Genomic DNA, 266,450 nt, shown 5'->3' on the forward strand with positions numbered 1-266,450 from the left:
AAATCACGCATATAGCCATGCATATAGAGGACATCAGCGATGTCGCCATATGTCAGCCAGGTGCCTGGTGGCTAGCTTACCTCCAGGTACCTGCAGAGGAGCGTGATGAGGAGTAACACACGCCGTTCCATCCCTTTCCTCTACACCAGATAACTACTCGGGATCTGCTGGTGAGGAACAGCAGCCAAAGGTCCCATCCCAAGTGAAAGTGGTTGGGGGTGAGCCGTCCTGCCTCTCGGCCAGAGGAGCTAAGGTGACCCGTGGCAGAGGGGGAGGACTTCAGCAGGTGTCTTCCCTTTCTGCAGCAAGAAGGAGGGAGGGAGCTTAGTCTCGGGGTCCTGGTTAGATAACTGAAGAACCACGTTTCAGCTCTGCAGTGAAACACTGGCAAAGTGAAAGGCCTGGGAAAGAGACAAGGAGTGAGATGCCTCTCCTCCACAACAAAAACTGGAGCAGTCCTAAGCTTTCCACACTGTGAAGTGACTCTGTGAGTCACTCAGTGCTCCCTTTCGGGGACTCTCACCTATTTATGCAATGAAAATCAAACTGAAGTTCTCCTTATTTGTTTAATGATGTCATTGCGCAGCTAATTTGTTTGCTGCAAATCCTTGCAGGCTTTAAATTTTCAGTCTAGAGTTCATACAAGGGTTGCAATTTATACTGTTGAAAGGCAGCACCAACTCACACTGGTCAGCTGAGTGTTTCCCAAATGGAGGACTCCAGACATTTAACAAAGGAAAAAATGTCATTAAAACAGGAAACCGATTGCTATGGGATTTCTTGACTTTGGCCTAAAAAGCTTCTGCATTGGAAGGGTAGTGCAGCACTGGAGCAAGGACTTAGAGACACTGAGGCATCTCCAGCCTTGAAGGTTTTCAAGACTGTGCTGTACAAAGCCATGGGTGATGTGACCCAGCATTGATGATATCCCTGCTTCAAGTCAGAGGTCAGACTAGAGCCCTTTGCAACCAACATTCCTATGATCCCGTGAGCTCTTCTTCAACCCAGTATATTTCTGATGCAAAGAATTTTCCACATCCAAAAAAAAAAAAAAAAGAGAGAGAGGGTAAGCAGATTTGCATGGGCTGAAAGTATACTTGGTCTTTAAATGGTCTTTAAATGAAAACGATGGACATTCAAGAGGCACACGTTAATGGACTCGTGCAGCTGTGCACAATACTGAGGGCTGTTTAGGAGAAGACCCTGAGCAGACCCTGACTGTTCCCACATGCAGTGATGCCAGCTCTCCTACTAAAGAAGGGAATGTCAGAGAGGGACAGTTGACCTTTAAGACGCCAGCACAGTTGTGTTAAATTTCCCTTCACAGTGAGGAGCCAGTCAAATGTCACCATTCATTGCAGAACTGGTCAAAGCACAGGGCAAAGCTGCTGCATTTTTCTCACTACAGTTTTGAAACAAGACATTTTTATTTGTCATCTCTCATTCAGGGTAGCAGCTTTAGCATTAAGTCTTCCTCTGCAAAGCAAATTGATCTGTAGAGTCTTTTATTCATCTTTCCAAACTTCTTATGCTTTCAGATTTCTGTAAAGCAGAAAATGTCTGTATGAAGACTCTGTCCATGACCGAGGTGACTGCCAACACTGAGTCACAAGTTATTTCACATGATGATGGGCACTGTCATCTCAATTCATTTCCATGTACTGCAAAAGGATTTCTTTGCAGGAGAGGAACAACTGTTAAGTGTTGTGGACTCTTTCATGTTAGAGCTGCCCCTTTTACTTTCCCATTGAAAAGTATCTTCTGTTCATCCAGGTTATGAATCAAGTCTCATATTCATCTCATTGCACTGCTCTGCACCAATGTGACTAATGCTTGCCCTTTAAATATCCTGTGACACTTTTAACAAACTTGTCTAGTGCTGGATCAAATTTAGTTCAGGAAAGGCAAGCCTCATTCACCCTCACAACATAAAACACTTGAATATTTGCTTGTTTCCCTTCTCGTTCAATTCCAGGGGTATTTAGATCTGGCAGCTCCCCAGAAAACTGATGGAGAGGGGCTCTGTGTGGTGCCACTCAGAAGCCAAGGCAGCTGCCCCAGGGCCCTGCAAGGCACAGGGAGCTCTCCCCAGGTTGCACAGAGGCAGCTCCTGCTCAGCTCAAATGTTATTTTTGCTCAGCGTTGTGCATGCCTCTAGGGAAGCACAACAGGACATCTAGAGAAACAGAAAAGGACCTGGTTGCTGATAAATCCTATAGCCGTTCTCCAGCCCCTAAGGTTTTACTTTGGAAAGACTTTAAAGTATGAAATGTGGGTGCCTAATGCAAACTGTTGGGATTTGCAAAGCACCTGAAACTACAGTTCGGTGGGTTTCAAGTCAGACTTCTGTGATAATAATTTGATTGTTGGCTTTTTTCAATTGTCAACAATTTCACAGCTCAGAGAAGGGATAAGAATTATAACATTGAGTATGTGTGTGTGTTGCATGTGTGAAGGGATAGAAGCAGAGAGGAAAAGGAAATAAAACTTACAGGCCACTGCCATGCTCATGGTAAGTTCAAAGGGTGATTGGTTTACTTTTCTACAAGGAATGTTGTACAAAGAAAAGGCTCAGCATTTAAGAACCTGACTTTTAGTAAGCTTTGCCATTCACAAAATCTGGCTTGAAGGGAAGAGTCTCAGCAGACGTTCTGAGCCAACAGCTTCAGAGTGGGTGGTAAAATTAGACAAAATCAATCTTTCCATCCCTCAGAGCAGACACAGCAGCAGGTGTAGGTGGGGAGTGAAGGTGTACCACAAGGGAACACAAACAGCCTTAAAAAATACCTTCCGAGGAATAATGATATGATCTCTTGCTGCCAACACTGACATAATGCTCATGCTGTCTGCAAAATCATTATATTCCAAGAAACCCATCCTGAAGCATAGAAAAAAATAGGCATTGAGAAAATAATAGACAAACTTTTATCTGAAATTTCCTTCAGTGTGGAATCGACTTGGTTATGAATTAAACACTATGGAATAGCACAGCCTCACTGAAAATTTCTGAAAAGGAAAAAAGTCACCTCCAATTACTTTGCCATTTACTGAAAATATCTTGATCTTAAAATATTTTGAGAAAGACCCTGAGACTAAAAAAGTAATACCTTTGCTATCTCCTTATGTTAGTGGTGCTTCTTGACCCTCACTTCTTGAGCTCCAAATTCAAAGAATTATAGAATGGTTTGGGTTGGAAAGGATCTTAAAGACTATCTAACTCCTCCCCCTTGCCATGGGCATGGACACCTATTGTTCTATGGCTCTGTGATTCCATATAATACCCTCCTAAAGCTTAATTACTTTTTCCTTGGCCAGATAGAGCCCTTGCTCCTATTTTAAGAATAGTGAACTGAAGTACAGAGAAACTACAGCAAAAAGTCATGGGGGAAGTCAGAGGGAAGGGGAACTGATCACGACTAAATGAGCCCAGCATCTGTATCATGAGGCACAGCCCTAATGAGCCTGCAAAGCTCATAGCAAAACAAGCAAGGATGACAAATATTTATGTAATGGGTATTTGGAATGCAAATGGTATGCATTTGGTAATGCGGTGCAAAAGTTCCCTGTGATAATAGCAGGGATAACATGGCTGGTTTCCTTAAGGGTACACAGATACGACTTCTATAATGCAACATGTACCACAATTTTATCTGATGTGCATTCCTCCCTCCCTGAGGTCCCCCTCACCAGTAAATCTGGCTGTCACTGTATAGCTAGTAGGCAAAATAAAAGCTCAGCCTCTCAATGCAGCTTCAAGGAAATTGTTTGGATTTGGTCGTTGAGTTTGCTTGTTTTTCAAAATGATGATGTGAATGTTATCGGAAAGATGAGTCAGGGAAATGAGTTCTGTAGTTCTGGAAGCGAGGGTTATTGGCTGTTTTCTAAAAAAATGTAACCCCAAGGGGCCTCAGGGCAGCCTCTGAACTAAGTTTTGGCTCCACACTCTAACATTATCCTAGAAGAAGACAAATATCCTGAGCCATCTGGTGTCTGTGTCTGTGTTTAATAGACCTTTCTTTTGCCTCAAGTAAGAGGGCTTCGTTTGATCGAAGGCGGATGAACCATAAATATCTGACACTAAGCTGTATTATTTCATAGTAAAAGAGTAAATAAGTGGCAGCATATCTGAATGCAAAGCTGTGCTAATTTTGGCTGGTGTACTTTGCTATTTCAATCTCCACAGTATCACCCATGTGATATAGCAAAACTTCCTTTTCTTCAGAACAGCCCTCTGGATTTCAGAAATAAAGGAAGCAGTTTAATATCAAATGAGAGAAATTACCTCGTATATGGGCATCAGTTTTAAACTGCATGCTTTCAGAGTATAAGAAAAGTGTTTTTCTTGGATATGAGCTACCACACTCAATGCAATTATGCTAAAATGGAAATGCCAAATCTTGAAAGCTTAATAACTGTGTAGCTACCGAGTTTTTTGAATATTTGCGCTGTGTAACCTTCAGATTTGTGTTGTTCTTACACATGTAAGTCCCAAATCCTGTGCCTTTGCTGCAAAACCACATGTGGAATACTGTGTGTGATTGCAGGGTCCCCAGCACAAGAAAGACTCGTATACTGGAGTGAGGCCTGTGGAGCATCACCAAGGTGCCTGGGGCTAGAGAAACGCTTGTACTTTGGAGGTGTGCAGATGCCTCTTTCAATGTAAGTTAATCTATTATTGTACCCTTTCTCCCTTCTTTTTCCCTCTCCGTGGCCCATGCAATACCATCATGGTAAGCCTATACACTTCATCCCTCTTTCATGAACGAGGACATATACCCATGAAATACCAGGCAGAGTGACTTGACTTCACTGGGTTTCTAGAAATGCTTTGACACTGTTTTTGCACCTGAAAACCAAAACCTGGGCCCTGTATTGCTAGACAGGGCTTGTAAAAGGCCCTGCAAAAACTTGCCAAGGTCACAGATACTCACTGGCTAGGACTGCCCATCCATAGCCAACATCTTCCTTTCCCATCGTGGAGCTTCATCCAGCACCACTGTCTTCCACTGTCTTCCACCACTGCAGATGGGTTTCCTCAGTCCTCCCTGAGTTCCCCTGATACTGTCTGTCCAATACATAGTAAGGATACTTTATACCAAAATAGGTCAGAATGAAGCTTTCTAAAACATAAAAAATCATCTTCCTTGACTTTGTTCTGCTTTTCTCTTTTACCTTCCTTTGCTTATTAATTTTTCTTTCTGTATCTTCCTATTTTCCTCTCCCATTTTTCTGTTTAAAACTTCACTAAATTTACTGACTCTTTGACCTCCAAGAACATTCTCCTTTAACCCTACTTTTCTGATAAAATCCTTTTTCTTCTGCTAGCTCTGTTTCTGAATTTAGCCTCCTTCTTCACCGCTACCAATTCTGCTCTTATTCTTTCTACTCTTGTCCCTTTTTGAAAATAAATAACTGTCTCTTAAGTCCCTTTTTGTTCTCTCATATATTCACCCCTCCTCTTATATTCTCTCACCCGTGTCTTCGTACCCCTTCTGTGCTCTAACCCTTTTTTCTTTCACGTGGCTTCCCCATCGCTCCATGCTCCAGGCTGTTTCTCCACAATCATTTCCCAGTTGACTTTCCCCTTTAGCTCACTATCCCTGGCATTCACCGTATCACTGAATAACTGGCCAAGGGTTTGAAGCTTTTTCCTCTTTCCTCCTTTATGGAAAAGTGCACAGGGCAAAACCTGTCCCTTGTCCGATCTCTTGGTGCTGGCTGCATGACATTATTCTTTTGTTCACCAAATACTTCCAAATTGTGAGTGAAGTTGCTAAGACATCCCAGAGGTCCCTCCCCTTCAGGGAACTCTGCTGTGTCTCCACTCCAACTTTATTCCTCTCTCTTTCTACCTACGCTGGTCTTGCCAGATGACCTAATAAATTCATATCTCTGTCTCCTCCTTTCAGAAGCTGCTGCTCACCGTGTTCCCAGTGGCTACCCTGCCTCTAATTTTGAGCAGTATATTCTGATGACCCTTCCAAAAACTCCTGAGCAAACCACACGGTCCCCACACCCTAGAATACATTAACAGCATCTTGAGGTAGGTTCTCCTCAGCCAGAAAATGAAAATATTTTCTTCTTTTCCCTTCAGGACAAGCCAAACATGACAAACTTCTGTGTGCTGTGCTCCGAGGGAGCGGCCCAAACTGTCCTCTTTGAAAAAATCACATCTCAAATGTTTGTTTTTTTTTGTAGCCAGTCACTTAACTATATTTCCAGAAAAGTGCCTCAGAAGATGAAAGAAAAGACACCAGGAAACTGTAGTACCTTTAAGAGCGGTGCTTTGTTTCCTGTCCAAGGTTAATTTCTGGATTCTCTGAAACTACAGATGAATGACAAGAAATACAGAATATTGAGAGAGTGTAATAATCTTGTGTAAACCTCTCACACCCACACACTCTCCCTTTTCTGGGCTTGGCTGAGTCATACAAGTCACCTTCAGGGAAAAAGGACTTTAAAAAAGAACCCCTCGGCAGCCAGCCTCCTGGGGACAGAGGGAAGGTGCTGCTTTGATCTCGCCTCGCTAGCACGACCAAAACAGCCCTGACAGGTACAGATGTCGAGTGAGGGAAAGAAAGCCTCACTCAGTAGCTGATCCCTCTAACTCGGATATATTTGCTTTAACACAGCAGGCAGGGCTTCGGTGGCTTCAGTAGGATTAAAGGGTGACTCAAGTGTAAAGGTTCAGGGGAGTGTGGAGACCATCTGCTGTGTACCTTTTTGTGCCAGCTGTCTTATTCTTTCTTTACTCTTTTTGGCAAGATCTGCAAGCAAGTTCCCATATGATAAATGCAAATACATGTTACTGAATAACTGTTAAAGATTGTTTTCATCGAGAAGGAACAAGGCATCACTTTGATCATGATGCACCACTTCCTTTTAGCTCCTACCCAACAGTTTTACATTAAAATCCCAGGGATAATAATTCTAGACAATGTGGGTATGAACACAGAAGATTCTGGCACTGGGATTACCAAACCAACCCTGAAAATACCAGATCCGGGCCCAGAAACAGGGTAGCTGCACCAGCAATGTAGCTTCCAAAAATAAGGGCAAGATACCTTAGAGGTAAAACCACACAGCTGCGGGTGCTCTGCTGCTGGGACTCAAGTTTGTGTCTCCTCATGTCATTATACTGGTCCATACACACGTATCCAGCAAGGCAGGCCTAAGGCAGCGATTTTGAACATTATGCACAGCCCAAACATGCCCTCAGGTCTACCCAAACCACTTGGCAAGCTCTCTTCCTCTGAGTTGAAAATTCTGGTAAATCCAGAATGTGTGTGCCCTCTGGTCTTCAGGAAAATATCAGGACATGTCCAGGTAACAGCTAGCAGTAATCAATTACACAAACCAGCATTTAATTACATTGTGAGAGATTCAGGGGAAACTACCGTCAAGAATAGTATATTTACTGAAGTCTCTTCAAAGTCTGTTTTCTCTAGCAACCATAATGAACTTTGCTGGGTAGAAAAGACAGACTTTCTTTCTCTTTTGCAGGAGAACACAGCTTTCAATTAAGAGAGTATCACTGTCATACAGATTTTGACATGAAAAAGACAAATTGCTTTCCATGTTCATTTCTTAGTAACATCTTCCATCCACGTCTGTGTTTCCCTGCAATAATGGAGATAATTGAATTCCTTCTGTGTGAGCCGGGTAAACTGAAACCGTGGATCTGAGCATGTTTTCTCTGTGTGGTCTGAAGTGCTGGCTGAGAGCACCCTGTCAGGAAGGATGGGGTGGGATGGGGTGGGGTGGGGTGGGGTGGGGTGGGGTGGGATGGGATGGGGTGGGATGGGATGGGATGGGATGGGATGGGATGGGATGGGATGGGATGGGATGGGATGGGATGGGATGGGATGGGATGGGATGGGATGGGATGGGATGGGTGGGTGTCTTGCACTTTGCCCACTGGGCTGAAAAACCAATTCCAGTGAATTCAGTATCCAGTAATTTGGTGGCATCGAGATGTCAGCGCTGATTTCCCACTTTAAGCTTGACGATTCCTTATCAACACTACTGTCAGTAGTTACTGGCCAGCACGTCTCACAGGCAAATTCACAAGAAAATGTCCATTATTGTGTCAACATTCCTGTCTTACCAATTTCCAGTATCTGACTTAGGTGGCTAAATTAGACAACCAGCCTTCTAGGCTCCCTCAGCAGTCAGTGAAAAGGCGAAAATCATTCATGAGGACAATTCAGAGTAAGAAACTAGTACTGGGGCCTGTTCGCCTCCATTAATTGTACACGAAGCCTAAGCTGTTGTCCACATGTCCACACTGCACAGGATCACAAAATGACTGAGGCTGTCAGGGAGCTCTGGAGGCCACCGTCCCCAAGCCCCGCTCCAGCAGGGCCCCCCAGCGCAGGGTGCCCAGGACCCCGTCCAGGCGCCTTGTGCCGCTCTCCCAGGAGGAGACCCCACAGCCTCTCTGGGCAGCCTGGGCCAGCGCTCAGCCGCCCGCCCAGCACACAAGTGCTGCCTGGTGCTCAGAGGGAGCCTCCTGCCTGCCCCTCGGTGCCCACTGCCCCTGGCCTGGCGCTGGGCACCCCTGAAAAGAGCCTGGCTGCGGCCTCTTTGCCCCCTGCCTGCGGGGATTCACAGCCCTGGGTGAGATCCCCCTGAGCCTCCTCTTCTCCAGGCTGAGCAGTCCCAGCTCTCCCGGCCTCTGCTCACAGGAGAGGTGCTCCAGGCCCTTCCTCACCTGAGTGGCTCTTTGCAGGGCTCTCTCCAGCATGTCCATGTCTCTCTTGTACTGGGGGCCCAGAATTGGACCCAGCACTCCAAGTGTGGCCTCACTGGTGCTGAGCAGAGTGAAAGGATCACCTCTCTTGACCTGCTGGTGATGCTTTCCCTAATGCAGCCCAGGATACCATCAGCCTTATTTGCAGCAAGGGCACGTTGCCGTCTCATGTTCAGCTTGGTGTCCACCAGTGTCCATTTGGGTTCTGTAACTCTATCCTCTCTGCTTTCAATTTCTTACCTGAAAGTCTCTGCAACTGGAATACAAACTGACTGCTCTAAACTACCGGGGATGAAAATAATTTTAAAGAGTTGAGGCTATTTTATAGCTAAAGCCAAAACTGCTGTCAATATTGATGCTTCTGTTCACTTCTTGAGCAGCTCTCCTGCAGACTAGCAAAGCACAAGGTCGGAAAAATCTCCAAACCTTTCTCTCTGCAGTAAGACAGGAGAATCACCAGGGAGTCTTGACCACGCTCTGTGCAATCCACGTGGTGCAGCTGAGCTTAGCTTGCACTCCTGCATTGCTCATAACTTGCCTTTATCTCCCGTTTATACTCAAACCAGACTGCTTTAATTAAATTTTAGATAGAACAAGGAAAAGACAAATTAGAAAAATCGGAGTTTATAGTAAAACATATGAATTAGCTAGTGGACAATAATATTTAATTAACCAGTTGCTAAATCTTAGGAATACCATCTTGCCTGTTAATTACTATGCTTCAGCCAAATAGTTCTGTCAAGTGTATTTATCACTAAGAGAACTTGGACTGTAAAATCAATATGTGGGGAGACTATGAGTGGAAGCAGTCCTTCAGAAAGTGTAGAAGGGGCATTGAATCTTGATTTTTGTTTTCTGCTGGGATAAATTTTCCTCTATAAGAGCTGTGAAAGAAAAAGAAAAATATCACTGTCCTATTTTAGAAATTCATGGGAACCAAAACTACTATTTTACCTATGATTGTTTCTGTCAGCAAAAAATTGCTGGGAGGACTGTATAACTATATTCACACTAGAGCAACTGGAGACTAGCTATTTCATCTGTAAAAGAGAAAATAGTTCTCTGTTTAGGATATAGTTTTCTGTGGAGGTTACATACTATTTTCCAGATGCTCTCTTTAAAAGACAAACGGAGAAAACAGTAATGATTTACATATAAAGTAAGATGAATAAAGTATGGTGGATTTAATTCAGGCTGGGAGTATACCAGAGATTAAAAGCAAATAAGAAAAAAAAAAAAAAGAACACTAATGGTTTTACAAAACACAAGTAATAGAAATCAAAGCAACACAGTTAAAGTTAAAACGAGGACATGCATTTAAAATATTCTCTGCTGGCCTCCCAGCAAACATGATGAAGGAAACAAAATTTCAGTTGCAACTTAATTTGCCACAACCAACCATGTCAATACATCACTGACCACAAGAGAAGAGAACATTTTCCTTTCAATTACGTGGTCATCTCAAATGACTTTGGTCTTCATTAAATCTCTAGGAGAAGATACACTTGACAAGTTTGCATTAAATAGCACTCTACAAATCAGTATTATTATTTATCATTACTCCATTACTTCTTATTCTTCATATACTTCTGCTGCTTACACTTTTATAAGATTGACTAAATCCAGGGTAAGAGTTTCTACAAATGCAAATTTCTGAAGACCAAGAGATCATGAAATAGTACTAACATAAAAAAGTACTGGCAGGTGGGCCAGAAACCACTGTACTTCCATCCAGTGTAATGCATGCAAACGTTTGCAAATAGTCTAAGTACAAGGCCGTCTCTACGTTTGAGTATACCACTGGTGCAAAGCTTGTGGTGAAAGAGGAAACCATGAAACCAGTCAATGCAGCCCTGTAACAGTTCCTTGCAAGGTGAACATCTTTTCCTGGGTAGGACATTTGGATATTGCACTCTGGTCACTTCTGGGTACCATACCATAGTCTCAGAGCTGTGGGTAGGCACTGCAGCTCTGAGAAGTTTTGAGCTATGCCAAGAACCAGACAGAGACTAATGTCAGGACGAGGGAATGAAAGGAATTCCCTTTTGGAGGACTCTCGACTTTCCATTTGCAGTCAGAATGCAACCCATCAGCCTCTTCTAGACTTTTATCTTCCAGGCAGATGAAATGTGCCCAGGAAGTGCCCATTCCTCTCCACTGACTACAGAAGAAACCTAGAGTAGCTGGCTGGTAGATGGAACGTAGCGTTGCTAAAGGGAGACCTATCAAAATGTCCACAAAGACATGACCTTCACAGGCTTGCAGCCATTCCTGTTCATTATTCAAAGGAACTACCCACTGTCTGCCAGGCTGAGGAGCTACTTTAGTGTTTATTGTTTTGTTGTGTCTTTTTTTTTTAGGTGGAGAATCTACAAGAAACAGAACTTTTTCAGGAACAAGTGGGAGGATAAGTATATGTTTAAAATAGTAACAAATGAGGAAATGAGTCTCATATGTCATGCTAACTGTGAACTCACTCATTCAAGAATTCTAAAAAAAAAAGTCACTTCTCTTCCTAACAATGAAAATAGTCTCAAAAGCACTTTGAAATACCAAATCCAGGTATAACAAAGACAAAGAAGCATGGAGTTAGCTCACATACTCAAGTTAAATTGATCAGAACTTACTTAACCCTATTGCACTACAGGAAGTAATTAATCTAGAAACTTCAAAAACAAACATAGAGTATCATTTCTATTAGTTTTATGTATCTTTTCACAGAATTCTAACAGAAGATAAAATAAGTAATGGCTTTTATATTTTTGAAGACCAAACAAAGTACAAAAATAAAACCACTAGCAAAGTGTAGAGACATAGAAATGCTGTGAGCAGCTGCATTACATCATCTCAGAATATTGTCTGAGGGTGACAGGCTGGAGCCATAAATAATATGTTTCAAAACCTTCTGTGGCAAATGACTTCAAGAAGTTGGCTGCCAAGTGAAGACAATATTACAGCTGAAAGACAATATAGCGGAGATGGAAATTATCACTATATAAACAGATATTAAGCTGAAAGCCAGATTAAATCATTTCTTCTCTGAAATTTTTTTTTCCTTATAGCAAGGAACACCTAATATATGAAAACAAAAATCTTTTGGTCTCCTATGATATTCAGAAGTGTTTATATGCTCTGAAGAAGAGACAGAAGAGCACCAGATGCAGGCAGGCTTTGTGGTCCCTGTGTGAAAGCCTTCACAGGGTCCAGTTATGTATCTGTTGCCATTTCAACTTTAATTCATCTGACTGCCGACCATCTGACTGCTCTTCTACAAATCAGATACTTGGTCCAAGTCCCCTGTCAGTGAGAAAAGTCAGTGAGAAAACAGGTTTTTCTTAGGTGTATCTCATCTTGATGCAACTGCATTCACGTAGCAAATGCTGGGATAAAAGCAGGCAGCACCCCATAACAAATATCATGTTAGCATGTGGGCAAGAGACCCAAAAAATGTTTAATTACGTCTATGCTCTTCTCAGAAATTACAGATGTAATTTCATGTACGCCTAAGTATGTATCATTGAGGTAGAGGCTGGACAGTCCTGCTCCAGGGGTCTGAAGATTAGCGGCATCTCTACTAATAAATTGCTGCTGGAGCAGTGCACACATCTACTGGGAAATGAAGATTGTCTTATGGCTAATGAGCTGGTTCAGCACTTTTTGGAAAAATGGTACTCTGTATTGAAGTGACACTGCTTGGAAATGAGAGGGAACCCAATGCTTACAAACCGGGTAAGAAGCTTTTTCTTTTGAGCATAAAACAAGGCATCTTATTCAGCAATCAGAGTAACAGGAGTAAACAGATAGGACCCAAGGAAAAAGCGTGAAGATGTGTCAGGAAAGGTTCAGACTGGATATGAGGAAAAGGTTCTGCACCCAGAGGGTGGTCGGGCACTGGGACAGGCTTCCCATGGCAGTGGTCATGGCACTGAGCCTGTTGGAGTTCAAGAAGTGTTTGGACAATGCTCTCAGACACATGGTCTGATTTTTGAGTGGTCCTTTGTGGGGCCAGGAGCTGGACTAGAAGATCCTTGTGGGTCCCTTCCAATGCAGAACATTCTACGGTTCTATGATTCTATGGCTCTATGAACACAAATACATATGTGCATATATGTATTTGCATATATACATATGCAAATCATGATATAGCCAGACACCTCAAGGAAACAGTCAACCAGATAGCAACAAGGAGATGAGATAAATTTAAGAATTTAAATCAATGGCATTACCAGGAAAATCTAGCTCAAGTATTTCATAAAAGACCCATAGACAATGGGGTGGTGCCATCCAACAGGGCTTTGCTGCGTCGGTGCCAGAAGAAGGGTCATACGCTGTGGGAAGTCTGAGCAGGGCAATGCTGTTAAGGTCTCATGCCTCGGCACTGGAGACTAGGAGGTCTGTGCAATGTCTTTTGCAACCACTATAAGGCCTCTTGGCACAATCGTGCAAATAAGAACCAGATCCTTTGATTTCAAAATTGGTATTTTTCAAACATAACAAAGACCCTCTGTGGGAATGACTAAGTTCACGGTAGCTGTGCTGTGGTAGGCACAAGCTATTTTGAGTTATTGACTGCATAAAACCATAGGAATATATCTATATTTTTTAATAGATGCTACTCTCCAAGTAGCATAATGGTTCAGGAGAGTTCATTTTAAAGTTGCACATGAAAAATAAATTCTCTCTAAGAGTGAGATTTAACTATGGAGAGTACTGAGAGAGAGAGTGAAAAATAAGTAAGACTCCTGTGGTTTAACTGTGGGACTATAGCTACAACCCTGTAATTAATCTACCTAATAAACTAAAAGATAACATCCCATATACTTTTACCAGCCAGAGAAACAGTTTTACTGGTGTACAAAAGCGTTTTTCTGCCCCACAGACCTCAGCTTTCATGATTCAAGCTTTGTGGTGCAGCCCAAAATACGTGTGTTAACATAGTGATGGCAGCTACAGGTAGTCTGGTGCAGAGGATCAAGGAGAAGAGGAGGCTTTCCTCTCTGAACAGGAATCTTCCAAGTATTTCAGTACACAAAACATAGCTTTCATATTTCTTCATCCTTTTAAGCAGATCTGAAATTAGTATCTGTGAAAGACTGATCACACTTAATATTTTACTGCTTAAAAAAATGGCTGAAGCAACTTTGAGTTTATCAAGGTGATGTTGAGTAAAACGACAGCAGACTTTCTCATATTTTGGAGAATTAATTGCATTTTTCGGCTTTCTGCACTGGCTGTTTGATGCTCTCTGCTAATGGCTTATCAGGGTGTGTTCACTTGCTGCTGTTCCTTCTGTCAGCGTCACATCCACTGTCCATCTTCCCAAGCCAGAGTGGACAGGAAGGTGAGTCAGGGAGCATCATTAACTAGCAGCTTGCTCACTCACGATAAGCACCACGGCAAAAACACAGGAGCGTTTTATAGCCCTGAAATGTACAGGGATTCTGATAATAAATTAGGGACTGTTGTTTCAATTTGGCTTTTGTTACCCATGGTAAGCAGAATTTTGCTTACAGTATTTCAGGGAAAAGAAAACCATTTCCTCCAAACACAAAATTCAAATTAAACAAGATAGTAGCTAGATCAGCAGGGAAATGATTTCCTCCTACTTCTGATGTTCCTTCATGAGAAAAAATGAAAAAAAAAATAGGGCAGCACAGTCTGACACATATGAAAATGGGTGTCAAATTCAGAATAGAGTAGACCAGCAGTTACCAAACAGTGGTTCATCTAGTCTGACACTGCTGCTGATAGTACTTGGATTGAGATCTAAAGCTAAAAATCCTGTAATGGACAATCCTTAATAGCATACCTCCAGGGGAAGTGTCTTCCTGACCCGAAATAGGAAGTGGCTGACTTTCATCCTGGAACATGAAGTTTTATAACCTCTTGCATGTTATTGTCTGTTTGTGGTAGCTGCAGATTTATTATTTTTTTAATTATTTGACTTCTCCTAAACCTTTTGCCTGAATAATGAGTTCTGAAAGTCTGTGTGCTTTTTGGAAAGAAACATCTCATCAGTTTTAAGTGTACTGCCATATTAACCTCTCCAGGAACTCCCTTGAGCTCATGGCTTTGGAGAATCTAAGGAAAATTTTGCTTATACCTACTGTATCATCCCTTGTGTGTTTCTTCACATCATCTAGTAACCTGGCCTTTTGTCTCTGCCTCATATAGAATACTTTTGTTGCTTCCTCTAAACATTTTTCCGCTGTATTCTTATGTCAGACAGGATCAGGGTTCAATGCAGTGACTCTATCTATATCACTTTCCAACAAGGTTTTCTAAAATGCTTCTGGACACAGTCGTCCCATCAACTAACATAAGATTCTTTGGCAGACTGTCTGTAGGCAACAAAAATATGCCTGGGAAAGTGAAAAAGGTGCTTGTCAGACTATATTGTGGGTACTCAGTTTAACAGCCCACAAGTCTAGTCTTGCAGGTATTTGGGGACTACCCCTGTGGTATGTGTAAATCTATCCCAAGAGAGGCACTGATTGATTCTGCAACCACATAGTATCACAATATCGTCCACGTTAGCCTTTGGCATTCCAGGTGTAGCCCCACATCTTTTTGACATGCACCATGCATTAAAAGCCCCTGCAGCTTGAAATGTCAAAACACCTGATACTGGAATGAAGGTAAATTCCTCAGCTATTGCACCTTAAAATTCTCTAACAGGAATATGATTTTTTTTTCATCCACCTAAAGAAAACATCTTTAGTGAAGCTAGCACCTCTGAACACAAGACCTAACATCCCAAGCAAGCTATGATTTGTAGGAGGTTGTGAGGCTAGACGAGTCTGATTACTTCTCATAAAAATCCTTGAAGGAATAGGATGTCATCACCAAAAATATAAACATGCACTAAACAATTAGAACAGAACTTCAGATAGGCAAAATAATCTCATCCTGTGTGCTGAGACAGATCTGTCTAGACTGCTTTCCTTATCTTGCAGCCAAACTGTTCTCCCTGTAGTAGTCAGTTATACCTTTCAGTTTGCTTTCTTTCCAGACACACAAAAATATCCCGGGAGGAGCTCTGGAAAAGCACATGTTCTGTTGGGCAAAAGCTATTGGAACTTTGTCACCAGATAAAGACCATTTCTTTCGAGCACCTTGGGTCTGAGTGATTAATGAACATGCTGTTGTGCCAGCAGCAAAAAGAAATCAAAAAAAAATAATCTTAAGTTGAAGAGTGAATCAACTAAAAGTCCCAAAGGAGCTGAATCCCTACAGATACACAGAAGGCATCAAGAAGAGATTTATATATCACATACTTCTGTATCTTCAGTCAGCAAGTGCCAGCTGAAAGATGGTAAAAGACCTTTATCTCTGACTCTAGCCTACTTGGGTAGACTCAGTCTCTACCCATTTTCATTTAATGTCAGAAAGAAGAAAAAACATAGAACAGGAAAAAAAAACCAACAAACAAACAAAAAAAAACATGAGGAGAGCTGCACTGCATTGAAAGTAAAATAAAGGAATGGCATCTAAACCAAAGGTACAACAAGGATACAAAAAGGGAAAATTCAGTGATAGATCTGAGACTGAAGAGCCAATTCTGCAATATCTTGGAGGAAAAGAGGAACAAGACTCAGCCATGTCTTTGATGACAGGCCACACTGTGACTAGAATCTGGAATAGAAAAAAAAAGTGTATTTAATGCCATGTACCAGAAAACCCCAAATTAACATTTCACCAGACAGATAAAATTCTGCAAATACACGCAAGTATTGTTTGCACAATCCAGGGTGAGACAGTGGCGGATCTTCTCACCGTGACACTGAGCTGAGGACAGTGCGTCACGCTGACTATGTTGATTCTGTCCCCAGACCCTTCTCAACTGCCAGGGCCTTTGGAGTGGTGCTCATCTACCCTGGAACAGACAAGTGATTCCTACCAGACCAAACACCATGCAGAAGAAATATTATTCTCTCTTTTCATGCGGTCAGCAATGTTTCAAGCTGTGTAATCTTCCCTTCCAAGGGGAGGTCCTTCCAAAAAAAGAAAAAAAAAAAGACAAAACGCAAGACTAATCGTTTGGAAGGTCGGTGTACGAGAAATGTTCTTGAGTTATGATCTCTGAACGTACTCTTTGCTTGGATTCAAAGAGCTCAAGCTGAAAAATATCAAATAGAAGTTCAGACTACTTATTTTTGTTTCTTTTCTTTCTTATTGTTATTACCTTATAGGGAACATTTGTCAGTTGTATATTTGCTTGTAAGAATATGTAAACTTTTACAGTCAACATTCTTCCGGGCTGAAAAGAGGTATCTGCAGTAGTATTCCGAATCAGCCACACACAAGGTTTAACTACCGTCTCTGCTTGAAGTGCCTGGAAAGATCACAGGTTACTTTGGAGAAAATTAAAGCAGAATTAAACAGTTTACAGTGTTAAAACAGAATCAGCCAGAACCACAGAAATGCTTCAAGGAGAACAAAAGGATTTGACTTCATTGAGCAATTTTTCTTGCCAAGAATCTAAGACCTTAACAGGTACTTACGTCTTCTACTCATGTCTCACATATACTAATGTTCATCACCAACTATATCAACACACAGAACCGTACGAAACCCTGTCTGGGGCCTTTGATTTCAAGTGGGTAGTTTTTCCTTAGAGACTAACACAAAGTAATTTAATTTATTGCATATTCTTTGTTAAAAACATTGTGCACAGAGAAAATATTAAAGCAGACAGATGAAAGCAGGCATAGTGGGGCAGACCAAAGCCCAGCATCCTGTCTCCAGCACTGGCCAGAAGCAATGCAATGGGCAACTGCACAGTGAGACTTCTCCCCAATATTTTCCCAGCCCCTAGCAATTTGTGGCTCTGAGACTCCCTCAGCCAGAGGTGGTGTCTTTGTTTTTAATAGTCCTTCATGGCGTAGGCTATTCCTCATCTTCATCCTGCTATGTTCCAAACTTTTCTGCAACAAATGCAGTTGCATAAACCAAGCGGCCAGCTAAGTGTTTTAGCTTGCTCAAGAGCTGTGTGTGCGTTAGCCAGTACCATTCCTACCAGAGGAGCAGAGACCACGCAAAAGCAGAACATGTATTCTCCGGGGGCTGAAGCAAACTCACTTACAACACAGACGATTAAGACGGAGGAAACTACAATTCCAACAACAATAAGGCCAGCTTCTACTGCTCGTAGCGCTGAGCTGCCTTTGCTATTTCCTGCCACAGGAACCAATTGCCAGTTGCTTGACACTGTTAACATTTCTGAGACACCTCATCAGCCATGGCTTGAGCTTTTTCCTGCACATAACTTCAGAAAACAAGACTGTTCTTTGTGCTCATCCTGGTCTGAAGATTTTCAATGGCTCCATTATTCTGAAGCTGGTGAAGTACACTCGATTTCCACCATTGCAGAGTTTGGAGGTGCAAACAGTGTTTGTCTAAACACACGGATGATGCTTTCACACCATCTGGATACTTCATTTGGAAGAAAAAGACCTGAAAAAAATACGAGAGGAACCAGCTTTCTCCTAGCCACCATGAAGCAGTTAAATTCTTCCAGAAAACCACAGAGAATGTTGGCGACATGCTAAATATTCAGCCTTCTCGGAAAAAAAAAAAAAGAAAGAAAAAAAAGAAAAGAAAAAAAAAAAAAGAAAACAGGAAAATCTGAATGAAGAGACTAATTAGTATTCCACGAGCACACTGAACTCAGGCTGTTATCTTGCCAGACAAGGACTTGCACTGCGAGGCCTTTTTACTGAACAAGTTTGAAATACACCCTTATGTGAAAAGGTTGATGAAAACTTTCTTCAACTTCTTTGTCTGCAAGCACAACATGGGCCTGGTATTTCAAAAGGCTGGAAAAAAAGAGTCACAGCAAAAACTCCAAAGCCAGCATTTCAGAATGAGATAATGGAAATCTTGTGTGTCTCAAAACTCCTCGAGTTAGAGGCAGAGCTGCTTAAATCAGAAAGGTAACCTCCTTGCTACTGGACTAGATCAAAAAGTCCTAAATACGGTCCACCCATCCTAAATGCTGCCAGGTATAGCTGTTTCACCGAAAGAAAAGCAATCTTCCTGACAGTCCATGCTTGGCTCTCAGTGGTCCATCTGGTCAGGTGAAAACTACAGTTTATCCTGAGAGCAAATCTACTAGAAAAAATTAAACTCAGGCATGAAATTCCTGAATATTCAAGAAGGAAAAAGCTCCTATATAAATAAAGACTAGTAACCTAGGCACTACAAATTTAGCACACGAATTGTGTAAGTCTTTCTGCTTTCATCCAGTTGATTTTTTGATGCTTAACTTTTAATCATGATCTGAAAAGGAAGGCCAGAAAATAAGTTCAAATCCACTCCAAGCAGAGTGGAAGCACAAATTCAAAGTATGCTTCTGGTGAACATTTTCATTACAACCAGGACTGCCTGATTATTCAGCTTTATCTATCGCAAACCATCTGTTAGATTACTAAGAGATCACTAAAGGCAGTTCAGAAATATCTCAGTGCACAAAGCCAAAACAAACATCAGCGGTTTTTGAAAGTGATGAAGCCAATAAATAGCACTTTGTTGGTGCCTACAACCACTGCTTTAAGTATAGTTTCAAGGATTTCTGTAATATGAAATGAAAGCTTCAATTCACGATGGGAAAATCACAGTTCAACTCGTGGCCCATCTCAATATGTTTATGCAGAAACAACTAATGACTTACAAGAATCAACTTCAAGAATCCCAAGGTGAGTATCTCTGGAGTATTTCACCATTTGTATGCAGGGTTTTTGTCTAGAGTTTAAAAAGTAATATTATAACTAGTAGTTCTGTGCCGTATATATTCCTATATTTTAATAAAGTGAGGTAAATGAACTCGAGGTCTAAACCATGTTGTTCCTCTTCCTGTGCTTGTAATCCCTGACTTCATTTTGCTTTTCCAGTTGGCAAATACACCCAATGAAATGCCACGCAATTAAACCACTCTGTCAGCTGGGCTCCAGCTAATGTTTTTGAAGTCTCAATCTTGGCACAAATTTTGAAAATTTTTTGAATAATTAATTCTTTCTCATGGAGTTTGGTTTGTTTTTGCACCTGAACATCTTAAGGAAGCAATCTGCCATGCTTGTTCTTGTTGAACAACACACTATTTTGTAAGTAATCCTGTTAAAATCAGTGGCTCCTCTTCCAGAAAAGGAGATGAATCAGTAATGGGGAAATGGCATATTCCACCCACCCTCTGAATTAAACAAACTGCAGTTTCCTCAAAATTCTTGATACTGTGTTAGAGCTACTTCTGTAATACCAAAATTGAATGGTTGAATTTTCTTGTCTATGACTGGATTAGCATTTTTATCCATCTAATCCTCCCATTCATTTTGGTACCATAATTCTAACATTTCAGCTGGTTTAATCCTGTCAGAGAATGATTGTTTTAATCATCTTTGTCATGAAAAGCAGGTAAAGAAGCCAAAGATGTGTGGATTTGTGTCTTTTTCCTATTTTGATAAAAGTCAGAAAAACAGTTACAGACATGATAAACATTTTATCATATGCCATTGCTCAATGTGTTTTCATTCTACTAGTTTGCCAAATTATGTAAAAACCCAGCTGATCATATCAATTAAATCTCAGGCTCCTTTTTTTTTTTTTCTTTCCCCACAAACATGTATTTTATGAATCATGCCTAGCATTAAACATCAATATTTTATTTCCATACATCATTGCAACGTTAAAGAGGGATTTTTACAGTTCAACTCCTTTCAGACAAATCAGAGACCAACAAATAATTCATACTGATCGGCAGCCTCTTTGGAAGAGACCTGGTCAAATAGGATGACTATTATGCAGCTCAGGTGAAGATACAGGATACCCGAAAAGACACAAAGTGGTAATTCAATGTTGTAATAATTACATTTCCTGCTTTTTTTTTTTTTAAACCAACACATCAAAATTAAACTTCATTCTCCTCATACAGCTGCTCAGAACTTACAGTTCATTTATTTTGGTGGAGCTACATTCATGTATTAGTTACCCATGTTTGAAAATAAACACTGACTGTACTTCTTTATTAGTTCTGCATTACATACATGCTACTTGTCTGGTAGAAGACAGCAGAGCTACTGACCTCATGCTTTTCACAGTCTGTAATCCAAACTGCCATCTTCGTGGTCCATGAGACAGTGGTAAATGTTCTCAGTACAGTTTTCAACTGAAGTTTGGATGGTAAACCTGTTGATCTCCATTTTTCAACTACCACCTTCGCAGGCTGGAGGATCTCCATTTGGCAACAGCAGAGCTGCCATGACCAAAGCCGGTCCCAGTTCTTGTTCCTGGCGTAGGTACTGCAGGTCACCTGAGGTGTAAAGACAGGTCTCCCACTAGGGACTGGGGTGCTGTGTTGAGGAGACATGGTAACCTCTCCATCCTCAGCCACATTATTTTAACTTCAGAATTTGAGGTGTTTCCCATTCCCTGCAATAATGGAGGGAATTGGAAAACTGGTTCAAGTGACTTAGATTTTAAAATTAGCATGAGTTGCCCAATCCTGATTGCAAACAATGAATTGTTACTTATTTTTCTGAGTTAACACAGCTATGAAAATGTGAAATGATTACACCAATTCTTCAGAATTCCCTAAAGATAGTACTGTTGTTTGACTGAAGAAATGACAGCCACAGAAGGGGGTCATTACTATAAAAACAAGAATATATCTTAAGGGATTACATTGCAAAATGTTTCTCTGATGGATTTGCCTTCTCCCCTCTCCTCTTCTGGGTTTTAATATCAATTTCAGAAATGTTCATCATTACCACTTGGATGTCTATCTGGTACTATACTATAAAGAAACTAGGGCTCCGTGGCTTCTTCTGGGAAGTTCTGCATTGGATGAAAGCAAGGGAGTTTGGTCAATCATCTGGAAGTAGTTGAGATCTGTATATGCAATTTAGACTAGTAAATAATTCCAATCTAATTTAGTTTTGATTTAGAAAAATCCATTTATTCACATAAGTCCATAAAAAGAGATAAGGAGGTCCCTATATTAGTTCCCCCATTCCTTCCGCCTACTTTTAATATTATTTGGAATGATTTTCAGGTGACTTTAATTGTTCTTCCAGCAGAAAATGGAATTTTATATACAGGTATTTAAATATCCATGACCTAAAAAGGAAGGAAGCAGACTGTGTTATGCAATGCAAACTTACACACCATCTGGACCAGTGTCTGGATAGAGAGAAGAGCCCAAAACACTCTCAGCTTTTCCCTTTCCCTGCTGTAAATTCCCTTTCCTCCATACACCCGAAAAATTGCACAGATTACTTAATTTCACCTGCAAGGGAGGTGAGGCAGCAGCATCCCAGGGAAGCCAGGGGAAGAAGTGAGGGATGCTTTGTCCCAGGGTGCTCAGGCAGTGGTGCATGTGCAGTTGGTGATGCATTGCCCCCATTCAAAACCGTGTGGCACGAAGCCAGGACCTGTGGCTGCGTTGGGCAATGCTCAGGACCACGATGCTGCTGTTCCTGGCTCCCCCACCACTGATGAGCAATGCCAGACGATCGGTGCCTGCCTACGAGTGGTCCACCGAAACCGCTGGCTAATTCGGGAAACCTGCGTTGAAACCAGGGTAAGATCGGAAACGGAGTGATCTCCCAGCAGCTACAATTGGCAAAGATCTCCAGTTCTGTGCAGCTGGACAACGCTACCCGCAAACGCTGTGCAGTGGCATTTGTTCAGCCCTGACTCATAGACAGACGAATGCCACCGGATGAATCACCAGCAGCGCTTTCTGCAGCACCTAACGAGGTAGCTCATCCAAACGCTGATCAGGCCCGAGTCTCTCTAGTTTCGGAGATTCGACGAGGCACAGCCTCGGCTGCTGTTTCTCCGGTGAAATTATGGGTTTTGGAAGAGGGGCCTGCAGCGAGCAACCAGGATTTTGCTCACAGCAGCAAACTTCAGTTGGCGCACCCTTGGGCTATCTTCTGTGTGCTGTTAAGCTATAAAAGCCATTAAGCTATAAAATTTCAGCACTGATGAAATGCAAGAGAAATAACAACTTAATAACTTAATAACAGAGAACTTTAAGGCAAATTAACAAAACCACTTTATAAAGCATCTCATTCTGTTCAGTCCACTGCTGCAGAAGGTCATTAAGCCCAACACTGTAGGAAAATCATTTCGATCCATAACGGTTGAAAGGACAAACATTAAGCGAAAGATAATCACGAATTAGCATTCAGGACATTGGCTGAGCATTGCAGGTGTTGAGGGAAGGTGGGTCCTCCCTACAAAGTGAGTGGAAAAAATGTGTTTTTTCCTGGCAGAGGGGATGGTGGATATGGGGTGTATTTGGGCAGAGATACCTGTCCTTTCCTCCCCCCCCCCAAGAAGGAAAGGCTGACACTGAACCTGAATAACTAGTGACAGGACTACAGGGAATGGCCTCAAGTTGCACCAGGGGAGGTTCAGGTTGGAAATGAGGAGACATTTCTTCTCAGAAAGAGCAGTCAGGCACTGGGACGGGTTGCCCAGGGAGGTGGTGGAGTCACCGTCCCTGGGGGTGTTCACGGAAAGGTTGGACGTGGTGCTTGGGGATGTGGTTTAGCGGGTGACAGTGGTGGTAGGGGGATGGTTGGACCAGATGATCTTGAAGGGCTTTCCCAACCTTAACGGCTGTGTGAATGCGGGCCCAGCTCAGGGCTGACCCCAGACCCCACCCCCGCCCCACACCTCCACCCTCAGGCCCCGCCCCTACAACGGCCCCGCCCCTCCCCGTCCCCACCCTAGCGGCCCCACCGCCCCCCGCGCAGGCGCAATGCGCGCCGGAGCCAAGTGCCCCCTCGCGGCCCCTCCCCGCCCTCCACCAAGATGGCGGCCGCGCTCCGCCGGGCGAGGCGGCGGCGAGCGCTGAGCCCGCGGGGCGGCGGCGGCGGCGGCGGCACCACCCCCGGCGGCGGCACCGGCGGCGGCGGCGGGAGGCGCTGACAGGTGCGGGGACGGCGGGCAAGGGCGGCTGCGGGCGAGCCGCAGGTACCCCGGAGTGGGCGGGCGAAGGGGTGGGGGAAGCCAACCGGCTGAGCGGCGCCGCCCCTGCCCGAGCTGCGCCATCGGGAGCTGCCCTCCGCCGCCGGCGGACAGCGAGCCGTTAGCCGGGGCAGCCGGCGGGGCCATGGCGGTGAGTGGCTGCGCCCCTCGGGGGCGAAACTTTCCGCCTGCCTTCTTCCCCCTCCCCTTCCCCCGGGGGGGACCGGGGGCAGGCGGGGAGGGAGGCGGCGGCGGCTCCTGGGAGCGCCGTGCTGGGGGTGCCGGGCGTGCCTTTTTCTGCCCCCGAAATGTGCGCGTTGCCCTCCCCGGGACGGCTCCCTGCACCCCCCCCCCGCCCCCGGCTCCCTCCCCGAGGTTGGTGCGAAGCCCCGCGGAAACTTTGCGTCGCTTCCCGGCAGCTGGGGAGCGAAAGCAAAATCGAAACTTTGCGGCGGGCTCGGGCTGCGCGGAGCCGAGGGGAGAAACGGGGAAAAACAGTGGGGGGGGTGGGGGAGCCGGTCCTGCTGCGGGGCGCATCCTGTGGGGAGCCTTAGGAAACTGCGTAACTTTGTCAAATTATTTTTATTAGGCGATTTGTTAGCTGCCTGGAACAGCAGGTGTTAGTCCCGAGCATCTCACGTCACCAAGTAATTCCTGCAAAACCACCTTTCCTTTCACAATTTAACTCTATTTAGTTGAATACGTAGCTGGCCCTACGTTTCATAAATTGTCACGAAGGCTCGTGAATTTCTTGCCGTGGAGCGTTTGGTAGCTTTGGTCTCAGCAGCACCGGAACCTGCAGCTTCTAAGCTTTCAGCTGGAAAGAAGCTGTTTTGTTGTTATGGCAATGGGCAACTTTGGCTTAGTGCAGCCCGGGTGTACAGAAGTGTGTCTGTAGCCGTGATGTGAATCTGCATGCATGGGTGCGTTTATATTCCGTGTCGTGAAGTAGCGTGAATCACAGCCACTCAGCAGTCCTCAAAATTCACAAACTGTAATCAACGAAATTTGTTTTTCCGCGTTTCTTTTTAAGGAAATAGACTTAAACGATTGTGAAGTTCGACCACGTGACGAATGGAGAAGTAGTGAGCTTTCAGGTGGGGAGAAGGCTGGGCACGCTGGAGCTAGCTGAGTATGTATGGTGCTCAAGGTTGCAAATTGGAGAGGGTTCTTAATAGCTGGCGTTCCTACTGAGTGTTGGGGGAGTGGGAACGGTGCAAATCGAGTTTGGAAAGAATCGGTTACGTGAGGACCATCAGGTGCCGATTTTGGCTGATGAAGCCTCAGTTGAGAGAGACAGTTCTGTCCTCAGAAAGGCCAGCACTCAGCAGTGGGTTGCTCAGGTCACTTGGTCAGGATGAGAGCGTTCTGCTTCGAGCAGGCTCCTGGACTGACTACTCTAGGTGGTAATATTAACCAGAATCGGCTGAGTGCCTCAGGTTTTTCAAAGCGGGTGAAGACCTGAGGCTTTTTTGCTGTATGACAAACTCTAGGTGTAAGAGTTGCTTGAGGCTCAGATCATTACGTACAACGCTGAAGTTACCAGATTTTAGTCTTAGTGGCGTTTCTACCATTTTCAGACTTGGAATTTCCACTACTTTGTGGACTTAACTCAAAGGCTTTTTATTTTTATAGGTAATAATGTAATGGAGCTGCAGAAACTTGAGTTATGATTCAGACTAATAACTCATTTGCTTTGGGCTGTGAGTTCTGTGGATCTTGATGCTTTTGTTTGTTATTCTTTGCCTTGTGGCCATTTAATTTAGCTTGAATTTGGACCTACATCAGCTAACTCAGTGTTATGATGATGATTGTTCTGGCTCAGGATACCTAATGGAGATCCTTCCTAATTGTTATTGCAACTTTAACTACTTCACCGAACGTGCTGCTTCAGTGTTCTGTCTTAGCACTTATTGGGAAGTAAAACCCTTCAGGCCTGACTTCAGGAGAGGTACAATTTTTCAGCTCGGTCGATACTTTTTCCTAAATGGTTATACCATCTAAATGCTCTTAGGCAGCTAGCTCATTTAACTTGCTGGCAGGTCAGTTCTGAAATAGTGCGTGCTATTGTAGATCTGTTGGTCTTGAGAAGTATTGAGTGCTTGGAGGTATGAGGTGCTGGTGTTGTGCTTGTCTATTGATACCTCTGTCAAAGTGGTGAATCCTATAATCTAACCCCATTCCCCAACCCCACTGTGGGTGGGTGCAACTGGCAATACAGCCTGCTCATTCCTCAGCAGACGGGTACTGGAGAGGACAGTTTTTGTGATGCTGCAGGCCTGCTTCCTAGGCAGCGTTGTCTGCAGCCAGTGATGTTTGGTGGTGGTGCCTTGCGGAACCCGAGGAATTCTCATCTTCCCTCCAGCATCTCTGTACCTTTTTATTGACCTCCAGCCTCTAATTGTTATGAGATTTCTAGTTCAATCTCTGCTAAAATGTCTACAGGTAAAGTGTCATGTTTCATTGGTGTATTTCCGTGATCTAAAATACAAATCGGATTTTCTCAGTTATATCTGTCAATAACACCTCTATATTTTATCATCCATTTCTTTAAGACTATTGACTTGGGGAAATTCCCAGGCAATTTGTAGCAAGATTCAACTCGTGCAGTTTGTGGTGCAGGAGCTGAATTGAGCCTTTGCTTTTCCTATAAGACCATATCTAGTAAAAATAGATTTGACTCAGACTGTCAACTCCTTAGCTTAGCTAAAAGATAGTGCTTGTATCTCAGGGAAGTGATAATAGTTTGGAATGCGTACACTGCTGCTTTTTCTGTACAGTAAACACAAACAATGTTTGTTTTGCTTGTGGGGCCAATGTTTCCTGAGCTGCAGAGATGAGCATTTTTGCTTGTGTTTTGCCATTATACAGTAAACTTTGGGCTTCCTTAATGCCCGTGTTCACTGGATGTCAGTACAGAAACACTATTAACATTTTCCTTGTCTATCTGTAAAGTTTCCTGGTTTTGTTTATGTTCGGTAGTATTTTGGATTGTCATCCTGGGGGGCTGTATTTTGTAGGGCTGACAGGGTAGAAGGATGCTTAGAAAGTGCCTGTAACACCTAATAGCGCCACATGTTTCTGGCAGGTTGTCATCTTTAATTGTTCCAGTCAATCTACATTTAGTTTCAGGTTGGACAAATATTTTTGAAGTCTGACCCACGCCCCCAAGATCTGGTCCTGTTCCAGCTGTGCTTCCTTCGTGTACTCCTGAGCCTGTAACCAGTGAAAAGCTGAAGACTTTTTTGATAAGCTGTCATAGATGGCTTTAACAAAATGTAAATGGAAGTAGAATTTGCTATGACATTTTGTCAATAATGAAATATTATTTGTAGCTAGTGTTTTCATGCTGGATGACTGTGTAAAGGATTGTGTTATTACTTTTCACGGATATATTGGTATAGAATGTTTTTCTGTTTACTGTTACAGAACTTCAGGGATGGAATATCCATGTGCTTTCCAAACCCTCTACTAAAATTTTAATGGCACATTCCTTGGCAGTGTCTTCACAGTGCCTCTCAAATGGAGTCAGAATGGACATACTTCACCCTTTTTATGTTTGTGGTCCCCAAGAAACTTTTGTCTTTATGGGGTGCCTGGGCCCTATAATTGTACTGTTCCACAGTCAGAACATCACCAAAGTTAACATTGGTACTCTGTCTTTCAGTTTGGTATCTTCTGTGCCAAGCACAGTCCCAGGAGGAGCTGGGGCAGTAGTTAAACAGGAGTGCAGGATATGTTAATATTTTTACCCTGCCCCAGCTCAGCTTTGCTTCCAGAACTGCTCTGAAGCATTTAGGACAAAATTAAAGAGTTGCAAACCATCGTTTATAGGTAATGGAAAAATATTCAACTTGATTACTTAATTACTTTGGGCATAAAGAACTGTCAAAACATCTTCAAGTTTTCAATCCCAGTTTAACCAGTAAACATCATTCTTACAGGCCTTTAGGAAGAGAGAAGACAGGCACTTTCTAAGATGTGATAAATCTCTTCTGCTTTCCAGAAACACTAAAACAAGTCCTTCTACTTCCTGGCAGCATATGGGCTTCTATAATATAGTGTCAAAAAAAAACCCAACTGTTTCACAGCTGTGAAAAATCACAAAACTGAGCTGATACACTCCATGATTGCAAATAACTACGTATCGAAGTCTGGGAAAGGCTGTCTGCGGGGCAAGTGACAAGGTCCAGAAGGATTTATGCTGTGAATAGTAACTTGATTCAGTAACTGGGGGAAAAGGAGTACGTGGCACAAGAATGCTAACTTTACCTTCTGCATGATAGTTCTTTTTGAATGCGCTTTGATTTTTATCCATTGGTTGCACTTAGAACTGTGAAGCTCAATTCTTAATGCTGTTTGATCCTGAATAACTCCAGAGGAAAATGAACTTCACAGATCCAGAACTTCTATTACATCTACTGTAAAGTAAAACAAACAAATTTATCATTTACGTATGTAAATACTTCTGTGTAAATGCTGTCGAGTTTTCCCAAAGTGCAAATCCAGTGTCTGTGGTAATTAAAGCCCAAGCTGTACTTAGTATAAGATCCTACAAGCATGGGCTACTGCCAAGCTCCTATTTTCCTCTAGTTGATGTAGTATACTCAGTACTGTATCTTACTCCACTGATTACAAAATAAATCCCTCTTCTCCAGCTTGCAGGCTGTAATGTTTTGTTGTTCAGCGTTTGTTGTTCTTTTAACTGGAGAAACTGCATCCTCTAGGTGATCTGACAGAAGGAAACTGAGACATAAGCCACAAAAACATCAGGAGATGAGCTTTGTTTTGGGGCAGGCAGGCACCTTGTAGATGGTGGCAGTGAATCAAGTTGTAATGCATGTGCAAAAAGTTTGCCTGTAGCTGAAAACTAATCTGTAAGCAAAAACTGAATGTCTGTACCAGCATAAGGCAACCCAAAGCAAAACCAGGTGACTTGCAATGTCTTGGCAATGAGAGAGGGCTGGGGTGATAACAATTCACGAATATTTTAGTATGTCTATCCGTAGACTGTTTGGGGACTTCCTGCACTAGCAGTAAATATAAGCTACAAGAGTTACCCAATCCTGTAGAATCTATTAAAAAGTAAACAGAGAAGACCATGCTTTCAGAGCACTCTCTCTCCACCCGCTTAGTCTAGTGTGAAGACATGGAAACAAAGTCCTGAGAAATGAGGACTGAAAGAAGCTGCAGAAGTGGGTAGTGACAGCTGACAGTGTTTAGTCCTAGATGCGGCCGGAATAATGTCTAGTTTTGTGGGTTTATTTTTGTTAATGGATTGTCAGCCATTCAGTGTTGCAACTCCGCGTGTACAGTAGGAAGCCGAGGACAGTTTTGTCCTCTGACTGGTTGGGCAATCAAACTGGTTGGTCCCATGGGGTTTTGGGGGGCTAAACTTTCCTCGGAGGGTGAGGTGGAGCTTGGGAGCAGGGAGTGCTGGCATCATCTGAGAAACAAGCACCAGTACATGCTCCTGTTTTGATGGTCTTCCCCTTCTGTAGTTGTGGAGACTCCTCCATTGGAGAACTTTTCGTGAATTGCATGTTTAATTGTCAAGAGTCACATTCAGCTGGAGCACCCTGCTTCAGTTTTGTGGCATCCAAGTAGCTGTCTCAGCACTGTTGTGGCTGAGTTTAATACTGGGGAGGTGAAGCACCTGCCGGGATGGCTGCCCGTGGACTTTCTCATATCATAGTCAGTAGCTTCACAAGTGCTACACATTGATGCTGCAAGAAGCACTTCCTCTCTGCCCGCTTATTCCTGTGCTTGGCAGTCATTTGCATGTATGTGTAGTGAAATGGATCAGGCAACTGGTCTACCTTAGAATGGAGCAACTTTTTGAAGAGTAACAAACTGGAGGATAGCTTTAATTCGCTGTACTCTTGGCCAGTTGCTTGTAGTGGTGCAAGTGGGAGTTGCTAGTGTTATTGAGCAGAACTGACTTAGAGCAGTTTGTCCTCATAAAAGAACATCTTTCAGATGTGCTTGTCAAGGCTCAACACCTTTTTTTGGTGTATTCTTACTCTTGAGAAGTAGTTTCCACATGCCTGTCTTGGCTTGTCATGCTCTGTGTTATTATCCTGTTCCTTACGGAAGCAGAGACCTGCAGGTTTTCCAAAAAAAATCAGTGCATGGTTATTTTAAATTATTAGAGTTGTGGCCTCTGATCCTATGTCATCTTGTGTTTGGATAGCATAGTTTTCATTTTTTCAGAACAAGCAGGAAAAAGCTGTTTCGTAAGAGTTCTTTAAAAACTGCTGCTTGTTGTTCTTGAATTGTGCCCTCGTTGTAGCTCCGAGACTGGCAGCTGTCTCTGCAATAAATTTGTCTCGCTGACCAGTCACCTCACCTTAATAAAAGGAAATGCATGATTTTGGTTTGCCTTAAAAGAACTATATGAAAACTTACTTAAAAACTTGGCCTTGCTGCTCATGGCTACCAGAAAAAGGGAGTCGATAACAAATGAGGAAGTAGGTTGGTTCTTGGCATCGAACGCGCTTGTTTTCTTAAAAAATAAGCATGTACTTAACCATTACTTTTGCCTTCATTTCTGTTTAACTGGGAAAGGCCAAGATGTTTTTGAACCCGTCTGATCTTCAGAAAATAAACCGAAGGAAATCCAGTCCTGGCAGAATCTTAGGAGAACCTAATTTAGCTGGTTTAGAAGTAAAACTAAGAGAGTTCAAAGAAGTTTTTGAGAAGAGTAGTGTAAAAGTAATAAAACAGCCACGTAGTTTAGACCAGTGTACCATAAATAAAGTTGAACTGCATTCAATTTCTTTGAACTGTGTAGTATATTTTCTGCACAACTTACAGTCTCGTTTCTTTTTGAGAATCCTTCCCAAGAATATCTGAAAGGCAGCTGATCCTGCAAGACAGAGGAGGCCATGCTCCAGCTCACAAGCGAGGTGCAACAGGGAATCTGGTAAAGACTAGGGACAAGTCGGCCCTCTGGTGCTGGCAATTCACTCGTTGATTTAAAATGCGTGCTGTCAAATTAGCTCTGAGTATAGGGAACAGCTTAATTCCCTGTTTTGTGATACAGCTGTAGTTATCACTTCCCAGAAGTTACACAACCAGTTTCAGTTTTTTTCTTTCAAGAAAGGAGGGACAAATTGTTGGAAAGTACTGAATTCTCCTTCTGCAGTAACTTCATGTCATATGTAGTTCATCCAGATATAGGCTGTGGATGGTTTAATAAGAATCTAATAATTGTAACATTTAAACCCAGAATGTGGTGCTTTTGGGTAGTCTTCACTGCATTGCTCTTGATAAACACGCTCAAGCATTTCATAATCTAAGTGCCAGACTAGGTGAGAAGTGGTAAGTGTCCACGAACATCTTGTCCCTTTCCAGGTGACTGATTTATCAGTGTCTAGTTCTTCTCTATGTAGTCCTCACCTTCAAAAGTTTAGTTTTCTACATTAGCTGCTAATAAGAGCTGAGCCTGTTTGGCTCAGGTTCAAAAACCGCTAGCTCACAAATAGAAATGCATTAAACTTGAACAGCTGGAGTGTTTCCAAGTATCTACCGTGCGTTCTCATATAGGTTATAGAACACATGACATGAATGCATGAACTGCACCTGAAGCTGCTCCTAAATCATTGCAGTTCACAACCTGGAGCATGAAGGTAACCTGAAGTAGGTGTTGATTTATTATAATATATTTAACTCCTGCAGCGCTAAGGTTTATACCTGTTCTGCGTGGCTTTGTCATTCGTGCTTTGATGAGAACAGGCAGTAACTGTTGGGAGGGAGTTGGAGCCAGTGGCTGTTTTGGCTATTCAAGTAAAACTGGCATTTGCTCACAAATCAGTATTTTCACCGTAATTGTATTGTGTTCATTGTACAACTTTGTGTTTGCCTTCCAGCAACAACAGTATGAACAGAGATGTGTATTTGATTTCTGGCATTTCTTTGGGAATTGCCTTTAGTGAATATGTGGCGCCACTTGTGAGCTATGGGTGGAGTATTCCCATAGATTCTTTTTTTTTCCTTTGGGGTATTCCATTGCTTATTAAAACCCTTCGCAATGTATTTTCATTTTCAACTGTTCTGATTTGCAGTTTCCAGTGATTGTCAGTTTGACGTTGTTGATTCACTTTACAAAACTACACTTTTTATAATTGTTATGTATCTGCCTGTTTGCAGCTGTAGTATTTTAAACACCAAGACTGAAGGGAATAGCCGTTCAGTTTCACATCACTTAAAAGGAGGTAGACATGTTTCACAAAATGTTTTTCTTCTGACAATTTCACTATAATTTGACCAAAAAAACCCCACAACTCTCTCTGTTCTGTTACAAAATGTTTTATCAATTTTTCCAGAAATTGCTTTTCTAGAACAGGAAAAAATGAAAAGCGAAGTACATATTTTTAAATAAATTGAGTATTAATTAAATTATCAATTCAAAACTGGGAAGAAAAAAGTATATCCTGGTTTACCACAATTGCCATGTCTGGAGACATGTGACTAGAAAATATTGCAAATCTACCGGGCAGAAGAAATTAAAACAATTCTGCTAGCTTCTGTTTCTTAAAAACAAACTATTCAGTTTGTTTCATAACTTTAATAGCTCAGGTGCAACTTTATGGATCATTGGGTAATTTTATTCTAATATGTTTCTATACCAGCAACATCCCCGTATCTGAGCTTTATCCAGCAGTGCATTAAGTGGCATGACTAACATCTGTCACATACGCTTTGTTCTTTCCTCTTCACCCCAGGGATGTATTGGTGTACTTTGTTTTCAGAATTTCCCCCATTTTAGCATGTTTGTACATCTTAGGCTCTTGTATTTGTTAACCCTATCTGATGACTTCTGAAATGGTTTGCTGATTGGGAAGATAGCAATTCTTACAAGTTTCAAACTGGCAGGCAGGTGATATCTTTTAAGGACTGTAGGAAATGATAAAGAATGAACATATCTCCCAGTAGGCATTAAAGAATGGATATGGTGAGTACTTCCAAATGCATAAAGCACTGGAAGAGTTTAAATAGTAGCTTGCATCTTCTTTAAAAGAACAGTCACTCGGATGTGAGGCTCTAAACTAAATAACAGCGCTTTATTACTTCAGCTCTTTTCCAGGATATTTATTTTTAAAGTGCCCTGCTGTCTTCATGTTGGAGAAGGCAAGATCGCCACGTTTCTTTCACTGGGGCTGGGGGAAGTTTTTATGGCCTTTATGGTTCTGGAAGTTCAGTCCTTGGTCTCTGACAAAGCCTAGCAAGCGTTGTCTCCTGTGCAGAGCAGATTTTCCTCCTTACTGGAAGTTCTTCGTGCCTGTGGCTCCTGGGGGAGCGTAGCTGCAGAAGAACCCAGGTGAGGAAGGAATGCACACCTGCTCTGCCGAAGCCCACTGGGAAAACACACCTCGTGGCAACCTCGAATTGGCAGCTGTAACGTGAAACAGGCTGAAGCACGTATGAAACTGCTCCGACAACAAAGTCTTGGAATGGCCCTGGTTTTGTCACTTCTTATTTAAAATCAGCATGTGATTTGGAAACGTTTAGTGTTGATTTCATCGAGCCTGTTCCTTCTGCTGCACCTTTCTGTGTTAGGCACTTCAGTCTTCTCCCTGCTCACCTTCTGTCCTCATGCCCTGTAGGATCATGGCCCTTGTGTGCAGTCCTCTGCAATAATAACTGTATCTGTTGGTCAATAGATTTGACAGAATTAGGATGTCAAAGAGCATAAAGTTGCTGTGATTGTTGTGGCAGCAAGCAGGTAGGTAGAGAAGAACAACTCTGTAATCACAAAAGAGGAAAATTGCAGCAACGCAAATTTCCCCATCAGTAGGCACCAGAGAAACCACTTGGGGGTGGCTCTTTGGTTCTGATCTATCGAAAACCATGTAACTTCAGCATTGCATGCCATACTTTGATTGACTTATACTTTGGTGTTTATAGAAAAATAGGACTCTAGAAAGGGCCTTTGGAGACTGTGTACTTCAGCTTCTCATCAGGACCTTGTGTGGTCAGGTTTTGACTTGCTACAGCAATGGTCTCTAAGCTTCTTGACTGCACCCCTGTCAAGATTTTTTTGAACATGCACCCTGAATGGGTGTTCTAGTTATTCATAAATTATATACGTGTACTGCTGTACTAATATGTACATTATAAAAACAATTAGAATGAGATAAAGATGAAAAAACACTATTTAAATATCTTTTTATTAATGGTACAAAAACTACTTTCTTGTGCACCCCCTGGGATGTGTACACCCTATTTCATCTGCAAGATGAATATTATATAGATCTATGTGTAGATTATAGATATATACAGATAGATTATATACAGACAGATATAGATTATAGATATATACAGATTATATAGATCTGCAAGATTAATATTTTGCTCCATCTCAGGACAACCTGTGCCAGCACTACACAGGTCTCCCTCTGACTGTGCCTTTTACCTTACGGCCAGATACAATTTCCAGTGCTGCAGTTCTCCATCACTTCTTTGACTTCTGTCATGCACCCCCAGGAAGAGCTTGATTTGGGCTTTGAGTAACCACCCTTCAGGTAGTGGAATCCAGCAGGTAGTTGACCCCTTGTCTTCTCTAGTTCTTGTCACTTCTCCTGGTCTGTCATGTGCTTTTTCTACCGAGGAGGTAATTGGGAAAAGCACAGCTGGACATGGTATTCCAAATGCCACCTTGTAAGTGCTGAGTGGTTGGGAACCATCACCTACCTCGCTCAGCCCACCAGCAGTGCTTCTGCTATTGCAGCCCGGCGTGCCGTGAGGATGCGTGCTGCTGACTCATGTTCTTTTACCTTGGTGATCCAGCTGATTGAATGCTGATGTGCTTTCAGAGGCTGTTGTTAAGATCAGCCGCTAGACTCTTGGAGATGGAAATGCTGATCTTTTTCAAGAGCAGAGGAAACGCGCTGCCTGGTGATTTCAACCTTGCAATATTCCTTAACCATTAATGAATGAGTGAGTAATAAGCAGAGTTGTGTTCATCTTCAGAACATAAAAGTAATGCCACAGAAACATTAATGGACCAAATCTGAAGGTATCTAAGGACTGAGTTAAATTGTGATTACAGTTCAGGAAGGCATACTTTGCCTACTGAACTACTGAGTGGAACTTAAGTCTTTGAGCCTTAATGTTATTTTGGCTTGTTAGTGCAATCGGTTCCATAATGGTTCCTCAGGTATCACCCCAGAGCCTCTAAACAAGTCATATACAGTAAGTATAGATGCCTTCCATTGTTTCAGCTCTGGTAACCTTCAGAAAAATCTCCTTCACAGTCTTCAAATTTGTAAGACAGGGAAAATGCTAATAGTTCAATTTGGGGTAGCAGGGAACAGTTTGCTGTTGAAGTCTTGTACAAAGCATTAACCTACCCAGCTTGGTTGAAAACTCAGACCTTGCATCTTCCTTGAATCCTAGAACAGCCTCAGCACGGATTTTGCAAGAACAGTGTCAGCTGAATTAGCAATCCTGTGTTACACTTTGAATGTGTACTACTAATTCAGTATATTCAGTACCAAGACAAAAAAGGAGATAGCTATTCATGCAGCAGTTGTTGCTGTGCATGAGTCAGTATAGATTTCTAAATAGCTGTGCCTTTAATGCACTGCTGACAGAAAATTGCCTCAGCTTTTTCTATGCGTAGCATCGGTATTACCTACCTGTTCATCTAAGGTGTCACCTTCCTGGTCTGGTCTCTTTTTAATATGCCCTCAAGAATGGTGCAGTTAGTTGGCCTTAAGTCCTTGGTGCAGTTAGTTGGCCTTAAGTCCTTGGTGCAGTTAGTTGGCCTTAAGTCCTTAGACTTATCTCACTTCATTATTTTACCCCTTCCCTACTATTCGTTAGTGGTGCAGGAAACCTTGACTAGACCAGTGAACTGTTTGTAGTGGCTCTGCAGACTGTCGGATGCAGCCTTCCCTTGTTGTCTGAATGCAGGCTGCTTTGCTTGTGTCTTCTTCGAGACCTCATTGCTAAATGAGGTTAACCTGTTGATATAACTCATGTTAATAGCCTTTTGGGGAGCTTTTGTTTTTCTAGCTGCTTACTTTTAATTATCCTGTCCTTCTTAGAATCGACCCTTCACAGGATTGAGTTATTTTTTTTAGAAAGAATAGCTTTACCTTTATGTATTAAAACCTTTTGTTGTGTCTAGCTTTTTCATGTATTCATGCCATTTTAGTGTAGTAAAATGACTTAGTCTCTTATCACTGTTACGGTTTGTTATTTCCAGACTTCCTTCTGACTCTTTCCTAAGAGCTGACTTAAAGACACATTCTACAATGACAAGCCAAGAACGAATACCTTCCCTTCCTATCTGAAACTCACCCGCTCTGTAATTCTGCATTTACCAATAATATTCGAGGGCTGTCATTCCAGTTTTAATCCATGTACTGATTTTGTTCAAGAAAAATGCATAAATGCCAGAAAAGGTCTGATTGTTATAGCAGTGCTCTTATCAGTCCCTTTGTCAGCCACACTTCACCAGAAGATTCTCATCAAGTTAATTGGATAAGATTTATTTCATCAATCATACTTATCTTTTAATTCTTTACAAATAACATCCAGTCTTGACTGTGAACTTGTTTGGTCTTGGATCACTGTTGGCTAACCTGAGTATATTGTCCCATTTGCCCTCTTACAGTAGAGTATTTAATGGAAGGCTTCTGGTTTTCTTCCAGACCTCTGAGACTTTCCCAAGACTAGAGTTATCTGGAAGCCTGTTTCAAAGATCTAGTTAGATATCTCTCTTCTTCCAGAAGTCGTGAATGCCATCTAGCTGGTTCTGCTGATTTAAAAGCTCTGATTTGATACCTTTACATCAAATGTGATATAATTGCTTTTGGATCTGAGATATGCTTGTTGAGCATTTCTGCTTATTTTGACGCTAACCTGTTGCTTCTTTTATGACATCTCCTTCCTCTGCTACACAATACTTCTTTTTCAAATTTCTGTCTGTTCTTATTTGTCCTCATAGCAAAAGAAAAAAACACCTGCAAGTGGTGGGCACACCACACCTAACTGACTGACAAGGTTATGCACACTGACTCGTACAGATTGCTGCCTCTTGACCACTGGTGGGGAGAAGGTTTTTAATGGTACGTGTAGCATGGGCCCACACTGGTGTTGGGTTTGTCTGTAGTCTTCAAGGCTAGTTCAGAGGCGTTGCAGAGAAAACTAACATTGTATTGTCAGGAAAGCATTGATTTACTTCTCTTTCTAGATGGATTACACAGCCTGACAGGTAGTACTTTTATTATTGTTGTAGAGGGTGTCAGGAATAACACTACCTGGTACCTCCTGTCAGGGCTTATCAATGAGCAGCAGTGCTTCATCTCCAGAATAAATCAAACGCTTGGATCCAGACATGGAACTTACCCATGTCCCAGGTAAAGCACTGAAGTCTGCGCTACCATCCTGAGCGCTCCGTGCCTGTAGGAACTTGTTTTATATGAATCAAATTGTTGAGCACCCGTGAGGACATCAATCAATGAATCTGAGACCAAATATTATTATATGTCCAGAAGTGGTCATTAGCTGTCATATCTGAGTTGATCTCGGTTAATTCTCATTGATGTCCAATTTGATAGATATGTTTTGATTTTTGCTCAATAAATGGTGCTAGCACCGAGTGTATAATAAGTTATGAAATCAGTCAAAAAATCATTGTGCATGTGATGAAGGAGGTCAGTGCTCTCTTATTTAAGAGGCATTTGCAAGGTAGTTTGGGAAAATGAACTTTATTCTATTTAGACCTGGGGAAATTCAAGCTTGGATAAGTCTAGAAGCATGTTCTCTTAGTTTGGAGTACTTTAATTACTTTTGTCTGTGACACTATGGATAGGTATTTCCATGTATTTTGCACTCCTGTAAGATTAAGAGATGGCACAAGAGCAAGCCTGTTTATAGCTATAATCATGGGAGAAGGGATGCCTTGATTCTAATCCTGCTTCTAGGCTGTCTGTTCACTTTACATTAAATGGTCATTGGATAATATCCTGGGAAGCGTACCGTCGAACTTGCCAGCTTGAAAGATGATCCAAATAACTTTCATCAGCCTTCTGCCACCTGCAGAAGTGACGGGGACTGACTGTAGCCTGGAGGATTTTTTGATGAGTGGCAAAGCCTTTAAAGTAAGGTAGGAATATAAAACTGTCCTCATTGCTTGGGAGACTAATTAGTCTTGCTAAGCAGCTATAAATGACTTGATATAAATGGTGACGAATTCTTAAGTAATCACAGTTTCAAAGTCTTTTAACCTATAGTTTTTTTTCTAACTTTAATCTTTGCAGAGTATATCAGGAAAGTAAATAAAATATAAAAAAAAAATCAGAATGCTTTTTTTTCCCAGGTTCACAACTTTATAGTAGGACAACCTTCAGCATGGGAACAGCTTAATGGCACTGTGTGCACATAGCTGTATGACAAGTTTATAGTGCTTTGTTAATGCATTTTCCAGAAAACGCAAACTCTGATTTGCATCAGTATTCTTGTACTGACAGCACAGTATCACAGATTTCAGCCCATGGCAAGTGTATAACATCATCTGCCTGAGAGGAGCAAACATGTAAAAGCAGTAAAAAGGCTGGGGTAGAGACAGTTTTAGAGACGCCTTCTGTGTAGTAAGCTGTAAGAGCAGCTCTTCAATCAAATAACATCTCTAGAACTTGGTGCTGAAGTCATTATGCTGGTATTATCCCTTGAATTTTATTGGGTATCTCTTCATTTAAAGTAAGTTACATACTGTAAATAGCAAGCATCTGTGTTTATGAACAGATGGTATATTTGTGTTGGAAATTTAGAAGTGTTCGTGGAGAGTTTCATTAGGCAGATAATCTCAAGGCAGAACTTTGAAAGCCAGCGACATAACTGACTGTTTAACTTTAAAATTGTACCTACCTATTTTCACCAGAGAACTGTAGATACTTGCTAAGGGATGCAGTTCTACTCTAGAAATAGTATAAGCTTTTTCTCAGCTTAATCATTATGTATATGTTTGATGTTAAACACTTTTTTCGGATGCAAAATGTAACTAACATGGGAATTCTGAATGTATCATTCACCTCTAGTGAAGTCTTTCCATCTGTCTTTGTTTTGTTGAGAAATTTTGGTTTCTTAATTCTTGTTGATCTAATTCTTTTTTTTTTTTTTTCTTTCAATAGCTAGCTCTACAGCATCCGGTTGGGGCAGAGTTAAGACCAGTACACTAAATCAGTGTAATCTGATTTAGTTTTTTGAAAGTTTTTTTAACTTTAAAATGAAGTAGAATTTCAGAAGCAGTTTATTAGATTTTTCACACAGGAAGTATGTATGATTAAGTTGTAACTTTTAGCTTTTCTGGTCTTAATTCTTCATACCACACCAATACATAATATACTATGGCTGGTTAATGTCACGGATACTAACAGAAAGCAAAATTCAGCTGGGTGTTTCTCTGTTACTTGACACTCATCAGAGTTGAAGTGGTCACTGCTTTCATTGACCTCTTGTTTGTGTTTGTTTTTTCTTGCAACTTTTAGCTACTGGTAAAGCTGTTAAAGGGTTGCCCACTGTTTATCAAAACAACATTGCTTTAATTCCAGGGTTAATTTATTTTTTTTAAGTACAGATAGTAAGATTGTGCAGAAACTTTTTAATTCATTTTTCTCACTTGGACATATCAGTTGTCCCTAAAAGAAGTGTCTTGTTTGATGTAATTCTAGAAAAAGTAGGTTGGTGATTTAAAAAATAGTAGCGCTGCTGTCCCTGTTCTTAGATCTGTTTATACCACTTTCACATAAACAAGAACACTATATATTGAAGTTCTAAGGCAACTGCTTTGTTTTCATATCTTTCCAACAAGCATTTTGTAACCAGTGACGGTCAAACTTCGACAAAAATCTTCCTTTATAATCAAAGTTTAAAAAAAAAGTTTCTTGATTCAAAAGGCTTTGATGGCTCTTCTAAGGTCTAGCCACTAGAGGGGGTCTAAACCTACCCTCTGTAAGCACAGTTTATCACAGTTCATGAAACATCTTCCAATTTGCATAATTGCTGGAATATTGTGGCAACGTACTTTTTAAAGGTGTGTGTAACTTTAATTTAAAAAAAAAAAGGACTATTTTTGAAGGGTAACAATTCAGAAATACGTATATAGTATAACCATTTGAATAACTTTTTCTTTGCAGGTGATCTTGTGAATTTGTGAACCATCAATGATGGCAGAACACCCACCATTACTGGATACCACTTCGATTATAAGTAGTGAAATCCCTCTTCTAACTTCCCCTATTGTTAGCGGTGATGGAGCACAACAGGTAAGAAAACTTCAGTATCTTTTTTTCCTTCTTCCAATGGTGTCATTGACATATTGACACTGTAAAAGATAGCCTCCTATTTTTGTGCAACTCTGGTCATACATGTATTTTAGAGGTTGAGGTGAAGATAGAGCTTGTGCAGAGAAGAGATTTGTTAGGAGCATGAAGCAGAAAACCTGTCTTCTGAAAGAACATTTTCATAGAAAGATGGGACTAGACAGCTGCCAAGCAGTCCAGCAATGCCTGAGTCTTAATTTAGAAGCTATATATTTACATTGCCACGTGACCTTGTTGAGCTTAATAAGCCTCCCCTTATGATAGAGCTTATTAGCTCAGACACATATGCTAACAACTTTGGCCTCTAGACTGACTTTCTTCCTTACAACTGAGTATTTTGAATGCTGGGACTTGCTTTTGTTTGTTAGTGTCTGCCTGGACACTTCTTATATTTTGATAGGCAGAAACGGTCAAGCTGATGGCTAAGAAAAAAAATTACAAATGTGGTTTTGGAAGACTTGAGAAGTGTCAGCTCCAGAGGGAGATAAAATTAAAAAAGTGTTAGCAAAAACATATATCTTCTATATCTTTAACTTGAGAATATTTTAGGCCCAAGAGAAGCATGATTCTGGAACAGCTTCCAGGGGGAGAAAAGGGATAAAACAAACAAACAAAACCTAAGTGTCTTGGAGTATCTGAACAGATTGAGATCACTGCCTGTTATAGCAGGAGACTGCATTTGATGATACAGGAAAGGCTCTTAGTCTGCTGTTCCTGTGTTTGATCTTTATGCAGAAGAAGAAATTATGAGGGGAATTGTTTTGTAGGGTAAAAATACAGAAGACATCTAAAATGAGACTGGAGCAGGGATTGCAGCAGTTCCCAGAATTGTTTTTGGGCCGTGGTAAGATCTTTACATTGTAGAAGCTTATTTACAGAGAAAGCTGGTAAGTCCCATTTAATAAAGGCACAGACAGAAAACTCCAGAACGAAGGGAAGAGACAATACTCAGTCTTGCTTTCTCTCCCAATTCCGCTTTCAGATACTGAATTTTAGAAGTAGTAATCTGTAGCATGTAAGGAAAGAACTGTTACTGTTTTCTTGCATGATCTGCCTTGAAAAGTTCAATTTTAAAGCCTTGCAAACAAGAGAATAAAGCATGCCTACATAAAGTTAAGCACTCCACCACCATTTCTTTTCTTTACCCATATGTAAATAGTCTTTATACTACTATTCAAAACTTCTCATAGATGTATAGCAGATTACTTGAGGCTGGAAGCAAACTCTGGAGCTCATGTAGTCAAACTTCCCCTTACCCAAAGCAGGGTCGACTAGAACAGGTCATGCAGGACCATGCCCAGTTGGGTTTTACACATCCATGAGCGTAAGGGACTCCACAGCCTTTCTGGCAGTTAGTGAGGGCGGTTGAATACTGGGGAACAGTGGCATAATTTCTTACATTTCAGTGGAAGTTCTTATTTTGGTTTGTGCTCACTCTTTTGTCCTTTCACTGGGCACTGTTGAGAAGACTGTTTTGTTTATTCCCACCTTTCAGGTATTCATACACGTCATAGAATGGCTCGGGATGGAAGGAACCTTAAAGATCATCTAATTCCAACCCCCCTGCCATAGACAGGGATGCCACCCACTAGATCAGGTTGGCCAAAGGCCACATCCAGCATGGCCTTGAGCACTTCCAGGGATGGGGCTTCCACAACTTGGCAACCTGTTCCAGTGCTTCACTACCCTTACAGTGAAGAATTTCCTCCTAATGTCTAGTCTAAATCTGTCCTCTTTTGGTTTAAGAGGATAGATTTAGAAGTTAGATTTCACTGTTGAGAAGACTTTTGTTTATTACCCCTCTCAGGTATTCATACATACTAATAACAAGATCCTCCCTTGAGCCTCCTCTTCTCCAGGCTGAACAATCCTAGCGCTCTCAGCCTCTTCTCACATGTCAAATGCTCCAGTCCTTTCATCATCTAGCCCTTTGCTGGACTCTCCAATACCTCCATGTCTCTCTCGTACTGGGGAGCCACGGACTGGGCCTAGTACCACGTCTGACTGGGGAAGGATCACCTTCCTTGACCTGTTGGCAGTGTTCTACCTTATGCAGCACAGGAAGCTGTTGGCATCGTTTGCCATGAGGGTGCATTGCTGGTTCACATTCAACCTGTCCATTGGGAACCTCAGGTCTTTTTCTGTAAAGCTACTTTCCAGTCAGTAAGCTGATGGTGTGTACTGTTGCATGGGATTGTCATTCTCCAGGGGCAGGACTTTGCATTTCCCACAGTTGAACTTCAGGATGCCTGCTGGTCCATTTCTTCTGCTTGTCAAGGTCTCTCTGGATGTCAGTGCAGCCATCTGGTGCATCAACCATTCCTCCTGACTTTGTACTATTTGCAAACTTGCTGATGGTGTACTCTGTCCCATCATCCAGGTCTTCATTGAAGATAGTAAGCAGTATCTGCCTCGGTACCAGCTGCTGAGGTAGACAACTAACGAAAGGCCCGCTGCTGGACTTTGCACTGCTCCTCTACAACCCTTTGAGGCTGGCAGTGCAGCCAGTTCTCAGTCCACCTCACTGCCTGTTTAATCTGTAATTCATCAGCTTTCGTATGAGGATGTTCTATGAGACAGTGTCAAAAACCATGCTGAAGTCATGATAAACAGTATCTACTGCTCTCCCTTCATCCACAAGGCTAGTAATTTCATTGTAGAAGACTATACAGAATTATCAGGCTTGACTTCTCCTTTGTGAGTCGATGCTGGCTACCCCCAATCACCTTTTTTTAATCCATGATGTGTTTAGAAATGGCTTCTAGGAAGACTTGCTCCCTCATCTTTCCAGGGATTAAAGTGATGTTGACCAGCCCTTGTAGCTCCCTGGATCCTGCTCCTTGCTCCCCCCTTTTTTTTTTTTTGAAGATTGCAGTGACATTTGTTTCTTCCAGTCCTTGGGAACCTCCCCTAATCACCATGACCTTTCAAAGATAATAGTGGCTGAGGTGCTTGTTCTGCCTTCTCCAAAAATAACGCTAGGAAGCTGTGCTGTCAGACTTCCTCTGTAATGGGGTAGAATTTCGAGTCATATGTGCCTAAATGTTCTTTTGGGGATAGTTTTTCATTAAAATGCTGCTGCTTTTTCTCCTACTAAGCAAGATTAAAACTGGAAAACAAGCAAAGAATTTTTTCGAAGAATGAAGTTGTGGGGGTTTCTGTTAATCTTAAAGGAAAAACGTACATGCTGTAGGTGGGTTTTGTTTTTAAAAAAGTTGTTCATTAAGAATACTGTCTAAAGTGGAACTGATAGTGCTAGTGTTTTGGGTTTCCTTGTTTTTTAAAAGGTTTTCAGAAAGTATCGGGCAGACTTTCTATGATCAATAGTCATTTTTGTCTTTTCATAACCAACAGTTATACCACAGTGTTGCCTTCTGTCTTTGTTCCACAATGACTAGTGAAAGTTATGACTCGTTTTCTGTCCTTCCTTTGCATCTGATACATGACTCATGAAGAATTTGCAGATGCACTTATTCAGTGGCAGGAAACTTTACTGGAAACCCTTTTTACATCTGGTGATGTAAAAGTCATCACTAAGTAGAAAATGGTTTCTGTATCTAAAGCACAGGCAATCCAGAATTAAAGGTACTGCTTCCTCTGTCAAGGTTGACCAGTTAAGACTTACTTCAGAGGAATGGCAGCCAGACCACTATGTAATTACAAGCATCTTATAATACATGCATAACAATGTTATGATACTCTAGTGAAAGCAGTATGTATTCAAGTACAAAACACTGTAACTCTGAGTTTTGAAAAATATTTCAACCTGGATACTAGTTTGGTTTTTTTGTTGTTTTTACAACTCTGAGGTTACAAGAAGTGTGAAGGCTGTAGTCTTCACAATGGAGTTGCTCATCTTTTTGAAACTGTCTCTTACTTCCTTAGCTATAATACAGATATTCTATAGGTGTTACTTGCTTAAACTACAAAAGCTGCATCTATCTCCAGTTCCTTTTGTAACAACATTATCATGTTGGATTGCGTAACCTACAACATGATCTACACTGCTGGTGGAACTTAAATGAGCCCCCACAATTAAAATTCAGAGCTGTACTTTGTGTATATAAATGTTTTTGTTTTCGTGGGTTGGACTAATTTTTCTAATTAGTAGCAGTCATTCCTGGCTGAAAAAGTAATGAAAGCCTACTAGAAAAATACTAATTTTAATATTTTTGTTTATATGTTGGTATTTCCTATGTTAAATGTTGGCTGTATCTTAAAACTTGTAACTTCTTGTTCAGCTGTGAAAAGGTGAACCCCCACTGTCTTTGCATCATATGTAAAGTTAAATCTTACAGTAGTTAATTATGCAGTATATGCAACTTAAAACACAGTAGAATTGTAGAATCTTGAGGTTGGAAAAGACCTTCAAGATCACCAAGTCCAACCATCAACCTGACCTACTGAGTGCCGTCATGAAACCATGTCCCTTAGTACCACGTCCACACATCTGAACAGCTCCAGGGATGGAGACTCTAATGCTTCCCTGGGCAGCCCTTTCCAAAGCTTGACCAGCCCTTCCATGAAGAAATTCTTCTTAACATCCAATCTAGACTTCCCCTTGCACACATTGAGGCTGATTCCTCCCATTTGTCACCTAAGAAAGGAGACCAACAACCTTCTTTCAAGTAGTTGGTAGGGAGCAATGGGTTCTCCCCTCAGCCTCCTCTTCTCCAGATTAAATAACCACACTTCCCTCAGCCACTTCTTGTAACTCTTGTTTTCTAGTCCCTTCACCGGCTCTGAACGCATTCCAGCAACACAATATTGTTCTTGTGAGGGACCCAAAACTGAACAGAGTACTCAGTGCGCTGTCCCACCAGCGCTCCGTACAAGGGGACAGTCACTTCCCTCATCCTGCAGGCCACACTACTGATGCAGGCCAAGGTGCCATTGGCCCTCTTGGCCACCTGAGCACACTGCTGGCTCATCTTCAGCCAGCTGTCAACCAACACCCCGAGGTCCTTTTCTGGCGGGCAGCTTTCCAGCCACCCTTCCCCAAGCCTGTACCACCATGTGGGGTTGTTATGACCCGAGTGCAGGACCCGGCACTGAATGGGGTTGAATGTCATGCGACTGGATGCAGTAGTAACTATAACCGAGTTACCAAAAAGACACAGGCTGCTAGGTACTTTTCTAGAACAGTTCATATCTTCAAGATCTATTTCAAATACTTAAGTTTAAACTGCTAGCAGAACTTTGAAATAGCAGTACAAATATTTGAACACGTTAAGATGAAAGGTCATATGCTTCAAATAGTAGAAAGTGTTTGATCAGGTTGAAGCTGTAACTTTCCACCACATTTTAAAACAAAACAATTCACAAAGTTGGAGTAGCGTGCACGTACTGGCAGAAAACGTGGGGAGTTTAATTTGGATATTGCAGCTTCTGTGTTGACATTTGCATGCTATTCTGTGCTGCTGTGGGAGACCGCCTCTTTTTGTGTCCCACAGAAACTGCTATTAGTTTCATAGGACAAAACTGGGGAAAAGGAAGAGCGGAGACTGAGCCCATTAGCTCCTTCCTCTCTATTACACATTGATTTTTGCCCGTTCTCACCACTGTGTTTAACATGTAATGCACTCCTTAAATCTTGGTGCTCACCACTGTGTTTAACATGTAATGCACTCCTTAAACCTTGGTGATGAGTAAGGATGGGGAAGACCCATAAGGAGTTGAGAAAATCCAAGTGACACTGAGAAAGCACGGTGTGAGGAGAGAAGTGCTTAGGGATTTTTCATGTAAGGGTAACTACTGCAGTGAGGTTTACTGCGTATTGAGGTTGGACAGGAAAGATGCAGACAGTCCTGGTTCACTGGGGGAGGTAGATTAATTACAGAGGAGAACAGGGAGAAAAGAGTTCAAACTTTCTTTAACAGATGTTGTTTTCTTAATATTAGATTGAAGTTAAATTGTTCTGGAAAGTTTCTACTGCACCCAGTGCACTTCCAAGGCAAAGCAGTAAATTGCTGACACAAGTTTGCAGCAACCCTGGAGTTCTGGGCCTTCTTTGCATCTTCCCACTAAAACTAATAGTTGCAGTGAGACATCCCTGTATAAATTTGATGTCCTTTATTACCAAAACCACAGATAGTTAACAGGTAATGGGCTACGCAGGGTGCTGTTCCCTTTTCTTTGGGGAATGGGACACGAAGTGCCTCACCTTCAGTCGGCTTTATTTCTCAGCAAGACATAGTCATAAAGTAGTACTTCCAGCCTGTGAAGCTGGTCACTTACCTTCCAAACTTTATTCAGGTGTTTAGATGCTTAGTGGGATTTCTAAAAATCCCGCTGTGTTTATGTGTGATATATATGGTGTGTGTGTATATACACAGCATGCGAGTTTAAGTGCAAATTCTTTGAACTGAAATAGGTATTTAGCATTAAATCTACAAGTTACTTCTGAAATGATTTTCTTCAAACGTTAAGACTTTTGATCTTGAAGTTACATTAACCTTTTAATGCAGTCTTCAGCAGAGTAATAGACAGCTATAAAAACAAGTAATTCTAAGAATCCTCTTTTTTTGGCCTTTTAATTACTTGTTTGCATATGTGGAGTTACAGAAGAAATGTAACGAAGATCTGAACTAGGTTACTAAATGCTTTTCTTCAGTTTTAGGTCTGATGCTTCTGTTTCTGAAAAGCATATGGTACATTATCAAGTTCCAGCTTGCTTTGTTTTTGCCTTGCTGCTGAAAATCAAGCCTAGAACTGCATATGTTTCATGATCTTTTTCCTCTATAAGAAAAAATCTGTGTTAAAAGTTGTTTAACAACATACAATGTTATAAGTGTTTTCACAGCTTTCCATATTGTTCTGTTTTCCTTTCCTTTATCTTTGTTTTGATTTCACAGAGAACATGCGTGGCTGCTTCTGTCTTTTTTTTTTTTTTTACATCCCCTTTGTCTCCATTGAATTGGCAGATAAGTCTAACTTAGAGGGGGTTCATTAAAGCTTGTTTTAGTTGACAATTATTCTTCCATCCTTCAGTGACTTCATAGCATTGAAATGTAACAGAATTATGTTCACTGAAATCATTGGAACTCTTCTGCATATAATGCTGCAGCTCCAGCATATGGAAGCTGATTATCAGGCTTCATTTTTTTTCCAGTGTTGATTAGTACTTTTGTGTAGCAGTCATCACTGGAAAATACATAATCAAACTTGTATGGGACATTCCATATACAAAAAAGTATTTTCCATAGAAGTTGTTGCTGGTTATGATTTAAAAAAAAAAAAAAAAAGGCCGTGAGGATGTAAGTTTTGATGCCACAAGGTTACTATATCCTTGCTGTGTCTGAGTTGCTCGTATTCTTTTGGTCAGGAAGAGAGAAGTTTTGTCTCAGTTAAGCATAGACTTCTTGTTGTCTTTGAGAACAGATTTTTCTCTTGTGTATTTAAGCTGCATCTTTGATTGCAAATGCACTAAAATTTTGCTTTACATTTCCAAGAAGAGGCTGTCATTCTCAGGAGCAAGTGAGAGGATTCAAAACTCTTTTGGGTTTAGTTATGTATGAATACTGTGCTGCTCTTGGGTAGCAAGCAAAAAGTAGCATTTGATTTACTATACAATTTAAATTTGCTTCCAAATATATTTATTTTAGTATTTACTGAAAAAAAGAGAGTAGGAACAGGAGTGAAGGCTATGTAGTCCAAGTCTTCCTACTTGTGTTCAGCATGAAAATTCATGGAATGAAATAACCTCATAAAACTTCTTTGAATAGTCCTCTTACTCTCTAAATGTCTGATTTAATTTGCATGCTGTGAATCCTGAATCAGTTTTGGTCTCTGATATGGTTACATTCCTCCCAAGGTACTTGGGGCAGGGGTTCCCCCTGTGGAATGAATCTCTTCTAGAAGCTGACATTTGGGAGATTTGGATGACATGGGAAAATCAGACTCAAAGGCAGCATTAGTCATTCTTTCTTGCTAATACAGCCAACAGGGAGTAGTAAGCATGTCTGGAAGATGATATCTTCCTTATTTTAGGAAGGTGACTAAAGATCTGTGTGCTTCTTTTAATGAGATGAGAAGGTGCAAGTTGCCTGGAGCTGCAAGCATTGAGGTAGGCCAGTTCCTCTCTGAGGTCTGTTGCAAGTGGACCCAGTTCCTGAGTCTGTGCTCTTCTATCAGTAAGACTTGTATTCCTCTCCTGGACTCGGGCATGTTGATGGCTCCTCTTTGTGCCATGGGACACTTGGCGTCAGGTAAACTGGAGTCAAACCAGCATCCTACAAAGTTGCCCTTACTGCTTACATCGGGTTCTTCAGGCTCCCTCTCAGAAGATGGATATTGTAATCTCTTCGTAAATTGTAGAAAAAAATGCAACTGCTTTGCAAAGTTATTTTTAACTGCAGAAATTCAACTCTTAAAGTATGTGAGAATTAGACTCTTTGCAAACAAGTCATCTGAAGTACATCCCTTGCTAGCTAAAACCTGTTTTTCCTGGTGATTAAGACATTTCTCAATTTTTAACTGGGCAAAGTCCATCTAACCTTCTGCATATTCCAGAATTATACATTTTATAGAGCAGACAGAATTACATTCTTCAGGAAGAAGTGGAAGGAAGTAGATTGGGGTTTATGCGCCATAATAAAAATGGCCTTTGGCTCTAATTTCTCTTCCTTTCTGTTTGAAAGTAGAGGAGAAAAGACATAGGAAAGATCTACGGGCTGTAGTGATTCCTCCCACTGACCCCTTGGTCCAGGACTGACCAAGCCTTCCCAACCTGAGAATTAAAGGCCAGAGCCTTCAATTTCTTTTCTAACTCTGGTTGGTGTTGTCACACAGTGTTTTGATACACAGATCTGCACAAAACTGTATGTATGGGGAGCACTTTTGGGAGAGGGAAATAAAAAAAAAAAATACTTCAGAAGCTAGACAGTGAAACTCATACTATACTTTTTTTTTGAGGAAATCCTATTTTGAATAACTTTAGAGTATAGTTCTTCTTTTGGCACTTCATATTGTGGTCTGGATTTAACATTTCTACCTTAAATAGCAGTCTTTAATCCTGTGGGCTTTCACCTTATTCCTGTACCACCAAATAGGAATCTGAGCTGTCATCAGTAACATTGGGAAATACAGAATTCTCTTCTAGTCCATGTACTTCATTAACCAATGACTTACATAATTTTCAGATTTTGTAAACTCCTTAGAAAACGAATGTCCATACTCTGTTTCATCTTATTTATTTTTTTCCTTTAATTTTACAATTGCATTGCAAGAGAGGAATTGTTTTTTAAAGGATATTTATACTTTAATTCAAATTCTTAGTTGTTGTTCAGTTGAGTTCTGTAACCTAAAATGTCTTTGTCGAGATATGGAGAAAAGGAGAAGGTCATATCTTCTCTCCCATCATTTAATATTGATTGAAATAACTCTGATATAAATTACAGAATATAGAATTCACAGCCAGAATCAGCACAGCTGCTGCGTACTTGGTGAGCATCTCCACCAGTAACCCAATGGTGATGTAACTTCTTGGTGGCAAGGGGGAGAAGTAGAGTATGTTTCCCATCTGTGCTTCAGAAGCCTGAAGGAGGTCAGGATATGTGCTGAAAAGGCTCTGCCTCAGCCTACGTAGGGAGAATCAGTCGTAGCTTTATGACCTTTCTGAAATAATGTGTTCAGCTGTTAGGCCAAAGGTTGATTATGACTGCTTTATAATCTTGTATATTGTTTCTCATAAATGCCAAACCGGTTGCACATGTCTTCAGACATGTCAGCAATATCTGGACAAAGAAATTCTTTTGGGTGAAGAATGCCATTGACTTGCATCATCACTTGAATAGTTTTGAACTGTTTACCTCCATTTCTTAATCTCTGCTAGCTTTTATAATGTTTGTAGGGTTTTTTTTATTGATTGTTAGGTATTGTATGGAGGCAAAATACTAGCAACTCTATAATGATGGTACAATAGTTGAGCTTGTTTCAAATGTGTGCTAACCAGCAAATTAAGATCTTCCCACCATTAAGATCAACACAACAGATTCAGAGAGACTGGGGGTTTAAAAAAAAAGTAGGCTTTTGCCCAATGGAACACCGAATAACATGTATTTGGCGGAGTACTTTACATGGCAACTGCTGGTACAGCTTGCAGTCAAAGTACAGGAATTATAACACAAGACTTTTTTGATTTTTCTAAGCATTTAAACATCTATACATCTGTAGCTTCTTGAGCAACAGGAAGATGGTTGGTTTTTTTGTCACTTTCACTTAAGACAAGAATCTCTGTTAAATTAGTTTTCCAAAATTAAATTGGCAGTCTTCTACCTTTTTAATCCATCTGGGTACAACTTCAGTGGAAGTTTGTTCCCTGATTCTGCTTCAGATTGTTGCAAATAAAGCAGATTTATGGAAAGTGCCTATTGAGGAGACTGTCTATCCCCAGTATATTAAGTATTAGCTGGAAGCTTAGCCCTTACCACTTCGTATAATGTGAGCTCTGTCCCTCATCCAGTTTTGCTTAGCATTGTGAAGCTCTAGTCCAGCGGACTTCAACAAACCGTGGTGAAATAAAAATAATCTGCTTCAAGTCTTCTAGTTTTTATTTACAGAATTTGATGTTTCTAACCGCTGGCCAGGACCAGATGCCTCAGAAATTTCCAGAGTTCAGAGACTGCCCCTAACACAGTTTCTTTCTAATTCCCTGTAAACAAGGATTAGCTTAAAACTTTGAAACACAAAATGTGTGTCGGTTTCATTATCCACATCCTTTGAAACACTTCTGTTACCCTTACATTTTTATTTTTCGTGATTTAAAGATATTACAGTTGGATTATTTTAACTAGCAAATCTTCTGTGCGCTATCCACTAACCACAGCCTGTTTCTATGCTAATGAAACAGATTGGGTTTGCTGTAAACGAGACAAATAAAACTTTGCTTAGCCAAGCTTTGAGAATCATGGAATGCAGAAGAGAAGAGACAAAACAGAGACAAAGTAGATAAAAAAATGTAAATATTTTTCCGCAATAAAGCAAGAGACAAAGGCACTTGTAGAACATACACTGACACTGTTATACATAGACACTAACAAGTCTTGGACGTGTTTGTCGGTGACATAAGATGCAGATTTCAACGTTTATCTTTTTACTGGTTCTTCTCAGAAGACTTTCTATTTTTACAGAACAAGGCTTCAGCTCTCCAAACCATCTTTTTTTTTTTTTATCCTGTGATCAGTTTTCAGCTCATCTTTCACATGAAGAAGGCTCTGCTCTTTGTGTGGAAGAGGTGACGGGGGATGTATGAGTTCTACAGATTTCCTCCATAGTCCCCCAAATCAAGATTTGTTAATAATCTTTACTTTTCTGTTTTTTTCATTAGGAAGTGTTAATCTCCATATGTAGAGCAGCTAGATTCCTCTAGGTTATCAGTCAGTCTTAGCAGATGCTAGGGTAGAGAACTGTTCAGTTGTGTGAAATCCATAAATTGAAATTTGCTCAAATAACCTTGGTGGACAACAGTAAGGTTTTAGAACTTTATTATTAAGGGCATTGAATAATGTCACGTGGGTAATGAAAAATGTCTGTAGGACATTTGTGAATAAGGATGAGAAGCCTGTTTTCTTCTATCATTCATAGTAAAAGCAGACGAGGACTTAAGGCAAAATTCTAGTGTTACTTTTCCTTATAGATACCACAGAAATGTTGTGTCTTTAGCCATGAGTTGACATGATATAGCACAGAACTCAAAGTTTTCGGAACTCTTTATTAGTTATTAGCCAGCATAAACGGGAAAGGAGAAAGTCTAAAAAAAAGATGGAGCTAGAGAAATTTATGAAAGATGACTTTAAGACAGGATTAGATATTCCTGACAAGCATGAAATTCTTGGAATTGTTTTGAATTGCCAAAGGCTTAAGACACTGTTTTAATCCAGCTTTTTATCAGGTGTTGGTGTTTTTTCTTAATTTATATTCTTATGCTGTCTGTAATACCTATTAAATAGCTCTTTTGCATTTTTCCATTTAATCAGTTTTCTAAACGTTAGTCGGTTTCATCCTGGAAAAGAGTCGTCCTTAGCCTCATTAGCATCGTTATAGGGACAGCATATTTTGAACATAATCAATGGAAAAGTGACTTGTGCTACGTTTGTAACTGAGATCACCTTGGCTGGACCACAGATGTGATTCCATCTGTCAATTCCTGTGCTGCTAATGAATAACAACCCTGAAGTATTGCAGTGTTCTTTGATCAGTAACTTTTAGGGACATGAAGACATGGCATAGATGAAGCCACAAATCACAAGAAGTCAACATTAGAACTGTTGTAGAGTTACCCTGACCTTATGTCCAGTTTTCCCTTTTCTTTGGACCATGCTCTAAGGAACCAAAGCAGACGTAATTTTCCTTGTAACAAAATTTTCCTTGTACTTAGAATGAAAACAGCCCCTTTTAAAACAAAAAATAAATATTTTCAGTAATGAAATGATGTTGGATATGAAATTTCTCTTGAGCCTGGAAAACTTCTACTTGTTAAAGAATTTTTTGCTGATGAAACATTGGGAATGTGACTTGAACTTGGACTATTGGAAAGTTACGTCTTTGTTTTAACTGGGCTGTAGGCTTGAGCCCCTTTATATAACGTTTGGACATTACTGTCCAAATATTTTTTTAATTTTCTACACCTCAGGCAACATCCAGTTGGTAATCTAACATTCTCACATTCCAGGTACCAGGCTGTTGCGATGCACTTTCATCTTTCATGTCTGCTTACGGACTAGGACGTTTGTATAAGGTTATGCTTGAAGTTTTATCTAGTATTTGAAGTAATTTCTCAAATTACAGGGAGGGAGGGTTGAGCATTTTCCCCTACCTAGCCGTCTTTCTACAGGTGAGAGCATGCCAGTGGACCCCTGCTATGGTTGGGATTACAGACAGCAGATGCTAAATCGTCAGAAATTAATATTGGATGTTTTCAGTTCAGTTCCGCTCTTTAGTGGAGACTAATAGAGGGGAAAACATCTTTGTCAGCACCTGCAACATCTTAAATATTAATACCTAACAAAAGGTATTTCTGGTGACAGTATTACTCCAGGCAGATGTGTGTAAATAGGAAATTTTAAAGCAAAATTGGGAAACCTGTTTTTTTCTTTCCACGCCTCCTAATGTAGCAAATAAATGCACAGCATGGAGTAACAGAGTGTTACAGAACAAGCACAATAAAATCCGGTTGATTACTTCTTTGCTGTATTTTTCACTCTCTTCTAAATTGTTCCTTACCCCCCTCCTTTCAGGCTTCTTCGCTCACGAGCTGCATCACGTATCCAAGTATAAAGTCAGAAGCGGGTTCGTTCCTAGCTGGTGTACCCTAGCTGGGAATCGGGAGGCTAACCCAAAAACGCGCTTCTAAGAGGGAATGTATTTGGGAGCTTTGTTCTCTTAAGCCCGAGCCTTCTGTTGACTGACGTGAGATGATCCAGAAGCAGATGCTGCAGCAGCTATTTGTTGATTTAGTTGCTATAGTGACATGATACATTCGTGTACAGCAGGAAGCTCACTGTACGTTGGCTAATTTGATAGGAAGGAAGGCTTGAGGTAGGTATCGCTGACTATACCGTTAATTGATCCTACCTTTCGCATCCTGCCTCCGCATGCTCCGTGGATGCTAGAGAGCAAGGTAAAGGGAGATCCTCGGTGGCGGTCAGGGTAAGGTGCCCTGCTAAGGGGGGGCAGCGCCCAGCACATCACCGAAGATCGCCTCCGCGTGTAGTGAATGGACCGGGCTGGAGCATCCGGAGTGGTGACTTGAATCTTCCTTCGTCCTTTGTCACTGGGGTAGCACCAGTTGAATGAGAGAAATAAAAGGATGCGAGCAACAGTAAGTCCAAGTGCTAAGGCTTTTGAAACGGGATGCTGGATTGAAGCGTGGCGCTAATTAACGTCTTGATTGGAGCAGTTAGTGGAGAAAATTGTGATTGTGCGCTAATGACAGAGCATAAATGTGGCTCTGCCTGGAAGTTGGGGATTGTGTTTTATTTTCCTTTTCCAGAAATACACCCTTTTATAATCTTGTTGCAGGCAGGCTGTTAAAGGTACAGCATACATCTTACAAAAGGCGAGACTGTACCACCCTTTAAACAGTCTTAGTTGGGGATTAAAAAAAAAAAAATTGAAGTCAGAATTAGCTACAGTTTTTTCCTAAATTTGCAAAATGTTCAGAAATGAATAAACCTTTGTCCTTGTGGCTGAAAATACTGCTCATCAGTACTGCTGAGCTAATTTCAGTTGCAGTATTTTTTTAGACAAACCACTGCTGTCATTTTTAACATTGCTGTATTCTACTACTGTTTAAAGATACAATTTTAGTATTGTTTATGATTTTTGCTGACAAACATTTGCTACTGACTCAGCACCTATAACCATAATAATGCTAAATACAGATGTTTTCAGATTAAAAAGAAACCAAGCCAAAAAATCATGCCTGAGGCTCTTGCAGCTTTCCTGATAAACCCCCTTCAGAAAAGAACATTATTTCTGCTCATATAGAAGTGGATCGTGATTGTTTTTAGGTTACGTTTTCAGAGGTCCAGTGAAATGTTTTGAGACGCTTTACCTTCTTGGTTTCCAGGATGTTTTTTTGTTTGTTGTGGGGGGACATCCAAAAAGATGCAAACAAACCTCAAAAACAGAGAGAAAACCAGAACTCTGCTTTTCAGTAGTACTACTTTGCTCCAATTTGTAACCCTTCTTGTTGTACAGGAGCACTCTCACTACATATTTCATTGAAATATGCCTTAACCACAGCTGTAATCTGGCATACTCTTGTCTCTTCATATTATACGTGATTTTAGGTTTTCAGATTTTAGATTTTTATGGATGAAATTAATGTATTATATCCTAGCTTTTTTCTTGCTTTCTCCTTGCATTTGTAACTTCCCCATATTTTTCATTATTTTAGTTTGTGTGCCAGAATACGAATTGGTTTTGCTGCTGAAGGATTGCATTTTTGGTTGGTATATTTAGCTGTAGATCTATTAGCATTTTTCTTAAATATATTCAGAGGCTTTTAACTTGGTTGGAAAACTTGTCCCAGATCTCTCTCATTCTGTAAAAATATGTAAATTCACGAAGCGCAACTAACTCCTTTTGGACAAAGATACCAGGGAACTCATTCAGTTCCCTTCCCCTTTAGTGGGAGGTGTGAGTGGCTGGGGAAAGGGAAGGACTCCAAATATTTCTTTACACTGATAGTCAGCCTGATTCCTTTGGTTTTCTTGTCTTTGTGGCAGTGGTAGCCTGCAGAGAGAAAAGAGCTCTGGTTCTCACTTGTGCTTATCCCACAACTTCACATGACACAAAGTATTTAGTGTATATTTAGTGTATATTATGTTGGTTTCTTTAGCCTCGGTCAGTATTAAAAAACTTAGCAAACTTAACATTTTTCTTTTCCCTTTCAAAAGACTGATAGTCCTTGATACTGAAGGATGCATTTGAGAACAAATGTATCTTTGAGAGATGTAAAGAGCTTGACATCTATAGATTTTTCTTTAATGCAAATATGAAAGTACTTGTCTTGTATCCCAGTAACTCTAAAATGATAGTTTTGATCTTCCAGGTAAGACTTTGCTGGTTAGAAATAAACCAGCAGGTATTCAGAAAAGTAAATATATATTTTTTTAATGGTGTTGTATATTCAGTAGCTAATAACTTTTCATACAGACAGCGAAGCTTGTAAGCATAAAAGCACTTATTTGTGCAACATAATTTAATACAACAAATTTGAAATGTGGCTGTGAGTATTGAACTTGTAACCAAAATTTGACTGTCTCTATCGAATCTCTTAATGTTTGTGTGGGCTCGTAAGAGTTACGACTATTTCAGTCCTGTCCTTTTATAAATACATTCATTTAAACTGTGGCCTTATAATTTATAATAGAGAGAATTGTCCTCAAGCAGTAAGGTAAACTAGATGCTTTTTCATAAATCTTTTTCAAATCTGATCTGCAAGCATTTCCACAAATTAGGTAGGTCTTTGTATCTTTATGCAGCAGGGTTGAGGAGAAGGCTAGCAACTGTCTTGATTTTGGATTTTCTTTTCTTTTGTACCTGTGTGAAAGACTATCAGTATACTTCTAGACACAGACAGTGTTTTTTAACTTCCACCTAAGTTTAGACTTCTAGAATCTAAACAGTAAATTAAAAATATTACCTCTGGATATATGATATATTAGCAATAATGTTTTGTACATGTAGTTGTTTCAAATAAATTCTATCTCCTTCCACAAATCAACTGCATGCCTGTATTTGGCAGAAGCAGCAGAATATTTGTGAGGCACTGTTTTGCCTGTGACTGTTGATTTCCTTTGAGCAATATACTTCTGGCTGGCTGTATCATGCACATGTGTGTATGTTTGCGGAGGGAGCCTTGCCTTTTTAGACAGAGTTCTATAGAGAGCTGCCTTTGAATGTCTATGATGGTGAGCAAAAGAAGAAAAATGTGTAAAACTTGCTATTAGACATTTTTTACTAAGTAGTTTTATTAGGTAAGTTTTTAGCTAATAAACCAATTTACCATTGACTTATTTCACGTTTTACCTACTGGAATGTGTGACTGACTTCTTTTTTTCCTCCATAGGGACAGAAACAATTTGGAGTTTTAATTGTGTTTGTAGTTTCTGCTATGGAAAGATGTTGCCTTAAAACAGTGGAGTAACACACCTATGAATTAAGTCTAAACTTTTTTGTCTTCCTGCTCTGCACGTCTTTCACGTCGCGCAGGGTCTTCACCAAGGTTTAATCCTAGTTTGCTACTGATGCTTCACAATGACTTCTATAGGATTTATTTCAGTCTTGCTTGCTAACCCTGTGGTGGAAGACAGGCATGTCCTCTCTTCAGTGACCAGCCACTAACTGGGCCTATGGTTCGTCACTTTTTCTTTGTGGCTGAGAACATGGGGAAAACTTTTCCCTACATGCTGTGATGTAAATACACATTTGTGATGCCACGAGTCTTGTGCTACCTTTCCTTCCTGTCAGCTTGGTGAATTTATCTGGAAATTTGGCAAACTGCTAACACAGCACTGCTTCAGGTAGCAGGATGGAAGGAAAAGTAGAGAGGCTTGAAGAAGTGTGCATCTTACTGATGGAAGGAAGGGTCATTTTAAATTGCTGTTTCAGTGGAATTAATGGGCTTTTGGGCCATATTTAATTAGTCTGCAAACCAGCATATTCCAAAAGGGTTAGCTAGCTCTGTATTGTAAATTCCCTTCTGCCCCCCACTCTGCTCCAATAAAGAAATAACGTTAACCTGCATATTCGTCTGCCATGAGCAAACCATTAGGTTTTTAAGAAAGTATTTAGTATCCATAAAGACAAAGGCTAGTAAGGTAGGAATTGGTTACATTTAGTATGATTACCATTCTGCCTTTAAAAGCCATTGCTGTGATCATATTGGCGGTGAGAATACCTCCAAGAAGCTTATTTTGTCTTCTTCAGCCTCCACGTTGTGCTGACAAAAGTTACTTCTAGATCTTTCTGGAGGTGAGCATTAATGTTTGGCCTTAAATTGGAGCAGCTCTGAGCCCAGGTAGCTGCAGCTCTGCCTGCACAAGTCTCCCACCCATCTTTTGTTGTTTGTATCCTTAGTCTTATTTTTTTCTGACTTCAGCCACTTTTATCAAAAGTATTTCTTCGGTGTTAAAAATAAGCTAAAGACTTGAAAAAGCGTTTAACTGCCTTTCTAGTGCAGTCTGCAGAAGCATCCGAAGTTTCTCCTGCCGATAGTTAAAAGCTAACTGAATAAAAACTAGGGAACATTGAGCATGCTGCTCTTTGAGCATTCGTACTGCCTTTGATTCTTTAGATACAAGATCTGAATGCTTTTTCATCCCGTCTCACACTGGTGTAGTAAAGCTAAATCATATATGAGATCTTCAGATGAAATTATTGTTAAATTATTGGTACATCTGTTGATAGTATGTCAAACTCAATGTTGCATGTCTCTGTAGGGCTCAATCATACTAGTTTTGCTACAATAAAATTATATTTTAATTTGGGTTTCTTTGGGGAGATAAAAATTGTAAAAAATTATATAGAATTATTGTATTATAAGAGTGGATTTGTCAAATAAGACAGCTCAAATTGATTTAGATGAGGAATAGATTTATCAAAGCTGATAAAGAGGATGTCCCTTAACTAGTCCTTCAAATGAGCAAGCATTGTAATGCTTCTCCAGGCTCCTGTCAGGCAGTGTTTATGTATTAGTAATTCAAGTGTGCTCAGGAATGTTCCCAGAAACTGAGGCTAAGAGTCATGGAACGAGTCTGTTCCAGTAAACTATTTTTTTTCCTCCAGAAGGAGTATCTGTCTGCAAACTGCCTGTTGAAAGTGGTCCCTGGAACAGTTTGCAGCATCATCTGGGAGAGTGCTTGCTGGCATCAACCCAAATGGTGATCAAGACTTACTACAGCGTAGTTCATCTTTGCAGGTGACTTTTCCAGCACCTGGGAATGTTCCTGAGCACTGCTCTCTTTGCTAGTACAGATGTGGTTTTTAGGTACCATGGATGTGGTCAAGAGGACGAAGCAGCTGTCTTAGAGATTACAAATACTGGGATCCCTCAGTTTACAGAGACTGGGGATAAAAGAAGGGGAAATTGCTAAATCTCAAAATAATGAAGGAGGTAGGTGGAATGAACTGTTGTTCAGCAAGTCCCATAGTACAGGAACTAGAGACACTTAACTAGTTGAAGACTGGTTTAAAATGGTTAAAAGGTGAATTTCAGGAATTCACTGCTGTTGGAGGTTATGGAGGCAGACGGTGTAAGCAGACTCCAAGAGTTTAGGCAAACTCATGGACAGTGAGTAAGATGGACTGCAGAAACTGCCCAGGCTCCTTTGCCCTTCCTAAATAGCGTCTATAATTGATATATTAGAGATAAAGTGCTAGAATGGACTGCTGACCTGGGCCAGCGACCCAGACCATGAGGACATTTCTTATGCTCTTATTTGGCTTGAGCAGCTGCCTGAGCTTAAGCAGTGATTTCAGGAAAACCATATTGAGCTCTCTAATATGTGGCACAATTGAGTTCTGTTGGGAAGCTGGTCTATGCCAGTCCAGGCTATGTATCTTGAACTGACAGTGAATGGATGGGCAGTGAAGTGAATGCTTTAAACTCCAGGAAAAAAAAAAAAAGTCAAATATTCCATGCTAAAAGAGGGGTTTTAATAGATACTATTTCTTTTTGCAATACCTTTCTGTGTTTTCAGGATGGATTTTGCTTTTAATATCACATTAAGAAACCTCTGTAATCCATACCAATTTAATTAAACCATTAAAAAGCTTAGTATGTTGTTCATTTGATTTGAGTTTATCTTCTAAAATGTCCTTTGTAGAAGAAATTAAGTACCATTGAAAAGTATGAAATTTCACTGCTTAAACTCTGTGATAGACTTTGGCCACTGATGCTACAGATATTTCAAGCTTTAGCCATGTGAGCTGGCCATTTTGTTTTATGTATGCAGTAACGGTTTTGAGGATAAATGTGTAGCTCCACTTGTGTATTTTCAACTTGTATGCTAATCTTCCCAGAAAAGGTATTCTGTACTGTTGGTTTTTTTTATCAGGAACTGTACTGAGGTCATGTGGGTCATTATAAATAGCTGCTTAATGGAAATAATTTAGAGTCCTAGTGAAAATGACACAAAATTAGTTGACCTAATACTCCATTTCTTAGTAGTAATACCTTAACATATTCTCGAGTCAAAAATATGTTGTCAAAGTTGTGTTAGCTTTGAGAAATTACATTTCTAAATTTCATTATTTTTTATAGTTGGTGGTGCTTTAAATGTGTTTGTAGGATCGTAGAGCTTGTATCAAGGACTCAGTGTCTTACGCTCCCATTATTCTTTTAAGCTTGTGAAGTCCTTAATTAGTGTTTTGTTGATTTAGTAAGAGAAATGGCATTTGAAGACTGTAGAACGTGCCTCCCACTGAGACTGGCACATGACAAGTTTTTTCAGATTATTGTAGTTACTTGAGAAGAGAAGGCAGCAGAAATGTGGATAGAATAATGCAGATTGGCTTTTGGATAGCGGGGTTTTAGATTTTGATAGAAAGTTTAGCCTTTCAAATAGCAGAGTTTTGAAGTAAAGCAACAGGATTTGTCACAAAAAGAATGAGGCACAAGAAAAGAGACTCAACCATTAAAGTTTTCCAAAGCATTTCATTAAGTCCCAGCCAACAACAATCTTGCAGAAGGAGGAGATTGAGATCGAGAACGTTCACTGTGAAAGATGAGAGCCTCAATTTTCTTAACACCACTGGGTTGATGAGGTAGCACATTGGGCAAGAAGATGTGCAAGCCTCTGCAAAGTCTTCGAGAATGAGGTGGAAGACCTATAAATAGTAGCAACCTGTAAGTTTTATTTGCTTACCATGATGCTGTGAAAGACCCATGTTACCTTTTCCATTAGAGAGATTTTCTTGCATCTCTGATTATGTGCAGCAGACTTTTATAACGTAAGAGTGAATCCCTAGGAGTGATTGTCTCTCTTTGGTAGTATCTCTTCTGACCAGAAGCGTACCAGTCTCTCTGTAAATAGGAGTATCTTTAATTTTTCTTCATACAAGTTGTATCTACTCAGGAGGTGAGAGAGTGTCAAAAATATCCTTCTTAAAGCAGTGATGACCCCCGGGTTTCAGCAGCAATGAGGCGGAGAAGTAGGACTGGTCACATTGACACGCTTCACTCCAGAACAAAGGCTTTTGAAACCAGTGGTTTTTGAAACTTCTGAAATTGCTACAGCCCTGATTCAGACTCTTTTGGCATGCTTAGCAACAAAATACAGCCTATATTGGAACAGTTGTAAAATATAAATGGGAATGTACAACATAAAAGCAAGGCTGAAAGTGGGAGCCAGTCAAATGAGTACAAGCAGACTAATAGTCCACTGGAAAAAAAAAAAAATCTCTATTTCCTCTTCCTGAGACCTGAGCATCTAATTAATGTGCATCAGGTCAGCCACACTCACCACCCTCTTGGTTGGGATTCAGATGCCCTCAGAGACATGGAAAACCCACAGACAACACGAGTGTGAAAGCAGTGCTGGTCTTCGTCAGTAGACCCATTGCAACATGGCACAGCCAGTGCTGACCAGTGCTCCCTCTCCCTGCGTTACGCCATGGCTGGAGTGTTGAGCCTTTATCTTCTGAGGTGCTGTGAAGCCAACAACAAAGGTTTTCACACAGGAGAAAACGCTCCAAAAGAATATCGAGAGGCATGTGGCCTACTTGCTGCAGTTGGGGCAGGTGTCTGGAAGAGGAGGAATAGCAGGTTCCCAAAGCAACATCATTACCTAGGCCACCAACCTCAGGAGCCAGGCATCGGCACTGAAGAAATGGGAACAATGGAGTAATTTTAGTCATCCCCTCTTCCATCTTACTTCAAAGTAATCAAGGGAATAAATAATTCCAGCTGTTACCCTAAAACTTGAGACCTTTACAACTTTTCCTGCTTCTCGTAGTTCATACTGTGAACACCAAGCACACTGAGGTGACACTTGTAGATTGCCACGTCACTTGCCAGCTGCAGCCAGGATGGCTCCTTCCAGAAGTCAGGGCATACTAAATCAGCCAAAACACTTATGCAAATCTGGCTACTTTCCTGTACATGTGGATGGACAGGCATTCTTATATGCCCCTGCAAAGCTTTAAGTACTTCCAGGCTAAATTTCAAGCTAAAACTTTCAATTGTAGCAAAGAGGGGAAAGTAAGTCAATGAGATATGTGTCTTCAAAAAGTTATGTCTGTTTGGGAGGTCTGAAAAAGAAATTAGAACTCATCACTCACATTTCCCTCCATCCTGGTCTGAAGGTGGTATCCACTTGCTAAAATACTAACTACAAACCCTTTCAATAAACTCTGTAATAGAATATTTTTGGAAGAGATACAAGCTTCATTTGAAGCTCACTTCTAAAATCTTGTTTCTAAGTTTAGGGTAAGTTAAATGCTAACTCTTACTGAGTTTTATATTCTGACACAGTTTGGATAATCAGGAAAATTTCTCAACATGATAAAATATAAATAGTGATACAGTTCATTGTTGTTTTCCTCAAAGAGCTGAAAGCTTCTGAAAAGAGATCTTACTCTAGTAACATGAAACAATTCAAGGTAGTATTTCTGAAGTGCATGACCAAAACTGAGCTAAACTGGTATTGAACCCCATAGACCCAAGTTTGAAAATGTAAACATCCATCAAATCTCATGAAATTTGCAGCTATGTTTGAGTAAAACTTGTCATCTTTCAATGAATTTGTAAATTTGTTTTAACAGGAGGAGGAATTCATATGATTCCTGCCTTTTCCTCACTATTTTGGGCACAAAAAAAGGGAGCCTGAATGTGTAAAGGCAGAGCAAAAGGCAAAATTAAACAAAAGAGGAAGATTCAGTATTTCTAAAATGAGTAGCAATGAAGTTTCCTGTTTTCTTTGTAAAGAAGCAGCAACAAGCCCAATTATACTTTAGCAGACTAACAGAGTAAATTTTTTTTGGCCAAAATCTTGAATAGCTGTATAGAGAGAGATCTACCTCTGATTCACATCAGGAGGGAGACACCTACTGTATTTAGGCACATGCAAGTGAGACTGAAGATGTGCCCAGAAAGGAAATCATAAAATGCACCTGCTCTTCTTTATTTTCTTTTGTTTATAATTTTAGCTGGGTTCTTCATAGTTACAAACTTTTTATCTCAGAAAGGTAGGTTTCTAAGGAGAATGCAGAAGTCTAAAATGGTAATGGGCTTCTGCTTTGGTTTTTGTCAACTTTTTGCGGTTTTTCAGCTGAATGTGCTTTTCTATCAATTCTGCTTTGCTTGGTCTAAAAACAAAACAACAACAAAACTACAAGAAAAAACACCGAACACAAAAAGGCAACTAGGATAAACAGCTTTCTGCAGATTAAACTATACGTACCGTTTCATGCTGTGCATCTGGTGCACTTTCTTATTACTTCTAATAATGTTTTATAATTAGTGAATGTGCAAACATGCTTGGATCATAAAAAGAAGGAAATTGCACAGTATTTCCCTCGTGTTGAAAACTTTGCCAAGCAGTTATGTTTAACATACAAACACTGAGTTCTAGGCTTCCTCTGAAACTTTATGTAATGGTTTGATTTATGTTGAAGTTAATGTGGTTTGTTGGAATAATTTAAGCTGTAGAAATAGTATTTTAATTATACTAAGCAGTCCAGGAAATAAAATATGTACAGGTACTGTTTTACCCATTTTTATTCTCTCCTAGGTTCTTTGGAGAAGTATGTTTAAAAATATCTGTACTTGTACTTTTCTGTGGGGATGAAGGCAGCAAACAATGTGAAATGGAAAATGTATTTAACAACCAGAAAAAAAAAAGTGTTTTTCCCATTAAAACTTTTTTTTTGCACATACCAGATTTCTGTAACGTATTCCTGTGTAATGGTTGTGAACACTCTTTTATTTTTAAGGTTATTCTTGTGCAAGTTAATCCAGGGGAAGCATTTACAATAAGAAGAGAAGATGGACAGTTTCAGTGCATTACAGGTAAAATGGATAATTTTTTTTTAATATTTCCTGATTCTGCATCAGGATAAATAAAAGGTAATTTCTGGTGTTGAAGGTAAAAGACTGAGAGAAAATAATTTTAAATACAAAAGCTGTTTAAAGACCTAAAAGATTATGTGCCTAGGCATCATTGGATTTACATTTCGGTACCATAAGGAACGTACTTTTTTTCTGTATTAGTTAAAATTAAATTCCCTTGTTGGGGTGGGCAGAGAGGGCAGGAACACGACATTTAATCTGCAGACCAAACAGGCAAGTACTATTGTAGCAACCTTTGACTAAGCTTATTTATTTCATAGACCTCAAATCAAAAGTTACAGTTGTTAATTTGGTTTCAGTTTGTATTTTCAATTGTTGCTATCATATGGACATTGTTTTGCCCAGCAGTAACTGTCTGTTATCCCACTGCTAGTTTTCTAGGACACCTAGGGATCTCTAGGGATATCACTTCGTGTCCTTCCTGAGTTCTAGCAAGATCCAGCTGCAAAATACAAACACTTCATCTAAGCATAGTGTCCCCATACGCAATGGTCAGTTTGGATGCTGTTTTCTGTTCTGAATGAAAATAGCTACAAGTCGAGCCCATCTGCAGCTGCAAGAAAAGAGGACTCAGATATTGCTCTTGTTTAGAATACCATTTTACTGTGTTATAAAAGAGTATCCACAGATTCAGATAGTGGATTGTTGTTTTTTTGTTTTTTCTTTTTGCTTGTTATCTGCTGGGCCAATGAATCCTACCTTTTTTTTCCTGAACGTTGGCTCACCTCCAGCAGATACTGTCCTGGGAAGTTGAAGTTCCAGCTCCTTTTCCCCATCTTTTCAGTCTGAGACAAAAGGTCTATTTCCAGTGTCATAGGCACGTCCTTGGGCTACAAGTGAACTGATTAAAAGGAGGCCTTGAACTGTAATTAGGTTTACATTGACAATTCTTAAAGTTTATATGTTCATTAGTGCCATTTTTCTGAACTCTGTGCCAGTTGCACATTCTTGTTGCTTCATTTCAGCCACAAGTCAGTCAGTATTGCAGCTCACAGTTCTATACTTCGTTATTTGAAATGTATCTGTAATAGTTGCTTTGCAATATCTATGAGGAACATAGTAATTTTGTCCTGCAATTTAAGGTGTTTTTTTCTAAAAAAAAAAAAAAAAAAAAAGATAAAAATTGTATTTAACTTCTATTGCACACAATATTGAGGAGTGGCATACCTTGCATTTTTGTGCGTTTAATTTTGATTTATCAGATGGGCTTAGTGAGGAGAAAAATTGATTTGACGTTTTTCCTTGCATGGTAATTTCGAAAGTAGAAAGTGTGTGTGATGAACTGCAAAAAAACTGCTATCATATCTTTGCAAATAGAGTTATAACCTTTCATGATACTGCTTTTATCTTTGCCTGGTCCCTCTTGCTTTCTAAATAGGCAGCTTGCTATTGTGATTTTATTCAACTGTTGATTTATTTGCGCTTTAAATATGAGAGTGAGTATGTGTTAGACAACTCTTCCTGGTACTCATTAAGAGTAAACTCGGATATGGTTTTTACAACTTTACTGGAAAGTCCTGCAACTTTTGCAAACCACTTGTTATATGGGCATTCTCCTTGTCCTTCTCCATTCCGGTACATGAAAACATGCCTTATAGTTGGTAATAAAACAGAGATCATAACTTAGAGGCTTTTTGTGTTTGTACGTTCCCTAATCTTAGAACAGCATCAGTTAGACATGTTCACATGAATATAGCTTTTCTGGTCTGTTCTTGCCACTCTGAGATGTCCCTGTGTTATGAGGGCTATGTCAATAGATCTTTCTTACATTTATAACGTGTTGGGTCTCCAGCTTAAAGAAGAAACTCCTTTAGAAAGTGATGCTGTACTTTTTCATGGTATGTATTGCACTAACGAGGAATGCCTACTTTCCCAACAGCTTCTGTGCACAGATTTCTATAAAGTGAATGATTTCATGTAGTGCACACTGTAGAGAGTAATTTGGTATTGATGGTCCTTCTTGCTCTGACACAACTTCTCAAACATAGTTTGCCCTTGACTTTGCAGAAAAAAAAATGGATTCCCAGTCTGCAAAATGGGTTACAGCTACAAGAGACTATTGTGCTGACTCTAAAGCAGGAAACCTCACATCAGTTCCCTGTTCTTATTTTCTTCGCTGTATGCACTAAATTATTAGGTCAAATCAAAGTTAAAGTTGCAGAAATACATAATGAGTACAATTTGGGGAAGCATTATAAACATGCAGAAATGCTTATTTAAGAAAAAGGCATGGAGAAACTGAGTGGAAAAGCTATTAGTAGCAAGTTGATTTAGTCATCAGAATGTGAAATAATACTGTTTTCCAGTTTGTTTCCCTGTCAGGCTTTGCCCATCTTTATTCTCTTGTCTGACTGTATTGACTTCAGTCTCAACAAGCAGCACGTTTTCTGCTCTCTGTGATGTACTATGTAAAAGGACATTGGAATACATACATTAAAAATGTGTATCTGCATATTACTCTGCAAAGACAGCACACTGCTCACGGAAATACTGTGATTATGTATAACAAGTACATTGCATATTGATGTAATTAATGTTGTTGTCTTGTATCACGCTCAGAATCCACCTGAAGAAAAGCATTATTAGTACAAGCATAAGGCTTTTTCCATGAAATGCACTTAATATTTTGTTAGAAGTATTCCCTTATCCCCTTCAAAGTGATACTTGTAAAGCTACATGAATAATTTCCAACACTTCTTTATTTGTGGTAGAATGGTAAGTGACCACCAAACAAATCTCTCTTAGTTTCTGATGTTTGCTTTCTAGAATGAACTGGTTTGGGAGCTTCATTTACTTAGTATTTTGTAGGATGTTCAATATCCTACAGATAGCAAGGACTTCAGATTAATGTTGAACATCAACTTTTGTGTTTTTAAGGAATGGAAAATTTTCAAGTACTACTTTTCAAAGTCTGTATTCTAAACTATATTTAGCAAAGTGTTGCCATACAAATATGTGGTTAGGTTCTCTGTAGAGTAAAATCTTAATGAAAGTACCTAAGGAAAGGAAGAAAAAATGTGAGATTACAAAGGATACTAAGACTTTGGCATGTTATGCATTGAGCAAAAATTGAAATGGTAACAGTTTCAGGTTCTGTGAAGGCAATTTGCATCATCATATGCTTAAACTGAGATTATGTAAGTATAGTACAAAAACAAAAGAAAGGAGGTTGAGAGGTTTTGAGCTGCTTGTGGATGGATCCTCAGCAGAAATACAGATCCACAGATGCAGTAATGTGGGTGACTTGGTAAGTCATGGTTCCTTCAGTGATTCTAGATCTCTGTCCCTTGTGCTTTATTGCTGGTCATTTCATGTTGAGATTGCAGTATCTGCTGAAGCCAGTGTGGATTCTTTATAAATCTAACCATTTTATATACTACTTGCACCATATCTCTGTCTGTTGGAAAAATTGAGGTGCTCCATCCATCAGTCTTTGTGCTGTTCTTGTCATAGTTCTTTTATTTCTAAAGAGTACTAGCCTTACTTTGGATGCTCTGTACATAGGGTAAAAGTACTCAGCCTGAAAACAGCAAGAGTCATTGTCTTTCCAGGAGAAAGGAGAGGTGTGAATAAGTGTGAATAAAGTGAGTATTTTAGAGCTGTCCTTGAATCAATGAAGTAATGAAAAGTACCAATTAATAGAGGAGCACACCATGCTTTTTCTGAAAGCTAAGCTTCTGAAGAAAATAGTACATTTATACTCAGGTCTCTGTACTGACTTGCTGGCTGTTTGCAGGTATAACTCACATAGGTGATCTATAAAGCCTTGAATGTTTTGGAACTGTAGGTGAGAAGTGGCATCTTAGCTTGTGCCTCTTCCATGGCAGTTAAGATGGGATGAAAAGGACATTTTATTTCCTAGTTTAAAATCTGTAGGTTTGACAAAAGAGCAGTGGTTGCTGAGGGACCTTTCCTCCTTGGTTAATCTCTTTCCTTTACTTTGACAGAGTTTTGATGACTGTGTATTTTTTCTTGATGTACTGTATGCATATTTTTATAAAATAACAATCAATCTTATTTTGTATTTCTGTAGTTGACAGCTTAGGTCTTAGTTGCTTTTCCGTTGTGTGTATTTTGACTTAATTACAACTTTAAATGAGCATTTCTCTGTACCAAGGGCCAACTTTTGATTTTATAAAATGTTGTTTGACTGCCTAGTGGTTTGTCTGATAGCAATGACTTCTGCCCACTCTTTTAACACAACTTCAATTTAAACCATTTGTCAGGCTTGCTTTCTAAAGACAGTGTGATTTTCTTGCTAGACAGACAGGAAGGTATCTGCCTGTGTATCCATATGTTAGACCAAAGTGCTTATTTTCAGAAGAGCTCTTTTAGATCTGTGAAACTGTTCACACATACTGGAAATATTCAGACTTCTGTGGAAACTTTCCTTAAGCAAAATTTTGTCTTCTGTTAAAGTGAAATAATCAGCTACATTGCAGTGATTCAGAAAGCCAGGTTTGAAGTAAATGAATGGGCTGTCTTTGTAGAAGTGAATTACTGCAGATCATTCATTCATGAATTCTTCCTATTGCAGAACAAGTGAATGAAGATGACTCATCTTGAGCACATTTTATAACAGTCCCAAGTTGCAGCTAGGGGCTATTAAATGTTACTTGACATAATGAGAGACCATGTTATATATGTCTCTGCAAAGGAAAATTGGCATTTTCATAATAAAATAAGAAAATGTATGTAAATTAGTGTGAGTCATAAATACTTCATGTTTTGAAATGAAGTATCAGTTTTAAGGTTGGTCTCTGGGATAGAAGTTAAGCAATCTTAACATCTTTTTTTTTTCCCCTTTAAAGAATAAAATGCTTGTTAAAAGTGTTTAGAACTAAGTCAAGAGGGAAAGAGGAAAATCATATCAATTCTAAGATTACAGTAGTGAAGCACAAACTATTTCATTCTAAAATTTATTTTCAGCTTTGGAAGAGCATACCTGCCCATTATCCAGAATGCTACATGAATAAAGTTGTTACCTGCTGCCAGGTCTCATATGTGGTTTTGGTTGTTTTCAGATAGCATTAAAGCAACCAAGGTGAACATTTTAAAATAAATGCAACTCCTGCCTAAGTACATTTGAACAATGACAACAAAAAAATAGACTTTTTTTTGTTCTAAGTAACACCTGGTGCTTAGCTGTTGAGTTTTATGTAATTTATTATTTGAGGTAGTTAAACACCGATGTTGATCTGGTCATAAATTCTGTACAAGTTGTCACAAATCCCTCAGAAGGGACTTTCCTAGTTGCTAGTGGTGCTAGTGGTCATTGGAAGTTGCTGCTTTCACGAGAAGACCAGAGCTTATTACCAAACCCTAAACCCACTGTGTGGGTCGGAGGAAGTACGTGCTGTCATTCTCTGGTGATCTGAGAATGCACGAGGTTACCTGGCACTGCAGTAGTGCCAGGTAACCCCATGTTGTCTTTAAGGGTGATATCACCTCTAGATATATTGTATCTTGTTTGTTAAATTGCTCAATGTCAGCTTTAGCAGTGGACGAAGTTGAGGAATGAGACAATATTTATTTAAATCCATAGATCGTAGAATCATAGAATATCCCGAGTTGGAAGGGACCCATAAGGATCATCAAGTCCAACTCCTGGCACCGCACAGGTCTGCCCAAAAGTTTAGACCATGTAACTATCCAATCGCTTCTTAAATTCAGACAGGCTTGGTGCAGTGACTACTTCACTGGGGAGCCTGTTCCAGAGTGCGACCACCCTCTCGGTGAAGAACCTCTTCCTGATGTCCAGCCTAAACTTCCCCTGCCTCAGCTTAACACTGTTTCCACGGGTCCTATCACTGGTGATAATGGAGAATAGGTCCCCTTCTTCTCCACTCCCCCTCGCAAGGAAGTTGTAGACTGTGATGAGGTCCCCCCTCAGCCTCCTTTTCTTCAGGCTGAACAGGGCAAGTGACCTCAGCCACTCCTCATATGTCTTCCCCTCTAGGCCCTTCACCATCTTCGTCACCCTCCCCTGCACACTCTCCAACAGTTTAATGTCCTTTTTGTACTGCGGTGCCCAGAACTGCACACAGTACTCGAGGTGAGGCCGCACCAGCGCAGAGTAGAGCGGGACAATCACCTCCCTTGACCTACTAGCGATGCCGTGCTTGATGCACCCCAGGACACGGTTGGCCCTCCTGGCCGCCAGGGCACACTGCTGGCTCATATTCAACTTGCTGTCAACCACAACCCCCAGATCCCTCTCTGCGGGGCTGCTCCCCAGCGTCTCGTCACCCAGTCTGTACGTATAGCCAGGGTTGCCCCGTCCCAGGTGCAGGACCCGGCACTTACTTTTGTTAAACTTCATGTGGTTGGTGATCGCCCAGCTCTCCAATCTGTCCAGATCTCTCTGCAAGGCCTTTCCACCCTCATCTGAGTCCACAACTCCTCCAAGTTTAGTGTCGTCGGCAAATTTGCTCAAAACACCTTCTAGTCCTACATCCAAATCGTTTATAAAAACATTGAAGAGGACTGGCCCTAAAATGGAGCCTTGAGGGACCCCACTAGTGACTATCCGCCAGCCAGATGTGGCCCCATTTACCACAACCCTTTGAGCCCTGCCTGTCAGCCAATTGCTCGCCCATCGTATGATGTTTTTGTTTAGCTGTATGCTGGACATTTTGTCCAATAGGATCCTATGGGAAACCGTGTCAAAAGCTTTGCTGAAGTCCAAAAAGATCACATCAGCTGGTTTCCCTTGATCAACTAGATGGGTGATCTTACCATAAAAAGAAATCAAATTTGTTAGTCAGGACCTACCCCTCATGAACCCATGTTGGCTGGGACCAATGACTGCATTGTCCCCCAGGTGCACTTCAGTAACTTCAAGGATCATCCTGTCCATAATTTTACCAGGCACTGACATGAGACTGACAGGCCTGTAATTGCTAGGGTCTTCTTTCTTACCCTTCTTGAAAATTGGCACAACATTTGCCAGCTTCCAGGCCAATGGGACCTCTCCAGATTCCCAAGATTGTTGAAAAATAATTGAGAGAGGTCCTGCGATGACATCAGCCAGCTCTTTAAGCACCCTGGGATGAATCCCATCCGGACCTATGGACTTGTATGGATCCAGGTGGAGCAGCAAATCCCGCACACATGCAGGGTTGGTTGGGAGTTTGTCATTCCCACCATCTTGGTCCTCCAGCTCAGGGCACCCTGGGTCCCGAAGGCCATCATCAGCGTTGAAGACAGAGGCGAAGAAGGCGTTAAACGTCTCTGCTTTGCCTATGTCATTGTCTGTGAGGAGACCTTCCCCATCAAGTAGCGGACCTATGTTTTCTTTGGTTCTCCTTTTTCTGTTCACATATCTAAAAAAAACCTTTTTTATTGTCTCCCACAGACATGGCCAGCTTCAACTCTAGTTGGGCTTTGGCCACACGAATTTTCTCCCTACAAACACAAACAGCATCCCTGTATTCCTCCCTCGTCACCTGACCCTCCTTCCAGCAGCTGTACACTTTCTTTTTTTGCCTAAGCTCCAGTAGAAGATCCCTGGTCAGCCAGGCCGGCCTTCTGCCCCGCTTGCCTGACTTCCAATATTTTGGAATCGCCTGATCTTGTGCTTTTAGGAGGCCGTGCTTAAAGATTGACCAGCACTGATGGATGCCAGTGCCTTCAAAAGCATTTTCCCAGGGGACCTTGCTGACTAGTTCCCTGAGCAGCCTGAAGTCTGCTTTCCCCATATCCAGGGCTGAAGTTTTGGTGACAGTTTTCCTTCTGTCACCATAAATTCTAAACTCAACCACTTCGTGGTCACTATGACTGAGACGGCCGCCAATTGCCACATCTCCCACAAGACCCATTCTGTTCTCCAGCAACAGGTCAAGGAGGGCACCTTTCCTAGTTGGCTCTCTTAGCACCTGCACCAAGAAGTTATCATCTAGGTGCTTTATGAATCTCCTGGACTTGCTCATGTCAGCCGTGTGGTGATCCCAGTTGACGTCTGGCAAGTTGAAATCCCCTATAAGGACAAGGGGAGTTGATCTCGAGACGTCTCGTAGTTCTGCAAAGAATAATTCATCGGTGTTGTCATCCTGGCCAGGTGGTCTGTAATAGACTCCCACAACGACATCCCCTTTATTTGTTCATCCCTTAATCCTTACCCAGGGGCTCTCAACTTTGCCATCACCAACTTGAAGTTCCACACAGTCCAGCCCATGCTTCACATACATCGCGTAGATTCACATATGCTTCACATACATTCACATAGATCTGTATTAATGGAGCAAATTAGCAAAAAATATTAAGAATTCTCTTCTTGAGCATCTCTAGTGTTTTAGATAACTTGCGAGCCTGGGTGAACCCATACAAGTTAACCCATATGAGTGTTTTTTGGTTTTTAGTGCTCAGTGTTTCTGCTCCCATTAAGAATGGTTACTGGAGCCACCCAAGGAATCTGATACCTCCTTTCTGTAGCCCAAGAGGGAAGTAATTTTTCACCAGTTTCCATTTACCTAGTCCTCCTTTCTTGGTACTGGGATATTATGTGATGACACAGGTAACTATATTTGCTGTGCTTTTCCTCTTCAAAGATGTTTTACTGCTTTTCTACATTGTAGCCTTCTGAAGGCTACAGATGTAAGGTTGTATACATCAATTCATTTCAACAAAACAAAAACCCCTAAATGATAAATCATCTCAAGTTGATTTCTATCCATTGCTTCCATGTGAGTGCTGTGTAGAAGACTAAACGTAATACGCAAGGCTGAAACTGGATATGGATACTTAGATCACATGCTCTTGTATATGTTAATTTCTGTCGCAGATATATAGAGGGCTTTATAAAAGCACTGAAAAAAGCTAAAACAAGTCGACTGAAAGTATGAGGTCACAGCAAGCTGCAATGACTTAAAGCCATCTAACTCTTGGCTGAGGACTTTCAAAGCTGAGTCTAGGAGTTGCTTAAATTGAAAACATCTTTGGAAATGGCCTTAAATATGAAGCCGTTTCTAAAATTTATATAGGTAATTGCATTTTCAGGTGCCTACAGTCAAACTAAAAATAACATTGGTGCCAGTCAGTCATGCACAAGTATGACTGCAGAGGAGACTTGATGCTCTTCTGTGTTAAAAGAAGATGCTAAGAAAAGAAAATGACCATGAAACATGGATATAGTTCCTTGACTTGGACACAATATGACATAATAATTGTAAGTAGGGAACTGGCTTTTCTATAACTTAGAGTGATAATCAGAGTGCATGAATGCCCTTGCAAATTTTGAGGAACAGATGCACTCTTCTGCCTTGTACAGGTAGATTAGCATGGAGGTTGGATGGAGATATGGGAAATCCCCTTCTGATAAAGTAAAGAAATGAAGATTAATTCAAGTCCTTGCTCTAGCATATGTCAAATGCTCAGGTACTGGCTTTGGCATGTAGGAGAAATCTGCTTCTTAGTTTGAATATCATTGGCAGGGAAAATTTGCCCTGAAACCGTGCTGTTGTAGCTTTTCTCTTACTAGTACTATGATGAATTAAAACTAGCTTAGGTGTCTACTTGATTCCATAGTCCTCTTTAGCAATAGGGCAAAATGGAGAGGGGACCATCTCTCAAAATTCAGTTTAACACAACAAAACTGGCAAAGAAGCGTAAAACAAGGTCAGAATAAGCCATAGCAATTCAGAAGTCTGTTATTTCGATCAGCTCTAAGAGCGGCCCCAAGAACTAACCTCGAAACAGTGCACGTTCCCCCTTCTCTGGGAACTGCCTGACCTTCCCCTTCACTAAGGCTGATAAGCGAGCGGGACTTGGTGGCCCCAGTCTCCCCCAGCTCTTAAAGAGGCAGTCGGGGACCCTCCAAGAAGCTGTTGCTGGAAAAGCTCGCTTGACCGTGCTGCGAAAAGCTAGAGCAGCTAGCATTACTGTTGTGCCCGTTTCATTAGGTTTATAAATACGAGATTTCTAAAGTGTGCCATTCCCTGAATAAACTAAACTTGGCAAAAGTTTGATCAAAAGCAAATCAGACTTGTTTTTGTCACCATCTGCAGTAGGAAATGAAAAACCAGGTTAAAATGGGAAAACATTAATTCGGATGTTTAATCATGTTTGTTGCAAAGTGTTTTAGGGAAAACTTAATTTTTCTATCATTGATTTCCATTTGAAATGTTGTTCAAATATATCTAATATCTTTGTAGGGATAAAACAAGTTTATAATGCCTTCTAATGCTTTGTTTTTTCAATGGTTTGTTACTTTCTCATTCTTCTGTTAGGCATTATTCTATATCGTCTTTCACACATTTTGAAATGTGAATGAGTTTGTGATTTACTATATTCATCATAAAGTGTTCAGTCTGTTTGTCCTTTTCATGTTCCATTTTCCTATATATTCCGATCTGTTAAACTTTCCTTGTATCTTCTCCAATTTCCTCCGTTATCCCTCCTTTCAATAAACTAGACCCAGCCTGACTATAGGAAGGTTCTGGAGACATTTGTTGGAAATATCAGTGCTTCAGCTGCTTTCTTAAGACATCTAATTTTAGGTGTCTAAATGTGTTTCTATATGTGGCCTTGGATCTAAGCTCCCATTATAAGTAGTGAAGGTTTAGTCACTAGCTACAGTGCAGTCAGTGCTTTTCAGCTGACATCAGTTTGAACTGAATAGCTCTCCAGGCTCCGCTGTCTGCACTAAGTAGATCTCCACTTGCTATAATAGGAGTGTAAGGTCCTAACTTGCGTGCAGACACACGGTCCAGATACTTAAATGACATGTCTCCATTCTGGAGCTAAAGCCTGACTGTTAGAAACTGAAAAAAGACAGGCTACTTCCTGAAAGCATCTCATTTGAGTGCATTGTTTCAAAGTTGTACCCACAATGAATGTCTTTGCCCTGAACTTTTTGCCTTTAAGCTGTTCGAGCTCATCCATTTCCATGAGCATCTAACATCTCACATCTTAAATGGAGGTACATCTTGGGATGGAGTTGAGGCCTTTGGTTGCAACTGGAGAATGCACCTGAAAGTCGGTTCCCATGACTGCAGTCAGCAATGTGTTGCCCACAAGCTTGTAAATCATTAACTCATGCTTCTGAGATTTAGCTGCTAGTGTGGGCAGTCTGAGTCTGGAACCACTTGGATGAGTCCTGTGCAAAGGATGTTAAGCTTGATGGGTCTGTGTCTGAGAAGATTAAGTCCCCTGGCACTGTAATCAGGTCATCAGATTTCTTCTCTGACTGTTTACTGATGGGAAAGAAGTAGCCTTGTACTTCTTGCTTCATGAAACAAAAGGAGGGGTAAATTGATACAGGATCTCTTGTTAGTTTCTAACATAAGAAGAAAGTTGATTAGCTGTTTGAACTAAATCAGGGATACAGGCAAAGAATTTTGAAAAAAAAACCAACACAGCATTTTACTTATTAGGATCTTAATTGACAATGCTATTTAGAGTAACTTATGCTCATAACATTGAATCTTAATTGGATGAAATCTGGTTGAATAAAATCATAAAATTTCATGAAAATAGCTAATTTTTTTGCTTTATCACAGCATGTCAGAATAGTTGTGGCTGGAGAGGGACTTCTGTAAGTCACCTGCCCCAAGTCCTGCTCCAGCAGTGCCCCCCAGCACAGGGTGCCCAGGACCCCGTCCAGGCGCCTTGTGCCGCTCTCCCAGGAGGAGACCCCACAGCCTCTCTGGGCAGCCTGGGCCAGTGCTCAGCCGCCCGCCCAGCACACAAGTGCTGCCTGGTGCTCAGAGGGAGCCTCCTGCCTGCCCCTTGGTGCCCACTGCCCCTGGCCTGGCGCTGGGCACCCCTGAAAAGAGCCTGGCTGCGGCCTCTTTGCCCCCTGCCTGCGGGGATTCACAGCCCTGGGTGAGATCCCCCTGAGCCTCCTCTTCTCCAGGCTGAGCAGTCCCAGCTCTCCCGGCCTCTGCTCGCAGGAGAGGTGCTCCAGGCCCTTCCTCACCTGAGTGGCTCTTTGCAGGGCTCTCTCCAACATGTCCATGTCTCTCTTGTACTGGGGGCCCAGAGTGGACCCAGCACTCCAGGTGTGGCCTCACTGGTGCTGAGCAGAGTGGAAGGATCACCTCTCGATCTGCTGGTGATGCTTTGCCTAATGTAACCCAGAATACCATCAGCCTCCTTGGCAGCAAGGACTCGTTGCTGGCTCACGCCGACCTTGGTGTCCACCAGGACCCCCAGGTCCCTTGCTCCAGAGCTGCTTCCCAGCTGGGTGCCCCCAGCCTGTCCTGGTGCCTGGGGTCGCTCCTCCCCAGGTGCAGGGCTCTGCACTTCCCTGTGTTGGCCTTCAGGAGGTTCCTGTCAGCCCATTCCTCCAGCCTGTTGATGTCCCTCGCAATGGCAGCGCAGCCTTCTGGTGAATCAGCCACTGCCCCCATATAGAAAAACGTTACTCCATTTCCTTATCTGATTAATTCTTTAAAAACAATTTGTGCTTTATAGAAACTAAGAAGCAGTGTATTTAAACTGTCTTTTTCTGGGTTCCGTAAAAATGAAAAGGCTACAACTTTGTGCCTAAGCACTGCGTTTGTTAGATCTTCTTTAACCATATGTACAGTAGGAATACAGCCTGGTGTCTCATCTGTTTGAAACGCTACAAATTGTTAGATGAGACCCCAGGGTGTTTCTTTATAGTTCCACCCTTTGAGATCCAAGCTGTTTTGCTACATCCTTGAAGTACAGCTGCAGCTGTGAAAGCGTTCAGGCTTCTATCAAAGGCCTCAAGTTAACTAAGAAATAACTTCCAATTGAGTTTGATTTACTGTTGTTCTATTTGTACTCCAAAGAGTAGTCTCGGTCGCCTTATCTCCTGGTCAGGCACACGGTAGCTGTGAAGGGTGGCAGGACACGAAGGAAAGCAGCATCTCCAGGCCTGGGGAGCTGCTCTCCCAGCTGGTATTTTTCCAGACCTCCTCAAGGCCGAGCAGGCTTCTGCTGATGCCTTTCTCTTTCTCCTCTGATGCTAAAAGTTGTTCTGTAGAGAGAGTACCTGCAGAAGGAGACCTGGAGGTTGGTTTCCATTTACTTCCCTTTATTTTCACCTGTGCAACTGCTTTATCTGCTTGGGTCCACATACTGTTTTGTTGCCAGAATGTAATACCCATCTGAATGTTGCAACTTCGAATCCAGGGATTTTTTTAATTATTATTCTGTTCATAGTTTTGCTTTTTTTTCCCTAATGGATGAATCAGCAGCACATGGCCCGAAAGATGCGGCTGTGCATGCGTTATTAATAGTTAGATGATGATAGTTGCGGTCTTTTTTGACTGTTGAGACGACTGAGGTTTTGTCAGCTTGCGTGGCTTACATGATCATGACACGTTTGAACTTCATTGAAATCCTGGTGATACAACTTCCCTTTGCTTTCTTCCTTTTGTAGACATTCGTGCAGCAATCTGTTTTACATCTGAAGTAGTTTATTATCCAAATGAGGGGAAGGAAGATAGGGAGGAAGGTAACAAGGCCATCACAAGCACATAGGCTAGCTGTGCACAAATATAAATAGCTACTGTGTAACGTGAATTAAAGACCAATTACAAGTGTGTCTATTCAGCCACTTAAAGCCATTAAGAAACAGTGTAATTACGTGGGTCTTCAAATAAAGTTTGAAAGACCAGATTCACTGCTAGTAAATACAGCTATTCAAAGTGCTGTTGTTCTTTTTTTTTTTTTTTTCCCCCCAAAGAAAAGGCTTTTGTCACGCTGCAACTTGAAAAAATGCAGTTTTCTGGAGCAGGTGCTCTAGGACATCATCTAAACAGCCTCAGATTTTTTTCAAGTGACTGTGCAGCACCCAGTAACTTACAGAAGTTTCTCAAGTTAATGGTGCTCAAGGTACTGGAGCGACCGATTACACCCTCTTTTCTTTTTGATGAATCAACTATTCTGTGAGTGTATGGTTTACTTTCTGTGCCTGTTCTCAATTTGTTTTTTCCAGTAGCTTTTCTCCGTCCGTTTCACTCTTGCTTTCCCTTTGGTGCTGGACATATGGCCCATCTTCATACTGTGTATATTATATTTCCCTTGGATAATCTTGACTGTTTTATTCATAGGTGGGATGGATGTACCTTCTGAAGCAGCTGAGGAAAGAACTTTCTTACAGCCCAATATTTTGTTGAGAAAAGATGGCTTATTACATATATTACACTCTTCAGTGATACAAAACCCCATTTTCAAATTTCCTATGGGCTTTGTAAAACTGTTAGTTATTACATTGTTATATCTCAGTTGCAATGACTTATGAAAGTTGTATTTTGTCTGTTCCCCACCCTCTTTAAAAAAGAAAAAAAGTAGGTCCTACCTAAGCAGAACAGCCTGTGCTTCTTAACAAGGATTTTATTACTATGTTTCCTCCAGATCTTTCAGGTCAAGGAAGTACTGCTAGATGTAAATATTTCAGAAGTACCTAAATGGAGAGTATTCAGGTATAGCAGCTTTTCTGCCTTCAGGAGGATTCTGTCTGCTTGTGCCTCCAAAATAGGGAAATAGAGGCTGGGGGAAGAGAGCTGGAATAAGATCTATGAATGCCAAACCTATAGGGTGTATTATTACTTCATAGATGATTCATAGGAGGATTTAATATGTAGTTGTAGTTTCAATAAAATACAAGTAAGTTACTGGGAATAAGATAGCGAAGGTTGTCATCATGACCATTTCATAACAATGCATCGCAACAATTGTAGAAAAATCGTATGAAATACAGGCAGGTCACTTGAAGTAGAAGGACTGTGCTTAATAAAAACCACAACAGGACCGTGGGCTGAGAGAAAGTCCCAAACTAGGGAAAGAACTGTTAGGTCAAGGAGCTGTACCTTATTGATACTGCGTTCCTTTCTTCTTGGAATCAGAATTAAAGTTGGAGACAACAACAGAGGGAAGGAGAAAGAGATGGGTCTACAGAGAATCGTCAGCCTTTTGCTTTTTCTCTGTTTTCTCAGAAGTGCTAAATGCTGTCTTTCAAGGGACTGTCTTAAAGTGAAGTGCTCTGCTGTGTTACATCCTCAGCCATTTTGACAGAGCTGGGCTTTTTGGTTTTTGCAGTGAAGAGACGTCTCAGTAAAACTCCTAAGTAACAGGTGGATTTAGAAAATAACAAACATACTTCAGTTGGCATTTATTCTCACTTTTTCTTAAACTTTCCATTTATTGTTTCCTGTTTGGTGATCAAGCACAGAACTGTTTTGTTGGATAAAAGAAGTTTAATCTTATCGATCACTTAAGCTCAGTTAAAACTGAAAAGTCATCTAACTCATCAGCTGTTAACAAACGCTGAACAAAGATGCAGAAGACTGCCTAGTGTGAGCTTAACTTCCACTCCCATATTTGTACTGCAAATAGATACAGATACAACAGTACTTGCAAGCACTGAGGTTTTGAGATTGATTGATGGTTTGATTGTTTTTTACTATGGACTGCTAGCCCATGTGCGTTAGAACAGTGCCTTTCTACACAAGCTGTAAATCTGACATTATATATATGTAGCCTTTTCAATAGCATGTTTGTTAAAGGTGTGTTTTTATGTTTGCTGCACCTTTCCAATTCTTAATAAAAATATTGCATAAAAAAGGAAGAAAAAGTACCTTGGAAATACCCCATCTTTTCTCTTAGTTATAGCTATATACACTCCTAAGTGTTCTTGTGTTCCTTTCAAGCAGAATATATGACACATACTAGACCAGGAATCCTACTCATATACCCACACAGCTTTATCTGTAGGTTTTTTCCCCAGTTCATCTTCTAACATTGAAAATACCTTCCAGAGCACCGATTTGGCCATAATAGCTTTCCAAGTGTGCATTAAGTTCATAAAGTTTCAATGTGCTATCATTGTTTTTCAGTTACTGAGCCTCAACCTCTTATCTGAAAAGCAGGTCTGTTATTTATTTCTTATGGGAAAGAATCTAGTCTCATCTTGGTGACAGCATAAATGGAAGGGTGTTGGGTTCTGGGTTTTCTCAGAAGCATATAAATGCAGGTTTCTGGATCTTCTTGTTGTATGGTGGTGTTGTGCTGCTGTGTGTGGACAAGTAGTAGATTGGCAGGTAAACAATTCTGTGCAGCTTCACAGAACTAGATGAAGGTCTGAAGTGCCTGGGAAGATGCCACGTGGAAAAAGAGGCTGAATGCCAGGTAAGGCTGTATCTATGTAGGACGTGGCTTTTGGAGATGTGGAGGCCAATAGAAAGCAAATAAAAGGACCAGAAAACACAGATGTGAAGAATGACAGTCTTGAGATCAGATACCTGTGTGTTTTGTTGGATAAAACCCGTAGAGCAAAATTCAAAGCATAATACAGAATGGTTTTGACCTGTAGCTCTACAGAGCTTCAGCAGATTCAATATAACCTTAGTCATATAGTCTTTTGGTTTTTTTGTTTGTTTGTTTGTTTTAAGGTTCTTAATTGTGGAGGAAATAGGAAAGGATCAAATGCTGAAGCGTGATGCACAGCTAGCCTGTAATATAAATCTATCCCTTCTTAACCACTCAGTAACTAAGGCACTCAGGTATCTTTCAGCTATCAAGATAATTCCATAAATACTTGGCATTTCAGCTAAGCTGATGAACCAGGGAACTGCAGTGGCCTAGGGAATCTGTATTCCAGAAGTGGTAAAAGATCAAGAATGTGCATCAACTGTTTAAAGGAGTGTTGTTTGAATGGTACCCCTGAACTGGATGAAATGCAGTTATATACAGTGTAAGGTCTTGCATAAGATTAATAAATTATGAACGGGAATCTCATCATTTGCAATTTTATAAGGAGGAGGAGGAAGCAGGCAAGCTATTTGGTTCACAAGATAAGTATTATCTCCAGTGTAATGTATCTGTAAAGGTTACTGTGATCATAAAATGCATCAGAGCAGACATTGCTAGTACAGCTTGGGATGTTTAGTTGGATTTTACAGGATTCTGCTGAGACCTTAACTGTATTTTGATCATTCATGTTTACAAAAGATGAAATGAAACTGATTCCAGCTGTTAAAGAAAAGAGAGATTAAGACATTCATAAGAATGAGGAGTCTGTTTTGTGGAAGGATGCTGGGAGAGCTTGGCTTGTTGGGCTAAAAATGAGTTTTGTTAGGAATAGATAGGTAAACACAAGGGGTTTTAAAAAAATAAAATTAATGCTAGAGCTTATTGAGAGCCAAGTGGATGTCAAATGGCTATGAATACATTTTATCTAATTACAAGAAACCTCCTGGCTACATAGGAGAGTCGTGCTCTAGAATAGTAGCCCAGTGGGAGACATATGGGTGAAAGAACTGGCTTTTTATAAGATTGGTCTTGATGCTTTTATGTACAATCCATCTGTGATGGATCCTGATGCATGATAATAGGGAAGAGGAATGAAGCTGCAATTGCAGGTGAATGGACTTGATTCATGAAGTCTTTTTCAGTCCTTTAGCCCTGATGGTCCAGCAACAGAAAAAGTAGATCTACACCCAGACGGTAGGGAAGCAATAAAAAGGTTTTGGCACAAAGGACACACTTACTTTCCAGCTATTAAGCAATTTTCTTGTCTCCTCTCCTTAGAAGAGGGATATATTGATCCATACATAACGTTTGGTCAGGAGCTCCACTGTACGAGTGTGTCCTTTTTCCCTTTCATCTGGCTTGGAATGACAATTTTTGATGCGTCTGAGCCAACTTAGTTGCTTCATCCCTTACCTCTTGTTTGGCACAGGTAAGTAGATTCCTTACATAGTTCCTTCTGGCTCTGAGTTCAGTTTGTCTGCCAAAGCGGTAGGTATTTTACTTTCTAAAAAGTATTTGGTTACAGAGCAAATTGAGTTTGAGGAGAACACTGCAACAGCATAAGCTTATCTTTGTCTGGTCCCTGCTTACTGCTTTAGCAGATGTTTTCTTTCTGATAATACATATTTATTAACCTTGATGAAAGCTTTCTATCAACAACAACCTTTGTCATGGACACTTTTAATGTTTGTGCTTACATGCTTTCCCTGTCTGGTAACTTGTTTGAGATATGGAGAAAATAATTCCTTGTTGAAGGGATCTGTGGAGAGTTCATTGTGCAGAATGAAGGGGCCTTTGTCACATAAGACATTAAAAAAATTGCAGATTTCAAATGCTAAAACAAGTTTAAAAGATAAAAATGACTTCATTAGTTAGGCTGTGATGATTTTTATTAACTAAGCCAGACCCTATAAACACTTTATTGTCACTATCAACAGTAAAATGTAAGATTTGCAGTGGCAACTATTTGAGGTATGTTGTGATCTGTATGAAATGATAGAAACATTTCACTACAGAACAGGCCACAGGTGTTGGTAGTAAGCGTAGTGCCATTCTATGTTGCCAAGTCTAACTTGAGAACACTAGTGTTTTTTGTTTGGTTGGTTGGTTTTGTTTGTTTTTGTTTTGTTTTGTTTTTTTAATATATACCCTAAATTGGAGTTATTTAATTTGGGACCAAATTTCTGCAAAGCCTTATGAACATGGAAATTCTTGCCTGTTGACCTTAAGTCATTAGCAAAATCAGAAGTCTTAATCTCAATGTTTAATTACTTACTATGCCAGCTGCTATGTTATAAAGAATTTTCAAGATCTGTAGTTTTTGAGTCATTTATTTCCACTCTTTTCAGAGCATCCCCCGTTGTATCTGCATTCATAGGCTTCTCTTTTTATTGTTGTAGAAATGGACAAAAGGATGCGTGCGTAGTGGACTGTCATCATAAGGGGGTATGTTCAGGGTGTTTGGGTTCTTTATTAGTATAAACTTTACAAGTTTCTCACTTCAGAAGTCCCAGTGCAGCACAGGTCACCCACTGAATCACAGGCTAAGCCTAGCAAGCGCATAGAGTCCGTTGCTTCTGTTTTGACCACGGAATTCCCTATGACCTTGTAATTGTACAAAACATGAGGCTGCAGGGGGACAGGCAGAAACCAGATATCAAAGACCTACTGGAGCAGAGACAATATACAGACAGTATGTGAAGGCTGCCTCTCTCCAAAAGGCAAGATAGGTTATTTGTTTACTCAAGCTGTATCTCAAAGTATCCGCTGTATTTTGGTTTATCCTAAAATGCAAACAGTAGCAGCATGAAATTGGTTAAAGCACCCACCCAGAATAGAGATCTGATGTTTTTAGCCCTACAGAGTTCAGCAGAACCTGAACCTGTAGCTCCCAATTCCAGCAGAGTCCCCTGGCCATTAGGCTATGGGTTGTCCTGAGTTTAGGCTTCTCTCTGTGTCTTCTTTTGGAAATGGGCATCTTCACCCCCGCCCACCCTCCCCAAAAAACCGTTCTAGAGGGAAACTACTTAGGAAGGCAGTGTGCCTTTCTAGATTGATGTAATGGGGATTCCATAGGGATTCCTGTACGTTTGGGTGAAGTTCTGGGTTCTTGTTCCCCTTTCAAAGGCTGGCTTTGTATTTTCCGTCTAGCAACTTGATCAGAGGAGTTCACTGTGTCCGTAGCATGGACAGGAGCTTAGTGTGCTGCACTTTGGTTTCCTGGTGGCCCACCTTCAGCAGAGGTGACAGTGTTTGCGAGGCAGGTTATTCCGTGGTCTGGTGTCCTTGGCACTCTCCCAGACTGGAACAAGCTGGGGGTTAGCACACAGCACAGAAATTAGCTCACCGACTAACTGAGCAGGAAGACCTTTTTTTTTTTCTGACAGTAGGAATCTCCTCTCAGAAAACTCGATAGACTCTGCTGAACCGAGTATCTGCTCGGGGACGCACGGTCTACGCTTGATGATTTGTCGTTTGCTATGAGGTGGCTCCCTGATAAATGTGCAAAAGCACAGAGTTGTCCTCCAAGGCAGCCAGTGAATCACCCCTCTGAAGCCAAATGTTTGCTGTAAACGTTGCAAAGTGTAAGGTGTGTAACATCAGATGTTTTCAGCTCGGTCTTATGTCTCATTTTTGTCATATGCCATTATTGTGCAATTTGTCTGCTTGAGGCTTGTTCCCTACAGTTTGTACCATGACAGAAGGACTTTGCATTACCAAATGTCTCCTTTCAAATTGTCAGCTTCGGGGAGTGTTTTCTTCCCTCATGGTTTGAAACAGAACTATGCAATAAAATGTTATTTCAGAATTTATTTCGGAGTTCAGAAGCCTGCATCTGAACGTTTTCTTCTGGAACTGGATTATTGGTAGAGTCTTTATGTTGGTGGAGTCAAGTAAACATCTCTGATTTAGGCATAAAAATAATTTTATGTGGTGAGTGTGAACAGAAAGGAAGTCTTTGTAGGACTGAACTCTGTTGACATTATTTTTTTTGCATTGTTTTACAGAAGACCTTTTCATCTGACCACAGCAGCAAGATTAGCTAATGCAAGATTTACATTCAAGAGCAAAATTTCAGTGGGACAGAGCTGTTGTGTCGTTTCATTTTGGTTTTCAGATCAGTATAGTTACCATTAATTTCTTGCCTTTGCTTATAACATGATTTAGGCCTGTTTTGCCCCAGATAGCCTGACCCCAGAACTGTAGCTGTGAAGCTAATGTCATTCTACATTTCCCTAGTTTTCCCTCTTTCTGCTAAATCATGCAGAATAATGGATTACTGGATTCTCTCTTCTTTACCACAATGGGAAGCTGAGATATCTCATGTCCTGCTAACTTAGTTTTAGTCTGTTTCAGTTAGGAATGAACACTCCCAGATGGGCCCCTTTACAGATAGGTGTGTGTGGTATTTATTTTTGATACTAGAAGAATTTCAGATGTTAGAATTGTGTTATCGTCACAGTTTTTGTTCTGCTGGTGTTTGTTTTAAATAGAACACCTGAATATGCACTGTGTTCGTCTAGTAATTTCCTCGAAGCCTAAACAATTCAGAGGTTTTCAAATGAAAGTGCACGTTGTTAGTAGATTCCCGAGACTCCAAAAGTATGTCTTTAGAGTTGTCTGTCTTGGATAGAAATCAAAGTTTGAGCTGGGCACTGAATATTCTTTTGGCAACCTTTTCTGGTGTTGATTTCTTGCTTAAGTTTCTGTCAGTGTGTGTATTCTAATAATCACGGGTTGCACAAACAGAATTTGATTATATCCACAGATTCTTCTGTGTATTTTCATCCAAAGTTTTGAAATACTCTACTCTAGGATTTGGTAAAATTGGTTCAGCATTTGTACGTATGCTGTTGGTTTTCTTAGGCACTATCTATATGCAGATATGTGTTTGTAACTATATATACATACACATGATATGCACTCATATGTACACACATAACTTGGAGGTGGGAATATTAAGAACTTCATAAGAAGAAGAAGGGGCTTCTCTGAGTGCCCATTCTGAAACAGCAGAATATGCCAGATAATTTTGCCCTCTAGTTTGAAATCAGTGTAGCCAGGTAAGTATGTACAGAAAAAATAACCCATTAGTGTAATAACTTGAATATAATGGTGCCAAAAAGGCCTTTACAAGTAATTATACTACATAATTTAATTTTTGGCACAACCAGCCTGAGAGGAAAAGAAGTTGAAGTTAATGCCTGTGCCTTCCACAATCTCTCTTCTGCGAACCAAAGTGCTCTTTTCTAGAAGCTGCTGTCTGCAAGCCAGCAACTGCTAGCTGTCGAGACTCACTTGTGCTGTTCACCTCTTAGCTACAACCAGTTTTCAATAGTGGCACTTAACTTATTTTATCATTTTTTTTTACTTACTGGTCTGCAGTGCAAACAGCTTAAAAATGATTAAAAATGCACAAATTCTAGTGGTAACAACTGTTAGATGATTAAATTGTAGTTTATCCTGAATCATGTGAATCAAATGGAAAATGACTAAGCATTATGTACAGATATTAAATATTAGTCTGAAGAAGTTGCAGATCAATATTGCTCAGCATAAATGCTAGGAAATTACTCTCTTTGAGAAAAAGCTGAGCAAATACGCTGTGCAGTTAGTGCAAATTATTCTTACTGCTAAGAATAAAAACATTTTCATCAAAGCTTCTTTGTGTTAAGGATGGTATATCGCATTTGACTCCCTTTGAAATGCAATGACTTATGGTTCACCTGATATTTAAATTGGAAGACTACAAGGGAGAGAGAACATATTTTTTGACATAACTCTTCCACAGTTAAGTAATTGCCCTTAGTCTAAACCTAAAACAGCAAAGCAAGCTGAACAATTTAATAATCTAGGCTGCACAGTAAAAATCTGTATTGTGTTTCCACATTAGCATCTTTGATTCATTGTTACTTATTTCTTAAACAGAAGTAGGATGGAGTTGATTGCTGTGCTCCTCAACAGCTTCACAAAGAATGTATAAAAACTTTCTATTATTGGAGTATCTAGAAAGACTAAAATCATCCTTCTGCAAGCTCCCACGTGTAAGTTCTTGATGAGAAGTTTGCACCATTCAAAGGCATGAGTTTGCAATCTTTTTTTTTAATCACGAAATTGCACAGTGGTCGTTGTTTAGGTACAGCTGGAATGAAGGTACGTTTAATATTTGAACACAGAAACCATTGTTACCTTTGTCCTTTGAATATATGTGAGGCCATTATAAAAGAAAACTGATAGCTGTATTAATGATGAAGTGCTATGGGAATCTGTCATCTCCGCACGTTTGCCTGTGAGAAGGGATTTTGTGTCCTTTTTTTCTGAATACATATGTATGGTTTCATGGGAAAGATCAGGATCTCATTAGGATGGAATCTGTAGAAACACTGTAGTTAGGCTTTATGGCTTTCAGCTCTTATCCATTATTCCAAAGTCTGCGTGAATGAAACTGATGTTTTTTCCCCTGCTTTTGAACAAAATTACATGAACATTTTACCTTGTTTTTCCATGCGTTTTCCAGCGTACTGATAAGATTTTAGTAGCCAATTAATATATTTAAATCGCTGTCCCTGCTTTGTCAGCGGCTGTTCCCCAGCCTTGATGACAAAAGTAGACAGATGGATGGGGGAAGGGACTGTTTTGTCAGGATGAATTTAGAGCATAAGGAATATGTTAAATTGACAGCACTGAAAACTCAAGTCTTCTGACTGCCCCTGTCCTTGCGGTGCTCCCAGTTCCTTCTTGCGCCTCTTGCCCAGCTCAGGCCTAGCAGTAAGCTCTGTGTTTGCTTTTCTCTTTTGTTATTCCTTGCTTTGATTGCACTGCACCTACTAAAAGCCAAGCACCTGGTTCCTTGTGACACTTTTTAGTGCCCGTTAACCTGAAGTACCAATCTGGAACTATTTTCCCGGCAGAGCTCACAAGGCAAATGGAGACCACTCGTTTGTTGTTGATACCATGGTTTTCGTGTAATTAACTGTAGCTGCTGGGAGCCCAAAATAAAACTTTGAAGTCTTGGCCATTATGTAAGAGCAAGAGTGGTGCAACTATTTGTGGCATCTGGGACTATTGATTTACCGCAGCGTGTCAGCGCTGGCCGGGCGCGCTGCTACGTCAGCCGCGCGCTGTATTGTTTCAGCTGCTCTGGCCTTTGTATTTGATCCTGTCAGCGCTTGCGTCAGTGATGCATATCATCGCCTGCGTGATGTCAAAGTGTGGGTGTTCGGTTATAGAGACATAGTTAACCTAATGTGCCGCAGTAAATCCTGAATGCTATTTCCTCCTGGGGATAGCAGTGATTCATCGCCGCTCGCATTAGGCTCATGCTAAGTATAGCAGCCTTCGGGAGCTGCAGTATCCGCACAGATCAGTATCAAAGCACTAATCGGTATCAGAAAGCTGCGGCTTTCTGAGGAAAAAGTATTTGTTTGCGGCCCGCTCCCTTTGCGCGCCCCCCTTCCCCAGGTGGCAGTTCAGCGACAGGTAAATCCTACGGAAGGATTTGGCCCGAGTAGTGACCCCTTTCCGCTTAATTGCGCTCGTTAAGGTAAAAGGGGAAGGCCGAACGGCTGCTAAAACTCTGAAGTAAAACCGTGAGGGGAAAAAGCGGCCGGCGCTTCCCTCAGCGGCGGCAGGCCGCGGCGCACCTGAGCCGAGCCGAGCCGAGCCGTGCCGAGCCGCCCCGCCCGCCGCCGCCGCCCCGCCCGCCCGCCCGCCGCGGCGCGCCGGGGAGCAGCCGCCAGCCCGGCCCGGCTCGGCTCGGCTCGGCTCGGTCCGAAATGAGCGGTAAGGGGTGACACGAGGGGGCGGGCGGCGCGGGGACGTGCTGAGCTCCCCTCAGGGCGGCCGAGGGGCTCCCGGCGGCGGCGGCCATTCCGAGCGCCGGGCCGGGCCGGGCCGTGCCCCGGAAGGGCACCGGCGGCTGCGGCCCTGCAAATGTCGCCGGTCCCCGCGGGCAGGGCGCTCCGGGGGCCCTCAGCGATGGAGCCGGTCCCTCCGGCCCGCTTCCATCAGTGGCTTCACACAGCCCGGGGCAGGGGGAGCCCTCCGCTATTTCCCTCTCCTTTCCACCCCTACCCGAGGGTTTGTGGCGTCTTTGTGAGGGATCTTGGTTTTTATTGTGTTTAAAAAAAAAAAAATAACACAAAACGCTCGTTTAAAGATCCGTATTTACAGCTTTTACCTTTCGTAGCAGTGAGGTAGCAAATTTCAGGCAGGTGAAGTGGAAGTACGCCGAAACATCTTGGGTTACGTTGGGTTAAATAAAGCTTTGTGGTATTTGATAAGTCATTTCTCAGGAATAAAGCCTAAAACAGCTGTGTGGTGCGTTGTTGTTGTTTTTCTTTTCCTCCCACTATCATTATTTTTCATTTCTATGTCAAGAGAATTTGTTTACCTGAAGTATGTTAGAAGATTTGAGACCTCCTCTTAAAAGCATCAACGTTTCCAGCATAGTGGCTTGGAGGAAGAAAATTCCCTTTACATGCAGTAGAGAAAAGGAGATATTTGTCTAGCAGGACTTCCAGAGGCTGTTCTCCACTGGTGCTTTTTAACCAGCCACCTCTCATGGTAAAACACTGGCCTTGTCTTGCTTCGGTCCAATCAATCGCTAAGAGCTTGAGAATCCTTTAAAGCCAAGATCTTCACATTTTTTGTTTTCATATGGAGGAGGGGGAAAAATGTATTTCTGCCCATATATAGTGTTAATACTTTATCTTTAAATGCATGGTACTTTCCTTCATAGTTTTGCAGCTGGTAATGTGCTTTCTGTCAAGAAACCAATAACTTTGCTGCGAAGACCCTGTATCCATTAAAATTTTTCATAAAGTTTGTCAACTTTTGTTCCTGTGCTTTCTGTTCTCCTAAATATTCCTGTTCAGTCTAACCTCATTCTGCAGTCACTTGCAAATCTTATCAGAAATATATCAGAAGAATCTTGAATGTTAAAAATACTTCCATTTTTTCTGGAACCATAAAACGCTAAAGATAGGATGCAAGTTTTCAAACTGCTAACTTGACTCCATTCAAAGTTGATATGTTCATTTATGTTCATATATTGCCTTCATGTGACTGCTAGATTATGAATCTATACTGAGAATGGCTTTGTGGATCAACCTCTGTACTGGACTGGAGATAGCTGCTTTTTCATTAGTTAAGACAGAAAGTTAAAGCACTCAGTGAGTGCTCTTTGGAAAGAAGTATAGTTCACTTACCTGGACCTTATTTTTTGTTTTAAACATCCAAAGAATGTTGTCTAAATTTAACAGTCTAAAACAGCACCAACAAAAAAGCACGGAAATACCCACCAGCTCACAAAGAAACAGGCTATTCATGTCAGAGTTCGTTCATCCTCCCAGCATGATGAGTTTGCTATGGAAGTTGAAGTAATTGTGGGCTTGATTCTCAATTTACCTGAAACTTATGTAGTTGAAAATGGTGAGTTTAATGAAAGCTTTGGTTTCTTGTATTCATTATGAAAGCCACAAGTACGCTATACAAGAAAAAAGATACAAGCTGTGTAAAATCCATCTTATTTAAGAATTAATTTAAACCATTATTTGGTTGAAGGACAACTTGTAATAAATATGCTTCCGTTGCTGTTGACCTTTTGGAATTTATTTTAAGATAATACTCTAAAGCACTTCTTAGCTTGTTTGACCACTTTTCATTTGACTGTCCTTTTTCAGAACCTCGTACTCAGGGGAAACTTTAACTGAAACATTTTTGAGTTCCACCTGAGCAAAAACCTGAAGAAGGTTCACTTCTCAACTTAAAGCTTACTGTAGACCTCTTATTTGCTTTTTACGTGGTTCAGTTAATCTTTCAATTAAGACCGCATTCTTGAAAATTCTTCTTTCTCGCCACTGTTGCGGATTAACATTTCATCAAGAACCAGGCTGTGATTCTTTTTAGGTAATACAATTCAAAACTTTTTTATCCTATTGTGAAGGAGTCCCTATAGCACGTGGAGTCAAGTTTGATTACATGCCTCATTTTTTATAGAATGCTTTTTGTTCCTTTTTCCCACTCTCGGCATTTGGGAATAGTTACCTTTATTTTGCTGTCAAGTTCACACTTATCAGAATGAGATGTGCTAGTACGATAAAACGCACCTTGCATTTGCTTTGTACTTTTCATTTGCAGACCTTAACACGGTGTATCAAACATTAAAGTGGAACTATGAACACCCTTTCAGAAGAAGTATTGTTGAAACTTCACTAAGAGTTGGGTTGATGCTTTTGGTAGCGTCTAAACTGAGTTGGAAATTTAGAGAATGAAGCCTAGGGTGTTTGTATCCAATCTCATCATCATGCCACAAAACCTAGTTAAATTACATCCTGTTTCATTATCTCATTAACAATTAAACTCTAGGAATTGTTCCTGTTTTGGATAAATGTGGGGATGTAAGGACATCTGTATGCAGTCCCTCTTGTAGCCTATGCAAATGCCCTGGCTCCGATAGAGACCAGTATCAAATCCAAAAGGAGAGAGCATAAGGACTGGTCAAACGCACAGAAATAACTTTCCTCTTTTGAGCCTCCTGAACCAAAAGTATTTTTTTTAATTATTTTTTTACAGCTCTTAGTGAATTACTTATTTCAATTTGTTGAATAGCTTCGGAACATAACCTTTCATTTCTGCAATGTTCTTAAAGCAGTGAGTTACAAAACTTAGCTGTGCATTTCCTGAGAAATTCCTTTTTCCACTTTAAACCTTTTATTCATTGATTTAATTTAGTACCTCTGGTTCTTGTACATGAGAAAGTGTAAATGATCCATCTTCCTATTTTTAGGCAGTTTGTGGTTTTTATAGGTCTCTTACTATTTCTCTCCTGCTTGCTCTTTTACCTTTCCTCCATCTTCAGGTGAAAGAATCCTGGTCTCTTGATGGCCTCTTCTTTAGTTCTGTTGTGGTTTTTTTTGTTTGTTTGTTTTTGTTTTTGTTTTTTTTTAAGGATGGAGACAGGCACTGCACCTAGTGCTCAGGATACTGAGGTCCAGGATAAATTTAGACCCTGGGGTAACGTGTTCTGCTTGTACTCAGTTCTGTGAGTGATGATTTTGTGTTCTCTTTCCTTCTGCGAATCCCACCGAACAGCTCAGTCGGTTTTTCCTTAGAAATACATGTAATAACTCCATAATCTGTTTACAGCTAATTTGTGGCTTAACGCTGTAAATAAATAGTTCTGTTGGTTTTGTCCAGGTGCGTTACTTTGCACATAGCAGTACAATTTCTTCTTCATTTTTATCATCTAGTCATTGAGTGCTCTGAGATCCTTTGCAGCTCTCTGAGTGCATACCAAGAATTTGTCACCTCGGCATTCATTTCCTTTTCCAGGAATGTTAATACATTGAACAGATTTATTTTTGCATGCCTGTGGTACTCTTTGGTCACTCTAGCCACTTTGAAAGCTGATCATTTATTTTTCATCTTTGTTTCCTGTCCTTGGTCCGGTTAGTTGTTAGTCATGAGAAGCCCTCTTCCCTTTTAAACCAAAGGCAACATTACTTCTTAAAGGGTCTTTGAGAAAGATCGTCAAAAGTTTTTTGAAAACCCAAGCATGTAACAGTGTCCCTGTGCTCTTTGAAGGTACCAGATTTTCCAGGCAGTGCTTTATCTACAAATGCCACCTTAACACATCCTCACTGCATCATATATATCTAAGTGACTGTGAATTCTGTTCTTTCTGGTTTGCTTGGTACAAGGATCATCGTGGTATCATAACTTCTTACCATTTGTAGGAGTAGACTCACTGGCTTGTAAAACACTGGCTTTCTTTCCCCTGAGATTTTAAGTTGGTGCCCTGTTTGCCACCTCCCATTCCTGTGGTACGGAGACCATTTTAGGTGTTGAGCCCATGGTAACAGAGCAGCAATTTAGTAAATAATTTTATTTGCAACTCTTAACTGCATATTGTCTGGTTTTAGCATTTTGTTTCCGATTTTTTGTTTGCTTGTTCGTTTGTTTCTGTAGTAAAGTCTATTCTATTGCCTCTTCATTTTGGGACACTTCTTTTGACTTTTCACGTGCAAAGAAGTTTTGCCAAAAGTTCTTCCATGAGCTGACAGAGAAGGGAGAAATAGCTACTGGAGAATTACTTTTTACTTTGTTTCTGTTTTTCTTAAATGTCTCATGTTTCGAAGAGTGCCCTTTGCTATAATTTTATCCGTACAGTTCATTGCCTTTGTTTATCCATGTTATCTTGTATATTTTTCACAGAGACTTTGCAGTTCAGTATGTTCTTTGAACTTTCAGTACCGCACCATTTAATAATTTGAGGCTACTTTTTTTAACCCATTTAGGTCCTGCTCAGGTTCCAATGATGTCCCCAAATGGTTCAGTGCCTACTATTTATGTGCCTCCTGGATATGCCCCACAGGTACGTCCCTTTGATTCTTACTTCATTTGTGTGCATGCAGATTATGGAAGTAGAACCGAAATAGCTAATTCAGTAAGTGAATCTGTCAAACCGGAGTCACTGTGATCAAACAGGTAAATAATGGGACGTGCCCAATAACATCTCTGTGATGGGAGCCAGGATGTGTGCCCATTTAGTTATATATTAACTACTTGCATGACAATAACAGGTACACTTCCTTATTTAGTTCAGGATCCTAATGTACTAGATGCCCTCTGAACATAAAAAAGCTCATGACCCAGATAGTTCATTGTGCTGAATTCTTGGTTAGCAGGTATTTTCTCTTGGCATCAATGTAATTTTATGTACATACATAGCTCGTGTCTAGGAAGTTCCCTGCAGATAAGGAATAAAACAGATCAGTTAGAAAAAGCGTAGCAAACAACATGAAAAAACATCAGCTGTCCGCTGGGGATAAGTTACCATACAACACACGTTTCCATGCCTTATCTTGAAGTAGGGCTGTGCTTTTGTTGCTGCTAAGGGATTCCTAATTTAGATGCCTGAAAATTAAATGTGAGCCAGATAACCTGGACATCCTTTAAAGTACATTAAAAGGACAATTCCTCTCACCTGTATTTGTTATTATGCTGAGATATAGGGCCTTCTAGATGACGTCTGTTTCTCTTCCCCAACTACAGAATGAGCACGGGGGTTAGTAGCTCAGACCTGGAAACTAGAGCAGACGAATGCCACTGTCCATAACGTAAATCTTTATCATGATATTCTGTTGTTGAGACCAGTCTACATCTGATTCACTGTGTACATTGGAAGAGAATACAACACAGAATGCAACCAAAAAATCCTCAGTGTCCAGGAGATGTAGCACAAATGATCTGAACTGCACGAAATATTGCCCTCTAGTAGCAGAAAAGGCTGTTAGGGCAGGCAGGCTGATCCATGGCGTCTCCGTGGTTTTACCTTTGATCTGTTGAAAGTTGGCTCATGTATCTCTCATAGCTGAGTTCTGAAACAGGCAGAAGAGAAATAAATTAAAAATCGTGAGAGTCCGTTTATCTTTAAATCATAGTAAAATGGCTTGATTCCTGTTAGAATTCATTTTTAAAGACCTGAAAGAATTTTTGAATTGGAGTGTGAAATTTTACTATGTTTCCTGAGTACTTCATTTCAGCAGATGAAGCACTTAGCATTCAGCAAGTCGTGTGACCTGTGACAATCTGAATCATTTTTATGAAATTACTTTATCCTCCCTTTGAGGACTGCCTGCAGCAGGCAGGCTGAAGGACCGAGTTTTGCTGGGGCAGGCTTGTTAGCCTTTCACTGGAGCTTGTTAGTCCAGGCAAGTGTTGTGCTGGCACAGCTCTCTGACTTTTGAACCGAAGGTGCCTCACCTCTCTCCAGCTGAGAGTGCAGGTGGAGTGAGCTCATGTCTGCTGTTTTCATCCGAGTAGGAATGTCATAGTCCAGGAAAACCTGTAGTTTATAAGGCTTCTGAAGTATTTACTGCTGACAAAACATACCAGCTGTTGTGGTTTGTGTTGGAAGTTCCTGTTACAAGCTAGAGGATTTGATAGCGGTCTTGCAAACAGGAAAAAAATGCCAATGTTGCTAAGAGTTACCCTGGATTTACTGCAGTCCCACCAATGTAACTTCCATGATTTCTTCAGGCTTAGCATATCTTTAAGTCAGTAACTCAGATACATTTTGAGAGAAATTGGAAGGCAGTTAAAAGCCTAAAGCCATCAGTCTGGAAGAACAGCCTCAGCATCCTCATTCTGTCTGTCCATTTTCATTTAGTTCTGTTATACCTCTGCTTGCTTCAACTTCTGCTTGGCATTGACACAGCATACTGTCCTCTGTTGGACATCGGGGATAGCTACAGAATAAAGCACATACATTCTTCTTATATCACATACATAAAAAGCAATTCTTAAGTTGATTTACTTCTCCCTTCCTTTTCTTTTGGAACTGTAATTCTAGAACTGTGAAAGCAAGCACAGGCATCTTCATTCATCCTCTCCAAGCTGACTGTATTCAGTGCCTGTAGTGAATTTTCCAGTGATGTTCGGTTGATTCACACAACCAGAGAGGCCTATGCCAGAACTGTGTGTTTTGCTAGTACAATTAACATAATAGCTTGTCTTTGTTTTGTTTTTGTTTTTGTTTTAACTTAGGGTGACATACTTGACACGATGCACATAGTGCTTTTTTGTAGCCCCCCTGCTATGAGCATACAGTTGAGCTGTGTTTGATTTAGAGGCACAGTCACAGACTTAGCTTAAGGTCCCTGCTGCTTGAATTGGGTATCTATTTCTGAGTTACTTTATTTATAATTTATTTGTTTTCTTGGGTTTGCTGATAACCTAAGTAGCCTGTTTTTGAGGAAGTTGCTTCCTATATAAACTATCTGCAAATAAATTTGTAATAAATTGCCATTTCCTTGTGTAAACAAAAGGGATTTCGGTGGTGAAAACTACATTTGGAGAATTTCCTTGAACAGCAGAAGTTCTCCTTGACTTTACTGCTGTTAATATATATATCGCACCTTTAGGTACCAGCTATAGCTGCACAGATATGGAACTTTGCAAAATTTCTCTTCCCCAGTAAGAGACAATTTCTGTATACTGAAAATAGTGAAACTTTTTTTTAAAGTCACATGGTAGGTTTGTGTGTATATATATAATTTTTTTTGAAGTTGTGTTCACTTAAGTAATTTACATTGATTTCTAGCTTGCTGTTTACGTAAGTAAGGTGGGATCAGCTCCATTTTGTACATACTTTTGTCTTCTGAATGTTATTGCTTATCTGTAAAGATCTTTGTTCTACATTACACCAGAAGCATATAACTGTGCCTACATAGTTTTCTTTTTTACTACAGTAGGGAAGTTTTGAAACTATTTCCTAGACCATCCTCACTTACCCTGCATTGGTTCAGCTAGCAGGATGATTTCGGGACTAAACTAGAAATTCCATTCCAGATGCACACCAACCGCAACAGTAACGTGGTAAAACCACTGTTTGATCCTTCAGGCAGCTTTCTGTCACAGACACGGTGGAAGTGTTCGCACCAGGACGTGGGACTCAATCTAGCCAAGCATTACACCGTTAAGCTCTAACAGTGCAGGTCAGAGCAGCTTGGCACCAAGCGCTTTGATCTCCGGATCTGATCCTGTTGCCCCAGATGACTCACTGGTTTACATGTGCATGTTCCACCTGATTCCAAATACCAGTGAAAACTTAAGTCACAGAGTTGCCTTGTTCCCTGTTTTTGAATATTGTCCCGATATTCCGGATTCCTTTCTTGCTCTCCTCCTTTTCTGGATAAACATGCAGAAACTTGCATTACAGCCCTCGTTGTGGCATTGTTTGGGGGCATTTTATTAGGAAGTGGAGAACGATGTATTCACTGGCATCCCAGGTGCTATGGTTATTAATCCTACAGTAAATCTGACTCAAATCATGCCAAGATCACCTCTAGGTGCACAGCAAAGCTCTTTGCATGCCTCAGTCTGGCAAAGGCTGTCACAAAGGCTCTTGTTTTCTCAGTAGTATGTGGCTTCTTTCAGGCTGCAAGATATTGTAACAGAGGAAAAAAACAAACAAAAAAAGTTATTTTAAAGTATGCTGAGTTGTAAAGGAGTATTGAGCAGGCTGATTGCCATCCTGGTAGTTGTTTTGCTTCAGTAGCTTGATGCAGACAATGGCTGCTGGTGCTGACAGGTGCCTCCTGGGTTATCATTGGAGGACTGACTTGGGGATGTTGGAAGGACCAGGCACTGTTATGCCTTTTTTCTCTCTGTTTATGTGGTGTGAGGTCCACCTGCCCATCAAATCACTTCCAGGGAGCCATCTAGTTGTTACACTGCAGAAGAAATCTGAGGAGCAGTATAGCATGCGAGTGGTATGAATGAGGCTGGAAACAGAGCCCTGGTGAGAAGCTTAGGTTAATGGCATAAATATATCTAGTTGTTTATAAGATGTTGCACTCACATTTTGCAACAGTATTTTTCCTCATTACATTGAGAAGTTAAGCACTTTATTGCAATTGATACACTTAACAGGAAGGTAGATTGCCCTTATATTGTCCTTTTTTTTTCTTACCCTTTTGTGTTTTCCTTTTTCTCAAACTTAAGGGTTTTGCCATTGCTGGTTTTGTTTAAGTATACACAGAAGCATACCTTTCAGACTGTCGCTCCCAACATATTTGTTCTCTTGCTCATTACTAAGCCTTTCTTTTTTGGTGCGTGGTCTCTCACTACACAGGTTATTGAGGATAACGGTGTTCGAAGGGTTGTGGTGGTTCCCCAGGCTCCAGAATTTCATCCTGGCGGTCACGCAGTGATACACAGGCCACCTCATCCCCCACTGCCTGGCTTCCTTCCTCTTCCAGCCATGATACCCCCTCCACCACGTCATATGTACTCACCAGTGACCGGGGCCGGTGACATAGCGACGCAGTACATTCCACAGTATCACACCTCGCAAATGTATGGTGATCTGGGTAAGTAGTTCAGTAAGTATTGCAAGTTCCATCAAAGGAATGCTGTACTGGTTTCCAGAATCTGTGATGCTGATGTGCTTGCTGAATCACGCACAACTATGGTTTGAATGGGAGCTGTACAAAAATATTTTGAGGATGCCAGTCTTTTTGCTGAAGCTTAGTATTTCAGAAGTTATTTTCATTAATTGAACTTGTGTTTTTGGTTATCCATTAAATACGCAGATTATTTTTTATGTGTATCAGTTATGCATTTGCCCGCAAAAGCAGTGCAGAAAGTGTTTGTGGTGATTTAACCGATGGTTTTCACTCTCATTCAGTGTTTTAATCCATACTTGAGTACTGTTCTGAGATACCATCTGCAAGTATCCTGTTTGAAGCCTGAAACAGGAGTTTTCAATATTGCACATGAAAAAAAGTATGCTATTTTCATAAAACTGCAAGTTCAGGCTAATGTCCATACTGAATTCATAGAATCATAAATTCCAACAGGTGCTACCCGCTTAAACTTAATACTGTAGTTGAAGCTGTCTTTGGAAGAACTATTGCTATCTGCCTTTAATACTGTTTAGTGACATAGTGTATGCATGTACTAACAGGGGTGGGGTTATTAGATAAATATTTACTTTTCTGTTAGACCTGCTTTTCTTTACATAAACTTCTGCTTTAAAGCAGGTGCTGACCTTGAAAGACTTTTAGAGAACAACACCAGGTTGCAGTTCTCACAGAAAGAAGGTAGAAGCTGTGGAAAGGGAAACTAGAGCACTGTCATGTCACTGTAGATGGGTAGATACTCTGTGTTCTGTGACACTACTAAAATCTTCTAAACATGTCCTCCATGTAGTCACTGCACTTAAATAGTCATGATGTACAAAGTGGTCAGATAAAAAATATACCAGTGTCTTATGCTTCTTGCTGGAATTGTTAGTATTTCTGTATTAAGTTAAACCTTGTTTCTTACTTGCATTGCTTTGATAACAGTATGTTTTTTTTTTTCCCTGTTGATTTCTGCAGAAACACCATTAAAGTAATAGAAATCTAGTTGTGTTCCAAAATTTAAAACTTCCATATTTTTTGCATTCAGCATCAGAGCAGGTCTCCTCCCATGTAATGAAGTAGTGTGCTGACTTTGTTCTGCACCTTACAGCTTAAGGAAGAATATAGAAACCCTTTAAGAATAATTCTGTAAGCAGAAAAAGGATGTGGGAAGGAGAGATTACACTTTCTCCTCTAACAGGTTGTTAATGTCCAGTTACTGTATATAAGTTCACTTTCTGGATGGTTCAGTTTTATAATAGGAATATAGATGTAATTTTGCACAGAAGCACACACTTAACTCACATGGCATTTTTAAATAGATTTTTAATTACATTCTGTCCTTCACAATTTGTTTATTTTTCTTTTTTTTTTTTTTTTAACTTTCATTTAGATACTCTGCCTGCTCATGGAAGAGCCAACTTTAGAGATGAAAGGTCTAGTAAAACATATGAAAGGTTACAAAAAAAATTAAAAGATCGACATGGAACTCAGAAGGATAAATTAAACAGTCCTCCATCATCTCCTCAGAAATGTCCTTCTCCTACAAGTGAACCTAATGGACTTTCAAAAGGACAGGACACAGCTGGCATAAGCACAGGTTCTACCAAAAGCAAGTCTGTGTGTAAAGGAAAAAGTAATTCTCAGACAGACACAGAAGTAGAAGGTAAGTGTTAACAAAAATTGTGTCTGTGTGTATATATATGTATAATTTACGTGTGTATGTGTGTGTGTATATATATATAAAAAATATGCAAGTCCAGTGTCTGGCTGAGCACAACATTTGTACGTAGAGCACCATCCTTTGGCAGTCTTGAAGTTGGGTGATAGACATGGAATGGAGGTAAGGCAACCAGCCTGCGCCTCGTGTTGGAACAATGGCTCTAAGAGAACAAAACTATGAAAACCCCATGAGAGCTTAGCAGCAAGGGATACCTTTATAATACAACCTGAATTCAGCAGTTGGTAACATTTATTGAACTGTTGCTCCAAATTTGGATGTATGCGTTTCACTAGTTCCACTCTGACATCTGTCTTGCCTTCAGTTTACTTTCAGACAGCTGGTATTTATCTATAAGCAGGCTTCACCGAGACACAGGTGACAAAATGTGCTGTTTACATACATTATAAAAATTATGTTAACAGTTCTTTATAAGTATTTATACAAAAAATTGAGAAGTCCATTTTTTCTTTTTTTTTTGGTTTTTGAAAGCTTTTTGGAAAAGGATGTACTGTGACTTAGACTTGTGCTAACAAGCAGAATTTAGAAATGCATTTTAGTTAGTTTTAATGGCATGAACAATCTTAGAAATATAAAATTGTAAATAGATTTTACCTCAGAAATCTTTTGTTGTTGTTGCTGTTTTATTTTGTTTTTAATTTTTTTTTAGGGTTTGTTTCATAGAATCGTAGAACATCCCGAGTTGGAAGGGACCCACATTTCCATCTTTTACATTTTATTTTAAGGAAAGTTTTTAAGTGAATTAAAAATGCCCGTCTGCACCTACAAAACTGAGTAGCCTGTGCACTTAATACTACTGAGATGATCAAATTCTTTTATTGTGCGAAAGAAACCACATAAAAACATTTTCTGTAAAATTCCTCTATAAAATTTGGGTGTACCTCCATCTGAAGCAGAGCACATGAAATCCTTTCCCTGAGATAAAACTGAAGGTTAAGCTAAGGTTTGCCACCCTGTAACGGATGGAGGCCACCAGTGCCACCGGTAGTCCTCCAGCTGATGTGCAGTAAGGTATTTTAAACTACTGTAACTTGGCTGTGACTCCATCCAAGAGAAATCTATAGGGAATATCTCAGGCAAGAGGTTAACTTCTCCAGAGCAGTAGTTTGTTTAAAATCACACATTAATAAAAGATAACCACGCTTTTTGTATTCTGTTAATCACAGAAAAGATTTACAACTAGTTTAAAATGAACAACAACTTTGGGAGCTTTTTTGGTTTTAAGTTGTCCTAGCTGAATACAAGCTGGCACAGTGTTGTGTTTTATACATACTGTGATCTATATGCAATTGTTGAATTTGAAGAGCTATTTCAATGTAAAGTCACTGAACAATGATTCATGGGCACTTTGTTTGCTTTGATTTTGTTTTTTAAGAAAAGGATGAAGAAACAAAAGCACTTGAAGCACTTCTTTCTAATATAGCCAAGCCAGTGGTAAGTAATTGCAGCTTTCCATAAAATCAGTGTATCTGTTGCTATTTTATACATTTATACCTCCTTTTCTCTAAGTTCAATTCTTCAATTTTCAGCAGTAATGAAAATTCACTTAACTTCCATTCACTGAAATGCAAATGACCGAAGTCATTTTTAATATATTAACATTTACAAAGCTAAAATTGTCTTAATACTTACTATGCAGAATTCTTTTCATTGCATTCATTCCTCAGGCATTTATATTCATAGATCAGATCTGCCATGAGCCTTGTCTTCTCTAGGCTAAACAGTCCCAGCTCTTGCAGCCAGGCTCTTTTCAGTGGTGCCCAGTGACAGAATAAAAGGCAATGGTCACAAACTGAGACACAGAAGGCTCCCTGTGAACGTCAGCAAGCACTTAGAATCAAAGAATCATTTATGTTGGAAAAGACTTCTAAGATCATCAGTTCCAACCCTTAACCTAGCACTGCCAAATCTACCACTAAACCACTTCTTTACTGAGACTGATAAAGCACTGGCCCAGGCTGCCCAGAGAGGCTGTGGGGTCACCTCCTGGAAGATCTTCACAAGCTGCCTGGATGGGGTCCTGGGCACCCTGCGCTGGGGGTCCCTGCTGGAGCAGGAGGGTCGGACCAGGTCGCCTCCAGAGGTCCCTTCCCACCTCTGCCATTCTGTGATTCTGTGGTGCTGAGCAGGCAGACCTAAATGCTTGGGATCTTGCTGTGTCCAAACATCAGAACGTGGTAACGTATCTTCAGTGCCCCTGTCATAGAGGTGGAAATTGTCTGAATCGAATCACATAAGAAAGGGTTGAGAGAAATGAAATGAAGAAATAGGAGTAAGCTGATCCTAGCTGCTGCTGGGGTGCAGATAGTAGCTGTGACAGTCAACTTCAGTAGCTCTGAACAGGATGTTCTTGGAGACCAGAGTTGGTGGAGTGGTCATAAAAAGAATTTTAGGTGAAGAAAGTGGGACTGGAAAGAAAGCTTATGAAGATTAAGGTGTGGTGGAGAAAAGAAGAGAAGAGCAGAGACAGCTCCTGGCAAGGAGCACAGGTCCAAAGGACAATCAAGACTGAGGGATCCTGAAATAGATGAGGAGTCCGAGATGGGAAAGTGAGACCAGGAGCAAATAGAACAGTGCGTGTGATCTACTGGGAGAACAAGTGTCTTTCCTGTTTGTTATTTTTGCTCTTAGTAAGACTGAGAGTGGTGGGAATAACGGGCAGTAGTAGCAAGAGGCTGAAACTGCCTGAAAAAGATGATTTGTGAGATAAGGGCACCGGAACTTCAATGGGAACTAAAGGGAAGACATCTGGTATGGAGTAAATGAGTACAGACTGGAACGAAGAACCAACGGTTAGGGCCAAACTTCAAGAAGCGGGAGAAAAAAGGGTCAGAAAGGATTATAGCTGTGAGAAGTGAACCGAAGTCTGTGTCTGATACCATCAAGTCTTATCCAGGAGCTTGGGTGTAATCCAGCTTTCCTAAATCTCATCATCCTTTTGACAGCAAGTACTCGTGAGACCTGCCAGCAGAGGTTTTGTTTTGCAGCCTGTTATTTCACTGCCCAGCTGTGCATTTCATCTCCACGCGTGGTACTAAACACCTATCGCTATCGCAGTGTTAGATCAAGCAGTAGAGACCTGTGCAAGGTTCCAGGGTTGCTGTTGGACATGGCACTGTAGGAAGATAGGCATCAAAGTAGCATTAGAAGAATTATATTCCATTTTCAAAGTGAAGCAGTGAAGATTTAGTACTAATGCTGGCCCATTGTGTGCAAGATTATAATTGCCTTTTTTTTCTATCTTTTTTTTTAAACACGGTGACATGGTGTTTTTTCTGTACGGTCCTTGCCGTTCCCTGTACGAAGTAATCTGCTTTGTGAGTGGCTCAGGGCTGTATAGCTGAAGGGACTGGTGCCTTAGACCCCCTTTAACTCCAGGTCGTGGAAGTCTATCCTATCAAAGGAGCACGTGCTAATCTCGCCGCATGTTGCATCAGAATGGGCACAGGAGCAGATTTTGCTGCAGGGTTAACTGACTGCAGGACTGTACTGTCACTGGGACGTGCTAACCAGTGCCATTCTCAGTGGCCCTCGAATCTTGAGTGCCAGCTGTGACTTTCTTAACTTCAGCAGAATGTGGATCACACTTTCTATCCTGACTAGAAGTGAGGGGACCAGTTTTCTTGGAGATGTATGCACAGTCCTCTGCCCCTGCTCAGGGCATCCAAGTCTGGGTTGTCATCAGTGACTGCATTGCCACGGGGAGTGACAACTGAGCATCCTAGGTGGTTAGAGTGAGACTGTGAGAAGTGTAATCAACAGATGGTGACTTTTACTGTGTTGTAGAGGACATACAAAAAAGCCATAGCTCCAGTACATACCTGTCCTGTTCCCTTTGCTTTCTTCTACTTGCAGCGTTCAGCCAATCCATGGCTTACTGACAAGCATGTTTCACCATTTCCCCTCCCCACCATGACCTTTCTTGAATTTCGCTGCATGTAGCTGTGTGCCTGCAAGCGCTGTCTTTGCAGACCTCAGAAAACATCAGAGGCCTAAGCAGTAGTAGTTTGCTACGGAGCAAACAGCACGCAAGGCAAAAAGCCAGACTTCCAGCACTTGGAGAGGCTTACAGGGACCGTCAGGGCTGCGGGTGGATGGAAGAGTAGCTGATGTTGCAGCTTTGGGGAGTGGGATCTGATGAGAGGAAGGGAGACCGGATTGCCTACTGAGGCTTTGCATGATCAGAAGCAAGTCTCCCACCGTTTCTCCAAGGAAATATTATTCCTCACCCTCCTACAACTGAACCAGGAGATTATTTTTTAACACCACCTTTTTGTAGGTCTCATCAGAAATATTTCTACAGGTTTTTGGTTAATACTTTGCTTGAAGCACTGTATTTGGGGATTCAGCCATGACTCTCTCGATGGATCGTCAGCTCCTGTTTCCTGGTTGAACTTCAGTGCTGGCACAGGGCGTACTGGCTGTGCTGGTGGTCAAGGTGATCGTGCAGTTGCTGTTCAGCTCACTTTATCCTCCTTCAGGAAACCCAGAGTGTCATTGAAGGCTGTGACCTCTCCTGGGCTGTCCCATGTCTTGGTGCATGGGCCCAAGGCATGCACATCTAAACTCAGCGTTCTGTGTGGTGTGCTCTCATTCCCACATCTCTTTCAGTCTGGTGCTGTACAGGGCACGTCAGCTTTGCTGCCTCCAGACTCCTATTAGGTATTTTATTTTTATCAGCGTATCTTCGTTTTCTTTCATCTCTCTTTCTGGGTTCCCAGTCCTTTTGTACGTGGCAGCGGCACTTAGGAAGGAACTGAACTTTCTCTGCCCATGTGTAAATTGGAGTGGTTCTCAGGTGGCACTGTGTCGAGTCCTCAGCATTCGAGCACTCTGCTGCACCAGCCATCGCATCTGTTAACCAAACAGCAAAGGAGGCAGAAGAGAAGACAAGGGGACCTGAAAAGGCAAAAAGCAAAGTGAAGAATGGAGTTGAAGGCTGGGTATTTAATGACAAGAAGGGATAGGGACTCAGAGTTCTCGGAGTTTGAGGACTGGTTGTATGGCATTGTAAAGCCCTTGGGAGTACATCGTGTTTTGTAGCTCATGCATGTTGTGTATGCTTCAGGGCTTTTAGAACATGATGCAGCTTACTCACCAGTTAAGTACCTTATGTCACCGAATGCAATCCAGCTTGCACATATTAAAACTGCTCCTTTTTTTTTTTTGACCCAAATGGCACGTGGTTAATAAGGAGATTATTTTTGTAAGGTGCACTGCTAGTGGAGACATGCCACCTCTTAATTTCCTCAGCGCCTAGGGCCCGAGTCAAGTGGTATAATCTGCTTTGAAGAAGCGCAGTGCTCAGAGCTGCAGCCACAATCAATTGCAGCTGCAGAATAAGTATACGAAGTAATAAGTAATGCCAAGTTTTCTGAAAAAGTCACTCCTCGGTGTCTCGGATCGGTCACCTAAGAACAGAGGATTCTTTTGATCTTAATCTTTGTTCTTCAAAAATAATTTTTTCCTCCTCATATCACAGTGATATTTGAAAATGTGCTAGTGTTTTGCACTTGAGAACTGATGGGAATTTCTGAAACTTGAGTGATTGCTTTCCTCAGTAAAGCTCTGGCTACTGTTCAGAAAGTCAAGTATTGAGATATTACTGATCATCAAGGATAAACAACAATACAGAATGATTACTTGTTCAGTAAAGTAATTAGTAATGACTGTCATGCATACATAACTTGAAGGTAGAGTAATTGTATATGTTGATGTAATCTAAGACTACCATAGTGGATATACACAACAGGGAATTCTTTTTCATAGGAAATCTTCATTTTAGCCATTACTAATCTTTTGATACTTTGCTTTTGTCCCTTATAATATTCTTGACTAAAGTATATATGACATAATCTGGACCTACTCTTGTCTTTAAAAATCATTCTGCTGGCTACAAGTTGAACCCGAAAAGCAGTATCTAATGTTTTGTAAATGAGTTGTAAAGGACTTAAGTTAGATTCAGTTGTATGTGCTTGCAACAGTGATTTATTTTTTTTAGCAACTGAATGGTTGAAAATACTCATACACTTATATGAGTTGGCTGAAAAGCTCCAGAACATAAGAAATATTTAGCATCAAAAATTGTATGGTCCAGAAGAAAAAAACTCATTGTTGCTGAGTCCTAACTCTTACTGCTTCTCTTTTTGTCTGATCAGTGACCCCTCACACACAAGCTATATTTCAGGGGACCTTACACTCCACCACCCTGATTCTTTGGGGTTGCAGGAAAGAAAATAGCAGCTTCAGTGGGATTCAGGTGTTGGATAGGGTTGGAAATTACTTCCAGTATTTGTCCCTGGCAAAGTGTTGCTCGTCGTGTTTCATTTCTCTGCCTTTGAGCATGTTCTCTCAGGTGCTCCGGTACGTGCCTCTTACACTTGTTCCATGAGAAGTTCACTCCCCAGTACTCCCCAATGCTTATTAGTTTAGGCTTGGCTTCTTGCCACTGCTTGGTTTGACACAAGCGTGTATCACTGAAGGGGAACCACTGATTTAACGTGACCACCTGGTTTGTTGTAGGCCATTTGGTTTCACTGGGCACCATCTGCCGGACCCAGAGCTTTTGCTGCAGGATGTTAGTTTTCTAGTCCACCTACAGCGTTCCGTAGAGTGGATACGGATTTCTGCTGCATTGCAAATACAGGGCAGAAATAACTGCTAAACGCTTCTTGCTTTCCTGCATTATGCTTTATAGTTTGAACTTCTACATCCAGAAGTAGTAGAGCAGTGCCTGACTTGGAGTTTTCCTCATACTTTTTTTAATATCTTTTGTCTTTAATCCTGTTAGCTCTTTTTTTGTGTCATTTAGAATTTTTTTATAGCTTTTTTTTATTACATTGCACCTTTCCATGCACCTTTAGAATGTCCTTAATTCCCAGCTTCTTCAAATACTTTTCACTTTGCATTTCTGCATGTTGAATTACATTATCTGTTGCTTTTTAAGCTTTGACAAATTGGCCACAGCAAAGCTTCAGATCTTCGTAATATTGTTTAGTCACATACTCTGTTTACACAGAGTAAAACAACCAGAACAACCTACATAGTCACTGATTTTTAGCTGGGTACGTAACACAGTAACTCTAACACAATGAAACAATATTAACAGTTGTCATCTATTATATCAGAAATCTTATGGAAGTTCTTGCTTACATGAGGTCACCAGCAAACATTGTCCTGGGGGAATAACTAAAGATAATTCTTCTTCCAGCCAGAGACTTAAAGAACATTTCATCCTGTTCTCTGTTGACTTTTGTTGCTATATAACAGATTTCCACTCTGCTCTCATTTTACTATTCAAAGTTCTGTCAGTTGTCTGTTACTCTGCAGTGTTGTCTTTGATGTCCCACCCTTCCTGTTCTCTCTGTAGTGAACAGCTGAAACCTCTAATGTTTTAATGTTCCAATAAGATGTAACGCCAGCTCTCATTTATACCAACCGTTTTGACTTGTCCTCTGTAAAAGAAGACAGATACACTGAGGTGTTTGAAGAGAAATGTAATATGAAGTGTGTAGGACAGTTTGGCACTAGTAAAGCATCAGATGAAGTGTTACGTACTGTTCTGGGCAAAGCACTGAAGATAAGGGAGCAGGAGGAGGTAATCAAGGAGGAGAGTGAAAATGATCAGAGATTTAGGCAAGTGAGGGGAGACACAAATGATAAGTCTTCAAATACATAAGAAACAATTGCTGAAAAGGGGAGATCTCATGTTCAAATCCACGGTGGCTAGGGCAAGTAGGCTTAACTGGTAAAATGAAAGATAATGCCTGGACATTAGGAAAAAAATTGTTACCAATAAGCCATTTCCTCTGCTTCATTCTTGAAGTTGACCCAGTCAGGTTAAGAACACCAGTTGTGAAAATAGCATTTTGATTCTCATGCTCTAGTAATAGATTTCCAAAAGCAATTATTCAAAAAAATATTTTTTTTAGTCTATATATGACAGTGATACTGTGAAACTGGTCATTTCATATAGTGTGTTGTCAATTCTTTTGAAATGATTGGAAATATTATGTAGGCACAACATACAAACCACAACAGTAGATGTGCAATATTAATAAACACCCACAAATTTCTAAGCATCATCCTTCAGTAAAAAATCCTAAGAAATTGTAATCTCATGCACATACCCATGCAGTCACCTATAGAATTAAGAGCATTCCCCAGCACCTTGCAGCATGTGTTCTTCCAGGAGTACGGGGTGACCCTAATTGCATGTCTGTGTAACTGTGGTGTTCCCTACGACCTGTGTATTCCTTTCTATCACACCAGCTGTTCTGATGCAGGCCTTTCTGCAAAGGGTGGGCTGTGCAGGCATTGCCACAGGAATTCTTTGGGAAGTTGAAATACATACATGCATTTAGTGAGCCTGCCTTCTGTGTGAGCACCCAAACTCAGTGCACATTATGAGATACATTCTAGTATTCCCTTTACTAAAAGAGTACAAGATTATCCCTATTCATATCATGATCAATAAATATTTGCTGGGGTAGTTGACCAAAGAAATTCTAATCTAATGAGAAAGTTGTTGAGAGTTTACCTGTTACAGTAACGCCCATCATTTTGGAGAAATTCTTGAGCTTTTATATATGTCATATGAAAACTGTGTCAGCATGAAGGTATTAAAATCACAGTGCTGGTCATGTCAAAATATTTAAGCAACAGCAACAAAAAGACAGCAAAAATAACACCTGGAATCTTATCATTAAGTGAAATAACTGATTTCACAATATATACATGCCATCATCTCATGTTTCATAGATTATAAAATCATTTAGGTTGGAAAAGACCCATTAGATCATCAAGTCCGACCACCACCTAGCAATACCAAGTCCACCACTAAACCATGTTCCTCAGCACCTCTCTTAAATACCTGCAGGGATGGTGACTGCCACTTCTCTAGGCAGCCTGTTCCAGTGCCTAACCTTTCTAGCCCACTAGGTGGCATTCGTTGCTTAGAAGTTTCTTTGCAGTCAGCCCTGTGCCCTAGGATAGCAGCTGTCTTATGATGTTCATTTCCAGCTTGATTTCATCTGTGAAAACTAATGAGTAGATCATATATAAGTATAAATACTCTGAGCTGTTAATGGTGTGTGATTTTCTTCTCTTTTATTTGGCCCTATGTGGCAAAGCAGTGTTTATATTTGCATTTAAATGGGCACAAGTCTCAAAAGTTACATTTCTACAGGTATCAGACATTCAGGCAAGAACAGCACTGCTTATGTGGTCACCTCCATCCAGCGATGTCGGAGAAGACACTGACAAGAATAACATACCAGAGGTTTATACTTACGAAGTGATGATTTCAAATACTGGAAAAGATGGAAAATACAAAACTGTATATATGTAGGTGTTCATTTTCTTTTATTTATTCAGTGCTGCATTTAGTTGTGTGGCTAAAAATCTCATAAAAATCTGCCCAGTGTTTGGAGATTGAAATAATTAGCAATTTTGTGCAACTTCTCTTTCTGAAACAGGTTACTTTTTCAGTAGAAATGGTTCCGTTTTATTACTGAGGTCTATACCAACAGTTAGAATATGTTTAGATGTTTGTGGAAGTATGCTTTAATACCACTTAGCTGTACTTCAGCCAGCTGCACTAGAAATTATGGGTTCTCACGAAGTAAGATGTGTACAAGTAGCAACAAATACAAATTGCGCATGTATTTATTTACTTCAGCACATGCTGCTCCTCCCAGTAAGGGTATTCTTCCCTTCTCTGGAAATGCTCTTGGCAAGAGGCAGTGGTAGAATATGAAACAGATTTCCACAGAACACAACTTGAGCAGCATCAAAACAAGCTAAACTTTCAAACTGTTTAATTCCTAACACAATGGTTTTAACCATTTTTTTTTTGCAACTTTAGCAGTATTTTACATTTAACAGTAAAATTTACCATTAAAATTACAGAGCTCTCTAAATATAAATCTTCTAGTGTTTAGCTAGCATTTGTTAGTCTCCTTCCATGGATTTCTTGGAAATCACTTGGAGCAGTTCATGAATCACAAGTTGGATATCCCTGTCCTAGAGCTAGAGGAAAAGAGCTTTTCTAACATAAGCTGATTCACTAACACCAGAGTAATAGGTGTCACTTAGGTGTCTTTTCTGCTTACTAGGCTAAAAGTTTGAGGAAAAGAACTTTTCTAACATAAGCTGGTTCACTAAAAGCAGAGTAATAGGTGTCACTTAGGTGCTTTTTCTGCTTACTAGGCTCTAAAAAGTAGGTATATGCAGTCGTTTATGGTTTTAGATAATCATTTTTATAAGGCTGAAGACTTATAAACATTCATGCTTCTACAGGATCCAGTAATTCAGTACTTTTTTTTTTGAAATAATGTACATGCATACACATGCATGTTCTCCAATATGTGCAGCTGATGTTACTGAGTAAAGAAGATAATTTTTCTTCAAAAACAAAAGAGGCGAAACAACAGAAACCAAATGAGGGAAGCCCATAAAATTCAAAGATAAAAGCATCTGCATTTTAGCATACTTAGCAACAGAAGCAAACTATTAACAGATGTTTCTTACAAGGAGTGTTAGGTGGAGAGGTTAAATGTGTGCCTTTTTATAAAGTATGTGATTCTGAAACAATCTCTTTAACAAAATCATCTCTCTTTCCAGTGGAGAAGAAAACAAAGTTACTGTAAATGATCTCAGGCCAGCAACTGACTACCATGCAAAGTGAGTATCTTCCTTTTCTGTTCACTAAATTCACTGGGAGTGTTTTCGAAGTTTCATTCTGTCTATATATTTGATTGCAGAATTCTTCAGAAACTGTCTTTACCCCTTGAAATCCTCCTTTAAGTCACAATGATAGCTGAAATATTGCCATTCTCAAGTCAATGTTGTTGGCTTATTTGACCACACAATCCATTTTGAAAAACATAAGAGATTGTTGCTGCCTCACCCAACTTCTGTGGTCTTTGCTTGTTTACTTGGTCTTTACTTTACATGCCAACACAGTGACCATTTTCTTTTCTTTGAGCCAGGCACAGATGATGCTTCCTTTATGCCATTTTCTCACAAATAGAAGAAGGAGGTACCTTGCACAAGAACTTTCTACTGGCCACTTCACACTGCTTTCACTTTGCTCCAGCAGACCAGTGAATCTGACCCCCCTATACATTGTTAAATATGTCCCAAGCTCAGTTTAATTCCACTGTTCAAGCTTGAAGACTCTTGAAAGAGTTGAATTGACTTGAAACTCTTTCATATGCAAGTGTTTCCCTGTGATTTTGTTCTTATTTTAAGTAGTGTTTATGAACTTTATCCAATGATGTTTTAAGTTGAAAATGTGTGGAGCATAGAGGTCAGAGCCTAGGTCTTTTTGCCATGTATAAGTTGTTTTCTACCAGGCTATGTTCAGATTCTTTTTTACTTATTTCTGGTCTTTTTAGAGGAAGCATGTGAGTAGATGACTTAGCCATATAAGCTCTTCCTGAGCTAGGAATTAAACAGAATTCTGCCAGTCTAACTATTGCCCAAAATGAAGACAAGAAAGGCTAAATTCCGAAGATAAAACTGACAAATTATGTATTTGCAACTATATGCAAGGACAAACAACTGTATGCAGCACTAGTCACTGTTCAAATGTTTTGCTATCCCTGTTCATGGAATCTACAATGCCAGTTTTCCTATGACTGTTCATGCAACCAGTATATAAGGCCTTCTGCAACCAGTGATCAGAGAAAAGGGTGTTCTGTGGATTGTTTTTTTCTCTCTTTCAAAGGAACAGATAAATCAGAAGAAACTAAGTAAGAAGAAAGTAATATATGGGTTCACTCAAGAGGGAGACATGGCTACACAGCTGGGAGGAGGGAGGAGGGCAGAGGAGGCCAGAAAATAATCTTTTATTTTGTTTTGGAGAAAAGCTATGAGAAAAGCAAACCATTTCTCTTTGAGACAGAAGAAACAATTCATTCTTCTGAAGTACACGGAGAGCTAGTGCACAGCCTTTCTAAAAGGTGAACAGGGTGAACAGACTCAGCAAGCTGTTGAAGGATTGCAAAAGATTCTCAGAAAATACATTAACAGCTTCATTGTGCATTTCTCAAGAAAGCACTTGCAGAAGAATTATTTGTATTATCAACTTACACATCTACAACAAATAATGAGCCTGCAAGATGTTATCATTATTTCCCAACCAAAGCACAGCAAAGAATGGACGTATTTCAAATGTAATTGTGAGAATAAAGCTGACTGATGGTAATGATGTACATCCAAAGTAAAGGACTCTACTTTTGCATTGCTTCCGTTGACCAAGAAGCTTTCACCAGCTATGTATTTGTAACAGTAATATATTAATAAAGAGATAGCAAGGCAGTAACTTAATTCTGAATACTCAGTTTTCTTTGGAAATTGTATATATAGATTTTGAATCAAAATGTTACTGACTGTTTTCCGTTCTAGAGTCCAAGTGGAATGCAATTGTGTAAGGGGGAGTCCTTCAGAAGCAGAGAGTTTTACCACAATGAGTTGTGAGCCTGATACTCCAAATCTGCCCAGGATAACTAATCGGACCAAAAATTCTCTTACTCTGCAGTGGAAGGTAAGAATTACTTTAAAATCTTTAAAGCTCTTTAGCAGTTTCAGATTTGTGAATAAATGCCAGTTCATTGAAACAGAAGTTTTGTCAAACAGTAGTTTCAACCACACTTCCGTGACTGAAGTATGTATATTGGATTAAATGTGGACTTCAGCAAAGAGAAAAAGATTCCCAGAAAAGCCAGGAGCCTTTGTAAATAAAGTTAATGAACTTGAACAGAGACACTGGTTTGAGTTCTGGTCCCCTCCTGTACTGTAGAACCAATTTCTTTCTCTCTTATTGAACATAGGCTTATTTGTGCAAAGCAAATTAAGTGGTCTGGAAAGACTGAGATTTGAACAGACCTGCAATCTAACTGCTTAGAAAAATTCTGTAGTATTTTACATTGCTGCCAGAATGCTTTCTCAAGGTCTAAATGAAAAAAAAATAAAATAGAAGCATTCACTAGATAGAAACAGAAATAGCACTGTCTTGGCAAGTGAAACAGTCATATAAGGGCAGCATCATTTGCCATCCACTGGTCTTGTCATGATTTGATCCATGCACGCATCTTTCCTTGAGCGATCTTGTGTCTAGTTAGAGCTCTAATTTCCCTTTTTCTTGTTTCAGGCATCATGCGATAATGGTTCTAAAATCCACAGTTACCTTTTAGAATGGGATGAAGTAAGCAAGTTATTCTATTCTATTTTTCATTTTGTGGTTTTCAAAAGTAGTTGTATGTGACTATGCACATTGAGTTGTATCAAAACTTTGACTTGTATAGAGAGAGGTATGTGACAAATACATAATTTCTGAAAGTAAGTGTGAAAACGTGATTATCGCCCTAATTTTTTCTTAGGGTGTATAATGTATCAAATATTTCTTAGTTACCTGATTCTGCCACCCTTAATAGTGGCTTTTTCACCAATACTTCTCTCAAGAGCAATGAGATAAGATCATTTTCCTATAAAAGCCTTTATTTTGTATAAAAGGGATGCGCCAGCAGTGTTCCCATAAACTTATTCCAGTCCTAGCCAGACAGCTATTCCAAGAGAACATGGCAGTTCCATGGCAGAACTGTAGAAACTGTACTGTTTTTTCTTTCTAGCCCTTTGGAGATGCGAAGTGGAAAGGAATTTTAAAAGCCTCTAATTCAATACGTGTATGTTTTATGTAAAACCTCACTACGGGAGGGTTTCTTGAGTTATGTTACACTTCAAAAATGAGTTTGCTTCACATTTGTGTGTTACTTTAATTGATGGGCACATATTTAATAGGGTGAATAATGTGATTAATTTATTCCTTTTTAGGGAAAAGGAAATGGAGAGTTTTGCCAGTGTTATTATGGCCAACAGAAGCAGTATAGAATTACTAAACTATCACCAGCAATGGGGTACACCTTTAGGCTAGCAGCCAAAAATGACATGGGGATGAGGTAAATATCACTGTTGTATCCATAACTATGGAATGCATTTGCATGCATATGTGTGCTTGCTTAGGAAAAGCATATGATGGCATTTAAAGAAATAAGACTTCTGTCCATTTACGTAGTTAATTTACAGCATGTGATTGGATTATTCATATTGCAGATTATATTTGCATCGCAAATCACTTGACCCTGCTTCAGCGAGGGAGGCTGGACAAGGGCACCTCCAGAGATCCTTTCTAACCTCAGCTATTCAATGCGTCCTGGCATAATCAGTTTTGTTCAGGCATTATTATGGCTACAGCCACTACATGTGTACATACTTAGCATATAAATGCTACACATCTCAGCCCCTCTTATGAGCAGCTGTCACCTGCAGATAGCACAGCTGTTTCTGCCGGGTTTAGCCTAATTTCTCAAACAGCCTGCTCTAACCTGTGTACACGATGCCCCTTTGTACCTAAAGGGGGAGCGCGAGCATGGCACAGGCAGCCCAGCTGCTCTCACGTGAACCCAGCTCAGGCTGTGCTGGTTTTTAGCTTCAGCCTTTGTAGCCTCGTGCTGACCTCCACTGAAGGTTGCTACCTTGTGCTTGCTTCCTTCTGCTCTGACTTGTAATGGAATTTTTGGCGAAGCGCTACGTTGCACAGACTCACGGGGTCAATAGAATTGTGGCTTTTGTGTCTGATGTAATAAACACTTCTGCTAAAATGCTGAGGGTCATGCTGAAAGAGAAGCAACCCTTCCAGTGGGCCAGAATTGAATGGTTTGTTAAATGCTGCAGGTGTGCTGATGTTGTTTGGACAAAGGGTAACTTTTACCATGCTGTCTGCTGCTCTGGGTGCCAGTGAGGTCTGACATGGTGCCAGATGTAAGGTAGTTCTTGAAGCTGGTTTAGCAGTTTACTAGAGCTTGATTAGCCCTCCTTAAATTTAGAGTTGTAGTAATGACAGTATAAAGACATGGTGGTAACTCTGCTGGAGCAGGAGGTAAGCCCAGCAGAACCCACTCTGCATCCTGTAGGTATATCTACATTGTGTTCTCTGCCATGTCCCATTTCTATATATGTCCCTTTACCTGAGGTGTCTACTAGTCTGATGTTACCATGGGAAATGGGCAAAATATGACATTACAATGCCATTGATTTTTTTTTGAGCTTCTAGAGCTTATTATAAATGCTTAGGATATGTGGTCATTATTTTTAGAAGTTTAGAAGTGCTATTTTTCAGGAGTTATGAAGCACCAAACTTTGTTTTTATGTTGTGAATGAATGGCATGTCATCAGTAGAAGATATAAGAACTCAAAAACCAAGACAAAAGGAATAGTTTCTCAGGTTGGGCTTACACCACTGGATACATTATCTCTTGGGAGTGCTTCTTGGTCTTTGGGTGAAGCAAGAAAGCTGGCTAATATTCTCACTGCTAGGGCTCAATACCTCTTGAGTAGACTGCCTGTGTCCACACTATGTAGTAGCACTTGGACATTTAGGTCCCATGTGGCATAAAATCAAGGCTTCTCTAGCCACAAGCATAAAATTGCTATTTTGCGCTTGTTTGTGTTTGAGATATTTTGAGCACTGTGCTGCGGCTCACTGGAGTGGTGTTTTTATAGCATGAAATGCATGTTGTCTGTCCTTCAGTTGGCACAAAGGAGTGTTTGATGGAACAATGCCTGCCTCGACAGTGTTGAAGGACAGTTTAAAAATAGGGAGCCAGACCTGAGGATGTAATTTATGCTGGATAGAGGAAGTCTTCTGCAGGCTAAGTACATGAAAACTACATCTGTCTCAGGAGGTCTCTGAGACGTATTGGGAGGCTTTGGAGAGCACCCAGGGAATGTGTTGCGTGTAGTACCTGTTCTCTGTGTCTTCCCGTAGGCTCCTGCTTTGGGTCACTGGCTGAGGACACTGTAGTGGGCTAGGCTGACTTTCAGAGTGCTTCAACACAGTCTTTCTTATGTTGCTGCCTTCTGGAAGATGTTTCTGGAATGAACCGTTCTCTGAGTTACTCCTGGACTTGTCTTGATGAGATGTAATTGGAACTGTTGACAAAAGCAGACAGGGAGTGAGCTGACAGTTAAGCAGGGTCCAGTGTTCAAGTTCTCTTCCTGTTCCCTGGTTACTTCTGAGTGTAAATGTACCCTCTAGGAGTATCCACACATATTACACACCTCTGTGGTGTAAGCTGGTGGAAGACAGTCATCAGTTAAGTACCCTTTTTAAACTAATTAAGCTGAATAGATTTTTAAATCTGTATTTCATAGCCTTATAACAATGCATTATGTTGGCTATATGGTATTACTTAAGTCTCTTGAAATAATATTTACTAGGGTAGGGTGACAATTTATGCCTTATGAAATATGTTGAGAACCTTATGTATTTGCAGACTGAATTTTCTCTAAATGATTTTACCAGCAAGAATGGATATTCTCTCTTTGAGTTGCTCGTATTTTTAAATTTGGTTCTAACCAAACATGAAACTGTGGCTAAACAAATCTGGAAAAATAAAATCTATTTAAAAGGTATAGTATTGTTGTATTATAGTAGATTATAGTGTCCTAAGTGAAATGTTAAGAGAGGTTCAAATTTGAGAATTACTGGAGCTCTTTTAGTTGATTTCAATGTGTTTTGCAGTAATTCTATCAAGTAAAGAGATTAAGGCTTTTCAAGGTGTTCTCCCCCCCACCCCCGACCCCCTTCCCTTGCATCTGCATGTGAGTTGACTGCTTTAATAGTTGGTTGTGAGTAGAGGCAGGTTTAGTATGTCTAGCTTCTCTTCCTGCTTTCTTAGCCTAACTGTAACGCTGGAACTTTTTTTTAAGTATGTACAGCATATGTACCGTACCATCTTAATTTCAGAGATTTTCTCGCTTGTGGCTTTTGGCAAGAAGAAGAAGAATTCCCTTCAAATTCTAAGTTTTCTTTTGCTTTGCGCTTTTCCATTTCCTGCTTCACAGGAGAAATGGGTAAGAGAGAAAGGGATGTCAAGGTATCTTCACACTGTGATTTTTCAGGGAAGTCAGATTTGGACACACAAGATATTTGACTGGTTCTGTTGTTCAAGACACTTGAGGATTTTTGTTTTCAAGACTTCCTGGTGCTCACTTAGATGATGTCTAGCTTTTAGATTAAAGTTTTGTCTTTGACATTAGTTTCATACAGTTTAAAAAAAATATTAGACAAGCTCTCAAGCCTGCGTTTCTTCAGATCTGAGGTAGAAGCAGCAAATTTCTAAATAAATGCCAGCTGAGAACGTTTTTTTAGAGTCTAGATGGATACATGTCACACCATCTGTGCGTTGTACCCATTTACTGACTTTTGCATCCCTCTGTTTCTCAGTAGATCTTTTTCTGTAACTTGTTACAGAAGGTTTATCACTTGGAGGCTTATCTAAGAGTCATCTGATAAGGTTGAAAGTTCAGAGACCAGTGTAGTCTACTGCATTTGTTCTGTGATAGGACTTTCGTATTGCCAACTCTTAAAGTAACTTAATAACTTAATATCGAATTAACTTAATATTGAGTAAGTCTATTATTCTGTTATTTTCTGAATCACTATAGAAACTGGTACTTCAGAGCATACCTGAAGCACATAACAATTTGCATAGATTGCTGCCTGGGAAGCAAAGTGTATTTTGGGATCTTCCCACATACGCTTTCACGTCTTCATGTTTTGATTTTGAATAGGTATGAGTATATTGCTGCACATAGAGCTTTACTGATTTAGAATAATGACTTAATATGAAAAATCAAAACAAAGTTAATTAGCAAAACATTGTAATTATGTCCTACACAGGAATCTTTCTATTATGAATGTTAACCTTGTTCAAATGGCTTATAACTGACAGATTCGTGGGCAAGTTAAGTCATCTGCTTGGAATTTCCAGTTGTGCACATACTCAAGAAATTGTCATAGCTGTGTTTAGTAAGAATGATGTTTTTCTAGATGTCAATTATTGTGTCTGGTTAGTTTACATACCGTTTGTTTTTACGTACAGTGGTTTTAGTGAAGAAGTCCTGTATCATACCTCAGGCACTGCCCCAACCACACCAGCAAGTCCTTTGCTGATTAATGCTGGAGTTACTTGGTTATCCCTACAGTGGACAAAACCCTCAGGAACACCATCAGATGAAGGAATCTCATATATACTAGAGATGGAGGATGAGAACTCAGTAAGTTTAGAATACGTACTCTCAATAAGAAAAGAGACTATAACATGTTTGATATGTTGCTGTACTTAAGTGTAACAGGGATTACTTTTGCTAGAATATCCTACAAGGAACTGTATTTTCTGAAAGAAAACCAAAGACTTGTCATTGCAGTGACCAAGCCACATAACTTTCTCCTTTCTATTGCAACAGTAATAGTTATTGGTATGATTAAGCTCTAATCCCGCAAAGATGTCTAGACTACTTTTAACTTTGTGACTCTGCATGTGAATTAAAGCCTCACAAGAGTGGATCAAAGTAATTGCATCATGAAGTGTGGCCCCCCTATATGTTATTTCAGCATAAGCACCTTTGTTTTACCCATTCAAAGTGTTAGGTATAATACCTCATGGCACTATATATTTTTCTTTGCTGTTTTTTCTCCTCTTCAGAACTGGAGAATGGTTAATTCATTTCCTCACTCGCCCTCATCACCACCACCTTATTTTTATACTTGGCTTCCATTAGGACTCACATGGTAGAAATAAAATATCCTGTGTTTACACAATGAAGTTACATTTAATTACTTTGTCAGAGAGCCATAACAATTATAGTCTGAAACACAGTAATTTATTTATATTGAATGATGTTACAGAATCTAGTTGACAAATACAATGTTACAAGTAATCCTGTTTAATTTTGCAGGGATATGGTTTCAAGCCAAAATACGATGGTGAAGATCTTACCTACACGGTGAAGAATTTGAGGCGCAGTACAAAATACAAATTTAGGGTAAGATTTTTCACGTAGTTGTTTTGGAGGGTTGGTTGGTCGGTGGTTGTTTGTACCAGAGTACCTTGAAATTTGATTTACTGACTTATTTAAAGGAAAACCAAATTTGATGCCAGTCTCTCTTAAAATTTCAATCTCTTAAAGCTAAGAGTTCAAAGCCTGCTTCCTAAGTCATCTTTGTAGAAGGAGTAGGGACCTCTGAAAGGGCGTAACAGTTGCAGCTATCTTGAAATGTGTAATTAACATAAGTCAATGTTATTAACAGTTGTTTTTTTATTTGGCTTTTTTGTTGCATATAGACACTAAACACATCTCAAAGTGTTGGGATAAAGAGCAACATTGATCAAAAAAAGTTTATCAATGCTAGCATAGCACTGAACCCAAGTTAGTTAAAAAAAAGTCATATTACAGTGGTGCTGAACCCATTCTTATACATCTTGAGGGTCTGAACTTACTAGCTCAGGATCCAGTCATTCTTTAACAGTAGCATGGCTTTTGCAATAAAGCTAATGGGTGTCCCCAGGTATGAAGCAGAGTCAGAATGATCTCATTTCCAGTCTATAAGAAAAAATATGTCTATAGCTGTTGTCTTGCATGCACCTAAAATACTATTTCATAAGGAAGAATTGGGAGCTGCTTAAGAACAGTGTCTCTTTGCAGTACGAAAGGTAGCAGATCAGGGGTGGTTGGTTTGTTTTGAGTTAACGCTAAAACATACACGTGCTCCTTTTGAAAGGATAACAAATATTTTGCACTTCTGAATGACTGTTTTTTTTCAGAAGCAGAAAAAGTTCCAATAGGCGTTAATCTTAGAGTATTTGGATTTTATTGATAACTTACGTAATTTGAAACATGCAGTGTATGCTCAGGACGGCACCAAGCTAGGACTGTTATGGCTACATATGTATTGCAAATAAAAATCAGCTAAATACTTTGGAACTTGCTCTTGCAGGACTTGATGATAGTTTTCCTTTGGAAGTAATCCTACATGTTAATAATATACATCACTGGTAAATGCTCAGTTAACTTTTGCATCCAAAGTTTGTCATTAAAATAAAATATGAATGTTTATACTGTATTTTTCTTAACAAAACTGTAAACAGAAGTCTCTGTTCACTCATTCATAGGGCATAAAGGAGAAACAAATTCTGTGTTAATCAGGTCTTTAATTTTTATTATACAGGAGAAAGACTTAATTAGTAGTAATATTCCTTAAGGCTTTTGAAAGAAACTTTGTAACCATTGGAAACCTTATTATAATACGTAAATGCCAACTGCCTTTTTAACTTCATTTGTAAGGGCACAAAAACAACCAGAGATGATTGTTAATCTTGTAAACCGTATCAGGAGAATGTCTGAGAAGCATGTTAGCTCACATTTCCTCTTCTCAAACTGTACTGACATTACTCCTACCATTTGAATTCTATTCAATTTTTAAATAAATATAAAAGTAAAAATAATTTTTAGGTTGCTTAGGTTTTTGCTCGTAACAAATGGGGATACACAATAAACTAACTGCGCAACTACAATGTAAAGAACAGCAGCAATTTCTTTTCCTAGAGTCAAAGAAAAAAAGTCTAGGTTGGAAGGGACTTTTGGAGATCACCTGGACCAAATTTGTCTAGAGAGCAGAGCCTTAGATCTGGCTATTCAACCCTATACTAGCCCTGTTGAGCTGAGACTTCAGTATTTCCAGCAAGGGAAATTCCACTGCTTTGCTGGACAGCCTGTTCTCATGGTGATTAATTTATTTTCTTATATTTAGGTGGAATTTTCCCTGACACACTTGTGCCCGTGGTCTTTTGTCCTGTCATCACATATCCTTGCAAAACGAGTATCTTCATATTTTCTTTAACTACCTTTTAAATATTGGGCTGTGATTAGATCCCCCACACTGAAACTTCTATTTTCTAGGCGAAGTAAACCCAAATTCTTCAGCCTTTTCCTCCTACATCAGGTTCTCCAACCCTGTAATCATCATGCTTGCCCCTCTTCTGTGCTCTTTCCAGTTTCTCAACATCTCAAACAGGGAGCACCAAAACTAGGCACAGTGTTCCAGGTTTAGCCTGAAAAGTGCTGAGTAAAGTGGCAAAATCACACCCCTCCTTCCACTGGCTAAATTCTTGCTGATGCAGCCCATGAAACAATTTGCCTTTGCTGCTGCTCTCACCAGGATCCAAAGGTCCAGCACAATAAAAAGGAGTAGTTCTTAAACATAGCTAGTTTCTGAGTATCTTGGGCTGTTTAAAAAAAAAAAAAAAAAAGGTTCTCAAGTCCTTCACTTTGGAATGAAGTGTTTTGTGCTATATTGAGCACCCACAGATTCCATTAGTGTCACAGAGGGCTGCGTGTCCTGATTACCTTTTACAGTCAGGCTGGTCTTCTGTGCCCTAAGTAGAAGCCTAACTTTATGTACCAACATTTGAAATGTGGAGGATATCAAAGGTTATGCAATTTTTTTTCTTCCATCTTCACAATTATTAGTTTAGTTGTTTGGTTTTTTTTAATAATGTATTTTCTTCTTGCAATTCACAGGTGTTTTTAATTTCAGCATTGAGTAACTATGAGACTACCAGAAACTATAAAATGAAGGTGCATAGTAGATTTATTTCTCCTGGTGGTTTATTGTCTAGCTATTTGTGTACACATACATATAAATTAATTTGCTCTTACTGTTACACTGAACAGCATACCACTAGCCATTACATTTGTTCTGTGTTTATTATAATTTTTATGTATTTACAGGTCATTGCCTATAATTCAGAAGGGAAAAGCAGTCCAAGTGAGACAGTAGACTATGCTACTTGCCCAGACAAGCCTGGGGTACCTTCAAAACCATCAGTGAAAGGAAAAATTCATGCACAGAGTTTTAAAATAGTCTGGGGTAAGAACATTGTCAGCTCTTTTTAGAGTTTGTCCTCTGTTTTTTATTTATGTTCATATGTAAAAGGCCAGATTTTACTTTGATATACTTCAGTCAGCTGAGCCATCATGGAAAAATGCTGATCCAAAATACCTAGGGTGGCAGTGTAATAGTGTAATTATGTGGGAAGAATAATATATGAATTGTAATAGGGACTGTTACAGAAGAGGACTACAGTTGTTAAAATATTGTAGTGTTAATTTGTGTACTAAGAAGTTAATGTTACTCTGGCACAAAAAGCAGATGCCATGAATTTTATTTTATTTTTGTTATCAAACGAAAAGGTCCAAGTTTAACTTCTCTCTTCAAAGTGTTTACTTTTGATAGATAAATACTTTTATTCGTTAGGGATCTTGAGAAACTTCCTTAAGCTTATGTTTTTTTTTACCCTTATGCTGTGAAATAGGAGAAGGAGAAGCAGTACTGTGATATACTTTAGCAGTAAACCACATGGGTGAAGGTTTTACTTACTGTCACAGTAATTAAACTTCTTACCTAGTTCTGTATAATAGTGTGTTTTAATATTGTGTTCTTTCACAGTAATAATGTGAAAGCTACTTGTAGAACAGTACACAGCAAATTCAGTCTTGCATCTTTCCAGAGTGCTTTGCTATATCAGGGTGAAAATTTCAGGTGTGAAATTTGTTCCATTATGGATAACATATAATGTATGAAGTATTATAAATAATCTGATTTGTAAATAGAAAGCTGTCTAAAATGCCTATTTATATATAGAACTTGTAATAGTCATTATTATGAACTATTATATTCCTTTTTTTTTCATGAGTGATAATTATGTGAAAAAAAATGTTTTTCATTTGGGGTAAGTTGACTGCTACCTGCCATCCAAAAAAGTGCTGTGTGCCATATAACAAGTCTCATTTTATTTGGCAGGTGTGATGTGATACGTAACACTTGTCTAAGAGCCAACAACATTTCATCAAGCACACACATTATGCAGCAGTGCTCTTCTGTGTTTAAATGTAAAGCTGCCTTTATATTTGTCAAAAATTTTGTTTTTCCACATTATTTTCATTTTGCTCTTCTCTAAGTCAGCTCTGAGGAAGAGTTGTAGAATTATGTGTCAAAGATAGTTCTTTAGTTTCCTGTCATGTCCTTCAATATCGTACCAAGGAGGACAGTGAAATCAATTTCTACTGCTAAACTGAAAATTTACAAGATTAAGTGTTCAGTATAGAACTTTCCTATCTGCAGTCCAAATTGCAGGGCCATTAGGATCTGTGTTTTTGAAACCATAATCAGGCTGCCTTCAGACTAACCGAAATGTTTGCTGTGGCATCTCCCAAGAGCCTGATTCCCTCATCACACATCATCTGTAGACTATAGTAGGGTTGTGATCTGGCAGCTTTGGATAGTGGAGGATTTGAATGATTTGCAGCTGTCTGAACTAGGATGCAGGATGCTATAGCTAACTGTCTAAAAGAGCACTCGTTTCCAGTTGGCTGTCAATTTTACCTTTTTCTAATTCTCCCCAAAAGCTACAAAACAATTTGATTTACCTTGTTTTGTTGGAATATTGTTATTTTTGATAGATCCGCCAAAAGACAATGGAGGAGCAGCAATAAATACATATGTTGTGGAGATGTCTGAAGGCTTAAATGGTAAGTATTAGGAGTATATGTTGGCATTCAGCTGTGATCTTTTTTGTGTGGACACCTCAGTTATAAATTGTGGGAAGAGTAAGATATGTGTTATGATGGGGAATGTTATTGCAAGAAACTGTAATTTTAAAAAATAAGGATGTTGAAACCCACATCCAGGAAATTCTGTTTCTCTGTATTAGAAAGAAGATACCATAAAGCTGTGGCAAAAGAGATGCTCTGTGCTTAACCTATCACATAGGTGTGTTCTGTTTTGGAAGTCAAGTGACGTGTTCCAGATACGTAAGGGCAAGAAAGGGCTACTTAGCTCTGTTGGATGTGTGAGATGAATGAAACATTAATGTTCCATTTACTGCTACTAAATGAGAATAGTGCTGGAGCTGGAATAAGCATTTCTGCTGCTTGCTTTTCTGTCCTTTCATACAGAGGGGAAATTAACAAATTTTCTAAATTGGGCATAGAGCTATCCAGCTAAATTATCTGAAAATCTAAACCTGTTAGGTAACCTTACTTGTACTCAGCAGCACAGTCTGAGCATGAAAGTTCATACCTCTCTTGCTGTGTCAGGTTAAGAGTGCATTGTCCCCAAATTGTAGCTGTAGTCCTGCCAAAGGTATCACTCATGTTTTTTTCAATACTTAGTTTGCCTACAGCATGTCCACATTAAGTCACTGTTGGAATGAGCTTACCTGAGCCTTTCATGCAGATAAAATGAGCTGTGCACTAAGTTACATTTGTAGCCCTCTAAATTCTGTGATGTATTAAATTGTTGGAGATTTGATTTAAAGGCCCCAGCTTCCCAGCTTCATCTCTTGAGAGAAAGAAAGTGCTGAAGAATTTCTCATTTAGGAATTGAACTGAAAAGCAAAGAATGAAATCAGTGTTCCAGATGGTGCTGGGCCGTTCCAAAATACAGGAACAAGCGTTATCATTTGTAAGCAGTATTGACAATGTGCAAAATGAATAGACAGGATGTAATTGAAAGTTTCTTTTCTGTGGGAATTTTTGCTTTTCTGTCTTTACAGTTTTATTTGGTTATGCTATTTAAATGTGCTTGCTGGCCCAGTAATAATAACCTTATTAAAAGTAAATTATCTCATATTTAGTGTGAATACCAAATAAGGAAGAGACTCTACTTAGCAGATCTACACAAATTTGCATAGGAAAGCATCTGCAAAATAATTTGATCTTTTTCAAGGAAACACAAAGCAATCCTTTAATTTTTTCTGACAAACACACACTTGGTGGAGCTAGGATACCTGCTGTGGCTGCTACTGAAGTGTGGCAAATTACACGTTGGTTCATTGCACGTTTACTCTTATCTTTCAGGAAACAAGTGGGACACGATATACAGCGGAGCTGCTAGGGAACATTTGTGTGACCGATTAAATCCTGGTTGTTCCTATCGCTTACGAGTATATTGCATTGGGGAAGGAGGACAGAGCACGGTAATATTAGCTAACATTTTTCTTAAATGCAATTCTTTACGAAAATCAGATCCAACAGTTAATAAATATTGTTAGAGCAGTAATTGTACAGAATGGCCTAGCAATATAGCCATTTAGAACCTCAAAGAACTCCCAGTATTGATGTGCAGTGGTTCAAATTTCTGCCTACTTCTTACAGAAATAAATACGAAAATTCTTTTCTGATGCTATATTTTGCTTCAAGTGATTTTTCTTATTTACTGAAACAGATTCTTTGTCTTTTCCTGTGCAACATGTTGATAAAAATGTCTTTTCTCAAGGCCTAACTTAAGACAGCAGTGTAAATTTAATGTTTTTAACGTGATCAGTGTAGTAAACTAAGCAGCTTAGTCAGACTATAAGAAATTCGTGTGTTCTTCATCCATATAGAAGTCTCCTGTAAAGATATCCTTGTCCATAGCCACCTTGTCTTAAGAAAAAATCCACATTCCTTCAGTGCTGGCACAGCTGTGATGCTTTCCCTCTTGCCGTAGCTCAGCTTGCTTTTTTTTTGTACAGGGGAAGGAGGAAGGCAGTATACCTCTCAGTTACCTAGCCACAAGTGCACATTTGTCCTTGGAGACTTTCAGTGAGCCAACCTCTTTCCCCACATTAGTTTAGAATAAGTATTATTTGGGTACCAAGGAGATGGTAACTTTCAGGAAGTTCTAATGCTTTTTGAAGGTGTCAGAATTCAGCAGAAGAATAGTAAATAAAGCTGTAATGAAGCCTTTTCTGCAGCTTGCCATGGTTATATGCCTCATGAGAAACATTCTGCTTTTTATCTAGCATCTGTTGCTCAGTGCAATAATACATTTCAAAGGAACTGAAAAGCAGCAGATTTTCCAGTCTACTCTTACTGGAACACATGTACACAGCAGTTGTGAGATGAGACTCTGAGATGCATCCATGTTGTAAACTGAAAGGCTTATCAGCTTCAGTCAAGAAACAGGCATATTTGTTCTGTGTCACACTGAAGCTAATAACCTGTGATCAGGTCTGATTCATTTCTGTCTGTATCCAAAACAGACAATGCTATCTGTTGCATGTTGCTATGTACTTTTGTGCACACTTGCACAGTACATATTACTAAGTAATTGAAAAAGTTGAAATCTTAATTATATTTTACGTCATCTGATTGTCATTTCTGCCTACTTTGCTTTCTGACAGGTTCTTGCACAGGAAGAAGTATACAACCCTTAGAGTAAGGTTTTAGAAACCATTGAACTACAGTTTAATGGAAAAGAAAATGAGTTAACCCTAAACAATTCATATTTCAGGCTTCTGTAAGAGGTTTGAGTTTATACATAACTTTTTTCTAATTTAGCCCTTTTCATGTGTAGAAATACACAAAGGCAAAGGTTAATTTTGCCTATTGTGTGATCACTGCAGAATGTTTTATGTAAATATTACAATAAACACATAGCAGGTCAGTTAAGCATCTTCATGTATTTGAGGATACAGTTCAAGAAATGGAAGGTCCTATTTCTGATTCGAGGATATGCAACATGTATGTAACATATATGTAATGTGTAACAAATAAAAAGTTACAATAATTGCTAGTGCTTGTTTTGGCCTAGGTGACTTCATTAATCTCCCTTTTCCTTTGTAGGCATCTGATTCTTTACTGGTGCAGACACCAGCAGTCGTTCCAGGTCCATGCCAGCCTCCAAGGCTACAGGGTAGACCAAGAGCAAGAGAAATTCAGCTGCGCTGGGGTAATTCAATTACAACTGTTCCTGAGTGTAAGGGATCAAGATGTGTTGTGTGTTAAAATTAAACAAGTTTTTCTTTCTTATTTTTAGGACCACCTCAGGTAGATGGTGGTTCACCCATTACCTGTTATGGTCTGGAAATGTTTCAGACAGAAACTGATGAACACAGAGAGGTTTACCAAGGCTCTGATGTTGAATGCACAGTAGGCAGCCTTCTTCCAGGGAGGATATACAACTTCAGACTGCGAGCAGCTAACAAGGCTGGGGTAAGGAGGTAGTCTGAAATGAAATTAGTTGCAGAAAGTGCAATTGATGTTGAACATCTTTTTTAAAAGAAGTATTTTAGAAGAGATTTTAAAATGAGGATTTCCTAATGTAGATTAATTTGGTTCACAGAGCTTATTGCTGGGTGGAAACAGTTAAACATCAGTTTATAACAAAGGGATTCTTAGATGTCGGGAAGAGAAAACAGCTAATTATGTCTTATACCTGAATTATAGCATTGTGAAAAGGTTAGGAAATGCTAAGTACTTTATCAAAGCATCGTTGCAACTTGAATATTCTCATGTGAAGTAAGGTAGTAAACTGTTTTCTGTATGCATCTCCGTAAATGGATTGTTCTTTATTTTTGTATCTCTGTTCATGTTCTAGAACATAATTGGCATTTTCTGTTTGTTTTTTTTCAATGTTTAACTTTTGAGTACGTGTTTTCTCAGATAGAAGGATATTTTCTCTTGTTGAGAGAGAAAATATCTCTTGTGTTTAAATCAATTGTTGCTGTAGCACAAGCTTTATTTCATAATGTGTCCAAAATCCTGATTTAAAAACAATGCAAGGCAGCTTGCATTTGTTTGATAACATTTGCTTCATAAAAACTATCATCACCAGTTGACATTGTGGAGAGGTCTGCAGCTTAAGGCTTTAAAGCACTGACCTAATTTTTAAATTCCCCAAAGATCAGTTTATAGATAGAGCATTTTTGGAATCCTTTTTTTTTTTCTTTTAGATAAATACAAATAGGCAGTTACAAATAGTGTTCTGCTATGGTGGTGTAGCAAATATATAACTTCAAAAGAAGGGGAAAATACTTCTGAATCCTTTCGCCTGAGAGTTTGAAGTGCTAAATTTATTCTGATTGCATTTGCTATAGAAACAAGCATTGCAGCTATTCTGTAGCGTAGTCAGATACTGAAATAAATCCACAGTCCACAAAGATTTATTGTATAATCAAGTAATACAGAATTTCAGGCTGCTGTTACATGCTTGTGCTATGGAAAACTGTTATTTAAAAAGCAGTAATATTATTTCCAGTTAGTTATATCAACTCTCTTTTTAATAGTTTGGACCTTACTCGGAAAAATGTGAAATTCTTACAGCGCCTGGACCACCAGATCAGTGCAAGCCCCCACAAGTGGCATGCAGATCTGCTGCATGTGCCCAGGTGTCTTGGGAGGTAAGAATGCAACGTTATACATACTGTGTTAACAGGATTCTCCTCTACATTTTTAAGTCCAACTTCAAAAGCTTAAGACTATTTCAGTCACATTTTTAAACATGCTTACCTGATTATGCAGTACTTGGTAGGTAAAACTTTAAAGTAATTCATCGTATCATTATACAATAGTTGTAAAACAGCAGTCTGTGGATTCTTGAGATCTTACTTTATTCTTTTGTTTAAGAGTTTTGCTACAACTGCTGCACTACATTTCTGAGTGATGCAGGCTCTTCTTAATTTTTTTTCTTTAATGTAGTTATGTTTCCTCAGAGCGAATACATCCATGGATTATTGTACATACGTTGTTTTTATAAGCTGATTTAATTTTATATAATTGCATCAGTAGTAATGTAGCAAAAGCCTCACAGACTTCCTATAAACCCATAGTATTTAGATGGCTGATTAAAAAAAATGCTATAGATAAAAAATTAAGCTTGTAAAAAGGAGGATTCTATCTGGGAATACTGTTTAAACTCAGCTTTTCAATGGCTTGAGACGGAGTCAATCACCTGAGTTACAGAACTGTACTGAAAAAAAAAAAAAGATTAAACTACTGAACTATTGCTCATGCTTCCTACTGGGCGTCTCAAAGCCCTACTGGGCTTTCCTTAATTGTCTACAAGGCAAACCCTTTTGAAGAAATGTTCAGGTAAGATTAATTTGACCAATTTTAGATGTTGACTTTATAGAATTGCAGAATAATTAATGTAGGACTGGACCTCTGGATGTCATTTGATTCAACCCTCTTTTCAAAACAGAGATAACTTCAAATTTAGCTCAGGTTTCTCAGAGCCTTGTCCAGTCACGTTTTGCATATCTCCAAGGAAGAAGATTCTGCAGCCTCACAAAACTGTCTCTGGGTTGACTATTCTGCTGTAGATTTTTTTTTTTTATGTCCAGTCAAAATATGCTTTAGTGCAAGATGTGACTGTTGCCTGTTGTCCTGTTACTTTACACCTTTAAGAAGTATTTGGCAGCATCTTCTTTGTATCCTCCCAGTAAGTAATTTAAGTAAGATCTTAACAGTAAGATCTTCCCTTAGCCTAATCATCTTAATATAAATAAACCTTATCTTTTTCTCACTCCCCTTATGGTGGCCCTCCACTGGGCTTTTTCTAGTATGTCAAAGTCTGTCTTGTGTTGGGGAGCCCAAGATAGGACACAGTACTGGAGATGTAGCCTCAGAGGTGCTGAGCAAAGGGAAATCATTACTCCTTTTAGCTTTCTTGCTGCTCTTCTGCTAATACAGCCAGTATGTAGTTAGCCTTCATCAGGCACACATTGCTGACTCACATTCAGCTTGCATACCAGGACATCCTCAGTATAGTTCTGTCCCAGGTCCAGGACTATGAATTTGCCTTTGCATTCGTTGAACTTTGTGAGGTTTGTATCAGATCCTGCTTGCTGAAATTGCTCTGATAGCTGTACCTTTCAGCATATCAAACACTTCCCACCCAGTTTATTGTCATCCCTGAACTTGTTGGCTTCAATTCCTTGATTTCTGTTAAGGTGAACTCCACTACAGCTACAGCAGCAATAGTGGTAACATTGAGAAATGTCTCATCTTCACTGTCATATTGCACAGCTCTCTACAGCTGCATCAGATCTCTGACCGAACACTTCTCATTGTGAATTAGAGAACGGAGGGGGAGTCTCTGTCAGTCACGTCAAATGTTATCCTTTGAAATGCTGTTTGTATTCAGTCAATTATTTTCAACTAGCCCAATGCTGAAAGTAGGGAATATTCCTCTTTCAAAGGAAGGGGAAAGCAAAAGACATGCTTTGAAGCACTTACTCCTCATCTTGTACCTCAGTGAGATGGCTGTCTTGGAATAGTTAGCCCAAAACAGCAACAGCATTTTCTTCCAGTTTTCTTCATGATCTAAGAATTTTTTTGTTAATATGGGGGTGTTTTTTGGCTGTTTTTTCTTTATTACTTCATTGACTACTGATATCTTCCTGTAATCTCATGTCGTAATGTGACATGTCTGGTACACGTGATTTGAACTGTACCCTCTCAAGACCACCATCTCGTGCCGTCAGCTGTTTAGGTTTCTAAGCTAAATGCTGCATGCTAGATTATGTCTGTATTAACGCAACTAAAATCACAATTACTTTGTGTGCGTTAGTCAGCAGTAATAAATAGTGTTTTTAAAGTATAGATAACTCAAGGCTGGTAATGTGGTCTGATTTATTTTTATCATATTAAATTAAAAATGAGGAAGGAAATCAGATGGTAGCATTCCTGTGAAGTTTAGACCTTTCTGCCTCGCTGTTGTTTAAAAAACAAAACAAAAGCTTTACCTACAGTCCTGTTGATTTATAGAAAAAATAATACAGGTGTGGTGAATTTAACTTCTAGCTTTTTTTGTCCATTTTAAAGGTTCCAGTGAGTAACGGAGCTGATGTAACAGAATACCGACTGGAATGGGGTGGTGTGGAAGGATGCATGCAGATCTCTTATTGTGGGCCTGGGCTCAACTGTGAAATGAAAGGACTTTCGCCTGCCACTATATACTATTGCAGGGTTCAGGTAAAAATGTAAAACTAACGTAAAACTCTTGTTAGTGAAATGTGGAAGCGGAGATCACCCCTGCTGTAAAAACATGGCCTACTTTGCATTTGCAGGCAGTGAATGTTGCGGGTGCAGGCCCTTTCAGTGAAGTAGTGGCATGTATGACTCCAGCATCTGTACCTGCAGTTGTGACTTGTCTTCGGGGACTAAGTGAAGACGAAGTGGAAAGTCCACACTATCATCCTTCCACATGCCTTGCTATAAGCTGGGAGAAACCTTGCGACCATGGATCTGAAATCACTGGCTACAGCATAGACTTTGGAGATAAGCAACCAATAACTGTTGGGAAGGTTCTGAGCTATTTTATAGACGGCTTACAGCCAGATACAACCTACAGGTATGTTGTGCAAAGCTACTTGAAGCCTGCTGTTTCTCCCACAAGAGCAGATTCTTTGTTTGTTTCCCGTGTAGTTTTTCATTGTCCACATTACTCTCAGAGAAGCATTAGTACCTAACCATGGAGCAAAAAGAAGCTTTGTAATGATGACTTTCATAAAAAGATGAGCTATGTTGTTTTTATTTTCTTTCAAGAATGTTTTATTTTAATTTGGTTATTGTGGTAGATTTGTTGCATCTGTTAATGCATCAGCTTAATTGAATTCAGGTTACAGGTTCAGATTCATAACCATTTTTGGACAGGTTCCTTTATAGATAGATGGTTTCTAATCTGTTTGTGAAGGTAAAACCCATCCAAGGAAGGACCATGTGCAGTCTTTGTTGACTGGATTGTCTGATCTAATAACAGCTCATCATATCTTGCAATGTCATTTCTGCAGAAATACCATGTATTTGAGTGGCAGTCAGCATAAAGAACATTGGTTTGAAAATCTATCAATCAATTTTAAATCTAATTGAAGAATTTCAGTTACCAAAATCATCCCATACGTCTGACGTAAGAGATACTGAAAGATATTAATGTAGAAATCCATAATTCTGACTGAAGGGATGCTACATTCCTGTTAGAAACACGCATCCTCTGTGTTAAAACTTAAAGTCAGTCTTACTGAAGTCAGAATTTAAGCTCACACTGATTTCAGTATGATGAGGGTATCATCTGGGTATGTAATTTTATGAATCCTTAATGTTAATGATTTTTTACTTCTTTTTAATGCTGATTGAAAGACTAAAATGTTTTGTGTGCCTCATAATTACTTAGCAATAATGCTGGCAAATTGAAGAGCTGTTGCTCTCAGTGTCGACAAACTGAAAAATGAGAAGTTTCCACTGCGGAGGTACTTCTGTGCTTCTACCCATAAAAGTGCTTTTACAGAATACATCTTGGACTGTCATCTCTTTGTGCAAATAAAAAATTGCAGATATTAACCTTGGTTCCGGGCTATAATAAATTAATATAATGTTAAATATTACTATACTGAAGGAGAAATACTTATCCACAAACGTACACACACATTTCTGTCACAGTGTTTTGAAATTGTGTGGCTGATTGTTTCAGAATAGAATTACTGTGATTACCTTTTCCCAGTTACCTAGATACTATTTTAGACATGCAAACCTTAGTCTTCGAAAAATGAGATTTGACACACTTTACTATCTATGGCTACCTGTGAGATCTGTAGAGTAGCATTGTTTTCCACTGAGTACCCAAAAAAAGTAAAAATTATCCCCGAATCTCAAGGAATACAAACCCCTCAGCCATGTGTCCTTCGACTTCTCATTACCCCTCTCCCTTTCCAAGCAGACCCAAAGTGGCGTGTGTTTGCAGACACCTGGAGGTATGTTACCAGTGAAAACAGCATTTTGTAAGAGAGGTAGCTGTACACCCACCATCCCTTTATTTTCACATGAATCTGCTCTGTTCTAAAAAGCCCTGAACATTTTCCTGTAGCCATCCTCAAACTCACCTGATATAATAGCCAAAGCTATGGATCTGCATATTTTGGGGGTGGGTTTTCTTTTCTTCCCCTCGTCTCTCCAGGGTGAGAAGTACAAAGCTGGTAGCTCTTAGCAATCAAAAATTTTGTTACAAGGCTTTGCTGCAGGATCAGGAAGATGGACCGTTATTGAAGTAGCCGATAGAGCTTTTGTATCTTTGCCCTAACGTGGATGATGCAAATATGCTAATATATTTTATTTTGAATCAATCCAACTCCTTAAAATGTGGCAAGTAGAATGACACTCCTGCATATTCATGAGCTTTTCAGAGCATAATATTGAGAAAATTCTTCATCATAGAAAGTAACGTCTGTACAGTGCCATTATTCTCTCCTGAATGCGAATGGTGGAAATAACCAATTACTTTCTAAGATCTAATTTCTAGTTAATTTATTCTCTTTCTCTTTGAATACTAGAATACGAATTCAAGCCCTAAACAGTCTTGGAGCAGGTCCTTTCAGCCACACCATTAAACTGAAAACAAAGCCTCTTCCCCCGGATCCACCTCGCCTGGAGTGTGCTGCATACAGTTCTCAGACTCTCAAGCTGAAGTGGGGAGAGGGAACTGCAAAAGCATTAACTGACTCCATTCAGTACCACCTTCAAATGGAGGATAAGAATGGAAGGTTGGTTTTGGCGTCACCTTAACCTGCTCAGTATTATTGTCATCTGGTGCTTGGAAATTGTATTATAGGGCAAAATTCCATATGCTTTGCTTAATTTTAAATAGAGGTAAGAGCTGTTCTCATGTGGCAAGGCAGAAGGGCTCCACTGTTCTTTGCTGCAAAGTACAAGATTAAAAACTTCATAGCTTTTTATTTACAGTTCAGTATGAAGAGTTTAATGAAATGTTTCATAGCGGCACACTCTTCTCTTACATTTTGTTAAGTATTTTGTCATAGTATTTAATCTAATCTGTCTTGTGAAATTTATATATTTGATACTGGGAATAGTGAATTCTTTCTCTGCTGTCTTTACATGCAGTTATTTCTAGTAGAAAATAAAGCCATCATGTAGTACAAATTATTATTTTAAGGGATCCTTTCTCTCATGTTAAATCAGGATGTAAGCTGAGATGGTTGGACCTGTGACCGTTTAAGTGTAGTAAGGGAAAGTTGCTAAAGAGTAAATAGCTAAAATCTAGTCTGCCTAATTTTGAAAAGCTAAGGATGTTGGGGGAGTAGATGGCAGAAGGAAAGTAGTACACGCAGTTCATTGGAAGGGAGAGAACCATGTCCTTTCTCATTTCAAGGACAGAAGGGTACCTGAAAGTGCTTAGGATCATTTTTGCCAAGAGGCAGTCTGTAGTACTTTGTGGTAAAAAGAGATTTTATTGCAGTCATGAGAAACAAAAGCCTAACGCTGGAAAATGAGCTCATTGTTTTATAGTGTCAGAATCACAGAATACTGTTGAAGTCTGAAATATTTGGGGGGTTCTCATTAGGTTCTGGGAAATGATGGACATAAATTACAAGAGAAGACAATAATCTGGCTACTTCAGAAGTCCTTTTCTGTATTTATTATAAGCCACCCTTTCCATTTTCAGGTTTGTATCCTTATACAGAGGACCATGTCATACATACAAAGTACAAAGACTCAGTGAGTCAACGTCATACAAATTTTGTATTCAGGCATGTAATGAAGCTGGTGAAGGTCCCCTTTCTCAAGAATATGTTTTCACTACTCCCAAATCTGTTCCAGCTGCCTTGAAAGGTAAAGATGTGGGTTTTTTTGGTTTTTGCAGTGTTTTCGGTTTTATTTTGAAGGTGGGTGGAGTGGGGTGGGAATTAGAAAGATGGACATTTGGTGGTGGTATTATGTTACCTGTAGAATGCTAAGCTGTTTTCACAGTGCGGGTAGAGACTGTAAGATGATGTACCTTTAATGTAATTGCCTAAAGCCTAAAATATTAGCTCCAGAAATGAGGGACTTGGGATTTATACGTACTTTGACATAAGAAGGTTTATACTTAGAATCCTTGCTTACCAGGAGAGAGTGACCAGGCCGTTGGAGTAATTTGAGGTCAAAATTCTCTCTGACACATTTAGAATAATTTTAAGCATAGCAGCTCATTTTCTTGCATGAGATACACATTTGCGGTGAGCAAATTTTACTTGCTTTTTGTCAGAGGTTACTTAAACTAGCAAGAGACCAGTGTATTGTTTGTTCCAGAAAACATTGAAAAAATACATTTGAATATGAATCTCTTGCTTCTCTAAGACAAAAAACAGCACTTTTTTTATACGAATCATGATAATGTGATGTTAAGTGACAAAAAACAGAGCTTAGCTGTTCCTTTTGTGATCTTCCTTCAGCACCAAGGATAGAGAGAATAAATGATCATACGTGTGAAATCACATGGGAGGTTCTGCAGCCCATGAAGGGTGATCCAGTTATTTACTGCCTTCAGGTCATGGTGGGAAAAGACTCAGAATTCAAACAGGTAGGCTATATTTAAGTTGTTACATGTTTCTTCAATTATTGTTTTCAATGAATAGTTTAGATTTAAGATTACTGTGTTAGTCACCATGTGTGGTGTTTTTCCCCTGCTGGGCAGTTGCGCTCTATCATAGCTGAACTTTCACACCCCTTCCTCAAAGGAAAAAGGGAGAAAATACAACAGAAGGGGCTCAGGGGTGGAGATAAGGACAGGGAGATCATTTGCCAGTTATCATCACAGACAAAACAGGTTCAACATTGGGAGATTAATGTAATTTATTGCCTATTGCTAACAGACTAGAGCAGTGAGAGACTAAAACCGAGCTAAAAACTCCTTCCCCCCACCCACCCTCTTCCACCTCCTCCCCCTGCGCGGCACAGGGGAACAATGGGCAATGGGGGCTGAGGTCAGTCCCTGACGCTTCGTCTCCGCCGCTCCTTCACGGTCCCTCCCTGCCCCTGCTCCACGCGGGGTCCCTCCCACGGGATTCTGGCACCCCCAGGCCCCTGCTCCTGCGTGGGCTCCTCTCCACGGGCTGCAGCTCCGGCCCGGGGCCTGCTCCTGCGGGGGCTCTCCATGGGCCGCAGCCTCCTCCAGGCCACATCCACCTGCTCCACCGGGGGCTCCTCCACGGGCTGCAGCGTGGAGATCTGCTCCGTGTGGGACCCGTGGGCTGCAGGGGGACAGCCTGCTCCACCAGGGGCCTCTCCACAGGCCGCAGGGGAACTGCTGCTGCCTGCCTGGAGCACCTCCTGTCCTCCTCCTGCACTGACCTGGGGGCTGCAGGGCTGCTTCTCACTCCTCTCTCCCAGTTGCTGCCACATTGTTTTTTTCTTTTCTTTTCTTCAATCTGCTCTCCCAGAGGCCCACCCAGCATCGCTCCCTGGCTGAGCTCTGGCCAGCAGCAGGTCCCTTTGGAGCTGGCTGGAGCTGGCTCTGATCTGACATGGGGCAGTTGCTAGACCCTTCTCACAGAGGCCACCCCTGCAGCACCCCCGCTACCAAACTCTTGCCACGTAGCTTTTTGTTACTAAATTATATTAGGTAGTGTCTCCTAAAACTATTCTCATACACAAAAAAGAGATGAGTAATATAAATATGGCAGTAAGTTGCAGCCTCTCTGGTTAATACTGATGTTTGCTAAATACAACTTGACACCTCAAGTGGTGAGGAAGTTGTCTGCTAATGGGAAGAACTGGCAAAAAGAAAAAACAGCAAATGGTACAGAATTAAGACTTGTAAAAAAAAAAAGTTATATTGCACTAAGAGCTCTTGAAGATGCTGAGCAATATTTTGAAAGGTCTGACTTTGTAAATCACACTTCTCTATAGAAAACTGCAGATAGGAAAGATCCCTAGTTATGCAGAGTAAACGTTCAGGTGTAGAAATGCTTGGTTTTTTTGTATAACTCAGTTATTAGTTTCTTACCAGCAGATTTCAGTAGTAGGGCATGCTCTAACTTCCAGGGTCAAGCAGTTGAGAGTGTGTGTTGATTTCAGTTTTGATTATCCAAAGATGCAGTTTGAAATACCAAATTACAAATCAGTCTGCATTTAAAGGGGGTTATGCGGTGCTTATTTAGCTTCCTTATAAACTGCCTGATAATTGACATGGAATTAGGCTTCTAAATTCTGTTTCACACTATTAAGCGAGCAGGTTTCCTTCCAGAAAGGAAGCACAATTAGTTCTGATATGTTATAATTTTATTACAGGCCAATATTAAATAAGTGTTGCCTGTGCTTTGGTAGATTATAGGCCTTAATATTTTCGTATATCGTAACTTCTGGGGAAAAGGACACTGAGGGGAGGCCTTATCGCCCTCTACAACTACCTGAAAGGAGGTTGCAGTAGGGAGAGTGTCAATCTCTTTTCTCAGGTGACAGGTGATAGGATGTGAGGAGACAGTCTCAAAGTTGTGCCATGAGAGGTTTAGATTGGATATTAAGAAAATTTTCTTCACAGAGAAGGGTGGTCAAGCATTGGAACAGGCTGCCCAGGGAAGTGGTGGAGTCCCCAGCCCTGGAGGTTTTTGAGAGACATGGATGTGGTCTAAGGGAACGTTGTTTAGTGATGAGACTCGATAGGTCAGGTTGATGGTTGGGCTTGATGATCTTGAACGTCTTTTCCAACCTCGATGATTCTGTGATTGTAGTGTACTGCTGTGTATGTTCTGTCCATTTATTACATTTTTCAATCAAAGCTGACCTGTAATCCAAGGTGTTTGTTATGTTGCCATGTAAATATTCCTTATTGTAACTCTAAAATTGCAAATGCGATGTTAAGTATGTAAGTAGGGTGCAGTCAGTGAACTTGCTTCTAGAGATGGATTCAAGTCATGCTTTGATTAGCGTCGTGCATTGGCAAATGAGCTGGACAAGTAATTAAAGGTTACAATTGAAGTCTGGAAATAAGAAAACAGAATGAGGTGTATGATTCCTTTTGCCTTTCCAGAAGAGGTTAGCACAATAAATTGCAATAAAATGAGAAGAGTAGTTTGCAGAAATTTATATTGAAGCAGTCAAGAAGTAAACACCATGCAAACAGCCCTTAAGGTACTTAAACGTGGTGGTGAGAATTTTATCTGACGTGAACAGATATCTGTTTTGGGACATCTGTTTTATGCTACTTACTACCATTTCCCTGCAAAAATTTAACTCTCTTCTCCTCCCTGATCAGGCAGCTGAGTTCCTTGTGTCATTGCTCCCTACATGTTTCAGACAAAATGCATTAACAATCCACTATTTGAGCTGTATATGTCGATCAGGCCCTTAAAGGGGTTATGAAACAATCCTATAAATACCCCAGCAAACAAATTTGATGTAGAATTAGAATAGAATGACATACATTCGTAGAATTACAGAATGGTTTGAGCTGGAGGGGATCTTAAAGGTCATCTGGTTCCAACACCCCTGCCAAGTGGTAACTTGAGGCAAAACCCAGGAGACAATGTGCTGAGAATAGTAACCCATGCCAGCTGGCATGGCTGTAGCTAGAGTACAACAGAGATTCATTCAATGTTTTGAATTGGAAGGGACCTGTGTGGATCAGAGTCCAACTCCGCACAGGGCAACTTAAGAGTTAAATCATCTATCTAAGAGCATTGTCCAAATGCTTCTTCAACACCTTCAGGCTTGGGGCCGTGACCACTTCCCTGGAGAGCCTGTTCCAGTGCCCGACCACCCTCTCAGTGAGAACTTTTTCCTTAGTATTCCATCAGAACTTCTTCTGACACGTCTTTAAGCCATTCCCTCACATCCTATCACCAATCACCAGAGAGAAGAGATCAGCACCTCCCTCTCTGCTCCCCCTCATGAGGAAGTTGTAGACAGCAGTGAGGTCACCCCTCTCTTCTCTAAGAGAGAAACCAAAATATCTTATCATATTCTTCCAAACCAAGTATCACAGAATCATAGAGTATCCTGAGTTGGAAGGGACCTACAAGGATCATTGAGTCCAGTTCTTGTAAGTCATACCCTCTAGTCCTGTCTCCATCTTTGCCCTCCTATGGACACATTCTAATATTTTTAGATCCTTCTTACATTGTGGAGCCAAAAACTGCACACAGTACGCGAGGTGAGGCTGCACCAATGCTGAGTATAGTGGAGCAATCACTTTTTTTGACCAGTTATCTGTGCTGTGCTTAATGCACCCCAGGATACGCCTGGCCCTTTTTGCTGCCAGGGCACGTTGGTAAGCTCAGTGTGAGTCAACATCAACCAAAACCCCCAAATGCCTCTCTGCAGGGCTGCACTCCAGCAACCTGTCCCCTCACCTGTGTGTACAACCAGGATCACACCTTCCCAGGTGCAGAATCCAGTATTTGCTTTTATTAAATTTCATTTGGTTGGTGATTGCCAATACTGTGACCTATTAACCTCTCTCTGTAGGCCCTCCCTACCCTCAAGGGAGTCAGCAGCTCCTCCCAATTTCATATCATCCGCAAACTTGCCTAGCATGCATTCAACTCCTGTGTCCAGGTAATTCCTGAAAACATTGAAGAGAACTGGCCCCAAAATAGAGCCCTGGGAACCCCACCAGTGGCTGGCCACCAGCCTGACGTTACCCCGATTTACTACAACTTTTTGAGCCAAACCCATCAGCCAATTGTTCACCCTTTGTATTGTGTATGTGGGCAGCTGTGTACTAGACACTTTGTCCAGAAGGATACAGTAAGAGAAAGTATCAAAAACTTTGCAAAAAAGAAAAGAAAAGGAAAAAAAAAAAAACACTGCTTTTACTCCATCCACTAGGTGGGTAACCTTGTCATAAAATGATAGGAAGTTAGTAAGGCAGGACTTTTCCCTCAGTAACACATGTTGGCTTTGACTGCTGCCTGCATTGTCTTCCAGGTGCTTTTCAGGAACTCCCAGAATAATCTCCATAATTTTTACCGGGTGCCAAAGTGAGACTGACAGGCCCGTGATTATCAGGATCCTCTTTCTTGCCCATCTTGAAAATCGGAACAACATTTGCTAGCTTCCAGTCAGCTGGGGCCTCTCCAGATTGCCGCAGCCCTTGATAAATACCTGAGCGAGGTCTCACAATAACATCAGCCAACTCTTTCAGTACCCTGGAATGAATCCTATCAGGCCCATAGACTACGGGCGTTCAGTTGGAGCAGCAGATCCCATACAGGTTCAGCATCAGCTGGGAGTTTATCACTCCCCAGGTCGCAGTCCTCCAACCCAGAGGCTCCAGAGGTCTCGGGGCCCATCACAGGTGTTAAAGAGGCAAAGAAGGCATTAAATGACTTTGCTGTACATTCATCCCTGTTTTGAGGTGACCAACCTCATCAAGCAACAGCCCAATGTGTTCTTTAGCCCTCCTCTTGCAGTTAGCATTCTCAAAGCCTCTTTTGTTATCCACCGCAATGCTGGCCAGCTTCGGTTCAGAGTAGGACGTGTATCTGTGGTCTCATTGCTCACTGCCAAATATATTACATAAATTAGCAAAATCTTGAAGCCACACTTCCAGTGACCTGTCCTGTCCCTGTGCCAGCAATTTCTTGAGATAAGAAAAGGTTTTTTACAATAATCCCCAGTTGTAGATTCCAGTAATGCTCAGCTGCCAGCCTGTCGGAGGGCTGAGTCCACGAGTAGCCACAGGCACAGCAATAGCTCCTCACGCAACAAAATCAGAACAGATTTCCTGCTTCTTTCATTGAATTGTTGGCAGTTTACACTTGTGAAATACTGTCTAACAATAAAATAACTGTGGGTGAAACAACTGATGTGATATTTCCGTATCCTGCTACCAATTAAATAAATCCAGATAATGGAAAGAAAAAAGATGAAGGGTTTTGAAGAGGGAAATCAAACTCTACCAGGCTACCCACATAATAGCTTAGTTCCTGTTGATACATCTACTAACAGAAATTGCGCCTGCATGGGATTTTATTAGCTTTTACAGGGCCTTTGCATAGCTGCAAATTAATTAAAATGAGAAACCAGCATTTAGATTTAACTGAATTAGGCACTCCGTGCTGAAGAGTTGTGAACTGAACCTGAAAGTCCCCTCATGTTAACCAGCCAACCGAGAAATCCATGGAGAACACCCTAAAAAAAGTCATCTGTGTCTTGGGGTCTGATGAAATTAAGAATCACAGGAAGGGCTCCGTGCAGCTTTCCCGATAGAAGGCTTATTGGGCTAAATGACAGTATTTGAAACACGCAATAACTCAGCTACAGCGATGTTGCGTCAGTTAGACTTAATAAATAAAGAAGCATGATGTAGTTAATTACCTGAAATCCTGTGATATGATAGCAGATATTATATCCAGTGGTGTGGTATTTACATTGTACGTAGTCACTAAAAACACCTTACAACATTGCAGCTTCTGTAAGAGTTTAGTTAGTGTGTCGTTATCATGACCTAAGAGAACTTGTGGTTCTTTTCCTGTGCTTCACAAAAAAGACTGGACACTTTCTGGTATTTAAGCTTTTCTGTACGTTTTTATTTGCACGGGTGAAAACACAGTCACCTTTACCATGGAATCACAGAATAGCTTGGATTGGAAAGGGCCTTAAAGATCACCTAGTTCCAGCCCACCTCCCACCAGACCAGGTTGCCCAAAGCCCCATCCAGCCTGGCCTTGAGCACCTCCAGGGATGGGGCATCCACAGCTTCTCTGGGCAGCCTGTGCCAGTGCCTCAGAGTGAAGAATTTATTCTTTATAACTAATCTAAATCTCCTCTCTTTTAGTTTAAAGCCATTCCCCCTTGTCCTATCACTCCACTCCCTGACAAAGAGTCCCACCCTGGCTTTCCTGTAGCCCCCTTTAGGTACTGGAAGGCCGCTATAAGGTCTCCCCGGAGCCTTCTCTTCTCCAGGCTCAACAACCCCAGCTCTCTCATCCTGTCTCCCTAAAGAAAAGCATATTGAGATACGTATGTGTACGTATGGCATTTTTACTTGATGTATCCCTTTTTCTTTACCGACAGATTTACAAGGGTCCGGACTGGTCGTTCCGATACACAGGCCTCCAGCTGAACTGTGAATATCGTTTTCGTGCATGTGCCATTCGCCAGTGCCAGGAGGCAGTAGGTCATCAGGACCTGATAGGCCCCTACAGCGCACCAGTGCTATTCATCTCTCAGAGGACTGAACCACCGGCAAGCGCCAACAAGGACACTGTGCAAACCACAAGGACACAATGGTCACAGAGCGACCAAGTGTGTGCTGCTGTCATTCTTGCACTTTTTGCTATCTTTTCCATTCTGATCGCTGTTATCATCCAGTACTTTGTAATAAAGTGAAGAAAACAGATTTATTTTAGAATGCTGCCCATTACATTTTACTTTCTCATAATCTAAAAATAATTCTGTTCTCTTGCTTTTACAAAAACAGGCATTTAGCACCGGCATTGGGACTGATGCAAACCTTTTCAGCCACTTTAAAAAGCTTACTGGTAGGTATAGGCTGACACATGTTAGTAGAATGCAAGCCACAGAAATACAATCTTTTTTTAATATGCCTTCTTGCAGTACAAACTTCATATGGGGCGAGCAGTGTTTAACGAAAAGGGTTTGATCAGTAGACTCAAGTGTAAAAACGGTTTCCCGGCCCACACTTTTAAGGGTTACTACCATAACAGGGACGAATGTGTAGAACGCATTTAAAACTTACACTTAACAAACTTGTGCTGTATACAATATTAATCTGATGCTGTGAAAGCAATTTAGCGCTGTATTTCTACCTCCTCATTTGTCTTAATTATTTGGGAAGCAGGATTCATGATGAAAAACAGAAGGGGCTTTTCTCAGGCAGCAAATAAGAAACGGGATGGAAGAGTGTGCACGAAGGAAGCTTCTTACCTGATAAATGTGGAGTTCTTCACTGCAAGTAGATGTTTTTGAAAGACTACGAGGGGATGGCACAAGTGGTTTATCTTGCCCCCAGGATTTGATGTTTACTTATAAAAAAAATGCCTCTTTTACTTCTTACGAATACGGAAGGGAGAGCGAGAGAGAACTTTTTAGATTTGTTACTTAAATTTAAAAATGCATTTCTGAAGTTGACCTTTGATCGGATGCAGTTTATACAGGTGTCTGTGCCCTCTGATTTTGGCTAGTTAATAGATCTTTGAGATAAAATTCATTACTGAATTTTTGCTGTTACCCCTGACATTCACTTGCCATATCCACCAGAATCAAGCACTGCCTTCTTTTTTTTCTTCTTTTTCTTTTTTCTATCTTTCTTTCTTTCTTTCTTTGGGGCACCAAATCAGAGACGAAGTGTAGTAATTTGCACCAGAAAACTTAAAGCTGCTTTTTCTTGAGATCCTAATGTTTAATGTTATGTCTCTTTGGATACTGTACCAAATTGTTGATTGCATGTAGTTAATGTTGCATTAGAGCACTTTGCAATTGCATAACTCATCAATGTTTTGTGAGCTTGCATTTGTGAGTTCTTGAATGACCAGACTGAATTTTATCGAGTATCCCATTGAACATCTTGCTAGATGTCAATGATTGCCAGTGACACAAAGCTTGTAGTGAACCTATCTTTAAACAAATTCTTGTCTCATCACACTTACGTTATTTGTTATACACTTTGTAATTAGCTATTTTTAATTTATTTGAGTTACGAGATAGTGGATCATTAATGACTTCTAGTTGTGTTCAGTTTAGCATTTTTAATGGTATTAAACACTTCTGTCAGTCTTAATAATAATAAAAAAGGAACCTCTGTCTTGTGCTTTGAAGATCTCTGAAGAATTTCTCTTATAACGGGCATGTATTGTAATTGTTTATACGTCCAATGATCTGTGCTGTAGAAAAAAATGTTGCTGAGTTTTGTTTTAAAAAAAAAAAAAAAAGAAATGGCAAAGAACTTGGCCTCCAAGTGGCGAGGATGATCTGTCTTTAAACTGTACTGTATGTTTACATTTCCTTTCCTATTTGTCATTTTTATGTATAGGCTGATACCTTCCCACAGAATACAGTGATAACAGGTGTTTTCTAGAAACCTTCTTAAAAGTGCCATGTTTGGCAGTACAAATGAGGTTGAGTGTAATAAGCCCAGAGATTTCTTATGGTTGAATGTCTAAAAAGCGGTAAGATTTGTTACCGCAGTTAATCTGCGGTGACTTATGTTTTTCATAGTAAAATTCAAATGAGCTCCTATTTTTGATAGTCATTTACTAGCGTATTTGCCATTTGAGCCTCAGTGCGTATTACTGCACTGAAGACAGGTTTTTAATGTAATCTTAATTTTACCTCATATACTGTACATTCCAAAAAGAAAAAATAAATAAATAAAAAAAAATAATAACTTTTTAAGACGTTATAGATACACTACCAAACATATCACTTTGCAACTGTAAAGCGTCGGACTCCACGAGGACGAAAACTGTCTAGCCTCCTAGGAAATGCATAAAAAAAAAAACGATGTAGCAGAGTTATCTTTCAAATCTGTGGAAAAAAAAAATAATAATAAAAAAAAAGCATCATTCTTTGTCGTTGTCCCCGAGTCCCCTTCCGACCACGACGCCGCGGCTCCGGGGACCCTCGGGGACCCCCCCGCCCCCCCCCACCCCGAGGCCGGGTCCCGGGGCCGGCGGCTGCCGCCCGCCCTCCGCCGCCTCCCTCCGAGGCTCGGGCGGGGCGGGCGGCCGGGGCGGGCCGAGCTCCGGCGGCTCCGAGCGGCGGCGGAGGAGCAGGAGCAGCAGGAGGAGGAGAGGGGCTGAGAGATGGCGGCGGCCCCCGTGTGGGGCGGCGGGGGGAACGGCAGCCAGGGCGAGGCGCCGTGGCCCGGGCCGCCGTGCGACGAGCGGCTGTGCTCGGCGCTGCCGGTGCGGGCGCTGATCCCGGTGACGGCGGTGTGCGCGGGGCTCTTCGCCGTCGGCGTGGTGGGCAACGCGCTGACGGTGCTGGTCGTCTGCGGGCAGCGCGACATGAAGACCACGACCAACCTGTACCTGGGCAGCATGGCCGTGTCCGACCTGCTCATCCTGCTGGGGCTGCCCTTGGACCTGTACCGCCTGTGGCGCTCGCGGCCGTGGATCTTCGGGCAGCTGCTGTGCCGCCTCTCGCACTACCTGAGCGAGGGCTGCACCTACTGCACCATCCTCCACATCACCGCCCTGACGGTGGAGCGCTACCTCGCCATCTGCTTCCCCCTCAAGGCCAAGGTGGTGGTCACCAAGCGCCGCGTCAAGGCCGTCATCGGCGCCCTCTGGGCCTTCGCCCTCCTCTCGGCCGGGCCCTTCTTCTTCCTGGTGGGCGTCGAGCAGCCCGACAACCGCACCGACTTCGGCCGCGAGTGCAAGCCCACCCCGCAGGCCCTCGAGTCCGGCCTGCTGGCCACCATGTTCTGGGTCACCACCACCTACTTCGTCCTGCCCGTCCTCTGCCTCAACGTCCTCTACGGCTTCATCGGGCGGGAGCTGTGGCGCAGCAAGGGGCGCCTGCAGGGCCCCAGCGCGGCCCTCAGGGAGCGGGGGCACCGGCAGACCGTCAAGATCTTGGGTGAGTCCCGCAGACCCTCGATGGCGCCCAGGAGCTGTCTCTCCGGCGGCACCTTCCCCGTTTTTTGCCGTAAACCTGCTTCTTTTGGGGCTGCTCGGTTTCAGAGGGCCCCTGCGCACCTCACCAGCAGCATCTGGGCACCGCAGCAGGTGGGGAGGGGGGGAAGGATTTGGGGCCGTGCTCATCTTTAGGGATGGGGCAGAAGCATCCACAGGACCCCATGCAGGGTGGGGGGAATGCAGGAGAACAGCCCAGGTACCCAGCCACGCACTCCAGGGGTGCCACTCTCCGACACCAGACAGCCAGCAGCTACGCTGGCTCCCTAGCAATACCCATTTTTTTAGATTTTACCAGGCAGGACTGCATACGAGGCTCTCGGTGGTCTGCGACTTCAGAAAACCTGGCATCCTGGCAGTCCCAGCCACCTCCCGCTGGCAGATTTCTGCCTCTGAAAAAAAGCAGTGTGATTGTCTAAGCTGTCCTCCACAGGAGTAGCCCACTGACAGCCCAGGCAGGCTGCAGACCAGAATTAAACCCTTCAGGGCTCTTCCCAAACAAGTGGCGTTGTACCGAAGCACTTCCTGCTGATGCGCAGCGCCGTTAGCTCTTCATTCATTTCCTTACTCGTGTTCGTTGAATGAGTGTTAGGCGCTGGGAAGCTGGGGGTCCCAATCCGATCAGGGACTGAAAAGTTTGCAGATAGTGACTGATCTGACACACACACACACACACAAATTTTCCTAATTATTGATCAATGAGCATGAAATAAAATGCCCTGCTTGCTCTTTCACCGGTGGGAAGGGTTTTGTGATCTACGTGGGAGCTTTCTCGTACCAAGGATGCAATCAGCTGGGCGGAAATAGAGTAGCAGAAAGTAAAGAAACTAAGCCCATTTTGCTGGCTTACCTGAGGAAGGTGCTTACACTGGAGAAGGCACGAGGCTGGCCAACAGAAACACACCTGTCCAAATCCAAAGACTCATAATTGGACTCGATGCCACTCCCGTTTTCAGCAATTGAAAGGCATTAATCTCTATATGTCTATATAGTCCTATATATACATATTTATATGAAGATTTTTGCTTATCTCAAAGGAGCAGGTACCACTGATGTATTATTCCGGGCATAACCTTGCTTTGGCTATATTGCTTTTTCTAAGCTCTGAGAAAGATGAAGAATCCTCCTGAAGTGATTATTTGTTTTATTTACTTGCATTTATAAGCATAAATAATTTAAAATGTGGACACGATAGTTTATTTTATAGGAGTCAGTGCTGAGAAACACATTACCTCACAGGTGACCCTTTAAACCTTAGGCTTACTTGGGTTCTTCCTCATTTTCTCCAGCTATGTGGCCATGGCAAGGTTTGTAGCACCTTTTAAAGGTGTTGTGTTAGGAAGCTTCGCAAGACCACGGGAATAGCTGGAGTGCCTCAAGCTAGAGATCCACCCGGGCAGTATCTGCAGCTGTAACTGTCCAGGGCTATGTGTGGGAGATTCAGGGGGAAAAATCAGCAGCCAGATTAACACAGTAGGGTCTTCACACAGCAACAGTACAGACTCAGTGGGAAACGGGCTGTCTGAGCCTCCACGCAACATCACAGCTCTGACCCTGCGGCATTTTACAGCAACGTAGGTGCACAGGAACAGCCTCTGTAAGGTGCAGCCTGCTCGGTGCTTCCTCAGAGACACCTCTTCTTGCTCAGGTTTTCATTTTCCCTTTCTTATCACACGCATGACAGTGCAGTCGGTGCTGAGGGGAATCTTTCTGTCCTGGCCGTGCTGCCCAGATGTTACAGTGCTGTTACAGCTGTTCACATTCTTCTCGACAAACTCAGCTGTCGGAGTTCAGCTGATGATTTTGCCAGTTGCCTTTTAATCCAAAGGCTCACTGCTGGACCTGATGCTGTTCCCATCCTCAACTCAAGGCTGTTTATTTCTGTATTTCATTCGTACCCGTTTGAAAAACCTCCAAAAGCAGCCGCGTGACATAGAGCTTGCTGGATGCTCGATAAGTTAACTCGCTCCTTAACTCTTGCACGTGTTGTTTTGTCTTGTAGCTGTGGTGATTCTGGCCTTTATAATTTGCTGGTTGCCTTTCCACATTGGCAGGATCATTTTCATAAACACGCAGGACACCAGGATGATGCTCTTCTCCCAGTACTTTAACATCTTCGCCCTGCAGCTTTTCTACCTGAGCGCCTCCATCAACCCCATCCTCTACAACCTCATTTCGAAGAAGTACAGGGCGGCAGTCTACAAGCTGCTGCTGCCGCACCGCTCCGCCGAAAGGGCCTTCGCAATCACTAAAGAGGCCGGAGGCTACACGGAAACCAGCACGAGCATGAGAAACAAGTAAACGGCCGGCCTCTGAGGCTGCACCCCGGACGCCAGGCTTTTCGAGACGGTCCCTGCGAAGGAAAGGCGCTTCCTTTTCGCAGCGGAGCCAGGAAGGGTGGACGGCCGTCAGTGCTTGTGGTGTTTTATAGCGCTTTGTGTTTTGAAATACGTGTGTTTTTGATAACAGAGCGAGCGTGGACCATGAAACGGTGAGAACGACCTGCGGGACGTGTAAGGGAGCACGGGAGGGAAAGCTGGAGCGTATTACCGGTACAACTGAGGTTTATGTTTGTTCCGTGTTGTTCAATCGCACGTGTGTTCTCTACGATTTGTGTTATGTCCTAAATATCCTGACATGGAGGACTGCAAGGCAAGGAGCAACTCCCGGAGAGCCTTTGCTATTTTAAAATGGTTTTCTTGTAAGGAGAGGGACACAAAAGAAACTGTGCACCACCTCGAGCATCCCTGGGAGAAGGGGGAGCATGTTTTCACCGCCCGCTCTTGTAATCGCGAATGGGAGCTGCCTGGGCAGTTCCCCGGACTCTTCCCTTGGGGAAGCATCTTCTCAATTATTAAAGGGTAAGCCCTTTTGGTCTGCCCCGTGCAGTCGAGTAGTATCTCTTAATTAATGGCAACCAATCCCCTGTGCCAACTGAGATATTCCTGGTTACATCCTCTTGAGGTGTTTGGTTAGTGCGAGCGCTCTGCCTCCCCAGCGTCACGTTGTGTACTGTGTGTGCAAGCGATACGCCGAGCGAGCCGAGCTCCTCACGGACGGGACACGTCACCCCACGTGCTGGACTGCGCCCAGGACTTGGGGCTGTGCCGCAGGTCATAAAACAGCTCGCTAGTTTTGCTCCAGAGGGTTGAAATACGAAGTTAACCTACAAAACGTAAGGGCGAGTACTTGCTAGGAGGGGTTATAAAGGCGTTACGGTGCCATTTGCTCCAGGGAGTGACTGGGTTTGACCTGGGCATCTTACCAGTTGTCTTCCAGGCTATCGTGAGATAAGTCTGGAATAAAAATCAGTGAAGTCGGACTGCGCTTACGTGAGCATCACTCGTGGTACGGCCGCACTTGCCTCTGCTAACTTGTTAACCTTTGTTAATTAACGTGTCTGTGGTGCAAAAAAGTAACGTGTTCAGTGTATGCCGGAGTTTACCGAAACGCTGAGACAACTCAAAATCCAGCTTGGGGATCTCAAAACAGCAGAGTTGGATCCAAGCCTTCTCCAGTCTTAAAAATATGGCCAAACTCTTTCGTTAGCAATTCATAACTCTGAGTCACTGAATAAAATATCCGAAGGCAGAAAAGTCCCCAGCTCGCTGCGCACACATTCAGCATTCCTCTTGTATCAGCTTTGTACCAGGGAGAGCAGTTGTCTGCAGGGGTTGGGTTGGGTTGGTTTGCTTTTGCTGGGCGGTGCTCTTCATTAAAACGTTATGTTAAAATAAAATAACAGCTGGCATTTTGTGTATGCAGACGGAGGGAGACAAAAGAAAAACACACCTTTGTCACGCCGATATGTGGCCACGCAGCCTCTCTGCATGCCCGTGGCCTGCTGGCAGTGCCTCTTCCTTTTTTTTTTTTCTGTCTACCGAGGATGGAAATGTTCCCCTGACACCAGTTTCACCACAAGCCGTTGTTCAGGTATGGCCAGCACAAGGAGTGAGCGGAGAGAGGGAAGCTGAACCCGATGGAAGCAGGACTGGTCCCTCTGCCCCCTTGTTTTGGGGTGCACTGGCACCTCCCCACCTTCATCCACCGCAGCTGGGACCCCACTGCTGCCCCTGCTCCCCCGTGGAGCTTCAGCCCGAGCTGCTGAAGGCCCTGCTCAGCCTCAGAGCCGCAGCAGAAGCCTCCTGCTTCCTGCGGCAGGCTCCGTGGAGATGGTCTGGTTTTCTGGGGAAATCATTTGTATCCTCGTTGTAAATATCCTGGTAAGATTAGTAGAATAACACATGCAGCAGGCCGCGTTTGTGAGCTTATAATGCCTTTTAATTAATGCTCTGTCCCCATCAGGACAAATTCTACAGAAATAAATGCAGTTTGGTGAGTTTCCTCAGAATTACCAGGCCTGGCATTGCTGTCTGCGACGGTCAGCGCCGGCTCGAGTAAGAAGGGATGCTCTAAATAAACCAGAAGCGCTGCGTTTTTTCTTCCAGCAACTCCGCGCTCAGGTGCAGCTGTGCTGTCTTGAAATATTTCAGTGATGGTTTCCCTACGGGCTATAAAAAAAAAAGGAAAGTGGAACAGAGGTGCAGAACCACCCTCCCACGCAGAGAGAAATGATGATGAACGGCTTTTAAAAGAGGGAAAAGGGGGGAATGTAAAAACAAAGCATGAAGATAAATGAAAAGAGAAAGCACGTCAGGGTGCTCTGCTTCTCACGCACCTCCAAGGAACACTGGGCCACGCTGAGGTGTGTGGAGGGGGAATTAGTGATTCTACACAGCCCACAGGCACCCCCGGAGACTTGTTACAGAGCAACGTTGTACTTACAAAGACCTTAAGCCAAAGTTAACCACCCGGACTTCAAGTCTTAAACACACGAACAGCTTTTCTCACAGCAGGTTGGAAAGCAACTCCTCCTGTCAACGGCCAGCCCAGAATTGCTACAGCCTAAAGCAAACTCTCAGCCCTGCTGGCCACGGTGGCATTCTGGGGACACTTTCCAGGCCCCATAGGATTCAGCAACACGGAATCGGCCCCTCCAGCACAGACACCTGCAGGGCTCGCTCACCCCTGCCCTGTGCCTGCAGAAGCTGCCTGAAGCCCGCCACTGACTTCTAAAAATTTCCATCTAACTTTCAGGTATTTCTTTAAAAAAAAAAAAAAGATGAAGAAGAACAGCTGGGAAAGAGAAAGCTGAGAAAAGAGACTGAGAAAATCCTGGGAAACCCTTTTTTGGAAGGGAGTCTGCATCTGTGAAATCTCACGAGTGTGATGCAGACACAGGAAAGACCACTGGGATCGCTTCAGAACTCCACCGGTACCTGTGCTTGCGTTTGCACTTTGTCTCACTTGCTAGGCTGCCCCTAAAAGGCACCCTAAACAACGCTGCTGAAGTTATTGGGAAAATTTGTTTGCATGTTCTGTTAGCTTCAGTCAGGTATTCCTGCTGATAAAAACTGCGATTGGTTCTAACAATGGTCTAACAAAAGTTTTCTCCTAATTGCAATGCCAGTGCAGTAGGAACAAGGTGAGCAGCAGCCACTGCAACAGGGGACATTGGGAGCCAGCTCCATGAAGTCACTCCCTGACATCCCTCTTATTTTCGAACTATCTGATTCCCATACTCATTAAATAGCTGTACCTGGCCCTCAACAATAAATCTGGGGTACGATAGGCCCTTGGTTTAACATAACTCTATTTGCACTTGCAGCATGGTAATGTTATGTCACCTTTTCATGACTCTAAAATAAAATACACTTCTCCTTGGGGATCCTTACAAGAGAGTCACCTTTCACTTCTAGGAAGTTGACACTTCAAGGTTTATTGCTTATTTATTTCCCACTCGGCAAAGCAAAGACATAGTTCTGAGGTACTCGGGTTTAACTCAAGCTCTTTCTGGAGTGGCAGCAAATGGTTCTTCTGGTCCACGAGGAAATTCTGCATTTATTTCTGGTTTATGACAAAAAGATAAACAAACCCTAATTTCCTTTCTCACGTCTCTTTGGAAGTCATGTGAACCAGGCAGACAAGATTTGTTCCGAGCACATCTTCTGCAAGGAATCACAACCTTTCAACGTCAGTTTCCAAATGGCGCCACTCCAAAAAGCCGTGGCCAGAACCAGAGCAGGCAGCACTGGATTCCCTGGATCCTTCCAGGAAAAAATCATGGTGCTGCGAAGGGCCGGGGGAGCAGCACAGACCTACCTGGAGAAGCTCAGCGGGGCCCAGGAGCTGCCCCTTGGGCTGGGGCTCCACACGGGCAACTCCTTCCCCTCTTGCTGCTGCGCCTCGGCTGGTGCTGGCCTGGGTCTGAAAATAGAAGAGGGTTATTTTTTTTTTTCCTTTTTCTCTCTTTAATGTATCAATTAGAACAAAACAACCAAAAAAAAACAACTAGCCAGAGGGACACCAGAGCCTAAGCGCTATCACTGTTTTATACAGAGGTTTGGTGCACTCGGAGCAATCAACCCCAACAAAAACCTTCAAAGTTGCTCTGATATTGCCAAAACGCTGCTGTCTCCAAAGGCGATTTGCAGCTGGCCCAGCAAAGCAGGGAGGCGCAGGGACACGTGTTTTGTCCCTACAGCCGTCCCCTTCAAATCGGATTTGGTACTGTTGCTGCCTTGCTCCCATACGAAACAAAAAGCCTAAGGACATGTCTGCAATTCAAAAAAAAAAAAAAAGAGATTATGCAGAGTAAGCGGAAAAAGAGCTGGCTATAAAGAGGTGCAGGTGTGACCCAAATTGCTCTGAATTAGCCTAACTGATCGAGCATCACCCTAGCTTTAGATCGGTTCAGCCTGATGGGGGCAAGCCCTGAAGACCCTGCTGCAGCACCTTGGATTTGCTTTAGGAACAGCAAATTCAGTGAAAGAAGCCAGTTTTCTGTTAAAATGAGTTATCTGCAGACACGTTCCCAGTGTTTTAGGGAACAATTTGCAATCTGATTTGCTGTTATTCTGTGCCGCTGGGCACCCGTGCCGCTGTGCTCAGGCTTGGGTGAGGATTTCCTGCAGCTCAGGAGAAAAGCAGCAGAGAGCACGGCAACTCAGCCAGTGCCCCTGCTGTGGCTTGAGCGAGGTTTGCATTTGAGAAGCTGGCAGGCAGAGATGCAATTAAGCCTCGTGGGCACTTTGTGCCAGTAGATCCCAATACATTTTGTCACGGGGCAAAGCAGAGCGTTTCTGCTACACCACAGGCTCGCTTCCAGATGTTGTACGTGATTTCTGAGTTGGGCTCAGTGTTTTTAATGAGTGTTTTAAAGAAGAGGGCACAGAAGCACTCCGGGGTTTTGCTGGGGGAGGATTTGCCTCCCTGCCAGGTTTAACCCGGAGCTGCACATCTTGACTCCTTAACCTCGTTTGCTTTTCCTTTCTGTGAAAAGAAGAGGACGGAAAGAAAACAGACGTCACTCTAGGAGCTCCCTGGCGGACAACCAGCTGCGGGTCACCTCCTCCTGCCCCGCAGCCGTCAGTGAGATACAGCCCCGCAGGCCCAGCACGTCCCCAGGGGCAGCCACGAGGATGCTGCCCCAGGGAAGGGCTGTCTTTGGTCTCACGGGGAAACAGGCACGGTCGTCTTGCCTGCACCAGGGGTCTCTGAGTTACCACTCCTTCGTTGCCATACATTGAGATGGGTCAAGAAATATCACGGCAGAATGCACTCCTAGTGAAAATGCTCTGAGACCCCGCAGGTCCCCCGGGGAATCCTCTAAGAGCAATGAAATGTGAGCAGAGCGAAAATTTTAAACGTGAATTTTTGACCCCGAAGTGAAGAAGATGGATTAAAACACAGAAATCTGGGGATTTTGACAGATGCGGAGGCAGGTGAAAGTCATGTTCAGTCCCCAGTGGAATTTGAAGCCGAGGACTTCAAATGCAAAGCCTGAGTAACAAAAATGAAAGATAAACAGAAGCACCTGATGACATCTGTCGGTCGGCTTTAAACCAAGGTGTTTCATTTACAAGGATTCCTGCGGAGAGGAGTGTAACCCATAAACTTCATTAAATGAATCATGATTAAATCAGTTCAGAAGTCAATGTCTTCTGACCATCAGCTTAAGTGTCTTGCAGCCCCTGGAGGTGTGCATCCCTCTTACCACCTCCAACATCTCCTAACCAGCTGCACAACTCCAGACCTTACAAGGATCTTTCAGGCTATGTCTTGCTTCCTGATGTGTCCTTTTCTTCTGGATGAATGCAACCCATCCAGAAAGTTTCTGTAAAGACCATTTTACCAGCATCTACCTGAGATTATTTTGCCCTTCTCTTTCCATTCTTCCACTGGATTCTTCCTCCAAGGTGCAAACCTTTTCTCTGCAACTTTCAGGCACTTCATGGCTTTGCTCCCTCCTTGACAATCAGCTCTCTGTGCTACCCAGAGAGCTGATGCTGCTTCCAAGCAGCCCATGATGCCCATCCCCATGTCCACATTTACTGGAAATTTAGCTGCCTGAGGGATTTTTCAGAGGAGAGTGCTGGTGCCTCAGCCCACGTGCATGGTTGGGAAGAGGTCACGTGTGTGTGTGTGTGTGTGTGTGTGTGTGTGTGTCCACCCCTCCAATAAATGCCTTCATAGAACCATAGGACGGCTTGGGTTGGAAGGGACCTTAAAGACCACCCAGTCCCACCCCCCTGCCATGGGCAGGGCCACCTCCCACCAGACCAGGTTGCCCAAAGCCCCATCCAGCCTGGCCTTGAACACCTCCAGGGATGGGGCACCCACAGCTTCTCCGGGCAGCCTGTGCCAGGGCCTCACCACCCTGAGTGGCCTTGCAGAATTCCAGGTAGATGATGTTGGTTGGCCTTCCCTTGACTGATGCACCCACCCCATTACAGAAGGCCACTAGGTTGGTCAGGCATGATTTGCCCCTGGTGAAGCCGTGCTGGCTGTCTCGGATCCCCTCCTTGTTGTGCACGTGCCTCGACATTGCTTCCAGGAGGATCTGTTCCGTGATCTCGCCAGGCACAGAAGGGCAGATATGCAAGCAAGAGAAGAGGGTGGCTTTACCTGGAATGGAAGGAGAAACAACGCTGGTGTACGGATGCTATCCGAAGCACTCTGATCACCCTGGAGCAATCGCTGTAGCAGAGATGACAGCCACTCTGGGCAGGAGACAGAAGGCAGCAAAGGTCCAACGACAAAAGTAACTGCTGTTTCTCCAGAACTTAAGCTATCCGATGTGACAAAGAGCAGCATGGCTGCACATGAAGGCTGGTGAGACCCCAGGCACCCTCAAACCCTGCCCTCCCGGGGAATGGCCACTAATTGGTCACTAATAAGTCGCCGGAACAGAAGCAAGTCACCCCTGCATCAGTGCTCCCAGAAACATTGCTGTGGTGCCAGGTGACTTGTGCTGGGTTTATGTGGTAAGGGCCTGGTAGCAGTGGGCTGCAGGGGTGGCCTCTGTGAGAAGGGTCTAGCAACTGCCCCATGTCAGATCAGAGCCAGCTCCAGCCAGCTCCAAAGGGACCCGCTGCTGGCCAGAGCTCAGCCAGGGAGCGATGCTGGGTGGGCCTCTGGGAGAGCAGATTGAAGAAAGAAAAGAAAAAAACAATGTGGCAGCAACTGGGAGAGAGGAGTGAGAAGCAGCCCTGCAAACCCCAAGGTCAGTGCAGCAGGAGGGCAGGAGGTGCCCCAGGCACACAGCAGCAGTTCCCCTGCAGCCTGTGGAGAGGCCCCTGGTGGAGCAGGCTGTCCCCCTGCAGCCCATGGGTCCCACACGGAGCAGATCTCCACGCTGCAGCCCGTGGAGGAGCCCCCGGTGGAGCAGGTGGATGTGGCCTGGAGGAGGCTGCGGCCCATGGAGAGCCCCCGCAGGAGCAGGCCCCGGGCCGGAGCTGCAGCCCGTGGAGAGGAGCCCACGCAGGAGCAGGGGCCTGGGGGTGCCAGAATCCCGTGGGAGGGACCCCGCGTGGAGCAGGGGCAGGGAGGGACCGTGAGGGAGCGGTGGAGACGAAGCGTCAGGGACTGACCGCAGCCCCCATTCCCCTGTGCTGCTCAGGGGGAGGAGGTAAAAGAGGGTGGGTGGGGGGAAGGTGGTTTTAGCTTGGTTTTAGTCTCTCACTGCTCTAGTCTGTTAGCGATAGGCAATAAATTACTTTAATCTCCCTATTCTGAGTCTGTTTTGCTCATGACAGTAATTGGTGAGCAATCTCCCTGTCCTTATCTCAAGCCATGAGCTTTTTTCACCATATTTTCTCCTCGTTCTGCTGAGGAGCGGGAGTGAGAGAGCAGCGAGGTGGTGCTGAGCTGCCCATCGGTGTGAAACCACCACATGACTACAAATGCTTACGTTGCTGCTAAGTTAGTTTTGTGAAGCTCCACAAGCAGCACCTGCCTGCCCTGCAATGTTTCCATGCTCCGAAGCTCTGCAGAGGCTGCAAGCAATTCCAGGATGTCCCTGAAAGCAACAAAAAATCCCCTAGCTTCTGCTATAAAATCAAGGACGCCGGCACTGACCAGGCTGGAGCTAAACCAATTATGGAGGGAAGCATCAGGCCCAAGAAATGTGTAGCTCCTGCACGACAGAATTTGCCCATCTTAACAAAGAAATCTGTTCCCTGATTTGAGTTCAGGCCTGCTCTCTGTCTGTGCCGTGCAAATGTGCCCCAAATGCCAGCTGTATTTCGACCCCGTGAAAGCGGAGGCTGTGCAGAGCCGCAGAACCAGAGGAATCTGGACAGCCAGCGAGGAGGATGGAGGGGCAGCCGAGAGCAAAGTAACCTGGTCCTTGGTTTCACCCCGAGCCTGCGAGGAAGAAAGGGCAGCAGGGAGCACACGATCCCCTTGGGGCACCCGTCCCAGCTTCCCATGGCTGAGGAAAGGCCGAGGGAAGCTGCCACGCGTTCTGCCAGAAAGCTGCCGAAGGAAGGGGTTGACGCAGTAACATTTGCTCCTTTCCATGCTGCTTGTCGTGAAGGGAGATGCCTCCTGCAGAGCATGGGAATGGATCCGGGGAGGATGGAGCTGCCTGAAAACAGCCCCGGCTGACACAAGCCTGGGAAAGGCACAGGGAAACGCAGAAGAGCAGCAGGAGGCAGCCCCATGGAACAGAGCCCCTCTGCTGCAAGAAGGGACCCTTCCAACCCCTTTCTTCCCCTAACGCTCTGTTCCCTCTCTACATATTTTCTCTTCACTAACTGAGTTGGTCTCCAGAGTCCATTTTGCAGCTGTTGGTGAGAAACAACAGCCCTTCTCAGGAGCTTGTAACAGCCAGACTCCATTTTCTTTTCATTTCCTTCTTTTCAGACACTTCCTGCCTCATGAAGTGCATGTGCGTGCGAGGAGCAGCCTGTCTCCAGTTGGAAATGTCAAATGCAGTTCATCTGAGCTGGGGCTATAGGAATTCTGCATTTGTTTCTAACGAGGAGAACAAAATTGAATTCTTTCCTCCTTGTCACTGAAGCATGGGACCAAACTGTCAAAGGAATCACATAATAAGGAAGAATGACGTGTTATGTATTGGGGAAAAGTTCAAGTCAGAGCCTTTGACAGGCACAAGTTGGACTGGGAAAGCAGACAGGGGTGCTGGTTTTGTGCTGGGCACCCTGGAGACATTTACGTGACAGAACTGCGAGCTTTGTCACCTGCACAATACAGAACAAAATCCCATGCCAGGCTTGGGGAATGGGACTGCAAGGGAATTTGGGTCAGAGACCAACTCGGGGCAGGTGGAGAGCACACAAGACAGTGCCCAAGCCCCGTACCCAGCTGGGCAGCCGTGCTCAAAACCAGACCTGGTGCTAAAAGCCTGCAGCAGGAGCTGGGATCAGGCGTAACAACCACCAAGCACCGTAGCACCCTCGGCGCGGCTCCCTGCAAACACCCTACAGCAGCTAGATAGGTGGAAATGGAGGAAAAATCGATGGAAATGGTTCTCTTCTTACAGCCATCCGAAGGACTGTCCTTCCGTCGCGGTCCAGGCACAGCCACCACATCTCTGGCTTGTGCCCCGCCAGGCTGGCTGAAGCCCCATCGCCTTCCCATGGAAACATCTCCGGGGTTGGGCTTCCAGAGGGGTCCTGCAAAACATCACAGCCACCACCACTGCCACCACACGCTCCAGATACCTCCCTCTCCCGTGCCCACACTCCAGCGTCTGCTCTATAAAAGTAGCACGCACTTGTCTTTTCCAAGCTATTTATACAGGTTTTGTTTGTGCAGTAGCCAGGCCGTTATCTGTACCGGAGTTATACAAATACCGTCTTAAAATAATTTAAACACCTGGCAAATGTTTGCCATTATCCCAGCCGTTTCTCTTGCCATGCCACTAAGACACATTCGTATCTTTTCCTGAGCCATAGTTTGTAACGTGAAATCCCATCCTGACGTTTTAATAGGACACCATTGAGTGTTTGCAACTTAAAGTGAATTTCTGTTAGTTGGCATCACAGATTCAAGGCACCGTAGCAATGCCTCAACAGATTCTTGCGTTCTTATCGCTGCACATGTGCACACGTGTGTATGCACACGCAAATATTTGAAGGAACCTTAGGCAGAACTACAGATTGAATGCTTAAATGTGTGCTTAAACAAGACGCAGCCAGTTAATATGTCTCGGTGCAACAAGTGTTCATTCCTCAGCTCTTGAATACGTATGTTCAGGGCAACTAAATCTGCAGCTACTGCAGACAGCCAGTGCATGGGCAGGGATGTGGGATTAGCTCACGTAAGTCTGGGACTCAGCTCCATAAGTCTGGAGAGCCAGAGCTCCCAGGTTCACATCCCATCGGGGCACCGAGCCGTGGCTGAGCTGCTTTGCAGCGGGTGTCTCTGCCCACAGAAGAGACCTTATCCCCTAAGAGGTGCGTGCAACTCCTTCTTAAAGCAAAGCATTGGCATGAAGAAACTGCCATCTTGCTAGATGGCATTAGTTTCCTCTTGTTTTAATTAATGGCATTAATTCCTGGTCGTTTGCTTACTTGATGTAATTTTAATGATTAGATTAACAGATATTTCTTCATCCCTAGCAGACTGATGAGGCTGCAGGGTGCATCTGGTTTTGCCCGACAGCAGCGCAAAAGCTTTCTTCTAATGAGCTGTCAAAAAATGTATCACCAGCAGAAACTCCTTCCCCACGGCTTGCAGAGATGAAAGAGAAGCTTGTTCTATTTGCACGATACAAACAAATAGCAGACATCTCCTATAGGAACCAAAGGGCGTATCTGTTACTGTGATGTTCAACAGCTCACTTTGATAAAACTTTCCAAGAGGAGGGCTCGGTGGTGGTGGTTTGATTGTTGTTGTTTTTAAATCCAGAAGGCAAATCAAGGGTCCTAAGGGAACTACCAGAGACAAACAGACCCCAAATGGCACAAATTGAACACAGGATGCTCTTCTGAGGGACTCCCTGCTTACTAATTCTGAAACAGATGATCATCTTCACTGTAGATAATTACGCCACAGCTAAGACTCTGGGGTTGGTACAATGTCATCTGCATTAAGGGAGTTAATAGCAGTGCAAGAAGCCACGCTTCAGGATCTAAAGCATGTAATGCACAGATGCAGCTGCAAAGCAGGTGACTGTGATGCAGGAATAACCTTTCTCTCCAAATCAACCCCAAAAGATAAGTAAGCAGGTGGCAATGAGGAATGAGATTCTCAGTCCGTTGATACTTTCACAATTAGGGTGTAAAAATATTTTGGTGGTGATACAAGAAGCAACAGAAAAGCCCAGCAAAAGAGCTCAGGAAATGCCAAGGAAACACAGAAAACATTGTTACATTGCGTGGCTATTACACAGGACAGAAGAATAAAATCCTTAAGCTCGTGAAACAAGACAATCGCATGCTTTTGTAGGACTGAAGACATTGCATGATTTATTCACAGACAGAAGCATGTCAGAGGTCCAAGAACCCAAGTGACATGACGATCAGAGGTGACAGCTTCCGAAGGATGTTTTGAAAGACAAACCTTTAGGAACAGGCTTTCTGTCACCTACCAGATCTAAACACAAAGTAGTGACATTTTCTTTGAGTCCACATATGGGAGAGTACCACCAGACGCCTGCTACCCGCAGAGCAGGCTGCGTGGTGCCTCTCACGCACTGCATCTGGAGAAGGGGGACTGCTGGCGCCTCGCTGCGACTCGGGGCCAGGCCATGCAGCACACACGGCCAGGGAGCTGCCGGGGGCTCCTTCCAGCCTGGCTGACCCACCCGAGCACGCAGTGAGCGGCAGCCTCCTGCGAAGGTAAACAAACACCACTGAACTCTGAAACTCTAATTTTGGCCGCTGGATGAGGCAGCCAAAATTGTTTTCCAGATAAGCGCGGTTGTTTAGAATGCAGACACGACCCAAACGTAAGTTTTACAGCAGCTCCCTGATGCGGGGAGATGAGGCAGCAGGCAGTTATTTTTGCAGAGGCATGAAGCATTGTGTCAGGCTTTGGCTTCTTCTTGCTTCCCCTCTCCTGCTTCCACAGCAGAGCACGAACACTTAATTCCCTTAAGAGGGTAAAGTACCACTTACAAGTAAGCCACATTTGAGCTAAGTACAAAGGAACTAAACATGGCCCTTGCACAAGTACCCACAAACATAACTTTGAGGGAGAGAGGACTTCTGCAACCATATTTTTGCTGTAGTTTCCCTGGTAGAGTCCAAACTTTGAGGCATGAACTTCTGAGATGGGGTGATATTGTTTCTCTGTTGAGGCCCAGCATTTTCAGTGTGGGGAAGGACCTCCACTAAATGCTTCCATATTTAACTTTCCTGGAAGGGTCAAAAGGGAACTTCAGCTGCATTTTCAGATTTTCCTAAGAAAAAAATATTATTTTTAACAGAGTTCCCAGGGATTAAAAAAAAAAACTCTCCACCCTTGAATCCCACGTGCTTTGCCAGAGAAAAAGAATGGAAAACCCAAGCAGTAAACTAATTAGGGGGCATTAACATCACCTCAGCCATACAATAGATTTGCTTTCCAGTACCTTATGTGCTCTTCATCTCTCCCCATCATTGTCAAAAAAATTTAACTCAAAGAAATGAGACAAAAAGTCTGGGCATCTTTCGTGGACACTGAAAGCCTGCACAGAAAGTCCTTCTGAACAACTTCTCTTTGAGAGTTGTTTCCTGGAAAATTATTTTATTATTTAATTTGTAATGACTGCAATGTATAACTGATTCTCTTCATTTTCTTCACTCCAGACTGTGTCCATATCCCTTCTGGGACCATATGACTTCACGTACTTTTAACTGATACCTTAACCACTTTCAGGGATGCATTCACATTTCTTTCACAAACCAATGACTGTTTCTTTATAAATGTATACAGTTTTGGAATGAAGTAACTCCCTTGTATTAAGTTACAAAATTTCAAAGCTTTTACATACTATTGCCCCTTTTGGAATCAATAAGGGTTTTCCAGTTAATTACAAGTCATTTTCCCTATAATAGAAAAGATGCTAAATACGAAGTCAGGGTTGATTCTAATTTAATTTCCACTAATGTGTTAGCCCATGAACAAAGGCAGGCAGCTCCTGTAAAAGCAGCTCATCTTCCAGGAGCCCAATACCACCAGTACCTGATATCCAAGAAGGATATACTCTCTCAGTCACGGACTCAAATCAATGTTACAACCCCCTTTTTTCTCTTTGGACCCTTCTCTCTCCAGGGCCTTGGTTAGTCCGAGTAACAACCCCGGATCGTCCCCCTGTACTCAGCTCTGGTGAGGCTGCATTTCAAGTGCTGTGTTCAGTTTTGGGCCCCCCAGTACAAGAAGGATATCGAGGCCCTGGAGCATGTCCAGAGAATGGCTACAAAGCTGGTGAAGGGCCTGGAGCACAAGTCCTGTGAGGAGCGGCTGAGGGAACTGGGGTTGTTTAGTCTGGAGGAGGCGCAGGGCAGACCTCATTGCTCTCCGCAACTACCTGCGAAGAAGGTGTGGGGAGCTGGGGGTCGGCCTCTTCTCACAGGTAACCAGTGACAGGACTAGAGGGAATGGCCTGAACTTGTGCCAGGGGAGGTTCAGGCTGGAAATGAGGAGACATTTCTTCTCAGAAAGAGCAGTCAGGCACCGGGACGGGTTGCCCAGGGAGGTGGTGGAGTCACCGTCCCTGGGGGTGTTCAAGGAAAGGTTGGACGTGGTGCTTAGGGACGTGGCCCTGCTGAGGAAAATTGGCACGATTTTCCACCGACACCTTTATTAGGGTGCAAGGGGATCCCTATGCGGATCCCCACGAGGATCCCAAACCCGTTTCGGACGTTACAAACCCGTTACGGGCCAACACCGCCCCCCTCACCACACCCCTCCCCTCAGCCTCCGTCCCGCCCCTGGCTCCCCATTAGCCGCGGTGCCCGCCCGTCAGCCGCGGTTGCCATGGCGGCCCTGAGGGAGGGGCCATGGCGGCCGGCGGGGGGGGACGGAGCGGGGCGGGGCGGGCGGCACCGGCACCGATGCACGGAGCGGAGGAGGCGGCGGCCGGGGGGCCGCGGGTGAGCGCGGCGAGCACGCAGACCGACAGCATGGCCGGTGAGCGGGGCTGCACAGCTCGGCACGGCTCGGCTGGCCCCGGCGGGGCGCAGCCGCTCTCGGGCCGGTGCGGCGGCTCAGCCCGGGGGGGGGGGGTGTGCGCGCCTTCGTGCCCCGCTCCGGGCGGGGAGGGGGGGCTCGCAAAATGGCTGCCCACGCTGCGGGGCTCTGGCATAGCCCCTGCAGCCGGCACCAAGCCCTGCTGCCGGCATAAAGCCCTACAGCCCAGCCGCATCCCGCGGGAGAGGCCCTGCGCCTTTCTGGCTCCCCGTGCAGGAGCAATGGGGTCTCTGATGCTGCCCTCCCCGGCTTGCTTCCCCCCGGGAGTGCTGTGTTTGCCTCAGGGAACGGGTCCCCAAACCTGCAGGGGTAAAATCACACCCCTGGGGGGTGAGCGGGGCTTGGTGGGGGACCGAGGGCTTGGTGCACCTCCAAAGAGCACGCCCTTCCCGCCTGGCTTTGTGCTCAGTAGCAGAGCCTCTCTGTAGTTGCTTTAAATTCTTTTACCTTCAAACGTTCACAAAGGTACCTGCTACCTTCATCAAAAGTCCCCAAAGGTACCTGCTACCTTCATCAAAAGTCCCCAAAGGTACCTGCTACCTTCATCAAAAGTCCCCAAAGTTTCCAGGCCGCTTTAATCAACCTTCTCTTCACTCTGTTGAACTTCAGGGAACCTTTAGCTATGTAAATGAATAAAGACGTGAAGATGTTTCCATGATAACTGTGACCACAGTTAGTTGCTTTTCCATCACAATATCCTCCTGGTTCTCATTATATGTTTACATTGTTTCACAACAGGGAGGTGAACCAGCACATTCCTCAGTTTGTTTCCCTTGTGTACAACTTGTCACACTCAAACTGGGTCCAAAAAAAAACCAAACAATGGTTCAGACTTGTTTCCATTGTATTTTATTTAAAATCTACTGTGTCTGGTGAATTGTAATCCGTTTTAGAAATCCTGATGGTGGACATGTGAGTTGACGTGAATAGTGCCGCTTGTTGTAGCTTGCAACGAGAATGAACTCAAATATCCATTTAAGAAAACAAAATCTGCTTGTTTAAATGCGGCTGGCAGACTTAAGTGTTTGTTTTTAGTACAAGCGAGGACAAATCTTCACGTGCACCTTGCTAGCGAGTGTGCCTGATGGGGCTGGCCAGGCGCCCCTTGCAGTGTTTGTGCACGGTGGGACAGCAGAGCCGTGCAGCCTAAGGAGGCAGCGTGGCATCGGATGGTGCTGCTGACAGGACTCGGTCTGCTTTCTAAAATCCCGAGGAGTTTTGTTCTTCCTTCTGCGTGGGAAAATGCTGCAGAAATACTGACTGAAAGTGGTGTTCCTGTCATGGGTTGCATATGTTTGTCTGCTGTCCTAAATGTTTGGATTCATAGCCATATCATTAAACTAACCCTCTCCTCCACCAAAACAGTCTTAGTATCTGATTATATCTCTTCCATACTGCTAGAAGTACTTCAGTAAATGTTTTCCTTTCATTCTGTTCTTGCATCTGCCTTTTCCTCTTTTGCAAAAACGCCACTAACATTTGTGGGAAAGGGTACAAATGAAAATGATACCGTTATCAGGCAGCACCCGTGAGACCCATGGAGGAATGTGTGCTCATTACAGCCCTCCGTACGCACCCCTGGAATAGGCACTGGAGCGTTTTCAAAGACTTAATTAACTTCTTGCCAAGCGTGAGGCATGCCAGCTTTATGGTGTGTTAGTGAGCCATGCAGTGCATCCTCCTCTGTTTGTGGGACGCTCGGTAGTGCTGAGTGCTGGGCCTCTCAGGGCACCGTCCCCATTTTGAGTAGGTGCGATCCAAAATAGCACAACGTGGTCAGTGGCCTTAGATAGGGTTCTCTGCTGCCTCTCTGGTTATTCAGTTAGAAGTGACAGCCTGAGTAATAGGTTTATTTTTTTCGTAAAAATCTAACCCAAATTTAAGCAGACCGTAAAAATTGAGAAGTGGGTTTCTCCGTAACTGGTATAGCTGAAAGATTACACAAAGCCTCGTCCGCTCTTGCAGAGGATGTCAGTGTAAGACCATGATGGTGCTTGGATGTTTTTGTTCTCTGTGTGGTGAGACCAAAGTTGAATCACAAGATCAGTCTCAGATTTCTGTCAGCATGTGTGAATCACTTGGGTACATTAAGTTATGTGGGCTCTGATCTTTGGTTTTTGCTCTTTGCTTGCAAGTAGAATTAACTCACTGAATTACAGTGAAAGTTTCTCAACTTCCTCTTGTCATACAAATATGATCTCTGCATCCAGGTGCAAGCATCCTGGGTTGACATCTACCCTCCTGACAATGTGGGTTTGGATGTTGTAATAGCAGAAGCAGCTGATAAAATAGCTTCTGTAGTAGCTGAGGTGGAAAATATTGTTCAAAACTTTTATTTGTGTCTGTGGAAAGGTTTTGGTTTACCTACCAGCTCAGTTAGAACATGTTGGCGGTTGTGAGAAGTATATATTAAGACCCTGAAGATGATGAGAGCCCTCATTGTAAACAAAGTCTTGCTGCATGTTGGTTTGTAACACTTCTATATCATTTCACAGAATGGGAAGTTGAATGTTTAGGTTACGAAAAGTGAGGGGGTTTTTAAAACATAGAACTTGTGCCAGTTTTGTTTTTCCTTTCTAGAAGCTTGGACGTTTCTGAAAGAACTAGGATCTCAGAACTTAAAGGTAAAGAGAGGCAAGATACTGCTCAGCTGCCTGGTCACATCTTGCCTCTTCTAGCTCTGGTTGTATTCTTCCTGGCATACGTATCCCCTAACCTAGGAAGGAAACGTGGAATCTGGTGTGCCACCTTGGAAGGGTTGCTGACATCTCTACAGCATCCCTTGTGTATCTTAGTCATTAAAACAACGTCGATTTTCTTTATACTCTTTAATAAATACTATTTTTTCTTCTAATGACAGGTCAAATACCAAGGCTTTCTAAGGTCAATCTTTTTACTTTGTTCAGTCTCTGGATGGAGCTCTTTCCTTCAGCCGAACAACAGAAGAAGTCACAGGTAAAATGTCAAAGCTTACTGTGAATTGGTCTTTCTGAACAGATGCTAACAGCTCCTGCAGTGAGTTAACTAAATGGCTCTTTGCATTATCGGTGAAAGAAAAAAAAAAGCTGATAAAGTTTTTTTCAAATATTTCTTAGAATTAGAAGAGAATCCAGTATAGGGAGGAAAATAGCAAAACAGTTAAATAGCATTTTATTTTTGAAAAATTAATTGGAAGGCAAGATCTATTCCCAACAGATGAAGCAAGCAGTAAAAGCTGCTGGTCACCTTCGAAAAGCATTGCGACAAAGACTTGGTATATACTGTGCATTTCCTACTTTACACTAATTGTAACTTTAAGATCAGTGTGGCTTGTGGTGTAGAGAGAATCTTTAAAATGACCGTGTTGATGATTGTAGAAGAGTTTTCTTATGCAGTGGAGGTGCACAGTACTCTCTGAAACAGTTGCTGATAAGAACTTTTAGGTAACTACATTAGTGACAAAAGAAATCATCCTTGAGAATGGGTCTTATACGTAGCTGCCAGTTGCGTGTCAAAGTACAGGGGTGTTTTCAGAGTGTGCTGGAACAGGGTGTCTCCATTTGTAATCAGAGTTCTTATGATGTTCTTTAAAGCGATTACTACTTCATGCAGAGCAGACCCATGTGCTAGGATCCATCGCACATATATCAACCAGGACAAGAAAAGACAGGAAAATAATCTGAGTGACAATTAGACCTAATTTTCAGAGTTTAGTATCGTATGTCCCAGACTAGATTGCTGTCTTTGTGAAAGAGGGAAAGATGAACACTATACAGACTTCAAATGCAGTTTCAAATTTAGTAATTCAGTTAGGAATGGCACATGGGTTATATGTAGGGCTTTGGTACAGCCTCATCTCTGTAACTGCAAAGAAATTGAATAATTTACAGACAAGTGTTCTGGTAGCAGCTGGATTACATAATGAGATCTGTTTCACCAGCTTCATCAAACTAGCCAGTGTTCAGTTTCCTCACAGTACATGGGAATCCAGATGTAAGAGCTCTTGTCTGTGATATGCAGACTTTTTCCATGGAAACTTCTTTAGAACCGTGATTTATTTCTATAAATGAAAGAGGCCGAAATAAAGCAACTGGATCCCAGGATGATCAAGGTTAAGAAAGAATTTAAATTCATCAACACTTTTAGATGCTGAACGATTCAGAGGGGCTTTCAGTTATAGTTGAAAGAATTTTCTGTGCATCTCCTGGGTTTTGTAGTGGGCAAAACAATGATCAAAAAATTCAGAAATTTGCAACAGGTCTTGATATGAAGTTTGGCAGGGGCGCAGCACTCAGGTATTAAAAGACACATGTAGGAACCACCACTGTTTAGTGAAAATATAACAGATTTATTTAATGATTCATATCAAATTTGTACTGAAGAGGAGTATGCTCTGTTCCTGGTCGATTAGAGTTACCCAAGGAAGATCTGTAATATCTCAGTGGGCTTGATGCTAATAAATAATAATTATAATTATAATAATAATAGTAATGCATTTTTTCTGTAGGTAAAGAAGAGTGGTCTAGTTGTGGTGAAAAACATGACAATTATTGGTCTTCATTGTTCCAGTACAGACTTGCACGCTGGCCAGATTGCACTTATTAAACACGGATCAAGACTTAAAAACTGTGATCTTTATTTTTCCAGAAAACCGTGTTCGACTTGTTTAAAAATGATTGTAAATGGTAAGCAAGGACTGCCGTATAGTAGGAGAAAAAGTTATGCTTGTGATTGGTGGTATCAGAAAGCCTGTTTTCTCTTTGGATTGTCACAGATGTGAGTGCTGATTGCTAACTTGTGTAAGCCTGCGCTGATACTTGCCACAGGTCATAAAAAAGGTATTGAATGTGCGTTTCTTGAAGGTCAAGGTACCAAGTGTTTGCTAATGAGACCCCATTTCTTTGTGCAACTAACATTGGTGATGGTTCTCTCTCCTGTGGGATGCAGCATGGAGATTCTCACACACCTGTTCTACTTTCCAAGAACAACCCTAAGTCTGATGACTAGAGATTGCTGCATTTTTTTCTTTGCCCTCTCATTGCTTGTTAGTGGCAACACAGTATTTTTGAGCAGAAATCACGGGAACTACTTTAAGGCTTCCTTTTTTCCAAGTGAGATGAAGACAGGTCAGATAATTCTCTTCCTGAAATGGGATCTTCTGGTACAGCCCATCTGTAAGTTTTGGGTTTGAATCTCAGAAGCAGCTTCTATTAGTGCTAACTTTTTGTGCATGGTGGTAACGTATCTGTTGTAGGCAAGACATAAACTTAGGCTGCCACAAAGATGTTAGAACTTAAATTCCAATTTTTGTCTATGGCCTGATTATCAAGTTGGATAAGCTCTTGACACTGACGTCTGCTAGAATTCTTACTGTCCAGACACACCTTAAGCACCACTTGGGGTCTTGAAGGAGTAAAAAGAGGGTTAGGCAATAGTGTGTTTTATACGAGGTTTGTGTTGCACTGTACTTAAATGGCTCCTTTTGCTCTTGCAGCTGGGGTGAACAGGATTTCCTACTGGCCTGCAGATCCTGAAATCAGCTTGCAGAATGAGGCTTCCAATCCCATGACGACTGATGATGCAAAGCTAGATGCCAAAGCAGTGGAACGACTCAAGTCAAATAGTCGTGCTCGGGTGTGTGTGCTGCTTCAGCCCTTAGTATGCTACATGGTGCAGTTCATTGAAGAAACTTCCACCAAGTTTGATTTTATTCAAAAAATAGCAAAATCTCAGCCTGACTTTAATACCGACTTTTATACCGCATGTAGGCAAGAGAAAATAAAGGAGTATGAAAGTTTATTCCTAATTTCAAATGAGGAAACGCACAAGCAAATACTGATGACAATAGGACTGGAGAACCTCTGTGAAAATCCCTACTTCAGCAATCTTAGGCAAAATATGAAGGATCTTGTCTTGGTCTTGGCCACAGTGGCTGCCAGCGTCCCTGTCTTTGGTTGCTTTGGGTTTTACAGCAGTGAATCACAGCAAACAAATGAAACGTACCATCAGGGTTTGCCCCAGGAAATTGCAAGGCACTGTATGGTACAAGCCCGATTACTCGCGTACCGGACAGGTGAGTTGATACAATAGTGGAAGAGGAACAGGTCTTGTGAGTAGTGAGTTCCTGATTTCAGTCTTGTTTCATCCAAATACTTCCTTGAGCAAGCTGCTGAATTGATGTGTACTTACATTTCTCCACCTCTGAGACAAGAGCAGCAGTAGTAGTAGAAACTCCACAGGGGAACATAGTACTGTGCATGAAAGCACAGAGCTTTTCCAAGAGAAAATCAATGCAGGTATCTCACATACCCACTAGCAAAGCCTGCCAACGCCTATCTGAAAATGCAACACAGTGACTTCTAAATTCTTCTTTAAGTAGCTCTTTTTACAGACGTTTCACAAGACGCTTCTGTTATTAAGTAAGTCCCCAAAGTTTAAGCATATTACGTACACTTCAGAAAAGAAGAGGTTTTTGTACAGCTGTTGTTGCATGTAGACCAAGATAGACTGACAAAGCTTGAGTACCTTGAGTACCTGTTGAGTACCTTGGTGCAGCAAACTTCAGTTTTATCTCTGCTTTTCATCCTGGACTCAAGTCTGTTTTTTGAGCAAACTCTTATTCCACATTAATCCTGTAATGAAGCACTAATTCTCTGTGAAATTAAAATCAGTAACAACCCTGCAGATGCATGTAACAAAAACAAGATCAAAAGATATTTTCTATGCTGGGTTACTATACATCAATAACTAATACGTATGTAGAATATAAATAAAGTCAGCCCTCATAAAACCTGTATTTGGCAGGAGAAGACCCTTTTTGAGTGATTGTGTGTGGTAGTGATACCAAGGGTAATGGAAAATTGTTAATTGAAACAGTGTAATCTACAGTATTCATCACGAGAAGCCTGAAATATTTTTTTGACCTTGATATGCTCTTTTAACTGGTCAAGACTCTCCTTAATAGCGACTGGGGAAGGTTTACAAGATCCATAAAAATCTTCCAAGTCACATAAAGGAAAGTTCTGTTACAGTTTTCCCATGGTAGTGATAGGAAACATCCCCCAAAAATCTGAGTGTTAACATTTTGTCTCTGAATTGGGTATAAAATAAAACTAATTTTGATACAAGTTCAGACTAGGGAACCATAAATGTAGGGAGTGGCAGCAATTAAGTAATAAATATGAGAAATGGTTTTATTGGGTTTCCATCTCGGATCATTATGCCTGTCTGCATATATTCTTGGCACATTTTCTGATCTGATAAATACGTATTGGTTGCTGCTCAGCATTTGTGGACAAATGTACTTGGCATAGCCTTAGAAAGGCTGGCCTTGCACTTAGAGCACACCCAGCATTTCCAGTAGACTCGTATGACTTTGAAGCTCTCAGTCTTTCTGCACTCTTTTCTCCTGTCCACAAAACAATGAATGTAATTCCTTACTCTAGGATATCATATATTAATGTGTACATAACTTAGAAGTACCTTATTTGTTACTCACTGCTAAAATGTTGTGTTTTAGAGGATCATAAAACAGGAGTTGGAGCTATTATTTGGGCAGAAGAAAAATCAGTAAGTATTGAACGAGGTGCCTCTTCTTGCACCCATCATTCATACACTTGTATCTGCTTTGAGCTTGTTATTTTATTCTGAAAAATGCACCTGTGTATAAACTCGCATACATGTAGGGTGCTATAGAAAGCTTGCCCTCCTTGTTGTTTGGTAACTGCGTTAAAGACTTTTCACTGCTATGCTGTCAAGATGAAGGAGAGCGATAAAGTAGCGCAGAAAGAAAACCCTGCCACAGTGTTTCTGCCTGTCTTTTTGGTGTGCTTGCTTCCCTAGTTGTCAAATACTCCAGGTGTTCCAGCTATGAAGTTTTTTCCCAGCTGTCTACTCTCCTCTTTTGGAGAGGTCTCAGAGCAATCGTAGCCCGGGGATATTTGTTGCAGTTGAACTGCTGTACTGACTTCAGCAGGTTCCCTTTTGAATCAAAGTGATATTTTTCTGCAAATACCATTAAAGTGCTTTTTCCCATCTAAGTATATCAATTTTATTTCTTTTTGTCTCTCATTACTCATGTTACCAGTCCAGGAAGCCTCATTCTTCATGGAACTGCAACCTACTCTTCTAACGTCTTGTTTTTTTACCACTTCAGTCATCAAGTGCTTATTGCAGTTTTGTTTCTTGTTCTTATTTCAATCACTGATTGCTACCTTGCTACTTTGTCGGCCCACTGGTCACTGCATCTGTTCAGAGGCAGGTGAAACAGTCCCTGGCACATCAGGGACTAGCTCCACCTTTCTTTAATTTTGCACATTGCAGAGTCTTAATGACTAAATCCTTCAGACTTTTGTTCCTTGATAAAAGGAACGCCTGGTGCAGCGTGTTGTCCGGGGTGTTGCAGTTTGCCTGCGTGGCTCCTGTGGAGCTTGATGGAAAAGCTCTATGCAGACATGGAGCAGTTAGCAGGAGCTGAGTTTTCTTTTAACGGCTGTAGCTTGGCATGAACTGATAATATTTGCATACTAAACAAAATGTGAAAGCATGTATTGCACAACACTTTGACTTAGTACTCGGTTTAGACGTCACCAAAAATGATGATTTGCTTGCTGTTGCAGAGAAGCTGTGACGGAACAGGAGCAATGTATTTTGTAGGCTGTGGTTACAACGCCTTTCCTGCTGGATCTGAATATGCCGATTTTCCACACATGGACGATAAACAAAAAGATCGGGAGATCAGAAAGTTCAGATACATTATACACGCTGAGCAGAACGCCTTGACGTTCAGGTAACGGGTTTCATTTTACAACAGAAAAGAAAGAAACAGTTCAGAAACTATCACAACGACATCGTGCTTTTGTCATGGAATTAAGTGTGGATTGTGGTCACAGTTTTGTTTTATGCCTATGATGCAGAACTTGGATGTACACAGACACAGTCAGCTCTGGGGTTTCTGCAGACAGAGTCCGAGTGAACTTGGTTTCAAAAGGATATTCACTGTGATGATTCACAAAAGGATATTCACATACTCAATATGTGGCAGCTATCTTTCAGATGCAAGTCACTGCGTCTGGTTTCTGCTATGACCATGCTATAAACTGAAATATGGAAGCGTGGCAGTTGTTGAGGCTTCCAACATGATACGAGATATGCATGGAAACATAGGAGGGGTGTTTCATTCACTGATAGTAAAACCGAACCAGATGTCATTGTATACCCACACACATGACCACGAATAAGCTGCTTCTGTGTGTAGATATTAACACAACACTTCTTTACTTGTTCCCGTTGTCACCATTCAAAACTCTCAAAAGGTAAATTCTGAAATTCTGTTTTCTGGCTGCTTGTAGGTGCCGAGAAATAAAGCCAGATGAGAGAAGCATGATATTTGTCACAAAATGTCCTTGCGATGAATGTGTCCCTTTAATCAAAGGGGCTGGTATCAAGCAAATCTACGCAGGAGATGTTGATGCTGGCAAAAAGAAAGCAGACATATCGTATATGAAGTTTGGTGAACTTGAGGGTGTAAGCAAATTTACCGTAAGTGTCTCGATGTACTATATTCTAAAAATGTAGGGAGGGAGGGCAGCGGGAGCAGTCGTCTGGAGCCAGGGTGGGGGAGTGTTTCCTTGTGCTGCTGAATCATGTGCGGGTGGAATCGAGAGGTTGCTCTGGCATGCCTCTTGGGAGGAGTGGTGTGCCATCTGCCAGATGGCGAGGCCGAGTGCACCTGTTTTCTGGGATGTAATTTCCTTCCAGATTGCCCTCTGACTTGTTGCTGCTGATTGACACGGTGTCTTAACACTCTGAAGTGCCCCCTCTCCTCTCCTCTCCTCTCCTTGTAACTCTCCTCGAGCCCCCCGTCACAGACCGGCAGCTGGTGTGGGAGATTGCTGTGTGCTTCCATAGGCCTTTCCAGCAGTTCCTCAAAGAGCTGTGGTGGGTTTTGAAGGTGGACAAGTGCACCTGCGCTCAAGGTGCTCACCGTGACAAGCTGCAGCGCTGCTGGCTTGCTTCCCCTTCTCAAGGGAATAAATGGCCCTGCATCCCTTAATAGCTTTCTATCCTCAAAGGAAGCACGTGTTTGAGGGGGCACCCTGCTTTCCTCGCCTCACAGTGGAGGGCTGGAGGGTACTTCTTTCTCCCCTTGCTCTTTCATCTGTCTTCTGGAATAAGTAAACTTTTTCTTCTTCTTTTACCAGTGGCAACTAAATCCATTTCACACTAATGCCCTTGAATTCCACGATCCCGTGACCAGGGAGAGTAAGTGTGTTTTTTTTTTCATTAATGTGTTTTATGACTGAAATAGTAAGTGAGATCAAGTTTTAAACAAACCTGAATTCCTCTGGGGATTGATTTCAGTTAGTTAAATTTTGCTGTGAACACTTCTCTGAACTTTTTGAAAATACTTTTTGAACTTACTAATGGTAAGTTAAAAATATGAGCTTGTTTTAGCAAATGCTTGGCACTCGTATGTGTTACAAAATCTCGTAATGCTATTATTAAGAACAGCAATATGCTCTTTTGCACTTAGATCATTTCAGACTACTTTATCATGTTTTATATTGTTTTCTGTGAAGACTTTAAGGGACTTGGTGTGCTTTTTTTTTTTTTAAGAGGAGTTGGACTCTTCTAAGTCATTTAAATATGTTGTGCAGGACATTCCAGTGCTTATCTTATTATGAAGCAGAATCTACACCAATGTTTTCCAATGAATAATTATATATATATAAATATATATTTTTTTCCTTCAGTTTCATTAGTTTTGATGGTAGCTGGGGCACAGGTCAAAAAATCCTTGTCTACCTACACCCCTTAGAACTGGAGCTGACACCTTCTGAAAACACTTTAGATGACAGGTACACTGAGGCCTTTTTGAGCTACAGAAGGGGCCTACCACTTGCACCAACTGCCAGCCACCAGTCCTTAAAATGTTTCTCAGTCAGAGGGGAAAGTAATGTGGAAAAACAAGCTAAATAATTTTTGTGCCTCAAGCAGAAAAAAGTGGAGCATGAAGATAGGGAGCTGGCAGTTGCTCGAAGCATTGAGTACCATGCTGGGAGCATAAACAAGACTGCAGGTGGTTTTTGTAGCACATGAATAGCCACAACCTAGAAGCTAATTCCTAACGTAGTGAGCTAGATTAGTGGAGAAGTCTTTTTGTTAGCTATTTCCTTATGGGTCACGGCAAGGAATGGGGAGGGAAGGGTTCAGGGTAGTGTTTATGGCATTAGTAATAACTGCCTAATGTCAGGGCGTGTTTGTCCCTCCCTCTGCTAATGGTTTTCAGCTGGAGAAAGATTCATCCTGTGGCACTTCTGTTTGACAACCTTTAGCAGGGTTCATTTTTCTAACAATGTTTTCTTTAGGATGGTATGCTCGCATTTTCAACACTAAACTGTTTTAATTTGCTCTCTTTCTGTAATATGTTTCTCTTGCTATGATTATTGCGTGATCCCTATATGGGGAGGAAGACAAACTCTCCTGCCCCCACCCAGTGTCATTCCAGTGTGCCTGTACCTGTTGAGTATTTAGACTATGCTTACTGTTGTATTAACATTTTACCTTTTCTTTTTTCTTTAGATGGGGTCCAGAAAACAAAATCAGTAGATGACCAGCAGCACCAAAACAAGAAACTGTGTCTTGGTCACTATTGAATAATTAAGCACTTCTGCAGTCTTGCTCTTTATTTTTTATAATGCAGCCTGTTTGCACTTTCATATAATGAAGAGTTTTATTTATTGTTTGGAAGGTGATTTTTAGAATAAGTTTATTTATGATGTCTTAAATGTTTTACAGAATTACCCGAAGGTCTTTTTAATTTAAAAGTTCCTGGGGAAAAAACGCTGCTTGTATTTTCTATGAAAGTAATTGGGTGGCAAATCATTGTTAATGCATAAAAAAATACTGAAGGTTCATTGGTGGTAGGTCAGAGGAGTAATAAAAGAGTATCTCCTTGCTTGGTGTATGGATTGAGGGAATGAATTTCTACGTTCTGGGTTATCAGAATGCAGAAATAAGTAGAGTACTCAAGGGAATCTCCTAGAAAATGGTAGATAAATCATCGCTAGTAATTATTCCTAGTCCCTGAAAGTGGCTTTTGCTTCTCAGTCTGCTTGTATGGTGGAGACACTGCCACCGGGATGGAGATGGTTGCTAGATGAGTGATTTGGAGATTAAGCTCGTCTCTCAAACATAACTTCTTCCAGCTACCATAGCAGCACGGCTGGTTTGTTCTGTGGTACTTGTGCTGCTGCTGTGTGTTCTGTGTGCTTCCTCAAGTGCATCCCATCTGAATTAATCTAGACCTAGACTAGGTTTGCTTTTTCTCAGCTTCTGGATACAGGCCTGAAAGATTTTGGCTGTATGTGTATCACTGGCCCCAACGTGCTATGCGAAGATTGCTGGTGTTTAGTTTTTGTTAAGCTTCTCTAATGGGCGTCTAGGACTCAAGGAGCGGATAAAGAGCCAGAGATCCTGTTGTTTCTTAGATAGGATGATCTGTACCAGTGGAATAGGCCAAATCTTTTCAGGTGCCAGTCTCTTTGCTGTCGACATGATGTTAAAACAGCTGGTTTCATGCAGTCTCGTGTTGTTGCTACTTTCGAGGGAGTGCTGGGTAGGGGACAGGTAACTGGAATAGGGAGTTTTTCCCCCTAGAACCTTTTGAGAGGTCGCTCTCCCTACTCTCAGCTGTTTGCTGCTTTGAATGTGACCTCTAGCTGCTGTAGCAGGTGTACCAAGACTTTCTGTTCACTCCTCTGCTGAGCTCTCAAGTACAAATGCCTTAAACCTCTTTCATGCTGCTACTGGTAGGACGTGCAAACAGATTCTTCCCAGTTCTTCCACACGTCTTGTCTTTCGTTGTTGCCCTCCTCAAAACCCTGAAAGGGGAATCACGTTCTAAGATGCTGCTATAGTTTCTGTTTTTACTTGTAGGCTTTGGATAGCAAAGCTGTGATTAGACAGTGCGCAAAGTGGCATTAACGTGGCATTAATAATAGGTAGTTTGCTCGCACCCAGTCTGGCTACTGCTCCCGTATTTTAAGGTACAATTCTTGGTGCTTGGAACTGCACCAAGTAGCTGTGATTCCTCACGGCCCACGTTATAACTTCATACCAGAACAGGGCAGTGCTTATATCCTCTTACCACCATGACAATTTGCTCTCACTGAAGCTGGAGAAGCTGCTGTTTCCCTCAGTCTAGTTAAACTGAAGACTACTCTCCAGCTGCTGGAAGAGTGAGGTGCATGCCACGTTAGCAGCAGCAATCTCACCGGGCAAGTGTTTGACCTGCACCACTGCTGCCCTGCTAAGCAGGGTGCGTACAGCTTCATTCCCCAGGAGCAGATAGCGCTAGTGAAGGAGGGAGGAAAATACAACCCTGTTCGTCAACCAAAGGAAGGATGGTGAAATCTATTTTTTGCATCACCCTGAAAAAAAGTGCATTTGCACAGTAGCTCATGAGGAAGTAACTGAACTGCTGCTTCACTAGAACTGAATTACCACCAGGTCTTCTGGTCTAGAGTGCGGAACTGGGATCCTGAACTTAGTTTAGGGCCAGCAGATCTAGCTGCAAGAGGTCTGTGCCTCACCTATCAGATTCAGAGTGCAGTGTAGATGCAGTTTTCAGACCAGGGATTAAGTTACTGTTCTGGGTGTTGTACAAACCTCAGAGATAGTTCTAGTTGTTTGTTTTTTTTTTCCTCTCATCAAGGAATATAGTTCCATTCCTTGCAACTTCCATATGAGGTTAAAGTTGGGTATTGTTGGTGTTTCATAAGCAAGATTGTCTTTATAGTCTGTTTTAAATCATGAATATTTTACTTTGGCATATTTTTTCTTTCCACTTCTTGTAAGCATCTTGTGTTAGAGTAATTACTCTTGGCTCTTCCTACAGATTGGAAGAACACTGTCCAGATTAAAGTAAAAAATCCACCCTATCCCCCGAAACCTTGTTTCTGTAATCCATTGGTAGTGCTTTTCTACTTGAGGTAGAAGCAGGGGAAAAAACAGTGCAGATTTAAGGCCCCTTCATGTTTATACTGATCAGTCAGCTGGTATCAAAGTAGGTAAAGAAATCTGTATCTGTGCAGGAAAAGCTGAAATTGAAAAGTCCCCAAAAGGTTGTAGGTGGCCTGGGTACAAGGAGAGGTAAATCAAGATATGCATCAAATATCGCACATCACATTAAATAACTACGCTGCAGCGAATGCTGCTGGTGGTCTGTACTTCATGAGGAGTTAAGATTTTACCTTTACTTTTTATTGATTTTTTTAAAAAGGTATTTTTGTACAAAGCTTCCTGTGAAACTTGGAATTGCTTTTAAGGCTGAAGGCTCGGAAGACGGACTGTCTGTCATGCCATCTTTCTACAAATTCGTCCAGAAGTTCACAAATTTCTTTGATTATCGGTGTAACACTACTTCTTTACTTCTTGCTGGAATTGCAAAGTAGTGTCTTTATCCTGACCACTAGGAAGAATGTGAATGGGGTTTCTTACAGCCCCCAGACTCCGTAGGCGCTGCCGTGCATGTCATCTGCTTACCCGAGAGAAGCACGGAAGGACTGGGCATCTCCTGCAGTGCTTATTTTGCAAATGAACTCTAGCGTGTTTGTTTCGTACTTAAAAAGAAAACTGTATTTAAAATTACGAAACGTAGAATTTATATATTTTATATATACGTATGAAATTTCGATATGCATTTTGGGTCTCTTCCATCCATGCCGGAGCAGTCATTTCAATCGCAGGTATTAACCACCAGTAGTAATTTGGCTTCTAGACTGAGAATTACAGAGCTTCTCTGTTAATTATTTGCCTTACAGCAAAACATGTTTTCAGCTAATAAATTCAGTAAGTACTGAAGTGTATTTTTAAGTGCTTTGGTTTATTAGAAATGCTACAGAGTGCTTCGAAATACGCACGCCCTTTACTGGCCAGGCGCTGTCCTTGCTCCTGCAGTCGCAGCTGTTTGCGGAGCTGCATCGCCACCCTCTGCTCTGCCTGGAGACTTTGTCTCAGCCTCAGCCTGCCTCCTGCCAGCCCCGGGGAACGGCTGGGGTCCCTTCCCATGGCCCCACAAGCATTAACGGACGTTAATTCCATGCTTGGGAGAGTGAGAGCTGCCTCAGGGAGTCGCTTGGCTGGAAGGGATGGAAGTGGGCACAGCTCTGACCATCCAGAAGCACAACAGGTCCCTGCAGCACCTCCTGCCTGAGTCCACTTGATGAGCTCCAAGCCTGGCTCATGCCCCAGGGCCACGCACGGCAGCACTGCTGTAGACACACAGTGAGCGGCTGGTGGGACATGGTCAGCAGGGCTGGCAGTGGCACAGGCTGCCCAGAGCCATGTTTAATGCGGGGACGGTTCTGAAAACCTCTGTGCTCCTCAATAGATTTCTGTTTTAGCTATTCCGCCTGTGAACCAGGCTTTAAATAGAACGTGTTTGGCTTTAATTTGTTAGATTCAGTAAGCGACATTGCTTAGAGACTAGAAAAGCAAAGGCGGCAGATGGTGTTTGCTGATCTCTAACAGATTCAAATTATCGTCTCGTTAATGAAGACGGTCACAGTGCCACATAGGCAGACCCCAACTCCAGTCTGCAGAGAAAGGTAATTGCGGAGAATTGTTGTCAAACACTTCACTGATCTTCTTTGGGATCCCTCTGTTTCCCCAGACCTGTTTAGCTACCTGCTGAAGTGCCAGTTCTGCGTGCCATACACACGGGCATGGTCAGCACCTAGTCCTAAGTTTTTTTAGGTATCAGGCAGAATGCTCTGCGGGTCTGTTCTCTGGTAGCACCTTCCACTGGAACCAGCCTTCCCCTGACAGCAGGGGCACCTTCACGACCTTATGACTCCAGGCGTGACAAAACACTCCCTAGAAACTCAGAGCACTTGTGTATGCCTCTGGGGCATGTTGGAGACGAACCCTGCAGCAGCAAGGAGTTGCTCCGCCAATTCCCTGCCTGGCTCAGCAAGCCCAGCTCAGCAACACCTCCTAAACCTGCTTCCCTTTCTCTAAGCTGTTGCGGTTTGGCCTTGGCTATGCAAAAAGAGCTCAGGCTCATCTCCGGCAGCAATTCAGCCGCGGGAGGGCGCAGTGCCCGGCGCAGCCAGCAGAGGGCAGCGTCCGCGGGGCCACGGAGCGCGGTGAGCCCGGGGCCCGGGGCCCGGCCAGGGCTGCGGCTCTGCGGGCACCGGCAGCGGCCCTGCCCGGTAGGGGGGCGGGCGGTGCTTTGCCATGCATTGTGTTGCAGACACCCAAAAATAGCCCCGCGGCTCCTGATTCAGGCACCGAAAGGCGAAGGTGTGCTGGGACTCGTAAGTGCCAGAGCACTCGAGGCGGCACAAAAGCCGTAAATGTGATGAGCAAAAAAATGAGGCTGGCACGACTGCCGTTTGGGTGAAGGGCGCTGCGTGAGTCGCAGCAGCACAGGCTTAACCATGTTTGGGCTAGGGAGAGACATGCAGAGGGACGTGCTGAGCACAGCTTTTCCCTCGGGTATTTTGTGGCGTGACATTTATCTCCAGCACGCCGACGAGGATCGGTTTGTACCTGAAATTTTCCGCTTCATTTTTGCCAAGGAGCCAGACTCCTCCTCATCGCGGGATGGTGTTCCTCAGGTCACAGGACCACTGAACTCCCACCACTGTTGAAGGGATCACATCTGTCTGTTCCAGCTCTAACATAGCCGGTTACTTCTGCAACACGCCACTCACTGCAGCTAGAGAGGCTCATTAACACAAATGAAGCCTTTGTGGTCTGCCTGTGTTTTTCTCTTCCTTCGCCTTCATTGTTCAATTATCTTCCCTTTAGCTCTGGTGAGGTCACCTCACTCCTTTGCCAGTAAATCTTCCCCCAGGGCAGCTAAATTTCTAACTTGGCGAAAAAAATAAAAGGTTGAAGAAGCCTGGAGGAACCATGAAGTATTTCAACAACTTTAGCAAAAGCCAGGCCTTAGGGATGTGTCTCATAAAGGCCAGCATTGATACATTTTCCTCCTTCCCAATGGCCTTTCAGAAAGGCCTGAAAGATGTCTTTAAAATAGTACGCATGCCAGTACATTCAACTGCCGATAGCCTTTCATTCCAACCGTGGGGCAAGGCAGATTTATCAGGAGGAAGCAAAAACCAGCAGAAGCAGAGCCTTCTGGCTGTGTGGCTGGAAGGGGCACTAGCCAGAGCGCTGGGCTTGTTGTTGAACAGGCTGATGTCTCTCCCCCTTGCCTGACATCTCCTGGGAAGTGTGGCTTTCTCGCCTGTCCCTGCTGTCTCCTTCCTTTCCCATTTGACAGGCAGCACGAGCCATTGCGGCCAGCCCACGACACAAACCTGCTCCATCCCATGAGCTAATTGCGGCTCTGCCCTTGACACTCCTTGGGGCGCAAGGCGAGTCCCTCTGTGAATATCATTTTTTCCCCACACCCAGCTTTAAAACAGGGAGGCTCCCACTTGCCCTACGCGCGCAGGGCCGGCGGGCATCTGACCGCCTCCCTGACGCTGTGTTTGCTCCCTGCCCGGGCAGGGCCGTGCCGGGGCGTGCCGCCTGCTGAAACGCTCACCCCGGCTGCGTGTTTGCGCAGGGCTCCGAACAGATGCAACAGGCTTGGCATTGACGAGGGCATTTTTAAAGCCCTTCCAAACCCTTGTCAGGCCAGCTGCGCCACAGAGTGCAGTGCTGTACATTAGCAGAGGTACCAATTTGAAAATAAAGGGCCTCTGTTCTCAAGAGTTGAGCAAGGCACTTTCGTGGCCCACAAGACATGAGCGTGTCATCTGTGTGCCCTCAGAAGAAACACTCCATTTGGCAGCAGGCTGCTAGCTCTCCCCAGGAGAGCTACGCTGGCCAGTTGGTGTTTTTTTTGTTTCTTTAACAACGAGGAGCTGGGCGATGGTGTGGTGATTAAGCTGGCTCCTGTCATACTGCCTGTAGCCAAAGGGCTTTGCTCGTGCCCGTAAGCTTGGTGGTGAGGTGTTCCTTCTGCCCAGCTGCTTGTAAAAACCTCAACGTGCTGGAGGTGCCAGCCCCAGCACACGGCTCAGTGGGTGTTAGCGCTGGGTTAGCACCCCCACCCACCCCCCCCCCGGGTGATCCTTAAGATGGAAGAGGTGATTTTTGTCGTGGCTTTGTAAAGCCACTTGCAACGTGTGCTCCAGGAAAGGGTTTTGGTGGGTTCCTTGCTTTTCCTGCTGTCACATTCCTGGAAAGAGGAGCCAGCAGGAGGCAGGCCTGTGGCGCAGGACCGCGAGTCAGGAGGGCCGGGCTGGCCGCCCGCCTGTCCCCGAGGCACTCCAGGGGAGCCCAGCCAAGTCACAGCCCCGAGAGGTGCTTGGCTTTCGGCCTGGTCAGAACCATGTGGCCACAAATGCTGCCTCGGCCTGGATGCTCCCTTCATCGCCTCCTGTGTCGCCTGCATGTGCTTGGGGCTGGCTTGGAGGGTGCCGCTGCTGCCCTGCAGTCACCTGCAGGCCAGGCTCAGAGGCCTGGGGGGGGAAGGAGAAGGGCAACAGGTCTCAGCTGACAGGGGGAGGTTTGGATTGGACATTGAGAAGAAAGCCTTCACTCAGCGGGTGGTGAGGCCCTGGCACAGGCTGCCCAGAGCAGCTGTGGATGCCCCATCCCTGGAGGTGTTCAAGGCCAGGCTGGATGGGGCTTTGGGCAACCTGGTCTGGTGGGAGGTGTCCCTGCCCATGGCGGGGGGTTGGACAAGATGATCTTTAAGGTCCCTTCCAACTCAACCCACTCCATGGTTCTCTGAGTCTTCCCCAGACCATAGCTGTCCTCACCTCCAGGATTGCCTCTCCCCCTTTGGGATTGGACATCCCACCAGAGGCTCCAGGACAACTTGCACTCAGTGTTATCAGCTTGTGCTGTTCCACACAGTACATGTACATTAAATATTTGGAATAAATGTGTAAGGGGGCCTGGGTCAATAACTCTGCAGCTCACTGGGTTTGTGATCAGAGGGAGAGGAGCCCTGGATTTGCTCTGAACAGGCAGCAGAGTGGCTGAGCTCCCTGTTAAGGTGCTGGCTAGAAGCTGGGGGAACGCATCTCACTTCTAGTTCCCAGGGCTGGGTCTGCATTTACTCCAAAAACTGATGCAAACCAGCAGCTCCAGGACTGGGGCTTCCACAGCCAAGGCCCTTAGGAGCCTGCATTCCTCACCGGGCACTGGCCGGCTCCTGCTTAAGCCCTGGGAGAGCCCCAGCCCAGCACAATTTCTGGCACCTGTCCGTGCTCTGACACAGATAGCAACTGGCCAGTTCAGGTCCATCAGAGCTATTAAACAGCCCTTGGTGGTAAATGCAGCAAATCTTCATGGTAGATGTAGTCCCCAGCTGCCTGGGCGATGCTGGAGGCAAACGCAGAGCGAGCTCAGAGACCAAAACCCATCACCCCTGCCGTGTAACGGCCTGCCCGCCAGGCAGGAGATGCTCTGCAGAAAGGCGCTTCCAGCCAAAATGTTGGAGCACTTCCACTTCATGCAGAAAAATGAATCATTTGACCAGAGAAAAAGCCTCTCTACTGACCAAGCATCTCTGCACCCGCTGGAAAGAGGCCGGGGTTCTCTCAGCCCTGCTCGTCTTACAAACAATAGCAAAGCACGCGCTGGGATCCAGGTCTCCTCTCCTTCCTGAGGGTGCTTTTATCATTAGGTTACAGGGTCCGAGCCATTCTTTCCTTCTCATCTGCTCCTGTCCCCAGAGCATGCAGATTTAGAGGCTCAAGCAGCCTTAACACCCACGTTTATTGAAGGCCAGAGGCCCGCACCCTCCCCACATTTTCACACCTGCTGGTTTACGTGTGGTTATGGACAGGGGAGGCCACTGCCCACCCCAATCAGATTTTTCTTAGTAGCACAAGCCGCCCGAATCCTGGGACAGAAAATGATGCTTCAAAGATTCCTGGCACCCTCCTGCGTCAAGGAAGGCTTTGCGTGCAGGATTGTATGCAGCCTGTTGGCAGGGAGTCACTCGTAAAATCCAACCCCCCCTGGATGCTGGGTGGGGACTGGATTTGAGAGGCTGCAGCCCACGCTTCCTCCAGCTTCCTTCTCTCCCTGGACAGCCATCATCTTCCCCGTCCTCGCGCTGATGAACTTTGTCCTGCAGCCACGCAGCTCCCCCAGGTACTGATTCCAGAGAAATCGTCGGGTTCCTGGTGGGAGCAGCTGCCTAGGCAGAAGAGGAGCCTTGGCTGAATGAACTGAAGGAAACTGGAATTTCTATCTTTACTTTGAAGTTGCGTTAGAAAAGACCTCATTTGCATTTAATTAGGGATGCGTTCCCACCGGCTGTGAAATATTATTGTGGCGCTTAATTTCGTCTTCACCGATTCTTTTTCTTTTTTGAAAGAGCTGCGCAAGCTGAGCTTGGGGAAGACTCGATTAACTAGGAGATGCACTGGCAACACTTGCTTCAGGAGCAGCTTTGCTTTATGATAAGCCACACGGAGCCCGACACGTCACTTCACTGCAAGCCCACCCGTTTTCCTCTCTCTTTCAGCTGCACATACGAGCACGCACACATTTTCCACAAGCCCTCCTTGCCCCTTACCCCTGGGTAAGGCTGCCGCTACAGTGAGCGTGGGATGAAGCAGCCTGGCACATTTCTGCCCTCACTCCTCGTGCCACGCCAGGATTCAGTATCTTCAGCAGCTCTCCCGTGGCCGGGCCGTGCAGACAGGAGTGTTTCACAGCACTGTCTTCCCCCCTTTGTTTCAGCAGGTGCGATGGCACCTCTGTACAGATCCCACGCACCCTGTCCCATGGAGGTATTCCCCCCAGACGCGCTGCTAGGCACTTTTTCCAAGCACAGGCTGGAAAGCCTGATGTTCTGCAACTCCAGAGGCTGAGGCAATGGCCACGTGCCTCTGCGTTAATCCAGCCCTGGAGGTGGGTCCCACCCTTCGGCTTCGGGCTCCGGATCTCTGAGGATCAGAGCAGCTAGCTCGGAGGACTGCTGCTCTGGAGATACTCCTTTATCGAGCAGCGAGCATTCCTCTGATAGCAGCGGGGCTGAAGACCACAGGCAGGCAAAGCTGGACGGCAGCCTGGGCTGCCAGGCCCCCTGCCAGCAAGGGCTGCAGATGCAATGCTCGCAGAGGGGATGGATGAGCTCTGAAGAAAGTGCTCATCTGTCTCTCTCCATCTGCTGAAACTGCTTGGCAAAGGAGAGAAGGAATTTAGCACCGCGCTGTCCCGCTATCCCGAAAGGCAAGAGGAAAAAAAAACACAGATAGAAATAAAGGGTAATCAGTAATCATGCCTTTAATAGCTTGTAAATATTTTCTTTTTAAATTCCAGGCAACTAAGATGTACATTTTTTGTGTATATCTGACATCTGAAAAAAATAAAATAAAACAAAAAATGTGACTCTACAATCTGTTCAGTTTCATTTCTTTTCTAAAGCACATAAATTAAAAGTATCAGACACCCCAATATACAACCGCTTTATGAAGGAAAAAGTCTTGTTCTGTTTTTACAGTTCAGTTTCACCTTTTTATCTGAAGCGTTAGCTATAGCTTTAGCTAGATAACTGCCTTACAACAAACAGGAAAACTCAGAACTTAGGCTGTCAAGAAAAACTCAAGAAATTTCCACTCCCTGCTCTCAAACTCCACTTCCCAATAAAGCATCAGAGTAACATTTTCATTTCCCCACTAGAAAACAGAAGACACCCAAAAACCTGTTCAAACACACCTGGGAAACACTGTTTGGACCGCAGAGCTTATTAAACTTAAAATGTGAACAGTGCAATGATTTTCCCTTCTGAAACCTACCACGGAACCCGAATTCACATCTGAATGAACAAGGACAGAAAACACCAGCCACGAAGTAGCCTGAGGTGCCTAGGGCTGCTAAATGGCCGCCTCAACTCGATTTAGGTATCCGATAAATGCTTTGAGAGCATGTGCAGCCCCCGAATGACTCCAGGGGCCATTCAGGTGATTCAGGCTGAGGCCATTTACAATTGGGACCCTTCCTTTCAGCACGCAGATGTAAAAATCTTGGCCAAAGCACTCCCAGCACCGGGAAGCACAAAGGGCCAGCTCGTGAGCCACAGCGGTGCCAGTACTCGGTGGGGTTCGACCACACAGCTCTGGCCACCACACACCGAGACTGGGGACAGACTTCTTGCTGGTTTTAGTAGGAGCAGGATCATTTTATTAGCAATACTGCATGGGCCTTGACAGAAGGAGGGGATGCTCTTGCCTTCCTCCCACTGGGGACTACGCGGTCCATCGGTCTGGCCAGAAACCGGTGGGAACAGCCTGTGCCCTAGCACAAGGTAGATCGTGTACAGGAAAATGGGAAGCTGGCAGAAACCGCTCACTTGGCTGATGTCTTCGTCCACTTCCCTAGCACAGACTGAATAGGAAACCTCTGATCTAGGGTATAGGAAAACTTAAAGATGAAAGAACACAAAAATAAAGCGAAAACGTGACCTTTACTGCTTTTATCTCCTGCTGTTTTGACTAAAGAACAGAATCTATAACTGCAACTAACTCCAGAGACGAATGTACTCTTTCACAGTCTTGTGTGTGTGCAGCACTAAACCAAAGTCACAACTACAGGTGCAAAGGAAGAGCATTAGTCCTCAGAAGACCTACTTTGTGCACTCACCAACAGCTCAAGTTTGCCGATAAAGTTAAGCAAAATAGGTTCATCCTCCTTGAGCACATAGAAATCTGTCAAACCAGCTTCTATTACAAACAGGTTCTAAACTGACATAAATAATTATAGTCTTGATTAAAAATAATATATTATTCTAGGTTTTTTTAATTTTTTTTTAGTTTCCATGTAAAACCCCTATACTCTTGACATCTACGAACAAAGACGAAATAAAAAAAAAAAAACAGGCACTTGTGCCTTCTCAAGCACTATCGTGGTGTTTAAGGGACACGGAGGAACTTAACAGATGAGATTAATGCCTACAGTGGAAAACGAGTGGAGTTCTTCAAGCTGTTGGCTTTTTCAAGTCTCGGATTTGCTTAATCAGGTAGTTCTTCTCATCAGTGAACTGTTCGTCATCCGTCCTTTCTTTCTGGAAATTGCTCAGAAACTCAATTAGCTTGGGTTGGTTTTTCAACAGGATCTCCACGATGGGCTGTGTTTTGTTTGGACTGGCCACAAAAACCTAACATGCAAACAAAACCAGGCACGGCAGGGAGAGAACGAGAGAGAGAGAGGAACAATCAGTCACACACAATATTGCCACAAGTTATTTTCTCACCAGGCAGCTGAGGGCTGGCAGGCAGACTCTGCCGCTGCACACCTTGTCCCAGGGCACGGGGAGAGGAGTTACAAACACGTTGGTTCAACAGCAACCTGAGCAAAGCTATGCCTGCGTGTGGCATCGTTTCCCCTTATTTTTGCTCTTTGTTGATCAAGTATTTGATTGCAAACCCAGCTGCTGAGGGCAGGCTATCAATTCTCAGCCTTTCCTACATGCAACACTTACTACGCATAAATTAATTATCAGGAGAACGGAAAAGCTTTGTGTCAGGTCTGATATCATTTCCATACTAAACCAGGCCTAAAATTAGACTTGCCAGCTTTGTTTTGGTTTGGGAGACACGTCAGAGGCTTCGCTTCCCCCGGCCTAATCCATCCACGGGAGCGTGGAAATTTACAGCAGCAGGAGCAGCAGCGCCGGGGCGCATCCAGCTCCGGAGCAGGGAGGTGATGTGAGGCTCAGATGCTCACCAGTCCCGTGGGCTTACTGGTTTTGTCAAGCAGCAACTTTAAAGGCTAAGCTTAACTGTGCTCTGTTTTTTCCTCTTGTAAAACCTAAAACCTACAGCACCAGCCTTCCAACTGGGCACACAACCCCACATGCTGTTTCTTTAACATTTTCTCTGCCTTACGCAGGAAACTCCAGGCCAGCGGTGATGGGCTCTGCCCAGGGAGCTCAGGATGCTGCAGAGAGCGGGGCTGTGCAGACACCGGGCGGAGGGAACGCATGCGTTGCACCCCCTGGCCACCACAGGAGGAGTTCCCACATCTGGCTTGCGCCGAGGTTACCATGGCTGGTCAAACAAAACACTGTCTGAGCGCTTGTGCAACGACATAAATAACTCAAGTTATTCTCTACCCGACGAGAAGAAATTAAGGATGGACAGGCCTGGAAAACGGCCAGTTTCCCTCCGAGCCTGTTCAAACCAGAATAAAAACAAACATCTGCTGACAGCGCTGAATGGCATTTTGTCCGGCCGAGCGCAGGCGGCACGATCGCTCGGCCCAGCCCCGGGGCTGCTGGCTCCCAACCTGGGGCTCCTCTGCAGGTTTCTCCTCCCTGAGATTTTGGCCACGTGAAAACCCGGGATACATCATGTAATCAGTGCGTTACGTGAGGGGGAACACGCACACACCGTGCTCTGTGTGGCCAGGCTACGGTCCCTGTGAAGGTGGAACATCCCCAGTTATTCAGACCCTTTGCACAGGCCTCCACATCACCTTTCTTTGATTGTCTTGAGCTATCATCTTAAATATATATATATTTATGCCTACTTGCCACCCTAAAAATTCACAACAGTAGCACCCACAGCCCAAACTCTCAAGAGTCCCTTCAGAGCAGCCACCCTACGATAACAGCTTTCCTGCGCGATGCTCCAGTCCTTCAAAATGTAACATCTTGCCAGGGACGCATTTGCCAGCCCGTGGGGTGTTCAATTCCCAGCTCTCGCTACGCTTGATGGACTGTCAATAGCTGATTGTTCTATCGCTGCCTGCTACATTTGAAAGCAACATCCCTTCCCTTGCAAATAACTTTGATATTCTGCTACTGATCCGTTGTTTCCCCCCAGTCTGAGAAATGAAGGGCTCGGGAATGCAAATCTGAATGTACTTGACAGCTTTCCTCTCTGTGCCTTATCTAGGGAATATGAATCTTGAAGTCTCGTGGGTATGACTGCTCGGCTCTGGCTGAGACCGCGGCAGCTCATGCTTTCAGCTCCAGCAGCCCCACGCCTCGGCTCCCCATACACTGACCCGCAGGAGGCCATCGTGCTGACGGGGGCTGGACCTTGTAGGGCTTGGGCTGTGGTCAGCCCCACGCCATCCAGACAAGCTTCCTTTGAGAAAAGCAGCACACGAGCCTGCAGGCCGGGGTGAGGAAAACAACCATTACAGAGCTTTGCTGCAAGGTTTTCATTCTGGAGCTCAGTTCCTCCTCTGCGACCTTTTGGGATGTATTACAGAAGGCCTGATCCTAAAGGGCTGGACATCTTCCTTCAGCGAGTATTAGGCCTCTTTACAAAGATGACTAAAGGCTGACTCTCAAAATCAACAAATCTGCATAATTCTTCTCATAAAAACCTATCTGGTCAGAAAACATAACTGAAAGGTTTTAGTGGTAAACCTAGTACATGCCAGCATTTCGTGCTGGTTCTGCAAGTGGCATTACCATACTAAATAATTAAAGGACCTAGTTTAATAGAAGATATCACATCCTGTTTATCTTCCGGCTCGATTATTTATAGATTATTATCATCCCCTTGCAAAACTGTCAGACTGAAAATCCAAACAAAGATCATCTTGACTGCCAGTCTTGCTCAGTGTCAAAAGGGACTCGTAAAGAGAGAACGTTAAAGGCCCAGAAAATTCCTGAAATGTTATTCAATGCTTCAGCTAAGCAAACAAAGTAAGTTCTGCAAGTATCAGCTACTCAGATCCACGAAGGCCAGGGTTAGGACCACCATAACGTTTTGCGTGTAAAAAAGAGTGCCCCATGTTCACAACTCTCTTTTGTAACTCTCTGTAAACAGAAATCATTACTAATGCTAGCTGGAACATTTTTACTGAAATGAATTTTAACTGCAGCTAAAACACTTCACAGAAAGTCCATTTCACCCATGGTTTTACTATAAAAGATCGTGTGTTCTAGAGTACACTTAATTCTGATATATGAGAGAGAGAGACCCAAAATAAAGAGAGCACTCATATTAAAATTCCAACTCTAAAAATAGCTGTTTCAGCACAGTTCCGTTTTGTGAATATTTTTAAAAGGACTGGAATGAAAATCAACTCTGAAAAAGTTGCCCAAAGTTGCCTCTTGCTCTCTTCTGCATTAAAAGTCATACACTGTTATTTTTTTCTTCCCCAAACAAATACCAAAATCGCTTGATTAGAGAATCTGACCTCGTTTCCTTACAATTAATGACCAGCAATCACCATCCTCTGGGACTCCAGAAGAACAGGGGTTGGATACCCTGGACTGAGTATTTTAAGACTTCAGCTGGGGTCAAGCACAATCTTACCATAGCAGGAAACTGCACACAGAAGTGCCTTATGGTTCACGTTGCTTATACTGTAATGCTTTGCATTTCTTGCCCTACAAACTCTCCAGCTAACAGGCAGAGAGGACACATCCACGCACACTTGGGTTCAGCTTCCTATCAAGAGGAAGCTGTCAGTACGGTCAAATTATCTGAGACCGTTTGCAGAGCGAGAGGTAGCTCTGTAATGTGCATGGAAGAGAACGGAAAAATTAAGCTAAGGTCACAAAACACAGTGTACCCGGTCTATTTTTAGATTTAAACAGTAAAATATATCTTGCTAAATGTCTGCTTAAGAACAAGAAAGTTACATAATCCCAATTCACCACTCCAGGGTGTTTTCCTCAAAATAAGCTAATTGTTTACGTGAAAGCCAAGAGGGCTCGTTATTAGCTTTTACTTGTAAATGCATTAGGTCAAAGGATGACCTGCACTGCGTTCATGTACATCTGAGAGCTGTGCTCTCCCCTTTGGGCTAACTCACAGCAGGCTCCACTGTCACAAATCCACCACAGGAGCTGGGGAGCCCTTCCTAACATGTGGTCCTCGAAGTGTGGATGCTCAAGGCTGAGACCTCTTCACTGAAATCAGGGCAGAGGAGACTGGTGACTGTCAAAGCCCACAGCCCTGAGTCCCCACTGGAACATCTCTGGGGGAGAAGGAAAGAGGTGGGGTGTGTTAGTTTTTCCTAATGATTAAATGCTGGCTAATCCTCATGCGTACACTGTGTGGGACACACAGCTTTACAAAGTACCCTTAGGATGATGCTGCGAGGCAGAAACTCTGTCTTGCTCAGGCAGAAGGAATAGGAGGAGGAAGGTAGGAGGAAGATCAAGCATCTCCTGGGAGGAAAATGGAAGCAGGCACTGCAAGAAGGCACTCTGTTTGTCCTTGATTTCCCACAGAAAGCATCCTGGATGAACAAATGTTCTCAGAGCCCAAAGGGCGTTGTCAGCCACCAAACACTCCTGCAAAATATTTGTGTACATGAGGTGCTCATCATTTTAGTCTCTGTCTTGCAGTTTTGGATCCTCAATAATATGAAATTGCCTCATGAAGCTAAGAGTTATATGCCTTTTGGGGGGTTGGCTAGAGCATGGGGAAAGTTGAAACCTGAATGCTTACAAAACAAGCACTTTTTCATTTCAAATGTGTCTAACTGGTGAAACATCTAAATCAGGTAATTTAAACCCCAATCTTTTGGCAGCTCAGACAGAGCAGCAAGTATCTGCTTCTCAGCAGACCTTTGATTTCAAGTAACTGTGGTTAGTCTGCTGTAATTTCAGCCAGGGCTGTAGAGGTGTTTTGCAAGCACAATTTAAAAATGCAGGCACAGTTTAAAATTTATGAGATTAAAAGCTGAGGACCAGATTCCTCTCCCAGTTACATTAGCACAGAATTATTACAGCTGACAAGAGAATTGGGTTCAGGGACAGTAACCCAGAAAGAGTAGGCAGGCACGCTGCAGAGCAGGGCACAAGAAAAGAGAAATGTTCTCCCCTCTTCTCTTGAATATCTAAGGATTTCCTTTATTAATTCTCCAGAAGTTAGAGTAAAAAGTGAAGTCAGAGGAAAATGCTCTTCTCTGACCTTCTCTACAAAGCTAGTTCACAATAGGATTTCCTATAATATATCCTATATCTCCACTGCCCACCTGGGAGAAGCTGAATGCTTCTAGATCCAGATAACCCATGCCCTCAGTGAGGACCTAACAGAGGAGCTTTGCTGAGCTTCTAGAGTTACTCTGGTGTGCTGCTGCTAGTGATAAACAAACAATCTCCAGCTGATCAGATGCTGCTCTGAGCCTGCAGTTCCCACACAATGAACACTATGCATATGAGGTAGAGTAAGGCACCACTTAAATGCTGCTGATGGGTACTACTGAAAAAAACAGCAACATCCCATGGAGGATAGTATCTGAGGACAGAGTTTGGTGCTGTGAACTGAAGAGACGTAACTTTATCATCATGCACTATTTATTTTGCTGGGCACCTGAAGGCCTCAGCATTACATCCACGTGGTGGTGTTGCAGGTGGTTGAGCAAGGCTGAGCCTACAATACCTACGCTCTAACGGGAAGTGGGACACGGCCTGGTGGTAAAGGAAAAGAAGGAAGGAATGGGAAGGAGCAACATCAACACAGTCGCACAATGGAATCCTTACAAATTATTCAAAATCCTTTCAAATGCTTCTTACAATAAGTAAAATCAGCTGTTCCCAAGGCCCAGGCCATGCCTATCATTAGTACAGAACCATGTGTTTCATACACAGAAAGCTGGCATTTGTTCACAGAGTGGCAAGCAGACCCCAATCCTCTGATCCCTTCCCTCCACAGGCATCTCAAAGGCTGCAAGTGTTTTGAGCCTGACTGCTCTCTTATCTTGGAGCTACAGACCTCCTGATAAGGAGGACGAGGAGGAGAAGTTGCTCACAGTGGTTCAGCTGACGATGGAGGAAGTGAGCAAGGGAACAGCTTACCAAGCTGCTTATTTCAGGGAGGGATTTTTTTTTTATCTTAATCCTCCTTGAGACTCTTTTTTTTTTTTTTTCGGTAAATGAAAAGCATTTTGGAGAAGCTGTACATCCTCTAAACCTCCATGCCAAAGACCTGAAAGCTTTATGCCAAATGAGAGATGGCAGAACTACAGAACTCAACAAGTCACCCTGAATTTGTAGAGGGTAATTAACCTTTCCAGAATAGCATGACTTCTGTTGTGATCTGGTGTCTTTCTTAACCATCTTGGGGAAGACTATCCTCACAGACTCCCCTGTTCAGAAAATTATTAGCAGCTCTATTTGCATAGTTTGAAATTAATACAGTAACTCCAAACTAAAGGTAGTCTTCCACAGCAACAATTCAATTCACGTTCTGATTGACAGCAGAGATCTTTTTTGAGAGGAAAACAGTAAACTATTCACCTGTTAACATTAATCAATGAAAAAGAAGACACTGGTTGGGTCTTGTAATTGTTTAAGACTGTGCTAATGATCAGTGCAAAAGGAAGGAAGGATTAAACTTATTTCAAGCTCAGATCTATCAAATCTTTTTAATACCTTTAAAAGCAAATTTTGTTCACATTGATGCACAGTGCTAGCACTGTCTATTTTTGGTCTTAATGTAAAGTTTTAAGACATTGTGGTTGGTTTTTTTTTTTGGTTGGTTGGTTTTGTTTTTTGGTCGATTGTCTGTTTTTGTTGTTTTAATATACTTACCCAGAATCACATAGTAAAACACCCAAGAGTTCAGGAAAGGACCCTGGATAACATCTAGGAACCGTGTATTTTGGTACCAGTACCATTCACCTCATCTCTGTGAGGGATTACCCTCAACCCAAAGTGAAATGATGCTGCATTAGATCTCACCTGAAGGTGAGACAAAACAGAGGCTGTATGATAGAGAGGTTTTCAATAAAGATGTTCTCAAACAACTGACACAACTGTAAACCCTACCCTTCAGCCTTATTTTTGAGGGATTTCTCTTGCCCTCCTTGAAACACACTTTTATGAGCAGGAAAGAAAGTCTGCCGTCTGTACAGCTCCTGCTGTCTCACCTTGAACACGTGGAATGCTTCAAATTGAATGTTGGGGCTTTTATCTCGCAGCAAGTTCATCATCAGCTTCAGATTCTCTGGTTTACTGATGTATTTTGTCATGATGGCAAAGTTATGTCGGTCCAGAATCAGTTCACCCAGAAGCTATAGAGAAAATTACAAAAAAAAAAATTTAATCAGTTTATCACTTGATTTTTGAAAGCAAAGAAAGCAACAGCATATGTTAATGTTTGTCTTAAGAGTTTTTAATGTCACTACATTAAAAAAAAATTAACTAGACTTGTTATCACGTAGTAAGTTACTTAATGCCCATCTTCCAAACATTACAGAAAAGGTTACCACATACGGACTGAATGTAATAGGAGCTGGTGTGAGCCAGCTGGGACAGAGGCAAGTGTAGTGCAACTGTCCCACAAAGACACCTTTAATTTCACGTAGATTTTACATTAACACATCTATTTCGCCACATCTGCATTCCATGTCAGACTTGGTGCTGCAGTGGCAAGAAGCAATGAAAAAACAGGGACAATGATGTTACTCTCAAGTTCATTTTAACTTATGTTCTGAATTGAAGTACAAACTTGAGGTCAGAGGAAAAATGATGGTGCTTGTTCCATAGGAACAGTCCAATGGCTTCAACAAAGATCCAGGAAATAAAATTCACAGCAAGCTCTTGTATGAAAAGCGTCCCCAAACATTCATTTATTTTTTGTTAGAAATTACATGATTACTTCATTGCCATATATGCATTTAGATATTCTTCATATTATGAATTACAAATTTTCAAGGGAAGCGCTGAAAAATGTTGCTTTACCTTCAAAGATTGTCTCTTTGTTACGTAATTCTCAGAATTAATGAGTTTTTCATAATCCTCAAAGATCTAGAGTAAAAAGAAAATGAATGCAGTCAATTCATGTCCATCCTTCCTTCTCCCCATTTCCTTCTTGTCCTTCCACCCTGGAGGAGCAGCAGAAGCAGCAGCAGTGCCACCCTCTAACACTTCACCGCAATGGCAGGCCAAGCTCTTGTGGCCTTTTTTCTCTGCTTGCTATCATATAGTGAGTTAATGCCCAGTAATACTCATCTGCCAAACGCTACACGGAGCGATACCACATATGGACTGGACGCAACAGAAGGTAGCATGAGCCAGCTCGCACAGAAGTCAGCCAGTGCCTGTACAGCCTTCTTTTACAAGAGAGTGAATCTGCCGCTGGGACGCGTGAGTGTGTTTTACTTTTACTTGCAATTTAATGCGGCACCCCAAAGTGCTGACAGTGCGTCCCATACTGGCATGTGCCAAAAGCTCTTTGTGAGGTGCCACCTGCCTTCAACACCCTCACTCATTGAAGCACTTTGCAGAATGAGGATCACCAGGAGTAGAGTGCATGCTGGCTTTTTGCAGCTGGCAAAAGAAATCTTGTGGTCAAGAAGACTGAGCAGCCGTGCTACTGTATATGTTCATCGACCAAACAAGCGAAATAAACCCAACGCTGTCCAAGAATCATCGAAAAAAATCCTAATGCCCACTATTTATACTTCAAATTTTGTTCCACTGTAGTCCTTCAGTACTAACAGAGGAAAGATGAGCAGAAACACTAACTTTGCTCCAGTTAAGCTACATTTGTGACTCAGCGATAATCAGCCTGATCTTTATTTAACCTCCTTGGTAACTCTAGAATGAAGGAAATAGTCATCGGCCTTTTCACTTTGGCAATGAAATAAAGAATAGCTAAGGTAACACAAGAACATAACCTGTAGTCTCATTCCATTATCCGTATCAGACTAATTTCCATTGATTTCAGTGGAATTTTTTTGACTGAAATTTGATTCAAAACAGAGTCAAAAAGTCAAAGTGAAAAATGGCAACAAACCAAGGGACTGATTGATTTAGGATGGTAAGGAGAATAGTGACATCTCTGTCTCCCACTTAGGTGCATATAATTTTCAGTAACGCTAAAACTTCTTGCAGTAACTCTTCTCCTCTGTCCCAGAGTATTACAAGTCACACTGTCATGGCCCTATCAATGCTGGAATACCACAAAACTGTTTAAAAATGTGAACACTTTTCCCCATGGTCTATCTAAATACTGTTTGCGGTTCCATTCACCTATGAGGAGATACAGTACAGAGATGAATAATACTTGTTTTTAAACTTCGAGTTCTCCTGAAAACTTGGCACCCGTCCCCCGTGGATGTGAGCAGTGCGGATACCTGTATTTCAAACACCACATTTAGTAAAAGCAATGCTTAGTTTTGCAGTCCTGCATGACTATTTTATGTGGAGCATGAAATCCTCCACTACTGAAAGCACACTTCTTCTAGCTAAGCATGAAGAGATATTATAAAGTTCTTCTGTCATTTGTACTTACTGTATCGTAGTTTTGTTCCAGAAATTCTGCTACCAGTAACTTGTGTCTTGTTAACAGGTCCTGGAGAAGAGCAGAGAAAGGTTCCCTTAGAGAGTTTGCCCATTCAATTTTCCCTTTTTTCTCTAATACATTTTAGTATTTTTTTTTAGCACTTCATCTTTTAGAAGATATTTCCAACATGATTTCCATAAACAAAAAACATTTAAAGATGATACCGCATGGAATTCAGTTGTGTGTTTATTAGCATTTTAATGAGAATTCATTCAGTGCAGAATCAACATAACAGAATCAACATAAAGCTATTCCAAAGCTCTTTATATTCCTTCTTCCTCCCACATTTTAGCCTTACTTTTTCTGGTCATTGTGCACAGTACTTACAATAAACTGGGGTGAGGGAAAGGAGGAAAGCAAAACAACCCTTTACGGAGGGATCAGCTTTGGTCGCACAACCAAAAGGGATCTCCATTCTGCCCCACAACTGGAAGATTATGATAAGTTTTATCGATTGCTACTGCTCATGTCCATCGAACGCAACAAGGCAGTCTCAAATTCAACCACTGGATATATACACTTACTTATTTAAAACCTACAAGTTAGGCACAAATCTAAGCTAGCAACCCAGGTTCCCTCCACACCCACTCCATCCCCAAAACAGGGGGTCTTAGGTCTGTTTTTCTGCCTAAGGTGGGCTTTCCAACACAAGCAGCAGCAGAGACCTTTTAGGCAGCTGAAGTTGCACAGCAGGCATCCCATCCTAAAAGGTGGGTAACCAATTCAGATTTAAATTGGAGCAACCTCTCTCTCAGAATGGGAATGCTGGTGCTCGGCAGCAGAGATGCAGATGTTCAGCTCCAGGAGAAATCAAGTCTCTTTACTGCATGAATAGCTATAACTGAAGTGGCCAGTTTGAGGCATTTAAGTTTAATTTGTATCTTATTTCCTCTTTTAAAACATAACACTGATGACAATAAATGCCTGATGAGGTCCATTCAAGTCGCTATTTTTTCAGTGAATCACTTTCTGGTATCTTTTTCATCATCTTTTCCTTGGTTTCCTTAACCACAGTCAGAGACCTAAACAGCATTGTTGAAGTACATGCACCGCCACATCCTCTACAGCATCACAAATAAAATTAATTCTTTACATACTAATCCTTCAATTTATTTTTACCATAAATTGTAAAAGGAAAGCAGGGTGCTACAAAATGCAGTACATTACGTTTTAATACAGTCCTTTATTTAGCAGGATTGCAACGATACCAGTTTAAAAGGCTGAGCATAACAAATGTAATTCACAAGCTTTGATGCAGGGCACTTAGGAGGCAAGTACAACATTTTTTCAATAGGGGGCACAAATGGAATATAATCCAAAGTGAGTTTTTCACAGAAAATCACAAGACAGTGTGGAGCAGCAGTATTCCATCAGCACTCTTTCCACCCTCTCCTGGTACCCTCCACAGCTGACTCTCTAAATACAAACTTTTTTCCTCTGCATTTTTAGCAGCTCTGTTTCCCCTCTGCTGTGCACCTGGCTGAATTTAATTAAGAAGTACCTCTCAAGTTCATCAAAAATTCCAATACTTTCCTACTATAAATATCCTCAAACTTTAATGCACATTTAATTAAACCCTCCTCTGGTGCATAGACTATCCAAGACTTTCAGCTCTCAACCAGACACCCTGGTGGCAACACTGCAAACCCAAAACAGGGGAAGCAGAACTGAAAACACAGAGTTCAGTAATCCAGCCAGTAAGCAACCACAGACAGCACTTATTTATATGGTATTAGAAATGAGGTAGTTCCACATCTCATGATTCAATTGCTTCCATATCACTTCTTGCTGTTCCAGCTATTTTAGAGTAATAGTCAGATAGAAGATGAAATGAACAGCTGGTTTATTTCCAGAACTGGCCATGTATCAGGTGCTAAAACGTAGTTTTAAAAAAATGCAGTTTTATAGATTGCCCCAAGCATTTTAAGAGGTGATTTCTCACCTATGAACTGCCCTCTTACTCCTCTCTTTCCAATGCACGTGAGGATGTAGAATCCTATTTTTAAATCCTGCTAAAAATACACTTGGATCACAGTGGACAGAAATAAGTTCCACAGCTGTAGATCCATGAAGGTCAATCAATCCCTCTCGCCTTGGGAGGGTCACAGCAGCCTGTAGCCCCTGTTGCAGCTGAAGCGGCCCATGTCTACATCCTACCTCCTGGTTGGGGTAAAAACCATCCCCATCACTCAAACACATGTTCTGCTGTCATGCTCAGAGCAGGACCTGGGCAAAAGATGCAAATCTCTCCTGTCAGGCTGGGAACAGAGTCCAAGAATACTTTTTCTGACGAGAGACAAACACTCTTCCAAAGATAGGGTAAAACTCCAGAAATAGAGGATTTAAATAGTTCAGTTATGGTTCAGCTTTTTTTCTTTTACAGTCCTATACACATATTTTTACTTGTCCAGATTTCTTTGCTACTTCCGCTTTCATAACATTTACCAAATGAACACAACGGCAGCACAACCTAAAACAATTGAAAGACACTGCTATTGATTAATGGGTGGTTTGAATTTTTAATCCTGATCAACTCATTACTTAAGAATGCAACACTATCTCCATTCTGCAAATCTCTACCCCATTCAATAGGTAAGTGAAAACTGAGGCCAGGTCTCAGTTATGTGTTAAATTGCTGAGCTAACATTTCTTACAGTTATTCCCAAGATCTATCTAATCATATTTCTAATTAGCTCTGAGAATAAAGAATGAACAACTCGTTTCTATGACAGCAAAGAACCCAATGATAGAGGGGGGGAAAAAAAGAAAAAAAAAAAAAGGAGGAGTTAGATCTATATTTAGATGATTCTTTACCTGAAAAGAATTTTCCCATTTAAGTTATTTTTCAGAAATAAACCAGTCTTCCCTGTATATTTTGGCTCAACAAGTACACTAGCACCTTGCAGGAAACACGATGGTCACATACAAATTCCAAGAAATTTGGCAAGCTTCACCCAACTTCATTTTTAGTACAAAACACAGACTCTGTAAAGAGCGTAGGCCACCTGGATCCCAGCATTCAATCCTGCAGCAATGGGCAAATCCTACCTACTGCTTTTGGGCCACTTCTGCTGCACTGAAGGGACCAACAGAGCATCACCAACAGCCACAGACTTACCAGGAGGCCAAAGCAGGAAATGGCAGCTGGCCCTTTCTAGCTTTCCCTCATGTTCTCCATCACAATTAAGCTTATTTGTCACTTGGAGATAGGAAGGTGGCAAAGTTTTAATGGTGACTAGAAGTTTCGTGACATTTCTCCTTTGATCTACCTTTCAAAATGTTCAACGTTACCAGTCTCAAATCAAAAGACAAAAGTCCCTGCGCCACCACACAAAACTAGGGCCACTGTAATGTCAAGCAAGCACCTTTGCAGTGCTTGTACCTAACACATCTTAGCAGTATGGTCCTTACACTGTACCACGGGCCACAAGTGTAAGCATGCAGACATGTAAAAATAATCAGGGGCACAGCATTAGTCTAAACAAAGTGCCAGACTCAGAAGGCTCAGCGAAAATTACAGGATTTCAAAAGTGAATTAAATGATTCCTTCTATTTACTGTTTGTGGTTATGATGGGCAGTGGTTTTATTTGTGGGGAAGGTTAGAAAGAGAAGAAAGGTTATGTGGTCTACAATAACTGCACATAATGAATGATTAATTTGAGCTTTAAATGGTTGTATTAAAGGCCTTAGGGTATCAAGATGAAGAACATCAGTGAAACGTAAATCTGCACTGAATTAAAGTCTTTGCAGACTTGATCGCTGCTGTGACTCCTTTTACAAACTGACCAAGGACTAATTATATCTTTTACTGAACAATACAAAAGCCAGTTCAAATGCTTAAATATAGTATTCAATGATCAGTACTGATGGAATGCCATTTTTGACTCAATACTAACGTGCAGGTATCAAATAACTTACCTTGAATGTAGCAAAGGCATCAGAAGCTATATCAAACGTCGACATTTCCACATATTTGAAAAAGTCTCTGAATTGTTCCGAAAAAAGTATGATTTTGGCCAATGGTTCATGTCGGATACACTCTCTCAGCATAATTCCACAGCGTAAGGCAATGTTTGGGGATTCGTATCTGGAGAACGGAAGGAAACAAAAAAGATCAAACCATAAAAGACCAAAAACAGATAGACAATTTTATAGCAATAGGGAAATTTGTAGCATATGAAATATGTGCCAGAGAGGGCCCAGCACATGCACAGTGTGTCCCTCAACCAGGGCAGCTTCAGGACTACAGCTCATAATGCCAGAGCTGCCAGCGTTTCCCACTCCTAACCTCTGTCTTTACAAGCCAACGCACATTTCAGTATAACTGTGCATTACACCTCCTCTCTGTGAAGACTGTAGGGAGTGCGTAAGGTTTCAACAGAATTCCTTCAGCCTTCTTTCATTTATGAGAAAGCAAAGCCCATACGGTACAATAATTTCCCTTTTCAGATGTAATTCTGAGCTTCTCAGTTTATCCAAGAAAAATACAGCACCTCATGGCCACCCAGCAACTCCCACTCTTCTAGAGAACATCACTCTCAAATATTAATGCCTAATGAGGAAGGTAGGAAGAGTTTAACCTGGCAGTCTACATATGATTAAGCTTTTTGTAGCTCTGAAGATCTTTCCTGCAGTTGGGGAGGAATTCTGCTCAATCCCCCCCTCTGCAGAGACAAAGGGTTTGTTCAGGAGTTGAATATTTGTTCCTCAAGTTACAATCCCATTACGGCACAGGCAATGTCACAGATAGGAGCCAGCACACTTCGCAGTCTTGGGAAGGGAGGCAGAGGGGAGGGAATTCAGATAACCTTCTATTTCTATAAAGTCTTGATGTCTTTAATGTTGGAGTTAATCTGAAACAAAGCTGTTAGAAACACAATTTGGAAGAAGGAAAAAAAAAAAAGCAATCTAACAGTCAGGAAGGACTTGAAGTGAACTTCTTCCAACAATATTCAGTCATGTGAAAGTGATGAAGTCCAAGGGGACAGAAAGCACACACTGTTTCAATAAGCTGGCTATACTATATCAGAACTGTGTATTATCACCCAGAGCTTATCAGCATCATTTTTCCTTTTCACAATTAATTCCTAGCACTAGGCCAAAAAAAAAAAAAAAGACAAAATGCCATCTGTGCTGTAAGTGAGTGGGCCCTCAAATTTACCACCAGCATGCAATTTAAAAGAATTTTAGTGTTTTGAGAGCATACCAGAGCTGCATACTTCAACCTGATGTCAACAATAGTTGGCTTAATGAAAAATGAACCACTATTCCAAAAAGGCAAATGAAACTTCCCACCCTCACAAGTAAATGCATGCAGTCAAGCCCCTGTTTGTTTCCTTTTGGGGAGCATTTGCAACCATGAACTTAAAAGCCTTTAGCCAACAGACGTGCCGCTTTCTGTTAAGGTACACCTCTCCTCTACTCCATTAACAAGAATACTAATTTTCAAGCAGAAAGAGGCGGAGCTACTCCTAGGAGAGCAGCCAGGAAAATATTTAATACTTGGCTAAGGAATATTTTGTTTGGAATAAAAGCAAATTACATTGTTTCCAGCACAATAACTTCTTAAAACACAAGCATCAACAGAATCATTCTTAGTCAAATGCTCCATTATCTAGAGCTGGGTTATGGACCTTTGACTGTTCACATAAGCGAGGGAAGTTGGGTTTGGCTCCTGGAGTATGCCTGGAAGAAGTTTATAGGCTGCCCAGTCATAACCAGTACGTTATCTGCACCCACATTTACATGCAAGCCATCAGGCAAGAATGATGGAGACGTGTTTCACAATCTCTTCTAATGAGCAATTATTACTCTATGCAGAAAAAAAAATAGAGTTCTGTTATGATTAACTAACAACCTAAAGAAACACCCACATACTGACCACTGGGGACAACCAGAAAGGGAAATAATAGACTTGAGACATTTCAAAACATTTATTGTGGAGGCTAAAAGAGGCATGACCGAGAGCAGAGATGCATCGTGGAGCAAAGAGAATTCTACTTATGTGGCTAGTGCAGAAGATGGTACAAGATATGGATGCATGGGAAGGAGATTACAAGGACATCAAGCCTGGAAGACAGAAGGTCTTGACAGACAGACATACTCTGATCTTCTTTTACACTAACTTCTGTGGCTTGAGTTTATCTTAAAAGGAATTCTGCAACTTCAGAAAACATACTATTAAAGCTTTACCTGCACTATGATATGAAGAGATCAACACAGATCTGGGCAGTGACTGAGCACTTTAGAGATCACATGCATCGTAATATATATATTCACAAAAGATCTTATAAATGCATAACTCATGAGAAATGATGAAAACAGTGCCACAAACTTCAAGTCTGCTGTAGTCACTGTACTAGAAAGGGAAAATATTTTAAATTATAAAGGACGAAATTATTTCTGGGCTAATGCAATATGCTTACACCAGAGAAAGGCTTGGCTCAAATTTGGTCCGAATATATCAGACACTCTATATACCAAACATTGTATTCATCTAAAATCCTATTCATACACAGAGCCTGCTCATAGAGAAGATACCATAAAAGCAAGTATTCATGCAGCAGCAAAATCAATTCACTTACAAAAACAAAAAAACAGTAGTAAGTAGTGAACTATGTGCTACGTGTTTTTTCTGAAACTGAGAATGTAGGAGGGAGTAGCCAACAAGTAAAACGAAGCCTAAAAGGTAGGAACAATTATCTCAAACTGGCAGTGCCACTGGAGGATTAGGCAGGAAATACTGGGAGGGAGCCCTGATTCAGGATCCTTCCCACTCAACAGAGCTCACATTATGCAATGAAAAAGCAACCTTTTGTTGATACTGTTGGGAACTGACTGTCAGGGGGCAGAGGAAATTTTGCATCCAATACAAGTAAAACAATGACAAGCCTTCACAATAGTCCCGGGCTGTTTCTTTTACGGTCATGGTTGAAAATTTTTTTTTTCTCTAAATAATGTCATATAACAAACACTAAAAGGTACAAGCGAGCCAAATCCACTTTCCTTTAAGTAGATTTCAGTTTCATATATATTCACCTAGTACTAAATAAATATGAAAACATGTCCTCAAGTCACATTTTCAAGTGGGGGTGTTTACCTCTAAGTACTCACAATTCACTGGGCACAAGCACCACGCACTGCCTGCACTCAGCAAGCTGCTTGTAAGGGAACCTACCCTTACTTTAGGTATGTATTTGAAGTACTGTTTTTTCAGGCAGCCCTGGCAGTGGACCTGTGTGGGTTAGGTAAGGCAGCAGGGTATTTGACATCATCACACAGCAACTTTTCAGATACCATTAGTGCTCAGTGACCATCTTCTGGAGTACTGCTGAAGAATTCAATTGCACTTTCATAGGAAAAACTTGTAAAATGGCAATTCTGATACAGTGCAGTATGTGCACTGTGGAGAGATGGCCAAGACATCAGAAACAAGGAGCCAGAGACCCAAACTAACATGGACACGCTGCAGCACCCATCTCAGAAAAGCACGTAACTGATGCCACTAAAATACATCCACTGGCTCAGGTCACCTACAGTGACATGTCCATCAGCAGCACATACACATAACATGAAATTTTTACTATCAATTTAATATTCCTGGTTGCTACAGATGCCAAAGAATATCTGGGACGTGATCCAAAAATATTTTCTAACTTTAAATAAAGCCAAGACATATGGCAGAGATGCACACGCAATGTGCAAAAACAAAATGAGTGAAAAGGAGAGAAGGAAATCTAAAAGTCAGGAAAGGGAAGAAAATGATTGCATCTATATATGAAATTGAAAACAGCTGTACAACTTAACAATGACTGAGAGAATTATCATCACTGTTCTGAAATAATTAGTTTGAGGTTCATATAAATGTTGAATTTTAATGAACAAATGAAAACAAAATCCATTTAACTGGCTTACTGGCTTCCTTTCCAAAGACGCTGGTGCTTAGTAACACAAAACAAGTCAGAGTTTCAAAATTAAAGCACAATCACAATGAATCATGATACTTGTAAGAGCAAGACCTAGGTCAGAAGAGCGACCTGCCCTGGTTCCCCACCACCCTGCTGGTGGGAAGAGCAGCGGGTCCAGCCTAGGACCTCTGGTTATCAGAGCAAAACACAAGTTTTGACACCACATTCAGTGACAGGCTCGGACTTCTTTAAATCCCTGGTAGAAATTAGTTCGCTCGATTACTTTTCTTTTCCTGCTCAGCTGCGCTGGAACGTCGCCAGTTTTGAGGCAAATAGCTGGTTTAGAGGAATCAGGCTCCAGACGTGCCTATTTCCCCCGACTCCGAGGGAGGCCGGGATCACTCACTCAGGTCTGTCCTTGGCAGAGGGGAAGGCTGGCTGGAAGGGATTTTACCCCTGGGGCTGCATTCTTGTTATGCACAAATCTTTGATAGGGCTTAAATATTTTCCTAACACCAATTGCAGAGTGAACGGTTAAAATGCCAATCTAAAGCCTCAAGAGCAAGAAACACATTAAAAAAAAATGCATATTCTTGTAAGTACCATTAGTTTAAAAGGCCTATACAATATTTTTCAAACGGTTGTTACTAGTATAACCAGGTAACTGCTATGAGAGTCCACGTTGTTTCATACTGGTCAGCTAATGAATGCACTTATTTCAACATTAGCTCTTTAATCCCAATGACATATATTCTTCTTTCCTTAGAGAAAAATAAACAAAATCCTAAGGCCAAAAGAAAACCACAGAAAACAGTAGACTAAGTGTTGGAAAAGCAAAGATTCTTGCTAAATGGGAGGCACTTTTGGCCAAGCAAAGGGGACAGAAACCTCAAGAGTTTAAGGCCAACAGTTGTGCATTCCTGAACGCAACTACGGCTGATGTCTTCTCCACGCTTCTCCCCCTCCCTGCCCAGCTTACCTTGGGAAACACTGGCTGAGCACTTATTCCCTCATAGGTTAAAATTACAAAAAAAAAAAAAAAAGATTTACTACTGAAAGACATGGAGTTCATTACTGACTTAATTTAAAGTTGAAATTCACATGTGGCTACAAGCGTTTGAGAAGTCTGTCCCACAGACACAACTATTCTTTTCATGCATTTTTGCTTCTCTGTGTTCTGCCACATGGTGGTCCAGCATTTGACTGCAGTTATTTATAGGGAGCAGTATAACTCCCCTCCTGCAACGCAAAAGGGTCTGAATGAAATTCAGCAGTTGTCAACAATACTACATAAGAGTTCAGGGCAAGAACTGAAGTCACATGTCACATGGTGAGCAGTCAAAAACAAGCAGCACATAATTAGTCCAACATGACGTTTGGTGAAGAAATAATGGCTAAATAAAATAATCCAGTTATTAAAAAGTGTACATTCATGTAGAAAGAAAGTCAATATAAAAGAAACAAAAGAAATCTGGAACAAAGTTTGAAAATCCTTTTTAAAAAATAAAAATAAAAGTGAGACAGTAGATCAATTGCAATGCCAGTAAGTTCCAGGCAATGCTCTTTAGTGAAAATCAAAGTCAAATTAAAGCACCCACCCTTTTAGGAGCATGAATAGGATATGTGGATGGGCGCTAATGTATTCCACAGTAGGGCTGCGTGTGCCAATTTGTCTTCTCAAGATGTTGTTAAATATCTGGGAAACGTCCTTTTTGCCCTGTTAAAGAAGCAAAACATATCTTCAACTGTAAAAGCATGAGTAAATGACCATTCACTATAATATCCATTTAAAGCGGAAATGAAATTTAAAACAAAAACAAGTCTGTCTCCTTTTGGGGCTCTCCATAGTCCCACCACGTCACACTTGCTCTTTCCTCTATGCCATAAGAAGGTTTCCTCCCTTGGGTGGCTCTGAAGACTACCGATCCCACACACACCCATTTATACCTTTTTTTTTTTTCTTCTCTAGATGAAGATGTGTACCCTCTTTATTCTGTTGAGCAACTCCCTGGCTAACACACAGACCCAACATTAAAGTACTAAACAACATTAACTAACAACATTAAAGTACTAAAGAAACAAACAACAACCCTGAGCCAAACGTGCTTTTGCAGCGTGTATTATTGCTCCCATAGCCTCCAAATTTAAGTTGTCAAGCTAGAAACAAGTACAACAAAACACAGCCTAGCTTTATAAAGCTAGGGCTTTTCATTATTTGGATGTCATCAATGCAAATGTGATTGCAATCTTGAAAAATCAGGGTTAAATTTAAAACTGTACCCCTTATTTCATCATGAAGAATGAAATAATTACTGTGTCACATACATGTCCCAGCTTCAGTCACAAGTAATACGGGAAGGATCCTTAACTTTGTCCTAAATTTCTCCTCCATCTAGGCCTACACACATCTGTACAATCATCTTTTGTCTTTGCATACTTCCCCGTGCAGATAACTTTTCGGAAGGCCCTTCCAGATTATGCTCTATTCAGCTACAGAGCTTGCCAATGCATCTTGCTTTGTAAGTCCTCTTCCTCCCCACCGCTTTCTCCCCTGGCCGCAGGAGACAAATTGATGGGTGCAATTAATAGAGGGGAGAGACCGCCGCACTAATGGCCAGTAACCAAGGCACTGAGTCAACAGCAGGTCACTATGCACAGGGCGAGCTCAAGCAAAAGGTTGCTTATAATCTCGACATGCTCATTGATCTGCCTTGAGAGGACAAACATTCCTTGGCGAAGAAATTATTGAACGCTCTAAGCCAAGGCGCAGACAGTTTCACACAGAGAGAAATTCCCTGGTTTCACCTCTGCAAATAAATCACTGCTGAGAAACACAAAATATTCTGCTTTCCTACTCGTTCCAACCCAGCTGGCCTGGGGACTCAGGGACTCGGGGAATTAAATATGAGGATCAAATCAGTCCAGGCCAATCCACCTGCCTTTGTCTGCAGCACTTTTGACCTCTGGACGTTCTCTTAATTAAGCTAATTCTTTATAAAGATGCCCCATTCTCCCTATCTTTACAACACCCATAACATATGTCTGGAATCCTGTGATCCCCAGCGGCTTCAGCAGTTACTCCAAAATGAAAGCAATCCAGAAAGAGAAGAGCTGTCGAAAGGGGAGAGATAAAAATGTCCCCAAATTGAGTGATTCTTTCTGCTATGCCAAATTTTATACTAGTTACTTAATACTAGGTGTACTACAGCATTATATCCCATAGCAGCATATTTTCCAGAGACCAGTGATCAGGAAAGAAGCTGGTCTCTCTGAGTTCTTCTCAGGAAAACAGAGGCAGATAGAAGGAAACCAAGGCAGACTTCCCTCACCATCAGACAGACATCCATAAAAATTGTAGGAATACTTTTGCAATGCTTCTCACTTGGATCTGCAATTCGAGTTTGCCTTAAAATGAAATACATATGACAACTGAAGCACAAGATAAGGCAGCATGAAGAGCACGATAGCTAGACAAGAACAAACAAACGAAGAAAAACCTCAGAAGATGCCGTCACATGAATAACAAGTTGCATAATACCTATACTGCAGTTTAGCTTCCATCTCAAGATAAAGTGAGAGAAATCGTCCAATGTTGCCAGTCCTGGGCTTGTGGCTATTTACTGCCTTTTTTATGGGCCTTACAGCTTGTGAACCATTAGGCTTATATGCAGTTAGTAACATCTCTGTTTGTTTGTGGTTTGTTGGTTATTTTTTTAATAGACTTCTTTGGAATGCACCTTTGCCTCAGCTCTTCAAAGTTCAACAATAAATTCCGTGTTCTAAATTTGCAAAAATCTATCCAGTCTGTTCTTGATTCTGGGCTCCTGCTCAAACCCAACCTTAGTGCTTCTTAACAGTATTATCAGCAAAATTATATAGAACCAAAGAATCATCAAGGTTGGAAAAGACCTCCAAGATCATGTGGTCCAACCAACCCCCTACCACCAATGTCACCCACTAAATGATGTCCCTAAGCACCACGTCCAACCTTTCCTTGAACAACCCCAAGGACAGTGACTCCACCACCTCCCTGGGCAACCCGTTCCAATGCCTAACTAAAATTATATTGTTTCTTGAGTGGCAGAGGCAATAAACTTATTTTTTATAGATGTGTGGTAGAGATATAGAAGAACATGACAATGTCATCTATACACACACATGTACCCCTGCCACATGTGCTGTAAAGCATACTGGCAGATGAAATACAAATGAGACAGGCAGGACTTCAGTCTGTGCTTCTGCCTTTTTCTAAGTGGGGGCATTAGCTCCCGTCTCTCTCTTCTAAACAGCCATCAAGTTTCATGAAGTCTTTGAAATCGTATCTTCAAAGGTTAGTTCAACTACGCAAATATTAAGTTCAAAGTGGCCAGCAGATTCAACAGTTTTTGGGATGGCGAGGGGTAGTGAGGAGGGGAAGGGGAGTCAGGACAAAATGAAGTAATTTACGTAAATATTATCTCCTTCAGAAATCAGATTTTCAGGTATTGGTTATTTTGATTTCTACCATGACATACAGATCAAAAACCTAACTTGCATGTTAAAAAGTGATTACATTGCTTGTTTAATGAAGAAACCTAAATATCAACTGTGGACAATATAACAAAATAAGCAGAAAAGTTGATAAACTAAAAATGTCTATGGGAATATGGTGACAAGGCAGCATATTCTCTTCCTACCTCTTTTTCAATGATATTTCATTTCTACTGACTTACCGGAGTATGTTGAACAATTTTGATAAATGACTGGGAAGGTTTTATCGTAGAAAAATCTGTTTCTCAATAAAAGCTATTTAGGATTTTTTTTAATAACAGATTATTTTTTGTCTGACAAAGCAATACAGATTGTCAGCAACTGAAGAAATCCAGTAGTTTCCCTCCTGTGGCATATTTGCTAACAGTATCTTCTCTTTCCTCCCTCTTATTTTCTTTAAAAATATATAAATATAAATTACATGTATGATTTTTTCAGGTTATGTTTTTGTATGGATTTTTTTGTACTTAAGGCATTTAACAGTTACTGGGGGGAGATGACAATTGAAAAGATCTGAAGAAATATAAGCATAAAAACCATCCTGAACTCAAGACCTTAAGAAGAATGAGAGAATTTCACTAACAACATTTCAACAACTAATAGAAAATCAATCAGTCCCTTGAATGCTGGCTTTACTGGGGACAGGAGGAAGAGGAGGCAAAGGCAAACATAAATCTCCCATCGTTCCTCCTTTTCATTCATTTTCAAAATGGAAAGAGAAATGAAGTAACAACAAGTGACTTCAATAATGGGATAACTCTTACACAACAAAGTAAATATCACAAAAGGTGACTCTGAAAGCATCAGGTGATCTGAGCAAGGAGCTGCTTTTTAAATTCAAAAGCAACCCCGCCCTACACACTGGGTACTGCCCTGGCTTCAGACCTCAGTGGAAGAGGTTTATTTCTGGGGAACCAGGGATTTCTATCTGCTGGGAGATACTCAGACACTTCTGACAATTCATCAGTGGCAGCGAACCATAGAAAATGCACAAAAGCCCTTGGAGGCCAGTATCCCAGCTGACCTTGGACCACAGAAATACTGTAATGTCCTGGCAGTGATGAAGTTTCTTCCCTGTCCATAGCAGCTAAAGGTCAATTAAAAGGGTTTATATTTATTTTGAATTGCTGTGATCTGTTTTTACTAAAACTCTTCTTCTCCTTAATTATATGGAAGTTCAGTTATCTTAATTCTACAAAGTTCTTAGCTTTAACAACAGAACTGGCCATGAGTTCCATGGACTATATAATTATATAATATTTATTTATTTTCTGCTGGAAAAAAATATATATATATATTATTTTCTTCTTTATTCAAAAAAAAAAAAAAAGTGGGGGCAATCCAATTTACCTTGCCACCTGCTGGCAGTTTTCAACACCTTTTTCTACTCTTTTCCTCTCAACTAAACCACCTTAATTTTTTCAGTCTTTTTCATATGAGACTTTCCCATGCTTACAATTATTTTCACTCCTTGTCACTGAAACCCTTCTAAATCAGACACACTTAGAGACAGTGGTTGACTCTTGTTGCAGCGTCCCAAAGTAAGAGGTTAATCACCGCAGCTTGCAAAGTCATAAACAGTATTCTCAGCATCGTTTCCTATCGTGTTTGGATTCGCATAGTAGTATTTCTTTCTTGTTTATAAGAAAAAAAAAGTTAAATCAGATGCACTGCATATACTTCTAGTATATGATCACCTCTGTCAGTATACTGAACAACCTACAACTACCTTCTTCAGTGTGTGAGAAATGGTGCAACCATGTTCCAAGTGCAATAAAATTATTAGGCTTCAGAAAAACACAGCTATCATCACAGACAACACTGAGACCAGGGAAATAGGTTTATGTACATTGACCTACCTCAAAATCTATCAGCTGCAGGTTGGCAATAAGCGTCACTAGAAGGCCACTGTTGTACAATTCTTGTGCCAGCTGAGCCACTACTTCTGTAGGTGGCTCCTTGTCTGTGGTCCCACAAAGAATTTCCTTCATTGCTTGCAGGGATTTTGACACTTCCTCTGATGCCTGTTGACCAACAGACAAAGGTTTGGTTTGGTTTCGCAAAGAAAGAAAGAAAACCAAATTTTATTAAATTTAAAAAGATGAACAGTTCAAAACAAAAGCTTCTAACTGCACCTGTGATGATCACAACTCTTTAATACTCTATTGCAATCGCTGAGGCTGCAATGCCCACACCAGATCCTGCAGGCCTTACACTAACACACGGATATATTCAAATTAAACACAGTATGCCATCACTGCCAGATCGTGGGCATGAAATAGGGTCAGAAATACAGTTACCAACCCATGTCATCAAGATCCTTGATGAGTGCTCCCCCACAGAAGCGGGCAGCAGCTCCACCACCACTCCTGCAGTGGGCTCCCTCAAGACTTGTGGGCCGAGAGGCACAAAATGGGGGCACCCGGAGGCTGCGTTGCCCCCATCCAGAACTGCTTGCTGATGGCCTGTCCTGGCTCCTTACATACAACCCAAATAATCCCCCGTAACCCTGCCAGCCTTGCGCTGCCACCACCTATTTCTCCTCGTCACATAGTCAGCGTCTTCAGCAAGGGATTTATCTGAAGAGTGCGCAGGCACTTCAGGTTCAGGTTGGGAAATTATTTAACAACTTAACTTGCTTTCAGTAAAGCTCCACGGCTGCCTCCCAACAAACCAAGTCTTTCATCTTTTACTCTCACCTAGCGTATACTAATTCAATGCAAAGTTTCAAATACCTAATGTAGAAAACAAATCAAGAACTGCCCTATGAAATACTTGGAGCAGAAAGCTTACAACAGACAAAAAATGAAAGAGAAAAGCACAAAAACAGGTAACAGCTTGGTGTTTGTGGCAGTCAGCAGGTTTCAACGAGATGTGAATTACAACATCCCGGTTTCAAAGGGGAAACAACCATCGGCCACAGCGAGACAGCTCTGTCCTCACAGCCTCCTCCTTTCCATTCTGTATAAATAAAGGCTCCTTGGAGCAAAGGCTTGATTTGTGAGCGTGTGTTTGCTTTAAATCCTACCTGCTGTAGCCATTGGGCTGTGCAGGCTATAGCTCTTTCTGGGTCAGGATATATTTAATACACGCATGACCAGCAGCTAGCGCATATATAAGGCCGGTTGGATTTTTTTTTTGGCAGGGCGTGGTAAGCAAGTAAAGGAGAGGTTTGAAAGCAAAGATGGTGGAAGTTTCCAAAGCTAAGGCAGCATTTTCCACCTATATTGCAAAACACTTACTTGAAATGAGTGTTTCATTAGCTAAGCAGGAAAAAAAATATAAAACAATAAACACAGAACAAAAAAAAGAAATAAAAAAACACAGTCATTTGTAAAAGCTAATTGGACATTAATGGATGTTCAAAGCCAGATCGATAATTTCAATACGTCTCTCACATAAACTGAAAGGGAAAATGTCATGCTTTCAAATGTCACCACATCAATCTGCATAAAACAACCCCACAGCGCTCAGGAGAGACATTTCTCAATGCTGCTGATCTCCGAACACTTCAATATTGACTTACATCACGGATTTTATTCACATTAGTATAAACTGAAAAAAAGCCACCTTCACATCACATCTACCTGGATGATTCAAGCATCCATTTTGGACAGCATAAAGCATCTCCCCCAGTCTGTCTGTACCTATTCACAGTTTTCTAGTTTAGATAGGCCAGCATGAGTGGCGTGTAAATGAGTATGACTATGCGGTAACTTTAACCACAGCAGAAGTCTTTTTGTTCCTTAATGCAGTTCAGTAGAAGAGCCTATTTTTAACACAAACGTTAGTGGTATGTCACTAGAGATATCCCACAGAGTACAGATGGGATTAACAACGGGGGTGCTATCTTGTAAACTAAAGCTCTAAATCTTTATAAGAGCTGTGCAAATATTTTCATATCAAAGGAAAACCCATACGTTTTTGGCTTTTCACCCATTCTTCTTGGTAGGGTGTGAATATCTCTGGCATTCTGTGGGTAAAAAAATTAATACCTCTCCTTTAAAGTAGAAGTAGTCCTTTCTGATGTGTAGAAAAAGCCTGCAATACTCTGCTTTTTGTTTTGTTCTCAAAATGAGGCCGAAAAGTAAAGTGCTGAAGGAGAAAGAAACGACAGAACATTGTAGCGTTGACGGGCACAACGGGGCCCAAATGGAGCTGTGTTACTCTAATCAATCTGCCAACCCATCCTCTCACCTTCTTTGCTTTTGTACATGCAATCTACATTTCATATTTAACTTCCTCCTTCTTTATATCCTCTGGATATTCTGTGGTTTGACATTCAAGCCTCTACCAAAAGCTATTCCTGGTCAAATCTAAGGACTGCTCTTCTACCTCTATCCCTTATAATCTACCTGTAGAAAAATCAGTCCCAAGCACAGATTTGTGAATTAACAGCCACTTCCAGTCTCCACTTTGACATTTCCACTTAATCTTACTATTTTTTTTAGAATAATACCCTAAGTAGATAAGCACTGTGTCTGGGATGGAAACTTGCTCAAGACTCTGAAGAAAAAGTCATTCCAAGATCCAAAGATCCCAGATCCGTCCAAAAGAAACAACAAAGCCAAATATATTCACTCAAATACGTCGAACAAAAAAGACAACAGAAACATAGCTGCAGAACTTCTCATAAGAAGCCAGACTGGTTCCAACCCTCTTTAAGAAAATTTGCAAAAACCACTAAACAGCAAAACCCTCAGCAAGACACTCTTCCTCCCAGCGATGTCACAAACATAATTTTTGTGACAAAAAGAGAGATTTGATAGAAACTCTGAAGTCTACTATGACTTCTGTACCACAATTTACCTTACATCAGTGGCAACAGCAACAATAATCAAGTGCGGCAACTGTCACTTCAGCAGAAGTCACAGAGCAAAAGAAAGGGTTTCATGAACCTTGTAAACACTTTAGCCATTTTCCTCATCCTTGCAACTAAGCACATTTTTTCAGAACTATTAGACCATGCTTCTCTAGGCATGAGTCCTTTACATCGTGATTGAATTTATTACATTGTATTTTAGAGATGCTGGTGTGAGAACATAGGAAAGAGAGTGAGACAACTGAACACATAGTCCTAAATAGAAGAGCTTATATACACATTACATGCAAGTGTCAAAAGTGGCATATGCTGAACTTTGGACAAATAAATTGCAGACAGGGACAACAAAGCAAAAAATTAAATGCAAGCCGATTCCCAGCATGCGCAACAATTTAACATTCATGTTGCTGTCACTGCACAAGCATCACGATCTCGATCTCCTACTGGCATCTCAGTTCACAACATCCAAACTTGGGAGGATCCAATGCCACTCCAGAACATTGTAAAATTCAGTGTGGGTACATGGGTAAGTCGTGAGTGAGTTACAATACTGATTTGCAATAGCTACGTAAAGGAAATGAAGGAGAGCACCACCTGTACTGACCTGTGCAATGAAGGCAAGTTTTCCATCAATGGCCATTTCTTCTCTGCTTTGGCCCAACACAGGACTAACAAGTTGGGTTTTTTTAGTTTGTTTTTTTCTTTTTTAAACAGAGCATAGTTTTCTGTGACCAGCAACTCACGGGAAGTTTGAGAGTTCATTTGGAAATAATTTTTTTTGTGCAAATGTTGAAACATAACAGTTCTTGCTTCGATCAGCCTACTAACCTTACTGGGCTAATGTGTAATAGCCTTAGAGATGGAGAACTGACAGAATAGATAAGCATACATTAATTCTCTAAGTTCAATTATAAACATGCTCAGCCTCTCCTGTTGATAAAGTTGGGGTTTTGTCAGCATTAATGTGTCTTTCCAAACCTATCAACAGCTTCAGCAGTGAGAGCTGGAAACTTATGTGTTGAAGATGCTTGGTCTTAAGCTTGCTTCCCTTGTAGAACAAAGCCTTGTCGTTGTTGACTTAACAGGATCATAACATAAAGAAAGAAGCACATGAAGAAATGATTCCCTGAAATTCTATTTGGAAAAAAAATTCTTCCTCTCCTTTCTTCAAGATCTCAAGACTCTCTCTCCTATCTGCAGCTTAACAGAAGTCTGAAGACCAGCTGACTTTGTTGCAGAGGTTCACTCTTTATTTCAGAATGGGTAATGCTACTATGCCTATAATTAAATATTTCAGCACTCCAATGTTATGAAACATCTTAATTTTCCTTTCCCACAGAACTAATACTGGGTTCTTCAGTCTAACTTGCTTTGCCAGATCTAGAAGACTATTTCTTAGTTTTACCTATTCTTTTGGAGTGATCTCTGCAGGAAGGCCAAAGTGTGTTACAACGTTCTTAGGATAGCAATTTAGCAGGCTTGGAAAAGCTGGGAATGCTGCCTGAAAAGTTACATTTTTCTCTATATTTTACAGTTATACAAGACACTGCAATAAGGAGTGCCTTGTGTTTTTCATTAAGGGATTATGAAGAAATCCTACAGGTCTTAAAATTTTTCTGTTCTTGTAAAATCTTCCAGGGAGATTTTAAATGGTAGCGTGGACGGTTAAAACAAAAGTCTTATCTGTTGTTCATGCAGAAAGCTGAATTTTTATTTCTGCAATCACGTAATTTTGGATTTTCCATACTCAAAGGGTAAGCTGTCTTATCTGTAGCTGCCTGTGTGTGATATAGCAAAAAACAAAGTAGGTCTTCTGCTTCAGACACAAAAACTTCACAAAGGCAGTTTTTGAAACAACCCAAAGCACATCACAGCAATACTTTAACAAGTCCCTAACTTTAACAACTCTAATTTCTAGCCCTTCCAACAGGGTTAATAGAAGTTACCTCTGCTTACAAACCTTGCCCTTTCTTTTTTCTTCGCTACTTACACCAATTTCACATTTATCCTAAACATGCCCTATTACGCATTTGTGATCCAGATCTGTTACGCTTGTCAAAGAGGCAGACAGATCTCCCATTATGCAATGTGTGCTTGCAGCCCAGAAACCAACCATATCCTGGGCTGCACTAAAAGCAGCATGGCCAGCAGGATGAGGGAGGTGACTGTCCCCCTCTAATCTGCTCGTGAGACCCCACCTGGAGTGCTGCGTTCAGCTCTGGGGCCCCCAGCACAAGAAGTACATAGAAGCGTTACAGCGAGTCCAGAGGAGCACCACGAAGATGAGCAGAGGGCTAGAGCACCTCTCCTATGAAGACAGGCTGAGGGAGCTGGGGTTGTTCAGCCTGGAGAAGAGAAGGCTCTGAGGAGACCTTATAGCAGGCTTCCAGAACCTAAAGGGGGCTCTACAGAAAAGCTGGGGAGGGACTCTTTGTCAGGGGGTGGAGTGATAGGACAAGGAGTTATGGCTTTAAACTAAAAGAGGGTAGGGTTTAGATTAGATATTTAGAAGAAATCCTTTACTATGAGGGTGGTGAGGCACTGGCACGGGTTGCCCAGAGAATCTGTGGATGCCCCATCCCTGGAGGTGTTCAAGGCCAGGCTAGATGGGGCTTTGGGCAACCTGGTCTGGTGGGAGGTGTCCCTGCCCATGGCAGGGGGTTCGAATAGGTGATCTTTAAGGTCCCTTCCAACCCAAACCCTTCTGTGAATGTAGATTCACTGCATCTTTTTATTCCCCCTTCAAGGAAGAATACAAAACCGTAAGCGGAAAAAGTATCAGGCCTTGAATTAATCAACAGTCTGAGCTGCTCCTCTACCTGAAGTGCAACTTTCAAGGCTTTCAGTGGGTTGTTTCTGTGTTACCTGCTTTACAGGCAGGTCAGAGATTTCACACATATATACATATTTTACAGGTCAGAATGGCCTATTCTTATAGGGACTCAACGTAACATTAATGACCAACCATAACAGCAAGGAAAAAAAAAAGAACACATGAACTTCTTCTATCTTTTCAAATTCAGATACTAAATATACATTAGAAAAATACAGAATGTCTGACATTTGGCATCTACACAGAGATCAGGAAATTCTCAATTGACCATAAGAACCTGGCAAATAGGATCTTACTGCTTCTATTTATATACTTAGCATATTTCCAGGGCAAAAATGCCTTTCTAAACAGTTGCTATCTTATAAAGCAGCACACAGTAGCATACAGAGACAGCTGCCAGTGTGATGCAAAATACTCCAGTGTGTGATTCAGTGAGCTTCCAGTATCCCATGCCATACATTCAAACCAAAAGCATAAAGCTCCTAGGTTTGCTTTCATCTCCTTTAGTTTATAGTTCTGTTTATAAACATTCTCACTGTGCGAATCAAACCAATTTTTCTTCTTAATAATGCCAACAAAGTTCTCTCTAAATGCAAGTGTAAGGACTCCTGAGAATATCTATTAGGAGAATTTGAATTCGATGTCTTCAGGAACATCCCAACTGACTTACTCTTGATGCAGTTTCATGCTAAAAGGATATACAGGAACAAACTGTGGACTTCAGCAGAATGTTTTGGATCAGGAAGCTGAATTCTGACATTTAGCAAAATATTACGGCCTATTACTCAAGGAGGCTGGCAAGGACAACCTAGTAAAGCAGGCACAATAATTAAAGTTCTAAGAGGCAATATGATTGCATGAAAGAGATAGGGTCGCCCCACCTGGACATAAATTCCTTTCCCATTGTTAATCCTGCACTTACGGCAGAACTAAAGGTTGCAAGGTGCTTAGAAATGAAAAAGAAACCGGAAGAGACAAGCTTTAAGCTCTCAGCACTAGCATCTGATAGTATCTGGAGTTTCTCCCACCACCTCTAAGAGCAATAACAGGCCTTGGCAGAATGGGGAGGCCAAAACACAAAACATTCCACAAAGTCCCAGGGCATGTGAATTTTGTGCAGAGTTAGAAGGAAGGGGCGCCAAGCCCTTCTTATCTTATTCTCTTTGTTTCAGTGTACAGCAGTGAAGTCAAAGGCAATTTTGCAACTGACTTTGGCAGCTGCAGAATCGAGTCCACAGGTATTAGCATTTGTGATAGTCATCCAATCGCTCTTCCATGCAAATGCACATCCTGTCCTCTGCATGCACCTCATCTTACACACAGCTTCCCCATGGCTCTATCAGTGCAGGAAGAAGATGAAAATGCTCTGGTAATGGCTTCATTGGTGCTAAATAAGAAAGCAGGATTTATTGATAAAAAAAATGTTATGGAAATTTTAAAGACTCTTAACTGTCGCTGTATTAAAGTGCTGCTCTCCTGCCCCTTCTGAAGAGTAGTGAATGTGTTACAGTACATGGAGATGAAATGGAGGTCAGATTACACTGACCTGAACAGGCAGTCTTATTAGAAAAATATAACTGAAAGGGGAAGAAACTAGATGTTTTGAGTTATTTTACATCTAGCTTCACTGTGTTTCTGAATACCAATTAAAGATGCTGCAGCCTGTGGCTCTGCCTATCAGAAAAACACTCAATGTGGAGCCCTGGATGAGCTCTAACTCATTGGGTTTTAGGGTCCATGACAAACCCACGGCTTGAACCAGCTACCAAAAACTGCAAATCTTTCAGGACAAGTAGGCCAAGCCCAGACAGCTTAGGGCCAAGCACATAGAAGCCTAGGCCAAGTTTCAACCAGCCCCAGATCCGCTTCCTATTCTGAATTAAAAGCATGTGACACTTGGAAGGCTTTTGCTGAAGTGTGGGTTCAGAAAATGTTACCAAACCTGTAGGCATCACAGATGGCACTGAGTCAAGGGTGCCGCACCCCAGCGTGTTTGGTTAGCAGCGAGAGCGTGATGTTTTCAGGGACATGCCTCGGGGACGTATTGTGTGCAACCTGAACGGCTTTACGCTGACCAGAGTCTGTGGCTGAACACGAGGCTCCAAGGAGATGAGATGTCACCCCCCTTTTTTGTGAGGTGGGTCAAGCATCCGCTCCATTAATGTCATTTTACAACATCCATCAATAAAATACACAATAGCATTCACAGTAATATACTAACTACTATGACCAGCATATAATAGGTTCTCTTTCCTCAGGTTCAACAAATCTGCTGTCCACTGTGCTGCTATCAGGGTTTCTCTTCCGTGCTCCCTATTTACGCACATCCTCTGATACAGCAGCCTGTGCCAGAAAGCGGGAAGATGTACAGGGTCTAAACCCTGAAGGCTTCCTTTCCTAGGTTGTTCAATATTTCCTTGCTTTTCTAGTTAATTCCAGAATGGATATTTCTCATTAAATACTAACAAGTTTGGTTCTACATGAGTGAGATTAACTTTTCATGAGATTTATAGAATTCTGCAATAACATACAATTAATTGTTCTTCACTACATCAAAGTCTGAACGTGATATCAGCAACTGTACATGTCACAGGAACACCTCATTTATTGCAGATGTTGGAGAAGGAGGATGCTTGACAAGGAAGGCTTCAGTATGCTTTTCAGCTTTTTTAGCCTACTTAATCCTGTAATTGTTACACTTGCTTTTCCATTGCTGCAATACCTTCTATAAAGTAGATGCTATTAAAAAATTAAAGAAAAAATAAGGTGTCAGAAAGAGCACTTCACAGGAAGAGGAACCGTGCGTGGTAGCACTTCTCAACCCGTGCTGTCAGCTTTCAGAATGCAGCCTAGAAAACGGCAAAGCTTTAAACACACATGCAAGCAAACAAAAATAAAACATCCATAAAGTAAAAACTAAGGAAGGAACATTCCAACTTGGCCTACTTTTCAGTTGGGAATGTTTAAAGAGCATTATGGCAACACTGCACACATTAATGGATTAAAAAAATATGTGGAAGAACTGGGTCAAATTCAATCCTTATCTAAGGAGACAGATGCTAGTCCAGTCAATAGGTCAGTCAAAGTCTGAATGGGCCCTATTCTGTGACTAACAATAAGCATCATTAAGAAAGAGGGCAAACTTCTGTATATTGTGTGTATATGTGGAAATGTATCTTGGAAAAGGCGTATAATTGCCTTTACACTTACAAGTAGCTTCCTTTCACCATGTCTATCAAGTTGTATCTTTGCCCCTCTTCCCATTACTCAAAAAGTCTTCACCAATTTGCTGACAGGCTCCTTCTACCTGAGCACTGCATAGCTTGGGAGGAATGACCATTTCTGCATTATTTAAAAATAGCCCCTCTGGAGCACAGATGGCTCCTGCTGAAAGTTGCATGAGGCTTTATTTGAACTGCCAGCCTTGTACGGCCCCAGCCCATGGCATTTTCACCTCATACTTAAGATTCTCAGCTCAGGAAAGGGAATGGGGAAGTTCTCCTCCAGGCTTGCAGTTACTTAGGCCTTGCTGCTCTTCTCTGTCAGCTCTAAGTTTATTAGCAGCTTTTAGCTGTCTCAGCCCACATGCCACATTTGCTGTACTACAATAACAACTGAACTGTCACAGGATGCATCTTGTTTAAATATCTGAGGCAAGTTCTAGCTGAAAGCAGTTTTGCAAGCAAGCAACATCAGGGATGCTGTGCAGTGGCATTCCTACAAGTCCTGGGAACCTCAATTTTATGATGAGGCACAATGGCACCTCTCCAGTTTTCTCAGAAATCAGAAAAAATGGGAGAGCCCTGATCCCCAAAACTTCTTTGTTCATAGGCCCACAGGGTCCAAAAACCCTTGGGCAGCTTTTAGATATCGAGGGTCTGTAGATCTTGCAGGAAGGAGACAAAACTCTGGGTCCTTTTATCAAAGTTTAAGACTCTCCCTTTGGAACATAAATCGGAGAGAAATTTCAACATCTTACAAGTCTCTGCAGAGAACAGAGTGCAGTACTATACTTTTTCTTTGTTCTTGTTTTCATTAAAATTTCTGTAATCATACTTATGACAAAACGTTATCTATTAGTATAGTATGAGTAAATTTTGAAAACTTGCACCATTGAAGGTGCCACCACCATCTTCTCCAATTCAAAATCCAACCAATATTCAAACACAAGTCTACTGAGCCCACAAACCCTGCATGTCTAGTAACAGACATTATAGTGACTGTTTTAGCAAGAGTTATTTTCCCTAACATTTTTTTAAATTTATCATTGTCACAGTACTGAAGATATTTCCTTCTGATTTACCTGCCTGAACTCAGGACCATTAATCAGGCTACCTTCATTGTCAAGTAGGACGTATTTCAGAGCAGCTCATTGCAATGCTTCAGATGAATGGTAGCATTACTGATGAACCTCTAATCTTCTCCTGCAAAGGGAGAAAGGCCCTTTGTGCTTCCTCTGAATCAGAGCGCAAGGTCCTGATTCAACAAGCCATGTAAGCATATGTGTAAACGCCATCCAAAACGGGGCTGCTTTCTTGACTTTGTCTTGAAGCTGAAGTGACTGCCTTGTCCCCAATCCCTCCTCTCCCCCAGTCACTCACATTTATCCCATTTACGATGGTAACAGCCTCCATGCAGTAATAATAAACTATGTCAGAGAATATGGAAAAACTAGCCTCATTTTTTGTCAACCCAGAGAAAAGTGATGTATGTGTGGCAGGGGGGACATGGACAGAGTCACCAGGCTGAACATTTCCCTGATCCTGACCCCTCTCATGGCCACACAAATGCCAGCCAGGCACAACCAGTAGGTGAGACAAGTGGGCTGTGCACGGAAAGCAGAATGCTTCCCTCAAAGACAGCATGGACTTGTCAGTTAAGCTGGCTGCTAAAGTGTTAATTATACAGGATTGTTCAGATGAACACAATTCACGGAATTCACAGTTCAGGAGAGTCTGCCAGATTAGGATTTTTAGATATTTTAAATGGCCTGTTTGCATCCCATTCAATCAAATGTAGAATAAGCATCATTAGTAAATTCACAAGCTGTCTCCATCCTAAACAGCTAGGGGAAATCTCCCATATCTTTCACTTTGTGAGGAAAACACACACCAGCTGTTATGAGTTTAATGAAAAAATTACACTGAGTTCTCCATTTTCTAAGTCTGAATTTCTCATACTTTGTCACTAACATCCAAAAAAAAAAAATACCACCACCAAAACCCAGCTCGAAACCACAATTCAGAGGAGTCATACTGCAAAGCAAATCAAAAAGAAACCTGAGTCTAGAGCTTCTGCTTTGAATGTCGTCTTTAATCAGGTTCTGAAGAATGAATTCAGAAGGGGAGGACAGACGCTGCCGATTTATTTATTTATCTAAGTTTTAGTTCAGAGTCAAAATCTCTTAGTGCTTTTTCAGTTAACCGAAGGTATTTCAGCATGAGACATCAAATACCAGAGGCCTCACTGAAATCCACGTGACTGATGTTACATAATTAACACGCTCCGAGCTACTTGCTTTGAACCTAAAAGTTTCCAGAGAATTTCACTTTGGATGCAAAGGCAACTGTGCTTACCTTGTAGATTTGGCTCATTCTAATACAAACTCCTGCACAAGGTGGGAGAAGGACAACATGCAAACACAAACAGCAGCTGCATAAGAACCGTGCTAATGTAATTTGTCAGCTACTTCTGCTCCACTGTCACTCAGTCCTAACCCAAAAGTAGTTTGTTATTAATTAAAATCATTTTCTATAGTTGGATGTGCCTTCTTAACTGGTCATTAAGTAGTAGAGTAGTCAAAGTAACTCAGGTCTGTATCACAGAATTAAATGACAGCAGTAGTATTAGCAAAAATCTAGCGCTATAGTTAGAATACAAAGAAGCAGAGCACATTTAGGAAGCACTCACAGAGAAGACTGAAAAGGACTGATACAGTGAGACCTCATACATATGGGTTTGATGCTTTATGTGAACAACGCTCATCAGAAGTAAGCTTTGCTCTGGGGGTACCTATACATTATTTGGCAGTCTCATTCGTTACCCTGCTAGACCAATTAATTGTATAATAATTTCCAAATAGTCCTCCATGCTATTTTGTTAGATGCCTTGCTATTCAAAGTAGAAGATCTTTTTGGATAAGGCTCCTGGATCTTAACGTTTTCTTTTTGACCCCCAGATCTGTTGTCCTCTACTTCTGCAAAAGCTCACTGATTTCAGTAGAGCTGTTCAAACATAAAGCTACTTACACGTGGAAGTGCTTGCAGAATCAGGGCAGTGAGCGAACACAATTTCATTCCCTTTATTCTGCATTTTCCCCAGCATAAAACCCTTATCAGTCATCTACAACATTACCTCATACCTTGTCTGTTTTTTTTTCTTGTTTTTCCAATATGGCCATGTTTTCTTTCAGAATTTTCACAATCTCAGCAGGATTTTTGTGCGATTTACTAAACAAAGGCATGTTTTTTCTTCACCTGGATTTCTTCTTTCAGTATAGAAGAGGACTGCCTTAAACCAAATGAGAAACAAAAATAGCTTTTAAGGTTTATACAAAAAAATGCAATAAAAATACACAAACATTATGAACAAGAAAAGGTTATGCCTCAGTCCCTATATTTTGCTTCAACTAAGCAGGCAAAAGGCCTCATATACAGTCATTGCAGGTTCATTGGGAATTCAACAACCAACACTAGCATGTGGAAAGCTACTCAGCACCTGCACAAGAGCTGGATGCTTCCTAAAGCCTCAGACCTACAGTTCAGTGCCCCAGTGAGTCTGTATGTGTATGCCCAACGTATTTTGGACAATGAATATCTGTCAGACTCCTAGATTTCTGATACTGGTTTCTTTCAAGCTTTACCAGTTCCACTGCGATGCACAGTAACTAACTTCAGACTCCAGCACACTAAAAACATCCTTTGTTTAAAACGTTGCAAAAAGGCCCCAGCTTATCAGCCATCACTCGTTCTTCTTCAGCTGATTTTCTTTTTTGGTCTAAAGGTTCTCGATATGAAGCAGTTTAGGCTACTCCCAAAGTCTGACAGACTTCAAGAATCCATCAGTACCTGTGGGTCAGATCTCATTTATGTTTTACATTGCCTGAATTAAATCAGAAATAGAGAATCAGTCCCAAACATGGACAGGTTTTCATGACATTTAAATGAAAGACTAAGCATTTCAATGAAAATATGTTTGCTTGTTTAATTTAAAGCACTCCTCCTCTGGATGGTTGGAAAGGCAAGTACTAAATCACTATTTATACAAGAAAGAAACCAAGTAGCTTGCTTTATGACCCTACAAAGCATTAAGTGGTAAACTCCCATGGCTCTTGCTTGGGGTCTGATACAAAGATCTGCTGAAGCAGACAGACTGTGCATGGGAATATGCTCTGGTTAGGCCAGTAACACTTTACAGGGAGAGCACAGTCCTGTTCTGCATTTCAGCTTGTACAACATGAAGAAGAGAAAAAAAAAGCCAAAATAAGCTCATATTTTCATCTCTTTCCACAACAAAAGAGAACCATTGTCACCAACCCTTCTCTCACACATTTGCAAGACTAGCTGTGAAAGCACAAATATATACATAAATCACTTCCATTTCCTTGTTCTATTTCAATTCTTACAATAAAAAAAGCTTTATCCAAGAAGTTTTAAAGGAGAGAATTAAATTAGTACAATACATGATATATATTAAAAAAAAAAAACAGAACTGTGCAATGACTTGCCAGTAGTCCCAAATGAACACGATCCTCTCGTGCTCTGTTGTTACTACCAAAAAACTTCAGTCTAACATGAAGTATGATCCCACTTGTGCTATACATCCATATTTTATTAATCCCAAAATACCCTATGGAACTAATACTTAGATTACATATACATTCTATTACAAATACAAATAGCAATCACATAAAACAGTCAAGTATAAAATTCAAACCGCAGAGGAGTATTAAAAAAACAAACTATACAGATTCTGTCCTAACGTCTTATTAAAAACATTTCAAAATATTTGCAGATTATCTTTACAAGAACAGTTTCTATGACACAAAGGAAATATTTTTAAATATCATCTTTAAACCAAAAGTTCCTTAATAATGTCAAGAGTACATGAATTTGTATATAGCTTCTCAGTTGTTGCTAGGCTAGTTTCACAGAAATATTTTCATGTTCAAGTTCTGAAAGCTCTCCTCCTTCAGATTTCCATTTTCAAACTCATGGTTCGGTTCAAATTAATTTTTATTTTTGCAGTTTTGGCTACATAACCTTCAATACTTGGCTGAGCTCTCAACTAAGGAGTCAAAACGAGCGCTTAGCGCTGCTCCCATCGAGCTCAAAACTGTGATTTTTGGCAGCAGCATCCGATCAGCAACAGAGCAGAGTCACACCTCAACTTGCCAACGTGCAAGACTGAAGGCTGGGTATACTCGTGACTAACTCATTTGGGCATGTTCAGCTATACACAAGCACCAGAAAAGACTGGGCCTCTCACCAGTTAGCTTACTTCATACTTATAGGCAAAGGCAGTATTATACAATAAATTTGTTTGTAAGCTGCTAGCAAGTGCCAAGCACCCTATAACCTCACATGTTCTGCAGTCAGATTAGTTCTTCATGACATAGTTACAAAAGGACCTAAATCTGCATGTTTTTATTACCCATGAAGGTAAGGCATGAGGATATGAAGATGTAAGAGACATTTGGAGAGCAGGAGCTTAGATGGCATGCTGCATTTTAGAAAAAAAATCACCAAGGTGTGGTAGGGTTATTCAGGTTGCTTAAGACATCCTTTCATCTTCCCCTCTGACAGGTCTCCACACAAGGAAATGCAAAGGGGGAGATATTTTGATTTTTTTTTTTTTAATTGAGGCAGTCATGACCTAGAGGTTCTGAGATTTAAGAAAATGAAGTCCACATTTCTAACTGATGTTGGCTATGAATTACAAGCATGTCCCCCCCCCAAAAAAGTAACTTACATAGCTGTCTAGAGTCCAGTGTATTTAAATAATCACTAATGTTGCCAAAACACCCCAGTAGCCAGGCTAGCACTTTTCCTCTGTATAGTTCATCTGACTATTGAGTCACCACAGCACTGCTCAGTGATAAATGATCTTTTCTATTCACCTCATAGCCTACCACTGTCCTAATCACAACAGCAAAGTTTCTGATAATATGGCAGGAAGGGACTCAAGAGACTGTTTAGTTCATCCCTCCGCTAAGCAGAGCCAAGTCTCTGCTTCACTTCATTTATCAGTCTTACATCCAAAGCAAAGCATCCATTGCTTCCAAGTGGAAGAAGATACAGAGAAAAAAGGGGGAATTATGGCCATTAGGAATCCCAGCTGTGCAAAGAACTGCCTTGGATTTACCCCTTTTCAGGACATGGCTTTTAACCCACCAGCATCTGGCAGAGATACTCCGTCACTTCAGAGAACACTGGCAGCTGCAGGTTACAGTCAGATTCCAGTCCCTTTGGCTCTTCCACATAGGAACGTCTTAGGGGCACATGCTATTCACAATTACAGACAGAACAAGTGCTGGTAAAAGTGCTTTGCTGACATTTAGAAGCTGTACAACTTCGTCTTAGGCTGGCTATTCCACAGGGCGCAAGGCAAAACAAGGACTCCTTACCTCCGGATTTGTTTCTCATGAGTGGATTCTCCAGCATCTAAGAAAGCATTAGCTCTAGCGAAAGCTGTTCCTGCAGCTGCAGCATTTCTGCCCTGTCCTCTTCTTTATACTAACTCTCTCTGTTCTCCAAACTTTAGTTGGAAGCTTTTCTCTTCAGTAGATGTACTAATCTGGTTTAAATTTCCTATTCCCTTCATCACTTATTTCCATTTTGGTGTTTTTTTGGGGGGGGAACTCAGTATTTTCAAGATATCTAGCCCTGTGTAAAAGTTGCTTGAAATTGGCCAGTAAGTTCAAATGTTGCAATGGGAAGAGAATTAGAATGAGAGATGGACACCGTGACCATGCAAAGCTTTGCTCCTTCAAGAAACCAGCCTAAAAATAATGGAAATACAAATATAAATGAAAACTGAAAAGAATGCAATACAAGCTTACTAGAAGCGGCTCATACTACAATCTGTTATTAATAAAGTATATTTTTAGTCCAAGAAAATATAGTAGATCCCATAATTTGACATAGAAATATACTATATTGAATATAATAGAAAAAGTAGAAAGAAAATTACCATGTAAATGGAGATTGATCCTCTGAGAAGGCAACAGCAGTTTGGGGATGGAACTTTATTTAGAGAGGCATTGGAACTGAGACCCTACCAACAAACTGTGATGACTCAAAATACGAAGACGTCATCAATACTGAAGAAGACTGGAATATCATTGCCTGCAAAACTGGATAGCCTGACATAATAAATGTCATAAATAATAAACTGATAGACTGACATAATAAAATGGGATAAAAAATAAGAGTAGAAAGTATCAGATAATGCAGAACAGGAGAACAGACAAGAATATCTGCTTCAAGATGAGGACTACCATAAGAAATGACAGACACCCGGGCACAACACTGGTATTTTACAGACAGAAGAAAGACAAACACAAATCTGCAATGAATTGAGGAAGTAATTTCCAGTAGAAAGACAAAAGCATTCATGTCTTTGTACAAAGTCTTGATGAAACTTCATATGGAATAACGTACACAAAACTGAACACCCAAAGTCAAATAAAATCAGAGTAAGCCTAGAAGAAAAATACAGGGAGGCTCAAGAAGTTATTTCAGTTAAAATAATAACATGTTATTTGTGCACAAGCAAGTGGCTGTAATCTGCCAACGAATAAACATAAGCTAAAAATGTAAAGTTTTCTAACCATTGGAGCTCTGAGATTTTGGAATAACTTGCTCTAACAGGCACACTACAGAGCATCTGTTCATAAATTTTTGACACTGTTGTCTGGCAGCAAGGGACAGAGCTGAATGAGCCCCTTTCTTTCCTACTTTCTAGGAATAACCATTTGATGGAAAATGTTTTCAGCAGCATATGTTTTTATAACATCAGAAATGCATTGTAGTCACTTCTGAATTCCTACCAGGGACCAGCCGATTTCTGAAGCATTAGTTGGGATGATGTTATTTCACCAGTACTCTTGCAAGAGGCTTCATGAGGCAAAGGAAAGAAACAGCTGTATCTCACCGGCCCGAGTCTCACAGCCTCCAAAAGTTGTCTCTCCCATTCACAGGGGAAATGCCCTGGCAGCACTGAACAAGGAATTGTGGTTTCCAAAGTCTGCTGTTGCCATCAGTATACACAGAGTATTTCTGCCTCCAGTGCTGCGGAATCCAACACTTTTTACAAGGCCTGCCTTTATAAAAATACTTTCAGAGTATGCTTGTTAGTGGGGAAAAAAGGCATTGATTTTATTTCAGATAAGTGACAGAAACACCAAAAGACAATTTTAAAGCAACACTTTCTAAATGTTTAGCTGTGCCTGTTCAATTCTGATAAAAGAAAAAATGTATTTCACATAGACATAGCAAGTTGAATCTAGAGGTATATAAGGTTTACAAGAAGAGAGCTCTAAGATATTCAGTAGCCTGTCACAGATAACATAACATCCCTTTATACTCAGAGCATGCCTTCCCTCAGAGGCCTCCAACTCTGCAAACATTTAATTAAGGCTGAAAACACAATTCCAAAACTGCTATATACATGCTGTTACTCTCTCCCCTCTGCAAAGGGAGAAGCTGAAGCACAGAAAGATCAGAAGACTTACAAAAGGCCACATTTAAAACATAAAAATTAAAAATCAGTGCCTTTGCCAGGAATGAAACCTAGATCATCTGACACCAAAGCCTATGCTTTATCAGTCTTCAAAAATTCTCTTCTGCCAATTTATCTGCCCATAAAGGGAATGCACTAGAAAATAAAATCACTGCAATTTGAACTCTTTGATACAACTATAAAGCACACTAATAGATCTAGTTCTGTTTATAGGCACTCTCCTTGAATTCTTTGCTCTTTATCATATGCTTTCTTAGAAGATTACAGCAAAGCTGAGCTTGTAAGAGCAATGAGGGAAAATGCAGCCAGCAACATCACTCTACTCATCAGCCGATCCCACTATAAAGTGACTCAGTTAAGTAGCTCAACAACAAACACTTCCTCCTGCCCACAAAGGCAAGAATGAGAGCATGTGATCCTGTTAGTGCATTCTTCTCAGATGTTCCTCCGGACAAGCAATTTGCTATTCAAAAATGAATGAGAGAATAATTTCCCTTCCCTTAAGTATCAGACATCTGTCTTTTCTTACTTCCTAACCTTCATCTACTTATTTATCAGAATAAAAATATTTCAGTAACTCATACTGAGTGAGACTTTCTTCTGTGGAAAAAGAGGCTTCATTTTCCATTCACTTCAGTGTGCCTAAACCCCCATGTATTTTGGGCATGAATCAGCAGACGTTCTTCATAATTTTGCCCAATCAGTATCTATATAGTGAAAGAGATGCTTTATTCCCCTCTTCATTTCTCCCTCCCACAATATTTGGGAAGGTTGCGGCAATTACAGAGTCAAGAACTCAAAGCAAGAAATAGAAGACTTTTTGATCACCTGGACAAGTCTGAGCTCTCCTCCCCGTGCAGTCCCCTCACACAATCCACATTTTATTTGGCAGGCAGAAGGAATCAGGGCTACACAAGTAACTTCTCTTGAAAACTTCTCTTCTCCTCAACAAGTTGCAGATTTTGAAAAGTACATTGCAAATCAGACAAAAGATGAACAGATGAAAAGAGAGGACAGTTTTGTGTTAGGCTGAACGAGTGCCATCTCTGCTTGGCAACAAAATTATTCCAAAACCTCAGGAATTTACTCATAGTAAGCCTTGCTGTTGGCTACTTGTTGCATTCCCAGTCTTGAAAGGACCTGGCACAAAGGCGGATATTGGCTGAAACTTTACCTGGAACATACAAAACCTTGCGGTAATGCTTACTACTTTCCCCACAAAACCCTCTTCCAACAGGTGGTAAGCATCCTGAAGATCAGACAGAAAATCACTAGGCAGTTCTGCCTTTAATCTGCCTACCTCTATAGAGTAAGAATTATAATAATAATACTATTGAACAACCACATGATATTATTGTGAAACTGAAGGCAACCATGGTGATGCTCAACTCAAGTGGTGTGATGTAGCTCTATAGAAGCAATTGAAGAAATTAATAATTGTATTTTCAATTGAATGCCCATCCAATAAAGAACAAAAAAAAGTCTTTCAAATGCTGAATAGTTATCAGGTCACTGAGGCCACAGTTTCATGAGCCCTCTGCTCCCTGACAGTGCCATCTTGCTCCAGATCTATTCATACTCCTACAACACAACCTCTGCTGGACTGGTACAGTTGTTTGCTGGGCCATGTGGTAAGCCAGGTCAGGGAAGTGATCCAGGTGAACAAGAGAATAGCCTGGTGGGAAAAAAAGGTCAGAACTGGTTCCCAGTCCAGTTCTCCACACAGTCTTACAAACAGCCCTACCAGGACAAGATGGGAAAGAGGGGATGGAAAGAGGCCAGAGAGGCAGGGCCTCTGCTGAAGCAGACACTACAGCTCAGATGCTCATGAACCAAACCCAGAAAGATATGATGGAAAAGGAGGTGTAAATGTGTGATTATATAAATCAAGACTGAAACTTTATGAAAGTACCCCGAGAAGGATAGAGAGAACAGACTACATTGGTACAGAGAAGTGCCAGAATTAAAGTTAGGAACTTTCTGAGTACTTGACTTTGCTACCTAGCATCCTCTTAGTGCAGCAAATCCTGTGCTAACACATCTATAATTACAAAATATTTATTATAAAACAGTGTTTGCACACAGCAATCTTAGGTAACATTCATATTCTAAAGCCATGCAAAAATTGCATCTGTAGTACCATACTCATACCTGCATCAATCATTTTTGTATCACACAGACTCTCCCACTGATGCTAACAAACTAGCCAGAAGTAGCAGGTTATTACTTTATATTGAATAAAACTAGAAAGATAAGAAAGCAGCAGATTTTACAGCCACTAAGTTTGACAGGATTGATAAAAAGAATATTTGGGATCCCTGTTGCCATTTATCAACATGGGAGTCTTTCAAAGCTAAAAAATTAAGAATTCAAGTCTATGCCTAACTGTAGTCCATAGAAAAAACTCCCACATGCTCAGATGTGCAGAAAGACATCTCTTAACTAACATCTCTAAAGTACATACAATTTTAAGATAACAGCCCTTAACAGCTTTTCAATTACTTAAGTGAAAGGGAAACCAAGTTTAATTTCCATTTCTAGTATTAATAATAACTGTAGAAATAATGGAAAATGGTAATATAATTTAAAGAACATAGGCAGCAGCCAAGAGGGAATAGGACTTCCTGTAAATCCATTAGTGAGGAACATTAATACCAGTTTTCTTTTTGCTCAGTAACTGTGTTACCCCTCGAAACAGCATTAACTTGACCATGACTTGAGCAAGCCTGATTATTAAAATAATTCTTTAGAGTGGTAATTTCACTTTACTGCTAAAATTAGTCCAAGAAAGAGTCTTTGTTCAGAAAAGCTTCCCTTAAGCTCAGTGAAAGTTCTGCCTGAATAAAGACCTGAGGAACAGCCCCTCTCACGGAATTAGAATTTCAGGTTGAGAAGACCCACTGACTATAAATAGCGAGATGGTTAATTTACATACGCAGTTTCTTGTGACAATTCACACACACGCTCATCTTACATTCATCCCTAGCAGCTCCTGAGTTTCTTATGCAAGTGGCTGTGCTCTCATTCCTCTGCATCTCAAGAGCAAGTCCGCAGCTGCAGGCAGTCAGCAGAGAGGAGCGAGAGAAATGATATATTGCAGATATTTTATTTTTGGAAACCGCACTGTAAATAAACCCATTTCCAGAGATATTCCATGGACACAGAGTGTTTGGTCACAGAGCCAGTGCCTTATGTAACAGAAGGCGTATTGTTTAGGATTGCCTTCTTTAAAAAGCCACTCCTGGTAACACAGTTTACAAAGCTATAAAAAGCTAACAGCGTAACTATAGAGAATAAATAAATGAGCGGTTTTATTAGGGAAACGCTATTGCTAACTAGAAAAAAAAAAGAAAAAAAAGAAAGTTCTGTCAAATTACCTAACTTTATGTAATTCAAACGAGATAATCTCGGCCGATACTTACTGCGTGCAGAGGCGGCCAGGCGTGCCTAAGCGGCGAAGCGCAGCTCCATGGCGAGGTGCTGAAGACAGCTCTCTGCCAGCGCGGCCAGCCAGAGGTGGTTTTCAGTTATCTCCCATTTAATGGCAGCTTTTCCTCCTCGCTGACACGTGGCGGAGAAAGCAGATTCCAGAATTCAGCCTCTCCTGGGGGAGCAACTGTTACCCTCTGCAAAAGCGTGAGCAGAAATGAACGCCCGAGCGTGCACACGCACACACACACACACGCGCACTCAAAGCGGCTGTAAATTTCCACTCCCCTTTCCCTGCAGCCGGACTCTTTCGTGTGCCAGGGGCAGTTCTGCTTCTGGTCCGACTAGCTCCCTGTCCGGGTGTGCATTTTTCCCACCGCCCTCCCCTGCTTCCCACTCCCTGGCTCGCCTTTCTCACGGGCTCACACCCCCCCCCCTCCGTCCCTTCCCTGTCTCCACGTCAGAGGAATGCGTGTAAAGCAGAAGAACACGTATATAGCCCCGCCGAGAGATTTCTCTGGGGTTAAAGGAAGAGATGCAACAATTTCTCATCGCTCCTGTAAGTTTCCATTCCCCCTCCGAAGTCTTTCAGCGGACGGGAGGCATCCTTGACGGGCCCAATCACGTGGCAGAGGCTGCTGGAATTAAATTATTCACCTTGCCTTCCTGCTGAGAATGCAAATAAGGGCGCCCAACAATGGTTTGTTGTTACAAGATAATAACAAAACCGACATGCTAGCGCACGGGATCTTTCAGCAGGAGGAGTCCTGCCCAGAGGAGCCAAAGTTGCTGCTGTTTCCTGCCTGGCCGCGTACGGTAACAGCAGGATCGCAATACTTTTTCACATAACACTGGGGTGGGGTGGGGGGAATCTCCAGTATACTCTAAGCAAAACTTCAGTCCCACTGCAGAAATGCATTAGCCTAAAGCACCTTTTTCAAGGGCTAAACTCATCCAATTAAAATATTCTGCAAGAAGCACTACCAGCTATTACCAGGCGCACAAATACAGCAAAATGCAATTAAAGGAACTGTTAATGCTTCGTTTTTCTCCCTCAGCAGCTACTCCTCAGTGAGTGCCACACATATCCAGAGGGAACTGCAAGTGGCTTTCCCCCCCCACCTGTCTAACACACATCAAGAAAGAGAAGGAAAAGGCTTTACCAGGCACCATTAGCACTGCAGGATGTTGAAATCCATCCTCACACAGACCTCAGCTGAGCCCCGGCACGGGTGAGAAGGGAGCGTGTATTTATGCTGAGATCACCAGCTCAGGGTGAGATTTCACGTCCTGTCCCCTCTTCCTTAGAGTTAAGTCCAGCCAAAGTTCCACGTTACTGAAAATGATTCCGTATATTACAACATTTTCTAGAGGAAGCTAAACTCAGCCCCCACCGTGGACCAGCGTTACAGAGCTTAATTTAGGGCTCACCTGTGGTAGTTATTCACAGCTCTACGTTACAGACAACAACAACAAAAAAAGCATGTGAGAGAACTCAGAGAGGTGTTTCGGAGGAGCACAGATGAAACATTAACCTTTTAAAAGACTAACATCTTTTGCTAGTGATCCTAGTTCCTAACCAAGGCAAACAAGTACCAAAAACCATCCCTTTGAAGAGGAAAGCATCAGCAACATGCCTGGCTTCAATCCTTCTTCTATTTTAAGCGCAGAGAGGCAGAAGCAGTCCCTGCTCCCTGAACCTTGCTGCACACTTATTTGCACAGGAGGTGCTGAGCCATCTTCAGAGCAGCAGATTCATGCCTTCACTTACCTGTAAAGCATGTTGTGATTTGTGCTTGTGCTTTACAAAACACGTCACCAGGATACGTCATCCCCCTGGTTTTGGGCTGCCCTGAGCGGCACTGGAAACGTATTAGCGCTGCTCTCCCTGCACCCAGAAAAGCTGTTGCAAGTGACACCAAGTGGTAACTTTTGCTCTAAACCAGGACTGAAATATTCCCCCAACGTGGGATTAAAGGCTTCGTGTTAGCCATCCCCAGCCGGGTGGCGAGGTCAGGCTTCCTCTCGAGGCCACGAACAGAGAGCTGAGCAAGTGACGCCGCCGACACCAAACTCGAGGTGAGACGGAGAGGCTTCTGAAGCGCACAGGGCACGTGAACAACCAGCACAGGCTGTGGTTTGTTGCACTCCTGAACAAAACTGGCCCCAGGCACTGCCCAACAGGAGCCTGCCCGCCAGCCAAGCCACCCCGCCCCACAGCACCGGGCTCTGCTGCCAGCTTGGCGGGGAAGGGAGCGGGGCGACGCACCGTACGGCACCCCGGCACCTTACATCAGCGATGGCGTTGACCCTTTGTGTTTGGTATTTATTTTTAATCGGGAGACCACAGCCTTTGAGTAAACAGCATAGCTAAAGTCAAATGATAAGAGCTCTGCCCTTGGGCTAAAACAGAAGGTACCAGTTTTTCCTAAGGAAACAAAAACCTAAGCATGTTATATCATTAGCTTCCACTGTTTACTTTTCTTTTAAAGAGAATAACTTCTTTTTTTTTTTCTTTTTCTCCCCTTTATCTGAACTTTCCCTTGGGAAATTTTATGATTTATATACTGTATCCATCAACATTTTAACAGGTAAAAAGATACCTCTCTGTATCTACCTGAAACTGCTTGAATAATCACAAAAAGGCCATTTTAGTTGCACGCCACAGGGTCCCACTGGATAACCTGTGCATCACTAAGTTAGCAAAAGTATTCACAGCACGTTCTGAGTAAGCAGTGATCTACAAGCATAAAAACATTATCTAGGAAACTATTATCTGTTTTTAACTATATATGTCTGTTTTCATGTTTCCAAGGAGTAAATTGAATATCACTCAACTTACAGATCAGCTTTGTCAGTCTCCTACCTGAGGAAATACTTTTTGCCTTTAACAGGAGCTTTCTACAAGCAGGAAGAGTAAGAAACGTGCCTGCCACCACCCTTGCATTGCAGCTGAGAGAAACAATTCAAAGAAGGCCGTCTAAATGGGCAGGGAAAAAATTCTCTCTGCTTTTCCAATTCTGTTTCATCATCAGTGCACTTAATTCTCGGATGACAGGAAAAGGCCTTGCACCATCCTACATAAATTAAGCTATAATTACTTAATGCTCTTACCTGATCTTTTTTTTTTCTCTCCAAGACGTTATTAAATATTTCAAAAGAAATAATGTTTTCTGCAGCTCATAATTTGTAGCCATCTACACCATCTAGAATGATGTAATTATGAATAGTAAACAATTCTTTATAGTCTCAAGGTACACTGAAAAAAAACCCTCTGTGCACTGCTAAGGGACTCCAGCCTCCACATATTTAAATTCCATTATATTTGTTTCCTTTAAAGTGAAGAGAGACCTCAGGCTAACGTATGGTTAGAGTACTTTTGAGACATGCTTGTCCTTGTTTTCTTAAATTAAAATTATGCCATCTAATGAAGACCAAAGGGGGAAGAAAAAAACACGTTCCATTATTCCTACCCTTTCCATTTATTTTCTAAAATAAAAAAGAGAAATTATGCAGCTTGAACAATGAGTGTGGTAGCAATAAATTACAGAGGCAGATGATAAACATGTAGTACATGTATATTAATTCTGCTCATTTAATCACCCACTTACAGTCTGTCTACCTCCTCCAAGATTACTTCCAGCATTCCAAAGCCCTAAGCAGCCTCAGATAACGACCAAAAAATTCCTTCCTTCCCCCAAAATTGCTCAGTGCCAAGGCCCCGGGCAACCAAAACGGAATTCTACACAGCAACTGGTTTAGCTGTGTAATACCACGTTATCAAGAATGGAAACTTTAACATACTAAAAAAAAAAAAAAAAATTCCTCCTCCCCCAAACCTAAAAACCAAAGAAACCCACCCATGGGATTTCTTCCTACTCTCACAGATCCCAAGATAATGAAATTGTGGCAATTTATCAGCTGGGGAGGGAGGGAGAGGGCTAAAAACAAATCACTTCCATTGTTATCTGCCCTATAAAGATGCTACACTTTAACTCAAGGCATTTAACTTTACAACAAAGCAATACAAAAAGTGTGTCCAATAACACTTTTAAGACCCCATAAGGGAGATTTTACAGCAACTTCGTGCTTGTGTATTATTCTACAAGCTTGCAGATGCTCATTTTTCCTCAGATCCCCCGTAACGTGGCCATTGCAAATTAATGCCATTAAAACTCTTCTTCGTCTAATCTCTCTCCAACACACACGCACACAAACACCCACACTTTGTCTCTCTCCTATCATCTTGAAGGGAGGGCAGCTCAGGACCGATCCCCTGAAAAGGGACACCTGCACCGACAGACAAGTTAGCATCTGGCTGCTCATCCAGATACACGACAAGGTAAAAAGGGACACGGTATGTGGAGACAGATGGTTTTTCTTACGCCAGTTTATGCCATAGCTGTGTTTTAGCTGAAATAAACAGAAAGGATTACCTGGGTGCTTTTGTGTAAGCTATTACTGAAAATGAAAACGTCCTCAATGTTTTGCCCCCTCTTCTTCTTCCTGGCTCCCTCTAGCGATCTTAAGCGCACACTGCCTTTTCTTCCTGCTTCGGTTAATGCAAATAAAAACAATTGCTGGAGTGATTTTTTGGTTTGGTTTGGATTTGAAACACCTGCACTAACTCTTATAAACTGCTCATAAGTTTTTACTGAACATATAATTCGCATGTGCTTCACTCCAACATCACACAACCAACACCGGCCTTTCTACCTGACATCTTTATGTATGAAATACTTTATGTATGAGCCAGCATATTTGAAATTTTACTATTTTTAAAGGCATTCATCAGCTCCATCCTTTCTTCTAACTAGAGAAAGAGAGCTAAAAATGAATCCCTTTCCTCACGCATCTTCCCCCCAAACAAGAATTACAACCCTAAACAAGAAGTTATTAAAGCCCAGCATCTGAAAAAATAAAACACAGATGAAAACTTTATGCCTGCTCTAAAAAGACACTTATAAAATGTCACATTCCTTATCTGCCGTGTCCCAATATAAAACAATCAAGAATCATAATTATACTCACACTTTTATGAGTGGAGAACATTACCTTGAGGGACAGTGAGCACACAACATCAGGATTTTTACCTGTGGACTTGAACAAAAAGTAGCCCTCCAAAAATCAGTAACTTCCTGAAGAGCTAAGCAGGTTACTTTTAATGTAATTGCTGCCTTCACCCCTACAAACTGCTTCTATCCCGTCATTGTATATTCAGTCACTTCAGCAGCCATTTTTGTTAGTTTTTTTTTTAAAGAAGTCAATGGTTATTTCATTTATAGAAATGAAAATGGGAGGAGGGAAGCCTGAAATGGTGCTTTGCAATGGAAGTATTAGACAGATGAACTGATTTTTGATGACAATAATTATACATAATGTGCGGCTCCGTTTCTAAGAGGAGAGGACAGATTGAGAAAATAAAAAATGGATTAAGCCTTTTCCTCTATTGACCACTTCTATAGAAGTCTAAGGCATTTTTCATTAGATGTTCTCAAGATGATTTGCAAACAAATAAAATTAAGGTTAATTTAAACCAAAAGTTAAATGCTCCCATGAGTAATATCCACTTTTGTATGAGGAAACTGAGCTGGCGCTGAGCAAACAGAGACAGATGTGCACTCTGAAATGTATTTTTAAAGAATGTTAGTAGATACGAACCGGAGCCATCATTCTGGATCAGACAAAGCTCCATCAACTCCCATGTTGAAGATCAGCTGAGGCCAAGCGCAAAATATACAAAGAAACATATACCAAAAGAAAGACCATCCTACTCTTCCAGCTTCTGGCAATTAGCACCTTAGATATTTCCTGAAGCCTCATCCAAAATCATCATGCTAAATAGCTACAAATGGCTCCATAGCCATTCATTTTAAAGTTCAAAGCAGCAACTATTATTCTTGGGAGATTTTGAAATCATATCTGTAGTACTTGTATTCCTCAGACTGAGCAGCCAAGAGAGCTGAGACAGCTATTCTCTCTGGATGAGAGATCAAACAAGAAATCAGCAACATCAAGGATTTACTGCGTTCCACTCAATTATTTCTTTAGGGCAGCAAAGAGAATTTACCCACAGAACCACTGTATTTTTCAAGTGATTGCCTCAAATAAGAGAATAAATACTACCAGAAAGCCCAATACAGAGGCAGGGTGTCGTACCAACGACGAAATGAGTTCAAACCAAAGAAACCAAGAGTCAGTTCCTATTTGTGTCACACATTTCTATGTGAACTTGGAAAAGCCATTTAGTCTCCCCATGGGAAAACAAATGCATTAAAGAACATAAGGTGCTTTGACACTATAGTGATAGAAACCAAATAATTGTACTAGGCAGCATGCAGCTTGCTGTGCCCTTTTCTGGAAGATAGGTATGACAACCCTACATCACTAGAAACTACATCCACAGACAGAACAAACTTCTGAGACTCTTGTCAAGTTAATAATCCTACAAAAACAGACAGGCTAAACCAAAAGTGGAACAATTCTAGGCTGAAAGTCTAAACCCGCTGCTTTCAGATGAAGAATTATTATTATTTTTTTTCCCCAGTGTCAGACAATAAAACCTAAGCATCACAATAATTCATGAAAAATAAGGCTGCTATTTTTACGCAAGAATTGATCTGAACTGGCTTGCCCAAAGTCACGCAAGAAAACTTCTGACAGTCAACAGTTTTTCCTTGGACAAAGAAAACTTGGGTCTTCTCATATCTTTGCTCATTACCAGATCCTGTCCTGCAATAATGGTAGTTTAAAATACTGGATCAGAAGAGGGAACCTCGAGAACAATTCATCAAGCTCAAGTTACACACAGAGCCATTGTCTCCACAAGTACCCCAAAGTCCTTCCTCTTGAGAAACAATTAAAGTATACTCATCACTTCGCAGACTAAATATATTTGCCCTCATATAACAGATAGACAGCCAGTCATGCAACATTGGATGCTTGCACTTTCTGGCCCACAGGAAGAATCACAACACAACTATAATGGGATCATCCCCCGTTACGTGATGAATGGTCCCTGTTGTCACAAATCCCGACACTGATTTTAGTCACGTATTCTTCTGGTCCCAGGATGGAGCACTCCAATACCTCTCCAGAAAGCTATGTAGACCATTCTGGCAAAAAGTTTACCCTACTGAGCCAATTAACCTTTAGAGTATTCTATGTAATTCAATAATGTTAAGCCCCACTGGGGAAAACTTAACCATATACATTCCCACCCTCCAAAAAAGTCATCCGCTGTTCTCCCCATCTGTGTTGCCCAACAACGGACACTACAAATTAATTATTATGCCAGGCACATACAACCACAAAGTGCCCAATTAAGGCTTGAGTTCCTTTATTTTCAATTAACAAAATAGGGTCATTCCTAGAATTCCTTAGGTGGAAGCAGGCCCGCTGCATGTTGGCATTTTTAGTGCAGGAAGCCTGGCCTGAACAAGAGTTGACATGCAGCAGAGTGCTTGTCTTCAGAATAATCTCTGTTTTGGAGGGAGAGCAGCTGAGGCACCTGGGTGTGCTTTGATTCAGCGCTGCTCCTGGGCAGCCGTCACAGTGAGGACCCCTGACAGGCTCTGGACACTTGGAAGAAAATAAAGCACCACATGACATTAATGGCAATCTCTAGATACATAGGTTGCATCAGGTCAAATGCAGTGATGGAAATATTCTTGGCAAGCATCAGTCATCCGCATCTCTCTCAATGAAATCTGACAGCTCCTTCTTACACAGCATACAGATCTACACTTACAAGTATTGTTATGCCCTCTGGAAACAGTTCAAGCAACGGCAGTTTTCTCGTGATAATGGTAGTGTACATACCTGCTTTCATCCTACAGAAACAACTTACACATTTTATACTCTGAATGGTTGTTTTCTTTCTCAGGATCCAATCACAAAATAATTACCTGCCATGAAAACCTACACTGTGGAGGGGTAAAAGGCTGCTGCTGTTCAATAGAAATAATAATGATTGGCACCGAAAGGAATAAGGTGTACCCACTCACAAATAAAAAAGGAATCTCAAGCTGTATCAGCCCAGAAATGAGAAGTTATCCAACATCTTAGGAAAAAAACAATCAAACAAAACAAAACCACCACCAACAAAAGATGCATATAACACTTATCTGAGCCTGAACATCCACAGAACACATTTTCTAATATCAAATATGCATTCAGGAACTCAGTTCTCTCTCTCATATGACATTCCTCAGTGTCACGTCCAAGCCTAATGTCACAAGGAGACAAAATTTCCTGTCTACTAAATCGAGCAGAGATTCCCAAACCCAAGGAATTGGAACTGAAAGCTCCAACTGTAGTGAAAGTATGACAGCTAAGTCCTGAAACCACTTCTTTAAAGGCAGCAGTGCTCACAAGGACATCAAATTATGTCCTTCATTACGGTCGGGTTTGAAGTTTCCATCTAAGCACCAGTAAAAAGAAAAGGCTTATTTTCTGAGAGTACAGAATCCCGTGAGAAGGTCATGTAGTGAGAGTCATACCACTTTAACTTTCCATAACCACAGCAAGACAGTCTCTACAAGCTGTCATCATGGGATGAAATTACTTTCACAAGCACAAGAACTTCCATTGAATGATTTCACCACACAAAAGACCCGTATCCAAACAGCTGCATATTAGCCAAGTAGCTGAAGACATAAACATAAGCTACTTAATACCTCATTGTTCAACCCAGCAACAACACCGTCTATTTCTAAATTCTTCTACTTCAAAAGTCATATAGATGACATGGTTAGGAACCTTAAAAGTAACACGTAACGATAACCTGTGACAATTTACAGAGAACTGGCTGTCCTTCCAAAATTGCAAAGAGTTCCAATGTTTCCTAGAGATTTACAAAATTAGATGTTATTTGGAGAAAAAAGGAGTTTGAAACAGCATTTTTGTTCCCCTCTTGTCAAAACAAGAAACAAATATTACCAGCAAAAAAACACTCAACGACTGAACATCACAAAATTGTATCTGAATTCCACCGTTCTTCAAAGTGTAACTTTTTCAGGAGTCAGTTTCCTACACAGTAGATCAAACCCTTAATCTAACTGATATACTAGACTTTTTATAATGCCTGTTTTCTATTAATCATATTGAACAGCAGTTGCCATGTCTCAATACTTAAGTTCTTGGACAGTTTTACATTAGCCATTTAAAAAAAATATTTTCTTCAGTCTTCATAAATTTGTAATAAAAATTTTCAAGTGTTCTTTCAGTCTTTATTACTGCAAGATGAAGGATTTGCTCATTGTTATATGATTATCTCTAATATTCAGCTTCATTTTTGCTACAGATGTACGTAACAGTTCTGCCTTTTCAGCGCCACTGTTGACAACTTTAGCACAGCCATCAGACATATGTCACTGTTCTTTTTCTTCCTGGTATTTTTAGAACTGCTCCTTAATTAGCCTCAAGAAGTTCCAAAGAAAATCTGGAGAGTTGTCTTTAATCATTTAAAAATAAAAAATAAGTAATTTATATTCTTTCCTACAAAGTGACTGCTGCCCTTGAACCACTTCTAAATCAAGATGGGACTCCTCCATTGCTTACACAACCTTTTGGCATTCAGTTCTGCACATTCTAGCTAGCCACGTGTTCTCACACTTTTTTCCCTCCACTTTGAGACAGCTCTCACAAGCTTTCTTAGAAATATATCAGTGATGTAACAACATAGCATGCAGAACTGAAGATTTGTTTAGTTCCTCATGTTTTGCAGCTTCAAAGACAGGAATGGCATGTAGTTTAGCAGCCATCTTCTCCCATGACCTTATGAACCGTGACGAGAGAAGATAGTCGGTTCACAGGATGGAGAGTTCAATGACAGAGAGGAAAAACAATGGGCAGAATCTCTGTGCGTGTTTTCTTAGCATTTAACTCCTTCCCAAGAAACTAGAATAGCATGAGGGTATCTTGGGAAATCCTCTGGCAATATTTTCCTTTCCCTGACAAAAGAGGGGTGAACACAGACGAATCGTAGGGGCATGTATCTCCTTATATTAATGTTGGTTTTTTTGAAAGGAAAACATTTTTGAAAAAGAGCATGAACTAGAGACTACCAAGCCAGTTTGATCTCAGAGTTCACTCAAACATCAGCACCTTTGACCAAAAGCAGTTTGTCTTTTACTTTTGTATTTTGCCCAAGGCTGTGTGCAGTGCTTGCAGTAGAGGAGTACAAATGTCTCAGGCAGTTCCAGACCTAAATACATATTGCGATGTAAAAGACACAAGACCTATTAATGGCTTGCAGATGAAGAGGATTAGGAACAAAGGTCAACACAATTTCTATGTAATGGACTTCTATTCAGAAGGTTCAGCCTTACTCAGCTAATTTGCTAAGTTACATGAACCGATTTCTCAAAAAAAAAAAAAAAACAATTTTCCCAGAGACTGATTATATGATAGACACAACATATTGCTTTAACAGATATATACAAGCACCCCGCAATCCTGCCCTCAGCCTATAAAGTTCAATTTGGTGCATTATTTGTAACAATAAATAAACCAGATATTGCAGAGATCTCCTGTATCCAAAGGCAGTAGGTAGTCAATGACCATTTGGAATCAGTAGCCTTTAGCTTATTTGCAGAAGTGAAAGACAGCTGTTTGACTGATGCTGATCTGTAGGAAATGAAAGTACACAATTAAAAAGGTACACCTGATGAGGGAAAGCTAATACAGCCACGCTTCCCAGATGATAAATTAAAAAGGCATAACAAAGAGCTGAATGTTACACGTTGCTGCTAACACTACAGCTGCTGGAAGTGAATTCTCATTCCACATTATCTCATTCTCTCCATATTCAGTAATCTCCAGTGCTCTTACTTAAAAAGTCACACACAATGTCTTTCCACCACTTCAGAGCAAGTGAACTGTATTCTCTGATGCAATAAAATATTGCTAATAGATTTGCACATCCCCTTTCTCACATGCTTTTGTGCTGGATTGACAAGGGGGCTTTAACACAGATCAGCCAATCCAAAAGCTATCATATAACTGGCCCCGTATTTCAAAGTCCAGTTTTGCAGCATTGCTTCTTGGTTATCTATCAGTGTGTGGGGGTGTTAAAAACACAAAACAAAACATACCTGCTTGTTTAACACTTTCTTTCATCTAAATTAGGGTCTCTTGGAACAGGAAAGACAAGACACAAACATCACTATCAGAGGTTTGTTTGTTTTATACTGTAAAATAAACTGAAGATGTAATTTCACAACTGATTAAGTTGTTCTAAGACCATATCGCTGCCAATCTATTGTCTAGCACCACTCAATTTTTTATTGTTTATTTTTAAAAAAATGATGTCATCTTCATGCAGTCCAAGTTTGTTTTGGACTGTTTCATAACAAATACTATATTTATTCTCTTCTGTGAAAGGAGTGCCAAATTCATACAATTACTTAAGTTCAGCCAGTTGGCACACTGCTGGAAATGTGAAGGACATTTCTTAAGAGAAAGGGTTGCAAAGGCTTAGACCCACAGTTCACTTTGTCTGTCCAGGGCTGCTGAAAGGATGTCCTTACACATTTTCAAACTTAGTTTCTTCATTTCTAGTCACTCAGGAATTCTACAGCAGAAAATAATAGTGAAGTTAAATTCAGTCACCCCCAAAAGAAGCCCACCCACCTCTGCTGTTCATAAACTGGAAGGTTTTGGGTCTAGTACAACCTAGAATGCAGTGAGTTTGAAGATTAGGACAGTTGTGCTGTGAAATGAAGACCAACCACAATAACTTGGATACAGTAAGTGTTCTGCACATACCACCATGTTACTCATACTAAAGTAGTTGCACAAACATTTTAAGCAGGGATAAGTGACAGTGACAATAAAATCAGAAAGCTATCAGTCTACCTCCAGATGCTAATTTTTGCCCCTTTGCCATCCCCAATTCCCTAACAGAAACAGAAATATCAAGTGGCTGCACAGTGAATTAAATGGGGGAAATTTATTCAGATAAAAGTAGCTGAGACAAGCACGTAACTTCTTTTAAACCCCAACCAGTTCCCTGAACCTGCTTCACTAAGCAGCCACACAAATGAATAGGGGAAGACTGAGTGACACAGTGAGAACTGAACTCTTTATTTTTTTAATTATAATGCCAAATTCAAGTGTCCAGTGGACTGTGGATTCCCTGACCCTTCACCATAATGCCTATTAGCACAGACAAGCACAATATTAATAGGACAATACTGCTTCCCAAGCCTGCTCCTGCTGTTCTCCACACCTTCCTGCCACTTTTCACACCTCTACCAGTACAAAATCAGGCTGAAACAACTGTTGATGCAGCACAGTGAACTGTATCAGGAAAAAGAAAAATAATAAAAGGTTTTCTTCAATAAATCAGTTTTCACACAGGAGGCTGGGTCTAAGGACTATTTAGTCCAGAATGTTTTTTTTTTTTTTTAAGAGCCCCAATGCTGAGCCTCTACACTAGTCTGCACCTTGACGTGTTTACATTGTTTTCTATGGCTGCAGTCAAATTTCTTTTAGCATACTTGAAAATGTGCACATTTCAGTTTGATCTGAAACTGGTTATTCCATCTATGCACAATAATTACTTATCTTTTGCTATATGACTCATTTTGATGGGCTTTGTTATGTCAGGTACAACTCTATGTCAGGCACTCACTACTTTGTGTTTGCATAGCTGTTACCAAGATCAGAACTAACCTATCAATCACTTGACATCGCAAAGAAAGCTTACAACTTACTCTTCACTTTGCTTTAAGAAATAAAAGGCAAAACAAAAAGTTGTGGTGCATCCTCTAATACATCTTTTAATAGTGAGAACACTGCAAATTCACTATATCTGGAAGATTGCTTAGAAATTTTTGTCTGCTACATCTTAAGGAAAATATTTTGTGCACATACTTTAATTTGCATTCAAACCCACCAAGGCAATCAGAAGGGTCAGAATATTTTACAACCACTAGCTTTACTTCAGAGAACAGCAGTGAAAATTTATTTCAGATAAATATATAGTTATATTCTCATAAAGAAATGAAGATAAAAAGATTTTTGGGCATCCATTTATTTTAGGTTCCTTTCATGTACATCTACAGCCTGGTTTCCAATGATTGCAGGCCCTTTCAATTCAAGCACAACCATAATCACAGGCTTTCAGGACTCTTTAGTCATCCCAGTCACTGAAAACTGGAGAACACAGTTTTAGGCCTCTTGATTAAAGAATTGTAAGGGGGCTGTGGCACAGCAAAGACAACGCAAGCTGCTCGATTTCGTCTGGCATTATCTAATATTTAAACCAGTCCCTTATTACTGCGTTCACACAACTATCTGGAATCAATGTTGGCAGTTGATACTGAGACTCTAAGACAGAAACATAGCTAAAAAAAAAAAAAACAAACACATTTCTACTACATAAACAGTCCATAAAGATGAAATCCATTACATTACCAGTGTCCAAATGCAGACCTTGAAGGATATGCCAGCTAGCGGATGGTTAAGAGTTTCAGCAGATTAGGCCAGGCTCCAAAACCCTCAAACTAGTTGGTAATTAACAGACATCTAGGTCCTCCACATGAAAGAAGGCTATTGTTTAAATGGTGACACAATTTTTTCCTTTCCGTTTCATAGCCAGCCTCTGCATTTTAAGATTCCCTTAGGACAGTAACAGTGTATGATTTCAGAAGTTCCACTTCTCAAATAGACGGTTTTTCTGACTTTTAATTGTCAAGAATGAGAATATCCTTAGAACACAGGTAGAACAAAATCATTTTACAGGCTCAGTGGCTCTGAGACCCCAATCTGCCTTTTCTTTGATTGAATAGTTTGAAATCTAATACTAATAATACATAAAACCTAAGGTATCTACAAAAGCAACAGGTACAAAACATAGCCCTGTGGGCCTGTAAATAGTCTGTGATAAGTCCAATTAGTAAGCAAAGTACCTGCAGAGAATATTAGTATGCATCTGCATAAATAATGATGTGTTGCAGCCAGACTTCTAGGATAAGCTGAAGGATGCCCCGCTGAACATGTTTTGTAAAGAAGCAACGATCTGTATAAAATTATGATCTGTTCTCTGATCCGTTATCTTTGCCAAAATGGATTAGATGGGTGAAAAATAAAGGACTATATGTAATCCGGACTTAAGCTAATCGATGTAATAGAAGTGAATGCTATGTTAAAGCTACATTTTGAAAGAATGAGGTGTGGTTATCTATACTTACGTATAAGGGAGCAAGTTAAATCACAAAGAATAACAGGAGGATGTAAAAGAGAAGGAGCAGGTAATAGCACTCAACTGATACAAAAATACTTTAAGAAGAAAAGCATCATCAACACAGACAATCCAGACAGAAATGGACAAAAAAGTAAGTGAGAATTATGAAACATAAAACCATCCCTGAAGAACTGGAAGAAATGGTTCATTTTGGGCCAACGTCATCTCCTCCCATTCAAAGGAGCCCTTTATGGTCTGCCTGCCTATGCAATCATTCACCTTACTTCCCTAAATATGTCAAGAACTACATAATACAAAAGTGAAATTAAGCAACTCAAGAAATTATACCATTCACTTGCAGAGTCAACCCTTTCATTGTCATCTTAACAAAAGCGTTAAGAAGTGCATAAGCACACGGAACAGGCTGTCCTCACCTTAGATGCAGTTAGTCCATCCAGGTCTAGACTGTAAAAGCTGGTGGGAGAGTCCCCAGAAGCTTATGCTGCTGCTAGAGAAGTGCTGTGGGCAGGTCTCCAGGATGTCAGATCAGCATCGCTTGCAAGCTTCTGCCAGTTAAAAAGTTTGGGAAGAACTGAGCTTACCTGCTCAGCAGTAGGATTTGCTGCTGTGTTGTAGAATAACTTACAGCACTAGATGAAAGAGAAAATAAGGGAATTCAGATACTTCACAAAATTGCCTCCTTATAGTCTTAAAGTCAGGCATATTTCTACTGCCTTTTGCATCAACTAAGATGCATATTGTATGACTAATTTCTCATTTGTCTGAGAAGTATGCAGTCATGTGCTTCTGACTTCTGTCACTCCCAATTCCTAGTTAAAAGCTTTTGAGTGCTGCTAGCACTTTATAGGGGGTAACACAGATAGCAGTATCGTATCTTCACACATAACTGACAGGTATTGGGCAAAAGACCCCATCATGGCAGATGGAATAACCTCTAGCAGATTGCTCAGAGCAAAGGGAATGCTTTTCTTAGCATTGTGTTATAACTCCATTGAGTTATTTTACTTGCTTCCAACTAAAATTATGCCCAGATTTCTAATACTTGCATTTCAATGAGTTATATCTGAATAAACGCTTGAGCTTATCTGCTGCTGGTGACTGTGAAGCATATGGCAACTATGTCATCATAAAAAAAACATTAACTTCCTAAGCACATCAGGCAAGCAGACATATATGGTCCTGCTATCCAAGCATAAATATGATTATTTAGTAACATTCATTGTTTATGAGATTGCTGTACCATCCCCATTTTGCTGATTAATGCTTACCACAGTTTCAAAACACATACACAAACATTAGAGGCCATTTAGGAGACACTTATGTAGGGAAGGAAAACTTTATGAGGAAATCATCTTTTAAAATAACTTGTCATTAACACAATCACCATGATGTTTGGCTCCATATTCTTTGCATTTGGTGCAAATGCAATCTGCAATTGCAAAAAAACTCATATACAATTCATAATGCCGCAAGCGTTTCATAACATTCAGTAGTCACTTGGACATGTATGTACACTAATAATTCAGTAAAACAAAATGACTTAATCTGCAATCTTCATCTTATAAGGCAGTATACTCCAGGAGCAAGGAAAGCTTGTACTAAATTTTAAAATAAACTATTATAGGACAGAAATCTCTCTTTTTAAAATGTAAACGACTACTTTTATTTGGAGATTCATCAGCACATTAGCAATGCTAAGCCACCCTGTTCCCAACAATGTTTTTGTTAGTTGTCTCATTTCTCTCTGTAGAGCTACACAGTACTCGTGGGCTAATCGGGGAACTTCAAACACAGCCACAGATGCAGGCATGCCTATGTAAACATTTAGAAGGTTTTACAAAAGTACAAGGCAGATGCTGAACATCAAAATCTTCTGGAAGATCCCAAATCTAACTAGAGCACCCAGTCACATAGAGCATTCCACACAGACAAATTCCTATTCTCTACCCCAATTACAGAAATACTTTTAATAATATCCACAAGACTAGAAGCACGTTGACAGCGACTTGAGCCTGTTAAGTTCATCTCTGTAATTTAAAGCAGTGACCAGAAAAAAAAAAAATTGCAGTGGCAAAGAGCACAGCACTGTTACCTTTCACTAACAAATGTTCAGCACTTAAACAACAAAAATAAATAAAAAAACACAACCCCACCTCTTAAAAAAAAAAAAAAAGAAAAAAGGGCTAATTATAGCCTCTGTAAAAAAACAAATTTGCATTGCCACAATGCAAACACATTCAGGGCAATGCAAACTTGTGAATTTGATTGCATCAAAAGGTATCAATGACAACATAGCAAACAACAGGGGCAACAGTAAAATAACGCATTTACCAAGTCTCTTTGATTTATTACCTGGGCTCTAAGTAAAGGCTCATACCACCCACCCCCCACCTCCCCCAGCTTGTTTTTATTTTCCCCACACGCACGCATTCAGCTTTATTTCCCACACGGGCACGCATTCAGCCAAGACCACATCCCCACGGGGTCCCAGCTTTGGGAAGACCCCTCACAGCCCACCTCACCCCACCTCGCCCCACAACACAGCGTAAAAGAGACGCCACCGCTCCCCCTCCACACACCCCTCCACACCCCGCCCCACCCCCTTTCCCCCCAAAATGGCGGCGCCCCCCCCAACACCCTGCCCAACCCGGGCAAGCCACGCCCACCCCCAAGATGGCGGCCGCACCTCCCGGCTCTGCCCCCCGTCACCCCCTCCTCCAGCGCGGCCCCCATTGGCCGGGGCCGGCTCTGCGCACGCGCAGTAGTGAAGAGGCGTCACCTCCCCGCCCTCCTTCCGCCATTACAGCGGGGAGGGGAGGTGGGATGCGTTCGGCGCATGCGCGTCCCCGGGCGGGGGGCGCCCCCTGGCGGTCGGGGGCGGGGCGGCTGACGGGGGGGGAGGAGGAAGAGGAGGGGGAGGGGGAGGAAGGCGGCCGGCATCACTTCGACGGGGCCCCCGAGAGGCTCTGAGGGGGTTTGTGTCAGCGGAGCAGCGCCGTGAGTTTTTCCAGCCCTAACGATTCTATGATCTGCTCCTGTTTCAGCCCTCGGCTGCCCTCAGGAGGAGGAGGAGGAGGAGGAACGGGAAGAAGGCTAGAGCAGCCCTAGCAGACGCAAGGCGAAAGAAGTAAGCCTTAAATAAACAAACGCATGCCCCGACAGCCCGCAGGCACGTCCTGTGAGGAGGTTTTTCTGTAGGAAATTGTATTATGAGGCTCTGCCCCCAGTCAGACCCAGGGGCTGAGGCGCCCGCACGCGGGGCTGGTGTGTGGGAGCTGCCTGGAGCAGGCTGAGGGCTCGCTGTGCCGGGGGTGTGCCGTGCTGTGCCGTTTGTGGTGGCAGCCAGAAACACAGCGCCTTCAGTTGGGGTTTCGTTTAGTCCGCCAGATCCTTGCTCTGTATTGCGTCTGTTGCGAAGCAGGGTCGGTAAATTTCTCGCCTAAAACAGGCGTTTTTCTTTCCTGAGTGTGCAAGTTTTGTTGTTCTACAGCTGTAGCGACAACTGTAGTGACAACGTTAATTAAAAAAAAAAAAAGAAATGTGAGCTAACAGGAGGCGGGTGGTTTTTAGGTTTAGCTGAACATGTTGGATCGTATGGGCCACCTCATCACAGCTTCGTGTTTTAAGGGTGATAAGTTGTGTATGTTTAAAAAAATGGTCCTCACCACTCATTTCCTGTGAATGTTCTTCAGATAGGTTTTGGTGCGTAGCTTTGAAAGTGGGATGGCTGTTTCACCACAATCGGGTTGCCCAGGGAGGTGGTGGAGTCACCGTCCCTGGGGGTGTTCAAGGTTGGACGTGGTGCTTAGGGACATGGTTTAGTGGGTGACACTGGTGGTAGGGGGATGGTTGGACCTGATGATCTTGGAGGTCTCTTCCAACCCTAATGATTCTATGGTTCTATAATCCTTTCTCCCAGTGTTCTCACAGTTTCCCACTGTAGGTATCCCCTTGTATAACTCTTGAAAAAGTACCAACAAACGTTTTAATTTCTTATCTGAGCTCTTAATGTGTCCATTCTGCACCTCTTGCAGTGCTGTACAACTGCCTTGAAGAGGAGAATCGTACCAGTTCCAGGAAAGAGACAAATGAAGGTAGTATAATTGAGACTTATGGAGGGAAAGGAGAAGGTGGAATATATTTAGCACCACTTCTAGTATGAAAGTGGTACGCGGATGACAATAGTTTTACCTTTCATGGTGTATAAATAAGATGTGTGTGAGTCCTACAGGTACTCCATAGGAAACGCTCACCCAAGTATTTTTACTGGTAGCTGGCATACGTAGCCCTGGCTTTGGCTCCTCTTTTCTTGCTCTAACATCTAGCTGCTCCCACACAATGCTGGGGAAAAAAAAAAAAAAAAAAAGAGAGATGGCCACAAAGATCCTATAGAGGGGAAAAGAAAATCCTTCTAGAAATACTTCTAAAGCTGACTTAGGGTATTGCCACCAGATGTCAGCGCACGCCCTGAGTCACCAGCTGGTGAGACCAGTTTGAAGGCTGACAAAATAGACCCATCCTGTGTCTGGTCGTTCCCTGTCCTGAATGGTGTGGACATCTCTTTTTTTTTTTTTTGAAATGGAAAATGATACCATGAGCTTCACATGCGGTGTCTCCGTGCAAAACCAAGCTTTTGCTGCTGGAGTTTCAGAGCACTCCGGCATGAGAATTGGAGCGTTTCCAAGGTGAGTGACAAGCACGCATGTAGTAACGATGTGGTCTGTTTGCTTTTGGCCTACACAAGATTAAAACTGGCCAAGAAATGAAAGACTCTGTTCTGTCATCCATCCTCTGAAGTGGTCTGTCCACCAGTGCTATCCAGATACAATAACCATATTGCAGTGTCTGAAAACAGATGAGACGTAATGGCAGCGGTTTTAATCGGCAATGGTGGAACTTTTTACTAGCATTTCTGAATGTGTTTTTTTAAACGGGGGTCTTATATACGCTTGTTTCTCAGCACTTTAAATTTGTGATACTGTTATGCACAGCAAAAGGGTGGGAATGGCCCAGGGCGCACTTTGGTTCTTGGAGCAGTAACGTGGGATTCCAAGAGGCATTGTAGCCTTTTTTTGTAGTGTGACTTTGCTCTTTCCGCCTTTTTTTAGTATTTCTGTGAATATAAAAGCTCACTAAATAGTGTTGAGAGTCACTGCCAGATCAGTCATTTTACAAGTGAAGTACTTTCTATGTTCCTGTTTATATTTAATGTTAAGCTTTTAACTGCTGCTGACAAAAGGTTGTTACTTTCTTCACTTTGTCATGGTGCTTTTGTGGGTAACCACTGGCTCTCTACTGACGTAGTATTACTCAGTTTCTGTTATACTGAGCAATATCATTCTCTGATAAGAAAAATTGAAAAAATACTTGGCAAGCTTTACAAGAAAGCCACATCTGATTACTAGTGATACTTGTGGTATCATAAGTCTGCTAGCCAAAACTTGCCATCTTGAAAGCAGGCGATAAACCTAGGATGGTGACAGTGGACTCTTGAAATGGGGTGGGAAAACAGTTTTGTTTACTCTTTTGTGCTTGATATTTGAAGAAGAGAAATGTTAACCACAACAGAGAGTACATTCCATTTTCTGGCATGGTCTGGTGACACACTGAATCATATTCTCTTCTTAGTGTCCTGGACAAAGACGTACTAATACTTTAACAACAGCTTTCATGAATGGGCTTAGTACCACAAATACATATGCTTGGAAGAGAAGAGGTGTGATGAATCAGGTTCTAATTGGTGGTTTAATTTTTTTTAATTCTTTTAGCAAAATATTCTTTTAAATATTTCTAATGGAGGTATGATATAAGTGGAATATTATTCACTGCAACTAATATAACTTGGTAAGCAAAATTTGCCAAACTGCTGTTATCTGAGAATATGGTCAGTGTTTTTTCCCCTAGAAAGCTTACTGAAGAGATCGAGGGAACAGGACAATCATCTTATATAGCTAAGGAAGGTCATTGCTTTAAAAAAAAAATCCAAATTTTTCTTTAGTAATCTGTTTAGTTCGTTCAGTTGAAAATATTCTCCTTTGTCACTTCTATGAATTTCATTGATGACTAATTCATAGTGGAATTAATTTGTTGGTATTTGGAGAAAGGCTTCCAGAGCACCCTTTGTAGACATGCTTGAAAAATTATTTGAAGGAGTTTCATGGACCATCAGAAGTCACTCAAGTTCATCACTAGATTTCTGTTTTGTTTTCATGATTAGGGTTAGGAATCGACTTTCAAAAAAAAAAAAAAAGTTTCTTGCCAGATTTTTCAGAAGTGCTGGGCCCCTGCATCCCACTGAAATGATTATGAGCCTTTGAAAAGTCCATTAAGAGCTACTCTTCTTTTTTAGACTTCTTGGGAGCTGTACAGACTTGTAAATGGAAATTTGTATTTCAGGTGATTTGAAGGCATTTTGGACCCAAATTGGAAATAGAAGAGTAGACATCATATTTGAGCAGGTGCAAGAAGTCCTGCTGTTGCTAAAGGAAAAGATCAAGAATGGAACTGCCACAAACCAAGGTTTGAAATCCTTGTAATGGTTCAGCAGGACTGCAACTGAGCTGTGGCCTATTTCGTGTAGGGCTGCGTGATACCTTCCACAATTCAGATCTCTGAGTTTGTTCCTTAGCAGTTGGCTTTTTTAAGCAATTTTTAAAATGTTTCTAAAAAAAAAAAAAAAAACAAAACATTTCAGATGCGTTTTGCCCCTGTGCTTTTTCAAAGTGTTTTTTTTTTTTTATGCACACAGAATAGGAATGTTTATTCTTGGGAAGTAATGAAATATCTCCAGTGCCTTGTGCTTTGTTCATCTCCAAAAGTTTTAGCCTTTAAGGCTGATTCAGTGAATTGAATGGGTTTGTGGTGAGATGATAGACTTGTAAGTACTATTTCATGTTGGAGAAACTGGTAACAGTAATGCATTATAAGATTGCTCCTGATTTTCATGGTAATAAGTTTTCTTTATCTGCATCAAAATTGGGAGTTTGGTAAGCCTGGAGCAGTACACAGGTGGTTTTGTTTGTTTTGTTTTTTTACCTGGTCTATTTAACTTAGAAATTATTTCATTTTTATTTACTTCGGTGATTTAATAATCTGTGCAACTTACTGCTTCTTCTGGGCAAGAAAATGCACAGCAGTGTAAGACACTTTTAAACTCTGCATTTTGGTGCTTGCTCTAAATTGGTGCTGTGTTTTTTTTTGTGAACTTGCGTTCCTATGTCTTGATTTTTGTGAGGAAATATTCCAGAATTGCGGAGCTAAAAGTTGAACTTGAATCCCCAGATGATGCAATGAGACTGTGAGGTACTTAAATTTGTACGTTCTATGCTTTGTTCTGTAAAGATTCAAAGCTAAATTGTTAATATGGATTTTACTGTCATTTCTGTCAACTTGTGATGTTTATTGCATGGGGCAACAGGTTGAGGCAGAAGAAGTCTTCTTCGTGTTTTTACAGTCTGAAGGCCGTGCCCAGCAACTTACGAGTAGCATTAATTTGGCCTGACAAGATTCAGCCCTTTTTTGGTGGGAGATGACCAATCTAGTGACAAAGTAAAGAGAGAAACTTACATTAATTTGTATTTACACGTATTACTGCCTCTGGAGGCTGCTGGGCTTGGCGTGTTTAAAAGCATTCCAGCAGCTTTGCACAAGGCAGAGGATGTTCAGTTCTGGTTCACAATTGCTAACGTGAGCTGTGACTTCATTGCAGCTCCTGGATGTGCGTATTGGGATGCATCCTGCTAGGACTGCAGTGCCAAAAGTTTGTAATAGTCTGAGTGTTGCAATGCTCTCGATTAGCATAGTCCGGAAACGATGTTTCTGGAGGACTTAAGGTTCATTTTACCTTTTAGCAGTCCCTATTGTCACTGTCCTTATTATTTAAACTATGCTTAATATCTGTTTTGTTTCTTTGTAACCTAGAATGCTGGCAGGCTTGGGCACTGGTGAACGAAGCTAATCTAGGGGATCTTTTAACTTTGACAAACGGTATGTGCATCTTGATTGTATTTATTTGTTCTGTGGCTTGAATTTCTTTTGTTTTACGTACCAGGAGTTTATTTCCTGGTTTTGAAGTGAATAATATAGATCTCAGAAGCCCGTTGGCATTGCAAACAGAGGAAAAAAAAACTAAACCGTGGCATCCTTTTACCTCAAATAGTGAAGAAAAATCTGTATGTTTCCTATATGTGTTACCTCTGTGCACTTTGAAAGCTACATGGGAGATTTTAATGCACAAGTCATGTGGTGGCTGGCAAAAAGGGGGAAGATCTTTGCAATGCATTTCTGTCTCAAATTTGTCGATGCACGCCTAACCTAAATTTCCTCCTTTGGGGCAAGGGAATGGCTGGGAGGAAGGGAAATGGCAGGGGGAAGGGGGGATGGAGAAAAGAAACAGGAGAGAAAGCAGGAGAGTGTGTGTGAGTGAGAGCTGCTCACACACCTCTTTATGCAAACGCATTACTTCTGTATAAGTTCAAAAAGTAGTTTCTTTTTAGTAGGGAACTTGTCGGCATGCTCTGTTAGCTATAGTTCATAGCAGTGCATTGTCTTTAATGTATTCTGGCAATTCTCTCTTCAATAAGGGAAGTAAGTTTGATTATAAATTTAGATTACTGATGTTTTTGCTTATATTCCACATTTTTTCAGCAAGCGAAGTGGTTGATGGAGATGGTGCACAGGAAATCAAACCTAAATTGCATCGGCTTCTTACAGATGCCAGCACTGCAAACTCGGCAGAAGGTTCTCAAAGGTCAGTGTATTTATTTAATACTTCCAATTTAGCAAAGCTCGTTAGTCTACATGTCTTTATTGCACTTGAGAGAGTATTCAGTCTCACTCTGGAATTTTTAAATTCATTGTTTTAAAATCAACTTTGAATCCTGACAATTTTCAAAGGAAAAATATTTTTAACTTGGCCTACATGGCCAAGATGGCCTGCAAGATCAAAACCTGAGGTGTTGAGTAGACTTGTTTAATATGTCACCTGAGAACCCTGCAGAATAAAACAGGGCATTTAGATCCGAATGAAGTTCCATGAGTATTTCCAGGGCTACCGGGGCTGGGACTTAAAAGTTTTGAGTTCAGTTCTCAGGGTTTCACAGGCTGTGGATTGTTAGGCAAATGAGTCTTTGTAGTTATGCTCAGGTAGTAGCTGGAAGATGGAGGCAAAGGTGTACTGTTCCTTGTTTTTTTAATTCTTTTTTATGAATGTTGTTTCTATCTTCTAGTACATAAGCTCTTTCTGGGCAGGAGCTGCTGCTGTCCTTTATTTGGGATGGCGCTGTGTGTCTTCATATGGCGTCAGGCCATGTTGCGTGATGCAGACGGTCATTCAGTGAAACCCGTGGGCTGTTACTTTCCCACAGTAATAATGCTGAACCACTAGAAGACGGGTTGTTTTACTGGTTGTCTGAGATGCCGTTTTTTTCTTTTTTTTCGAAATAGCAAAAAGGAGAAGATGGAAAAATTGGATTCGGGGAGCAAAGAAGCATCTAGTGAAATTCGATCTGTACCTTTAAGCCCCCAGTATCAGAACCACAAGTGCTCTAGTGCGTGTCTCACCAACAGAGCAGTAAGCTCCTACAAAGGTGAAAATCCTCTGAAGATCCCAATCCTGCTTCACTTTGAAAGACGCCACGCAAAAGCAGACTGCCTTTCGAAAACACTGGATGTGAATTACAAAGCTCCTTGTGGCAGGAGTCTGAGAAGCTTCCAAGATGTGCAAAATTACCTCTTCGAAACAGAATGCAATTTCTTATTTATTGATCACTTCTCTTTCAACACGTACGTACTGCTGGGCAGGAACACTGTAAATCCCAAACCCCTTGTGTATGACTTTGATATCAGCAATGGAGCTGAGTCTGTGCCCGTCTCCTTCTGTAACGATATTGACCGCGCGCGATTACCTTATTTTAAATATCGGAGGGCATCGTGGCCCCGTGGGTATTATCTCAACAATTTATCCACCATGTTTCTTGACTCGTGTGACTGCACAGATGGCTGCATCGATAGGTAAGTGGAAAAATTGAATCCCAGGCAAACAGTGGGGAAGACATTTGGGATCTTATCAATGTCTTTAAATACCTGAAGTGTGGGAGACAGAGGGATTTGGCCAGCCTCTTCTCAGTGGTTTGTGGGGACAGGACAGGAGGTAATGGCCACAAGATGGAGCCCAGGCAGTTCTGCACCAACATGCAAAAGAACTTCTTCACGGTGACGATGACGGAGCACTGGGACGGGCTGCCCAGGGAGGTTGTGGAGTCTCCTTCTCTGGAGATATTCAAGGCCCGTCTGGACGCCTACCTGGGCAGCCTGCTCTAGGGAACCTGCTTTGGCAGGGGGGTTGGACCCGGTGAGCTCTGGAGGTCCCTTCCAACCCCGACAGTTCCGTGACTCTGTGTAATGTATGATGTGTCAGTGTTAGGGAGATGTTGGAAGCGCGAAGGTGCACAGTACCAAGCAGTGCCAAATAATGAAAGGCCGATGCTGCTGGGATTTCTGCAGTAGTTGTCTTGTGCTCTGCGTTGACTGAAACAACTGGGTCTTCGTCTCCTCCAGAACTTGGGTGCTCCTACCTGCCCAGCATCTGTTGTAGGGAAAGAAACGAGCAAGAGAAGGATTATGTTCCTTTATATTCCTTCCCAAATGGGCAGTGCTTCTTCAAGTGGAGCTGGAAAGCAGATCTCGGCTTTGGGAAAGGAGTGGGGAAGGGAGAGTCGTGTACTAGCAGAGGAAGGCTCTTTTTTCTGGCAGACAGGGATTCTTCATGACAACTTCAGCTGCAGGTCCCTCTGGGATGGTATCCTACAGGGTTGGGACTGGGCAGCCTGGGGAGATCAGTCGTGTGGGCCATGGGAGGTTACTTAAGGCAGAGGAAGAAACCCCCATTCGCCATCTCTACGTCTCATCCTTCCTCATTCCTAAACAATAGCTATAAAACGCCATGGTCACAGGACACGTTTATGCTCTGGACAGTTAGAACCACAGAACCATTAAGGTTGGAAAAGACGTCCAAGATCATCTGGTCCAACCATCCCCCTACCACCAGTGTCACCCACTAAACCACGTCCCTAAAATGTTCCAGTGATGTTGCTCATTACCATCTCTTTCTGAAGCCCTGTAGCTCTGGACCGCGTATTGCTCTGCGGGAAACTGCCACAGTTCACATCTGAGCTTAGCAGTAACGCCGCCCGCTTTCTTGTGGGGTATTTGTCCACTTCCCTGAAGGGTGTTTGTCTTTAACTTGATCTCTGCCCGGAGGTGTTGCCTTGTTCTTGAATCCATTTTGTATTTTTGGTAGCTGGGGCAGTTGCGGATACTGGCGTGCAGTGTATTAATGAAGCTTCAGTTATTCAGATTACGTAGAGCAGTGGGGAACGGCTAGCACGTAGCATGCTCCTTCTGTGTGCTGAACTTCCCCAAGAGCTGAGATACTTTGGGGGAGTCAGGATTTGTCCAGCTGCTGCTCGCACAAAGCCTGCGAGTCTTTGGATTTGTCATAAGATGTGAGAGTCAGCATTACTGCTGGAGTTCTTCAGTGGGCACTGTGGAATTCTTCACTTCCTCCACCAGAGCGGGAGGAAGGTGATGGAGTAGTGGCTAGCAGACCAGGATGCTGTGCCAGAACAGATTATTCTCATTCCTTCATTCAATCAATTTGATTATGTCCCGTTTGTAATTAAAAATAAAACAGTATGTTTATGCATATAGTCAAGTACATTTTAAATGATGTAAACTTGATTTACACAACTTCAAATAGAGTCTGTTTTCCATGTGATGTTTTACTTTTATCTTCTAGGTCAAAATGTGCGTGCCTACAGCTAACTGCAAGAGGCTGTCATAAAGTTTCTCTGTCTCCAAGTACTAAAACTTCTCGTGGATACAGCTATAAAAGACTGGAAGGGCCTGTTCCTAGTGGGTAAGAAAGAACTAATAATTACTATTTTATTTGTATACCCTTGCTTTACTCCTGTAGTGTTTCTGGATTACCGAAACCTTCATTTTTTGTCCCAATGTTACTGGCACGTCAGGATGGATTGGGCAGAAATAATGACTGACTTGAGTAACGATGGGGGAAAAAATACTTTTGTACTGCAGATTACTGTGGCTTTTTGACGGTGCCCTGTGTGTGTGCACAGGTGATGGAGGAAACAAATTATTGTTCCCAATAATATTGTTCCCTTTTCAGTCCTTGTTGCTGTGCAGCGTTGACTTCTGATTGGGGTACAGGATTAAAGCTGCCAGTGCACCCAGAGACAGATGGAAAAAAGCACAGTTGCGAATTCTTCTAGTGGCATTTGTTTAAATCCTAAAACTCCTGACAGCTAGAGTGAGGTCTCAGCAGGCAGGTTGTCTTTGCTAAACTCTGCTCAATCATAGAATGAGGTACTTCATAAAGATTTCTTCATCTGTGTGACTTAACTCTTGTAAAATAAAAAAGTAGCATTTATTTTTCTTGTGTCCTTATAAAAAATGTGTCCGATTCTTAAAATCGATGAGTCAGTAGTCATGAGCTTCAAAGCACTGCACGATCAGTTTTAGCCAGGGTCTTTCTTTTCATTCAACTGCCTTATTGCTTAGTGCTCAGGAGGGAAATTTATAATGGCAACTTCGCTTTGGTAATGCATCCTTTTATGTTGTGTTTTGTTTTCTCTTGACAGAATTTATGAGTGTAGCGTGTTGTGCAGGTGCGACAAGATGATGTGTCAGAACAGGGTTGTACAGCATGGCATTCAAGTTCGCCTGCAGGTGTTCAACACAGAGAAGAAGGGTTGGGGCGTCCGCTGTCTGGATGATATCGACAAGGGGACGTTTGTTTGTACTTACTCAGGTAACAGAAAGTGACCTAGGGAAGATTTATAGCATAATTCTCCCTCCCCTCTGGCCTGTGCCCTGGAATTTCTTTGAGAACCCAACAGGGAAATAGAGTGTTGGAAGAGAAGTGAGCCACTATGATCTTAACTTGCAGATGATCGAACAGACAGAAGAACTTTGAAGAACTCTGCAATGTAATGGTGCCAGACGAATTCAAAAGGTTCTAGAGCATTGCCCATCTCAGACTTGACTTTTTTTCCCTTCACAGGTCCATGCGTCCTATGCCAGGGCTAGTTTTCCTTCAGTATAAATGCATTGAAATTTTGCTTTCAAAATAATGCTCTTGCCTTTCATGTAAGTTAGAACTGATACAGCGTGACCCATCTTAGCAAAGAAACAATCTTAAAAAAAAGTCATTTTTCTTCCAGGCAGATTAATGAGCAGAACTGAAGCTCAAGTATTGGGAGGTGCCAGTCAAGACAAGAAAGAGGAGAGCGCTGTGAATGACAGCAGGCACGGCGTTTTTTCCAAAAAAAGGAAACTTGACTCCAGTTGCTCAGATTCTGAGATTGAACTAGTGCAGACTGGCAAAGATCATGTTCTTGAGAAGCAGGAATCTTTGTCTCAGACTGTGGATAATGAAGATGAATCATCTGAGTAAGTTTACCCGAGGAAATGTAAGAATAGCAAAACTTTATGTTCATGTATTCTATAAAGTCCTATATACAATTTACTATGGAACTGCGTGCCCTCAGCCAGAGGATGTTTCTTTTTCTTTCTCAACATTTTTTGGTTAAATCCTAATTTGTTCTAGTAGGACAGAGTTATTTCTATATGCTAATTTCCTTGATGGTGTGTATCCCTTATCATTTTCTAGAAATCCCATTTGTACGTGATCTCTTCAGGGCATGAATCATTATGCTAATTTGTAAAGAGTGAAGTGATTAAAAAATACTTGATGACACTGAAGGATTTGATAACAAATTAGCCACTAACTGTCCTGTGCTTTGCTCTCAATTTCTAAACCTCTTATTCTTTGTAACGAAACCTGGCCTGCTAGTTTCAACCCTTTCTTGTAAGGAGTCTGACAACAGACTTCCTTTTGCAGTAAATTACATGGGAGTTCTAATCCTGTTTTCAATTTATGGTCTCATAGCCTGACAAGACTCCTAAAATAAAATTACAGCAAAATAATGTGTGGCTTTGTCAATATCATGCTGTAGTAATTATCAGTGATCTGCTAGATTTTACTTTTACTAAGTGCTTCCCCTCTAAATTGTAGGGAAGCATGATATTAAATTCGTTTTTACTCTGCTGCTATCTTAAATTTCATTTTTATTCTCAGGAAAGGAAATTAATGTTTTACATGGGAGCTATATAAAAATGTGACACACAAAGAATTTGCTAGTCTGGCTCCTGAAAGAAAACAAAACCCAATCCAGCTGACCTGAAAAAAACTTCTGAGAGGATATCAGTGGGCTAAGCCCTACATGTCATTCACCCAAGCAGGATGCCTTTAAAAGGGTGAACAGCGTAATCATAATAATATTAAAATATTACAACTTCTTATGGCAACTGCAACTTCTGAATTTACAAAGGGGTTTAAATCTTAAGAAAGACTTAAAGAATAGCATTTTTTGGCCATTACTGGTAGACCAAAGAAATACGATGTTTTTTCATGGCAAGAAAATACATGTAAATATTTCAGTTTGAAGAATTCCTTAAATAGGAGCTATTACTTATTGCTACATGCTGTATGGACGCTCTGATTAGGTTGAAGCTGGTATTTTCTACTGCAGTCTAAATATAATCAAAGTAAACGAGACTTCTGATGTTTTAAGTACATATGGCAAAGACTGTTTCCCATCCTTCCTCAACCTTCTCCTGATGTGAAAGAGTGTGATGTGAAGTTCTTTTGTGTGAGAGTATTTTCTATATCTGCCATGTTTTGATTCCCTCTCTCTATCCTTTATCCCCACATCTGTTTTGTTTTCCTGTTTGAAAGCTACACTGTCAAAAGTGTTGAAAGTGATGGCAGGAAAAAGGCAAAACTCTCTCTGTAGGTGCTGTGTTTTGAGGTGATTTGGTATAATAGTTAACAGAAAGCTTGGTTCTTGGGAGTACTGAAGGAGGACGTACAAGCAGCTGCTTATCTCTCAAGAAAAGTATGCTGAACTGTTTTATAAACACCACTGAGAACTTAACCCAGTTCCTCAAAAAGCAGTTGGGGTGAAAGTAAGACTGCAGGTTCTGGTGTGGTCTGCTCTAAATGTACTAGAGGCTGTTGGAGAAATGTGTGTTGTGAGAGTTATTTATGTGTCATCTTGTCTTTTGCGATTTCCTTTTGAACTTTCTGCACAGAGTTCACCCAAGGAATTCGAGTGTTGCAGCGGTGAGAAGGCCTGGAACTAGAATAGCTGTTGTTCGTAATCGCCAGCTACAAATGGTAATAATCATAAGTGGCTTTAAAAGAGGGATTTTCTTTTCACTGTGCTGAATATAAGCATCAATTTTGACCTTTTCATCTTACACACTTAAATTCTACCAAACTTTCTTCGTGAGATTGTCACGCTGTGAGCTGAGCTGGAAGCTATACCCCATCCCTTCTCCAGTACCGTCCCTTCAGCACTTTCACTGAGAAGGGCATTAATGACATCCTTCCTTTCTCCATCCTCACCCTTCACTGGTGCTCCAGCCAAGAGTCTCAATAAATGATTCTCCACCTCCATCTCCTGTTGTAGCTAATTGCAGGGTTAGTGCTAATATTTTTGTGATGTCTCCCTGAAAAGTGACATAGCAGGAAAAGAAGGGAATAAAATCTCGAGAGCTGGATGGAGTTAGCTCAGCGGCACAGTTGGGAGAATCTCATCTGCCCCGGGGTGTCAAGTGCTGTAAATACATGCAAAGCAAGGAAGCTGGTGTGAACTTACTCTGCAGGCTCCATTGCACACGATGTTTTCATGCAAAAATGTGGCAGTTCTGTGCATTTTGGTGCTCCCATAACTGATTGCCTTCTTGTAGGGGGAGGCGAGAAATCTTGCCACTTCTGTTTTATTAAAACCACGTAAAAAGCATATTTGGGCTTTGGTTCAGCAGCTTATACGAAGACATTTAAACCCTGGTGAGATTGTTTGCACTTATTTACTTAATGTAAATATTGTATTGAATGGGGAGCTCCTTCCAGGTTATTCTGAAGGATGACTTGAAATTAAGATGCATGTTGCATTGCAGTAAATGTTTGGACCTTTGGAACTCAGTCATAGCCGTGTGTATAGCCAAGTAGGTTTGAAACTTAAGCCGTGGAGTCCTAAAATCCATTTGTTATCCTGTGTTGACCCAGAGTTGCATACAGCAACAGTACGTCACAGCCTTTTCACTTATTTTTTATTCTGTTTAAAGGAAGTTGATACACTGGTGCACAGTGCCAGCTCAGATGAAGATAATAGTTCTCAGCCTCATCAGTCAAGCAAAACAAAACTAACCAGTGGAACAAAGAAAGGAAAAAGTAGGTTTGCAGAGCTGTAAATACTGCACTCTTAGTGTACTCGTAAACTGTGGGCTTTGCATGTGTGCAGGCCTGTTCTCAGAGTAGGGTGATGATGTCCACGTAGTGCTTAGGCTGTCTTAGCGGAGCTCAGCAGTACAGAAATTACTGCTGCCTTGCATATTACAGCCCATCCATTGGTCCAAGGCAATCTTTTGCCTGCAAACTTGATCTTGGGCCCTGGTGAACAGTCTGTAGAATAGTTTTTCAAATGCAGGGCAGCTGTGGGGAAAAGGATGTAAGGGGGAGGGTGGGGGGCGCTCAACCTTGGGAGGCGATGTGAAACTGATGCTGTTTGCACACGCATCTTGTTTCTGTCTTTATTCCAGTTTGTGATTCTCTCAGGAATGAAATTAAGGAGAACGATGGTAAAATGCCATGCAAAAGAAATCAGTCTGGAGTGGGATTTGAGAAGAAGGGAGAGACTTGGGTCACTCACAGGAGCCTTGGGCAAGTGCTTCAGGCAGTGCAAGGGGAAACGTAGTGATTTGATAGAGAAGTGATGAAAGGTGTGGAAAAGGGCAGTTACGTTAAGGCTTTGTAGCGAATAGTGAGGAAGCTGAATGTATTTTGGAGAGCAAAGAAAGGTGGGTGGATAAGTGGCCAGGGCCAAACAAGGGAAAGGCTTTTGCTTCAGAGCAATACTGAAAAATAACTTCCATGTCCATTGACAGGATCCGTTCAGCAGCAGAAGGAAGACCATACCGTGAAAACTGGACAGACTGAGCCTGCTGACACGGACAGTGCAGAATGCAAAAGAAAGAGTCTGTCTCTGCAGGGTGTTGCTTGCGGCAAGTCGGATGTGCTGGATGACACTCGTGTTATGAGGCCATCCAAAAATGTTCCCCAAAAAGCTAACCACAAAGAGGAGAATCGCAGGCAGTCAAAACAAGGCACGTTTTGCAAGGAGGCTGACAGTGATGGGTCGCTTCTGAAGAATGCTAACGAAGAAAATATTTATATACTGGATGCCACGAAAGAAGGGAATGTGGGTCGTTTTCTTAACGTAAGTAAGAAGTTGCATGCATTGTCTTACGTGCCTTAGCTGGAATAAATAAATGATGGATTTGCATGAGTTGGAAGGCTTTTGCAAAAAAATCTGTCCTGACATAACCCAAATGCGTGGTGGGTGCATGTGAGGGCAGCTTGTGGCACTGCCTGCACTCTGAAGTGACAGAACAGAAGGTAGGCTCCTGCCAGCTGTGAGTGCTTCCGTAAGGTAATGCATGGTACATACTAGCTGTAGGTTTTGGCACCACTAGATTCCAGAGTAAAAGATTTCCAAGTCATGAGTGATACCTGTTTTCTGAATTTTAGTATAGCGCCTCTTCCTGGGGGGAGAGGGGCTGTCCAGAGATCAAATAGCACATTTTGAACTACCAGCCTTCTCCCAGCCCCATTTCTTGTTCCCAAAGCATTGTAAATTCTGGCTTATGCTGATTTAAGGTAAGTGTTGTGATTTTGTAGGAAACTTCTCTATAGTTAAATCACATGTTAAGAAAGTGGTCTGTCATGCTTGGATAGATACCTGGTTAGTAAGTCTTTTAACTTTGACTTTTCAAGAAATAGCAATGAATTCCAACAAGAGTCCAACTAAGGTGAATGTTTTATGCATACATCTGGATGTGCTCAGCAAATAACTTATTTCTCCATTGGCATCGATACGTATTTTAGTGTAAAATCTTGAATATACTTGAGCATTTCCTCGTTGCAGAGGCAGTATGGTGGTAAGATTGGCATAGCGCATCTTGCTGAAACCTTCCTTCTTCACCCATCACCATACCTGTGTTCCTGTGTGCACCTGAATGACGTTTAGCATCTCATCTCTTCGCCAGTGCACGCAATCATTTCATCTATTAATTGCTCCCCTGACTGACATCGAGAAACATCTGTCACATACTGATTATTTGTGGTACGGCCCGAATCAAAGACGATTCCTCACCATAAATTCCTGGAGGGCAGCTTGATAAATGACCTCGATTTTCCTAGGCAAAGGTACTTCCATGATATGATGGAGATTAAAAAAAAATAAATTAAAGAGGTATAGTTAAAGCAAAAAAATAGTGGTAGTGGCATTGAATAATGGAGATTGTGTTGACTGGAAAAGGGGAGGAAGAAACTACCTCTAACAGTGACATACTTGACACAAAACAGGTCTTTTGGCCAAGGACCAGGTCACTTACTCTTTCTAATTCATCTATTCTGTTTCACAGCACAGCTGCTGCCCAAATCTGTTTGCACAGAGCGTGTTTGTAGAGACTCACAACAGAAGCTTCCCGTGGGTGGCTTTCTTCACAAACAGGTGATTTTTATTTTATTTTTTTGGGAAATGTAATGTGTTTTTTTCAAGGCACTAGGGAAGAAAACAGTGCTTAATTATTAAGAAAAAGTTATATTAAGGGTGCAGACATTTAGATCATGAAGCTGTAGAACTGCTTTCTTACCAGTGACTTCTTACTGTTCACTAAAGGCTGAAGAAATACAGTTGTTTCAGTGCAAACTGAATAAAAAAAACTCATTAGCGATAATCAACGTGAAGAGTGGAAATGACTTTTGATGCATCCATTTTGGTCATTGCCATCTTCAGTGGAAAAATAGGTTTAGCCAAGATTCGTTGGTCTCAGTGTCGTGCCTCAAAGAATGCCCAGCAGAGCTGTGTCCCAGAGGGCAGGGTCGGCGCATACAGGTTCTTAAGGCTGATGCGCTTTCTCTGTGAGCCCAACGAGCTGACTCATTCTGTGTACTGCAGCGTGTCTTGGGGAAGTGGCAGTAAGGTACTCAGGTGGAACTTCCTCTGAAAGACAAAAAAAAATGTGGCTATCTCCTCCTGGATGGCAGGAAGGGGAGATACAGAGAGCTGGCACCAATGAAATGAAAGAAGGAGGCAGCTAAACCCAGGAAAGGAAAGATTAACGATATGACTGAAGTTAGCTGATGGATTTGACAGCGGGAGTGCTAGGTGAGAATTTATAACAGAGAGGAGAGTTTAGTCCAGACAAACAGGGATCCTGGAGAACACTGATACTCTGTGGAGCTTTGCAACCCTAGGCCCAGCCCCTGGTCCCCTGCTGATGCACATGCTGTGGATTGCACTGTGAGGAGGGCTTCCAAGCGCTCTGAAGATAATGCTTCTGAAATACAAAGGTTGTGGTTTAGCTAGAATCTTTCTTGCTCAGGTACTCAGTAAAGAAATGTGTAGTGGGGATTGAGGCCAGAGGATAGAGGCAGTAGTGGTCAGCAGGGATGCTTAGGGAAGACGGTTGTTGAAGGAATGTTCCCTTGGCTTGTCCTCTGGCTTTCTGGCAGTCACCCCTTTGCAACTTTTCTAGATTAAGGGCTCCATCTGGATCATTGAGCTTAATTTTATGTCTTCTGTGAACTTTCCCAGTCACCTTTTTATTTCTTTTACGTTTCTGGCTTCCGGAACATCCTAAGGTTATCAAGTCCCAGACTGCAGTTATGCTTCGCTTGAAAAGTCCTCATTTTGTTTGTTCTCAGCCTGCTGCCTGATAATTCACTGAACTTCACTTATATCTTACCCTCTGTGAAATATCAGAGAATTACTCTCTTGTTTGTAATACTTGTATTTTATTGCTTTTTCCACTTGGTTGTGCCTCAGTATCTTAGTATTTAACTTGGCATTTGTTTGGGGCAGTGAATTTCCTACATTTGAAATGGCCTCTCTCATACACTTGTCACAGGGGCTGGTTCTTGAGGATCATGTGTTTAACTTCGAATCTTAGGGTTTGGGCACGTAAATGATGCAGTTGCATTAAAATGTAGCCAAAGATGATCCCCTTCATCCACAGTACACCTAGAGATCTATTTGAACCACAACGATGGGCTGTACACAGTAAAAAGAACAAAGCTGCCTGTGCTCTCGTTTAGATGTGTTCACTTATCTGCTTTTTTCCTTTTTTTTCTTTTAACTTTTCCCCCCAGAATTTGCCTGGAAGTTAGAGCTGGTTGCTTAGACTCTGGCTCTATTATACCGCTTGATAAATTCTTTTTTTCTAGCTACAGATATTTGCACTCTCCATAGCTCTGATAGGCAAAGCAGCGTGTACCAGGGACTCCTTATATCTCTTGGTTCTCTCTGAGCTGCACGCATGATGCTTTTGCCCCACGCGCTTTTGGGGTTTGCATGTGGGTTGTTGGTGACAAATGGTGAACGCAATCCTGTTTCACTGAGTTCAAACGAATCAACCAAATATTTTATTTCTTAGGCATGTGAAAGCTGGAACCGAACTCACGTGGGATTATGGTTATGAGGCTGGAAGCATGCCAGAGATGGAGATTTCCTGCCAGTGTGGAGTTCAGACGTGCAGGAAAAAAACCTTATAGGTCAAGCTTTCCTACTGTCAACACTTCATGTACCTGGACATTTATATGCTGGAAGGGACTGTACAGTGAACAGTGCACTTAAACAAACCTGTGGTGCTAACTATATTGAACAAAAATGCCTTTTATCTGATTGTTTTTTAAACTTAGAGTTAATTTTCATTTTTATGGTTTACAGGAATAGAAATATCTGTCTTAAGAACAGGCATCGGCCGTTTCTTAGATTACTTCTGTGCTCCTCATCTTTCCCCTCCCTTCCTTTCCTTCACAGGCTGGAAGAACTCATGCTTCCCTCCAGGCTGCAACAGAAACCTGATGGGCGCAGAGCAATGGTTAGTTGATGTTTTCCTGTGCCCTCCTGCAATGATGAGTTAGCAAAACTCAGTTTTCTGAGACTCATATGAATGCAAGCCTGTCTGTTTTGGGAGTTAAGAATGTTTTAAATATACCTAAGCCTGCTGAATCCAGTGGTAAGATGAATCAGAACAGTCTCATAGAGCTGTGGTCACGCTACAGAGTGAGCTGGGCAAGTCCTGCTGGTGCTGCAGAGAAACGGTTGCATCCCTGTCCATGTTTATCACACAGTGAAATCCTTGGAAATCCAGTGGGCCTCATTTCAGTGCCCTGTTGTGTACTGGGTGATAGGTGAGCCAGAGCTGCCCTTGCTCTGCGCTCAGGATCACCTTGAACTCCAGAGTCTCTTCCTGAAACCGTGTCCCTTGGGGCCAGGTCCACACATCGCCTTAGCTCCAGGAATGGGAACTCCACCACTTCCCAGGGCAGTCCGTTCCACTGCTTGACCACTGACCTCTCCATGAAGAAATTATTCCCAACGTCCAATCTGAACCTCACCTGGTGCACCTGGAGGCTGTTTCCTGTTTGTCACCGGATAAAAGAGACAGACACCCCCCTCACTGCAGCCTCCTTCCAGGTAGCTGTAGAGATCGATGGGGTCTCCCCTCAGCCTCCTTTCCTCCAGACTAAACAGCCCCAGTTCCCTCAGCTGTTCCTCACGTGTCTTTTTCTAGTCCCTTCACCAGCTTTGTTGCTCTTCTCTGCACACGCTTGAACAGCTCAACATCATTCTAATGCTGAGGGGCCCAAAACTGAACGCAATATTCCAGGTGCTGTCTCAACAGTGCTGTGTACAAGGGGACAGTCACTTTCCTGGTCCTGCTGGCCACGCGAGCTCTTGATGCAGGCCACGATGCCATTGGCCTTCTTGGCCACCTGGGCACGCTGCTGGCTCACATTCAGCGGGCTGTTTACTGGTACCTGTGTGTGCTTTTCTGCTGGGCAGCTTTCCAGCCACCCTTCCCCAAGCCTATATCGCTGCATGGGGTTGTTACGACCCAAGTGCGGGACCAGGCCCTTGACCTTCTTGAATGCCATGTGTGTAATGGTGTTCCTGGAAAAGAGCAAGGCATGGGTATGCAGGCTTCTGAATATTTTTGGAGCCTTGTGCAAAGAAGGGGGAGTTTAAGCTGGTCCTGGAATTCATCTTAACTTCATGAATTTCAGAAGCTTGAATTTTCTCATTGTTAGAATACTCTGGAGGCCGTGCATGGCTGATCACGTGTAATTTCTGTTGGTATTTGCTCAGCCATTAGCAGATTTTTTTTGTCATTGGTGTTCCTGTTTTACTGGCTCCAGAGCAGGGCTGAAACTGGCTCCCTGGCCTGTGTTGGAGGGCGACGTACCCCATGGTGAACCTGCTCTTCCATGGCACAGCCAAAACTACAGCCCAGGAGCGTCCTTACAGAAATGTCTCAAGCGTAAACATGTGAAGGCAGCTCAGAGAAGACGTATAGAGCTCGTCACACCCATCACCCACCAGATGCCTTCCTCTAAAGTTTGTTCACTTACTCATTGACACCTCTGAGAGATTCCCATGCAGGTTCCTCAGTAACCACTATTAAGAGCGCTACAGGTGCCGTATGGTTTTTCAAGAGCTCCCTGCATGGTCACATGTCGGTATCATGGCTGTGATGTGAAACAGAGGCTGCGTATGTCTGATTTGTTCTGGTGAGAGAAACAGCAGCGTGGTCTATGTCCCAAGGTAGAGGGGCTGGACAGGTTTAATGTCGTGGTGTTATAGTGAGAAGGAAGGAGGGAAGGGGAGTTCATAGTGGATTTTCTTCAACCTGAAAAATGCCACACAGGGAGAGAGGCCTCTGCACCTACTGCCTTGGGCATATGGATACCAAGAAAACGGAGGTGCTTCTAGAAGCACTATCTCATCTCTCTGGTGGCGCAGGAGGACACAGCAAGAGGGAAGGGACCCTCAAGTCACAAGCATTAAACTCACTCTTAAGTACAACTTTGTTAAACTCTGCATTCGATTTTACTTACCTGAATGCATGTTGTGTGTGTGTGTGTGTGTATTGGTAAGTGTGCACCAAAACATGCTCAGATGTGTTAACCTGAAGGAGCAGGGGGTGATGGTGTGTAATGGAAACCATAGTGTGAAAGATTTCATGCTTGGGTCAGCAGCGCTACCTGTATCTCCAGGATGCTCTCAGATTTTTCAACAAGCTCAGTACGTACAAGGAGTTTAAAGCTTTTAAAAATGGATCTTTCACTGAGAGATCAGACCTGTGAACTGTTCTGTGAAGTATGAAACCTCAGCTCTTCTCTCCCACCAGCCCCCAGGGCTGGTGCAGAAATTGGAGTTGAGGCTTCCTCACTGCCCTGCCTGCAGCTGTGCGTGGGGAGGGGAGAGATTGCTTCTCCCCGGCCTGGGGGAGCAGAGCTCCAGCCTCAGGGGTTTGAGACCTCCGTATAGGATACAATTCATCAGACCAGGTGGAAGCTGGAGGTCTCCAGTCCCAGCTCTCATCTAAAGGCAGAGTACCTTCTGTTTCTTGCTACAGAAAATATCTGGTCTACAACTATCCACGAGCATGTTGTCAGTGTGGATTTTACTCTACATAATGGGTATGATGGGGCTTTTTGGCTGGCTCTGTGTTCAGAAGGGGTGCTCCAGCCTCCTCCTGCACGTGAGGATACACCAGGTTCTGCTGCTGCAAACCACCTTTTACACCCCTCACAGTCTGATGCTTTCATTGCTTGTGACTGCAACATTTGAGACCAGAGATAATAGCCTGTATACTTAAAAACACCTTACAAGGTACATTTTTAATTGTTGTTTTGTTTTTGCAATTTTGTTTTTGGTAATTTTATGTGCATGGGTTCTGCAGAAGGTGCCTGGCAAGTACCCTCTGCAGATCACGGCTGTGTCAGTTCAATAGGTATTGCGAGAGTGCTCGTTCAACCGTGGCAGGTAGGTGCTCAGCCTCTCCCAGCAAAGCAGGGCTCAGCACACGCAGCACTTTCTTGGGAAGACAAACACCATCACCCCAAACGTCCTCCTTTCCTCTTTCTCCCTCACGTTTTATCGCTGAGCATGCCGCCATGTGCTGTGGGACATCCCCTTGGCCAGTTTGGGCCACCTGTCCTGGCTGTGTCCCCTCCTGGTGCCCCCCAGGCTCCCTGCGGGCAGGGCACCACGAGGGGCAGAACCGTCATTTCCCTCACTTCTTCACGGTGAGGGTGACGGAGCACTGGGACAGGCTGCCCAGGGAGGTTGTGGAGTCTCCTTCTCTGGAGATATTCAAGGCCCATCTGGACGCCTCCCTGGGCAGCCTGCTCTGGGGAACCTGCTTTGGCAGGGGGGTTGGACCCGGTGAGCTCTCGAGGTCCCTTCCAACCCCTACAACTCTGTGATTCTGCGAACCGTCCTGGCTCCATGTGAGCTCTGCTTTGCTGCAACCTTACATCGGTGGGTTATCAGCAGTGTTTTCATCACGAATCCCAAACACAGCATTGTGGAAGCATCTATGAAGGAAATTAGCTTTGTCCTAGCCATAACTAGGACATGGTTCCTCTGCTTGCTGTCGCACAGCTCAACTTCTGTGTCTTTCTGAGTGCGGTCCCTCATGTTGCCAGCAGAATGTCATCTGACGACGCCAAGCACCAGCACCAAAGGAGAAGCGGGTGGGAAT

General features: G+C 41.8%; 6 protein-coding genes across 22 annotated transcripts; 4 read left to right on the forward strand and 2 right to left on the reverse strand.

Moving 5' to 3' along the window:
• Positions 1–23,532: 23,532 nt before the first annotated feature.
• FNDC3A (fibronectin type III domain containing 3A) lies at positions 23,533–142,486 on the forward strand. 4 transcript variants are annotated; one of them, XM_080594706.1, is made up of 26 exons: positions 23,533–23,689; positions 39,874–40,002; positions 63,502–63,577; positions 92,161–92,237; positions 96,501–96,738; positions 98,165–98,437; positions 99,888–99,946; positions 107,700–107,857; positions 109,136–109,195; positions 110,924–111,062; positions 111,669–111,722; positions 112,349–112,473; positions 116,461–116,635; positions 117,317–117,403; positions 120,149–120,287; positions 121,880–121,948; positions 123,278–123,396; positions 125,027–125,132; positions 125,220–125,395; positions 126,469–126,582; positions 129,008–129,157; positions 129,253–129,536; positions 131,509–131,718; positions 132,639–132,805; positions 133,408–133,535; positions 139,973–142,486. In XM_080594706.1, exons 2-26 carry the CDS (start codon positions 39,901–39,903, stop codon positions 140,285–140,287), a joined length of 3,600 nt encoding a protein of 1,199 aa, XP_080450832.1. In that variant the 5' UTR covers positions 23,533–23,689; positions 39,874–39,900; the 3' UTR covers positions 140,288–142,486. The 4 variants fall into 4 exon arrangements, with proteins under 4 accessions (XP_080450832.1, XP_080450833.1, XP_080450834.1 ...); XM_080594707.1 differs by lacking the exon at positions 23,533–23,689 and adding an exon at positions 23,742–23,876; XM_080594708.1 differs by lacking the exons at positions 23,533–23,689; positions 63,502–63,577 and having other exon boundaries at positions 39,871–40,002.
• A 148-nt stretch (positions 142,487–142,634) lies between these two features.
• Positions 142,635–147,899, forward strand: MLNR (motilin receptor). Its single transcript, XM_080594825.1, has 2 exons — positions 142,635–143,500; positions 145,559–147,899. Exons 1-2 carry the CDS (start codon positions 142,723–142,725, stop codon positions 145,855–145,857), a joined length of 1,077 nt encoding a protein of 358 aa, XP_080450951.1. The 5' UTR covers positions 142,635–142,722; the 3' UTR covers positions 145,858–147,899.
• Positions 147,900–147,929: 30 nt separating this feature from the next.
• LOC308196190 (uncharacterized protein) lies at positions 147,930–160,684 on the reverse strand. The gene is made up of 5 exons (XM_080594873.1): positions 160,575–160,684; positions 155,403–155,537; positions 152,342–152,523; positions 149,719–149,823; positions 147,930–148,067 (listed from the first exon to the last, which is right to left on the reverse strand). Exons 1-5 carry the CDS (start codon positions 160,585–160,587, stop codon positions 147,969–147,971), a joined length of 534 nt encoding a protein of 177 aa, XP_080450999.1. The 5' UTR covers positions 160,588–160,684; the 3' UTR covers positions 147,930–147,968.
• CDADC1 (cytidine and dCMP deaminase domain containing 1) lies at positions 159,737–174,890 on the forward strand (the record flags this gene model as incomplete). Of its 3 annotated transcripts, none has more annotated exons than XM_080594795.1 (9): positions 159,737–159,981; positions 162,902–162,996; positions 164,528–164,705; positions 165,515–166,093; positions 167,540–167,589; positions 168,639–168,808; positions 169,371–169,560; positions 170,223–170,283; positions 171,604–174,890. In XM_080594795.1, the coding sequence occupies 9 exons, from the start codon at positions 159,852–159,854 to the stop codon at positions 171,675–171,677; spliced, it is 1,527 nt and encodes a 508-aa protein (XP_080450921.1). In that variant the 3' UTR covers positions 171,678–174,890. The 3 variants fall into 3 exon arrangements, with proteins under 3 accessions (XP_080450921.1, XP_080450923.1, XP_080450922.1); XM_080594797.1 differs by lacking the exon at positions 159,737–159,981 and adding an exon at positions 161,660–162,665; XM_080594796.1 differs by lacking the exon at positions 159,737–159,981 and having other exon boundaries at positions 162,895–162,996.
• Positions 174,891–181,268: 6,378 nt separating this feature from the next.
• On the reverse strand, positions 181,269–244,259 carry CAB39L (calcium binding protein 39 like). 8 transcript variants are annotated; one of them, XM_080607950.1, is made up of 11 exons: positions 244,175–244,259; positions 242,162–242,377; positions 227,530–227,733; positions 218,727–218,875; positions 206,570–206,734; positions 201,779–201,897; positions 196,192–196,360; positions 192,222–192,281; positions 190,667–190,732; positions 189,853–189,996; positions 181,269–183,163 (listed from the first exon to the last, which is right to left on the reverse strand). In XM_080607950.1, the coding sequence occupies exons 4-11, from the start codon at positions 218,826–218,828 to the stop codon at positions 182,984–182,986; spliced, it is 1,005 nt and encodes a 334-aa protein (XP_080464076.1). In that variant the 5' UTR covers positions 218,829–218,875; positions 227,530–227,733; positions 242,162–242,377; positions 244,175–244,259; the 3' UTR covers positions 181,269–182,983. The 8 variants fall into 8 exon arrangements, with proteins under 8 accessions (XP_080464076.1, XP_080464077.1, XP_080464079.1 ...); XM_080607951.1 differs by lacking the exons at positions 242,162–242,377; positions 244,175–244,259 and adding an exon at positions 228,700–228,843; XM_080607953.1 differs by lacking the exons at positions 227,530–227,733; positions 244,175–244,259 and having other exon boundaries at positions 242,162–244,138.
• Positions 244,260–244,619: 360 nt separating this feature from the next.
• Positions 244,620–264,500, forward strand: LOC308201086 (histone-lysine N-methyltransferase SETDB2-like). 5 transcript variants are annotated; one of them, XR_013956027.1, is made up of 15 exons: positions 244,620–244,875; positions 245,783–245,842; positions 248,145–248,267; positions 249,669–249,734; positions 250,395–250,497; positions 251,193–251,759; positions 253,546–253,665; positions 254,408–254,577; positions 254,990–255,218; positions 256,923–257,007; positions 257,961–258,066; positions 258,780–259,111; positions 260,324–260,407; positions 262,332–262,449; positions 262,718–264,500. XR_013956027.1 is itself a non-coding variant. In XM_080607848.1 (15 exons), coding segments are annotated over exons 1-14 (2,169 nt in total). In that variant the 5' UTR covers positions 244,620–244,874; the 3' UTR covers positions 262,718–264,500. The 5 variants fall into 5 exon arrangements, 4 of the variants coding, with proteins under 4 accessions (XP_080463974.1, XP_080463975.1, XP_080463976.1 ...); XM_080607848.1 differs by having other exon boundaries at positions 260,319–260,407; XM_080607849.1 differs by lacking the exon at positions 262,718–264,500 and having other exon boundaries at positions 262,332–262,645.
• The last annotated feature ends 1,950 nt before the right edge of the window (positions 264,501–266,450 follow it).

Source organism: Anser brachyrhynchus (assembly GCF_964034855.1).
Source record: "Anser brachyrhynchus genome assembly, chromosome: 1".
Taxonomy (NCBI): domain Eukaryota; kingdom Metazoa; phylum Chordata; class Aves; order Anseriformes; family Anatidae; genus Anser; species Anser brachyrhynchus.

What these genes read in the sequence shown, in the direction of transcription:
- MLNR (XM_080594825.1), top strand. Translation starts at nt 142,723, where the DNA reads ATGGCGGCGGCCCCCGTGTGGGGCGGCGGGGGGAACGGCAGCCAGGGC. An exon ending in GCAGACCGTCAAGATCTTGG is followed by an intron (nt 143,501 to 145,558) that starts GTGAGTCCCGCA and finishes TTTGTCTTGTAG; the next exon opens with CTGTGGTGATTCTGGCCTTT.
- CAB39L (XM_080607950.1), bottom strand. Translation starts at nt 218,828, where the DNA reads ATGCCTTTGTTTAGTAAATCGCACAAAAATCCTGCTGAGATTGTGAAA. An exon ending in TGCAGCTGATAGATTTTGAG is followed by an intron (nt 201,898 to 206,569) that starts GTAGGTCAATGT and finishes CTTCTTTAACAG; the next exon opens with GGCAAAAAGGACGTTTCCCA. An exon ending in CTATTCATGCTCCTAAAAGG is followed by an intron (nt 196,361 to 201,778) that starts GTGGGTGCTTTA and finishes TCCGTTCTCCAG; the next exon opens with ATACGAATCCCCAAACATTG.
- FNDC3A (XM_080594706.1), top strand. Translation starts at nt 39,901, where the DNA reads ATGATGGCAGAACACCCACCATTACTGGATACCACTTCGATTATAAGT. An exon ending in CTAATATAGCCAAGCCAGTG is followed by an intron (nt 99,947 to 107,699) that starts GTAAGTAATTGC and finishes ACATTTCTACAG; the next exon opens with GTATCAGACATTCAGGCAAG. An exon ending in GGGAAGGAGGACAGAGCACG is followed by an intron (nt 123,397 to 125,026) that starts GTAATATTAGCT and finishes TTTCCTTTGTAG; the next exon opens with GCATCTGATTCTTTACTGGT.
- LOC308201086 (XM_080607848.1), top strand. An exon ending in GTTTGTTTGTACTTACTCAG is followed by an intron (nt 254,578 to 254,989) that starts GTAACAGAAAGT and finishes TTTTTCTTCCAG; the next exon opens with GCAGATTAATGAGCAGAACT. An exon ending in TGGAACAAAGAAAGGAAAAA is followed by an intron (nt 258,067 to 258,779) that starts GTAGGTTTGCAG and finishes GTCCATTGACAG; the next exon opens with GATCCGTTCAGCAGCAGAAG.
- LOC308196190 (XM_080594873.1), bottom strand. An exon ending in TAGTGGCCTTCTGTAATGGG is followed by an intron (nt 149,824 to 152,341) that starts GTGGGTGCATCA and finishes TTCTATTTTCAG; the next exon opens with ACCCAGGCCAGCACCAGCCG. An exon ending in GCCCCGCTGAGCTTCTCCAG is followed by an intron (nt 148,068 to 149,718) that starts GTAGGTCTGTGC and finishes TTTTTTTTATAG; the next exon opens with CCCGTAGGGAAACCATCACT.